Source organism: Erinaceus europaeus, chromosome 11 (genome assembly GCF_950295315.1).
Source record: "Erinaceus europaeus chromosome 11, mEriEur2.1, whole genome shotgun sequence".
In the NCBI taxonomy this organism is placed as follows: Eukaryota; Metazoa; Chordata; class Mammalia; order Eulipotyphla; family Erinaceidae; genus Erinaceus; species Erinaceus europaeus.
In genome coordinates this window covers 38,241,661-38,528,718 of record NC_080172.1, presented here as the reverse complement: position 1 = coordinate 38,528,718, position 287,058 = coordinate 38,241,661, and the positions used below count along the sequence as shown (strand labels likewise).

General features: G+C 45.8%; 7 protein-coding genes across 23 annotated transcripts; 3 read left to right on the top strand and 4 right to left on the bottom strand.

Moving 5' to 3' along the window:
* The first annotated feature begins 44,041 nt into the window (after positions 1–44,041).
* On the top strand, positions 44,042–59,422 carry C11H1orf174 (chromosome 11 C1orf174 homolog). 4 transcript variants are annotated; one of them, XM_060201309.1, is made up of 5 exons: positions 44,043–44,168; positions 44,813–44,920; positions 53,243–53,338; positions 54,879–55,361; positions 56,270–59,422. In XM_060201309.1, exons 1-5 carry the CDS (start codon positions 44,154–44,156, stop codon positions 56,405–56,407), a joined length of 840 nt encoding a protein of 279 aa, XP_060057292.1. In that variant the 5' UTR covers positions 44,043–44,153; the 3' UTR covers positions 56,408–59,422. The 4 variants fall into 4 exon arrangements, with proteins under 4 accessions (XP_016045549.2, XP_060057292.1, XP_060057293.1 ...); XM_060201310.1 differs by having other exon boundaries at positions 44,062–44,168; positions 44,761–44,920; XM_060201311.1 differs by having other exon boundaries at positions 44,074–44,172; positions 44,821–44,920.
* Positions 55,300–93,445, bottom strand: DFFB (DNA fragmentation factor subunit beta). Of its 5 annotated transcripts, XR_009552493.1 has the most exons (8): positions 93,228–93,445; positions 91,998–92,124; positions 84,512–84,700; positions 65,720–65,799; positions 64,260–64,430; positions 62,858–62,958; positions 59,852–60,444; positions 55,300–55,421 (listed from the first exon to the last, which is right to left on the bottom strand). XR_009552493.1 is itself a non-coding variant. In XM_060201308.1 (7 exons), the coding sequence occupies exons 2-7, from the start codon at positions 92,035–92,037 to the stop codon at positions 60,210–60,212; spliced, it is 816 nt and encodes a 271-aa protein (XP_060057291.1). In that variant the 5' UTR covers positions 92,038–92,124; positions 92,977–93,445; the 3' UTR covers positions 59,530–60,209. The 5 variants fall into 5 exon arrangements, 4 of the variants coding, with proteins under 4 accessions (XP_060057291.1, XP_007527305.2, XP_060057290.1 ...); XM_060201308.1 differs by lacking the exon at positions 55,300–55,421 and having other exon boundaries at positions 59,530–60,444; positions 92,977–93,445; XM_007527243.3 differs by lacking the exon at positions 55,300–55,421 and having other exon boundaries at positions 59,530–60,444.
* A 173-nt stretch (positions 93,446–93,618) lies between these two features.
* On the top strand, positions 93,619–138,564 carry CEP104 (centrosomal protein 104). 8 transcript variants are annotated; one of them, XM_060201300.1, is made up of 22 exons: positions 93,619–93,876; positions 99,056–99,206; positions 101,653–101,826; positions 102,845–102,983; positions 104,123–104,185; positions 106,238–106,314; positions 108,788–108,956; positions 109,656–109,811; positions 111,147–111,344; positions 113,815–114,009; positions 114,733–114,900; positions 115,756–115,929; positions 121,823–121,999; positions 122,418–122,624; positions 123,039–123,146; positions 126,773–126,830; positions 127,588–127,654; positions 128,545–128,653; positions 131,173–131,311; positions 131,521–131,588; positions 134,636–134,726; positions 135,572–138,564. In XM_060201300.1, exons 2-22 carry the CDS (start codon positions 99,094–99,096, stop codon positions 135,685–135,687), a joined length of 2,766 nt encoding a protein of 921 aa, XP_060057283.1. In that variant the 5' UTR covers positions 93,619–93,876; positions 99,056–99,093; the 3' UTR covers positions 135,688–138,564. The 8 variants fall into 8 exon arrangements, 7 of the variants coding, with proteins under 7 accessions (XP_060057283.1, XP_060057286.1, XP_060057282.1 ...); XM_060201299.1 differs by having other exon boundaries at positions 93,620–93,876; positions 99,086–99,206; positions 111,117–111,344; XM_060201298.1 differs by having other exon boundaries at positions 93,620–93,876; positions 111,117–111,344.
* Positions 138,565–143,794: 5,230 nt separating this feature from the next.
* Positions 143,795–157,073, top strand: LRRC47 (leucine rich repeat containing 47). Its single transcript, XM_007527242.3, has 7 exons — positions 143,795–144,440; positions 149,582–150,037; positions 152,503–152,619; positions 153,518–153,633; positions 154,512–154,614; positions 154,898–154,987; positions 155,126–157,073. Exons 1-7 carry the CDS (start codon positions 143,826–143,828, stop codon positions 155,372–155,374), a joined length of 1,746 nt encoding a protein of 581 aa, XP_007527304.1. The 5' UTR covers positions 143,795–143,825; the 3' UTR covers positions 155,375–157,073.
* Positions 157,074–158,473: 1,400 nt separating this feature from the next.
* Positions 158,474–159,535, bottom strand: SMIM1 (small integral membrane protein 1 (Vel blood group)). The gene is given in 2 exon segments (XM_007527241.3): positions 158,474–159,236; positions 159,424–159,535. Coding segments are annotated over 2 exon segments (237 nt in total). The 5' UTR covers positions 159,534–159,535; the 3' UTR covers positions 158,474–159,109.
* A 3,273-nt stretch (positions 159,536–162,808) lies between these two features.
* CCDC27 (coiled-coil domain containing 27) lies at positions 162,809–187,783 on the bottom strand. 3 transcript variants are annotated; one of them, XM_060201295.1, is made up of 11 exons: positions 187,472–187,783; positions 185,004–185,181; positions 183,176–183,274; positions 182,223–182,377; positions 180,267–180,446; positions 179,778–180,168; positions 179,458–179,588; positions 174,345–174,422; positions 173,826–174,038; positions 166,566–166,670; positions 162,809–163,050 (listed from the first exon to the last, which is right to left on the bottom strand). In XM_060201295.1, exons 1-11 carry the CDS (start codon positions 187,655–187,657, stop codon positions 162,925–162,927), a joined length of 1,842 nt encoding a protein of 613 aa, XP_060057278.1. In that variant the 5' UTR covers positions 187,658–187,783; the 3' UTR covers positions 162,809–162,924. The 3 variants fall into 3 exon arrangements, with proteins under 3 accessions (XP_060057278.1, XP_060057279.1, XP_060057280.1); XM_060201296.1 differs by having other exon boundaries at positions 179,458–179,561; XM_060201297.1 differs by lacking the exon at positions 185,004–185,181.
* Positions 187,784–201,932: 14,149 nt separating this feature from the next.
* TP73 (tumor protein p73) lies at positions 201,933–282,981 on the bottom strand. Its single transcript, XM_007527240.2, has 15 exons — positions 282,535–282,981; positions 270,943–271,060; positions 253,417–253,507; positions 251,907–252,027; positions 223,863–224,105; positions 210,626–210,812; positions 210,209–210,324; positions 208,359–208,468; positions 208,099–208,241; positions 207,710–207,798; positions 206,799–206,923; positions 205,957–206,105; positions 205,615–205,753; positions 205,177–205,270; positions 201,933–202,835 (listed from the first exon to the last, which is right to left on the bottom strand). Exons 3-15 carry the CDS (start codon positions 253,473–253,475, stop codon positions 202,494–202,496), a joined length of 1,917 nt encoding a protein of 638 aa, XP_007527302.1. The 5' UTR covers positions 253,476–253,507; positions 270,943–271,060; positions 282,535–282,981; the 3' UTR covers positions 201,933–202,493.
* Positions 282,982–287,058: the final 4,077 nt, after the last annotated feature.

The following is a 287,058-nucleotide window of genomic DNA, read 5'->3' as shown; positions in this document are numbered from 1 at the left end:
GAACAGTAGTACCCAAGGACCCAGAAAGTTCTCAGGATCCAGAGCTCCTGTGAGATGTTAAATGTTCTCAGCACAAATCCAATATATTTCACAGTGAGTTTCCATAATGCACAACCTGCTTCTCCCAGAGAGAAAAGAAGTGATTAATAATGTGTAACAGTGAAAATAGAAAACTCTTGCAAGATCATTTGAGGGCCCAGGAAAGCCAGCGGTGCCTGACTGCCCTTGATCTGAACTGGGCAGACTGGAGCTGCCAGCTGTGTTTACTCTTCAGAGAAGACCCCCAACTGGCCAGCCTCAGCTCTGGGCACTGTGAGGACTCACAAGTAGATCCTTGGGCTCTGGGAATACTGTCTTGATCACCAAAGACATAAAGACAGAGTCAGGATAGCACTATGTGGCAGATATCATCCTGGGAAGTGAGGTCCCCTTACTCACTCTGCTGTAAATTCATTTATTAATTGTACATTGGATTCTACAATACTTATGGAGGGATTTGATGGGCAGAGCTGGTATCTCCTGCAGCCCAGGCAGGGAAATCTCTCCCTGTCTCTCTCCTTGGTTCACACAACTTCTCTCCCTGGTGCACACCAGTGCCCAAGGCCCTCCTTTGCTAAAGACACTAGTTGCAGCAGTTGAGCCTTTTATTGTTGTTGTTGTTAGATGCCAGGGTTATTGATGGGGCCTACATGCAAACTCCACAAACATGTGGGTTCATTTTTCTCTTTCCTTCTTCTTTCTTTCTTTCTCTCTCTCTCTCACTCTCTCTCTCTTCTTTCATCCTGACAGATAGCAAAAGATGAGTGAAGCATCTTATGACAACCTCACCAATGTATTCTGGAACCTCAGCTTTCCAGAGCCCTGCCCCACTAGGGAAGGATAGAAACAGGCTGGGGGTATAGATCGACCTGCTAAAGTCGTGTCCAGCAGCAATTACAGAAGCCAGAATCCCCACCTTCTGCACCCCAAAAATAATTTTGGTTCATATTCCCAGTGGGGAAGAATGATAGGGAGATGATGACCAGAAGGCTCTGAACTCCAACTCCATCAGGAACTGGAGATAAAAGAGGGAAAGGGGAGGGACATTTGGATGTAGTAATTTGTGTGTATATGAGAGAGAGAGAGAGAGAGACTTGGAAAGGAAGAGAGAGGGGACCATGGAAAAATGGGCAAGCTACAAAATCAATGTACAAAAATCGGTGGTATTTCTTTATGCAAACACTAAAGCTGAAGAAGACATCCAGTAATCACTCCCATACACTGTTGCAGCAAAATCAATCAAATACCTAGGAGTAAAGCTGACCAAAGAAGTGAAAGACTTGTATACTGGAAACTATGAGTCACTATTCAAGGAAATAGAAACTAATACCAAGAAATGGAAAGACATCCCATGCTCATGGACTGGAAGAATAAATATCATCAAAATGAATATTCTCCCCAGAGCCATATACAAATTTAAATCAATACCTACCAAAGTACCACCAAGCTTCTTTAAGAGAATAGAAAAAAAAAAACTATAATCATTTATCTGGAACCAGAAAACACCTAGAATTACCAAAACAATCTTGAGGAAAAGAAACAGAAATGGAGGCATCACACTCCCAGATCTCAAACTATATTATAAGGCCATCATCATTAAAACAACCTGGTACTGGAACAAAAATAGGCACACAGGCCAGTGAAACAGAATTGAAAGCCCAGAACTAAACCCCTACACCTATAGACATCTAATCTTTGATAAGGGGGCCCAAAGTATTAAATGGAGGAAGGAGGCTCTCTTCAATAAATGGTGCTCAGAAATGGGTTGAAACATGCAGAAGAATTAAAGTGAACCACCTTATCTCACCAGAAAACAAAAATTAAATTCAAATGGATCAAGGACATGGATGTTAGACCAGAAACTATCAAATACTTAGAGGAAAACATTGGTGGACACTTTCCCACCTAAACCTCAAAGACATCTTTGATGAAACAAACTCAATTGCAAGGAAGACTAAAGCAGAAACAAATCAATGGGACTACATAAAATTGAAAAGCTTCTGCACAGCCAAAGAAACTATCACACAAACAAAGAGACCCCTCACAGAATGGGAAAAGATCTTCACATGCCATACATCAGACAAGAGACTAATCACCAAAATATACAAAGAGCTTGGCAAACTTAGCACCAAAAAAGCAAATGACCCCATCCAAAAATGGGCAGAAGATATGAACAAGACATTCACTTCAGAGGAGATCCAAAAGGCCAACAAACACATGAAAAATTGCTCCAGGTCGCTGATTGTCAGAGAAATGCAAATAAAGACAACACTGAGATACCACCTCACTCCTGTGAGAATGCATACATCAAAAAGGACAGCAGCTACAAATGCTAGAGAGGCTGTGGGGACAGAGGAACCCTTCTGCACTGCTGGTGGGAATGTAAATTCATCCAACTTCTGTGGAGAGCAGTCTGGAGAACTCTCACAAGAGTAGACATGGATCTTCCATATGACCCAATAATTCCTCTCCTAGGGATATACCCCAAGAACTCCATAATACCCAACCAAAAAGAAATGTGTACACCTAGGTTCATAGCAGCACAATTCTTAATAGCTAAAACCTGGAAGCAATCCAGGTGCCCAACAACAGAAAAGTGGCTGAGAAATTTGTGGTATATATACACAGTGGAATACTACACAGAAATTAAGAACAATGAACCCACCTTCTCTGACCCATCTTGGATGGAGCTAGAAGAAATTATGTTAAGTGAGAAAGTTAAATTATGTTAAGTCAGAAAGATAAAGATAAGTATGGGATGATCCCACTCATAAACAGAAGTTGAGAAAGAACAACAGAAAGGGAAACTCAAAAAAGAATTTGACTGAATTTGGAGTAGGGTACCAAAATAAAAACCTTGGGTTGAGGGTGAGCGTGTATGTTCAGCTTCATGTGGCGGGGGTAGGGGGGGCGGGGAAGGGGGTGGTATGGGATGGGACACAGTATTTTGGTGGTGGGAATGGTGTTTATGTATACTCCTATCAATTTGTAGTCATATGAATCACTATTTAATTAGTATAAGAGGGGAAAATGATTAAATATCTCAACATTTTTAAATCACAGACTGAGTCTTTTTAATACATAGGCTGAGTCTTTGATATGTTGACTCTCTTAAAAGCTTAGACCAGGGAGAACAGAAGCAACTGGGGGCACAGCTATATACAAATAATGCCAAAGGCCATAAATTATGATGTTGTATATGATACAGCAAATCCTAACAAAGGGATATTTCAAAGGTAACCCAATTGCCAAACAATGTGATTATAGCAATAACTATTTATTGCCTTCTTAAACCCTAAGACAGCAGGAACCTCCCACTTCCTCTATAGAACCTGAATTTCCCCAGCACTGGAACCTCTAGGGTGGGGCACACTTTCCTGCATGCTTCACTCAATTCATACCAAATTATACTGCATCCGCCGATCCCAACCTAATCAACGCAATGAGTACCACCTCAGCATGCTTCACTTTAGACTGTCCAGAGACATCAAGCGAGGAATGTCAGCCCTTCACCCTCATTACTTGGATGAGACTTTTCCTTTCATAGTATTCTCTAATTCCATTCCAGGAGGTTCACTTCCTAACAAAGTCCCAAAACATAGATATAGACCAGGTCCCGTAAGATAGAGCATATGTTCACTTGTAGCCATAAATTAGGGCAAAATATATACCTGAAAGCAAAAATGCACAATAGACTATAGTGAGTCAGTATAAAGTTCATAATGACATAGTGTCTATTTAGACTTAGATACCCTCCTCACCTACTTCCTATTACAGTTCTCTCACTCACACCAAAGCTAACATCATCAAAGCAAGGACTACAAAAGCTGAATAAGGGCAAGAGACTGGCATACTTTAATGATGACTCTTTAGTCACTATCAGGCCACCCCATTAGCGGGAGCCCTAATGGGGGAGTCCTGAGATTCCCAAACAGACATGATGGACCTTGAATAAATCCCTCTCTCCATTGTTACCAGTCATATCTATCAGAAAGAACACAATAGACCCCTTTGTGGGCCCCCATAGGACCTTGCCCTCAATTCGGATCAACAATGGTAGAGAATGTTCCATCCTCTGAAGGGAGGCTGGACAACTGTGCTACACCTGAGAAAGATGGGTCCTGATATTGGGGCAGCTTGGAATGTTCCTACTCATGACCATAGAATGTGAGCTCAGATCTATAGGAATGCAGAGGTCACATTGGCTCCTAAGCTGCATATGGGCCCCAAATCACATCAAATCGTTGGGGTTTACAGTCAACAATATTTATACACCTTTCCCATATTTGGGAGCTACTCTCTTCTCTGATCCAGCTTTCTGGTCCTTCTACCAGCCGTGACATCACCTCCCCAGACAATAACTTGGATATACCTGCATATCAGATTTCAGGCTCAGGCAAAAAAAAAAAAAAAAACACTAGTATGGCCACAGGCTCTTTAGAATGTAACTAAAATATGCCTACTAGCTATCTACGAAATGGAGACACCCCCCCCAACTCTTCATCTATGCTATTCTAGCCTTTAGGTCCATGATTGGTCAACAATTTGTTTGGCTTTGTATGTTAACTCTCTTTTCAACCACCACGTTCCAAATGTTACCATGATGGCAACCAGACTTCCCTGGACAGACAACACCACCAATATGTCCTGAAACTCTGCTTTCCCAGAGCTCTTCCACACTAGGGAAAGAGAAAAACAGGCTGGGAGTATGGATCGACCTGTCATCACGCATGTTCAGGGGGGAAGTAATTACAGAAGCCAGACCTTCCACCTTCTGCACAATCAATCCCACAATGACATTGGGTCCATACTCCCAGAGGGTTAAAGAATAGGAAAGCTATCAGGGGAGGCGGTGGGATACAGAGTTCTGGTGATGGGAATTGTATGAAGTTATACCCCTTTTATCATATGGTTTGGTCAATGTTTTCTTTTTATAAATAAAAAATTTTGAAAAAATCAAACCTTAAAAAATGGGCAAATATATACAAATATAAACAGATAGTTATAGAAATAATAGATAACCCATACCTACAACCTTAAGAGAACTGCTGTAGCTTACAATGGAGGAACTGGAGAGTCAGAACTCTGGTGCAGAGTTGTGACCCTGCTGTATTGCAATTTTGTAAGTCTATATTAAATCACTAATTAAAAAGAAAAATTCCCTGCAAATGGGAACCAGGACCTTGAACCTGTATCCTTGACGATGGTAACATGTACACTCAAATAACCCACAAAACCCAAACTCTTCTTGCCTAAGATTTATTTTATTTCTTGTGAGTCAGAGAGAGTGTGAAGCCAGAGCACTAGTCCAGTACATGCAGCAGGAATCAAACTAGGAGCCTCCAGCATGCAAGGCCTGTACTCTATATGCTGAATTATTTCCCAGCCAATTTTTAAAAATTCTTTTTCATTTGTGATTTAGCAATGGTTTGCAAGATTATAAAATGACAGGGGCACAGTTGCACCATGAACCCACCACCAAAGTGCCACCCCATCCCCAATTTTTGTTAAATGTTACATACTTTTATTTATTTTTATTTGGTCAGATAAAGAAAAATTGAGCTGAGGAGAGAGAAAAGGAGAAAGAGAGATACCTGCAGCACTGTTTCACCACTTGTGAAGCCTCCCCCTGCAGGTGGGAACCAGAGGCTTGAACTCAGATCTTAACAAGTGGTAACTTGTGCTCAACTGGATGTACAACCCCCCACCCCCAACCTTGATTTTTTTTAATGAGAGACTAGAAAGTACTGCCGCACCATCCATAGAGTTTTGATTTGTGTGTTTTTTGTGTTTCATGTGATGCTGGGAATTGAACACAAGGCCTCAAGGACATATGAAAATGCTCTGACTGAACATCTCTTTCTAGCCCTTAAAGGATCTCATTTGATGATCTTCAGAAAGATCCATATCCACTGTAAAGTTATAGTCACAGGAACTGGGGATTATCCCTTCAGCCTACAGCTTCAGGGGACACAATTCATTCCAAAATAGTGTCTGGGCCTTGACCTACTAACACCTGCCCCAAATCTTCCCAGTGACATTGTGAGGACTCAGATTGGGCCCAAGAGGGCACATGGGGACTTAAATGGTCTGTGCTATAAGACAAGAAGCAAGGGTGATTGGGGCTTCTGTGTCACTGGGTCCTTAGAAACCCATGGCTTTAGCAGGAAAAGATCCCAGCATGTGGGCTGCCAGCAAGAGAACAGTTTAAGAAAAGCCACCTTCCCTAAAAGAGACATGAGCATGAGGTGGAACCATAAGGCCAGCCCAATCCATTTCTCCTGCTAATTATGCCGCTTGTCTGGCCAGTGGCATCAGACAATAACCAAGACTAGTCTTCAGAGGTGACACAAAAAATCACAGCAAAACAGGGAAGCCCCTCACTGGGAAGGGTTTTGGGAATTTCATCTGAATTCCATAATGAATAATTTATATAAAGGCTTTATTGGAGCCCAGCGTTCCACAATAAATGTTCCATGAGAACATATGCAAATATTTCAACATCAGTTTCTCTCTGGTGGATTCAGCTGACAACCCAAACCAGATTTGAGTTGCTACATTGCTTATTTACAAAAAAAATATCATAATCTTACTTTTATTTGCATTTTTCCAGACATTGGTGGAGTGATGAATTTGAGAGCCATGGGTGATAAACACAACTGCTCCTGTCGGTTCTGGGGCGAGGAAGACCCAGGATCTGCTAGTGGAGTCTGCTACCAGAAAGTTAACGAGGACTCAGTTGTCCACCCTGTTGTCTTGCAATCAGCAGACAGGCAACAAGAAGGGAAAGAGCCCCCTGGTTTCTGGGACCTATAGGTTTTGTGGACCACCCTGAGTGAGGAATTTATATGCAGCAGGGTTTTTAAAATCCCTGGCAGGGTATGGTGTGCTCATCTGGGCGGTGCACCTGCTTTGTCATTCAGACAAACCATGTTCTATCTCAAGGCTCATTGCACTGGAGGAAGCTCAGGTGCTGTGGTGTCTTTCCTTTGGTCCCTCTGCCCCTCTGTCTCAATCTCTTTCTAAAAAAAAATGGCTCAGAGCAGTGAAGCAGTCCCTGGTTATTTGGCTTAGCAGGAAGATTCCTGAGATCTATTAAACAGGTACCCTGGTTCAACTCCTGGTGCTCACTGAGTTCTCTGGTCTCTCTAAGTTTTCATACCCCTCATTTGTAATATAGGGAAATAAGAAGTCACTCTCTGGAGTTGTCACTGGGGAGTATTCAGTGACACAGTGAGGCAGGCAGGATTTCACTCACCAACTGACACTGGTCCAAGGGACAGAACATGATATGTGTAACCCCAAGTCGAAAATGATTAGCCAAAGCTGTCGCTTCTAACATTACTGATTCCATAGATGTGGGGTTGTCCTGACTCAGGTGCAGTGTCCAGGGCATCAGGCCCTCCCCTGAGCCTGCTGCCCCAAGGTCCATGTAGCCTCAGCTTTAATGTCTTCTTATGTTCTGTCCCATTTCTTTTTTTTTTCTGCCCTACCTATCAAATACCAAACCAGATAGTATAATACCTTATCAGTTACAAGTGAAAATACAGCTGCAGTTGGCAGTAGCAGTTCCTTAAACAAAAACTGAAACAGATCAGGCCTGAGTGGCTCTATTTCTAAGCCTCAGTATTTCTGAAAGTACTGATGATCTTAGTTAATTCCAAAAACCTCTTTGCCAGAGGCCAGGGATTGGCTATTCATAGAGCAAAAGGCCCTAGAGGATTAGGCCCAGGCTGGTGATAGACTGTCATCACATCTTTTTTTTTCTTTTTTTTAAATTTATTTCTTTATTGGGGAATTAATGTTTTACATTCAACAGTAAATATAATAGTTTGTACATGCATAACATTCCCCAGTTTCCCATTTAACAATACAACCCCCACTGTGTCATTTATCATCCTTCATGGACCTGTATTCTCCCCACCCACCCACCCCAGAGTCTTTTACTTTGGTGCGATATGCTAATTACATTTCAGGTTCTACTTGTGTTTTCGTTTCTGATCTTGTTTTTCAACTTCTACCTGAGAGTGAAATCATCCCATATTCATCCTTCTGTTTCTGACATATTTCACTTAACATGCATTTTTCTTTTTTTTTTTTATTTTCTTTTGTGAAACCTCAGCCCCCCCGTCTGGTAACAGTAAACTTGTGCGTGTGCGTGTGTGTATGTGTGCGTGTGTGATTTTAGCACTGAAAATCAATAAGCCAATACACTGTCTATGCTGTGTGAATCCATCCCTATTAGCTTTTTCTCCTCTCTGTGACTCATAGTGAGAACAGAGGTTAGTCTAAGCAAACCATGACATGAGGGGTAGGGCGGCCCTGGAAGGAGGAGGTGACCTGAAGTTGATAAATTGGGTTGGACAAAAATTAATGGCAATTTGTGCTCTGTTTAAGTAAACGTATGAAAAGAATTATTTTGTGTAAGAAATGACACATTATTAATATTTTTTTTTCAGTGCCAGCAGATATATGGACAGAAAGTCTGAAAAAGACTGCAAGACTTGACGGTTTGGGTTTGGTTTTTCTATGATTTTGGAACTAAATTATCTCACTGCGGAAGTGCATAATTAACATTTTTTTTATTTAGAAATGATTAATTAACAAAACCATAGGGTAGGAGGGGTACAATTCCACACAATTCCCACCACCCAATCTCCATATCCCACCCCCTCCCCAGTAGCTTTCCCATTCTCTATCCCTCTGGGAGTATGGACCCAGGGTCATTGAGGGTTGCAGAAGGTAGAAGGTCTGGCTTCTGTAACTGCTTCCTTGCAGAACATGGGCGTTGACTGGTCGGTCCATACTCCCAGTCTGCCTCTCTCTTTCCCCAGTAGGGTGGGTCTCTGGGGAATCGGAGCTCCAGGACACATTGGTGAGGTCTTCAATCCAGGGAAGCCTGGCTAGTATCCTGATGGCATCTGGAACCTGGTGACTGAAAAGAGAGTTAACACACAAAGCCAAACAAATTGTTGAGCAATCATGGACCCAAAGGTTGGAATAGTGGAGAGGAAGTGTTAGGGAGGGTACTCACTGCAAACTCTAGTGTACTTCTGCTTTCTTACTTTGGTGCCATACTCCAAACTCAGTCAATTTCTGCTTTGCGTTTCTACTTCTTTTTTTTTTTTACATGCATAACATTCCCCAGATTCCCATTTAGCAATACAACCCCCACTATTTCATTCATCATTTTTCATGGACCTGTATTCTCCCCACCCACCTACCCACCCCAGAGTCTTTTACTTTGGTGTAATACTCCAATTCCATTTCAGGTTCGACTTGTGTTTTCTTTTCTAATCTTGTTTTTCAACTTCGGCCTGAGTATGAGATCATCCCGTATTCATCCTTCTGTTTCTGACTTATTTCACTCAACATGATTTTTTCAAGGTCCATCCAAGATCGGCTGAAAACGGTGAAGTCACCATTTTTTACAGCTGAGTAGTATTCCATTGTGTATATATACCACAACTTGCTCAACAACATCTGTTGTTGGACACCTGGGTTGCTTCCAGGTTTTGGCTATTACAAATTGTGCTGCCAAGAATATATGTGTACACAGATCTTTTTGGATGGATGTGTTGGGTTCCTTAGGATATATCCCCAGGAGGGGAATTGTAGGGTCATAGGGTAGGTCCATTTCGAGCCTTCTGAGAGTTCTCCAGACTTAACATGCATTTTTCATGGTCCATCCAAGATCGGCTGAAAACAGTGAAGTCACCATTTTTTTATAGTTGAGTAGTATTCCATTGTGTATATAGACCACAACTTGCTCAGCCACTCATCTGTTGTTGGACACCTGGGTTGCTTCCAGGTTTTGGATATTACAAATTGTGCTGCCAAGAACATATGTGTACACAGATCTTTTTGGATGGATGTGTTGGGTTCCTTAGGATATATCTCCAGGAGAGGAATTGCAGGGTCATAGGGTAGGTCCATTTCTAGCCTTCTGAGAGTTCTCCAGACTGTTCTCCACAGAGGTTGGACCAACTGATATTCCCACCAGCAGTGCAGGAGGGTTCCTTTGACCCCACACCCTCTCCAGCATTTGCTGCTGTTACCTTTTCTGATGTATGACATTCTCACAGGAGTGAAGTGGTATCTCATTGTTGTCTTTATTTGCATTTCTCTGACAATCAGAGACTTGGAGCAATTTTTCATGTGTTTCTCGGCCTTTTGGATCTCTTCTGTGGTGAATATTCTCTCCATGTCCTCCCCCCATTTTTGGATGGGGTTATTTATTGTCTTGTTGTTGAGTCTGGCAAGCTCTTTATGTATGTTGGTTATTAAACTCTTGTCTGATGTATGGCATGTAAAGATCTTCTCCCATTCTGTGAGGGGTCTATTGGTTTGGGAAGTGGTTTCTTTTGCTGTGAAGATGCTTTCTAGTTTGATGTAGACCCATAGGTTTATACTTTCCTTAGTCTTCTTTGTAATTGGATTCGTTTCATTGAAAATGTCTTTAAAATTTATGCGGAAAAGAGTTCTGCCAATATTTTCCTCTAAGTATCTGATAGTTTCTGGTCTAACATCCAAGTCCTTGATCCACTTGGAATTTACTTTTGTATTTGGTGAAATACAGTGATTCAGTTTCATTCTTCTGCATGTTTCAATCCATTGTTTCCAACACCATTTGTTGAAGAGACTCTGCTTTCCCCATTGAATAGTCTGGGCCCCTTTGTCAAAGATTAGATGTCCATACGTGTGGGGCCTCATTTCTGGGCTCTCAATTCTATTCCACTGGTCAGTGTGTCTCTATTCATGTTCCAGTACCAAGCAGTTTTGATGACAATGGCCATATAATATAGTTTGAAATCTGGGAGTGTGATGCCTCCACTTCTGTTCTTTCTTCTCAAGATTGTTTTGGCAATTCTAGGTCTTTTCTGGTTCCAGATAAACATTTGTAGCATTTTTTCTATTCTCCTAAAAAATGGGTTTGGGATCTTGATGGGGATAGCATTAAATTTTTAGATGGCTCTGGGTAATTTATTCATTTTGATGATGTTAATTCCTCCAACCCATGAACATGGAATATCTTCCCACTTCTTTGTGTCTTTTTCAATTTCTTTGAGTAGTGACTCATAATTTTCAGTATACAAGTCTTTCACTTCTTTGCTTAGATTTACTCCTAGATATTTTATTATTTTTGTTGCTATAGTAAAAGGAATTGATTTACTGGGTTCCTGTGGTCATTCTAGTCCTGTCTTGTTTTGGTCCGGGTGATCTCCTTTGGTATTCCTAGTTGATCCTGGAGAGGAGAGAAGAGGAGAGAAAGCGATCTGCTGCTGCTCGTAGCTCCGCCTCCAGAAGTCTGTTCTGTCCCATTTCTATGTGCATTTGGCTTTACTCATCTGTGGCCTGTGAAAGAATTTTAACACAGTCAAACAGATAATCCTTCTAGGGTCACTGATCTTGTGAAATTACAAGGGCTTGAAATGGGGTCAGAATTAGGGAGGAGGAGTCTTTAAACTCTGGCTTTGCCCTCCCCTGCAGCCAAATGAGTAGGTAGCCCTGGCATCCAAACTGTCAGGATGCCTGGGTTTTGAGAATGCCAAAGTTTGGAAAGCCACATGTAGAAAAATAAAACTCAGGGGCCAGGTAGTATCCCACTGGGTTAAGCACACATAGTACAAAGTGCAAGGACATGCATAAGGATCCTGGTTGGAGTCCCTTGGTTCCCCCACCTGCTGGGAGGTAGCTTGACAAGTGGTGAAGCAGGTCTGCAGGTGTCTTATCTTTCTCTCTCCCTCTCTATCTTCCCCTCCTCTCTTGATTTCTCTTTGTCCTAGCCTATTTTATAAAATGAAATTTGATTTTTTTTATTCAATCCAACCTATTCAATTCAATGAGAACCACCTCAGCATACTTCACTTCAGACTGTGCCCAGAGACATCAGGCATAGAATGTCAACCTTCAACTTCATTACTCAGGTGAGACCTTTCCTTTCATAGGATTCTCTAATTCCATTTCAGGTGGTTCACTTCCTAACAAAGTCCCAAAACATAGATGTAGACCAGGTCCCATAAGATAGGGCATATGTTCACTTGTGTCCATAAATTAGGGCAAAATATATAGCTGAAAGCAAAAGTGCACAATAGTCTGCAGTGATTCAATATATGCATCAAGCAAGTAGAAAGACCTAAAAAGACCCCATAAAGTTTATAATAGAAGTGTCTCCTTAGTCTTAGATAACTTCTTCAACTATTTCCTATTATACTTCTCTCAGTCACTCCAAAGTTAACCTTATCAAAGTAAGGACTACAGAAGCTGAATAAGGGCAAGAGACTGGCATACTTTAATTATGACTCTTTAGTCACTATCAGGCCACCTCATCAGCTGTGGCCCTAGTTGAGGAGTCCTGAGATTCCCAAACAGACATGATAGGCCTAAACCTCTAATAGATCCCCCTCTCCATTGTTACTGGTCATCTTTATCAGGAATAACAAAATAGACCCTTTGTGGGCCCCCATAGGACCTTGCCCTCAACATGGATCAACAAAGGTAGAAAAGGTTCCATCCTCCGAAGGGAGACTGGACAATATATTCTATGCTACACCTGAGGAAGATGGGTCCTGAAACTGGGGCTGCTTGGAACGTTACTCATGACCACAGAATGTGAGCTCAGATCTATAGGGATGCAGAGGTCACATAGGCTCCTAAGCTGACTATGGGTCCCAGATCAGATCAAACTGATAGGGGTTATAGTCAACAATATTTATATACCTTTTCCATATTTGGGAGCTACTCTCTTCCCTGATCCAGCTTTCTGGTCCTTCTTTCATTCATGACATCATCTCACTAGACAATAACTTAGATCCACCTGCATTATCAGATATCAGGCTCAGGGAAAAAAATTAGTAAAGTCATGGGCTCTTTGGAATACAACTAAAATAGGACTACTAACTATCTACAAAACGGAGACCTCCCCCCAACTCTTCATATGAAGTTTTCCAGCCTTTAGGTTCATGATTAGTCAACAATTTGTTTGGCTTTATATATTAACTCTTTTTTCAGACACCAGGTTCCAGATGCTAGCATGATGCCAACCGAACTTCCCTGGGCAGAAGACCCCACCAATGTGTCCTAGAGCCCTGCTTCCCCAGCACCCCACCCCACTAGGGAAAGAGAGAGACTGGCTGGGAGTATGGATCGACCTGCCAATGTCCATGTTCAGTGGGGAAACAATTACAGAAACCAGACCTTCCACCTTCGGCACCCCATAATGACCCTGGGTTCATACTCCCAGAGGGATAAAGAATAGGAAAGCTATCAGGGGAGGGGAGGGGATACAGAGTTCTGGTGGTGGGAATAGTGTGGAGTTGTACCCCTTTTATCCTCTGGTTTTTGTCTGTGTTTCCCTTTTATAAATAAAAATTTAAATATAAATAAATAAATAAATCACTAATTAAATAAAGGGAAAAGGAAAATAATGACCTACAGAAGCAGTGAATTCATAGTGCTGGCATCAATTCCCAGAGATAACCCTGGAGGCAAAAAAAAAGAAGAAGAAGAATTGTGTGGAATTGTACTCTTATCCTATGGCCTTGTGAATATTTCCATTTTATAAATAAAAAATAAATTTTAAAAAATAAAGAAAAATAAAACTCAATCATTATCTAACACCATGTGACAAAATCAGTCAAAGATCTAGATATTAGACCAAAAATTCTAAAATATATAGAAGATAGTATTGGAAAAACATTGTAGGATCTTATCATCAAAGATATATTCGGAGATTCATGTCCATGGGCATGAAAATAAAAGTAAATAAATGGGACTATGTCAAACTAAAAAGCTTCTACACACTGAATGCAAATTACACAGGATAACCAGGCAACCAAATAACTGAGACAAAATGTTAACACAGCACACATTGAACAAATGAATGATATGAAACATCTATAAAGACCTGCACAGCTCAACAAAAGATTTGAAAAAAAAATAAAAAATAACCCAAGTTAAAAAATGGACCAAGAACTAAACAGTTTTCTAAAGAGCAGATATGCATGGCTCACTAACATATGAAGAAATATTCATAGGCCAGTTAGTGGTGCACCCAGTTAAGTGCACATAGTATTAAGAGCAAGGACCTGTACAAGGATCCAGGTTCATGCCCCCTGCTCCCCAACTGCAGCAGGGATGCTTCATGAGTGGTGAAGCAGGTCTGCCAGTGTCTATCTTTCTCTCTCTTTCTATCTCCCTCTCCTCTCTCAGTTTCTCTTTGTCCTATCCAATTGAAATAAAATGGCCACCAGGAGCAGTAGATCCAGTGCTGGCACTGAGCCCCAGAGATAACTCTGTATGCAAAAATAAGGGAGGGGGGAGAAAGGAAAGACATGCTCCACTTCATTTATCATTAGAGAAATGTAAATTAAAACTACAAAGAGATTGCATCTCACACCTGTGAAAATGGCTTACATCAACAAACCAGGAAATGACAGGTGTTGGTGAGGTTGTGGAGAAAAAGGGACTCTGGTGGGAATGAAAACTGGTGTCACTCCTTTGGAAGATAGTACTGAGACTACTTAAATAAATAAAAATGGAATTACTTTATGACATAGAAATACCACTCTCAGGCATTTACTCAAAGGACACACAAACACTTATTCAACAAGACATATGCATCCCCTATGCTCAGAGCTTCAGTATTCACAGTGACCAAAGACTGGAAGCACTTTAAATGCCTATCGACAGATGACTGGCTAAAGAAATTCTGGAACAGAATCATTAATAAGAAACTAATATGACCCTAAGACAGCAGGAACCTCACATCTCCACTATAGAGCCTCTACTTCCCCCAGTCCTGGAACCATTGGATAGGGCCCACTTTTCCGTATGCCTCTCCCAATCCATATCAAATAATATTGCATCTGCCGATCACAACCTAAACAACACAACAATTGCCACCTCAACATGCTTCACTTCAGACTGTGTCCAGAGACTACACGTGTGGAATGACAACCCTTCAGCTTCATTACTCGGGTGAGATCTTTCCTTTCATAGTATACTCTAATTCCATCTCAGGTGGTTCACTTTCTAACAAAGTCCCAAAACCTAGATATATACCAGTTTCTGTGAGAGAGAGCATATGTTCACACGTATCCATAAACTACTGCAAAATATATACCTGAAAGCAGAAGTACACTAGAGTTTGCAGTGAGTATCCCCCTAACACTTCCTCTCCACTATTCCAAGCTTTGGGTCCATGATTGCTCAACAACTTGTCTGGCTTCATATGTTAACTCTCTTTTCAGTCACCAGGTTCCAGATGTCATCAGGACGCTGGCCAGGCTTCCCTAGACTGAAGACCCCACCAATGTGTCCTGGAGCTCCGCTTCCCCAGAGACCCACCCTACTAGGGAAAGAGAGAGGCAGACTGGGAGTATGGACCGACCAGTCAACGCCCATGTTCAGCGGGGAAGCAATTAGAGAAGTCAGACCTTCTACCATCTGCAACCCACAATGACCCTGGGTCCATGCTCCCAGAGGGATAGAGAATGGGAAAGCTATCAGGGGAGGGGGTGGGATATGGAGAATGGGTGGTGGGAATTGTGTGGAATTGTACCCCTCCTACCCTATGGTTTTGTTAATTAATACTTTCTTAAATAAAAAAAAGAAAAGAAACTAATATGAATTTTTTAAAAAGAAGTTATGGAATATATACTCCATGGAATACAACTCTCCAGCTTAAAAAAAAAAAAAAGGAGATAGTGCATCTTTGGGGACAAAGTGGTTGGAACTAGACAACTGGAGGTGATTATTATTAGTAAAATAGGTAAAAATGATTAAACCAAATGGTTTCACTCATATGTAGACTCTAAAGAACTGATACACATGAACTTGCAAGAGAGAGAGACTCCAAATCAAATTGTTTCTAAGACCTGTTGAGAATCTAAGAAAGGAAAGAAAGAAGTAGAGAAAAAGAGAGAGAGAGAATGAAAGAAAGGAAAAATGGCCACCAGAAGCAATGTATTCATCCTGCAAGCTCCAAGCTCCAGTGATAATACTTGTGACAATATAAATAAATAACTAAATAAATAAATAAATATGTTTACGTTTGTTATGTGGACTGCTTAAAGTAGCTCACCCGAGGGAGTCGTGCGGTAGTGCAGCAGGTTAAGCACAAGTGGTGCCAAGCGCAAGAACTGGCATAAGGATCCCAGTTCATGCCCCCGGCTCCCCACCTGCAGGGAAGCCTTTTCACAGGTGGTGAAGCAGGTCTGCAGGTGTCTATCTTTCTCTCACCCTCTCTGTCTTCCCCTCCTCTCTCCATTTCTCTCTGCCCTGTCCAACAACGATGACACCAACAACAGCAACTACACAAGGGCAACAAAAGGGAATAAATAAATAAATATTTTTAAAAAGAATAAAAAATAGCTCACCTGAATAGTGCATTGTTTCTCCATGAACCAGATAAAGCCCAGTCCCCAACACATTGGAAGAAGCTTCAGTGCTGTGGTATTTTCCCCTCTCTCCCTCTGTCTCTTGATCTAAAAAATCTGACTCAAAATGGTGAAACCTCTCCACTAACAACAAAAATAAAGTTGCTTATAAACTCCTACACTCACTCACTTTCCAAGTTGTATGTAGATGTCTGATCCAAGACTATGTCCCTAAGAAGATTAGGAACTACTCTGTCTTCCAGCTCAACTTCTGGCCCCTCAGTAAGAGTTACAGTTAAATAGTGCTCTAGTGACTTTGAAAGCTGAAATCACTTTGGAATCACTACCCTCAAACAACCAAGTCCATGCAGGAGAACCACACGGGGCATCTGCTCACCCACGTCAGGTAGACTAGGCAGTGAGGTTCCCCTCAAGCATCCCAGCCCAGACCACTCAGAGGCACACAGAGAGCAGTGTTGGTGAAACTGAGCCACAGTGTGAAAGATTTACCCACTTGTACCCACCTAAGTCATTTAAGTTTGTTGGAAAGCAAAATGTGTGTTCAGTTTTAATAAGCCTTCTGTACGGCAGCCCCTTATGTCACTGTCAGGTAGAAGCTCCCACAGCCCCATGCATTGTTAATCTCCCTCCAAAAACAATAATGAATAACTGTATTTACAATCCCTGCCTACAGCTGAGGAAGATTGGGACACATCCCATGTTTACCAAAGCAGCTCAGATCCAGCACTCTGCCCCTAGCTCCACTTAGTCTCCTGAGCACCAAGGACACTAGTCACTTTGAAGCAGAGTCCATAGGGACTGTAGTTGGCTGAATAGTGGCCCTCAAGACTATCCCAAGAGCCTATGGGCATGGGGGTGTCTTGCTCAGAAGATGGAGAGCAGTCTGAATGGAGCAGACAGGGGACTGACTGCCAGTTGGTTCAGTCCTCTCTGCAGAGTGGCTCCTCTTCCTCCCACCAGCGGAATTTGCCTCTCCCTCTTCTCCTGCTGTTGACAGGTGGGGGGGTGACCTGTCATTCCCCTCGCCTACAGTGACAGGCCAATGCCAGGCACAGAAGTGCTGCTAAAGGAACTGTCTGAAGAATTTGTGGGGGCCACTTCCCTGGCAGAGGAGTGTGCAGACAAGTGGAGAGTTCTTGCAGGATGGAGAAAGGGCAGAGTCCCCAAGGAAGAAGAGGGTGGAATCATTTCTGTGTTGCATCCCCAAATGGCCAGCTAACCCACTAGGACTTTCATCCTGCCCTGAAGTCAGCCCCCTGCAGAACCTTTGGGAGGACAAACTTCAAAAGGGGCTAATCTGGGAGCCATCCGTGGCTCAGGGCAGCTGTCAGAATATCTGTAATGGCTTCAAACTTTCCCTTAATCCCTCTAACTCTTCCAGTGTCTTATATAATCCATCCATCCATCACCAGGGAAACGTGGTGTGCAGTGAGCCAGGCCGTCCCCAAATGACCTCAACTTGTCTGGAACACAAGCCAACTGGGATTGGGCTCCCCTTTCTCAGCTTCCCCAGACAGACTGAGCCTAGGCTATGGAGTGGGAACCCCACAGAGCCAGGGACCTCAGCTGCTAGGCAGCCAGCACTCTTAATACCACCTAATGCCACACAACTGACAGTAGCTGAGATTTCCACATGCCCCACCCAAGAAAGCAGAGAGCCCAGAAAATCACTCTCCCTCTGCTGGGACACAGGCCAGCCTCCACCTTATTGAGGGACGCAAACTTGTACTGGTTTCTCTTTTTTTTTTTTCCACTAGCCCACACAGTGGGACCCTGCCCTGGCACTGAAGAAAACGGAGGTGGAGGTGGGCCTGCCACACTCAGGGGTATTGCTCTAAGCAGATGCAAAATGGGCCTGTGGTCAGGGAGCTGGAGGACAGGGTCCAAGATTCTGGGCTCAAATTCAAGGGCCCTGAGATGATGTGCCCTTAGTACACTGAATATACCTCTCCTGCAAACCGGGGTACTGGCTTTCCTCCCCCTGCAAACTGGGGTAAGGGCTTCCCACTGAGGAGCTGGTGCTATGTGCTTCAGAGAGAATCTCTGGCCTTCATGCACATTCTCCCCTACACACTCCCAGGAAGGTGCTAACACTTCCCTGACCTCACTTTAGAGAAGGAGATGCAGGGGGGCCGGGTGGTGGCACACCTGGTTGAGAGCACATATTACAATGCACAAGGACCTAGGTTCAAGCCCCTGGTCCCCACCTGCAGGTGAAACAGGGCTGCAGGTGTCTCTCTGTCACTCCCCTTCACTATTTCCCCCTTCCCTCTCAATTTCTGGCTGTTTCTGCCCAATAAATAAATAAAGATAATAAAACAATTTTTTAAAAAGGAAAAAGAAAAGGAGGTGCAGAGGTTAGAAGTAGCAGGTGCCAGGACCCCAGTGGGCCAGTGGCAGAAGACAGACTAAAAACCACACAGTTGTCAGACTCCATTGTCTGTGACCTCTCAGAATGGTAGCAGCTCTGAAGCACTAGAGGTTTCTAGATCCAGATACCAGGGGTAAAAAAGGGCCAAGGGGTCAAGGGGTGGCTCAACCGGTACAAATGTGCCTCAACATGCACACACTTCAGGTTTGGGTCCCAGTGTTATATTACACCAGGGAAAACTCTCCTCTCTTATTACTTTTTTTTTTTTTCTTTTATACCAGAGCACTGCTCAGCTCTGGTCTATGGTGGTGCTGGGTATTGGGACTTTAGAGCCTCATGAATGAAAGTGTTTTGCATAATCATTATGCTGTCTCCCAAGCCCAGTGTCCCCCACTTTTTTAATTTAATTTAATTTTTTTACCAGAGCACAGCTCTGGCTTATGGTGGTACTGGTAATTGAACAAGGGATCCTGGCTTGAGACTCTATTTATATAACCATTGGGTTACCTCCCCAGTTCTGCTCACCTACTCTATTCCCCTATCATTTGTGCATGTGTGTACATGCATGCACAAAAGCATGTTAAAAAATAAAATTTTAATTTTCCCATGTTGTGCAATCATGCATGCATGAGGACCCAACACCTACCCTCCAAAATCTTTGACATGTGGGGCAGGTTCCTGCTAGAGGCTCAGAGAATCTACAGCTTCTAGAGGCTATGGTAATCTTGGTGTCCCTGGGCTTGTGGATGCCTTGATGATACTTATCTCTACAGCCTTGTGGCCTTATCCTGTGTGCATTCATCTGAGACTTCACAGGGCATCCTCCTTCCTATGGGCCCATGTCCATGTTTACTTTTCTTCTGAGGACACCAGACACTGGAGAAGAATCCATCCTAATGGAGGACAACTTCATCTTAACCTGATAACATCTGAAAGACCCTGTTTGCAAAGATCACCATCAGAGGCAAAAGGGTTTGGATATGAACATGCATTCAGAGAACATGACTCAACCACTGCAGCTGCTGACCTCTAAAACCCAGCATTCCCCCTGATGAAAGAACCCAGCACCTCCTGCTGCCTCACCAAGGGACTAAGCAGGATCTGATTGGGGTGCCTGTGCCAATTTCCCCAGCAAGTCCCCAGGATGGATGGATGTGACAGATAGAGAGCACAGGCAGCAAGCCGAGGGGAGGCGATGTATAGTGCCTGGCTCAGGATCTCCATCAGAGAAGCAGTGAATGCAGAAGCATCCATGAAAAGAGACTTGAAAGGTATTCCAGGCTTACCATCACAAGTTAGACTGAAAGAAGTCCCACTTCCTGATGATGGCAGTGAAGCCAGCATGTTTGTCTTATCATGGCCAATGCATGTGGTTTTTCTCTGTGTGTTTTACTTCTCAAAGACTGCATTACTATTGAAATCACCATTATATGACTGTACTTAGGTGTTGTTATTACTGTTAACTTCTGTAGTTATCATTGCAATTACTATTATCTGTCATATATCATTGCACAGATAACTGCATCTTCCAAAATGAACAGCTCCAAAAGAGCCATTTTGGTGAGTTTCGGTGATTCTAAGTGCCAGGTAATCATCCCCATGAAAGAAGAACTGCACAGGGACTTTTCTTTTGCTCTAAAACATTCTACCACCCTCCTCCAGAACTCACTGCTTTCACATTGTGAAAACCCAGTGGAGGGGACAGGTGATGGTGCACCTGGTTAAGCACATATAGTACTATGGGCAAGGATCTGGGTTCAAGCACCTTGTCCCCATCTGCAGGGAGAACCCTTCACAAGCAGTGAAGCAGCTCTTCAGTCTCTCTCTCTCTCTCTCTCCCTTCCCTCCCCCCTCCTCCCTCCCTCTCTCTCTATCCCCTCTCCCCTCAATTTCTCACTGTCCTATTGAATTAAAAAAGGGGGAAGGAAAAACTGGCTATAAGAGCTGTGGATTCATAGTGCTGGCACCAAGCCCCAGTGATAACCCTGGAGGCAAAAAAAAAAAAAAAAATCCAATGGAGACTACTTTGATAAGCTTTTTGTCAATCAGCTGCAGCACTTCCTAAAGGACAGGAAAGGGTTACTGCTTACTATTACCGAGGCCCTTGTAGCATCCTAGCTTCAAATCCACCAGATGAGCAGATGAGCACCAGGGATGGGGCCAGTGGGTGTGGTACAGGGCACCTGTTACCTCTGATTTGCAAAGTCCACCGTAGTGAGCTGCTTTCATGGGGAAAGGACCAAGAAACAGACAGCCCTAAGCAGCATACTGGAAAGACACCTCAAGCCTCATAGAAAGAAGGATAAATCCGCCTAAGAATTCAGAGTTACTGGAACTGGATATTGGGTTTTTTGTCTCCTCTTCCCTAATGGACATAAAATTCATTACAATGCCCAGAAAATAATTTGTATTGCATCTTTCCCTGAAGGTCCATCCACTGCTAAAAGTATTCTGAATGTTAAGCAGTTACAGTCCCTGGGAATCACTGTCCCTGTTTCCTGCTGTCCCAGCCAGCTGCCTTGCCAGCACTTGCCTAGATCATGAGGTCAACTTGCCAAAAGGTGTGGGGGGAGGGGGCTTTTCAGCTAAACCAAGCCCAGCTCCCCATTATTTGCCCACTCACAGAGGATTATTTCTTTGAACAGGGAAGGACTTGCCCCTCCCTAGCCACAGTTCTTGAGAAAGAGAGGTATCAAAATGCAGATGACTTTTTGCTCTATTTGATAGAGGACAAACACTCCCTGAAACAGCAGCTGGTGCCGTGGGCTGGGATTAAATGGCAGGAGGAGTTGGCCTCTATGCTGGCCTTCCTGGTACACAAAGGCTTCCTTTGAACTGAGTAGGAGACTCACATGAGCAGCAGAACCACAAATAGCACTGGAGAGGCAAGCCCTTTGTAGCTGGAGAATTGCCTGATAGGGGTCCAGAGGCAGAGGGAGGCAATCAGGGGCACCTTGCTGGGAGCACAGGCACCCAAAAGCACCCCATTTTTATCCAGTGCCTCTGCACAATGTTATCTCCTTCTCAGCAAGTCCCAGGGAGCCATTCTTTTATTAACTGCCCTTTGGAAAGCACTGGTTCTCAGTGATCTGGTCACAGCCTGGTATCACTTCAGCATCCCTGGATTTTGCAGGGGGGGAAATGTGGTTCGAATGAGCAATCTACCTACAATTAGCTCAAGAATTCAGCAATGTGCCTCAGAGGCTGCCTTTTACCCTCCATGAGGAGAAATATGTGTGCTTGCCATGGAGTAGAAGATAAAGTAGTCTGTCTGCTTGACTTCCATGTGACCCCATGCTGCCTGTCCCCTGTCCCTTTTCTGGGAAGCTGCACAAGGAAATAGTCCTCTGGGAAACCTTCCTGAGCCTGAGCTCTCTCCTGTCAGACTGGACAGGAGGTTTCACAGTATTTCCAAGGAGCCCTCTTCCAAAGTGCCTTTGCACTCTGACCTGTTAGCCCCGAAGAGTGGATAACCATGGAGGAGAGAAGGTACTGAGGTCAGCCCCATGATCTATAGTCACTTCTTGGGACTGAGACAATCTGGATAGCTTCTCCCTGTCACCTATACCCCAAAGAGCATAATGCATGTCCCCACCCAGAGCAGGAAATTGAGACATGAATGAGGTAGGTAAAGAGGTCACATCAACACAGCCTCTAGGCTACTAAGCTTGTAACTCAGATCAGTCTGAATCTGCCTTAAATAAGTCATGTGTTCCATCAAATCCATGGCAAGCCATTGTTTGATGGACCCACCACCAGTAATGAAAAATGTTGCCAGCTAGTCTTAAACACACTGCTTTCTTATCACATAGAATTTGATTTTATAATTTTTTTTAAATGGGGACTTATACTGCAAGGACAACAAAAAGAAAAATAAATAAATAAATATAATTTTTTTAAATGAGGATTTATATCAAGTTGTTTTAGCTCACATGTCCCTCAAACACATGCATAAAAAGAAAAAGATAAGTGTTAGAACATAAAGAAAAGGTTTTGGGCATAGCCAAGACTCTATTCCTCTCTCAAATGGTCTTCAGCTGTTTGGCCTGGAGTTTCACTGCTGCCCCACATGGCACAAACCCCAGATGCACACAGAGAGACAGGAAAGACCACACTGCCTACTGGGGCTTCACTATTCAACTCAGGATGCTGGAACATCAAAGAATGAGAGTCACATCTACTGAATCCGATCAACATGTGTTTGGTGCTTGTATTTGCAAAGCATATGTGCCTTCACTAACTATTCTTTTGACAGAAGTATGTAGATGAGTATTTTACTGTGAAGATCCAGGGACCGGGAAGCATCCCCAGGTCATACAGCCAGCAAGTGGCAGAGCCCAGACTCCAGCTCAAACTTCATAGTTCTGGAGCCAATGTTTAGAGCATAATGCAGAGACATCCAAGCAGAGGCAAGGAATTCAGTGCCTCCAACATGCAATCTTAGAGGCTATTCTCAAGGTCTTTGAAGGGATCAAATAATATCACCTTTCTTCCTGTCCAAGTTCTGAGCAAGACAGAAAACAGATCAATGAATCAGTATTGCCATGAGCTGACTAGGGTGGGCTACTGTTTTGTGGCAGAGCCCAGGAGTGCCCTGTCCCAAGCAACAACATAGGGAGGCCTGCAGGGGAGGCCTGAGTAGGGATAGACAATCACCTGGTTTGAAATCTTTCATGGGCAGATGGAGAGAAGGGACCAGATGGTGGTGCACCTGGTTGAGTGCATATGTTACAATGCACAAGGACACAGGCTCGAGCCCCTGTTCCCCACCAGGAGAAAAGCTTCATAAGTGGTGAAGCAGTGCTACAGGTGTCTCTCTGTCCCTCTCTTTCTCTATCTTCCCTCTTCCTTCTCAATTTCTGGCTGTCTCTATCCAATAAATAAAAAGATTTAAGAAAAATTTTAAAAGACAAAAAAAGTTTAAATAAGAAGGAGAGAGAAGAGAAAATACCTAGGCAACTAGCAAAGATAAGCCAAAAATGCCTTGCTCACCAGGCACAGGCAGGAAGTATAAATATTTTTAATATTTATCTATTTATTCCCTTTTGTTGCCCTTGTTTCATTGTTGCAGTTATTATTGTTGTTGTTATTGATGTCCTTGTTGTTGGATAGGACAGAGGGAAATGGAGAGAGGAGGGAAAGATAGAGAAGGGGAGAGAAAGATAGACACCTGCAGACCTGTTTCACCGCTTGTGTAGCGACTCCCCTGCAGGTGGGGAGCCGGGGGCTTGAACTGGGATCCTTACGCCAGTCCTTGTGCTTTGCACCACCTGAACTTAACCCACTGTGCTACCGCCTGACTCCCAGGAAGCATAAATTTAACTAGACAGAGAGGAACTCCAAGAGAGGGCAGTTCCCCATTCTGACACCCTCACTGTCTTATACCCTAAAGTGTCAGAAGTTTCACCTAGCAGGCAGTGCTCTTCTGATTGGCAGGGACATCCCATTGGCCCAGCTTTAAGGTGACATGGAGATAAACAAGAGGTTCAGAGAAAGGGAGCACCCCTGACCAGAACATGTGGAGTTGTGGGACTGTGGGGCTTGAGTTCTTGGGAAAGAGGGAAATCCACTGTGAGGGAATGAAAGGCAGGGCATGTGGTTGAAGATCTGGGGAGAACATCATATAAGGCTCAGTAGGACTATGACAGAAAAACCCAAAGAGAGAAAAGTCCCAAAGACTCCTTAAAATGATAGTAGTATTCATGGATTGAGAGAGGTTAGATCCAGTCATCTGGACACCAGAGCAAGGACCATGGGCAAAAGTCAGAATATCTGGGGCAGGGGGGTGGGGCAGGATATAAGCCCATGGAATGGATAGGGAAGTCTCCCTGGGAGTGGAGCAGGTAGCTTGACAAAACTGCCAACAACATGGTCTGACCACTCTAGGGAGTGTCATCCCACACTCAGATGTCATTGCACACAGCTCACCCAGGCCCACAAATCCAACAATATCGTATTGTCCTCATTGACTGCATCTTCTCAGACAATTCATCTCTTCCTTCCTCTGCATTAGAAATTTTCAGTGGGGGAGTCGGGCGGTAATGCAGTGGCTTAAGCGCACGTGGTGCAAAGCGCAAGGACTGGCATAAGGATGTCGGTTCCAGCCCCAAGCTCCCCACCTGCAGGGAGTAGCTTCATAAGCAGTGTCTGCAAGTGTCTCTCTTTCTCTCCTCTGTCTTCCCTTCCTCTCTCTATGTCTCTGTCCTATCCAACAACAACAACATCAATAACAACAATAACTACAACAATGAAACAACAAGGGCAACAAAAGGGAATAAATAAATAAGTTTTTTTAAAAAGAATAGTGTGTGGCTATTGCCATCTTTCCCAGCCCTGAGCCACAGTCAGGAATCAGGCTGTCCACCCACTAGCAGGATAGGCAGGGTGGGATGCTACCTCAAGTGTCTTTTTCTCCTTGTAGAAGGGATGTCACTCAGGCATCAGGACTATGATCAGAGGCCAGGCAACTCAAGAACCCCACAGAAGATGCAATCTCTGCTCTTCTCACTTCCCTGCTGTGTCTCCATGTCAATTCCCAGCCTCATGCTCTAGATCAAGTGCTGACTCCTGTTGAATCTGCTGTTCAGTACTGATACTGAGAGCTGCAGCATCTCCTGCACTCTCAGTCTCCCTACTGCTCCACCCAGCTCCATCACCCTTAAAAGGAGCTGCATATTTATCCTTAATTCTCTTCCCCTCACCAAACTCCAAATTTATAAGGACAGGTGTCTGGGACCACTTTTGTCTACCTCTGTTTCCCCAGTTTGGGTAAACCCACGTCTATGACAGACATAATATAGATATAACTATATATATGTGTGTGTGTGTGTGTGTGTGTGTGTGTGTGTGTGTGTGTGTGTGTGTATAACTACACTTGCTGGCTAGATCAATACCTCATAATTATTTTCTATCCACAGTTTATCACTGAAACCCAGAACAACAGTCCCTGGTTTTTGCCTGCCACCTTCAACTCTGAAGCCATGTTTCTATGCAATGCCAAAAATAGACCCATGCATCGCATGTATGCTTATTACCACTGAGCCAATTCTAAACCCAACCTTTTTTTTCTACTTTGAGAATGAGAAAGATAAAGAGGTAGAAAAAAAAAGAGGAAGAAAAACACAGATCTACCATCAATAGAGTTCTCCTTGGGGCTCCTATATGATGTTATAGCTCAAATCTACCACCTCAGACATACAAGTAGGAAGACACCTTTCTTCCATTTTCTCCAAGTGACTTCCAAAACCTGAACATCAGTTAAAGCAGAGAAGCAGGAGGTGTCCTACATTAGCAGGTAGCAGGTGGGGGTGTTAATACACAACAACCAAATCAGGGGAGTGAGCAACCAACATCCAGAATTCAAAGGATTCTATAAAAAGTAGGGTCGATTGCTCTCCATCCACAGCACCTTCATGGCCTGTACTGGGTCTGAGTGTCATGGAAGATACTAGGCCTTGGAGCTGGAGGTAAGGGGTTCATCTCAAGCGAGCTCAGTTGAAACCAGAGTCGATGCCACCAAGCTAGAGAACATGGAAGGAATGAAACCAGAGTAGAAATTATACCAAAGTCCAAAAAAGACAAGATGATCTTGTGTATGTTTGTTTGTTTGTTTGTTTTGTATTTGAGTTGTTTGTTTTTGCCTCCAGAGTTATTGCTGAGGCTTGGTGCCGGCCCTATGAATCCACTGCTCCTTGTGACCATTTTTCATTTTTACTGATAGGACAGAGAGACATTGAGAGGGGAGATAGAGAGGGAGAGAGACAGGAGACACCTGCAAACTGCTTCACTGCTGTGAAGTAAACCCCCTTCAGGTGGGAAGTCAAGGGCTCAAACCAGGATCCTTGTGTGGGTCCTTACCCATAGTACTGTATGCACTTAACCTGGTGCACCACTGCCCAACTCCTGATAGGTGATCTTGTCGTAGTCTCTATGTTCCTCACCCCTCCAGCCCCATGGCCAGTGGAGTCACTGTAGGCCTAAGACACAGGGAGATGGGAGTAATGAATTTTGGTGCCTCGGGGAAATCCACTGCTGGGGCTCAAAGGAAAGTCTGCAGCAGGAATTGATATTTATCTGTCTTTGAAGAACTCTGAATACCTGCAATTAAGCACAAGGGTTTCTAAGTCGGACGAGACCTGGCCTGTAACCCAATGTCTGCCTCCAAAGCATAGCAGATCTGCCTGTCTCTGCCCAAGGTCATGCTTCATCCCAGTTGGGTGCAATGGCAGAGAGTTGGTGAGAGGATCCCAAATGGTGATGCCAGTAGAGCTCTAAGCTCAGCCCATCACTGGCACCAAGGGAAGGTATCTATGCTTCTGAGTTTCTTCCTGTTGGGCTGGGAGCCTGGAGCTAAAGTCACAGAAAGTGAATCCACTGAGCATAGTCCAGGGCATGGGAGAGCTCCACACTGGCCCAAAAAGACCCTTGTGGGACAGGACCCATACCAGGGCCACTGTGAAATTCTGGAAACTGCTATTCCACTCCCATACACACAGCTGAGCCTGTCAGTGGGGTGACAGCTGCTTTCTGGGCACAGGAAACCCCTGTAGCATCTGTGTTTATATTGGCAACAAGGTGCCCAGACCCCAGCTGGCAGCTGGCCCTGAGGATAGCGGGCTAAAGATGTGCTTCAAGCATTAGCTTTGTTGTGGTTCTGCTTGTCACCAAGCACTATCTGCCCTGAAGTTGCCAGGGACATGGTCTTCTCTTGGGCTCCTGAGCCTCTCAGCAGCTCTGAACCTTACCCGGGAAGGTTCTCTCCCCAAAACATCAGTGATCGTGTGCAATCTCTATTCTTACAAACAATGGATGCAATAGCTGCCCAGACATGCAGATGGGCTGTTCCAACATAAAGAGGCATGTCTGTTGACAGCACCATTTCTCTGCCTGCTTAACTAGAGTCTCACGAAGTGCATACCCAGAGGATGCCTGAAACACCCTGGCAGAGTCAGGGGACCAGCCTGTACAGCAAGCTCAGAGGCACAAAGCCATATACATGCAAAAAATCCAGGAGGCCATCTCAGTGCCCCAAACCTGTCATCAGAGCAATAAGCATTTTACTGGTGAGGCCTCTGCTTACCAGGCTGAGGCCTAGGGACTTCGGTTTTAGAAACAGAGAAAGAAAACATGAGATAAAAGGAAGGGAGAAACTGAAGCAGAAAAGAAATCAATGAGAGCCAGAATGGCAAAGATAGATAATGCCAAGAGAAGATGGCATCCCTCCAGAGGGACAGACAGAAAGACACAGGGACACAGCCCAGAAGCCAGCCCCCCAGAGAAACAGACAGACATGCCCCAAGAGTCAGCTTCCCCAAGGAGAAAAGCAGATACATATATAGAGAGAAGACAGCCTCTCCCCAGCCCCACATGCCCAGAGAAATAGACAAACACACAAACAGACCCAGAAGTCACTCACCCCACAGCTTGCCCAGGCCAGAATGGATCTATAGCTGAGGACCTGAATCATCTGGTCCCTGAGGTACTTCAGCCCCAGCACAATTCACTGGCAAGTCAATGTTTTATGGAGGAAGACCCTGGGACAGGGACTCAAGAGGTGAGAGGAAGTCATAAGAGCCCCAATTTGAGTTCTAACCTGTACTCCATCTTCCAAGGCAGTAGTACACAGAAGCCCAAGGGGTTAAAAAAAAAACACCAAGTCTGGCTACTCTGGGAAAATAGAAATATCTGTCCTGGTGGGCACTGCTCCAAAACTCCCAGGGAACACAGAAAAGCTCCTCCAGGACAGCAAAGGTTGCTTGAAGGGAAAGACAGGCAATGGTGGGAGTGGGAATGTGTTGAGGGGGACAGGTGAGCAAACCCAGACTGGGCAGCAACTGAAGCAGCAGCTGAGCTCCAGGGAATACCATCTAGCATGGCCCAGGAGGCAGAGTCCCAAGGAACGGTGGTCATTTCCAGACCAGAAAGCAAGAAGGGCTGGGGCTGGGGGGGCCCTGGGAACATGGGGCATCCTTTCAGGGAGAGACGGAAACTCCACTGCCAGCTGCTGACCCATCTTCCTAACAGCTTCACTCTGCTGCTTTCAGCCTCTGGAGTTGAAAAGCCAAGAAATTGATTTTTATGTTTTCCTTTTTTTTTTTTTTTAGATAGAGACAGAAAGGCAGAGAGATAGTGAAAGAGACCACTGCACCAATGAGATAGTGGTTTCAAACCCAGGTTGTGCACATGGCAAAGCAGCACACTATACAAGTGAGCTATTCAACTGGCCTAAAGTCTCATTTTCTAAAGCAATCGCTACTGCTCACCCAGACCCCATCTACCAGAAAATTCTGAAGTAGTTAGGAATCACTTTCTCTGCCTTCCCCTGGCCCCTTCCTCCTCCTGCCAGGCCTGGTTCCTAGGTAAAAGACCTTCCTTCAAACAATGGCTGCCAACCTCCCATTTCCTGTCTCATCCTGCCCCCTGGTGTCTGGAATGAGACATTAGCCTTGACAGGGTGAGGAAACCCAGTGAGTTCTTTCAGGCTAGCCTCAGCCGCATCACCCCTACTTTAGCTCAGTACACATTCTTCTCCCCACTGGGGCACAGGAGGCTTCTCCTCTGCAGATCCACGTGGCAGTGAAGCTGAAGGGAGGAAATATCTAGATCCAAACCCTAATATCAGTGTTACCTCGCTATGTGGTCTGGGTCAAGTGGTATCCATCCCCACTCCCTGCCTCAGGTGTCATGAAGAGCCCACTTCATAGGATGGCTGTGAGGATCAGATGCAGCCAAGAGGCTTAGTGTCAGTTTCAAATGGAGCTGCACTGGAAGCATATGAATGTCACCACAACCATCCCCTCAGGGTGTCACTTGTGATGGGGTTCCTAAAACTAAGATCAGAGATCTTGCTCAGGGCTTCTCACCTGGACCAGGAGTCCAACCCATGTCAGCAGCCTTTAGTGGCTGATATCCTGGACTCTCCAAAGGCTGGAGCTTCGTGCTTTTCAGAAGTTCGAATGGTCATCAGGAACAACACAATAAACCCCTTTGTGGGACCCATAGGACCTTGCCCTCAATGTGGATCAACAACAGTATAGAATGTTCTATCCTCCAAAGAGAGGCTGGATAACATACTCTTATCTTCCACCTGAGGAAGATGGGCGCGATATTGGGGCAGCTTGGAACGTTACTACTCATGACCACAGAATGTGAGCTCAGATCTACAGGGATGCAGAGGTTACATAGGCTCCTAAGCTGAATATGGGCCCTAGATCAAATAGATGGGGTCAGCAGTCAACAATATTTATATACTTTTCCCATTTTTGGGAGCTATTCTCTTCCCTGATCCTGGTTTCTATCCCTTTTTCCAGCCATGACATCATCTCACTAGACAATAACTTAGATCCACCTACATATCAGAGCTCAGGCTCGGGAAAAAACTAGTATAGTCATGGGCCCTTTGGAATAAAACTAAAATAAGCCTACTAGCTATCTTCAAAACAGAGACTCCAAATCTTCATCTGCAGTATTCCAGCCATTAGGTTCATGATTAGTCAATAATTTGTTTGGCTTTATATGTTAACTCTTTTTTCAGCCACCAGATTCCAGATGCTAGCATGATGTCAACCAGACTTCCCTTGGGAGACAACCTCACCAATGTGTCCTGGAGGCCCACTTCCCCAGAGCCCTGCCCCACTAGGGAAAAGAGACAGACAGGCTGGGAGTATGAATCAACCTGTCAACGCCCATGTTCAGCAGAGAAGCAATTACAGAAGCCAGACCTTCCACTTTCTGCACCCCATAATGACTCTGTGCCCATACTTTCATAGGGTTAAAGAATAGGAAAGCTATCAGGGGAGAGGATGGGATATGGAGTTCTGGTGGTGGGAATTGTGTGGAGTTGTACCCCTCTTATCCTATGGTTTTGTCAGTGTTTCCTTTTTACAAATAAAATTTTTTTAAAAAGAAGTTGGAGTGGTCAAGCCAGGAAACTACAACTCTTGTGAAGTCTTTGCATCCCATCCCCTGGAGGGTAGGGGAGACAGCATAATGATTACACAAAAAGGTCCAGGTGCAGTTCCCTACACACCATAAGCCAGAGCTAAGCAGTGCTCTGGACTCTCCTATCTATCTATCTATCTATCTATCTATCTATCTATCTATCTATCATCTATCTTGCTTTCTGTGTCTCTTAAAATAAAACAAATAAAATATATATTTTAAAAATTTAAAAGAAGAAGAATCCCTTGGGATCCAGCTGCCCAGCCAAGGATATATGCTTTGACCTGATCCCAGGTTCAGCAATCTCAGCAGAAAAACCACCCCCATGGAAGGCTGGGAGGTCAAGAAACAGTTTGGATCTGGACCCCCAAGATCTCAGCAGTAGCTCCAATGACTCTGAATTTCAAGAGTATCTAGTTCTGAGCATCCTGGCAACAAAGCTAGTAAAGCAACTGCTAGAGAGAGTCTCAAACCAAAACTGTCACTTGAGGTGAGGTTAAGTATTCCCCAATTCAGACCCTTCCAGACATGGAAGCATGAAAACTTTACCCACTGAGTCATAAGTGAAAAGGAAAAATCTTTAGGGTCAAGATCACTGATCTCATTGCACAGGGCAGGTGGGCCTCTGTCTGGTCCAGAGCATTCTGAGGTAAGCAGGAGAGGGATTTTCCTGTGTTCCTGCCATCCCCGGTGGGAGGAAGACATGGTTCTGCTGCCCGGGGACCTATTTCTGTCATCATGGTGACTTGGTGACACAATGGGAGTTGTTTTACAACTCATGGCAGGGTGGCAGCCCCTAAGCATTGGCTTGTCTCATTCGGGAGCAGCGCAAATATTAAAGCTTCATTATCTGAGCACCTCTCAGCTGGAAGATGGCATCCTCCTAGCATTCAAAGAGGTAGATTTTAGTAAATTAAAAAAGTGTTCAAAAGAACATTTCTCCCTCACTGAGAAAAAGGTAGGGTGCCTTTCTTGTCCTGAGAGGAAAAATGTCCTCAGAAATCTTTTCCTTTATAATCAGGCACATACAATAGGCATTAGTTCCAGGGAATTCAGCAGAAATCAGGGAAATAAGAAAAGGGAGTTACAAACCCACCAGGGCAGTAGCTATCTCATTTTATCCTCCTTTGTCGGCATAAGAGTTGGGGGAGTAAAGATTTAAATTGGCTTTTGATCCCCACTTCTGAGTAGAAACCTCTAAAAGAAGGATTTCCTGAAAATACACGGCAGAAAACTGTGATTTAAGGGAGTCTCTGGAAGCCTCGGGGAGGGGCTGCCATGCCTGAAGCTTACCAGGATTTAAAGAGGTGCTGGTGTTTCTCTCCTCTCCTCTCCCAGGTCAACTAGGAATACCAAAGGAGACTACCTGGGACTGCAACAGGATGGGACTGGACTGACTTCAGGAACCCACCAAATCACCAGTGAGTACAAACACGTGGGGCTTGTGGACAGAGAGGAGCCTAGGGAGAGATTAAGTGGCTGTTAACAGTTCGGCAGTTTACCAGTTGAGACACCATCTCCAGTCTGTTTCACCAACAGAAGGACGGCTGAAGGGAGGAGAGGACTCCCCTGAGACTCACAAAATGCAACTGTGAGTCTCCATTGCTGCTGCCCTCAGAATCTGGAGCACGGGGGGGGGGGGGGGGGGGAAGAGCTGTGCCGGCACCAGGGGACAGAGAACTAACAAGGAAACTCAGGAGAAGACCTATACCTTGGTTGCCTAGCAGTGGGGCTGTGAAAGTCTCTTTGCATAACCACTGGATTATCTCTGCCTCACCCTGCTTTATCTCTTGGTCAGAAGTCAGTGATTAAGCTAAGAAGCCTACTTATAGTTTAAAAGCCCTCAGGCTCCCATAGCCTACAGGAAAGAAAAGAACAAAAGAGGCTTTTAAGCCACTATGCTCCAACTCAGGAATTATAATAGTATCAAAACAACTGTTAATTTCCACAACTGTGAACCTTTTAAGTACCTTACTTAGACACAAGTCAATCCAGGCAACAGTGATCTCAGTAATTTGAAGAGTACTGAGAGAGGGACCTCATAACATACCACATAAAATGGTTAAACCAACAAGAAGAAACATTGGAGAAATGAACCAGGACAAGAGGCCACCTAAAAGCCCCCCAAAGGGTGAAGCACAAAATAATGAGGTCAACATCCAAACACTAGTTAAGGAAATAATCACAGGAGTGAGTAAAGAGTTTGAAAGAATTGTCATCAGAAATGCAGAAACAACAAATGAGACTTTGGAAGAAAACATTATTGCAAGGTTGTTAGAGAGCTGAAAGCTGAAATAGCTGAGCTAAGGATACAACTAGCTGAACAAGCTAAAACAGTATCAGAACAGGGTAACAAAATAGATGACTCCAGGAAAACAGTAGAGGGGAGAGAGAAGAGAATAAATGAGGCTGAAGACAGAATTAGCAAGATCGAGGACGAATTAGAGACAACTAAAAAAAGAAGTAAGGGATCTCAAAAAGAGATTAAGAGATAGTGGAAACAACAACAGAAACTTATGGGATGACTTCACCTCCATACAATTCAATGTGCACACCAGGAGGGGCAGATCTTTAGATGGACTACACAAGGCAGGAACCCTTGGGCCTTCACTTGCTCACTGTAGCCTGCATAGTTGCATCAGTCAGATTTTACGGATTGACCCTCCCCCAAGCCTACTCATGTGGTCCAGGGAACTTGGCAGGAAGTTCTCCAACATGGCTTTTGTTTCCAAAGCAAGTATTGCTAGGGAAGAATCTCTCCGTCCTCATGTTTCTAAAAGCAAAGCTGTGCAGGGTCCAGAAGGTGGTTCAGTGGATAAAGTGCTGGATCTCAAGCACAAGGTCCTAAGTTTAATCCTTAATGAACCATGTGCCAAAGTGATGTTCTGGTCCTTTCTCTCTAATTAATAAATAAATCTTAAACAAGAGAGCGAAAGAAAAGGAAGAAGGATGGTTCACCTGGTAGCATACACATATTACATACATAAGGACCTGGGTGCAACCCCCAGTCCCCACCTGCAGAGAAGAAGCTTCACAAGCAGTGGAACAGTGTAGTAGATGTCTTTCCTCTCTCTTTTTCACATCTTATATTAACAACAACAACAACAATGAATGAACAGTGGAAATGATGGAGTTCTGCAGGCACCAAACCCCAGAGATAAACCTGATGACAAAGAAATAAAAAAGGAGATGTTTATTAGCTTGAAAATCAGCTAAAATTGGAAAGACTGGTGGCAAGTTTCTCATAGTTTATGCAGCCTAGGCAGTGGCAAAGTGGATGGAGTATTGGGTCCTCAAGCATGAATTCCTAGTTCATTCAACCTAGCAACCCATATGCCAGAGTGCTCTCCCCACCCTCTCTCTCTCTCCTCTGTTCCTGGCAACCCATATGCCAGAGTTCTCTCTCTCTCTCTCTTGTAAATAAATGTTTTTCAATGAAATAAATAAAAAACACACTGTGCGTGTTTGTGGTCTTTTTTCAGGTGGCTGAAGGCTGCTGGAGAGGAGGCATTGACAGTCTGAGGCAGTAACTTGCACCTTTCTGAGCCTACTCCCCCTTGTCTGTCCTAACTGCCCCTCTGAAAACTTTCACCTTTATTGACTTGGTGGGTGTGTGGAAGTGAGAAGCAGGGGTAGGGGGAAGTCTAGCATGCTGGTGCCTCCTTACATCCCTACAGTCCAGCTAAGACTCCTTTCATTTGGAACCCAAGTAAATTTAGCTCTGCAAGGGCCACAGGTGAGAATTGCCTTGACTTGAGGTCAGTCATTTTCTGGGTCCTAATCAAGAACAAGTTTTGCTTGGTTATGACAGTAGTAGCAACTGGCAGAGTTACACTATACCTCCTGGGAGACCATCTCCCTAAGTTTGTGGTGGCATGGGTTCATGCACAAGGCAAAGCAGCACAATATTCAAGTGAGCTATTTCACCAGCCCAACATCAGCAGCTCCTAAAGCACACATTCTTCCTGAGCAGCAATTATATGGCCATGGAGGGGAATACAACCCCCAGTTAGTAATCATCACATTTATGGGCAAAACTTACTTTTTTGGTGGCTGTCTCTAACATGGCACTGATGTTTATAGTCAAATGAGCCAAAGGGGTGAGGGAACACAGAGTCATTTGTGAGTGAAAGGCAGAAATAAATCTGCTGCGAGAGACTAATTTACACGTTCCATTTCGCAACCTGCACCTCACTCCATTTTTAATATGATCATAAGCAGATTTTCGCTACCACGTCACCCACTCTGCTTGAAGGCGAGGGAGCTCTCCAAACAGGTCTTTCATCTTGGTGTTTTCCTTCCTGTCTGCTCAAGGATTCACATCAACAGCACTTTCTTTATCTCTTGCTGGAAATGTAGCCTTTTCCAGCCTCTGCAAATCCCAAAGTTTTCACAGCATTGGTAATCCCCGCACTCCCCCCTCCCCCAGCACACACACACATACACACACACACACACACACACACACACACACACACATATAGTTTGCAGCCAGCAGCTTGGAAGCAGCATGATTCTACCTTGTGGGAGGCAGCATGATTCTCCCTTGTGAACTTCATGTGTCAGGAAGGTGTCAAGTTCATGGCTTTGATTGTTCCCTTCTGATTGCAGTGTCATTAATACCCACATGGAGTATGTGCTCTGTATTGTTAGGACAAAATGAAAATGTGGAAATTCGCCAAGTTCAGTGACCCTGTTGGTTCCTCTGCTTGCTTCTCATATGTGTTTTTTGACTCTCTGGAAAGATCACAGGATCTCTTCTTAGCAGGAGCCCTGCCTTATGCTTGTCAGGCTCACTGTTTGCCATCAAACTTGAGACATTTCTTATGATATTGAAACAAAGAATTCTGTAAACATTTGATGAGTGTACTGAAAGCTACAAGGTGTCAAAAGATAATACCTGGCTCATTCTAGTGTCTTTCTCCTGATTCAATGTTGGTGGATTATAATTATAATAATTTTCCTTCATGTAGCCCAGGAGGTGACACAGTGGGTAGAACTCTGAACTTGCAAGCACGGGGTCCCAAGTTTGAAGCATAGCACTCTCTCTCCCTATCTACCTGGTGAAATAAATCTTTCATGTCTTTACCCAGATTCACTCCTCTAAGCCAACTTTTCCAGGTAGAAAGAGATACAGAAGGGTACATGTGGTGGTACACCTAGTAGAAAACACACACTACAGTGTTCAAGTTCAAGCCCCCAGACCCCATCTACTGGGAGGAAGCTCCCCAAGTACAGAAAGTTCTGCAGGCACCTCTCTTCCCCAACCACTCTATCTTGCTCTCCCCACTCAATTTCTCTCTGTTTCTATCAGAAAAAAAAAAAAAGGATGAAAAAAAGAAAAAAAAACAGAGGGAAAATACCAATGTTGTGTGAACTGGGCTTAAATCTAGATCAGATGTATAAAACACAGAAGCACTATCTAGGTGCACTACTTTGCTGGCCCAAAATAAATCACTGTTTTCCACCAGGGTTGTAGCTGGGCCTTGGTGTCTTGGTGTCTGCATAACAAACCCATCATTCCCAGCAACCTTTTTTTTTTTTTGCCTTTATTTGATATGACAGAAAGAAATTGAGAGGGAAGGGACATATAGACAGAAAGAGAGACAGAGAGATACCTGAAGTACCTGCTTCACTACTTGTGAAGCATACACACATACACACACACACACACACACACACAAGTGGGGAGCCAGGTCTTGAACCCAGGGTCCTTGTGCATGGTTACATGTGCACTTAACCAGGTATGCCACTGCACATCCCTTCCAAAATAAAAAAATAAAAATTCCTTATGTTAAGTGAGATAAGCCAGAAGAAAAAGCAAGTATTGGATAACTTCATTCATGGGAAAAATCTGAAAAACAAAGGAAAGGACTGATAAAACAGCTCATTTGGATGGTGTGCTGTCTTGTCAGGTGCTTATCTGCATTAAAGGAAGCTGTAGTGCTACAGTTTCTTTCCCTCTCTCTCTGCCTCACTCTATCTGAAAAAGTCAGATAAAGCAGTGAAGCCCCAGAGACAACCAAAACAAAAAATTTTTTTAAAGAAACAAAAAAGGGGGAACACAAGGTGAAACTGAAGAGTAGCTGTGATCTTCGGCATCAAAGCCAAAGACTCAAAGGGGCGTGGCTGAAGAGGAAAGATGAGAGTGAAAAATTAATGGCAACTGCTTGTAGCAGACTCCTTTAAGCCTCCCCAAAATCACAAACCTAACTCCCTCTTCCTCCTCATGTTTGTAAAAGCCCTGGCAGATCTAAAGCCAGCTTCTGGTGTTTGTGTAATGTGGACTGTAATCTTATAGTCTTGTAATATATTATTAGCAGCAAATAAAAAACAAAATAAATTGTGACCAGGCAGCAGCAGAACTTGTTAAATGCACATATTACCAAGACAAGGACCTGAGTTTGAGTCCCTCCCCACCACTGCTCCCTACCTACAGGGGGTCAGCTTCACAAGAGTGAAGCAGGTCTTCAGGCGTTTATCTTTCTCTCCCTTTTTCTATATCCCCATCCTCTCTCAATTTCCCTGTCCTATCTAATAAAAATTAGGAAGAAAAAAAAATGGTCACCAGAAGCAGTGGATCTGTAGTGCCAGCACTGAGCCCCAGTGATAACCCTGGTGGCAATAAAATAAATGAATAAATATATATATTTTTAAATTTTTTGTTAAAAGCTTTAAGAGGTAGGTATAATCTGGGAGGTTGGGACAACATCTGGTAGGTTGGGAGAATTTAAACTGAGTTAAAGTTTGAAGGATGGGTTATTTGAGCACCAATAAGATTAATGTGAGTAGAGGTTTTCTCTGTATAAGGAACAGTGGAGCCTGACAAAGACAGTGTGAACAAGAGAGAGGGTTGTAGGACAATGAGTTAGATTACTCTGTAGGAGAAGCCAAGACAAGAAATCTTGAAGGTTCCTCTATACATTCGCTGAGTGTCTACTATGTACTGACACTACACTTGGCTTTACAAATCTTATCAAGACAGTGGCTGAGATCCTAGAAGCAGTGAGAAGCTCAAGTGTCCCTCTTTATGGTGTGTCAGACCCATTGGCAAGTAATATCCATTGCTGTGAGAGCCAGTTGGCAGGCTTTGCAGTCTGGAATGAGCAGAAATCTGTCACTAATTAGATGTGGGTTGTGAGAGAGAATGACAAGCTCTCAAGGAAAGCGTAAGCAACTAGATGGCTGGAAATAATGGGGGGGTCATGGGCTCCCCTTGAGATGTTAGGCCTAGAAAGTACAATCAGTCCTGAGCCACAAGCATGCAGGGCATGTCTGCAGGATATATGCAAATCGACACTTAGCAAACGGGAGCCAACAATTAACTCACAGCAATCAACCCCTAGTTTATGAGAACTTTGAATGAAGAAGGATTCCTAAATAAAACCACTGAACCCAGATAATTATGAGACCAATTTCAGTGGAAATGGAACAGCTTAGGTGATTAATACAGAATAACTTTGGTTTTCCCTTAAAGCCTGCAGTGATTATACTAGTCTCCTTTTCAAATGGGTTTCCTTCTACTCACATTTTCTCTTTTCCCTTCTGTATGTAAGCTGGGAAATTACAAGGTGCTAGGTAGGAAGGAGGGTACAACAATTAGATAGATTAGGTACTTCCTTTGTGTGTAAGAGGTAGGGGAAACATAGATGCTGCCAACACCCTTATCTGTTGTCTAATGAAGGAGCCTGACATATACAGGGATGTGTTTCAAAATTTTGAAAATTGCCACACTGGAATAGGAGACTATGACAACCATGATAGTAGGTTCCAGATCCATGTGGATTGTTGTCTTCATACTCTGATTGTAATCCTCATCTCACCTATCAATTTGGTTAATTCATATAAGGCAAAATCAGCAAGAAAGCTAGGTAAGGTACAAAGCAGTCGAAACATCACAGCCGGCACAAGTCATATTACTATGAGGAGAGTTTACTGACAGTCCAGCAGTGTGGCTAAAGTTAACTTTAAAACTCTACTATATTGAAAAATTCATGTTAAGTGAAATAAGTCAGAAACAGAAGGATGAATATGGGATGATCTCACTCTCAGGCAGAAGCTGAAAAACAAGATCAGAAGAGAAAACACAAGCAGAACCTGAACTGGAATTGGAGTATTGCACCAAAGTTAAAGACTCTGGACTTTGTGGAGTGGGGGGGGGGGGAGGAGAACATAGGTCCAAAAAGATGATAAAGGACCTAGTGGGGTTGTATTGTTATACGGAAAACTGAGAAATGTTATGCATGTACAAACTGTTGTATCTACTGTTTAATGTAAAACATTAATTCCCCAATAAAGAAATTTTTAAAATCTATGTTAACAAAAATTTAAAGAAATAAAAATAAGTGTATAGTATATAGGAACCTAGAGTGGTGTGAATATCAGTAAACAAACATTCTCCTAGACTTACTGGTCAAGTATGTATTTGTTCTAAAGAAATAATAAGACAGCCACAAAAAGATATAATAACATTTAGAGTTGTTCATCAAGTCCTGTTTTTAATAGTGAAAAGTTGGTGGCAAGCTACATGTATGACAACAGAGAATTAACTAACAAATTGTTATTTGTCCACTACAAATGCACCTATCCTATTACCCAGCAATTCCACTCCTGGAGACTTATCCAAAGGAAATAAGACACCTATTCAAAGACATCTATGCACACTCATGTTCATTGCAACACAACTTGTAATAGTTCGGATTTGGAACTTCAACTCACATAGCCAATAATAGATGAGTAGTTTTAAAAATCCTGGCATCATTGGAAAAATAATGATGTACAGAGAGTTGCTAATGGGTACTCCCTGTGATGGTTTTCAGCACACTGATCCTTTTCCACTATCATTCACTGGGTCTCCAACATTCTCTCAACACTTTTCCTGTCTCCCCACCCCTACCTCACCTGCAAATCTTTGGCTTTGCTGTGGAAGATCAAAACTAATCTATGTTTCTGTGTTTATTATTATTTTAGGAGGATTACATGTTGCCTGAAGTATTAATGAACATTTAAAATTTTCTTTAAGAGTCTGTATAGCTCTGAAAATCAAAATATAAATCTTCTGAAGGCACCAAAATCAACAGATCATCATAATCACTGAATACTGTTAGTTCTTTAGTTTTTCTAAAACTAAAGGTAGGGACACAAACTTTTGGTGGCAAGAATGGTGCTAATATACACTCCTATTAACTTATAGTCTTATAAATCACTAATCAATATGAGATGGGAAAAATAGATTGAATGTTCAAACTTTTTGATGCATAGACCCCAGTTCTGAGTGTATATTCCTTCAATCTAAGTACTTAAGGTTTCAAAATGGTAGCCTTATTAAATTTTAACAGTGGGTTTAAAATGTTAATACATTTCTATCAATGACTATTTCTTTGAAATATTAAATGACCTATAATTTTAGACCAGGGTGCCCAGAAGTAACTTGTCTTGTTATTATATAAGATACAGCTATATGTAAATAGCATTAAATAACATAAATCATGGTGAGTTACTGTATGGTACAGTAAATCCTAACCATGATATTATCAAAGTAAACCAAATTTACAAATAACTTGGTTATAACAATAACTATCTATTGCCTTCTTAAACTCTAAGACAGGAGAAACCTTCCCCATTCTCTATAAAACCCATATTTCTCCCATTTCTCTCTGGAACCTCTGGGGTGTAACTTGTTTTCCTTCACTCTTCTCTCAGTCCATACCATTTGATACCACATTGCTACTCTCAACCAAATCAATACAACCAGTATCACTTCAACATGTTTCACTTCGGACAATGTCCAGAGACGCCAGGCCTGGAATATCAACCCTTCAGCTCCATTACTCTGGTGAGATCTTTCCCAGCTCATAGGACTACTGAATTCCATTTCAGATGGCACATTCCTAACAAAGGCAAAGAACCTATATATAGACCAGGGCTCATGAGATAGTGCACCTGTGTACATGCATCCATAAGTTAGGGGGGAAATATATACCTTAGAGTAAAAGTGCACAATAGTTTGCAGTGCACTAAGTGCAGCAAGCAAATAGAAAGACTAAAAAAAAGGGGGGGGGAACTAAAAGCAGGATCTGATTAAATCGAGAGCAGGGCACCAAAGTAAAAACCCTGTGGTGAAGGGGAGGGTGGCCATTGGGCTTCCCAGCGCAGCGGGGGCAGGGGGGGTGTCGGGGGGTCGGGGGGGTAGTTGGGATGGGACACAGTCTTTTGGTGGTGGGAATAGTGTTTATGTACATATACAATCTTCATACTCTTAGGCAGCAGCCAGACATTCAGATTTATGGGTAGTTATGGTGGCAGTCCCACCTCTATTGCTGATGGGAAGAGATCTCTGAAATATCCAGATTTCACCTTAGAGCAGGATTTTGTGATGACAGGACAGAACCTGAAATACAGTCCTCATGATATATACTAGTCAAAAGAGTGTACCTTGTAGACAAATAATATATATTTTAAACATAGATGCAAAGTGTAGACATATAAACCTATTAAAGTGTAGACATATAAACCACTATTTAATTAATATGAGAGGGGAAAATTAATCATATGTCTAGAACTTCTTAAAACACAGACTGAGACTTTTTAATACATAGGCTGTCTTTGATATGTTGACTCTTTCTCAAAAGCCTAGACCAGGGAGAATAGAAGCAACCAGTAGCACAGCTATATACAAGATGCTGGGTATTATACCCCAAACCCTAACAAAGGGACTTTTCAAAGTTAACCCAATCACCAAATAATGTGATGATAACAATAACTATCCATTGTCTTCTTGAACCCTAAGACAGCAGGAACCTCACATTTCCACTATAGAGCCTATATTTCCCCCAGTCCTGGAACATTAGGGTGGGGCCCACCTTCCTGCATGCTTCTCTCAATTCAAGTAAAATAATATTGCATCCGCGGATTGCAACCCAATCAACGCAACGAGTGCCACCCCAGCATGCTTCACTTCAGACTGTGTCCAGAGACTTCAGGTGTGGAATGGCAAACGCTAGAAGAAGAAGGTGTGGAATGACAACCCTTCAGCTTCAACACTTGGGTGAGACCTTTCCTTTCATAGTATTCTCTAATTCCATTCCAGGTGTTCCACTCCACAATAAAGTTCCCAAACCTAGATATAGTCCAGGTCCCCTGAGATAGAGCATAGGTTCACATGTGCCCATAAACTAGGGGAAAAATACATACCTGAAAGCAGAAGTACACAAGAGCATGCAGGGAATACCCCCTAACACTTCATCTGCACTATTCCAGTCTTTAGGTCCATGGTCGTTCAACAATTTGTTTGACTTTGTATGTTAACTCTCTTTTCAGCCATCAGGTTCCGGATACCAGCACTATGCCGATCAGACTTCCCTGGACAGACGACCTCACCAATGTGTCCTGGAGCTCCGCTTCCCCAGAGACCCATTCTACTAGGGAAAGAGAGAGGCAGACTGGGAGTATGGATTGACCAGTCAATGCCCATGTTCAGCAGGGAAGCAATTACAGAAGCCAGACCTTCTACCCTCTGCAACCCACAATGACCCTGGGTCCATACTCCCAGAGGGATAGAGAATGGGAAAGCTATCAGGGGAGGGGATGGGATATGGAGATAGGGTGGTGGGAATTGTGTGGAACTGTACCCCTCTTATCCTATGCTTTTGTTAATGTTTCCTTTCTTAAATAAAAAAAATTTAATTTAATTTTTTAAAAAGCCATAAAGCACCTAATCAAATAGTTTCTACTTAGACCTAGTTACACTCCTCACTTCCTATTTCACTACCCTCAATCACTCTAAGGCTATGCCTGTCAGATAAAGCATACCCTAAGAGGAAAAAAATGACCTTTAAGAGAATTAGGACTTTTTTCTTAATTTTGTTGACATCAGAGATGATTTTGATTGCAGACTTGCAGTTTAAGTATTGGAATTTCACAAAAGACATAGGACTTAACTGGAAAATGAAAAAAGAAAAAAAGAAAAAACTAAACAAAAAATCCATCTAGATAGTTTAGATGAAAATGTCTCTTTTATTTTGGCTTTGGTTGTGATTTCAGAGCATAATGCCTTTTTTTTTTTTTTTGTCTTTTTACTATGTTTTTCGGATTTTAAAATCCGTAAATACATACAGTTTTCTCTAATTTTTAAACCCTTTCCTCACCCCATTTTGACATTTGCACTTGAAGAACACTTGCGTTTCGAAGGTTTTGGGCCTCCACCCCAGAAAGTGGGAATTTGGTTTTTCCTTCCAAACTGGAAGAACATTTTTATGGCGAATTTAACAGTGTTACTCAAGGTTGTGTCTTTAAGGGTGGTTCATTTTCTCTGATCCTTTGTTACTCAAAGTAAAATAATAGGAGTCCTAAGAAATGTTCTGTTCTTGTACATTATACTGATTAAGTCAGGATTAATTTGATTTCAAAGCTAAGAACAGTGGTTAAAAACTTGTTTACAGAAATGCATTTTGGAAGAGAAAATACTGTAAACCGTGTAGTGAATGTTTCTTCAGTTTCTTGTTCGGCCAATGAGGAAAGGGCATTGCCTTTCTTTTTACCATTAATCACTTCTCAATAAACGTGAGACCCTGTTGAGCATCAAAAAAAAAAAAAAAAAAAAGTAAGGACTACAAAAGCTGGATAAGGGCAAGAGACCAGCATACTTCAAAGATGGCTCTCTTGGTCATTATCAGGCCATCCCATCTTCCAGGGCCCTAGTCAGGGAATCCTGGGATTCCTACATAGATATGATGGGCCTAGACCTCTAACAGATCCCTCTCTCCACCATCACTAATTATCTCCATCAGGAATAGCATTGTGGACCTACTTGTGGGCCTCTCCAGAACCTTGCCCTCAATGTGTTCCACACATTGGTAGGGATTGTCCCACTCTCTGAAGAAAGGCTGGGTCAACATATTCTGCCACTCAAGGAAGACTGGTCCTGAAATGAGTGCTGCCTGGAGTCTTCCTAGCTATGACCTACAGGGATGCAGATGTTTCTATAATTTCTGCCTTTTCAGCCAGAGTGAGAGATCACATGAAGAAATATGCAGTCTTCTTTACATATAGCAGCTGCAGAGGCGAAAAGGGAGTTGTCCTCCCCGAACATGATCGCCAACCTGCTTAAACATGGCAGGCACCGGTGTTAGGGAATTAGTCTTCACAGACAAGGCCTCCATCCCTCTTAAGCATGGCGGAGTCAGGCATTCCTATAGCCTGCCCTTACTAAATATGGCTGGTAAACCCACGCGCTACTTAAAGAGTCAACTTTGTTGAGTCACATGACTGGAGATGCCGGGCTGGGATTGGGTGATCCTCTGTTGACGTCAGGCGGGGCCTAGACAGTGGGTCGCGGTGCGGGAACGTTGGTTTGGGCGCGGGGCTCGGATGCCGTGCGTGGAGCGGCAGCGCCGCTCACACTCATGAGGAGCCGCCAGGTGAGTAACCGCGTCTGGCGAGGGAAGGTCATAGTCGGCTGAAGCGGGGTCGGAACACCGGGTCTCTGGGAGGGGTTCACGCAGGGCGGAGGGCGGCCCTTGCCGGCCTCTCGCGCTGGCCCAGGGCCCTGCGGCTCCCTGGAGGGTGGGAGGCGGTCTAGCCAGCCACGCCTCTGGGAAAGGGGCTCCGGGGCCGCGACCTCTGGAGTCCCACACGCCGCCCCGGGCCGGGAGGAGCCCTGATCACACCTCTGGACGAAGACTGCAGCTCCTGCGGGTCTCCCGGGTGCTCCCAGTCCCAGGGTTTTTGTCCTTCCTCTGTCCTTCCACGGGGTGAGCGGCAGTTTGTCCTGTGCAGAGTGGCATGAGCAGGGCGGCGAGAATTGAGGGGCGCCGGGAACCCAAGCGCTCCTGCAGGTCCCTTCCCCAGGGCTCCCCGGCTGGCTGGAAAGGGGTGGCACCTACAGAATGAACGCACAGGTGCTGGTGCCCGTATAGCTGGATGCACGTATGTCTTTTCACATTTGGGGGATTTTATGTCTCTGGGTTGTGCGGTTTTTGATTTGTTGTTGTCGTTTTTGATTTGTTGTAGTCGTCGTCGCAGTTGTCGCCGAGGCTTCATTGCTTCTGATCAACTTTTTCAGGTAGAGAGGCAGACAGACAGACAGACCACAGCACCAAAGCTTCCCCCAGTGCCGTGGGGGCCGGGCTTGAACCTGGGGCCAAGCATGCTAAACCAGGCACCTCCTCAGGTGAGCTATCTTGCTTACCCTGTACTTATCTCTATTCTCCTATTCCTCCTTTAACTGGATTAGACTTTTTGTTTGTTGGCTTGCTTGCTTTTTGTTTTATTTCTACCAGAGCACTGCTTAGTTCTGGTTTATGGTGGTGCTGGGGATTGAACCAGGGGCCTTTGAGCCTCAGGCATGAGAATCTGTGTGCATAACTATTATGCTGTGTGTTGTGTGTACCGCCCCCCCTTAACTAGATTAGAATAGTTGCTCATGTAGCAATTCTTAAACAAGAAATCCTGTTTATTTATGAGAGTGCAGGGTAGGGAGAGAGATCCAGAGCATCACTCTGACACAAGTCTAGGATCAGACAGGCAACTTATGTCTGAGGGTCCAACACATTATCCACTACACCAACTTCTTTATTGTTGTCCTGTGCTCTTTATTTTCTAATGCTTGCTCAGTTACCATGTCCATTGTAACTTAACGGAACTAGCTTCAGATTCATGCTCACTTAATTTTCATGAGATAGAGAAATGTGATTCCTATATAACTCTATTTACTTTACACATTTTCTTGGTTGTTAAACATACTACATCTAAATTCAGTAACAGTAATGTATTGTTATAAGGACTACCTGTAATCATTTCCTTAACCCAGTAGAGCTTTGCTCTCACTTACCTTTGTGCTATTCTTGGCACCTTCCAGTGTATATCATATACATAAGGACACTAGTATGTATTTGGACTTTTTCTGCACATCATTTTGTCTGTGGATTGAATTACCAGCTGAGGTTTCTTATTTTCAGCCTAAAGAACTTCCTTTAGTGCTTCCTTAAGGCTGGTCTATTGACATCATCTTCTCAGTTGTTTTCTTTTCTTTCTTTCTTTCTAAGTGTTTTTAATGAAAGATACACAGAGAAAGAGATCAGAGCACTGCTCAGCTCTGGCATTTGGTGGTGTGGGAAATTGAACCTGGGACCTTAGAGCCTCAGGCATGAGAGTCTGATTGCATAGCCATTATGCTATCTTCCCCGCCCAGTTAACTAGTTTTCATTCTTTTTTCTTTGCCTTTGATTTGTATCATTCGTCTGCTACAAATTTGCACGTTTTCTTCTGTCAGATCATAACTATTGCTTAGCCCCACAAGTGAATGTTTTATTTAATTTACCATATTTTCGACTCCAGAGTTTTATTTTTTATTTATCATGTCCATCTTTTTATTGATAGAACACTTATCAAATCTTTCGCTTCTTTAGTCATGTTTTACTATGAAGCATGTTTATAATGACTACTTTGAAGTGTTTTTCCTGATAAATCTCACTTTTGGTCCCATATTTTCTGTTGCCTGCTTTTATTCTACTTTCCTTTCCCTTTGTAAGTTTAACAACTTTTTGTTGAAAACTGAATTTTTTTTTTTTTTTTGTCTCCAGAGTTATCACTGGGGCTCCGTGAGCCAGCACAATGAATTCACTGATTCTGTGGCTTTTTTTTTTTTTTTTGACAGAGAGAAATTGAAAGATGAGGGAAAGTGAGACACCTGAAGACCCGTTTCACTGCTTGTAAAGCATTCGCCCTTTAGGTGGAGAGCCAGTGGCTCGGGTCCTTGTGGAAAACTAAACATCTTAGTTTATACAGTAGTATACTGTAGTATCTATAAGTACTGGTCCCCATTCACACCTTGGAATTTGTTATTGTTGATGTGCTTGGTGACTGTGTGGATTATCCCCGTTGAGTACACTTCCCTCCCATGGATGTGATGCTCTGTTGGTGTTTCTCCCTGGGCTGCTTAGGGGTACCACCCCTAAGGTATCACCCTGGAATAATTACAGTTTTAGGAAGATCCTGTTCTTTTTCTCTGATCAACTGTTAAACTGCTAACTGCCACTTGATTGCTCAGTGGCTTTCAACAGTGACCTGGGGCTTAAGTTTATTGCACAAACTAATCTAATCACATTCTGGCATCTTTGAATGTCTGTGTTTGGTATTAGTTATAACCCCAGGGCTCCTTCAGCTGGGTTATTACTACCACCTAGCTGATTCCCCTTTATCACAACCTCCACAGTTCATGAGAACCTCTTTAGCCATAATCTGTGTTTCTGTGGGAGAGGAGAGGCCTGGAAGGGTCTAGCAAACTGCCTCTGGAGTTACTTTCATGTGCCATAATAGGACTCAGAGCCCCAGGACTTTGTACAAGCTTTTTTTTTATGTTTTTTTTTTAATTTTTATTTACTTATTATTGGATAGAGACAAAATTTTTGAGAGGGGAGTGGGAGAAAGGGAGAGAGACAGAAAGGGAGAGAGAGACACCTACAGCTTAACCACTCATTTTAGCATGTGCACTCAACCAGGTGTGCCATCACCCGACCCCACCACTCATTTTAATTTTAGAAATAAGAATTTCTAAAACTTCACTCATGAAGTTTTCCCCCTGCAGGTAGAGAGCAGGGGCTTGAACCTGAATCCCTATGCACTGTGGTGTGTGCACTTAACCAGATGTGCCACCTCCTGGCCCCCACATGCTTTCTATAGCTGAACCACTTCTTTGGCCTGTGACCTTGGTTTGATGGCACAATCTCTGAGGCCAGGCCTGGAGGGCAGGGTGAGATGACAGGCTTTCCTGTGCTCTAGAAGCTGAGTACTCAGCTGGACTTGCCTCGTGGCCAGGGGCAGGGGTAATGGGACTGCTGTGTTCTTAGTACTCTGCCCATTGGTAGCCTCTTCCCAAGAAAGGGTTTGGGTAGAAGGGAACTCCTGCTCTCAACAACACTTCCCTGAGACTGGCGTCACAGTGGGAATGATGTTGACAAAATGAATATACTACATGCTGTTGTTAAAGTTTCGGAGGCTCCAGCAGGCCAGGCTAGCGTCATGGTGGTAGACAGAGACAGACTCGCGGACACACAGCTGGGCTGAGAAGCTGCAGTTTAATCTTTATTCACGAACAGGCAAATCACCACACCATGTGCTTCTCCATCATTTTCCCTCTGCTGCTGCTGCTGGGACTCTGGGCGTCCTTAGCATAGGGGGAGAAAGTGGGGGCGAAACTAGCAAGGGCCAAACAAACCATTTCTTTCAGAGGTAGGGGGAAGGGGGCCAAACCAACACAAAGAATACCAACATATTCCCCCTTTTCTTTTTAACTAAATGACCATAGTATCAGGGGTGTGGGGTGAACAGAAACCTATATCGTACAGGCATTTTCAAAAAAAAGAAACTGGCACAAACATAGAGAAACATGTAAGCGAGTAACAAGAACCAGTGTGCTGCCAAGGGAAGGCCTGAGGGGGCCATTTTTTGCCATTGGGCAAAACTTTATCAGCTTAAAAAAACCATTTCCTGCCTCTGGGGGGCGTACTTGCCTCGATGGGCATTTTCTAGCATGGGGGGAGAGGGAGGCCTAGAGTCCCAAGGCATGGCTGCAGTCAGTCTTTGAGAAACCCAGCAGCATAAGGGGAAGCTGCTAGTTTTGTGCAAAGTGTCCGAGGTGTACCAGTGAGTCCGATAGAAGTCCAAAGCAGATGTCCACCAAAGAATTTCCAGGGGGTGAATTATTGTGCGTCTGTCTCGATGAGAAATGTCAGCCATCAGAATTCTGCTTTTCTGTAGAGAACTTGACAGCTGCAATTCACTTACTTATGAAACAAAACTTGTAGCAGGCTAGAAGTTTACCACAATTGATAACTCTATTACAATTAGAAGTCTTTTTTAGAATGATTTTAAGGTTGTTTAAAGTTTAAACAATAGAATGTGAAAAGGTAGACATAAGAATCAAGGAAAGAAAACCTCAGGCATGAGAATCATTAGCATAGCCATTGTGTAATCTACCATTTCTAATAGAGAAGGTAATCGAGAGTTTTACATATCAACAAGTCTATTTAACCTTTTGTTACACCCATTCAAGATGGAGACACACCCTAGGTGTGCACAGGTTTTGTTTAGACCAACTTGGTTAAAATATATTGATTTTTAACTAATTTTTTACCTCAGACTTTAAATGTAAGTTAATTTTATCTTTATGAGAATTATGTTGAAAACCTTTTTCATTTAACTTTGTCTGGTAAGAATATAGCCTTAAAATTACATTGTTAACCTTAAAGTTAATGTTACCAAACTTTAAACACACACGTAAACATGGTCATTAATACACAAGGAGAGAAACCTTTGTTACAAAGACATGTCATTTTAAACATGAATTTAGATCTGTACTGTCTTAGTTGTTGTTGGGGGGTCACCATCCGGAGGTGGGGCCTCCCGCGCAGCTCCACTTCTAGGAATTGCAGGTTGCGATCTCTGCACGAATCTCTGCATATTCTAGCTAATCTGCCCATGGTCTCCGGGGGGGGGTCCGGGATCTGTCCAGACTTCATAGCACGAGGGCGGGCAGGCCAGCTGTGCAGAAGGCGCGGGCCAAGGTGCCCTGGGGTGGCGGCCATGTCTGCTGCCCTGCTCCCAGCGGCCGAGCAGCGTGGAGGGAGCCCGCGCCCAATGCCCCACGCCACGCAGCGGAAAGCCAGCTCATGCAGGCTGGTGTTGGGCTCCTGCTGGCTGGCGTTGGGCAGAAACCACAGAGTGGTCCAGAGATAAATGTTCCAGAAACAGCGAAACATTCTCATGAAGAAAGGGCAGGGGCCTTTGGAGATCTCTTCACAAGCAGAAGAGAAGGCCATAGTACATAGGTAGCCAAATTGTCTTCACTTATCTGAGAGATGCGCAGGTCAGGTCCACGTGGGCTCCATTTGTTGTTTATGTTTCAGAGGCTCCAGCAGGCCAGGCTAGCGTCTCGGCGGTAGACAGAGACAGACTCGCGGACACACGGCTGGGTTGAGAAGCTGCAGTTTAATCTTTATTAACGAACAGGCAAATCACACCATGTGCTTCTGCATCATTTTCCCTCTGCTGCTGCTGCTGCTGGGACTCTGGGCGTCCTTAGCATAGGGGGTGGGGAGAAAGCAGGGCGTGAAACTAGCAAGGGCCAAACCAATTCTCTCAGAGCTAGGGGGAAGGGGGCCAAACCAACACGAAGAATACCAACAACATGCTATGCTGTCCTGGGTAGGAAGTCTATGAATGGGGGCTGGGGGAGACTGAAGCTGAAGGGGGTCTTGACAGTCTGATAATCATATATCACAGACTCATACCCTTGTTCCTAAATTTCTGTAGTTCTTGAATAGCTTCCTTGTTTTGCCCACAGGACCATTTCAAAGGTCCTAAGATGGTGGTTAGGATCCTTCTCCTTGTCATATTAGGGAAACTGTCATTCATGCTGTCTGGGTGGAAGTCTGTCTTTCCTGCTATGGGAGTGACAATCTTCAGTGGCATGGATGGGGCAGGGCTATTTACCATGGATCGGCCCAGCTTGTAGGTGTGACTATGATCTGAACCACTGTAAGGACCCACCCAGCCCTCAAGACCATGAGGCACAGCCCCCTGCTCCCACTACTGTGGGTGCTTCAACTGGTCCTTCATTTGGTCTGTCCCCTGCTCCATCATCTGGTGGAAATACCTCATTCCTGCTGCTGGCAACTGGGTAGCACCTTCTCTTTCCCTGCATGGCTGCATTTTCTCTTTCCCTAATACTAGGGCCTCGTCTGCCCCTCTCCGATTCCATGAGAGAACTAGAGCTTCACTCAGCTAGATGCAGTGCTGGGAGTTTAACTCGGGACCTTATGCTTAAGAGTCCAGCATTTTATTCACTGCACCAACTCCAGGACCATATGATGGAGCATTAGTGAGATTTACGACACCTGCAAGGGCTTCTGGACGTGTCACAGGCTTCGGGCAGATGTAGCAGAAGTATAAGGGCATAGGGCAAAGACACAGAAGTCCCCTCCAAGCTCTGCTGGGAATGTCCTAGATGGATATCTACATTGAAGAATCACAAGAGAGCCAGCCATATTTCAAGGGGACGAGCATTTATTGAGACAAAGCAGGGGTGAAAAATAGAGAGGGAGAGAAATACATGTTTTAGAGGTGTGCAGACCAGAGAGGTTTTATAGTGGGCTCTAGGGATACAGGGAGCCTGAAGATACTTGTCTCCAGATGCCCACATGTACATTCATCTGCACTTTATAGTCTTAGCAGTCAGGTAGAAAGGGAGATGCTAGTGCAGGATACAGACACATTGGCACTTCTGGTCCTTAATGGCTACTGCAGGGTGCAAGGGGAGGGACTGCTAATGTCCTTCCTCCAGAGGAAGCTCCCTAAGCAGACCCAAAACAAGGACGGATGTGTCTTCTTTGCTTTCTGTACTTCAGACCCATTCCAGGTTTCCCTATTTATAGTATCTACCTTTAATCACTTTTTTTTTTTAATTTTCAAGTTTTAATGGAGCTTTAAATGTACTATTTCCTAAGTACTACATGGTATCCATTATGGAATAGACAAAAGGACCTACAAGGAAAACTGAAATTCACATGAAGTCTGCAGTTACCAGTAATGGTACCAATGCTGGCTTCTTGGTTTTAACAGATGTATGCTTGTCTAACACTAAGAAAGCTGAGTCAAGGAGCAACAGGAAATCCCTGTGCTACTTTGCTACTTTTCTAAAATTATTCCTAGATACAGTTATAAAATTGTATCCTATTGGGAGTCGGGCTGTAGCGCAGCGGGTTAAGCGCAGGTGGCGCAAAGCACAAGGACCGGCATAAGGATCCCGGTTCGAACCCCGGCTCCCCACCTGCAGGGGAGTCGCTTCACAGGCGGTGAAGCAGGTCTGCAGGTGTCTATCTTTCTCTCCTCCTCTCTGTCTTCCCCTCCTCTCTCCATTTCTCTCTGTCCTATCCAACAACAACAACAACAATAATAACTACAACAATAAAACAACAAGGGCAACAAAAGGGAATAAATAAATTAAATAAATATTAAAAAATTATTTTAAAAAATGTATCCTATTATTTTAATTAATCCCTTTCTTATTATAAAATTTTCCTTTGCTTTCAGAACAGAGAGGAAGACCCTTGTTAAGGTTTACCGGACAGAATCTAATTCAAAATTAATAGAATAAGGGCTATTTTTACTGTAATTTGAAGGAAGGAGTTATTGAGATGATGGTCAACTTTTTTTAAAAAAAAATCTATATATTTATTGAATGAAGACAGAGGAATTGAGAGGGCAGAGGGAGAGAGGAAAGACCCCTGTGGCATTGCCTCACTGTTTGCAAAGCTTCCCCCTTGCAGTTGGGGACCAGGGGTTTGAACCCAGGTCCTTACACATGGTAACAATTGTGCTGAGTGGTGTGCCACTGCCTGGCCCCATAGTAGCATGTTCTTTCTAAGAAATTCTGACGCTGTATAAAAGCTAGAGAACCTTCTGAAGGATACATGCTGCTTACTCCACATCTGCTTAAATTGAGTTCTCTTGAAGCCTGTAAGATGAATTGGGCAAAATTCTTCCACGTTTCTAAGATCATGGGAAGACTAGATCCTGCATCTTTTTCAGAGTAGCTTATTTACCAAAATTATTTACAGAGTATTAATTACTAATTTAAAGATTAAATTATGTACCAAAATACTTCTCTGAGATAATGTAGTTTTGATATTTGGCACGGCTTCACAGGTAATAAATTTTACATTCTAGCTACTGAGCCATCATCCTAACCATTAGATCTTGCTTTTTTTTTTTTTTCCTCCAGGGTTATTTCTGGGGCTCAGCTCGGGTACCTACACTATGAATCCACTCTTCCTGGAGGCTATTTTTCCCATTTTATTGCCCTTGTTGTTGTGCTTCTTGTAGTTATTGTTGTCATAGCTGTTGCTGTTGTTGGATAGAGAAATGGAGAGAGGAGGGGAAGACAGAGAGGAGAGAAAGATAGACACCTGCATACCTGCTTCACCACTTGCAAAGCAACCTTCTGCAAGTGGGGAGCCGGGGGTTGAACCGGGATCCTTAGGCCAGCCCTTGTGCTTTGCACCATGTGCACTTAACCCACTGCACTACTGCCCAACTCTATAGATCTTGCATCTTTTTTAAAACAAAAATGTTTATTATTGCATAGAGACAAATTGACAGGGAAAGGGGAGATGGAGAGACACCTGCAGTACTATCTCACTACACGTGAAGCTTCCCTTCTGCAGATGGGGATCAGAGGCTTGAACCTGGGTCCTTGCACATGGTAACATGTACACTCAACCAGGTGCACCACCACCCAACTCCTTAGAACTTGCATCTTAAACTGACTCTTGTGTGAATTTGTACATTTGGGCTGCAGGGGTCTTTTCATTAAAGATGATAAAGGATGAGGGTGGAAGAGACTATCTCTCGTCATTTCTTTGGTCAGCAAGCCTCCAACTCCTGCTCATGTATCTCTTGTGAGTGGTTTCTAACTCTCTCATCTCTGATATAGCTCACAGGTGGAGTGCGGTCTTCTGCGCGTCTCAGAACCCGAAACTGTCCCGTCCAGGATGTCAACATTGCCACATCAGTCAGGACGGTGTGCCAGGTGAGCCTCTGCACCCCGGAGATGCCATCCTGAGGCGCATGATGCCTTACACAGAAAGTTCACTCTGAGGGGGACTGGGTGGTAGCTCCCAGGTTAAATGCACATGGCGTGAAGTACAAGGACTGGTGTAAGGATCACAGTTTGAGCCCCCAGCTCCCCACTTGAAGATGGGTCGCTTCGCAAGCAGTGAAGCAGGTCTACAGGTCTCTCTCTTTCTCTCCTCCTCTCTGTCTTCCCTCCTTTCTCGATAGATTAAAAAATAGAAAAAGAGGGAGTTGGGCGGTAGCGCAGCGTGATAAGCGCACATGACACGAAGTGCAAGGACCAGTAAGCACATATGGCGCGAAGCGCAAGGATCACGGTTCCAGCCCCCAGCTCCCCACCTGCAGGGGAGTTGTTTCACAAGTGGTAAAGCTGGTCTGCAGATGTCTATCTTTCTCTCCCCCTCTTTGTCTTCCCCTCCTCTCTCCATTTCTCTGTCCTATCTAACAACATCAATAACAACAATAACTACAACAACAATAAAAAAACAAGGGAAAATAAATATAAAAAATAAATTAAAAAATAGGGAAAAAAGTTCACTCTGAGGTGTGTGGTGGGCGGGCGCGAAGGCTGCTGAGCCAGCGGAAATGGTAGCTAGCTGTATTGCTTTAAATACAGAAATGCTCTTTAGTCCAGGAGTGCAGCCCACATGCTCCCACAGAAGCTATCTCAGACCTGACTCAAGATGTTCTTATGCTGAATGTTGCTGGAATGTAATCATGTGAGTGATGTTGGCATAGCACTATGCAGCTTCCCTCTTGAGAGCTTAATGAGAAAGAGGAGATGGGCTACAGAAAAGGACCCCTGCCATGCAACACAGGTGATCCCAGGAGTCCCACTTTCCAAAGGGCCACATGCTTCATTGAGCCACATGCAGGGCCTGGTGGAACTTGGCTTCATGCCAGCATCAAGCAGAGTCATTCAGTGTTCTCATCACAGTCATGTTGAAGCTGCTCAGCAAATATTTCATGAGCACCTACTCTGCACCATCACCCAAAGCTTTGCCTTCCTGGGGCCTACATTCCCACTAGTGACCAGAGTTGGATCCTGTTCTCGGGATTAAAGTGTGTAAATAAATATATGTGGTATACTATGTAACACAGGAGTATAGCACCCGAGGGGGAGAGAAAAAGTGGGAGCAGGTTGGACCTGCAATTAAGTTCTTTCTCAGGCTGTTGCTTAGTGGGAGACACTGAAAGGACCCCGTGGTAGGAGATTGCTGTGGTATCTGCTTGTTCCAGGTGTGAGGAGAAAAACCTAACTCTGGGCTGAAGACCTTTCTTTTTCTATTTTAATGAATGAGCGATAGCACTGCTTGATTACTTATGGTGTTCTATTGCTATTTTTATAGGTTACTGGAGATTGAACCCTGGACCTCATTCATGCATGTGGCTCCATCACTGAGCCACCTCACCAGCCCTGGGACCTTTTCCATTTGCTTTTTGTTTCATTTCCAAGTTGTGTCTTACCTTGCCCTTACATTTTTCTGTCTTGACAGACTTCCTCCTCACACAAAACCACAGAACGGCGAACTTCTAAGAAGGTCAAGTATGACAAGGGCCACTTTTTGAAATCAGAGCTACAGAAACTAATTCCCAAAAATGCTGCTGTGTCAGAAGTGTCCCCCAACCCCCCTTGTAAAAATGACTCCCAGGAACTTGCTGAAGGTGATGTGCCTTCCCCAGGAAACAGAGCTGGCATACCCACAGGACAGGAGGCCTCAGATCTCCCCTTAGGTCACCCCAGAGCTGGGAGTGATAGCTGCCCAACAAAGACTGAGGATGGCCCATCGCTGCCAAGACACAGTGCCCTCTCAGGAGAAGAATCCAATAGCGGCTCCACCCCCAGAGATGAACCAAGGAGCGAGATAGAGCCAGTTCTCTCACCCCCACTGCAGATGGACAACAGTGTCTTTCTGGATGATGACAGCAATCAGCCAATGCCAGTGAGCCGCTTCTTTGGAAACGTGGAGCTCATGCAGGTAAGAATGTGCTTCTGCCTTTCCCTGGAAACCTTCAGCAACAAAATGCTAATGGTCCCTCTAGACAAAATCAAAGAAGGTTTAACCCAAGACAAGAAAATAAGACATTTACAGGACCGGGGAAGTGTTATTCCCTTGGTTTAATCCCTGAGCAGTGCTGTGGTTTCTCTCTCTCGGTCAGACACACACACACATTAATGTAAGAACTTTTAACAATAAATAAGAGGGGGTTAGGTGGTAGCTCACCCAATAGAGCACACACGTTAATATAGGTAAGATGTGTAAGGACCTGAGTTCTAGGCCCCATCCCCATCTGCAAGGGTGAAGCTTCACAAGCAGTGAGGCTCAGGTGTTTCTCTCTTGTCCCTCCCTATCTCTTGCCTGCTGTCAAAAAGGAAAAAAATGGCCTTTGGGAACAGTGTTGTCATGTAGGCACCAAGCCCCAGCAATAACCCTGATGGCAAAATAAATAGACAACAAATATAACATCAGAGATGGGAGAAAAGGTACCTTGATGTGTCTCAGTTAATTTTTTTTTTTTTAAATAATTTGGGCAATGCCATCATCTCCCTAAGAATCATGGCTATAGTGGAGGCAGCTGCCAGAGGCCTCTCCTGCACTTCCATGGAAGTAGGGTTCAGGGGTGCATCTCTGGGCCTCACTGCTGGCTTACAGTTGAGTTTTGATTGATGAACAACCACCCAAGTATTGCATATTCATTTTTAATCCACTGTCTTTCTTCTCTGTCACTTGTCAGGCTGGTGGGGAATGATTTCCTGGGAGGAATACTGAGACTCAGCCACTTCCTGAGTCTGAGGGGAAGCCAGTTGGTTAGATGGGATGAGTTATGAATGCAGGTGCTCACATGCTGGGTTTTGTAACTGACTACATGTCTCCTTCCCTCCAAGGACCTGCCACCAGTGTCTTCATCATGCCCTTCCATGAGCAGACGAGAATTCAGGAAAATGCATTTCAGAGCCAAAGATGATGATGATGATGATGATGATGATGATGATGATGATGATGATGATGATGCCGAAATATAGGGAGTAATGCTTGTGAAAGGATTTCTTTGCAAATTACAGATTTATATAAAATTGTCTCAAAAAAAAAAAAAGTGTTCTGAATCAAACTTCAAAACTGGCCCTCAAAGTCAAAAGTGCAAAAGCCCATACCACCAAATTATTTGGGTATATGAACCAAATGACGTTTGATTGTGAAGCTGTCTTTATGTTGGTGTATTATTTTTTCATATCTGTACATATACGGTGATTGAATCTGCTGAAGGGGCTCAGGACTAAATATTTAGAGAGAGAGAGATCTTTGTAAAGAAAACTCCACTGAAGCTCTTTTGTTTGGATAAGATGCAAATTTATGGGAGCCGGGCAGTGGCGCAGTTAGTTAAGCACACATGGTGCAAAGTGCAAGGACCGGCATAAGAATCCCGGTTCGAGCTACTGGCTCCCCACCTGCAGGGGAGTCTCTTCACAGGCAGTGAAGCAGGTCTGCAGGTGTCTAACTTTCTCTCCCCCTCTCTGTCTTCCCCTCCTCTCTCCATTTCTCTGTCCTATCCAACAACAATGACAGCAACAAAAGCAATACCTACAACAATAAAAAAAAAAAAAACGGGCAACAAAGGGAAAATAAATATAAAAAAATTTTTTTTAAAGATGCAAATTTATTTTCCTTTATCAAAGTTTGATCATTCTTGTGATTAGCTCAGTTCCGGTTCTTAAAGAACTCTTTCATTCCTGTGATGAAGTTAACCTTGGAAATTATACAAAATACATATGGAAAATAAATATTTTTTTTAAGTCTTGTCCCTAAAACTACAGTCCTTTCTAAAGGGAATGGTGAGAGAAAAAAAATGTCTTGTCTTAATACTAGTAAGGCTGTGCTACCTTTGTACTCACTCACCAGCTGCAGAGGGGAGGCCTTTAAATACAATCAAGAATTTAGAGCATAGGGCTGTGACCTTGAAGGCATAAGGCCCCTCTTGTGTAGGACTGAGATTTCTGAGAAGTAGGTGCTCACTCCAGTGCTTGAGAGGCCAGACATCCAGAGCACTCTGTCTTTCATAGTGTTACCAGTCAGCAGACCCCCAAAAAGACTATGCTTTCCATCCCCCTTTATTCAGGAGCACCTTGGGGTGCATTTCCTCAGTGAACTATAAAGCTGATGTGCCTACTCATCTTGAAGCTCCTAGAAACCTATCCCCTTGGGGTTTTCCTTGGGCAGGTATGATCAAATTAACACCCACTTCTAGTCCCTCCTTTCTTTAGAGTAGTAAGGGGTAGACGTGGGGCTGAAAATTCCAAGTTTCTCATCATGACTTAGTTCTTTCTGGTGAAGTGTCTCCACTTCAGGGCCCCACATGGACCCCATTAGAACAAGAGATGCTCCTACTGTTCTTATTAGGAATTTCACAAGGGTGACAGGAACCTGTGTCAGACCAGTCTATATGTCTTATTAGTTCACAAGAGATGAGCATATGACCAAGGTGAAAATCCAGGACAAGAAGCATTCAGGATGGTTAAGAACCCAGAATTGGGAGCATCTAGAAAGGGGAAATCCAGGGACAGGAATAGCCAGGAAAGGGGATGCCCAGATGAGACAGTGGCCAGGCAGAAGGAGGATCTTGGAGAGAGCCTGGTCCCTGGATGTCAAAGAACAGCCATCCATGCTGCAGGAAGACTTGGTTTCCTGAAGGAGCAGCTGTCTCAAGCTACCCCTCATTCTGGTTTAACATAATGGCAGCTTGTCTTAGTCCCATTAAAATGTTCTATGAGGTACAGAGGTAGTTTACAAACCAGGTAACTTAGAAGCAGAATGCAGAGGGAGAAGTACCCTATGAGTTTTTTTTTCAGTTCTGTTGCAGCAGCTTCTCTGAAAAAGATTTCCTACAGTTGCTTTGCTTCCAGTATTGGAAAGTATCTCCCACCAACTACTGCTATCTTTTGGATACTTAAGAGTAATTTTGTGATTTATGGATTGACGGCTACTCTGTATTCACTAATCTGAAAATGTTACTTATAAAAGCATTTGATTAGCCAGTGGAAAAAAAATCTACACAAGATGCAGGAATGGTGGTTAATCACTTAGTATGGATCAGTGTTAATCTAACTACCTCTGATTTAAGATTTCTCCACCCTATATATGTGTTTCTTGGGGAACAGCATCTGAATCACATCCACTGAGAGACTAGGAAAAGCAGAAAGGTTTCTAGGGCCAAAGATAAGGATATGAATACTGCTCACCTGCTCACCAACTCCCAGGCTGCTGGGCTATTATAAGCATGAGGGCCCAACTCCTGGTCCCCTCTGACTCTCATCTACCTCCTCAGATCCAAGCTGGCTCCACTAAGTTGAAGACGCACTATCTCATGAAACAATTCTTGCTTGCTTGAGTAAAACAAATTTCTGGTTTATCTACTGAGAAATGAAACCAGATCCTGAAGACCAGGAGCTGACAGCAGAGGGTGTGGCAAAAATTCCAACAAACAAATCTCAGAGCCCCACAGTAGAGCCCCCAGTGAAGCAACAATGGCGCTTATGTCCTACTCAGGGAGGCAAAACATAGGTCTTAGTGGTGGAGCATCTCTTACATCAAGAGGACAGTAAAAGGTATACTCCCAGCTCTAGATCACTTCCTAACCAGCCCTCTGGGTTGAAAGGATTCTCTTGGCCCTCCAGCCTGGCCTCACCTTACTACACAGCTCCAGAAAAGTTCCAGCCCAACTACTAACTGCACAGAGGAGATAAATGCCACATTTTGCAGATGGGACTTCTAAAATCCACAGAGAATGAGCTTTTATTCTAAGGTATGTCTGTATTTCAGTGAAGAAAACCAAACAATTTTGGTTAAAAAAAATTTAATCATTGATCCCTTATTATTCTCAATGAATGTAAACTTTACTGGCATGTTTGTGTTTTACCTGGTTATACAATAAATGTAAAAAAAAAAAAATCCAAATGTTATAAAATGTATGTCTTTTAAAAGTACATTTATGATATAAATGATCATTTCAAAAATTCCAAATATAGAAAGCATGTAGAAAACTAGTCTTTGTAATCCATGCTGTCCACCTGTAAGCCAGGACTACACTATACGGACTGCAGTAACACCGCTTTGTCACACTCTGAAGGTAAACCACTTGCCTTGTGCAGCTAACACAGCTTCCCAATTCTGTACGAAAATGCCTGAAACTGCTGCATAGATTGGTCTGATGGGAAATCTGAATCTGCTTATCTCTGACCTGCTAACAGCAATGTCAAGACAGTTTGTTGTGACACTGTACCAGCCATTCTCCCTGATGAAACAGGGAGCTTCTGATGAGCAGGGCTTCTATTGTGTGTCATCACAAATTACACAGGAGGAATATCCTATATTTGCTTCTGGGGTACGAACACTCACCCCACATGGCACAGTACTCCTGAGCGTTTGGGAGAGCATGAGGGTGGAGTCAGCAAAGTGTAGCTATGTATACATACCTACTTTGTACACAGTCTGTCACCAAACAGGAAGAGCCAGGTTTGGCCACAACACAGTTCCTGAGTGGAGAGGTTTAAAAAAAAAAAAAAAAACGGAATGATGGGAGGTAGTATAGTGGTAGAGCTCTTGACTTGAGGCATCAATCAGGTCCCGAGTTCAATCTTGGCACCAAGTATGCCAATGATACTTAGTGATTCTTTCCATCTCTATCTTTTGTGAAATAAAATATGAATCTTTATGACTAAAAAAAGAAATGTACTGAAGGAACAGCTTTTGCAGTTTTCTAGAACTTACTGGAATGTCCAAAGAGCTAGAACCTGTGAATCACACTCTCAGCTCAGCAGGAGTACAGAACCATCACCTGCGCTGGCGTGCAGGTTGCTTCCTCTTCACCTTTGTCTGTGGTTTATAGATCCTGTTGGAGTCACAGGTTAGTTTGTGGATGGTTTTCTTATGGCAAGCGATGTGAACCAGCTTCAGGTTTTCTGAGGTAAAAAGCAGGCTGTAGAAATACTCCCAATTCACTTCTCTTCCATCCTGCTCTTTGACTGCTTCTGCCAGTGTAGGGACTATAGTGCGTTTCTTTTCTATTCTGGAAAGAGAGGGGAAAGAAAACTCTGTTGTCACTATCCCTGTAGCATGTGCCAAGGTCTTTTTTTTTTTTTTTTTTTTTTTTTTTTAACCAGAGCACTGCTCAGCTCTGGGTTGTGGTATGAGGGATTGAACCTGGGGCCTTGGAGCCTCAGTCATGAGAGTTTCTGCATAACCATTATGCTATCTGCTTGCTTTCTCCCCACCTCCCAGGTCTGTTTCTTATTGGACTGAGACCTTTTATTATTTTCTTTAATTAGAGCACTGCTCAGCTCTGGTTTATGGTGCAGAGGCTTGAACCTGGTACGTTGGCACCTCAGGCATGAGTCTTCCTGGCATAATCATTATGCTATCTCCTCTACCCCTACCAAGGTTTATGTAGGGGTTCTACTTGGTTCTAGTAAGAACCTAACGTTTGGCCAGCAAGATAGTACACCTGGACAGTGTGTAGCTTTGTCATACACCCAGGTTAAAGACTATCCCTCACAGCACTTTAGAGATAGCTTATTAGGGTCCTTGATGGTTATGTGGCATACCCACCAAGCCAGGCCTGATGCAACTTCATCTCACTTTTTAAGTTGGATTTTGGTGGGTTGGTAAAATAGCTCAGACAGTGCTGCTTTGCCATATGTGAGAGCCAGGTTCAACCCCTACCACATTAAAGGAAGCTTCAATGCCTTGGTTTCCCTTTCTTTTTTTTTCTCTCTCTCTCTGCTCTGTATCTTAAAAAAAAAAAAAAAATTCTTGGGTACATTTTAAATACTATCTTCACCTGTGTGTGTGGGAGTTCAAGAGCAATGGAGCAGTGCTATGTCTGTCATCTCTGTCTCTTTCTCTGTACATGTCTCACCATCTATAAAAGAAAAAAAAGGCCACCAGAATTAGAATCATGTAGGCAGCAAGCCTCAGTGACAGTCCTGCTGGCAATAAAAATAAAATACTGAAAATACATGTAGGGTGGTGGGGGTGAGCAGTCAGTCACAAACAAATTTGGCTTACTTGCTTTCACACTTTTAATTTACGTGTGGAGTTAACAACAAACTATATGAATGTGTATGTTTTCCAGTAGAACCTTTCAAATGAAACTACCTATGAATACCACCTTTAAGCTATTTCCTCTTTCTCTCCCAGAGGTAGTCACTCTAATAAAGTGTTAAATATAAACATTTCCCTGATTTCTTTGAGTCTGTCTAGCAAGTGAGTAGAATTTGAGAAGCAGTTAAAAGAGAACCAGATTTGTAGCTGGCACCTGTGACAACCTAGATTTAGAACTGTCCTTTAAGGGAGGTGGGAACAGTATGACCTAATATCTAGGTAGACAGTGTGAATACTGAGTTTGATTAAGGGTCCAGTCTTTGTTTACAGAAAAAACCCCACATCTGCTGTCAGAATGTCAGAGTGAAGTGCTCTGTATGGAAGGAAAGGGAATGGGAGGGAAACAGCAGGAAAAGCTGAGCTTTCTTACATAGGTAGAAAAGCTAGATTATTCCTTATAGTAACAGTGACATTTTAAAGACTTTTAAATAAATCTGCCCTCATAAAGCACAGCAAGTATATGATTATACTTGAAGTGTCTCAGATTAAAAATAACATCTTCAGGGGTCGGGCGGTGGCGCAGTGGGTTAAGCGCATGTGGCACAAAGTGCAAGGACCGGCGTAAGGATCCCGGTTCGAGCCCCCGGCTCCCCACCTGCAGGGGAGTCGCTTCACAGGCAGTGGAGCAGGTCTGCAGGTGTCTATCTTTCTCTTCCCCTCTCTGTCTTCCCCTCCTCTCTCATCCAACAACGAACGACATCAACAATGGCAATAAATAACCACAACGAGGCTACAACAACAAGGGCAACAAAAGGGGGAAAAACATGGCCTCCAGGAGTGGTGGATTCATGGTGCAGGCACTGAGCCCAGCAATAACCCTGGAGGAAAAAAAAAAAAAAAACATTAATACCCCACATAACGTGTATTAAAAATAAAAAAAAAATCTTCCCTGTCTGCTTTTTCTTGGAGAATGGATTGTTTTTTAGCTTAGACAGAACAATCACAATGGCAGTAGCTTCTGCTAGTCCCAGCTATGGCTGAGGATGCCCTGCACAGTAGAAACCTGTGACCACCATGGAGCACAACCATAACAACTGGGGGCTGAGGTGAGAGAGACACGCAGCATCACGCCAATGAGCATGGGGTCAGGTCAGCTCCTGCACCTGATATGTAGTTCAGGAGTGAAAACTTGGCATGTACCAGGCAGACCTTCCATGTTGCCCACCCCAAGACATCTTTGGGTCTGGCACCACAAGCCAGGTACAGAAAATAGCAATCAATAAGCCTGAGAAGTGTTGGCAGGACAGGCTGGGCAGGCACTCCCTGGGTCTAGGAACTTGACTCTCAAGGCTGCAGAGCCTGACCCCACACACACTTACATGTGGTCTAGGTTCCAGGTGCTGAAGAGGACCCGGCTCTCTCGGTTGCTGTAGGGGTTGATGGAGTGTTTAGACACACAGTCCTCCATGTCAAAAGGACCCTGGGGGCCAGAAGAAAACAAAATGGAGGCTGGGGGTGAGTCTACTGTTTGGGGGCACTTGCCTCCACATTTCCTGGTTGGCTTTCCTAGCACCTCGGCACACTGTCAATCCTTCACAGACATCTGTGGAGCAGGTACTATCGCCACCCTACTGCCATCTTACACTCCAGTCACCCCAACAGAGTTCACTGCTCCCCACTCCATGCCAGTGCTCAGCCCAGTCCACTACAGGCCCCTTGTCCTGACTGGTCTTCACATCATTCAGTTCCAAAGCTAACCTCTTCCCCATCTCCACCTAACCCAGGAGAAATGGCCATCCCCTAGGGCCTACACAGCATGAGGTCCACTACCTTTTCTTGATGCCCAGTCCCAAGGTCACAGAGCCTAGTCTTTGTCCCCTGTGGGGAATGTGTTCTGAGAGTTTAAGTTCATCCAAAACCTACAGCTGAGGAAAGCTCACAAGAAAGAGAAGTTTTTTTTTTTCTTTAATATTTATTTATTCCCTTTTGTCACCCTTGTTTTATTATAGTTATTATTGTTGTCGTTGCAGGATAAGATAGAGAGAAATGGAGAGAGGAGGGGAAGATAGAGAGGGGGAGAGAAAGACACCTGCAGACCTGCTTCACTGCCTGTGAAGTGAACTCCCTGCAGGTGGGGAGCTGGGGGCTCGAACTGGGGAGCCAGGGGCTCGAACTGGGATCCTTATGCTTTGCGCCACAGGCAACCCACTGCGCAACCACCCGACTCCCGAAAGGGAAGTGTTTTGAGGGTCAGAGCCATGGTAGGAAACTGTGCTGACCGCCCTCCCCAGAGGGAAGACCATGGGGACTTGACCCTCTCTGTACTGTCTTGGATATAGGATGATGATGGCCACATGGGCATATTTCCCACTAGAGCTTCAGTGTTAGCCTAAGAGAGAGAGAGAGAGAGACACACACATACACACACACACACACACACACACACACACACACACATGCAGGCAGCTGTTCCCACAGAACAGACAGCATAGGCACTTGCCAAAGCCCCAGGCACTGGTAGGGTAGCAGAGAGGCCAGCCCACACCAGACACTTCACAGCCATGGGAGTCTAGGTGGAGGGGCAGCAGCAGTATGATCTCCACTTGTCCTGGCAAGATTCTGCCTTTAGCCTCTGATGTGGCCTTATGGGAGGGCCCTGTGGGAAGTGGCATGCTCATGGCTCCCTCAGTGTCAGGGAAGAGGCCTGGCAGGAAAAAGACTGGATGCCTCGCCTGCCTCACTACGGTTGTGAGCCCCACAGGCCCTGTGGCCACAGCTCACCTGGCAGGAGAACCAGCCTTCAGGTGTGCAGAGGCGGCCACCCGCCTTAGCTCCTCGGTCGAAATAGCTGGCATTGTACTGCATGGACCGCAGCTTCTGGCACATGAAGTCTACAATCCTCATGTACTCCTCCCGAGCCTGCTTGCCTAATGTGGGCACATAAGAGCTCACCTAGAGGAAACCAAAGAACATTGTTAAAGATAGGTGCCTAGTGCCCTCACACCCACAGCTGGGCTCCGAGTCCACATATGCCACAGCCCTAGGTGAGACCCTGCTGCCTGGGGTCTGAGCATAGTCCTGTAGTCAGAGGGCCTAGACCCTACAGCTCACATCTAGCACAAGCCTGCAGTCTGGGCTTCTAGCTCACAGGCAGACTTTCACTATGCAACCCTAGGAAATTTTCTGGGCCCATGAGTCAAGGATTCTGGTACCCATCACCCTGGTGCTAAGTGACACACCAACTGCCCCACTTCTCTCACTTTCACTTAGGCCCAAGTCAAGTTGTAGCACCCATGGGGACACCCAAGATGTGCTGAGCACAGAGGAGAGGAAAATGGCATCCCTCCCCAAGGGGCTCCTAGTCCAGCAGGCACGCTGACACAGCAAAGGGCCGGCACTTCCAATCTAGCTCGTGTCCTGGGTTACAGTAACTCTCAAAGTGGCAGCCAGTGCAGGAAGCATGTAGCAGCAAGGACAGCCTGGTCAAGGGGAGAGGGGGGTGGAGGAGCAGAGCCAACTAGGCCAGGCCACAGGGTGTCAATACCCTTCCCAAGGAGTCCTGTATCAGGGCACCTAAAATGTAATCCATAACATGTAGCTGGGGTGGGACTGGTCATCTTCTTAGTGAAGGAGACCTCGAGTCAAAAGGTCAAGGAACAGTCATTTCTGGAGAGAGGAGCTGTTTCCATTGAGAACATCAGCGTTCAGGTCCATGTCATCAGTTCTTATCTTCTAGAGGAGGGCACATCCATGTAACTTATCAGATTCAAAACCAGGCCCAACTGTCCCTCAAGCATCCTAAAGGGCACCCCTCATATTATGCTCTGCATTACTTCTCAGAAATCAGACACTCTTATTTCTGCATGTGAAGAAAAGGAGCTGAGGCTTGGGAGGGGCCTGCCTGAGCACTGCACATTCAGCAATGCACAGAGAACAGGGGTTAAACTGGGGTGAGTTTGGGTCAAAACTAAACCACCTGACAGATGCAAAAAGACAAACATCGATTCCATTCAATTCACTGGCATGCCAAATGGACAGGGACAAAGGCTGCTCTGGCATGGACAGCAGCAGTGCTAATAGATGTCTCGTAATGACGGATACTGGCTCTGCACTTCCAATATCAAGTGTGTCATGGACACTGAGTGCCATGTACCATGTGCGTCAGCAGGGAACAGTCCAAATGCCGGGCATAGCACTGACCCTCTTGAACTCTAAGTCCCCCGCAGGCAGCCTGCACTCACCTCCCTCAGGTAACTCCGGATGCGGCTCTCACAGCTATACCTCAAGTAGCTGGACTTGCTCCGGAACCGGGCCTCCAATCCTGCCAGGAAGCAGAGAAGACCCCTGAGTTCCCACCATCATCCACAGGCAGGTGGTGAATGCAGGTAGCTGCTTCCTCAGAGAATTATCCTGAAAGTCACCATCAGTGTCTGGTTTCATTTGTGTGGTCTCTGGGCCCCAATAAGAAGCATCTCAAGCACCAGTGAAGGGCTTCTGCCTTTTGGTACCATAAGCTCCCTTTCTAGGAGGGCTGTGTGGTCTCTGAGAAAACCTACAATCTGGGGCCGAGTGGTGGTGCATCTGGTTAAGCGCACATGTTACAGTGCACAAGGACCTGGGTTTGAACCCCGAGCAAGGGGAAAGCTTCACAAGTGGTGAAGCAGTGCTGCAGGTGTCTCTCTGTCTCTCTCCCTCTCTACCACCCCCTTCCCTCTCGATTTCTGGCTGTCTATCCAAAATAAGTAAAATACAGATAATTTAAAAAAAGAAAACCTACAATCTGACTGACTTTAAAAGGCACAAAAGAGGGTGAAGGAGATAGCATAATGGTTATACAATGAAACTCTTGTGCTTCAGGCTCCAAAGTCCAAGTTTCATTCCCCCACACCATCATAAGCCAAAGCTGAGCAGTGTTCTGGTAAAATAAAAAGATAAAATAAAATAAAAGGCACAAAAGAGAGAAGCAACTGGTGTCCATGGATAGGTGAAGAGAAAAGAAAAAATGGTCCATGTAGCCCAGAAGGTAGAGCAATAGGTAAAGCCTTAGACTTTCAATCATAAGGTCCAAAGGTCAACCCATGGCATCACATGTACCAAAGTGATGCTCTGGTGTTCTGTGTGTGTCTCTCTCATTAATAAATACCAGAGAGAGAGAATATTTTCAAGCCTGATCCCCACTGCATTGAAGGAATTCTTGGTTATGGTCTCTTTCACTCTCTCTGTGTCTCTACCTTTAAAAAGGAAAGAAGGAAAAACAGCATAGTGGTTATATAAAAAGATTCTCATGCCTAAGGCTGCAAGATCACAGGTTCAATCCTCTGTACCACTATAAGCAAGAGTTGAGCAGTACTTTTGAGAAAAAGAGAGAGAAGAAAAGAGAAGGGGGGGGGGGGGGTTCCCGGAAGATGGCGGACTGAGAAGCATCTAGTGGCTTGAGCTCTGACCACATCTTCTGGTAACGGTAGGATTTTCTGCCTTTAGTAGGCCAGTCAATAAGGGGTCCTAGCGGTGACACCAAGGAGGTGACTATAACTTAATTTGGGTTAAGAAATAGAGTAGAAAAAAAGGGAACAAAAATTTTTTTCCTTTTAATTATTAAGCACACTGCCTCCTCCTTCCTCCCCCCCCCCCATAATCAGTCCCTGAGGACCAGCTCCTAGCAGGCTCCTCTGCTGAGCTTCTGTCTTTACCAAATTCCTATCCCACCAGGGAGTATCATTCATTCTAAGTCTATACCCTTCTGAAACCACTGGCCTTTTTTCTTTCTAAGTAGCCAATCCCCCCACCTCACCCCGCATAGCTAATTAAATAATTAAAAATAAATAAATAAAACTCCTTTCACCGCTCTTTTATGACTGTTCTTTTTCTTATCTTTTTCTTTTTACTCTCTTTCTTTTTTTATTCTTTTTCTCATTCTTGTCATCCTTTCTTCCTTAATCCTACAGCTTCCAAAGCCACAGGCCCCAGCCCCCACACCACCAAACAGTGTTATTTTGAATTCACTGATACACATTTGGGAATTATTTGGGGGAAGAATTCTGACTCAGTGTGGACTCCCACTGTGAGTGTCTCTGCTCAACTTCCCTTCCTCCTTTAGCCAACCCTAGAATATACAGTGGATAGTAGATTTGCATAACTGTCTATTTCAGCTATCCTTATCTAGTCCTGAGTTTGTTTTTTTTCTCATTCTTAACAATCAGCTGCCTCTGATTACGAAGTTTGAGGTAATCTGGGACAGGGTTTTTTTTTTTTACCCTGCTCTATTTTATTATTAATATTATATAAAGGCATATATCCTCCCCCCCCTTTAGGCTGATCAGAATTAACTCTTAGGGTATCTTTCATTGCTAGGGTAGTGGGCATCTTATCTATTGTGGGAGGAACTTATCTCCTTACTCCTACCTCCTCTACAGACTCTCCCCTCCCTCCTCCTCCTAGCTAATTAAAAAAACTTAAATTAAATTAAAAATAAAGTAATCAAAAAAAAAAAACCTTTCCTTTCACTGCTCTTTAATTACAGCTCTTTTTCTTATCTTTTCCCTTTTCTCTCATTTGTCTCTTTTTTCTTTTTTTATCTTTTTCTTATTTTTTTTTTTTTATATATCTTGTCATACACTTTTTCCTTCCTTCTTCTTTGCCTTTCTGAATTTAGGAATTATTTGGGGGAAGAAATCTGACTCAGAGTGGACTCTCTATGTGTGTATCTCTGCTCTAGTTCCCTTTCCCCTCTTGTTACCCCTAGAATATACAGTGGATAGTAGATTTGCATAACTGTCTATTCTTGCTATCCCTTCTTTCTTTTCTCTTTCTTCTTCACTGGGATTTGGTTACTATTCTTTCACGGACTTGAGAAATTGTTTGGCTAACTGGTAGTGATTAAACTGCTTCAATACTTGCTTCAGTTGCTACTGTAATTCCTGAGGTTGGCGAGTGCAATTGTCATAAAGATATTTAGTACAGTGTTGCTTGTGCTCAAGAAACAACAAAAGAGGAACAACAGAGCATTAAAAAAGAAACACATAAATCAAAAAAATGGGTAGATCAAAAACAAATAAAACTGCTACTCCAATGAAGACAAGAGCCCAGAAGAAACTACAAATCAGCCAGAAGTAACCATAGATAAGAAAAGTATGCAAGCAATAATAAACTTATTAGTCACAGAAATGAAAACAACATTGGAGGAAAGGAATGGCAGGGAAACAACAGTTGAGACCCCCAAGGAAAATACTGATTATCTTGAGGCAATTAGAGAACTGAAAGCTGAAATAGCTGTAATGAAGAAAGAAGCTGAGACAAGGGAAAGCAGACTAACAGAAGCAGAAAACAGAATTAGTCACACAGAGGATGAGTTAGAGAAAACTAAGAAAGAGGTGAAAGAGCTTAAAAAGAGATTGAGAGACACTGAAAACAATAACAGAGACATATGGGATGATCTCAAAAGAAGTAACATTTGCATAATTGGCCTGCCAGAGGAAGGAGAGGAAGGGGAAGCAAACGTTCTACAGGAAATAACAGAACTTCCCAGACCTGAATAACAGAAAGGACATCAAGATTCAAGAGGCCCAGAGAATTCCAAACAGAATCAACCCAGACCTGAAGACACCAAGACACATCATAGTCACAATGAGAAGAAGTAAGGATAAAGAAAGGATCCTAAAGGCTGCAAGAGAGAAACAAAAAGTCACATACAAGGGAAAACCCATAAAATTATCTGCAGACTTCTCCACTTAAACTCTAAAAGCCAGAAGAGAATGGCAAGATATTTATCGAGCCCTGAATGAAAAAGGGTTTCAACCAAGGATAATATATCCTGCTAGACTTTCATTCAAACTAGATGGAGGGATCAAAACCTTCTTAGACAAACAACAGTTAAAGGAGGCAACCATCCCCAAACCGGCCCTGAAAGAGGTTCTAAAAGACCTCTTATAAACAAGAACATCACTACAATACTGGCAATATATCAGAGCAAACAAAAAAAAAATTTACAATACATTAAATCCATAATATCAATAAATGTCAGTGGCTTAAACTCACCAATCAAAAGGCACAGAGTGGGGGGATGGATCAGAAAACATAATCCAACCATATGCTGCTTGCAAGAATCCCATCTGTCACAAGATAAACACAGATTTCAAGTGAAAGGATGGAAAACTGTCATACAGGCTAACGGACTACAAAAAAGGGCAGGAAGAGCCATTCTCATCTCAGACATGATAGATTTTAAATTAAATAAAGTAATAAAAGATAGGCAAGGACATTACATAATGATTAGAGGATCAATCAGCCAAGAAGACTTAACAATTATTAACATCTATGCAACCAATGAAGCACCATCTAAATACGTCAAGCACCTACTGAAAGAATTTCAAAAATACATCAATAGTAATACAATAATAGTGGGAGACTTCAATACCCCACTCTCACACTTAGACAGATCAACAAAGCAGAGAACCAACAAAGATAAAAGAGAATTGAATGAAGAGATTGACAGACTAGACCTCTTGGACATTTTCAGAGTCCTTCACCCCAAAAAACTGGAATACACTTTCTTTTCAAATCCACATAACACATACTCAAGGACAAACCACATGTTAGGCCACAAAGTTAATATCAATAAATTCAAGAACACTGAAATCATCCCAAGTATCTTCTCAGACCACAGTGGAGTAAAACTAACATTTAACAACAAACAGAAAATTATTAAAAGTCACAGAATTTGGAAACTAAACAACATACTCCTTAAGAACCACTGGGTCAGAGATTCACTCAAGCAGGAAATTCAAATGTTTCTGGAAACAAATGAAAATGAAGACACAACCTATCAAAATATTTGGGACACAGCTAAAGCAGTACTGAGAGGGAAACTTATAGCCATACAATCACATATTAAACACCAAGTAGAAGCTCAAATGAACGACGTTAATGCACACCTCAAGGACTTAGAGGAAGAGGAACAAAGGAACCCTAAAACATCCAGAAGGACAGAAATCACTAAAGTTAGAGCAGAAATAAACAACATCAAAAATAAAAGAACCATACAAAAGATCAATGAAGCCAAATGTTGGTTCTTTGAAAGAGTAAACAAAATTGACAAACCCCTAGCCAGACCAAAAAAAAAGAGAGAGGACTCAAATTAATAGAATTGTAAACGATGGAGGAGATATCACAACTGACACCACAGAAATCCAGAGAATCCTGAGAAATTTCTATAAAGAACTATACGCCACCAAGCTAGAGAATCTGGAAGAAATGGAACAATTCCTAGAAGCATATGCCCTTCCAAAACTGAACCAATGCACCAATCACAGACAAAGAAATTGAAACCGTTATTAAGAACCTCCCCAACAACAAAAGTCCTGGACCAGATGGCTTCACAAATGAATTCTACAAAACTTTCAGGAACAGTTAGTACCCATACTTCTTAAGCTTTTCCATAAGATTGAAGAAACAGGAATACTCCCTTCCACCTTCTATGAAGCCAACATCACCCTGATACCAAAAGCTGATAGGGACACAACAAAAAAGGAAAACTACAGACCAATATCTCTGATGAACATAGATGCCAAAATATTAAACAAGATCTTGGCCAACCGGATATAGCGACATATCAAAAAGATTGTTCGTCACGACCAAGTGGCATTCATCCCAGGAATGCAAGGTTGGTTCAACATCATAAGTCAATCAATGTCATTCACCACATCAATAAAAGCAAAGCCAAAAACCACATGATTATCTCAATAGATGCAGAGAAAGGCTCTGACAAAATCCAACACCCATTCATGCTCAAAACTCTACAAAAAAATGGGAATAGATGGGAAATTCCTCAAGATAGTGGAGTCTATATATAGCAAACCTACAGCCAACATCATACTCAATGGACAGAAGCTGAAAGCATTCCCCCTCAGATCAGGGACTAGACAGGGCTGTCCACTGTCACTGTTACTCTTCAACATAGTACTGGAAGTTCTTGCCATAGCAATCAGGCAAGAGAAAGGAATCAAAGGAATACAGATCGGAAGGGAAGAAGTCAAGCTCTCACTATTTGCAGATGATATGATAGTATACATAGAAAAACCTAAAGAATCCAGCAGAAAACTACTGGAAGTTATTAGGCAATATAGCAAGGTATCAGGCTACAAAATCAATGTACAAAAATCAGTGGCATTTCTTTATGCAAACACTAAATCTGAAGAAGAAGACATCCAGAAATCATTCCCATTTACTGTTTCAGCAAAATCAATCAAATACCTAGGAATAAAGTTGACCAAAGAAGTGAAAGACTTATATACTGGAAACTATGAGTGACTACTCAAGGAAATAGAAACTGATACCAAGAAATGGAAAGATATCCTATGCTCATGGATTGGAAGAATAAATATCATCAAAATGAGTATTCTCCGCAGAGCCATATACAAATTTAATGCAATACCCATCAAAGTTCCACCAAGCTTCTTTAAGAGAATAGAACAAACACTACAATCATTTATCTGGAACCTGAAAACACCTAGAATTGCCAAAACCATCTTGAGGAAAAGAAACAGAAATGGAGGCATCACACTCCCAGACCTTAAACTATATTATAAAGCCATCATCATCAAAACAGCATGGTACTGGAACAAAAATAGGTACACAGACCAGTGGAACAGAATTGAAAGCCCAGACCTAAACCCCCACACCTATGGACATCTAATCTTTGATAAGGGAGCCCAAACAATTAAATGGAAAAAGGAGGCCCTCTTCAATAAATGGTGCTGGGAAAACTGGGTTGTAACATGCAGAAGAATGAAATTGAATCACTTTATCTCACCAGAAACAAAAATCAACTCCAAATGGATCAAAGACCTAGATGTCAGACCAGAAACAATCAAATACTTAGAGGAAAACACTGGTAAAACACTTTCCCACCTACACCTCAAGGACATCTTTGATGAATCAAACCCAATTGCAAGGAAGACTAAGGCAAAAACAAACCAATGGGACTACATCAAATTGAAAAGCTTCTGCACATCCAAAGAAACTATTAAACTAACACAGAGACCCCTCACAGAATGGGAGAAGATCTTCACATGCCATACATCAGACAAGAAACTAATCACCAAAATATATAAAGAGCTCAGCAAACTTAGCACCAAAAAAACAAATGACCCCATCCAAAAATGGGCAGAGGATATGAACAAAACATTCACTACAGAGGAGATCCAAAAGGCTAACAAACATATGAAAAACTGCTCTAGGTCACTGATTGTCAGAGAAATGCAAATTAAGACAACACTAAGATACCACCTCACTCCTGTAAGAATGGCATACATCAAAAAGGACAGCAGCAACAAATGCTGGAGAGGTTGTGGGGACAGAGGAACCCTTTTACATTGCTGGTGGCAATGTAAATTGGTACAGCCTCTGTGGAGAGCAGTCTGGAAAACTCTCAGAAGGCTAGACATGGACCTTCCATATGATCCAGTAATTCCTCTCCTGGGGTTGTACCCTAAGGACTCCATAACACCCAACAAAAAGAGGTATGTACTCCTATGTTCATAGCAGCACAATTCATAATAGCTAAAACCTGGAAGCAACCCAGGTGCCCAACAACAGATGAGTGGCTGAGAAAGCTGTGGTATATATACACAATGGAATACTATGCAGCTATCAAGAACAATGAACCCACCTTCTCTGACCCATCTTGGACAGAGCTAAAAGGAATTATGTTTAGTGAGCTAAGTCAGAAAGATAAAGATGAGTATGGGATGATCCCACTCATCAACAGAAGTTGAGTAAGAAGATCTGAAAGGGAAACTAAAAGCAGGACCTGACCAAATGGTAAGTAGGGCACCAAAGCAAAAACCCTGTGGTGAGGGGTAGACATGCAGCTTCCCGGGCCAGTGGGGGGTGGGAGTGGGTGGGAGGGATGGGTCACAGTCTTTTGGTGATGGGAATGGTGTTTATGTACACTTCTAGCAAAATGTAGTCATATAAATCAGTAGTTAATTACTAAGAGAGGAGGAAAATTAATTGTAGGTCTCGAAGTTTTTCAAAATACAAACTGAATCTTTTTCAATACATAGGCTGTGTAATTGATATGCAGACTCTCTCAAAAGCCTAGACCAAGTAGATTAGACACAACCAATAGCACAGCTATATACAAGATACTGGGTACTGTACAGCAAACCCTAACAAAAAACCCTTTCAAAGTTAACCCAATTACCAAATAATGTGATGATAACATTAACTATTGATTGTCTTTTTGAACCCTAAGAAAGCAGGAACCTCACATCTCCACTATAGAGCTTCTACTTCCCCCAGTCCTGGAACCCTTGGATAGGGCCTACTTTCCCGTATGCCTCTCCCAATCCATATCAAATAATATTGCATCTGCCTATCACAACCTAAACAACACGATTGCCACCTCAACATGCTTCACTTCAGACTGTGTCCAGAGACTTCACGTGTGGAATGACAACCCTTGAGCTTCATTACTCGGGTGAGACCTTTCCTTTCATAGTATACTCTAATTCCATCTCAGGTGGTTCAGTTTCTACCAAAGTCCCAAAACCTAGATATACACCAGTTTCTGTGAGAGAGAGAATATGTTCACACGTATCCGTAAACTACTGCAAAATATATACCTGAAAGCAGAAGTACACTAGAGTTTGCAGTGAGTATCCCCCTAACACTTCCTCTCCACTATTCCAAGCTTTGGGTCCATGATTGCTCAACAATTTGTTTGGCTTCATATGGTAACTCTCTTTCAGTCACCAGGTCCAGATGTCATCAGGATGCCAGCCAGGCTTCCCTAGACTGAAGACCCCACCAATGTGTCCTGGAGCTCCGCTTCCCCAGAGACCCACCCTACTAGGGAAAGAGAGAGGCAGACTGGGAGTATGGACTGACCAGTCAACGCCCATGTTCAGCGGGGAAGCAATTACAGAAGCCAGACCTTCCACTTTTTGCAACCCACAATGACCCTGGGTCCATGCTCTCAGAGGGATAGAGAATGGGAAAGCTATCAGGGGAGGGGGTGGGATATGGAGATTGGGTGGTGGGAATTGTGTGTTGTACCCCTCCTACCCTATGGTTTTGTTAATACTTTCTTAAATAAAAAAAATAAAAAAGAAATTCAAATCTGGAAAAAAAAAGGGGGGGGGGAAGCCAGTGGAGGGGAGGGGAAATGGTCCCCCAGCCAGGGAAGCAGTTTAATGAACTGAACACTGTACTTATGTGTATTAGGGTCTAGGTTCACTCCCCAATCCTGCATATACCAAAGTAGTACACTGATAGGTCCCTCTCTCCCTTATAAAATAAAATATGTAAAGAAAAGAGAGGAAAGGTGAGAGGAGGACCATCCACACATAGAGTATTAATGTCTTAAAAGAAAGAATACATGTGGGGCCAGGAGCTCACCAAACAGAGCACAAACTTTTCAATGCTTGACAACCTGGATTGGAAGCCCTGGCATCACATAGGGGCACCATGCAGGGCATCTTCATGAAGAGTAGAACAGAACTGTGCTCTCTCTCCTCTCTGTCTCTATTGGAAATGAAAAAAGAAAAAGTCAGAGTCAAAATAAAAATAAGTAAAGGGACAAATTCCTCAACTGAGGAGATATCCCCATCTAAGAACACAGGATTTATATGTGAGATCTCAAATTCAATCCTCAGCATGATATAGGCCAGAATGATGCTCTGGTTCTCTCTCTCATTAGTAAGTCTTTTTTGTTGTTTGTTAAAGAAACAGTTTCCAACATAAATGCAATATGGATGGATTTGAGGACACTGCTGAATTAAATTAGCCTGTTACTAAAGGACAAATCCTGTGTGGCTGGCTCAGGAGGTGGTGCAGTGAATAAAGAGTTGGATTCTCTTGTGGTCCAGGAAGTAGTGAAGTAGATAAAGCACAAGGTCTTGAGTTCAACCCTAGGTAGCACATTACCAGAGTGGTGCTCTGGTTCTTTCTTTCTCTCCTCCTATCTCTCTCATTAATAAATACATAAAATCTGGGGGTCAGGCAGTAATGCAGTGGGTTAAGTGCACATGGCGTAAAGGTACAAGGACTGGTGTAAGGATCCTGATTTAGACCCGGGCTCCCCAACAGGGAGGTCGCTTCACAGGCAGTGAAGCAGTTCTGCAGGTGTCTTTCTCTCCCCCTCTCTGTCTTCCCCTCCTCTCTTGATTTCGCTCTGTCCTATCCAACAACAATGGCAATAATAACAATGATGAACAATAAGGGAAACAAAAGGGGGAAAAGTACCCTCCAGGAGCAGTGGATTCATAGTGCAGGCACTGAGCCCCAGCAATAATCCTGGAGGCAAAAAAAAAAAAACATAAAATCTTGCCAGGATAGCCTGAGGGTACTTCTTCCCGAGCTAGTGCTCTCTGGCTTGGAGAGAACTCAACTGGAGCCGATCTAGACTGCTGTGTGGGAGAGGGATCAGGAACTCATGCCGCACTAACTTCCGCAGGAGATACACTCTGGAACTCTCGGAGCCGGAAAGCAATTTCCAAGTGTCTTTAATCAGAAGAGCAGCTGTTTTTATACTCTCCAAGTAGGGTGGAAACAGGATGTGATATAGAGAGGGTGGAGAGAAAAGTGACTGGTGAAAATCAGAGTGTGATGAGGGGGCGGAACAGGCGAGAATCCTATCACTGAACCACCGATGCCCTGGAGGGAGTGCTTTATGTAAATGTAAGTGATTTATGTAAATAGACCAAAGCTTTGGATCAGTAAACCCCTATATAGGCATATGGTTAAGCAGAAGCCAGGGGGAGGTGGCATACTACCCAACATCTCCCCCTTTCTTTTTAACTATTTGCCATAGTATCAGGAGTGTGGGACACTTTGTGAGGCAGGGAGACTGATAAGAGGCACACCTTTTTTGGGGTTCTACTGTCCCTCCTTGCTCAACCTCTCCGTGGAGAGAGAGACTAACAGGATTGACACACCCCTCAGGCTCAAGCCCTTCCAAGCTCAACCATATCCTCACAATTCCCCAACATCTTCCTCTTACTTAATGGCCATATATAACTGGGTCAATGTCTGTAAAAGGCTTCATCTCTGTCAGGGGAATAGCAGTGTAGGGGTGAACAGAAACCTGTTGGGAAGAAAGCAGAATGATAGCGTGTAAGTGTCTTCAAAAAGAACTAGCACAAGACAGGGAGGGATAAGTAAGAGTAGCAAGAGACAGAGTGAGCCTGATGGGTGGAGGAGTGGGGGCCTGATAAGCCAAGGGGCTAGAGGGGTGATCTGGCATTGCAAAATCCCGAGTAAGCTGGCGGAAAGTTCTATGAACTGCTACAGTCATTCTTCAAGAAGTCCAGCAGTATAAAAGGAGTGTCCAGCAAGTTCTATAGAAGCATCAGTCCAATGTCAACGGCCAGGAAATAAATGCCACACATCTATCCTGATGGAGGAGGACGGCCACTGGAACTTTTCTTCTCTGTAGAGAGTGACCTGGAACCGCCAAAACATGGTGGGCGAAACAGAAGCAGGAAGAGCAGACACCGATGGTTGAGAGAAAGGCAGTAGGAAAGTCTTGTCCTTTGGAGTCTGTGAATCAGGTTCTCCAGATCGTGTCAGGTCTCATCGTGGGTTTCGGGGGATGGCTGTAATTGTGGGTGATGTCAGAGGTCAGGGGTCCAAGATGGATTTCTGGGGATTCTATATGAGCAGATGCTTCTTTATGCGAAGGCTTGTCATAGCTGTAGTCAATTACTTATGAAAAAAACTTTGTAACAAATTAGAAGTTTACTACAATTGATAACTCAATGATTATAATTGGTTTAGGTATCTTTATAGTTTCGTGTAAAGGTCATCTTATGTGACCTCATGTAGCAGTCTTTATATAGCAAAATTTTCATACCGAATTTAAGTCACATATATTGATTCTTAACTATTTTTACATTGGGTTTTTAAGCAAACTCAGGTTACTAGAGTTAACACATTTTAGTGACATTTTTTTTTTTTTTGGTACATGTACAATATCGGATTGATGCCAAATTTGTTGTGGATTAATTTCCACAAGATAGCTTACAGGACATTTTTGGGGGCCCTCCAAAAATGTCCTGTATAGAGGATTTGTATTTTAACTTAGGAGATGATGAATTGTCACATTGAATATTTAGAGGTTTATCTTAAACACTCAGTTACTTAAATGAATTGATATTACCTCTTCTCGTAAAAAGGTAGCTTCGAAGTTACAATTTAACTGTTAAGTTAATGTTTACCAAACTTGAAACACGCATATTAAACATATAGTTTATAACACACAGGAGAAGAAAAACTTGTAAATAAGACATATCATTTCAAATGTGAATTTAGATCTACTGTCATAGTTGAACCATCTTTACTCACACAGTTTAAGACTAAACATTTCATATTGATATCAAGACTTAAAAAAGAAATCAAAAGGGGAAATGAATAATTTTTGGATTGTTTCTGGATGTCTCCAGAAACCATGGCTGCGTCCAGCCGTTTTATATAAAGTCAGTTAACTTTCAGAGTACTCTGAGCACAATGGGTCATACAAAAATTTTGGTCACTCAACTCACTCAATTTTTTTTTTTCACTCACTCACTCACTCACATAACACAACTGGCCAGTCATAGCATAAGACATTCATTTGGGGGGGGGGAAGAGTTCTGTGAATCAGATTTTTTTTTTTGATTCTGCCATGCTGTATTATGGATCCTGGGGTGCATCCTGTAGCCAGTCCTCTTGCAGCCAGTCTTCTTGCAGTGTTTCTTGTTCTTCAGGGATATCAGCGCCATCATGTGGGTATTGCCGGACATGGCGGGCAGGAACCCAAACAGGCTTGGAGTAATTTTGTGGAAAAATACATGCGAAACACCTCCCCATAGTCAACAGGGGGTCAGGTCCTATCCAAATTTTATCAAGTGGGTCTTTCCATTTGACTTTAATAGCTGGGAGGGTGGGTGGTGTTTGCCAATGAAGAATTATAGGAGGTTGGTCTGAGTTTTTGTAAATATTAAAGAGATTTAATGTAGTTAAGGCTTTTGCCAGCTGGATATTAGGGGGGTACATTTCCCCTTTTTCTTTATTTAATTGAGGCTTAAGAGTTTGATGGGCCCTCTCAACAATGCCTTGTCCCTGTGGATTATACGGAATGCCTGTAGTATGAGTAATGTTCCAGAGGGAACAAAAATCTTTAAATTGTTTGCTGGTAAAAGCAGGTCCATTATCCGTTTTACGTTGAAGAAGTAAGCCCATTACAACAAAACAGGAGAGCATATGGCTTATAAGCTTTTTTGAGTTTTCTCCAGTCTGAGCTGTAGCCCACATAAACTTAGAGAAGGTATCAATTGAGACGAACACATATTTTTGTTTGCCAAAGTTAGGTATGTGGGTAACATCAATTTGCCAAAGAGCGTTGGCTTTTAAACCTCGAGGATTAACCCCCACAGTCTGAATAGCAGGTGTTTTGATTAGACCTGCACAGAAGGAACATGTAGCAAGAATACGTTTTAACTGTGGCAGAGGAATATCAGGAAATCGAGCTCGAAGACCTTTAAGATTAACATGGGTTAGGGAATGAAAGTCAGCAGGATTAGAGACAGAGGCTAGGAGAATTCCTGTGGAGGCAAGGCGGTCAGCTGCAGCATTCCCTTCAGACAGGGGACCAGGAAGAGGGCTGTGGGAACGTAGGTGCTGAACATACAGTGGATGGGTTCGAGAACAGAGCATAGAGGCAATTTGAACTAAAAGAGAAGAAAGTGGGTTGTCATCAATTCTTACATAAGATCAAGCAAGCCATGGAAGTAAGTTAACAGTATACACACTGTCAGAAAAAAGGTTGAAGGATTCTGGTACAGCTTTTAATGCAAGGAAAACAGCATAAAGTTCTTTGTACTGAGGGGAATTATCAGGAAGTTCAGTAAAGAGAGGTTTGGGGTATTGCTGGTCTGGATAATATATAAGGGCAGCAGCTCCCTTTTTTCCACCATCAGTGAACACTGTAGGAGCAGAGGGTATGGGATCTCGAGAGAAAAGTTTAGGTACTAGTAGAGGCAACAGAGGTAAAGAAGCTATCAAATTATTAAAGGGAAAATGATTATCTAATTGTCCTGGAAAACCCATTAAACTTATGGCAAAACGAGAATGGTGGCGTATGAGCCATTCTGTATCTGTGAGAGAAAAGGGAAGAATGATTGAATCTGGTTCCCTTCCTAAGATTTGAACCAATCTGTTTCTTCCTTGGCGAACCATAAATGCTAAGGCATCAATCTCGGTAAGGAGTCTTGGAGCTCCGCCTACTGGCGTATGAAGCCATTCGAGAACGCCATGTTTCTGCCACAATGCCCCCACTACCGTGGGGGTGGAGTTAAAGATTAGAAGATTTACTGGAGAGGAGGGGGAGAACCGAACGAGGTGCATGTCCTGGAGAGCCTGGTTAACTTTTTCCAGTGCCAGGGAGGCTTCGGGGGTTAACATACGCTTTGAGGAGGGCTGTTTGTTTCCTTTTAACAGATCGAACAGTGGTTGCAGGAAGCTCGTAGGCAGATAAAGATACTGCCTAAGCCAATTCAAATTTCCAAGAAAACTTTGTAAAGAAGCAAGAGTGAGATTAGAAGGAAAAGTAACACAAGGTTTTAAAGGACAAATCTGCGTTAGGGAAATCTCTGAGTCTAAGAAAGATACTGGAGGGATTAGCTGTATCTTCTCAGGAGCTACATTAAGTCCACTTCTCTTTAAGGCAGGGATTAGAAAATCACGTAGGGCGGAGAGATCTGTATCTAATTCTCCCCATATTAACACATCCATATAATGAAAAACCTTAAGGCCCTTATGAATATATGGAAAAAGGGCAGATTTAAAAACCTCTTGACAAATAGTAGGACTATTAGCCATGCCCTGGCGCAGTACCACCCATTCAAATCTATTGGCAGGGCTGGCATTATTAATAGAAGGAACAGAGAAAGCAAAACGTTTACAATCTTGTGGGTGTAAGGGAATAGAGAAAAAACAATCCTGTATATCAATAGCTATGATTGGAATTCCTGTGGGAATTGCGGAAGCAAGAGGCAAACCCCTTTGGGGGGAGCCCCAAACCTGCATGGTTTTATTAACTGCACGAAGATCTTGGAGGAGGCGCCATTTTCCTGAGCGCTTTTTAATCACAAAGACGAGTATTCCATGGGCTCCGAGAATGACGAATGTGTCCCAAAGATAACTGCTCTTGGACGAGTTCTTTTAAAATTTCTAGCTTCTCCCTAGGCAAAGGCCACTGTTCCACCCAGACAGGCTCATTAGAAAGCCAATCTAAGCGGGGAGTTCTGTTACGAACAGTGGCAGTTAGTATTGGGGGTGCTGGTTGGGTCTAGCACTCTCACAGGAGTGAGTGTGGTGTCCTGCAGAGGTGTCTGAGGATATCACTACATCTAAAGATTCCAGCAAGTCTCTTCCCAATAAATTGGTGCTTATATCAGCTATTAAAGGTTGAAAGCGTCCGGTAGTCCCTTCTGGATCTTCCCACACAAGGGAATCTCGTGTGCGGAATGCCTGAGTCAATCCTCCAACACCATGTAAGCGTGGTCCTGGGAGGAGTTCCCAACTCTGGGGAACCTCTGCTTGTCTTAATATTGTCTTATCTGCTCCCGTGTCAATCAAACACTTAAAAGGAATATTACCAATCTTTACTGTCATAGTTGGGTGACCCCTTTCTAAAACAGGGGTGGTCCATAAAATCTCAGGCTCCGAATTCGAGCTGTTCTCTTGCTCCAGCCAGTTATTTCTATGCTGGAAGTTCCCACATACAGCGGGTTCCTCCTTCTGCTCACCCTCTGTTATTGTTACTTGGTGTGGTGGGTGTAGCGATGGATTGGGTCCCAAGCTAGGCTTCTGTTTGTGGAAGAAGGGCACAGCACCAAGCGGGCGACCTGCTTCATTCCCTCTTGGGGGCGGGGCTAAGGGAAGCCCCACACCTAGTTTAAATCCCTGTTTACATTTGGCAGAGGCATGCCATTCCTATGGAACCTTGACTAACAATCTCTCCTCCAGTGAAATCCTTTCTGGCATCTGGGACAAGGCATTCGTGGTCTCTGGTTCCCTGTCTGGAGGCAGGGTTGCCCTGACTGGAGGTGGGGTCGCCCTGACTGGAGGCGGGGTCGCGGTCTATTTTCTGGACATTGGTTACGCCAATGCCCTTGGCGACCGCACTGAAAGCAAGCCCCTTTTTGCTTATGCAAGGTAGCTGCATAGGCCTGTAACATAGGTCCTTGAAAAGAGCTTGATCTGAGATCCTGTGTAGCTAGAATCCAAGTATCTGGGTGTTCATTTTTAAGAGTGATACAGGCCTGTCGAAAATGCGGAAGCATTCCATCCCAGACTATGGATCGCAGGAGGAGAAAACAAGCGTCAGGATTATAAATCTTCCTTTCCAAACTCGACTGGACCCTGGCAATGAATTTAGCGAGGGATTCATCAGGTTCTTGTTGCAGGGAGAGAATGGGGGCTGAGGCTGCTCCCATGGGTGGTGTTAATCGCTCCCATGCTTTTAATGCACACAGGCATACTTGATCAAAATACCCCGAAACTTGGCTTCCGCCTGTTGAATCCCTGTTTCTAATTGGCCTGTTCCAAACAATGCATCAAAATTACCCTCTGGCTGATTTTGAATATTTTTCCGCGATTGTTGTAAACATTCGTCGCAAAAGAATGCCTCCCATTGCAGGAAGAGGGGGCCTGGGAGCGTAGCACGAGTCACATCCCTCCAACCTTGGGGGGTATTAAGGTTCTGAAGCAGGCCTTGTAAAATGGACCTGGTCCATGGGGCATGAATACCGTCATCCTTGATAGCCTGGCGTAGTTCCTTCAGGTCTGTGGCGGAATATGGATACCAGGCCTGAGGTTTTTGTCTATTGGGGGCAACATTGACCAGAAATGTGTGGACTTGCTCTGATAAGTGTGTAGCGGTAGGAGGAGTCACCGAAGTGGGAGCTTCTGGACAAGTGGCCGAAGAAGTGGTTTTGGAGGCTACAGGAGAATTCGGACATGTGTCTGTAAAAACAGGGGTGGGCGAAGAAGCAGCCGTAGAGGCAGCAGGAGGTTCCGGACATGTGTCTGCCAAAATGGGGGTGGCCGAAGAAGTGGCTGTGGAGTCCAAAGGAGAATTCGGACACGTGTCTGCCAAAATAGGGGCCTCAGGGCAAGATGCCAAAATAGGGGCCTCAGGGCAAGATGCAGAGGAATTAGGGTGGGTCAAGATCACGACAGGCCTTTGCTTCTTCTTGTTTTTAAGGTGCTGGTTAAGTTCTATGATCACTTCCTTTATCTCTTGGACCTCAGCCTCTAGGTCCTTAAGCCTTTTGAGAGGTTGCCCTATATATCCCTTAAAAGCTGCTATGATGATAAACAGGATATAAGGTGAAGCCCCGAGAAAAATGTCCCAGATATATAAAAATTGTATACTGGAAAAAGAATGCAGGATTTGGAAAAGATTTTCCATGGTGGAGAGACCTCAGGAAAACAATAAGAAAGAAAAAAAAAATCACAGTGCCTTAACACAATATTGCAGATACCCAAAAGGTGTGTACTTATCTAAGATGTCTTCTTGTAAATCTGCTGCTTATGTGTCCCTGTTCCGGGCGCCAAAATCTAAAGCAGAGAGTTGGATTCTCAAGCATGAATGAGGTCCCTTGACACCATATATGCCAGAGCAAAATTTTAATTCTCTCTCTCCAACTCTCACTCTCATTAATAAATTTTTTTTTAAAAAATTAAAATTAAAAGTCTTACATGATCCCTAGAGGTTCCTAGATTCATGGAGATAGAAAGCAGATGGTGGGAGAAAGAAAGACAGGGAAAAAGGAAAAAAAAAGGGAGGGAGGGAATTGTTAGTAGCCTGGGAGGTGGTACAGCAAATAAATGTTGGACTCTCAAGCATGAGATCCTGAATTTGATCCCTAGTTGCATATGTAGAGTGATGCTCTGGTTCTCTTTAATTAATTGATGATTAATAAAAATAATACATTTTTTAAATAAAAAGAAAGCAGACAGTAGGGGTCAAGGGGTTAGGCATGAGTGTTTAGCTGGGACAGTTGCCATTTGGGAATGATTGTACAACTGACCTGTTTGCTTCAAAGTGGATCATAAAGCTTACGCGTGTATTCTTTATCATAATTAAAAATAATAAAAACAGGAGTCAGGCAGTAGCAGTGGGTTAAGCTCATGTGGTGCAAAGCGCAAGGACCGGCGTAAGGATCCCGGTTCAAGTTCCCGGCTCCCCACCTGCAGGGGAGTCGCTTCACAGGCGGTGAAGCAGGTCTGCAGGTGTCTATCTTTCTCTGCCCCTCTGTCTACCCCTCCTCTCTCCATTTCTCTCTGTCCTATCCAACAACAACGACAGCAATAACAATAATAACAACAACAATGATAAACAACAAGGGCAACAAAAGGGAAAAATAGGGAGTCAGGTGGTAGCACAGCGGGTTAAGTGCACCCGGCGAAAAGCACAAGGACCAGCGTTAGGATCCCAGTTGGAGGTCCCAGCTCCCCACCTGCAGAGGAGTTGCTTCACAGGCGGTGAAGCAGATCTGCAGGTATCTGTCTTTCTCTCCACCTCTCTGTCTTCCCCTCCTCTCTCCATTTCCCTCTGACCTATCCAACAACGACGACATCAATAACAACAACAATAAACAAGGGCAACAAAAGGAAATAATTTTTTTTAATTTTACAAAAATAATAATAATAAAAACAAAAAGACCAGTCTCAGGGCTGCCTAGGCCTGGCACATTGCTAGCAGAGAAGACAGATCAGGCAGACACACTTTGAGGGAGGCCCTCCTAGGAAATGAAATAAAATCCTTATTGAGTACCACATTTTATATAAGACACAAGGACCCATGTTCAAGCCCTCAGCCTCCACATGCAGGGGGAAGCTTCATGCTTGATGAAGCAGTGCTACAGGTCTCTCTCTCTTCCTCTCTATCTCTCTTTGCTCAATTTCTCTGTGTACAATAAATAAATAAAACATAAAATAAAAATAAAATGCTTGTGGGCCTACCCAGGTTGTAATCCCTGCCATACCTTCGAACCATGGAGGATCCTGGGTCCTGGTCTCAGCAGCAATGTTCTCGCTGACGTTGTGCAGCAGGTCAGCCAGGAGCCTCTGCCGCAAAGGGGCTTTCTCACCCGACAGCAGCTGCCGGGCCGCTTGGATTAGCTCAGCATTTGGTTTGTGAAACACGCTGAGGAAGCGGCTAATGTCACTCACATCTGCCAGCAGAAGAGAACAAACAGGAAGGGGAACCTCCTTAGGGGCACTTCCTTCAGCAGATACAGCACTGGCCCTGTGCCCTGTGGGAAGAGGCTTTCTCCGAATCATCACAGGTAAACACCCAGACACATAGATGCCTGGGTCTAGTACTTGCCTGGCACCAACCAGCCTATCCTCTGGCTCTGTGTCACATCTCTGGGTGATGTGACAACAGATGATGCAAGATAAGCTAATGTTCAGGGAAAATGCCCACCTATAAGCTACCACCCTGTTTTTGGACCTCTTCTGCACACTGAATCACCAATTCTTTGGTCCTGTCCTCAAAACTTAATTCTCTCTTCAAATCACGTTATTACTCTCTTCAGGGGCCTTTCCCTGCACATCTTGACTTGGTGAGCCCTCCTGCAAGCACCTCATACCAAGTTGGCCAAGAATCTTTACAAAATTTCAGCCAATGGAATTCAGAAATACACCTAGAATTAGAATGTGGTCCAGCAGGGTTATTCAGTGAATAAAAGGTTGTGTAATATTAGAAGTAAATAAAAAATAAACAACAAACCAATACAATTCACCCTATTCACAGGCTGAAAATAAAAAGTCATGCAATCACACCAAGCAAAGCAGAAAAATATGGGAGAGAAAAAAAAAAATCTCCAGAACCTAAGACTTGGTGAAAAACTCAAAACTTAACATCCAAAGCACAGACACAAAAGAAAAAAATGGACAAATTGAGTTTCATCAACATTTAAAACTTTAGCTCCACCGATGACCCTGTTTAAAGAATGAAAATGTAAGCTACAGAATAGGAAAAAAAAAAAAGAAAATTCAAAAAAAAATTATTTGCAAAAAAACATTTAACAAGACTCAAATCCAGAATATATTAGAAGAGTAATTTGCAAAGTAGAATATTTTTTTAAAAATCCAATTAGTGGGCAGAAGATGTGAAGAGACATTTCACTAACCAAGAGAAGCAGATGGCCAATGACCCATAAAAGGATGGTCAACATCACCAGCCATTAGGGACATGCAAATTAGACCACAGTGACACAGCACTGCTCAACTGCCAGAAGGGCTGAAACCAAAACAGTCCCCCACATATCTCAGCAAAGGAACCCACACAGATGGGAGGTAGGGATAGGAGGTGGGGAGGGGAGGACGTCCTAGCTAAGTGGTCCAGTCCTCTGGGTATGGCTTGGCACTTTCTTCTTTTTATAACAACTCTATTGATACTTGATTTTCCTTCTTTTAAATTCATTTAAAATGTACAACTATAGGGCTTTTGCATATTCAGAGTTACACATTCAATTTTAGGCTATTTACCTCAAAAAGAAATTCATCCTTCACCTGTCAACTTCCTTTCCTCCAAGCCCACTCCCAGTCACTTCATACAAAGGGAAACATACAGTTTTCTGGGTGTTTTTTTCACAAGGGCCTTTTTTTTTGTTTTAATTTTGCTTGATGTTTACAAGGGCTGGATACATTGCAGTGTGTGTAAGTAAATTTTTCACTGCAGAGTGTGGGTAGATAGCATAATGGGTTATACAAAGAGAATCTCATGCCTAAGGCTCCAAAGTCCCAGGTTCAATACTTCACTGCGCTGTATGGTCAAATGAAATTCTATTGTATGGGTGCACCACTGAAACCACCCAGCAGGCACACCAAAGATTAATGTTTTAGGTGGGTGTACAAGCTCATTTAGATAATGTGTTGCTTCACCATGTGCAATAACTCAGATTTAAGCCCAGCCTCCAGAGCATCAAAGAAAGCTTTGGTGCTGTGGTCTCTAGCACTTTTATTCAGTGTCTGTCTCTATTAAAAAAAAAAAAAAAAAAAAAAAAAAAGAGGAGTCAGGCGGTAACACAGTGGGTTAAGTGCACGTGCTGCGAAGCGCAAGAACTGGCATAAGGATCCCAGTTCGAGCTCCCAGCTCCCCACCAGTAAGGGAATCGCTTCACAAGTAGTGAAGCAGGTCTGCAGGTGTCTATCTTTCTCTCCCCCTGTCTCCTCTCCTCTCTCAATTTCTCTCTGTCCTATCCAACAACAATGACAGCATCAACAACAATAATAACCACAACAATGATAAAAACAACAAGGGCAACAAAGGGTAAAAAAAAAATGGCCTCCTGGAGCAGTGGATTCACCAAGCCCCAGCAATAACCCTGGAGGCAAAAAAAAAAAAAAAAAAAAAGGTGGGGTGATAGTATAAGTCATGCAAAGATACTCTCGTGACTGGGGCTCCAATGTCCCAGGTTCAATCCCCACCACCACCACCACAAGCCAGAGCTGAGAAATGCTCTGGTAATTAATTAATTAATATTCCTATTGTTCTGGGGTTTTTGAAGAATGTTGAGCTGCAGCCCTGTACCAAATAAGAATTTGGGGGTCAGGAAAATTTTAAATTAAATTAAATTTAATTTAAAATTAAACTGTGCAGCAGGTTAAGCGCAATGGCGCGAAGCCCACGCATGAAGCACAAGGACCAGCACAAGGATCCCGGTTCGAGGCCCCGGCTCCCCACCTGTAGGGGAGTTGCTTTACAGGTGGTGAAGCAGGTCTGCAGGTTCTCTCTCCCTCTCTGTCTTCCTCTCCTCTCTCAATTTCTCTTTGTCCTATCCAAAGACAACATCAATAACAACAATAATAATTACAACAATAAAACATCAAAGGCAACAAAAGGGGGAAAACAGAATTAAAAAAATAAATAACCAAATCAGAATTTACAATCTTTCTCAGAATTATTTTTACTGTTGCTCCTAAAGATGTTTTCTAAATGGCCATAAGACCCTTGTCCAGTTTATCCAGGATCCCCGAACTACATCACCATCTAGCCATCAAGATGAAATATGACAAAAAAGATTTGTGTATACCTATGTTCACAGCAGCAGAGTTTGTAATAGCCAAAACCTGGAAGCAGCCCAGGTGTCCAACAACAGATGAGTGGTTGAGTAAGTTGTGGTATATATACACAATGGAATACTACTCAGCTATTAAAAATAGTGATTTCTCTGTTTTCAGCTGATCTTGAATGGACCTTGAAAAATTCATGTTAAGTGAAATAAGTCAAAAACAGAAGAATGAATATGGGATGATCTCACTCTAAGGCAGAAGTTGAAAAACAAGATCAGAAAACACAAGTAGAACCTGAACTGCAGTTGGTATATTACACCAAAGTAAAAGACTCTGGGGGGGGAGGGGAGTACAGGTCCAAAAAGGATGACAGAGGACCTAGTGGGGGTTGTATTGTTATGCAGAAAACTGAGAAATGTTATGCATGTACAAACTATTGTATTTACTGTCGAATGTAAAACATTAATTCCCCAATAATTAAAAAAAAGGAAAAGTAACACAATAAACTACAGTGACAACTTCCCTGCCCCTAATTTCTTCCTCTGAGACAGATCTATCAAATGTATTTTGATATTGTGACAAAATTTAATTGCATGTTTTTAAAAAATCTTTTTATTTTATTTATTTATTATTGGATAGAGACAGAGAAATTGAGAGGGGAGGGGAGGTAAGGAGGTAGAAAAACAGAGAGACACCTATAGCCCTGCTTCACCACTTGTGAAGCTTTCCCCCTGCAAACGGGGACCAGGGGTTTGAGCCTGGGTCCTTCTGCACTGTAATGTGTACACTTAACCAGATGTGCCACCACTTGGCCCCTGATTGCATTTTTTTTTTTTTAACAGAATACTGTTCAGCCCTGGTTTATGATGCTGAAGGGGGTTGAACCTGGGACTTCGAAGACTCAAGCATGAGAGTCTCTTTGCATAACCATTATATTATACACCCCTGTTTATTTTTATAGATTTTCTGGCTTATTCATTTTAAACCTAGGAAAGCAATAATTTTTCCTTTGGTTGTAAAATAGCAGCCATGACAAGACAGATTTCTTCCCTCTCAATGCATTCACAATCGTTTAATGGACTTCTGATGACTCAGAAAATCTCATGCATCTCATGCATCAATGCATCAATTTTCCAAATTGGACTTTATGTGATTAAAAATAAATTTAGATCAAACAGAAAAAAAAAAAAAGAAACAGAAGGATGAATATGAGATGATCTCACTCACCGGCAGAAGTTGAAAAACAAAATCAGAAGAGAAAACTCTAAGCAGAACTTGGAATTTTGGTGAATTTTGTTAAAAGACTCTGAGGTGGGTGGGGGGAGGGTTCAGGTCCTGGAACATGATGGCAGAGGACCCAGTGGGGGTTGTATTGTTATATGGAAAACTGGGAAATGTTATGCATGTATAAACTACTGTATTTACTGTCGACTGTAAAGCATTAATCCCTCATTTAAAAAAAAAAAATCAGAAAGAAAAATGACTTCAAGGCGTAAGACAGTCTGAACAAACTAAATGAGACTCCGAGACCTCACATCTCTTAACTTTCTTCTTTTCCCCTTTTTCTCTCCTACTAAAAGCTCCCTAAGACAAAGGAAGAAGGAGAAAAATCAAGGAGAATGTCTCCTGGCTTCCACCTCATCAGTCTGCTGTTAAAACCAGTCTCTTAGGGGTCGGGCAGTAGTGCAGTGGGTTAAGTACACATGACGCAAAGCGACCGGGAGTAAGGATCCCAGTTCGAGCCCCTGGCTCCCTGCCTGCAGGGGAGTCGCTTCACAGGCGGTGAAGCAGGTCTACTGGTATCTATCTTTCTCTCCCCCTCTGTCTTCCTCTCCTCTCTCTATTTCTCTCTGTCCTGTCCAACAACAACATTATCAATGACAATAATAATAACAACAACAACAATAAAACAACAAGGGCAGCAAAAGGGAAGAAAAAAATAGCCTCCAGGAGCAGTGGATTCGTGGTGTAGGCACTGAACCCCAGCACACACACTGTTGGCCCATTGCATCAGTAAGGACTTGTCATCCAATGGCTCATCAACACACACCCCCCGAAAGAGCTGCCTCTGAGGAAATGGGAGGTGTCATAGTAGATAAAGCATTGGACACTCAAACACAAGATCCCAAGTTCAATTTCCAGTATCATATGTGCCAGAATGATGTTTTGGTTCTCTCTCCTCCTTATCTCTTTCTCGCTCTCTCATAAATTTAAAAAGAAAAAAAAATGTAGTTGTGTTTGGCTCACTGCATGTAACATTACATATTAAAGTATCAAAAAAAAAAAAGCTGCCTCCAGAGCTGGGCTAAACATAGCAACCTGGATTTTGAGCCTCTGCTCCCTGCCTTCAGGGAAGATGCTTCATGAGTGGTGAAGCTGGTCAGTAGGTGTCTATCTTTCTTTTTTTTTTTTTTTTTTTTTTTTTCCCGAGATGAGACTTTAATGTGATGGCCGCACCGCGGTGAGGCCTGGTCTCAGGTGGTGCTGAACGGAGAGAGGGAGAAACATCAGACTCCGAGGGCAGCAACTCCCATCCCTACATGCACCGGTGTCTATCTTTCTACACACACACACACCTTTTCCATTTCTCTCTGTCCTATCCAATTTGAAAGAAAAAAAAAATGGAAAAAATGGCTACTGGAAACTATGGATTCATAGTACTGGCACCAAGCCCAGCAAAAACTCTAGTGTGTATGTGTGTGGGGGGGGGGGGGGATGGGAGGGGAACTGCCTCTGAAAAGCTACCGCTAACCAGGCAGCTCCTCCTACCCCAACCCACTGTAGGTACCCTAAGGACAGCATGTCCCAAACATCAACAGAAAACAAGACACCAAGCAAGAAGAGCCACACCTAGCCACTCAGAAAGCCATCTGTACTGCCAGCTTAAAAGAACAAAAAGTACAGTATACAGGAGGGCATAGCACGGCCTACAGCTCTGTCTCACCCTAAAAACACAGCCCCAACTCCCAAACCCCTCCCTCCATCTCAGGAGATTCTGCACACCTCTAATGAACATGAAGTTCAAAGAACCATAGAAGAAGAAAACATAGCACAGTGGATTAAGCGGGCACTAAGCACAAGAATCTGCGTAAAGATCCAGGTTCAAGCCCCGGCTTCCCACCTGCAGGGGGTAGTTTCACAAGCGATGAAGCAGGTCTGCAGGTGTCTTTCTCTCCACTCTCTTCCCCCCTCCTCTTTCAATTTCTCCCTGTTCGACCCAACAACAAAAGCAAGGGCAACAACTAGGAGAACAAAAAAAAAAAAAAAAACGGGGAAAATGGTCTCTAGGAGCAGTGGATTCTTTTTTTTTTTTTTTTAATATTTATTTATTCCCTTTTGTTGCCCTTGTTGTTTTACTGTTGTTGTAGTTATTATTGTTGTTATTGATGTCATTGTTGTTGGATAGGACAGAGAGAAATGGAGAGAGGAGGGGAAGACAGAGGGGGAGTGAAAGATAGACACCTGCAGACCTGCTTCACCACCTGTGAAGCAACTCCCCTGCAGGTGGGGACCCGGGGCTTGAACCAGGATCCTTATGCTGGTCCTTGTGCTTTGAACCACGTGCACTTAACCTGCTGTGCTACAGCCTGACTCCCGAGCAGTGGATTCTTTTTTTTTTTTTTTTTTTTTAAATTTTATTTATTTATTTTCCCTTTTGTTGCCCTTGTTGTCTTTTTTTTATTGTTGTTGTAGTTATTATTGTTGTTGTTATTGATGTGGTTGTTATTGGATAGGACAGAGAGAAATGGAGAGAGGAGGGGAAGACAGAGGGGGGAGAGAAAGACAGACACATGCAGACCTGCTTCACCGCCTGTGAAGCGACTCCCCTGCAGGTGGGGAGCCGGGGGCTGGAACCCGGATCCTTACACCGGTCCTTGCGCTTTGCGCCACCTGAGCTTAACCTGCTGCGCTACTGCCCGGCTCCCCGAGCAGTGGATTCTTAATGCAGGCGCCGAGCCCCAGCAATAACCCTGGAGGTAAAAAAAAAAAAAAAAAAAGGAGAAGGAGAATAAAAGAATAAAACACACATGGAACAATCATCTGAAACACTGGACACCTGAGCAAGTGGTCTGTGGCCTTGTCATCTAAGCTACTTCAACTCCAGGGGCTCAGTACTTCAATTCCTTTAGAGCTCAGTACAAAGGGAAGTGTCCTCACCAAGTGCACCCAAATAAAAGACTCTGGGGTGGGTAGGTGGGTGGGGAGAATACAGGTCCATGAAGGATGATAAATGATATAGTGGGGGTTGTATTGTTAAATGGGAAAGTTGGGAATGTTATGCATGTACAAACTCTTGTATTTACTGTTGAATGTAAAACATTAATTCCCCAATAAAGAAATAAATAAAATTAAAAAAAAAGGAAGTGTCCTCTCTTAGAGCTGGTCCCTACCACACTCCAGTACCTGCATAACCAGCTTCCTCACCCATCCCCGGGTCTCCCCACTTACAGCCCTGCCAGGTTTGGCCCGCAGTGAGAAGTAAGAGCATTGAGTTGTCAGGGGCCTTGCAGAAGTTGTCTCCAGTCAGCTCAGACCCATCTTCATAGAGGCACAGGTGGGAGCCAGACTCAGGCAGCTGAGGGAGGAGGGAGAGCAGGCTTATTCAATGGAGGTCAGGCCAGCAGCTACTCAGGGCTTCCCAACCACACCATAGTCCTCATACAAAACAGGAATAAGTTGGCCTTTAACTTAATTGGGTTTATTAAATGATTTGTGACTAGGCAGTATCCCATATAGCAAGAATAAATGCAATACAGACTTGGGTCTAAAAAACCAGTTGGGGATACAGTTTGAATGTTTCAGCCTGAACCACAAGGAGCAGTGTTTGTCCAAAGGATCAAGGAAACAAACCAAGGCAGCCCTCCTTAGTGGTTCTATATTGTGCAAAGTCGCCTAAAAAATATACCCAGTGGTGTGAGTGTGGCGTGGAATATACACTGCAATCTTTAAAAAAAATCTTGTAAGCCATTATTAGTCACAAATTAAAAATGGGGAAAGACTACATACATATATACCAAGTGGCTGCCGCTTGCTTTGTGGGGTTCGTCACAGAGGCATTTTAAGAGTTGACTGGGGCAGCAGCCATTGGGCAGGGATCACATCCCCTTCCGCAGGGGTACAGAAGTCAGCACACACCCGCAGAACTATTTCTCTGTGTTGAATGCTAGTGAATCCAGAACATTATACTGAAAATGGCTCCCTGCCCGTCTAGGGAAGCAGGAACGGTCCTGCTCCACACGGATCCATTTTATGAACTTTTCTGCATCCCTACCCACCACCACAACCACCACCTTCCCACCCCAGCGCTGGGCGGGAAGCTCTAATACGATATCTACAACGGACTGAAGACCACCACAGAAAAGGCTTCACTTTACAGAAGAGAAACTGAGTCCCGAGGCAACCAAGTGGCTGTGTCCAGGGGACTTGCCTCTGAGAATGGAGCAGAGGAGACAAGGGTAGTTCACCACGTCACACCCGAACGGGCAGCTCTGCAGGGCCAGCCCCAGGAACCAGCCAGTTGCTCAATCCCACCGCCAGCAATGGCCTGGGCACCCCAGTTCCCGGGAGCAGTCTGGCCGCGACGCCTGAGGTTCCCGCCGAGCCCAGGGCTTAAGCGCGGGAAGCAGAGCCCTGCAGGGACCCGGACCTGCAGGACAGCACAGTGCACCCGCCCGGCACCTGCAAGAGGCGGCAGCCCTTCCGCAGCACTTCCTCGGGACTCTTGCCCGCCACCCCGAACCTCTGATGGCCGTCCAGGGCTCGTAGCTTAAACGCCTTGGGCTTCTGAAACACCGCACACATGTTCACAGAGTGCCCACACAGGCAAGACGCGCAGTGTGGCCTCAGTTCACCGGACAAAAGTAGAGGAAACTTCATTAACCAGAAGAGCCAGTGAATGCTGGCCTTGTGCGCAGGCGCAGAGCCCCGGAAACTACATTACCCAGAAGCTTCAGAGAACTTAGTGGTGTAGGCCCTCTTGGTGTACGCCCTGCCGCCTGAAAACTACACTACCCAGAATGTCCAGGAACGTTGTCCAGCCTTGTACGTAAGCGCATAGCGCCAGGACGTGATCGCGCACGCGCGGAGGACCGGGCTCAGTGCCTGGTTGTCATGAGAGCAGAGGCCGCGGCCACGGAGATGGGCCCTGGCCCCCGGGGCTGCTCATCAGCTGCCTCCACCGCTGCAGCTCGGGGGTGCGGGGCAGCCGCGGGTGGCAGAGAAGAAGCAGCTTGAATACCACCACCCGAGGCGTGGCGCTGCGGGGGCTAGCGGAGGGCCCCCGGGGTCTTGCAAGCGCCAGAGTCCAGGCGGGCCTCGGTCCGAGCAGGTACCCGATCGGGCCGGGGGCGCGGGCCAGTCATTCTGGAGGCTGGCTCTGTGGATGTGAGGGCCGGTCTGAAGCAGGGTCTGAGGGGCCAGGGGTCGGGGTCCCAGCGTTCCGAAGGCGGACTTGCAGGTGTGGGGGCTGAGAAGGGGATCGGGTTCACACACACACGCTGGGTCTGAAGGCGCTGGCCACACACTCGCCTCGCCTTGTCCCCGCCTGGATCTGCTACCCCGACTCTGCAGCACCCATCAGCAGACAGAATGAATGGAGACTCTGGTTATGTCCTGCTCTGGTCAGATTTCCATCCTTTTTTTTTTTTTGTTTCTCTGAATTGTCAGATACTCTGAGGCACTGTCAAACCCTTAGCATTACTTGACCATGTGTCATTATTTAATTATGTAGCGTTTGCATTTTATTAAAAAAAAAAAAAGCAAAGTGGAAACAAATATTGTCTCCTGGAAAAAGGTTTTAAAGTTGCTAGTTTGTTTCCATTGGATGTATAGTTTCAGATAACCCGAGGCATATAGAAGGAAGCCAGTAGAAAGCGAGTGATTGATGCTAGGGGAGAAATGTGCTTGTTGGGATTAACGACCCAGGTGTCCCAGGGAATGGAGCCGCCGGTCAGGAAGACTGTGAATAGCAGATTTCAGCAGAAAACTGGTTTTTAAGTTAACCTTCCCAAAAAGTTGTTTTTTTATTATTATTTATTTCAGAACCTAAGAATTCTATAATGATATCCCCAGGCATTTCATGTAACACTTAAAAGTTCACACAGAGGAGACCCTGAAGTACAGCTGGAAGAGTGTGTTTATCATGGGGTCCTTTTCAAATCCCCAACTGCAGTAGATCATTGCAGTGCCCAGACATTTCTGCCTGTTTCCCAAATGCTGATACTTTGGGACTTACAAAGGCAACATAATGTAGTGGACACAGCTTCTTTTCAGACTGAGAAGTGCCCCTGTTTGCGTCTTAGCGCCCCAGCAGAGGCTGTTGGTCAAGGTCAGAGACTGGCCCTCTGAGAACAGACTTTCTGGCCTCAGTGTCAGTCTCTCAAGTTGAGGCAGTGACACGTATGTCAGGGTTGTATGATGGTATAAACACATTTTTGCTGCTGAGGACAGACCTCGCATTCAGCGCTCTATGGTTGGCATCATCTGCAAAAAAAAAAAAAAAATATATATATATATATATATATATATAGCGGGGAGGGGGAGATGACTGTTAAAGAGTAAGTCTCCACAGATGAGACTATATGTATGATGCATTAGACTTTTAAGACTTTCAGGATACATAATCTCATTTATCTGAAAATATTTAATATCTACTATTTTCAAGGTGGAATAGGAAATAAACCAAGCTCTTCAAGATGATGGAAGGATTCAGGGACTTCAGAGCAGAGGTTATAGTTTTGATCCTTTGTTTAGTTAAGTTTTAGAATTCATGATGGAGATAGCACAGTGGTTATGCAAAAAGCCTTTTATGCCCAAGGCACCAAAGATCCCAGCTTCAATCCCCAGAATTACCATAAGCCAGAGTTGAGCAGTGCTCTGGTAAAAATAAAAAAGAATTAATGATAAGAATGAGGATGGCAGCAGCATATTAGATTAGGACAGAATTGGTTGGCCCTTCAATTCTGGACAAGAAGCCCATTGACACTTAAATGGGGACATAAATGATGATGACCTCAACTGGATTGCTAAGGACTCAGCTGCACAGGTCTGGCAGGTGGGGCAGTATTCTCCATGATGTCGTGTTTTCTAGACAACGGGGTGGGATTAGGAAAAGATGCAGAAGTGGATGGAGTTGGTGAGAGGGAAGTAGCCAAGTCAAGGGAGAAGAAATCATGCCAGGCTGAGAACCTCAGCTTGTAATGGGAGAATTGTAGGAATGAGGAGGCACTCTATTCCTGGCAGAGGATGTTGGGGGGCAGGGAGGAAGACAGGTAAACTTACAGCACCCTATGGATTAAATCACACATACTCATTTTTTTGTTGTTTTTGTCTTTATTTCTGAGAGGAGGAGAGAATGAACTAAAATATCAGAGGTACATGAATTGCCTGGGCTTGAACTTGGAATCTCTTGCTTAAGAGCCCAACACTTTACCCACTGTGCTACCTCCCAGACCACACATTCATTTTTTTTGTGCCTACTTTTTATATTTTCCAAATTAGTCCCTTTAATTTTTCTCTTCTCTACTGTGATATCCTTCAGTGATCTGTGTATTAAAAGGAACTGGGATCTTAAATAATAGTTTATCATTCTATTTTTAATGCTTTTGTTCATATAGTGCACAAAACGTGAATGCTAGTCAATAATTTATTGATGTGGGCCTCTTCAAATTCTCATGAAAGCAAATGAAAGATCCCTAATATGCATTATATATATTGAAATAAGCAAATATGCAGTATGTTTATGTTACCTCTGATTGAAACTTTCAGTTCATACTATTTCCGACCCAGAGGACTTTCTAGAGAATTCTTTCAAATCATTTATGTTTGTTTAGTGATAACCTTTCACTGCAGATACTTAAACCTAACTCAAATTGGCTTACCCAAGCAGAATTGGATAGGCTTAAGAGCTCAAAAGGTAGGTTCATCTGTGCTTCTCAACCCTGCTTCAGCCTGTTCTCTGGCAGAATCTCCCTCCACCCACCCCCACGGCCCCCTGCACACACGCACACACACGTTTTTTTTCATGACCACAGTGTCCTTGCATTTAAGTTACATTTATCTAGTTTGGATTCTGTTCTCATGTTCTCATACCTGAAACAGTTACTTCAGGGTAGTTGTGGAGCTTATAAACTAAGCATACACCAAGGACAGGAGCTGAGGAAAATTGGGTAGGAGGGGCAGAATCCCAAGGGAGATTGCAATTTCCAGAGTAGCAGGCAAAACTAGATACCACAACATTTACCTTCAGAATAATGGCCACTTACTATGACACTCAGGTTCACAATTAAAAAATAAGCATTAAAAAAAAAAGGGAGTCTGGTGGTAGCACAGCGGGTTAAGCGCACTTGGCAAGAAGCACAAGGACCAGCACAGGGATCCTGGTTCAAGGCCCCAGCTCCCCACCTGCAGGGGAGTCGCTTCACAGTCAGTGAAGCAGGTCTGCAGGTGTCTATCTTTCTCTCCCCCTCTCTGTCTTCCCCTCCTCTCTCCATTTCTCTCTGTCCTAACAATGATGACATCAATAACAACAACAATAACTATAACAACAATAAAAAAGGGCAACAAAAGGGAAAATAAATTAATTTTTAAAAAACTACTGTTAAAAAAAAAGCATTCAGTCAACTCTGACATATCGCCTTTGAACCAGTCGGGCCCATTGTTCACATTTTGTACTAACGTGTCTTTCTAGAATCTGCTCCCTTCTTTGCCTTGCAATTTTCTTTAGTAGTTATTACCATTTTGTTGATTCAGCAGCCCATTTTCGCCCCTATTTTTTATGTAACTTATTAACACACTTGTTGTATTAGTTTTTTTTATTTTTGTTATTTCATTTATTTTCCTTTTGTTGCCCTTGTTGTCTTTTTATTGTTGCTGCTGTTGTTATTGATGTCATCATTGTTGGATAGGACAGAGAGAAATGGAAAGAGGAGGGGAAGACAGAGGGGGAGAGAAAGATAGACACCTGCAGACTTGCTTCACCACTTGTGAAGCGACTCCCCCGCAGGTGGGAAGCCGGGGGCTCAAACTGGGATCCTTAAGCCTGTCCTTGCGCTTTGTGCCACATGCACTTAACCCGCTGTGCTACCGCCTGACTCCCATTGTGTTAGTTTTTTTTGTTTGTTTGTTTGTTTTTTAAATATTTATTTATTCCCTTTTGTTGCCCTTGTTGTTTTATTGTTGTAGTTATTATTGTTGTCGTTGTTGGATAGGACAGAGAGAAATGGAGAGAGGAGGGGAAGACAGAGAGGAGGAGAGAAAGACAGACACCTGCAGACCTGCTTCACCGCCTGTGAAGCGACTCCCCTGCAGGTGGGGAGCCGAGGTTGGAACCGGGATCCTTATGATGGTCCTTGTGCTTCTTGCCAAGTGCGCTTAACCCGCTGCGCTACAGCCAGACTCCCCCATTGTATTAGTTTTTAATGTAAGAACCTTTCTAGTTGTATCTTAGCAGAAAACTTCACTTGTACCATAACAATATCAGTATACAACAACAAAAATTTGTTCCAGAAAATAGAAATCCAGGCAAAGCTGCCTTCCCTCAGAGGAAAGTAGAGAGTTTTGCTTGGCTCTGGCTTATGGTGATGCTCTGGTTTATAGTGGTGCTGGGGATCAAACCTGGTACATTTAATGTGTCACGCATAAGAGTTTCATAACCATTATGCCATCAGCCCAGCTCCAGAAAGTAGAAATCCAGAGACAAGGCACAGCAGAGTAAAAGTGTTAGGGGATTCCTTCCTGATTCTTCCAGCTCTGGTGCTTCCCATCAATCCCTGACAGTGCTTGCCATATTTCCTACTGCTCCCTTGCCCCCCCTTTTTAAGATTTTATTTATTTATGAGAGAGAGAGAGAGAGAGATCCAAAGCATTTCTCTGGTGCATGTGATACCAGAGATCAAACTTAGGGCCTCATGCTTGAGAGTCCAACTCTATCCACTATGCCACCTCCTGGGCTGCTTGGCATATATTCCCATTGCTCTAGTCTTTTGGCCATAGTTACATGACTTTCTCATCATCTCTGTGTATCTGGATCTCCTCTTCTTTTTCTTTTTACCAGAGTACTAATCAGCTCTGGCTTATGGTGGTATTGGGGGGGGGGGGGTTTGAACCTGGGACTTTGGAGCCTTAGACTTTAGAGTCTCTTTGCATAACCATTATGCTATCTACCCCCAATCTGGATCTCTTCTTTATAAAGACAACAGTCAGACTAAAGTAGGGCCCACCCTAATTTGATGATTTCTACAAAAACTATATTTCCTAATGAGATCATATTCACAGGTGATGGAGTAAAGACTTCAACACAATTTTCAGAGGAACACAGCTCAGCCCACAACAATGAGCATTCATTTGGAGAAAGTCAAGATAATTTAAATGATAAATAGAATTTGGCCAATAAAAAGTGCTTAATAAAAAGCTAAAGTCTCTGAGTGATGAAAAATTCTAATTGTATATGAATTAGCACTTTCAGTGATACAGTACTGTTTAATATATTAAATCCCTTTTTTTTAAAGAAATCTTTCCTGCTTTTCTGAACAATCCAGTGAACAGAATGCCCCACAAGATTGGATTTGTCGTTGTCAGCTCATCTGGACATGAGGATGGCTTCAGTGCCCGGGAATTAATGATCCACGCACCAACTGTCAGTGGGTGGAGGTCTCCAAGGTGGGTTGGCCAAGGGACAGGGCTGGAGCAGTGGCTTTAGGGAGCACATGGATTCCTTGTATTTTAAGCTCTTGATCTGACTGTAACTCAGATATTGAGACTCAAAATGGTCAGAATATTATCTGTCTCTTTTCATGATGAATTTTTTCCTTCTGTCTATGCTTTTGAAGAAGACGTTGGCCTCTTCTAACAACCCAAACTGATTTATAAAATGTAAAGATATAGACAATACAAGAAGGAAAATGATCTCTATAGTTTTACCATACCCCTATTTCAGCCTGGATCTCATCTGTACTTAGTGCAGGAGGTTTTAAAGCTATGGGCTGATGAGCCTCCCAAGTAAGTGTAGATAAGAAGGAGCCAGGAGGTGGGGGTATGGATCGACATGCCAACACCCATGTCCAGTAGGGAAGCAGATACAGAAACCAGACTTTCCACCTTCTGCACCCCATAAAGAATTTTGGCCCTTACTCCCAGGGATAAATGTTAGGGGAATATGACTAGAAATCTCTGAACTCCAATTCCATCAGGACCTGGAGAGAGAAGAGGGGAATAAAAAGGGGGAGGGAGGACACTCAGAAATAGTGTCCATAGGCAGGACCATAGGAAAAAATGGACAAAAATATATAAATATAGATAGATAGTTATAGAAATAATAGTCAACCTATATCTTGGGAGAACTAATGAAGTTTCTGAGGACACAGAATTCCGGTAGTGAGAAAGGTGGGAAATTACACCCCTGTTATCTTATAATGTAATATAATCACTATTGAATATTAATTCACTAAATCACTATTAAATCACTAATAAAAATTTTTTTTAAAAAAAGAAGGATCCTGGAATCTAGTCCAGACAAACTCAAGGCTGAATAGCAGGGAAAGAGCCCTGAGGTGGGAGGACTGGCTGTCATGGACACTTGACCAGGCACTATTCTAAGGGGCATGACTGAGTATGGTCAGAACCATGGAGTGGACATTACAACATGGAAATCAGTAGCTTTTCTCAGAGTCACCTAGGGACAGACCTATCCTAAGTGGAAGGAGAAGAGTGGAGAAAGCTGTTGTGGTGACAGAAGACTGCTCCTTGGGGAAGTGTGCTGAGGTCGTAAGGGGTGGCTAGTGAGAGATACAAAGCCAAGATTTTCTAGGTTATGTCTCTGTTTTCATGTCATAGGTGTAGTGGAAAGAAAAATGGGATCAGGCTGACTCTAGTGAGTAGAGGCTGACAGCAACTCAGAAAAGACCCCTGTGTCCTCAGTGCAGAGTGGCCAGTTGTGGTCAGCAGGTAGAAGTGTGTGAGCTAGTGGGAACTGAGCCAGGAGCAAAGACCTCTCCTGTCTGTCACATCCTCCAATATGCTTTCTGTGCCAGGTGATCCCACACCTGCTGTTCTTCTGAGCCAGTGTCTGCTCAGGAGACATTCAACACAGGCCATGACTACTGTCATGTCCTTAAGGTTGTGCTGTGCAGCCTTCCTGTGTTCATATGTGAGGGCTAAGCAGACTCTGTGGTTTTGATTGTCTCCCACAGAAGTTCTTAATATGTTGTGTCACTTGGAGCAGAATCAGATGTTCCAGTAGTATAGAAAGTGGTAGACTTCTCGGGGGCCAGCAGGTTAAGCACACATTGCGCAAAGAGCATGGATGGGCATAAGGATCCCAGTTTGAGCCCCCCGGCTCCCCACCTGCGGGGGTTCGCTTCACAAGCAGTGAAGCAGGTCTGTAGGTGTCTTTCTCTCCCCCTCTCTGTCTTCCCCTCCTCTCTCCATTACTCTCTGTCCTATCCAACAACAATGACAGCAATAACAACAATAATAACAACAACAAGAGCAATAAAAGGGGGAAAAAATAGCCTCCAGGAGCAGTGGATTCATACCAAGCCCCAGCAATAACCCGGGAGACAAAAAAAAAAAAAAGTGGTAGATTTCTCCAGAAATTTCATTAAATACTGATTGTTGCTGTAACTCAACCTAAGATTCTCTTAGTGAATAGTTTTCCAAAAGTGTGAGTGAATAGTTTTCCAAAAGTGTGTACGTTCCTGTGGGTATTTTTAATTGGCTTCCCCATGCCTGAGGCTCCAGAGTCCCAGGTTCAGTCCTCCACAGCACCATAAATCAGAGCTGAGCAATGCTCTGGGCAAGGGGGAGGGGGGAGATTGAATTATTGTCTTATAATGAATTTCAGATTTCATTTCTAACCATTTACTAGATGCCAGAAATATGCCACATTGGGAAGGAGGCAAATCAAGTCAAATCTTAGCACCAAATTTCAACTCTGGACCATGAAAAACTGAAAGGGGCAGGAACAGTGTTACCTTGTGTCAGGACTTGCAGCCATGGATACCAGGTGCTTAGTCATCCCTGTTACTTGGAAGAGCAGGCATTGACTTCTAGAAAGCCATAGTCAGTGGTAATCATGTAGAAGAAGCAAAAATGTGTTTCATTTCAGGTTCTGCCAGTTTCCACAAGAAATTGTTCTTCAAATGGTGGAGAGATGTCGAATAAGAAAGCTACAGTTACTTGCTCACCAATATATGATTTCAAGTAAAATTGAGTTCTACATTAGTGAAAGCCTGCCTGAGTATTTTGTACCATATCAAGCAGAGCGGTTTCGAAGACTTGGGTGAGAAGGAAATTTAAAATTTATAATGTTAACTTCTATCCTAAGTAATCCTCCTTCAAAGAAATTTTAAACGAATGAGTTGCCCCCTACTCTTATTGCTATGTTACATACTTGTATTTATTCAGAATTACAGTTTCCTAACCCCTGCTCTGTATTGCCTATGCCTCATGCTAATTCACAGTGTTGTCACTGTCACCCATTATATTCAACTTTTGTAATGAATACTAATTAGAATATGGCTTCGAGGATTTTTTCCATAGGTTTTTGTTTCACTGTAGACCTAACTTTCTTTTACAATGTGTGGGCTCATTAGGAGCTAAGGACAGATTTATTGAAAAGCACATTTTCACATCAAGATGATTCTTGGGGCCAGGCAGTAGTGCAGCGGGTTAAGTGCACATGGCACAAAGCACAAGGACAGGCGTAAGGATCCCAGTTCGAACCCCCAGTTCCCAATCCTTAGGGGGGTCTCTTCACAAGTGGAAAAGCAGTCTACAGGTGTCTTTCTCTCCCCCACTGTCCCCACTGTCTTCCCGTCCTTTCTAGATTTCTCTCTGTCCTATCCAATAACAATGGTAGCAATAACAATAATAATAATAACAACAGTGATAAATAACAAGGGGAACAAAAGAGAAAAAATAGCCTCCAGGAGCAGTGGATTTGTAGTGCAGGCACCGAGCCCCACCAATAACCCTGGAGGCAAAAAAAAAAAAAAATATATATATATATATATATATGATTTAAAAAAAATTTTTTTTGCATTATCTTTACTTACTGGATAGAGACAAATCAAGAGGGAAGGGGGTGATAGAGAGGGAGAGAGACAGAGAGACACCTGCAGCACTGTTTCACCACTTGGAAAGCATTCCCCCTGCAGGTGGGGACCAGGGGCTCGAACCTGGGTCCTTGAGCACTATAATTTGTGCACTCAACCAGGTGCACCACCACCCGGCCCCTTAAAAGATGATTCTTGAGTTGTTGTTGTTGTTTTTTTTTTTTTTTTTTTTTTGTCTTTCAGGTATGTCTCTCTCTCTGACAATGAAAAGACTGGTTGCAAAGCTCGGGAACTAAAGTCAGTTTATGTGGATGCAGTAGGACAGTTTCTTAAGCTGATTTTTCACCAAAACCATGCCAATAAATACAACATATATAACCAGGTGAGACACACATCTTCACCATCTTCCCACTTCGTTGTGGGATCATGTCATGTTGTATCTTTTCAGGAAAGTGTGTTCAGAATCTCCTGAGGTGGTATTTTTCTTTTTATAATTTCATTCTTTTTATTTTTTAAAGATTTTATTTATTTATTTATTTATTTATGACAGATTTATTAATGAGAAAGATAGGAGAGAGAGAAAGAACCAGACATCACTGGTACTTGTGCTGCCAGGGATTGAACTTGGGACCTCCTGCTTGAGAATCCAATGCTTTATCCTGCGCCACCTCCTGGACCACAATAATTTCATTCTTTTTTATATGATAGTTTTTTATCTTTATTTGCTTAGTTATTATTGAATAGACACAGAGAAATTGAAAGGGAAGGGGAGATAGAGAGGAAAAAAGACAAGAGAGACAACTGCAGTCCTGCTTCACTACTTGTGAAGCTTTGCAGGTGGATATCAGGGGCTTGAACCTGGCTCCTTGTGTACTATAACGTGTGCACTTAACCAGGTGTGCCACCACCTGGCCCCTGAGGTGGTATTCTTCATTGATGAATTCTGTGATCATCTGTATATGCTATTCTATCAGGAGCTAGCCCTGGACAATAAAGTAAAATAGGATACGTTTTCCTTCCTCTGTCCTGCCTGCACAGCCTTCAGTAACATCTCCATGTTCATAGCTCATCTGAGGGATCCTCAAGGAAGGGGGTGAGGGGAGAATAAGTCCTCCCCTGTGGGAAAAGTCACTGATTTAGACTGAACTATGTTAATTTAAATTCTTACTTCATTATCTAATTTAATAACATAACTGTGACCCCATACTTAGTCATGAGTAGATGATCAAATTGGATCAGAGTGAGGCTATGAAAGCTTGGGAGAATTTTCAGCTATTACTGTTTTAACATCCTTGGACATTAAAATGACTAGTTGACTCTGTTAGAATATTAATTTATGTGACTTACAAAAATTAGTAATGACTACCATTAACATAGTTATATAGTTTAAATTATCATTAACTTTAGCATAATATTTCATAATTAATACATTCTCCCCTTTGATAATAGTATAGATCAAAAATTGGTCATAAAGAGATCAGGGCATCTTAAACATTTGACAATTTCTGTTTAAACTCTTAGGTTGCTCTGGTTGCAATAAATATCATCGGAGACCCTGTCGATTTTGGTGATGAAAGCAATACTGTAAGTTTGTGTAGTTTAAATTCTTTTTTTTGAAATTATTTATTATTAATAAAAGAGAGAGGAGGTGAGAGAGAGAACCAGAGTATAACTCTGGCACATATGATACCAAAGACTGAACTCAGGACCTCAAGCTATACAGTTAAGTGCCTTATCCACTATGCCATCTCTTATGCCACTCTTCTTTATTTCTTAAGATTTATTTTATTGAGCCTACCAGACTGCTCATATAGGAGAGTACTTGCTTTGCCACGTGCTCAGCCCAAGTTTGAGTTACATCTTGAACACACTAGAGGAAGAGTCAGTGGTGTGGTATCTTCCCTTTTCTCCCTCTCTCTCTTTCTCTGAAAAAAAAAGAAATGGTATTACTTTTTACTAGCAGGGTTATTGCTATACTTCAGTGCTTGCACAACTCTACTGTTACCAGTAGCCATTTTTTATGTGAGAGACAGGGAGAGTGGAGTGGGAGAGAGAGATCAAAAGAAGACACCTATAGCACTGCACTACTACCCATGAAGCTGTCCCCCTGTAGGTGGGGGTAGAAGGCTGGAGCACCAGTGCTCAAGCATGATAAATATGCTTTCTACAGGTGAGCCACCACCTGGTCCCATCTCCTCCCCAATCTCTCTTTATCTGAAAAAGCTTTTAGCTGATAAAGCTCCATGATGACCAAAAGAAAAAACTTTATTATATTTATTTCATATGAAGTAGAGAGTGAATTTCACATGAAAGAAAGAAACCAACCTTATACATGCAGTACAGAGAATCAGACTGGGAATCCCAGGCATGTGAGTCCTGCACTCTTAACAGTTGTGCTATTTTCCCAACCATGAGAAGTTTAATTTCTAAGTAAGAGATTTTTTTTTTTTCTGATAGGAGGCAGCAATTTATTTTTGTCACAGACAGTATCATCTTAAAATGAAGGAAAAAAATATATGTATATACATATCATACATACATATATATATTATGTCTTACCCTGTATGTGGCCCACATCTGAGCCTCAGCACCACATAAGCAGTACTATGACACTGCAGAAAACTCCAATGCTGTGACATTTCTCCCATTGTCACTCTGTCTGAATGAAAAAGCAGCCCAAGGGGCCAAGTGATGGCACACCTGGTTAAGCTCATATTGCGGTGTACAAGGTTGCCAGTTCAAGCTCCTGGTCCCCACCTACAGGGGAAAAAGCTCCACTAGTATTGGAGCAGGGCTGCAGGTGTCTCTCTTTCTCTTTCTCTTTCCCTTTCTGTCTTCCCCACCCCTCTCAATTACTCTCTGTCTCTATCCAATAATAAATAAACAAACAAACATTTAAAAAGAGTTATTAAAAAAAAAAAAAAAAGCATCCCAGAGTGGTGAGAAGTACATGCACAAGGCTCCAGCTTCTCAAACAAACGAATTCTGGGGGGGGGGGGGGGGGTTTGCACCAGGTTAAGTGCATATAGTATGAAGTGCAAGGACAGGCACAAGGATCCTAGTTCGAGCCCCTGGCTCCCCACCTGTAGGGGAGAACACAAGTCTACAGGTGTCTTTCTCTCCGCCTCTCCATCTCCCCCCCTCCCCTCTCAATTTCTTTCTGTCCTATCCAATAAAATAGAAAAAAAAAAAAAAATGGCCTCCAGGAGCAGTGGATTTGTAGTGCAGGCACCAAGCCCCAGCAATAACCCTAGAGGCAAAAAAAAAGAAATTCTTTGTAAATTCACTAGTGGGTAACTATTAGGAATTTTCAGCAGATACAGTATATTAAACTTTCTCTTACTCAAGAATTTTAGCTATCTCTTCAAAAGACTAGGATCTTGAAGTTTGCTCATACCTTAATGTCAAGTCATTTCCATTTATAAGATTTATTTATTTCATATGAGATTGAGAGACTGTTTCACATGAGGGAAAATGAGAAACCACTCCTGTACATTCAGTACCAGGTATAAAACCTACACTCTGTTTTATACTCGGCCATTTGATTATTTTCCAGCCACTGTGATCTTTTCATTAAGCGTTTTTGATGTTACTTTTTTCTTCTCTGAGATACTAAGTACAATTCTTGCTCCCAAGACCTCTAGAGAGAAGTTAATCGATCACTATCTGGGACACAACACAGAGGACCCAGCTCTGGAAGGAACATGTACTGGGTAAGAGGACTGCTCAGCCAACAGAAAACACAGACTTCCTTAGAATCATCAAAATGTGAATCATCTAGTATATTCTGCATTTGAGGGCCTCTAAAATCACTTTAGAGCTGGATAAGCCACTGATTGGATTGTTTTAAACATACTTAAAGATTAAGGTCACCTTTATTTAGCACCTCTTCAAACTTGTTTATTTCTATATAGTCTAGTATTACTAATAACTTCCTAATATATATCTTTTTAAAAGTTTTATCAGCCATTCTTCTTTTAATTAGTGATTTATTTATTTATTTACTTTATTTATTTATTTATTTATTTTGCCTCCAGGGTTATCAATGGGGCTCGGTACCTGCACTATGAATCCATTGCTCCTGGAGGCCATTTTTCCCATTTTTGTTGCCCTTGTTGTTGTTATTGTTATTGTTGTTATTGCTGTTGTTGTTGGATAAAACTGAGAGAAATTGAGAGAGATGGGGAAGACAGAGAAGGGGAGAGAAAGATAGACACCTGCAGACCTGCTTCACCAGTTGTGAAGCGACCCCTCCCTACAGGTGGGGAGCCAAACTGGGATCCTTAACACCAGTCTTTGCGATTCATGCCATGTGCTCTTAACCTGCTGCACTACCACCCAGCCACCAGTTAGTGATTTAATAACAGTCAACAGGATTGTGGGATAAGAGGGATACAACTCCACACAATTCCCACCACCAGAGTTTCACATCCCACCCTCCATTGGAAGTTTCCCTAGTCTTTATTCCTTTGGGAATGTGCAACAAAGATCTTTATGGGGTGCAGAAGGTGGGAGGTCTGCCATTCTTCAATACTTGACAAGCTCATAAGTGAATTTTTTTTAATTTTATTTTATTTATTTCCTTTTGTTGCCCTTGTTTTATTGTTGTAGTTATTATTGATGTCATTGTTTTTGGATAGGACAGAGAGAAATGGAGAGAGGAGGGGAAGGCAGAGAGAGGGAGAGAAAGATAGACACCCACAGACTTGCTTCACCGCTTGTAAAGCAACTCCCCTGCAGATGGGGAGCTGGGAGCTTGAATTGGAATCCTTATGCTGGTCCTTGCACTTTGCGCCCATGTGTGCTTAACCCGCTGTGCTACCACCCAACTGCCATAAGTGAATTTTTAAAAGGACTGGGACTATATCTTGGATGGAGCTTGAAGTCAGAAACAAGGATGACTGTGGAATGATCTCACTCATAGACAGAAGTTGAAAAACAAGATCAGAAGAAAAAACACTAAGCAGAACTTGCACTGGAGTTGGTGTATTGCACCAAAGTAAAAGACTCTGGGGTGAGCTGGGGGGAAAGTTCAGGTCCTGGAACATGATGGCAGAGGAGGACCTAGTGGGAGTTGTATTGTTATGTGGAAACCTGGGAAATGTTATGCATGTACAAACTAGGATTGGGGCTAGCAGATAGCATAGTGGTTATGCAAAAGATTTTAGTGTTGAAGGTTCCAAGGTCCCAGATTCAGTTTCTACCAGTACCACTATGAGCTAGAGCTGAGTTGTGCTCTAGTAGTCAAAGGCTGGGGAAGCAGCATAATGGTTATGCAATTAGCTTTCATGCCTGAGGTTCTGAGTACCTAGGTTCAATCCCCAGTACCACCATAAGCCAGAGATAAGAAGTGCTCTGGTAATAATAAAAAATAAAAAATCATTTTATCCACTGCACCAGCTCCCAGACTGTAACAGTTTTTTTTTTTTTAATTTTGTGTGAGAGATGAAAGAGAGGGAGATAGCCAGACATCATTCTGGTTCATGTGCTGCTAGGGATCAAACTTGGAAGCTTATGCTTGAGGGTCCAATACTTTATCCACCATACCACCTGCTGTACCAGTGATCACTTATATTTTTAACACATATTTTATATTTATTGTTTTATATTCTTCAGGTAAAGACAGAGAGGTAGAGAGGAGGAAAACACCAAAACTTCTGAATCGAGGCCAGATTCAATCCTGGGCCTGTGCACATGCCCAAGCAGCGCACTATCCGAGTGACCTATTTTCTGTTTTCATAGAAGTTTGGAATTTGTCCACAGTTCTTGGTGTCATTTTGACTACATACAGTTGAGACTGCTGACGCCAAGTAATTGATACCTAAACTGACTCACAGAATTGGTATAGTCTCTGCTGTCATCTAGAAACCAAGTATGGTGCCAAGTATGGCTGGTTGAGAGAGCCATCCTCTGCAGGTCTACTCTACAAGGCTCAGAGATTCCAGAATACAGTTTAATTTATAGTAAAGAGCATAAAATTCAGAATCAGAGACTACTTTCACAAAAATTATGGGTCTAAAGCCCATTATCAGTTTCTCTGAGACTTTGTTTTTCAGGCAGAGAGTGCTCTCAAATTGGGGTGTTGGGGATAGAGAGGGACACTCTTAGCTGGGTCTCTTGAGTACAGAGCTTCGTAGTGTCACATAGATTAAAACTGGTTCTAAAATGTTTGCTTCTTTCCTTTAGGAAGTCTGACTATATTTCTCCGCTAGATGATTTGGCTTTTGACATGTACCAAGATCCAGAAGTTGCACAGATTATCCGAAAATTAGATGAAAGAAAACGTGAAGCTGTCCAAAAAGAGCGCTATGATTATGCCAAGAAACTAAAACAAGCTATTGCTGACTTGCAGAAGGTATTGCTTCTGGAGGATGTGGCTCCTCTGTGCCTGTGATAGGTTTCAGTATAATTCATATGCTATACCTTAACCCAAATGAACAAGTTACTAAAAGCCATGGAAGTTCATGCGCGCTCACAGATTAACCAAAATGAAAATGAACATCTAAATAGTCCTTTAAAATAAAGTATGTAGGGGCCGGATGATGGCGCGCCTTGTTGAGTACACGTTATAATGTACAAGGACCTGGGTTCAAGCCCCCAGTCTCCACCTACAGGGGGAAAGCTTTGCAAGTGGTGAAGCAGTGCTGCAGTTGTCTCTCTTTCTACCCCTCCCATCTCTATTTCTTGCACTCTCTATCCAATAAATAAATAAAGATAATTTTAAAAAATGTTTCTTTAAAAATTTAAGTGTGTACTGCCACCTCTCCAGACTGCAGTCAGACATTATCACCAGATATTGTGTTGCTCTTATAAAATGGTAGAGAAACACAAATATTACCCTAAACTTACAGACTTTCTAGGTGCTGGTCAACAAGAAGCACCCCAAACTTTATAGGTGGGTGGGGTTTGTCTTTAGTTGTCCTATTGTCCCTTCTCCCCCCAGGATATATTGGTGGTCATTGTCACTGATGCTTAAACACTACTTTGAAAGTTATCTCTGTATTTGATATCAGTTGATCCACAGTTGAAACTGAAAGTACAACTCATGCTTCAGGTTGGTGAGCGTCTTGGGAGGTACGAGGTGGAGAAGCGCTGTGCTGTGGAGAAGGAGGACTATGACCTGGCCAAAGAGAAAAAACAGCAGATGGAGCAGTACCGAGCCAAGGTGTACGAGCAGCTGCAGCTGCATGACCTTGTGGATGCTGAACTGGTAGGTGTAGGCACAGCAGAGGGTCACGGGGTAGCAGGTACAGGGACAGTCTCTGAGGGAGTCTAGTCTTCACAGAAGTGAGCATCTTCTGTGAGTTTTTGATGGTGCAGTCATCTTACTATAGGTCACTTCAAGTCCTACATGCCTCCCAGATAGATTCCTCCCAAGATAAATATCCACAGTAGTGGAACTGGGTGGTAACAGCTGGTTGAGTACATACATTACCATGTGTGTGTGTGTAGGTAGATAGATAGATAGATAGATAGATAGATAGATAGATAGATAAGAAATAGATATAGATATATCCACCGTAGTGGTAAAGAGAATTGACAAGGTGGAACTTCCACAGCTTCTTCCCCATGTCACTTCAGTTCTCCACATGGAGCTCTCCACATGGACTCTCTCAGGAGTCTTGAGCAAGCCTTCAGTGCTGCAACTTGTGGGGTCTGAGGGATAGCTCACCAGATAGGACCCCTGCCTTGCAATGTATATAGCCCTCATTCCAGTACCAGCACTACATGGGAGTATGGTCTGGAACCATGATGTCTCTACCTTTCTTTAACTACCTGAATGAAAAAGCAACCCAGGAGCATTGGATTTATACATGTGTGAAGCCATGGTTCAGCAAAGAAAAATAATCAACAGCATGTAGAGTGTGTACCTTGTGAGGTACTCTGCTTTGCCCCTTAGGCCCTATCCAGGCAGGAGGTGTGTGTGGCACATTGAAGTAGAAACTGAGGCCTTGGACCACACAGAATGTGGTTGAAAGAGCAAACACGGAGCTGTGCAGTCCTGCCATTCTAGTTGTGTGAACTCAAGCCAATTCCTTAGCTGGACTATGGCTCCATTCCCCATCTTGTTTATAGGAGGTAAGAGAGTGAACATTCAATGAACATCTGTACCTTCCCCATATGTAGTCAATGCTGAATCTGTTCAGTGAAACCTGAAAACCACAAACAGCTTGATTTTGCAAGCCCAGAAGAATCAACAGTGCTAAGTTTTAAACACAGATCTCTTTGAGTCCCACCTATATATCTGTTCCCCAACATGCCACGCCACTTTCCCTGGCACATGCTCCTGGGCATGCTTCCAGTGGTAATGACCTCCTGTACTAGGCTCTATTTCACTGGGGTTTCAGTGTATATATCCCTTAGGTAGGTCAGACAGTGACTGTCAGATGTGGAAGGAACATCTTCAGGTTCTGTTATCACCTTGCCTTTCTGAGCTATTGTCAACTTAAAGGGAACAGCGGAGTAATGATGTATGGCAGTGACACTGAGAACTACACATCCTGTTTTCCCTCAGATTCGAAGGCCTTTTGACTTGCCCCTGCAGCCTCTTGTCCACTCTGGCAGCCCCCATCGCCCACAGCCTATGCTAACACTACCACCACAAGAAGAGAGGGTGACAGAAAAGCGATTTGCAGACCTTGTCCTTCAGGAAAAGCCTTCAGCACACCCCCAAGATGTATTTCCACATCCTGCCACAGCAGAACGGCCACTGCCTGCCACAGACCCCCACCTCAAGACCATGGTAGGTCACTTGGTTCCAGACTTGGATGCAATTTATTGAGAGCATATCTGGTCAGGACACCGATGCTGTCACAGGTGCTGACCCAACATTGGAAAGACATCACTGTGCAGAAGAACTTGACACTCTCCTGCACTGAATCTCAGAGGAGGGACATAAATATTGAAGAATAAAGTCTAGTACCCTAGTCTGTCCTCACCATCAGGCCTGTCAGGACTCCCCCAGCTGAGTCTCTGTAAGACTCTGTAAGCATTTTTCTCACTGTAAGACTGAACAGCTATCCACTTGCAATGTTGTCTTCAAAGCTAAACAAGGACTTGTAAGAAAATATATGACATGGGGGCCTGGTGGTAGTGCACACATATTGTCAAGTGCAAGGACCCAGGTTCAAGCCCCTGCTCCCAACATAACCAGGTGAGCCACCTGCAGTGAAGCAGGTCTACAAGTTTCTTTCTGTCTCCCCCTCCTCTCAATTTCTCTCTGTCCTACCTATTAAAAATAGGAAAAAAAATAAATATATGAAATAAAATACATAACATGAAGTAACCTCAGTAGAATGGCAGTACCAGTCTGTGTATTGCTGTTCTACCTGTCAGGAGTGTATGTTGTAAAAGAAACCCTATTCAAACTAAACTCCCATTAGTATTATTTAACCAGAAATTTAGCTTCAGGATAAGTATGATCCAGAAGCTAAGCAGTATCATCAGATCCCTCATCTCCTCCTATCCTCCACCTCTACTTTCTGGATCCATGTCAACCCAAATCTGGCCACTGCCACATGACTTTCTTTTTTCTTTTTTACAATGGACAATAAATACAGTAGTTTATACATGCTTAACATTTCCACAAAACAATACAACCCCTAGCCACATGACTTGCAACTTTAAGTCTGTACAGTATGCCCTCCTGGGGTGGGGGTGGGGGGTGGAGGGAGAATATGTCCCATTCTAAACAAGAATCCTCAAGTTTGCCCAAATTATACCTTCCATCACACACCTACCCCTAAAGGCAATGACTGGGCCAAAGGTGGCCTATGCAATAGTTGAGATGTCTGGGTGCCCCTTGCATCTTCTGCTAGTGTTCGTGTTAAATGACCAATGCTATGATGCCTAGCAATCTGACTCAGGCTCCCATGCATGCCTGTGAGTGTCACATCATCTCTACCAGTAATATCTTATTACTTTATTAAGTGTGTATAAACAGCTACACTTTTCACTGGCTAAGTGACAGCCTGCTAAGTGACAGTGAGTCAGGGAGTATGCTTTCTGTTCTCACTCGATTACTCAGAAAGCTTCTGCCTGTATATTTAATTATCTCCCCTCGAAGACAGAGGCCCATGCTTTCTGCTGTTCCACACAGACACCATGAACAGTCGCTGATGTGACTGATGTGAATTATGTGCTCAGCCAGTATCTCTTGAAGTCACAGGTGAATGTGCCAGGCAGATCCATCCAGAGACTAAGTGAGCTCTGCAGAAAAGTTGCCTTCTAGAGTTTTCACTTTGGCTGCCTATTCTGCATATAAGTCCCCTGGGTTATGAATACATATAAAATCAGGCTTAACCCTTTTGGGCCATCAGTCATGATGTATTTTTCTTTTTTGTTAACAATACACTAAGTTTTTAAATATTTATTTGATAGAACAGAGAAATTGAAAAGAGATAGGAAATAAAGAGAGAAAGATGAGAGCCAGACGGTGGCACACCTAGTTAAATGCACACATTACCATGTGCAAGGATCCAGGTTTGAGCCCCTGCTCCCCACCTACAGAACAGTGAAGTAGGTCCACAAGTTTCTCTCTTTCTCTCTCCATCTCTGTCTCTCCTTCCCCATTCAATTTATTTATCTATTTGTCTTTATTGGGGGATTAATGGTTTATAGTTGACAGTAAAATACAATAGTTTGTACATGCATAACATTTCCTAGTTTTCCACATAACAATACAACCACCACTAGGTCCTCCCCCCATTCAATTTATATCTGCCTATCTAATAAAAATAGGAAGAGAGAGAGGCAATGAGAAAGAGACACTTGTATTACTGCTTCACCACTTGTGAAACTTCCCCCTGCAGATGGAGATAAGGGGCTTGAACCCAGGACCTTATCATGGTAATATGTATACTTAACCTGGTGTGCCACCACCTAGCCCTGATGACATATTTTTCTATGACTTTTCTAACAACCCAGTAAGATTGCTAGTGATAAATACTAATTGAAGCCAAATATACCCTACTTTTTTTTTTTTTTACTTTTTACTCAGGCTGTAATGTTTAGAAAGGAAATAACAACCCTGATCTATTTTTTTCAATTACATTCTATTTGTTATATATTTTATTCTAATCTGACAGTACTGCTATTTAGCAAAAACATGGTTCTTACCAAGTAAGTTCAGAGCAGTATGCCTGCAGTTGAGCACAGTGCCCCTGATGGGAGAGTCCAAGGAAATGCTGCAGCTGTTTTTTTCTTTCCTGCAGCCAGAGTCCTTGCCTTATGATGAACGGCCACTTCCTGCCACTCGCAAGCAACCCTCAGCAGCAACTGTGGAGCCAGAAAGGAGTGACACTGATGTGAGTGAGGCTCCCAGAGGTCCTGCAGGTGAACCCGAGCCCCTAACAGAGAAAATCTGGAGAGAAGCAGGCTCTTCCATTGAAGTGCTAGGCGAGACATTGGTGAGAAATGACAGTTAACATCTGTGTCTTTCTATACTGGGGCGGGAAGGAAACAAGAAAAGCTCCAGTGTTGGGCTATAATGGTGTTGGTCAGTGTACCTTTATATGCATGTGTTGAAAACCAGATCACAGTTCAGCTCTGGCTTATGTTGTTGTTGAGGATTAAACTGTGACTTTGGAACCTGAGGCATGAAAGTATTTGCATAACCATTATGCTATTCACTGGCCCCTGTCATGTTTTTTTTCCTTCTTATTCAATTGAAAAGTCTTTTGGTAATTACTAATTAGAGGAACCAAAAGAAATATGCTGGAATTTAAGAGATTGTTAGTATTCATAAGATGGTGTTTCTTTCTGGTATTCCCAATAGTAGTAATGAAAATCAGTATCTTCTGTGCACTCGAGCTAACTCTAGTAAAAAACAATGCAAAACAAAGATGCAAATATCTCCTTAGTAAAATGAGTCCTGTTGGTTTGTTGTCCCTAGTCCCCATCTTTGAGATATTTCCCTTGGTAGGTATTTCCTGTTTTAGCAGCTGTAAAATTTTTATATTAGAAAGTAAATTTTAATAAACATACACATTTATCCTGTCGAAGTTCTAACATCAGAAAAGATTTTCGTTTTCATTTTAAACAAATTCTCCAGTTGTATAGTGCTGGTGGGGGAAGGTGGAGTGATGTCATTAAAATTCTCACTCTAAAGGCAGAACACTGCTCTTTGGCAGGTTGCTGGGGCCTATTCTAGGACCTGGTCATACCGGGAAGATGCACTGCTTGCCTTGTATAAGCAGCTGATGGAAATGCCTGTTGGAACCCCAAAGGAAGACTTAAAGAGCGCTCTGAGAGCATCCATCTTTCTTATCAGGAGAGCCATCAGAGACATAGTTACCCCGGTGAGTCCACTCCTCCTCCAGGGAATCCAGTGTCTCTGATGCTGTGACATTCCTGAGATATCAGAGTGGCCTGACAGCCTGGTCATGGCATTGTTAGTGTCACTGGGAATTAAGGTTCTCTGGCAAGAAATAGAGTCCATGAAGAGTCTGAAGTTAGACCTTCCTGATTATTCTCTCTGGACTTGAATAGCCTCCGTTTTTTCCAGGCTCTTTGAAGCAGAACTGAGGCCACAGTCACCAGGTCCAATCAGTGTTTAGTGAGTGTTTTGTTTTATTTTTTTAATTTCTAATCTTTATTTATTTATTGGCTAGACATAGCCAGAAATTGGTAGGGAAGGGGGTGATAGAGAGGAAGAGAGACAGGCACCTGCCGTACTACTTCACCGCTTGTGAAGCATTCCCCCCTGTTGGTGGGGACCAGGACATTGGGTCCTTGCACACTGTAACATGTGCACTCAAGCAAATGCACCACCACCCAGCCCCAAGTATTTTATTTTTCATGGAACTAAGAAACTAGAAAATTACTATGAATTTTTCTAACACGTGAAAAGCCCATAAGAGAAAGCATTCTGTAATGGCCCCATTGTCTGTATTTGCACAGAAGCTTATCCAGTTACACCAGAGCACTAGATATTTGGCATCAAGGGAAAATGTGTGACACAGTAAAATAACCACATATAAATTCAGTATGCAAAGTGCTGTATTAAGAAAACAGTTTTCAACTTGCTGTTTTCAGCTATTAAGATAATATTCAATATAGTGGGCGTATTTATTATTTTCTAGTAAATTCCATTCTTACCTTTGAGAAAATTCAATTTTAATTGCTTACCTTTTTTTTTTTCTTTATCATTCTAGGTCTTCCAGGCTTCTTTGAAATTGTTGAAAATGATCATTACTCAGTATATTCCTAAACATAAACTGAGTAAAGCTGAAACAACTCACTGTGTGGAAAGAACTGTCCCTGTCTTGCTTACCAGAACTGGAGATTCTTCTGGTCGTCTCCGTATTATGGCTTCAAATTTTATTCAGGTATGAGCACCACTGTAAAATTTGAGATCACAGATAATAAACATTCCTACATATATTCAGCTTAATACCTTCAAGCTTCCATCTCTACTCAATAGCATAATAGATTGCCCTTAGAGATTGTACTTTCCTGCTGCTCTTAAAAGTAATTTTTGTCTGAGACATTAACTTTGATTAAAGTATACCTTTTGGGTTTTCTAGTGTTTCTCTTACTCAGCATGTGCTATTAATTTTTAATATATAAAAATGCACAGAATATTAAATGAACATAGGAAATTAAGGTAAAAGAAATAACAACTAGGGGAGTTGGGTGGTAGTGCAGTGGGTTAAGCAAGCGTACATGGCGCAAAGCGCAAGGACCAGCTTAAGGATCCCGGTTCGAGCCCCCGGCTCCCCACCAGCAGGGAAGTCGCTTCACAGATGGTGAAGCAGGTCTGCAGGTGTCTATCTTTCTCTCCCCTCTTTGTCTTTTCATCCTCTCTCCATTTCTCTCCGTCCTATCTAAAAATGATGACATCAATAAGAACAATAATAACTACAACAATGAAAAACAATAAGGGCAACAAAAGGGAAAATAAATATAAAAAAATTTTTAAAAGAAAGAAATAACAATTGTATAATTATCTTAACCTAAATATTTTCATTCTTGGAGCCAGGTGGTGGCACATCTGGTTAAGTGCACATATTACAGTGCACAAGTACCCAGGTTGGGCAAACGCTAGAAGAAGAAGTACCCAGGTTCAAGCCTCTGGTCCCCACCTGCAGGGGAAAAGCTTCGAAAGTGGTGAAGCAGGGCTGCAGGTGTCTGTCTCTTTCCCTCTCTATCTCCCCCCAATTTCTCTGTCTCTACCCAATAATAAAAAATTATTTTAAAAATTAAACTATAGGGAGTCGGGCTGTAGAGCAGCGGGTTAAGTGCAGGTGGCGCAAAGCACAGGGACCGGCATGAGGATCCCGGTTCGAGCCCCGGCTCCCCACCTGCAGAGGAGTCGCTTCACAGGCGGTGAAGCGGGTCTGCAGGTGTCTATCTTTCTCTCCTCCTCTCTGTCTTCCCCTCCTCTCTCCATTTCTCTCTGTCCTATCCAACAACGACAACAACAATAATAACTACAACAATAAAACAACAAGGGCAACAAAAGGGAATAAATAAATAAAATAAATATAAAAAATAAATAAATAAAAAATTAAACTATAAAAATAAATATTTTTATTCTTTCCTCCTCTAGGCTAGGTGTCATGGGAAATATTGAAATAGAAGTCAGTAAGTGGGGAGTCGGGCTGTAATGCATCGGGTTAAGTACAAGAGGCGCAAAGCACAAGGACAGGCATAAGGATCCCAGTTTGAACCCCTGGCTCCCCACCTGCAGGGTAGTTGCTTCACAGGTGGTGAAGCAGGTCTGCAGGTATCTGTCTTTCTCTCCCCCTCTCTGTCTTCCCCTCCTCTCTCCATGTCTTTCTGTCCTGTCCAACAATGATGTCAATAACAACAATAGTAACTACTACAATAACAATAAAACAACAAGGACAACGAAACAAAATAAGTAAATAAATTTAAAAAATGAAGTCAGTAAGTGAGGTTTTTGGTATATGGGTATACATACGGTTTGCAATGTTAAAATCCATTTTACTCTCTTTAAACTAGCTAATGAAAAACTAGTATAGGAATTCTTAAATGAAGTTCTATAGTTGGCTTCAGAAAGTATAAATTCCTAAAAAGCTTTTTTTTTTCTTATTAAAAATTTATTTATTTATTTATTTCCTTTTGTTGCCCTTATTGTTTTATTGTTGAAGTTATTATTGTTGTTATTGATGTCATTGTTGGATAGGACAGAGAGAAATGGAGAGAGGAGGGAAAGACAGAGAGGGGGAGAGAAAGATAGACACCTGCAGACCTGCTTCACCGCTTGTGAAGCGACTCCCCTGCCGGTGGGGAGCCGGGGGCTCGAACCGGAATCCTGATGCCGGTCCTTGTGCTTTGTGCCACATGCGCTTATCCCACTGCACTACCGCCGACTCCCCCTAAAAAGCTTTTAACAAAATTTTGTGAGTATGTATATCTTCCTTGGGAATCCAAAACCTTTATAGTTTCATTTTTTTGCCCCACCAGCATTATCACTGGGGCTCGGTGCCGGCACACAAATCCACTGCCTCCAGTTATCATTTTTTCCTTTTTTTATTTGATAGGACTGAGAAAAATTTAGAGGGAAGGAGAGATAGGGAGAGAGAAAGATAGATATCTGTAGACCTGCTTCACCTCTCATGAAGCATCCCCCCTGCAGGTGGGTAATGGGAGTTTGATCCCTAATCCTTACGCATGGTAACGTGTACTTAATTGGATGTGTCACTGCCCAGACCCACTTTTAGAGTTTCTCAAAAGGATCTTTTCCCAATCTAGAGAACCACTGATTGCATTTGGGTAAATAAACTTAAATTTTTAGGAAGTGAGTAAAGAAAAATAAATTTTATCATAAGCCACATAACATCTTAGTCAGTGACCACCCTCTATACAACCTGGGTATGTAGTCAACTGTGTCCTTTAGTTTTGTGTTCACAAAACAAAATTACCTGAGGATACTTTTGTCAGTGTCTCTGCTGTTGAGCAACACATGACTCTTAATACTAAGAAGAAAGTAAAAATAAGTTATATTCAAGTACAATAATATACTCCTTGTTGTAGAACCTGAACTGGAATTGGCGTATTGTAGCAAAGTAAAAGACTCTGGGGTGGGTGGGGGGGAAAATACAGATCCAAGAAGGATGACAGAGGTCCTAGTGGGGGTTGTATTGTTATATGGCAAACTTAGAAATGGTATGCATATACAAACTTTTGTATTTACTATTGAATGTAAAACATTAATTCCCCGATAAAGAAATTAAAATTTTTTAAAAAATAAATATATATGGAGTCAGGCTGTAGCGCAGCGGGTTAAGCGCAGGTGGCGCAAAGCACAAGGACCAGCATAAGGATCCCGGTTTGAACCCCGGCTCCCCACCTGCAGGGGAGTAGCTTCACAGGCGGTGAAGCAGGTCTGCAGGTGTCTATCTTTCTCTCCTCCTCTCTGTCTTCCCCTCCTCTCTCCATTTCTCTCTGTCCTATCCAACAACGATGACAACAACAATAATAACTACAACAATAAAACAAGGGCAACAAAAGGGGATAAATAAATTAAATAAATAAAAATTTAAATAAATAAATATAAATATATATATATATATATATTCCTTGTTAATATCACTTAAAATTTGCAATAGGAGTTGGGGAGGTAGCACAGCCAGTAGCATACCAAACCTGCATGCCTGAGGCCCCAGAAGTTCCAAGTTCAGTCCCCAGTACTGTCATAAACCAGAACTCAATAGCTTTCTGGTCTCAGTCCGCCACCCCCATCTTGCTTCATTAAAAATAATTTTTCAGGGAGTCAGTGGGTTAAGCGCAGGTGGCACAAAGCGCAAGAACCAGCGTAAGGATCCTGGTTCGAGCCCCCAGCTCCCCACCTGCAGGGGGTTTACTTCACAGGCGGTGAAGCAGGTCTGCAGGTGTCTATCTTTCTCTCCCCCTCTCTGTCTTCCCCTTATCTCTGCATTTCTCTGTCCTATTCAAGAACGATGACATCAACAACAACAATAAAAAATAAAAAACAAGGGCAACAAAAGGGAATAAACTAATAATAATAATTTGAGGAATAGGCCATATTTCAAATGATATATTAAAGTGAAATCATATCATTGTTTTATTTGTTTGTAAGTTATATTGGTGAATAGTAGTGCTGAAATCTCCTGTTTGAACTCACCATAGAGCAGTTTATTGCAGTTAAAATTCTCATTCTGCATCAACATCTCAACTAGTTGACTTTAACTGTATTGTATCTGCAGCATCTGTTTGTCATTTAAGACTTGACTTGACTTTTTAGAATGCTCTCAATTTCTTTTTTAATTATATTTGTACAGTTACTCATAGACCCAAATATCAAGTTAGTTATACTGGCAAATGAAAGGGTTATTGAAGAGATCAAATTGCAGGCTGGTTAAAGGCAGATTTATTTCTATGTGGCAACTCAAGTGCTTCCATATTTTATCATTTCTTTCATTTTCTGTGTCTGACTACATCAATTATAAATACATTTATTGGGGAGTTGGGCAGTAGCACAGCAGGTTAAGCGCACATGGCGCCAAGCACAAGGACTGGCTTAAGGATCCTGTTTCGAGCCCCCAGCTCCCCACCTGCAATAGGGTCACTTCACAGGTGGTGAAGCAGGTCTGCAGGTGTCTTTCTCTCCCCCTCTCTGCCTTCCTCTCTCTCCATTTCTCTCCGTCCTATCCAACAATGACATCAATAACAACAACAATAATAACTACAACAACAGTAAAAAACAAGGGCAACAAAAGAGAAAATACATATAATTAAAAAATTTTAAATAAATATAGTTATTATAGAAAGATTTGGGTTTTTTCAGAGGTACTTTCATTCTTTCATCTTAGCACATAAACAGTCACGTCAATCAGAATATCACACATTATTACACACACTTGGTTGCCTCTTTTTTTGTTTTTGCCTCCAGGGTTATTGCTGGGACTGGGTCCCTGCACTACAAATCCACTGCTCCTGGAGGCCATTTTTCCCATATTTTTTTTTGTTGCCCTTGCTGTTGTTATTATTGTTCTAGCTCTTGTTGCCCAATAAGACAGAGTAATCAAGAGAGGAGAAGACAGAGATAGGGAGACCTGCAGACCTGCTTCACTGCTTGTGAAGCAACCCCCCTGCAGGTGGGGAGCCATGGGCTCAAACCCGAATCCTTGCACTTCCCGCCATGTGCACTTAACCCACTGTGCTACCACTGGCCCCTGACCTTTTTTTTTCTGCCAAGGTTATCCTGTGGTTTGGTACATGCACAACAACTCTATCACTAGGTGGCTTTTTTTTTTCTTCTTCTTCATCCTCCTCCCCCCACCTTTATCTGATAGTTACAGAGAAATAGAGGAGACAGAGGGGGAAAGGAAAGAGAGACAGAGAGAGAAGGATATACTTGCAGCACTGCTTTACCACTCATGAAACTTACACTCTATAATCTTGGACCAGTGGCTCGAACCTGGGTGCTTACGCATGGTAACATGAGCACTGTACTGGCTGCATCAGTGTGTGTTCTCTTGGTTGACATTTAATAAATACTGAAGTGGGGAGTTGGGCGGTAGGTAGCGCAGTGGGTTAAGCGCACGTGGCGCAAAGCACAAGGACTGGAGGAAGGATCCCGGTTTGAGCCCCCGGCTCCCCACCTGCAGGGGAGTCACTTCACAGGCTGTGAAGCAGGTCTGCAGGTGTCTGTCTTTCTCTCCCCCTCTCTGTCTTCCTCTCCTCTCTCCATTTCTCTCTGTCCTATCCAACAACAATGACATCAATAATAACTACAACAATAAAACAACAAGGACAACAAAAGGGAATAAATAAATAAATAAAATATAAAAAATTAAAAATAAATAAATACTAAAGTGGTGGTTCTCACAGAAAAATTAATTTCTTTTCGATATTTAGAAATTAGGGTTTTGTCTTTTTGTTTGTTTTCTTTTTTTATAGAGGCAAAGAGGCAGAATGGTAGAAAAAGAGTAGAAAAGATCACAGCACCTTTACTGTGCTGGCGGACCTGGGCTCAGACCTAGATAGAAAATCTTTTTCTTAAGTTTGAGAGATCCTGAAATCTTAAGTTTTCAGGTCATGTTTTCTGTAAAGCTTTCATTAATCCCTGAGCAATCACAACATTTTTCTTATGTTTCTGGCTTTTAACTATCACTTTTGGAAAGGAAATATAAATCTTAAGATCAATGATTTTACTGCTGTATATTAAATTGTATTGAACTGCTTCTAGCATACTCAGTGAAAATTCACAAATTATATTGGTCTTTATAGGAAATGGCTTTGTTTAAGGAAGTTAAGTCTCTCCAACTTATTCCATCTTACTTGGTACAGCCATTAAAAGCAAACTCCTCAACTCATCTAGCCATGAGCCAGATGGAACTCCTGGCCCGGCTGTTGAAAGATCTGGGCACTGGAAATGCAGGTTTCACCATAGATTCTGTGATGAAGGTGAGTTGTATGCATGTGGCATGGCACTGTGGTCTTAGCATGGACACAGCACTGAGACCTGCTGCCTAGTCAAGCTTCTTTTAAAATCTTGAATGAATGATTTCATAAAAGTGACCGTTGTTCATCTCACAAATTAGCACACTGAGGTCTCCTGCTATTTGTGTCTTATTCATTGTTTTGGGGTTTTTGTTTGTTTTTTCTTTTGAGGTAGATCTTAGAGAACATTTATTTTTCAGAGATAAACTCAGTGTTCTAGAGAATATCACGTTTATAGAAGTATATGGATTTTTTGTGATTTGGATAACTTAATACTTTCAATTTTTTGTAATATTCTTTTATTTTGGAAAAATAATACCTTTGCTATTTTAAGAGCCAATTCCAAGTGCCCTTAACAACTCCTCCTCTGTTTTATTTCTAGTTTTCAGTGAGTGCTCTGGAGCATCGAGTCTATGAGGTCCGGGAGACAGCAGTTAGAATTATTTTGGACATGTACAAACAACACCGGGATTTTGTGCTAGACTACCTCCCTCCAGAGGACAATACCACACGCAAGAATGTGCTTTATAAAACAATTTTTGAGGGATTTGCTAAAATAGATGGCAGACCTACAGATGCTGAAATTAAGGTAAATTACCTTTACAAAATTCTCACTTACTCCTGCATTGAACTTATTTGACACACAAATAAATGGGCACAACACTGAAGCAGCATATACAGGAAGAAAGCACTGGATACTAAGAATGCTGGTTTTGAAGGTCAGCCCTGCTCCCCTCTATCATGCAGGTGACAGCTGTTTTCCTATCCTTAGATAGCAATGCTAGTAGCCAGGGGGACATTTGCAGTTTTATCTGTCAGTGAGTATTTATTTAATTAATCTAGTGAATTTATTTTTAACTCTAGTTACATTATTAGTCTTAGTAACTTAATTATATATTATTTATAATATGTAGGAACCAGAATTTGCATGCTATAATTTGTTTACCAACTTCTAAGACTATCCTAAAAAGCTGTTCTGATAAGAGTAAACATTTCATGCCAGGCACAGAAAAAAGCAGCTACAGAAGAAGCAGAAAAACGAAAGAAAGAAGAAATTAAAGCTTTACAAGGGCAGTTGGCAGCACTTAAAGAAACCCAAGCCGAAGTTCAGGTAGGAAAACCTGACATGTATTTTCTTCAGTGTCAAATCACATAGCATATATATTATTTCATTATATGTTGCACAAATGCATAGCATCCTTAATTTACTTTTGATGGAACTATACAAATTGTATATTTTATTTATTTATTTATTTTCTGCTACCAGAGTTATTGCTGGGGCTCAGTGCTGGCACTACAAGTCCACCACTTCCAGTGGCCTTTTTATCTTTCTTTTTTTTTTTAATTGGATAGGAAAGAGAAGTTTAGAGGGGGGGATAGAAAAGGAGAAAGAAAGAAAGAAAGAAAGAAAGAAAGAAAGAAAGAAAGAAAGAAAGAGACATTTTCAAATCTACTTCACTGCTCATGAAGCAAACCCCCCCTCCCCAGGTAGGAACCTGAGTCCTTGTGAATGATAACATGCACTTAACTGGATGCACCACTGCTTCACCCCCTGTGAATTGTATCTTTATTGCTTCCTTGTTTGTTTACGAGAGAGAGAAGAGAACCTGAGCATCACTTTGGCACACTCAGTGCCAGGGATTGAACTCAGGACTTTGTGTTTGAGAGTCCAGCTTGTTTGCCACTTTCAGGGCTGCCTGAATTACTTTTAAAATTAGCTGTAAGATGACTAAAAGAATCCTCTACTAGATTGTATGATTTAGATATGAAATATGATCATCTAAGTTTTTTTGTCTTCCTTAGTACAGTGCTAAGGAAGTTGCTGTAAATGTTTAGAGGAAGCTTCCAGGCTATGAGAGGATGAAGGAAAGGCTAGAGAAACAGATTTGTCCATGGATCCACACCTTCTTTAGAGACACTGGAAGAAAATAAGCTTGAATGCAAAGACCTGATTTCACTACATTGAAAAAAGGCAGTGTTTCACCTCAGTAAGCCCTGCATCCTAGCCTCCTATGAAGGTGATAAGTGGTATCTGGTTGAAGGCAAACCTGCACTTTGGAAGTGCCCTGCTTCTGTGCTTTAAGTTTGATTCAGAACACTGATACTGTGCTTAAGTTCCTTAAGTTGAAGGAAACTTTCTTTTAAAAAAGAAAGAAAAGGGAACTGGAAATTAGGTGATGACACTGGGTTAAGCACATATAGTATGAAGCGGAAGGACCCGTGCAAAGATCCCAGTTCAAGCCCCCAGCTCCTCACCTGCAGGGGGGAGTCACTTCATAAGTAGTGAAGCAGGTGTCTGTCTTTCTCTCCCCCTCTCTATCCTCCCCTCACCTTTCAGTTTCTCTCTGTCCTGTGCAATATAACAGAAAAAATGGGCACCAGGAGCAATGGATTCATACTGCAGGCACCAAGCCCCAACAATAACCCTGGAGACAAAAAAAATAGAAAGAAAGAAAGAAAGAAAGAAAGAAAGAAAGAAAGAAAGAAAGAAAGAAAGAAAGAAAGAAAGAAAGAGAGAGGGGGCGAGGGAGGGAGGGAGGGAGGGAGGGAGGGAGGGAGGAAGGAAGGAAGGAAGGAAGGAAGGAAGGAAGGAAGGAAGGAAGGAAAATCGGGAGGAGTTGCTGATCAGCGTGTTATGGTCTTCAAGATAGCTGTTGAACCAGCAGTTTGCATGCCATGTGCTTCAGGTCTGAAGGTGGGTCTCTGTTAGGTGTTCTGACTACAGTTTGTTTTGTTTTGTTTTGTTTTGTTTTGTTTTGTTTTGTTTTGTTTTGTTTTTAACCAGACCTCGGAGCCTCAGGCATGAGTCTTTTTGCATAACCATTATGTTACCCCACACATACACACTACAGTTTTTTAAAAAGAAAAAAAATGGGTAAGGATGATGAAAGAAAAAATGTGATTCAATATATGTTGAAGTGTCTGTAGAATGAAATCACAGTAACATTATATCTAAATTCTGGAGCTTCAGAATAACTGTGAGGAGAGGAGAGACCATACAGACATGAGAAAGAATTGTGCCGGGGGGGGGGGGGCTGGGGGGGGCTGGGAAGGGGTAGTTACTAGGAGACTAGGACAGACAGAACCCCTCTCCTCTCACTCATGTTCCCTCAGGTTCTTACCACCACCCTCTGTTAGCTACTACAGATGAGCAAATAAATTCAGAAAACCAAAATGACTTTCAGAGTCACAAACTAGAAAGGGGTTAAGACTTAACTAAAACTTACTTACTACTGAATCCCTATCCTCCTGGTTTCAGCACAGGATCTAGCAGTAATGACTCCTGTTGTAGGGCTTAATCTCAGGTACTGCTGTTGTCAACTAGGGCCATGTGTTCCCAAGATCTCTATAGTGATGGTGTGGAAGTTCCTAGGAGAGAAGTAGGAAAAGTGGAGCCATTCAGGCCAAAAATCTGAATATCTGAGGTCAACATAGAAGAAACTGAACTAGAATGCCCTTAAGTAGTTGCTAAAAGCTATGGTTCGGGGGCTAGGCGGTAGAGCAGCGGGTTAAGCACACATGGTGCAAAGTGCAAGGACTGGCAAAGCACAAGGACCGGTGTAAGGACTGGTTCCAGCCCCTAGCTCCCCACCTGCAGGGGGTTGCTTCACAAGTGGTGAAGCAGGTCTGCAGGTGTCTATCTTTCTCTCCCCCTCTCTGTCTTTCCCTCCTCTCTCGATTTCTCTGTCCTATCCAACAACAACAATAGCTATAACAACAATAACAACCACAACAAGGGCAACAAAATGGGAAAAATGGCTTCCAGGAGCAGTGGATTGATCGTACTGACACCGAGCCCCAGTGATCCAGTGATAACCCTGGATGCAAAAAAAAAAAAAAAAAAAAAAGCTATGGTTCAATGCTCACATCTTAAAAGCCAATTTATTGGTGAGATGAAACAGGTTTACTTTCAGATAATATCTGAGAAAATGGTAAATGCACGACTTGAAAAACCTTCTTGTTTGTAGGCTGTGTGGACCTAGGGTTTTATAAGGATAGAAAGAGAAAAGGAGCTTACAAGGAGCAATGTGCTGGTGAGGGAGGAGGGATCCAGTCGCCAGATCTTCCCCCTGACATCAGTGTTCATTCTGGCCTCCTAAGCTTTTAAAAACAAATTCAAGGTTACTTTATTGTGGAAAGTTCATGTATGGAGCTTATAACTAGGATGGTAGCTAATTTACAATTTAAAATGGAATCTGTCCTATTCTGTTACAAGTTCAGTACAAGTCTTCCAAGATAGCTCACCTGGGAGCTTGCCTGCTTTGCCATTCACTCAACCCAGGTTCAAATCCAGCCCCTACTACACTGGGGAAAAATTAAGTGCTCTGATGTCTTTCTCTCTCTCCTTCTATCTCTCTTTCCTTTCCATTTAGAAAAAGTCAGCACAAAACGGTGAAACCCTGATGGTGACAGGGAAAAAAAAAACAAGGTCAACACAGACAAGCCAAAGGACAGGAGCGTGGGGGTGGCTGGGGGAAACTACACCAGTGTCAAAAGGTGCAGGTAGTAGCCTTCACCATACTTTCTTGGAGAGGGAATAAGAGCCCCATGGGGGCTTGAAGAGTAGGGGATTACTGCATATGTTTGGTGTTGTTGATGCTTTAATTCATGTTTCATTTGTTGACAAAAGTTCTAAAACAAATCTGAAGATCATGCTTTCAGAATTAGATGTATCCTGCATAGACTTTGCTCATTCTGAAACCATTTGTCCCTTATCTTTCTGCTTTTCTGTCATAGGAAAAAGAAAGTGATACTCTGAAAAAAGAAAGTGATACTCTGAAGACAAAGAACCAAGGTAAATAAAAAGTATATGGTAAGAAATCTACATGGAGGCTCTGGGCACCCACTTGAGTGCACACATTACCATACGCACTGACTGCTCCTTACCTGCAGGGGAAGAGAGGAGCTTCACAAGTGGTGAAGCAAGTCTGCAGGTGTCTCTCCCCCACACTCCACTCCTCTCATTTTCTCTCTGTCCTATCAAATAAAATAATAAGGAAAAAAAAAGAATGGCCACCAGAAGCAGTGGATTTATAGTGCCGGTATGGAGCCCCAGCAATAATCCTGGTGGGAAGGAAGGGAGGGAGGGAGAGAGGAAAGAAAGAAGGAAATCAACATGGATATAGGAACCACTTTTTTTGTGCAGTTGTATTGATCCAAGTAGACCTTTTTCCTCCCCTCTGAATTTGAGATAGAAAGGGAAAGAGAGACATCACAGCACTGCTCTACTGCCCATGGAGCTTCCCTTTAGTGCTGTGCCTAGTGCTCCTATGTGGTGCCAAGGAATCAAAACTGGGTTGTCATGCATTCTAAAATATGAATTATCCTGGGTAAGCTGTCTTTAGCCCCAAGTTGGAACTAATTCGGTCCTTTGAATAAGGTCTGCTGAAACGTGCTGCATTGCAGAGGTTCGTGAACTGAATGTAAAGTAACACTTTCTTTATTGACCTGATAACCCTTTCCAAATAGATTTCACCCTGAGCTGGCTACTGAAAATATAAACATGTTTCTATGAAGAGTTACTTAGATTTATTTCTGTCTAATTTCTTTAGACTCTCAAGGAAGGAAAGCAGCCCTACCTAGCACTCCAGAAATTCCAGATGATCACTATTTAGATAAGTGAGTAAAGTTGTCTTCAACTCATCATGTCATGATTATGCTATATTCACCTTAGTTTCTGAAGATTATGTAAATTAATGGACTTGTCTCATGAACTTTAAAAGCTCAGAAAGTTGCCTCTGAAAGTGATAGCTGTGCTAACTCTGAATAAGTGAGGATAATGTTTCCTATCATCGCCCTCAGAAGTCAGCTCCCTATTTGTCAAAATTGCCAGAACAGACACTACAAATTATAATGACAGAAATATTTTTACCTGTATAGTAGCCAAGTCATACATACAGAGAATTTTGGGGAGCCTTTTAATTATGATTTTAATATCCTATCAACTTGCTTATGCTGACAGAATTTGAAAGAGGGGCTGGGTGGTGGCGCACCTGGTTAAGTGCACATGTTACAATGCGCAAGGACCTAGGTTCGAGCCCCCAGTCCCCACCTGCAGGGGGAAAGCTTCACAAGTGGTGATGCAGTGCTGCAGGTGTCTCTTTATCTCTCACCCTCTCTATCCCTCCCTTCCCTCTCGATTTCTGGCTGTATCTATCCAATCAATAAATAAAAGATAATAAAATAAATAAATAAATACATTTTTAAAAAAGAATTTGAAAGAATATGAAGCTGATTTATCTCAAGCACCTATTGGTAAAGTATTTTCTAGGGTGCTTTAACAGAGGACCCAGCCAACCCCTCCTGAGATCCTTCCCATGAAACATAGCTACTGCTTCACAGGCAAACTGAATCATGGGCAGGGAGAAGCGGGGCTAGAGGGGAGTGTGTGTGTGGCAGGGAGGGAAATGGCTGATAAATTAGGAATATTGGTCTTCTGGAGAGTCAGAGCAGAAGGGACACCACTAAGCTACCTGTACCTTCATTCCTACTCCTCTATGTTGTTTCAGTCTGTGTATTTTTTGTGGGGAAAGGAGCGAGTCCTTCACAGAAGAAGGCTTGGATCTCCACTACTGGAAGCACTGTCTCATGTTGACAAGATGTGAGCACTGCAAACAGGTCAGCTGAGCTTCTGAGTCCACACTGGCTCTTGAAAGGCCTATTGCAAAAATAACCCTAGGCATATATTTTCAGAAGAAAATTTATGGGCAAGGGACCAGGTGCACTTGGTAGAGCAAACACATTACCATGTGTGAGGACCTGGGTTTGAGGTCCTCCCCAACACCTACCCCTCAACCCCCCACAGGGAGGAAGCCTCACAAGCATTGGAACAGTGCTACAGATATCTCTCCTTTTCTCTCTGCCTCACTCTCTCTCACCTTCTGTCAAAAAAAAAGTGACCACCAGGAATGATGGAGTTATACAGGCACCAAATCCCAATAATAACCCTAATAGAAAGAAAGAAAAAAAGACGGGGGAAAGTAGTTAAATAACATCATTCTCTTAAGTTTTTATAATGTGTATATGTATGTGTACACAGCATAGCACTCAGTTCAACATGAGTACAAAATAAACACACTTGTGTGACAAATACCCAGACCATACACCCTTCCAGGTATATTACTTCTCCTAGTCATCCTGGTCTGATTTCTAGGCCTCATATTACAGTAGAACATCATTTTGTGGCATGCTTGGCTTGGCTTTATAGTGTTCTGTTGTTTAAATGTACCACTGCTGTTCACCCATCCTACTGTTTATGGAATGTGGTTTGTCCAATTTGAAATTGCTGTGAATAATGTTGCCACAAATTCTGTTGTATACATACATCTTTGGGTGAATACCTAAACTGTGAGTCCACACTCTAAAACAAGCAAGCACAAGCAGCCCTCAAAAGGCTGTCCTTATCTGCACACCCACCTCAGTCTTTCCATTTTAGATGTCCTAATGCCATTTTGCCTTGCCTCAAGTCTGAGTTGTCCTGACAGAGGGACGGACATGGGGTGCCTGCCATCTGTCTGTTGGCTGTCCAACTGCCTTTTTTTGTAAAGTGCCTTCTAGGCTTTTGTTTTGTTTTTGTTTTGACCAGAGTACTGCTCATCTCTGGCATTTGGTAGTACTGGGGATTGAACTTGAACTATGGTGCCTTGGCCATGAAAGTCCTTTTGTGTAGCCATTATCCTACCTTCCTGGTCCTCGTTTATTTTTTTTTTTTAAATGAGTTGTTATCTTTTTTTCACTATCATATACCTGGATGCATGTTCTCACCCCCTATCTGTTCTGTGTCCTAATCCTTCCACTTCTCTGGTCTTTTAATCATTTGAAGGTGTCCTTTGATGAACAGGACTTTTCCATTGTCATCTCATCCACTTCCAGATTGTTATTTATGGTTAATACTTCTTGTGTTCTGTTTTAAAAACTTCCCCCACTCCAAATTCTTAATCTTCTCTGATAAGTGGGTCCCTCTTTTGATAGAGGAAACAAAAAGGAGACTGAATGCCCATCATCTATTCTCAGGACTCTCAGACTTAGAGAGGAAAGAGTATACAGACCTCACCTTCTGGCTGAGTTCCAAACCCTGATTGGCTTTTCCAGTAGTATAAGAAAACATGTGGTATGAAGCTTTAGGATATAGTAAGGCACTCCTGCCAAAGATGGCAACATGATGACATTTCCTCACAATCTTGTTCTGCATACATACTCAGAAATGTCAAGGAATTGAAATGTGACCCCAAACTACCCCCCACACACACACATACTTAGCCACTGAGTTGTCCTGTCCCAAAATATTAAATTACTTAAAGCCCCACCCCATTCTTAGTCATGCTCTTTGTAAACTGCTAAAGTAAATGACCAGAAAGACATGGGCGGGCCTTTAATAGAGTATAAAAATAATCACAGGTGGACTAGGAGGTAATGCAGTGGATAAAGCATTGAGCTCAAAAGTATGAGATCTTGAGTTCAGTCCTCACTACTCATATATCAGAGTGACTCTCTGGTTTCTCTCTCTCTTTCTCACAAATCCTTTTTAAAAGTAACCACAGGGGTGGGGGTGACAGCATAATGGTTATGCAAACAGACTCTCATGCCTGAGGCTCCTAAATCCCAGATTCAATCCCCCACACCACCATAAGCCAGAGCTGAGCAGTGCTCTGGTGTTTCTCTGTGTGTGTCTCTCTCTGCATCTCTCTCAAAAATAAAAAAATTAATTAAAAAAAAATTTTTTTTAACTATTTAAAAAAAAAAAAGTAACCACATGGGGGGTGAGAACCAGAAAGAAAACGTGTGTGCTAGGGACCAGGCAGTGGTACACCTGGCGAAGCACACAGATTACAATGTGCAAGGATCAGAGTTCAAGCCCACGGTCCCCACCTGCAGGGGGAAAGCTTTGCAAGTGGTGAAGCAGTATTGCAGGTGTATGTCTGTCTGTCTCCCTATCTCCCCCTTCCCTCTCAATTTCTGACTGTTTCTATCCAATAAATAAAGATAATAAAAAGAAAAAAGAAAATGTGTGTGCTTACCTATGTAACAGTCCAGAAAACTGCTGGTTTTTATAAGCATAGGAAGAAGTGAAGACATTGCAGGTTTTTGGCCAAAACAGGACCACACACTGGGTCCCAACACTGTATTTCTAAATCCAGGTGGTCGAGATATCCAGTTTGACAGAGCACTTGTTGACAGAATGTGACAAAAAAGATGGTTTTGGAAAGTGTTATCGCTGTAGTGAAGCTGTTTTGAAAGAAGACCTTCCCAGACACATAAAAACAAAAGAATGTAACCGTGAGTGTTGCCCCAGGGTCCCCACCAAGACACACACCCCTACACCCCCACAGCCTATCACACCCTCATGCCCTCCGTGTCAGTTGGGAAGGCCCAACTGTGGACATGGTATCATTTAAGTGTCTCAGGGACCATGGATTGCTGTGTCTGCTGGTCTGCCTCAGTCAGTGTCAGAGGAATAACCGACCTTTTTTATTCAATCATTTCAGCTGCCAAACCAGAGAAGCTGGCAAACCGGTGTCCTTTGTGCCATGAAAATTTCACACCCGGAGAAGAGGTGAGAGGTCTCACTGGGAAAAGTTAACAAAACTAATTTTGGAAAGTTAAAGCATGCCTTTGCAGGGCTAGAGAGATAGAATAGTGATTAGGCAAAAAGACTTCCATGCTGGAGGTTCCAAAGTTCCAGGTAGTTCCAGCCAGAGCTGAACAGTGCTTTGGTAAAATAATAATAATAATTGTTATTATTAATTAGAATGATAATAATAAAATACTTCCTTGTATAATAGACACTCTTTCACAGTCCTGAGACTAGAAATTTAGAATCAAAGTATAGGCAGGGCTGGTTGCCCCTGAAGTCTTTCTCCTTGGTAAATAAACATCCATCTTCCTCAGTCCTTATACTCAACTAACTAGCCCACTTCTAGGTGATGACAGTGAAGAAGCTGTCAGTGCTGGGCCAGAACTGTGGTAACATTCTGAGTGTCCAGGAAGCAGATATGTAATAGACTACATTCACATAAGTTTTATTATAATGCCCTTATAGTTGCTTATTGTTATTATTATTAACCTCTTGTTTTTACTGATGAGTGTGTAAGTATAGGGACAAGCATAGTGTATATAGAGTTTGGGCCTATACCATAGGAGTCTTGGAATGTGCCCCCCATGGATATGGAGGAGACAACTGTACCCACTTGTTTACATGATTTCCTGCCATCACATATATAAGTGTCTCTTTGGGGAAACTCTCAAGTCTCACTGCTTTGAGTTATAAGTTTGAAATGGCTTTTTCCACTTACTGATTTTGTCTACATGGGGGAGTCCAAACTGGTATCTCAGTCAGACTATATAACACACTGGTTTCTTCTGATTAATAAAAACCACCCAGCAGGTAGCGCAGCGGGTTAAGCGCATGTGGTGCAAAGTGCAAGGACCGGCATAAGGAGCCCGGTTCGAGCCCCCAGCTCCCCACCTGCAGGGAAGTCACTTCATAGGCGGTGAAGCTGGTCTGCAGGTGTCTGTATTTCTCTCCCCCTCTCTGTCTTCCCCTTCTCTCTGTCCTATCCAACAACCACCAACAACAATAATAACCACAACAAGGCTACAACAACAAGGGCAACAAAGGGGGAAAAAATGGCCTCCAGGAGCAATGGATTCATGGTGTAGGCACCGAGCCCCAGCAATAACCTTGAAGGGAAAAAAAAAAAACACCCAGTTCAGTTTGGAATTTCTACTTCATGCGTGATCTCAATCTCTCCTGCCTTCCTCATTGTATGCTACCTTGTGACGTGGCAGTCTAGAGTAAGGAGAACAAGGTCTTTCATTCCCATTCTTTCCTCTCACATGTCAGACCCCTTAGGTGTTGTTCCTTTCCTTTCCTGCTACATGACCAGCTGGCAGTCCCCTCTGTATATTAGGCAGCCATGCTGAGCCCCTGTGTATCAACCCAGAGCTGGGGCCCAGTTCTGAAGACCAGCCTATGGTTGGTTCAGCCATGTCTATTTCCATCCCCCTTGGCTTCTCCTGCCCACTGTCTACCCACTGTGTCCTACTGCCTGGCTCAGACTCAGCAATACCCACTCACTTTCCCTTTACCACCGAAACTCCCTGACATACAACTGCTCTCTCAGCCCTTTTATTCACACCCTTCCTGTGAGCTCCCATCCTGTGTCATGTTGAAGAGTACTGCTTCCTTTCATGGTTTCTGTCAAGCTCTAGAAAGGCCATGTCAGCATCACAATTGTGTCATCTCCATCCTCCCAGCATTGTTCTGTTGCCAGGAAGCTCATAGTGTCAGGTGACTGTTTCCAGGATCCAGAGGAACTCACTGGTATCACTTCTATTTCCTGCCCCCTTTTCTTTTTCTTTTTTTTTTTATTTGTTGTTTAATTGTTTTTATAGTTACTGTTGTTATTGATGTTGTCATTGTTAGGACAGAAAGAAATGGAGAGAGATGGGGAAGACAGAGAGGGGGAGAGAAAGATAGACTCACTGCCTGTGAAGCGACTCCCCGGCAGGTGAGGAGTCAGGACTTGAACCAGGATCCTTAAGCCGGTCCTTGTGCTTCATGCCACATGAGCTTAACCCACTGCACTATCGCTCGACTCCCTCTGCCCCTTTTTCTGACAGTTTGACAAGAAGACCATTTGTCCCATAGGGGGTTCCATGGACTACATTTGCTGATTATATCCCTCTTTCTATTCTCTATATTTCCTATGAGTTAAATATTTGTCTTACAGACTTGCCACACACAGGTTTGAATTTTCCTATTTTCCCCCTTTGGCTACTTCACTGGCAACAATGCCCATGTCCAAGAACTAAGCAGGGACTGCAAAGTCTAGATCTCCTACTATGCCATTCCTTCTCATTTATTAGCTAGAATATTCCTCAAGTGGAGGGCCTCCCTCATCTCCCCTTCAGTCACTGGGTAGGCTCTATATTGGAAAGGCATGATGAAAGTATGATTCTCCTTCAATTATTGATTTTCAGTAGCAGGTTGTCTCTAAGCTGCTCCAGTGGCTGTTTATCTGTATATTTGTTTGCTTTCAGTAGTAGTCACAGATGTAAACTCTTAGTGTATTCTAGTCATGGCAGTTATTGCCTCAATGATTTAGGAATCATCCTATCTCTGGCCAGTGATGCCTTTCCTGTGGATTGCCAGGGCTGGCACATGGGTTCTGTAACTACAATAGTGACAGAACAAACAGCTGCAAACAGTGCTTACAGTGACAAAGCTTCACTCAGAGGGAAGCAACAAGGCTGCTCCTATGCCATTTTAGCATCACAGTAGTTGTTGGTTGGCCAGAGAGCCCCACGGTCCTTGGTTGAGAGTCATTTTGGCAAAGGCCTTGGTGAGACCCACATCTCTTGTTGCTGGCTGGCCTGGCCATGGCTGCCCACGTAGCAGCAGAGTACACCAGCAAGACATGTCGCTGCAGCCATTTCTCTGATTTCTGTCTACTAGCATCTCATCATCTAAGACAGGGGGTTGGGGTGAGGACACTCCTACCCCCTTTGACCATCTCTGGTTCCTTTTGTTATGGCAGGTAGTCTGGGATACAGGGAAATAGCAAATCCTGTGCCTTAATGATGCCTCTTGTGTTGCAGGCATGGAAAGCTCACCTGATGGGCCCTGCTGGCTGCACAATGAATCTTCGCAGGACACATGTGCTGCACAAGGCACCAAGCCTACTGCCTGGTAAGGCCAGGGCCTGCCTGCTCACTGTGCCAAGGAGGTGGGGGGAGTCTCTCAGTCCCTCAGTTTCCCTGACTCAGGGGAACAATCTACCAGCATCTTTTTGTACTGGTCCTGGCTCCTGACTGAGTAGACTGATCATGTAGCTAGAATTCTTCCTACAGAAACACAAAGTCAAACATAGTGCCACTACTTGTTATGTAAGTCATCAGTTTAGTACTTTTGTCTCAGATGTAGGATGCCATCAACAAAATACAGTAGCTTTCATCAGGAAATTACTCCTGGCCAAAAGACAGTAAGCCACCACTTTTATTGTTTATTGTTATTGTTTTATTGTTTTTATTGTTTATTGTTGAGATGCATAAGAAATGAGGAATCCTGAACACAAGTGTCAGGCACCAGGTACCATGCCCATGACCAAAGTGGTGGCATTCACAGAGTGAGCTCTTTACACATGAGTAGCTAGAGATACAGACAGTGTCTGGTGGGGCCCTCAGAGCATCTCTGGTCACATACTGTTTGTTTCCTTCACTCAGGGGCTGATTTCAAAGATAACTGGGAAAGAACCCCTTGTCCTCCGCCCTCTACCCTTAACTCCAAGTCTCCCCAACCAATCCCTCCTGCTCTACAGTTGTCCCCATGTCTCATTTTGTCCTGTGCAGCCTGGCCCCTGTGAATGGGTGACCCTCCCTCAGTCTGACCACCAATAAAGTTGCCCTAGTCCTTCTGTCTGCTCCCCAAGGTCTGATGAGTCCTAGTTCTTCCTGCTATCTCTGTGGCTTTGTACTCTGTGCTTTAATCTCCCTTTTAACATGGTGCCTGTGTTTATGTGTCTCTTTCCACTGTAGCTAAAGGCCCAGTAGTGACCAAATCGGGGACCTCAGGATCAAAAGTTGGAAGCAAGATTCCAACCCCAAAGGGAGCCCTGAATAAAAACTCTAGCCGGACATACATGAAGCGATGACATGACACGTCTTTGTCTCTCTAAGGAACCAAACAAACTTTCTGATTCTGAGTTGCTTCTCCTAAAATCCATTTGCACCTGCCAAGCCAGGCTCTGCCTCTCTGCCCCTGGATTCTCGCTTTGCCAGAGCCAAGCATGGAAATGACCAAAGAACTTTCTTCTAAAGTTAGGAGTGACCTTACTGAAGGTCAGGCATTAGGGTTTTCTGACTTTGGCAGTTCACGGCATGAAGGAAAGAGAATTCATTGTGTCTGAAGAGAATCAAGTCCTTCCCAGGAGATTCACTCCCACTGCAAGCAGCTTCCATGCCTCTCCCATTAAGGGAAGAGTGCAAAAAAAGAGCATCCTGTTTCCTCAGTCACTTGAATGATCTCTATGGAAACTTCATTATAGACTTAGTCTCTCCCGTGGTACAATTTTGATCCTGGTGGTGGTGCAAGAGACAGGAGTAGTGGTACAATTCTGATCCAGGCAGTGGTACAAGGAAAACTAGAGTACGATGGTATGCGGTATGCCCTTTGCCTTCTCCATAGGAATCTTCCACGCAGTCCAACCCAGCACACATGGCAAAGAGCCAGTGCACTCTAATGAGAGGTACAGTAAGTGACCACTAAGAGTCCCCTCAGTGTGCACCTCCCCTGATGCTTCATCCCAGCTCTGTCTGTGGAGTGTCCTCCCACCCACTCTGCTGTCCCAGATGAAACTAAGCTTGCCACTGTGACTCTGCTTTTCCTCAGGGCACTTTTGATCTTTTACATGTGTAAAGTCCTCCAAAATAAATTCTGAAATGACCTTCCAACTCAGTATGCTGTGCTCACCTCACATGGTGTATGCACTCGCCTCAAGTGTCAGAACAGTTCATGCTTAAAACCTTGCAAGCAAATGTTTGTTCTTGACTCTACTTTGTTCAGTATTCACTAGAGCCTTCCATATGGCCCAGCAGATCACATCTGGTTTAGGCCCTTCCCTCAAAAATCCATACTGTAATTGAAACTATAAGCTCACTTTTCTCAGACACTTTGTATGACACTTAAAATACCAAAATATCACTTGAAAATGAAACAAACCTCCAGTACCCTCCCCAGCTCCTACCCAGCGTTTCTATCTCATGGAAGTTCAACTTGTTTCACATTCAGGTGTGGTAGGGAAATCCAGAAACAAGGTCACCATCAGAAAAGGAAGTCTGTACTTCCTGTGTACTGAGTCTTCCAGAGACCCAGGAGCATTGGTCAGAGTTATACTTTGTTCCTAAGAGTTAGGCAGGCTTTTAGAATGCCAGCTAGATGTATGTGGAATTAATGAAGTTTGTACTACATTATGTATAAACATTTTAAATCCCCAATCTACTGAAACAGCAATGTATGTGAACTAATAACTGTGGGCAGTGTTCTCCCTGCATACGTGAGTAACCATAAATTTCACTAATTAGTATCATTTTGGGTAAACTAGTGCCATCTTACAAAGTTGACTCAAGATATTTAACAAGAGTAAGATTTGACAAGAGAATAACCCTTTGAGAAATACTGTTACAAGTGTGCAAGTATGGAGGGAGAAAAAAAACATAAAATTTCACTAGACAAAGCAGTGATGCCAAGGTGATTATAATATATGATTCCAGTTAAAAAAAGATGCATGCTTTTTTTAGAGATCTATTTATGAGAGAGAGAACCAGCGCATCACTCTGGCACATGCAATGCTGGAGGTTGTACTCAGGACCTCATGCTTGAGTGTCCCAAGGTTTTATTTTCTCTTTTAAGATTTTATTTACTAACACAAGACAAAGAACCAGAACATCACTCTCACACATGTAGTGTTGGAGATTCAACTTAAGACTTCATGCTTCCAAGCTAATGCTATAGCCACTACGCCACCTTCCAGGCTGCAATACATGATTTTCTATTCTAATCCATTTCTGAGGTACAGGGGGAAAAATACTTCTATAAATAGAACAATAATGAGAAAAGTTAACCATGAAATTATTCTTTTCTCTCCAGTCAAAACTACTCAAAAAGAATCAAACATACACAAGAAATATGTAATGTCTATATATTGTAACTTTAAAAAGATACTTGTAAAAATATTTAAGTGATTGACAAACATAGTTGGGTATTTTTAAAGCCACTTAGTCTTGCTGGTTATGGGAGAATCATGTGTTAGTGTTGAAATTATTCCTGGCAGTGATTAGTATCTGTTAAAGGCTATACAGTTATACACTCTTAAGTAAACAAAAATAAAGGATAGGAAATTTTTAATTAGTTGTAAAACCCCTCAACCATTTATAAATAAATTTGAAACCATAATAATTGAATTTTCACAAATACGTTACAGATTTTTAATGAATATTAACACAAGAAAGAGGAGAAGAAAAGAGAACAATCAGCATTGCTCTGGCATGCCAGGGATCAGGATCTTGTGCTTTTTTGTTTGTCTTGTTTTACCAGAGCACCGCTCAGCTCTGACTTACTTTGGTGCTGGGGACTGATATTTAAGCTCAGAGTCTCAGGCATGAAATTTCTCTCTGTGTAACCATTCTGCTATCTCCCCAGCCCACCTTGGGCTTTTAAGTCCCAACACTTCAGCCACTGTGTCACCTCCTGGGCCACATGTTGTGGATATTTAACAATATTTATTTCTATTACTTTCATACTTCAAAATATTCTATTATAATTTGAAGAATTGTACCTGTACATTTGGTATTGGAGTACAAATGTAAATACTTTTATGGAATATTTGAAGTTTTTTTTAATGTTTTAACAGTTTTCTATTTGTCTTTATTTCAGGTGCAAGGATTATAAAATAAGTAATATATTTTTGTTGTTTTAGGGTTTAGGGGATAATTCACCCTGAGTATACTAATGTAATAAAAATATCACTAAATTTTTGTCACTTTTATTTCTAGATTACAATTAAAGAGAAGTTGGGCTGGGATATAACTCATATCTTAGTGCACACACTTTACCATGTAAAGTCCAGTGTTGTAATTTAACTTAAAAAGGGGTTGGGGAGCTGTGGCGGAGGATTCACTGTGGGGAGCTGAGAACAGGTTTCAATAATAGAAGGTTTTATTAGGGTAAAACGGATAAAAAGCAAAATAAGCAGTTATCATCAGGGTTAAGGTAGGTCCATAAAGTCTGAGTATAGTTATGAAAAGTTTAGTCCCATAAAATAAGCAATTATCAGCTGAGGTAAAGGTTGCTCATGGCTGTAGAGGGATCTAAAAGTTTTCGGGCTAGCAGAGTCACACGTGTTCAGTTCCCAGGAGAAGTAGCCATGGCAGATACCTGGAGCACCTCTGCCAAGATGCTTTTGACCAAAAAAGAGTGACTTGCTCCAAGTCTGAGCTTTTTATATATTCCCTTCTCTGTCACACCTCCTCAGGCTGACGTCATTCATATGCTAATAGTCCCAACTGTTGGGGTCACAACAGTCCAAGCCCTTTGTACTGTATGCAAACATCATGTGTGGCAGTTTTATGAATAGTTGAGTGGTGTACTGATGTTTCTCCTCTCTCCCTATGTTTATCTAAGATTAAAAAAGGGGAGTGGGGAAGCGCCTGCCAGGAGGAGACATGAAATTCCAGCCCTCCTGACCACTACCACCCAAAGAGCTGTTGGGAATTTATACCCACATTGTGAATGTACAAGGTTGCTTCCCTACACTTCTGGACAGGGAGGAAGGAAAGACAAAATGTGAATGAGAATGTTAAGCAGCAGCGCAGCAGATTAAGCGCACATGGCATGAATTGCAAGGACCAGAGCGAGGAGCCTGGTTCAAGCCCCTGGCTCCCCACAGGAGGGGGCGGGTCACTTCACAAACCATGAAGCAGGAATGCAGTTGTCTTTCTTTCCCCCTCTCTGCTCTCTGTCACACACACACACCCCCACCCCCGATTTCTCTCTGTCCTATCCAACAACAATAACAAGGGCAAGACAATGGGAAAAAATGGCCTCCAGGAGCAGTGGATTCCTGGCAGAGGCACTGAGCCCCAGCAATCAAAAAAGAGCACTGTTAAAATCTCTGTGAAAGAGGGTTTTTCTTTTTTAAAAATACTTTTTATTTTAATTTTTATGTTTATTTATTGGATAGAGACAGCCAGAAATCAAGAGGGAAGGGGGCTATAGAGAGGGAGAGAGACAGACACCTGCAGCACAACTTCACCCCTTGCAAAGCTTTCTCCCTGCAGGTGGGGACCAGGGGCTCAAACCCGGGTCCTTACACACTAATGTGTGCTTAACCACATGTGCCACCACCCAGCCCCCGAATGAGGGTATTTCTGCAAGCCCTCAGATCTGTTATGCTTTTCAAATAAGTGAAAATGCAGCATTTCATCTTGTTTAGATTTGTAGTTTTAATAATTTTATCTATTTTTTTTAACCAGAGCACTGCTCAGCTCTGGTTTATGGTGCTGCGTGGGGACTGAACCTGGGACTTTGAAGCCTCAGCCATGAGAGTCTCTGTATAACCATTGTGCTAGCTACTCCCAATTTTTTTTTCAATTTTTATTTTAGTTATTTTTTGTTTTGCCTCCAGGGTTATCACTGGGTTTCGGTGCCTGACTATGAATCCACTGCTCCTAGAGGTCGTTTTTCCCACTTTTGTTGCCCTTGTTATTGATGTCGTTGTTGGATAGGACAGAGAGAAATCGAGAGAGGAGGGGAAGACAGAGAGGGGGAGAGAAAGATAAGACACCTTGCTTCACCACTTGTGAAGTGAACCCTCAGCAGGTGAAAAACCAGGGGCTCAAACCCGGATCCTTATGCCAGTCCTTGTAATTTGTACCATATGAGCTTAACCTGCTGTGCCTGACCCAAACCCCCCCCCCATTTCTATTTTAAAGTTAGAATATATAGCTTTCCTTTACACAAATATATTAACAGAGCATATATCATATTACAGTTTACAGTGAAAATGACAATCTTCTGTTAACTTAGTGAGGTACATGAGAGAGGCCAGGTGACTGTATCAAGAAAGAGGAATACAGAGCTCTCTTTAAAAGAAAATAGGGTGCTGCACAAACTGAAATAACATCTGCTCATCTCAGGAGTGGCAGGTTTGCCAAGGAGAGTATTTACAGTGTGCTACTTTTAATTTTTTAAGATTTTACGAGGAGAGGAGAGGGAACTTAAGCATCACTCTTGTACATGTAATATTAGGGTTTGCGAGTCTTATGCTTTTCCACTGCACCACTTTCTCAGGCCATCAATAGGCTGCTTTAAATTCTGCACTTAAGGTTGACAAGGTAGTTCACCTAGAAGGGTGTCTGCTTTGTCATGCACACAACCTGGATTCTAGTTCAGTCCCACTACACTAGGGGAAGTTTCCATGTTGTGGTCTCTCCTCTCACCCTTAAAGATTCACACATTTATTAATGAGAGAGAGAGAGAGAAACATTCCAACATATGTGATACAAGGGATTTCATGCTTGAGAATTCAACATATTATGCACTGAACTACCTCCCAGGCATTGTCTTTCTATCTTAAAAAAAAAAAAAAAAAAAGTCTGATGGAAACAATAAAACCTCAGAAACGAAACTTAATCAGTTAACTAATTAAATAATAAATTCTCTGTTCATTTATGCCATGGATTAAAAAAGTAAAACAAGTTGTTTATTGTAGGATAATTTGGATGAAGAGACAAAAGATCTTTAAACAAATTATAAGGAGAGGTGATAAATTATACAAAAAATCAATTGCTTTATGTTTTTCTCTAAAATCTATTTAATTTGATAGGACAGAGAGATATTGAGGGGGAAGAGGTGACAGGAAGAAAGGAGAGACATCTGTAGCTCTGCATCACCATTCATGAAGCTTCCCATCCTGGGTTCAAACCCAGATCCTAGCAGTGTGTGTGTATGTGCGTGTGCGTGTGCGTTTTCAACTGGGTGTGCCACTGTCTGGTCCTCAATTACATTTCTATTAACCAACAAGAAATACTTCAAGGATAGCAATGGTTATAAAACATTTATGAATACATCTAGTTGTGCATGACCTGAACTAAGAAAACTTTTAAGCTTCTCTAATACTAAGGATTTAGATTCTAAGGTTGAAGTATTCTTGATGAAGTTCTTAAATGATTTCTAGATTTTTTTCTAATTAGGATGAAAAAGATTTTTAGTGGAACTTGAGTACATTGATTTAAATTTTTATACAAAAGGGGTGGGGGTAGATAGCATAATGGTTATGCAAAGAGATTCTCATGCCTGAGGCTCCAATGTCCCAAATTCACTTCCCCATATAAGCTAAGCAGTGCCTGGGTAAAAAAATAATAGATAAATCAAAAGAGTACTCCATACACTAGAAGGAGGGGTTGATGAGAGGGGAAAGTGAGTAGAATGAGAAGGAATTTCCCTCCCATAAAAGCAGGCCCCTGTGCAATCTTGATTAGGATAGAGATCTGTATGCAAAGAAAAGTATTATCCTTATGGAAAAATCAAATACAGTCCTTCCCTCATATGAAACAGCAGCTCCAGGTGGATGTCAGTATCTCAACAACTTTGTGGTTCTTTTAGGTTTTCACCCAGACTCAGGATGATGGCTCTATGTCCATGTTTTAATTTTTTGGTATTTATCATTTATGTGGGGTACACTGGGAATGACAACAGATTCACAGCAAAATCCCTGCTAGACATAAATTTATTGATGATACTAGACACAACACTGCAGTCTCTCATACATGTACCCTTACAGCATAATATTAAACAGAAGTCAGATACCAAGAAGCATGCACATTACATGTGAAGTGCAATCGTGAGCATAAGGAGTCCATGGTATCTGAGATCAAGATAGTCATTTTCCTTGGAACTTTAGGGGACTTTGAGTGGTAATAACGTGTTCATTTTGTGCAAAATCAACTTAGACACACGTGGTTTACTGAAAATAGACAAAATTCAGGTCATTTTTACTAAAGAATCAAACTGAAGACTTGAACCCAAAAGAGCTTTAGCCTAGGAAGTCTTCAGATTACCCAGAGAGAATTAGGCCCTACAGTGGTTGAGTGTACACATTTGAGGGGAGAACAGAATAGATAGCTTAAGACTTCTACAAATATTTTTAGTATGTCATCTGACTTGATGTTAACTATGCATTGAGGCAAATAGGGTCATTTTTTTCCTTTTACCTCCCCCTTTTAATTCAGGCTTCTGGAAACTGGGAATTTGGGACATCATGGGACCGTTGCTGGGACTTGGTGCCTGCACAAGGAATCCACTGTTTCCGGTGACCCTTTCTTTTTCTCTTTCCACTTTTGATAGAGACAGAAATTGAGAGGGAATGGGGAGGTAAGGAGGGGGAGGGGGAGAGGGAGAGGGAGAGGGAGAGGGAGAGGGAGAGGGAGAGGGAGAGGGAGAGGGAGAGGGAGAGAGACTGACTCCTGCTGCAGTGCTTTACCATTCATGCATGATGCTTTTCCCATTTGAGGACCAGGGGCTTAAACCATGTTCTGTGTGCACTTCACCAGGTGCGCCACTGCCTAACCCCTATTTTTAAAGTCTTTTTTTTTTCAGTGACAGAGAAAGAGACCCCAGAACACTACTCATTCATAAGCAGTGCCAGAGAATGAAAAATTGGAGGGTCGCAGCATGCAAAGAGCACACTCTACTGCTGAGCCACTTCAAGAGGGACAGGGAATTTTGTTTTTAGAGTCAAGGCTGAGCACTGGTTGTACAAAAGTCTTGCATGGAGAGTGCTGAACAGTAGCTTTCCCCAAACCTTCCCCGCCCCCTCTGTACCCAGCCCCCAAGGATTCCAGCTCTTTTAAGAGTTGGGCTATTCTCAGTATATAAAATGTGACATCAAAGTAACCAATATTTTTTACCAGACATAGAGAAATTTTTCTTACAGGCACAATTAAGAAATGCTTGTGTGAAGTCAGGTTATTCTATTTCTGCAGCTGATGCATCGCTTCTTTTTATTTAATATTTTGTTTATTACATAGAAACAGAAATCAAGGAGAAGAGGGAGGGAGACACCTGCAGCACTGCTTCACCACTTGTGAAGCTTCCCCCTTGCAGGTGGGCTGTTGCACTACTTCTTCAATGCAGTCCACAGTGCTCCGGCGTCTCAGCAGGTTCTCAGTAGGTCCTTCCGGCCAGAGCCGGAAGTGACCTCTGCCCCCGGAGCGACTGGGGAGCGGCGGAGCGATGGCGGCATCCGCGGTGTCCGAACCCTGGCCGGAGCTAGAGCTGGCGGAGCGGGAACGCCGGCGGGAGCTGCTGTTAACCGGACCCGGGCTGGATGAGCGGGTTCGAGCGGCTGGTGGGCGGCTGCCGCCGCGGCTCTTCACGCTGCCTCTACTGCACTACCTGGAGGTGAGCGGCTGCGGGAGCCTGCGGGAGCCGGGGCCGGGCCTGGCGCAGGGCCTCCCGCAGCTACACAGCCTCGTTCTGCGCCGCAACGCGCTGGGTCCAGGCCTCAGCCCCGAGCTCGGCCCTCTGCCAGCCCTCCGTGTGCTCGACCTGTCGGGCAATGCGCTGGAGATGCTGCCGCCGGGCCAGGGCCTGGGCCCCGCCGAGCCGCCCGGCCTCCCGCAGCTGCAAAGCCTCAATCTCAGCGGCAACCGGCTGCGCGAGCTGCCCGCCGATTTGGCACGCTGCGCCCCACGCCTGCAGACCCTCAACGTCACCGGCAACTGCCTGGGCGCCTTTCCCGCCGAGTTCTTCCAGCCCGGTGCTCTCCCCCTGCTCAGCGAACTCGCCGCCGCCGACAACTGCCTCCAGGAGCTGAGCCCGGACATCGCCCACCTGGCCTCCTTGAAGGTGAGTTGGGGTGGGGTTCGGGGTAGCCACCTAGAGGGACTTCCCAGGGGCTGAGCTTTACCTGGGGACTTTTAGACGAGCCAGGAAGAGCCCAGGCCCGTTGTCCCCACCACTGGTCGTGCGTCCCCACCCTCATGTCCGCGTCCCATTAACCAGGCCTACACACTACACCGCCGGCTGTCTGTGCTCGCCAGACAGTTCTCAGTTGGACTTGAACATATAACAAGCTGTTTGTAATTGTTAGTAGATTAGACTGCTCTATCATGTCACACTAGGTCAGGAAAGGGGCCCCGTGTCTGTCTCCCAATATTTGGAGAATAACTGGAATTGGCATAGTAGTTTATTCGTGTATGACATTCCTTTAACCGTTTTTTAAAATATTATATTTTATTTATTCCCTTTTGTTACCTTTTTATTGTTGTAGTTATTACTGTTGTTGTTATTGATGTCGTTTGTTGTTGGATAGGACAGAGAGAAATGGAGAGAAGAGGGGAAGACAGAGAGAGGTAGAGAAAGACAGACACCTGCAGACCTGCTTCACCGACTGTGAAGCGATTCACCTGCAGTTGGGGAGCTGGGGACTTGAACTGGGATCTTTACGCTGGTCCTTGAGCTTTGAGCCACCCGTACTTAACCCACTGCGCTACCGCCTGACTCCCAGAACTTATTTTTAGATTTTTTTTTAAACTTCTAAAAAATATTTTATTTATTTTCCCTTTTGTTGCCTTTACTGTTTTTTATTGTTGTAGTTACTGTTACTGTTGTTGTTGACGTCGTGGTTGGATAGGACAAAGAGAAATGCAGAGAGGAGGGGAAGACGGGGAGAGAAAGATAGATACCTGCAGACCTGCTTTACCACCTGTGAAGCAACGCCCCTGCAGGTGGGAGGCCGGGGGCTCGAACTGGGATCCTTAAGCTGGTCCTTGCGTTTTGCAGCCCGCTGGGCTACCGCTGGACTCCCTAAAGATTTTTTTAAAAGAATTTATTATTTATTTATGACAAAGATAGGCAAAGAGAGAAAGAACCAGACATCACTCTGGTACATGTGCTGCTGGGGATTGAACTCGGGACCTGATGGTTGAGCATCCAGTGCCTTATCCACTGCACCACCTCCTGGACCACTGATTTAGAAAGAGAGAGAAGCAGAGCATCATGTTGGCACACTCGATGCCAGGGATCAAACTCAGCTTCTTGCTGGAGTACCCCAACACTTTGTCTACTGCACCACCTTCTGGGCTGCTGACTCTTCTAAAGAATGTTTTTCTTATCATACTTCAGAGCAAAAGGATTCTTTAAAGTAAAAAGCAGATGGTTTGAGTTTCCTTATAGATAGTATAGTTATGGGACTGATTTCTAGGAATTCTTAGTTAAGTCATTTGTGGCCCCCAAGCCCCAACAAAATGCTTCACTCATAATAGGGCCCCTTAATTCTGTAGAGGAAGAGATGGGAGGATGGGAGTTGCAGAGACAGTTTCAGAAACCAGTCTTCATACTCAAACAGCATTTTTTTCCTCCATCCCACATGTTCTTCTTTCACTTCATCCTTAAAAAGGATAGTACCATATTTCTTCCCTTTTTCTTCTCTGAGTTAATGCAAACTGCTTAATGACACCAAAATGTGTATAAAACTTAGTAGTTGATATATTTATTTGCAGCAGAAATTGCTCTCATGATACTTGTCTTATAAAAATGTCTGTCTATAAATGTGTGTGCTGGCACACCTAGTTTTGAGAAGTAACCAGCCTAACACATCCCGAATTGCTAGCATTTCTAGTATGAGTCTCTGGGACTCTGGTTATCTAGGCTACTAACTTCTCTCTTGAACTGCAACACTTGGTATATACCACCTCCCACCCCTTCTCCTTGGATATATCTCAGTAGCAGATGCAGGCTAGGTGTGAAGAAATGCAAGAGCAAGGGGAAAAAAATCTTGGTTTCTGGACTTGTGGGCTTGGTTTCCTCAAACCAAGGCTGCATCACTGCCCCAAAATAACAACTGTGTTTACTGACTATTGTCTCATGTGAGTCATCATCTGGCCAAAGCCTCAGGACTGAATTTAACTAATTGCTGGAAAGGTTGGTCTTCTCTCTTTCTTCTCATCTCAGGACCTCTCCCTCCCCAGCAAGCTAGGCTTGTTTCTTAAGAGGTAAATGACTCAGACTTCCTGAGAGCATAGAAGCTGCTAGGCCTTGTCAAGTGTATAACTGATACTAGTACCTTGTCGCTTCTACTTCCTACTCATTATTAATAGAGCCCCATCAGGGTTAGTGGTAGATATCACACAAGGTTGTGAATACCAGTACATAGGCTATAGTAATTACTAAAATAACAACAAGCTTGTTTCAGTATCACAGGGCAGGGGAGGGAGGGATGTCTAAGGACCCCTCTTTAAGTAACTGCTCCCTTGGGAACCCCTGGCCTTGCAGCTGTGATGGCCTGACCTCCTTCCTCTTTTTTATTTTTATTTTTTAGTTATCTTTATTTATTTGATAGATATCCAGAAATTGAGATGGGAAGGGGAGATAGAGAGGGAGACAGAGAGACCCCTATAGCACTGCTTCACCACTCGCAAAGCTTTCATCCTGCAAGTGGAGACTGTGAGCTTAAACCTGGGTTCTTGCACATTGTAACATGAGCACTTAACCAGGTGTGCCACTGCCCAACCCCCTTCCCTCATCCTAGTTGCTTGGGACACAAAACTGAGGAACCACCAGTAATGGTAATGAGTCAGCTCCCTTCCTTACTGACTGCTGAACCATTCCTTTGGGTTTCCCCACAGCTGACATCATAGCTTCTTTGTCACTCCTGCTGCATGTTAAGGAACCCAGATCCAAAGTACCAGCCCTCCTGAACTATGGAGAAGAGTTGGGATTGATGTCCTAGCACTTGTGAAATGGGGCCATGCTTTACTAAAAGACCACTTTAACCAGGCTGTCCCAGGCCTTTCCAGGAATTGTGACCACTCAAGTGTCCTACATGGCTCATACTGAGGTTTTGGAAACGCCTTTCTCACGTCATTGTTTTCTCAGTGCTTCCAGCAAGATGGATTGGCTTGGTGAGGACAGAGTCCAGGTTTCACTGCTGCTCTGGCCATTGGCCATCCGAATGAGCAACAAGGATCATGCCTCCAGAGGTGGAACCTTCAGTCTCAAAGTTCCTCAACCAGAAACTTTGAGTTCTTTCTCCAGCTGTGCATCCTGTGCAAAAGTGACATTCCCAGGGGGTGACTGTTCATCTAGGACCAGAGACCTTAGAGAACTGGGGTGAAACAGGCTTCTGTGTTGCATCCAGGAAACTGTAGGCCACTCTGCATGTAGTTAATTTTCCCTTTTGAGGGTTGGAGGGCACAATTTTATCAAATGTTCCCTATAGGAATGTAAAAACTATATTCCTGCTCCACTTCAGGACTTAAGCTTGTTCTGTTACTACCCTCCTCAGGTCTCTCCTGGCTACCTTTCTGGTGTTAGCACACTGATGGGAAACCTGAGATGGGGAACCTGGCAAACTCAGACCTAGGCTCAGAACTGTGGCCTGGGTCTGTGTTAGTGTCTGTTAGTCAGTGTTCGTGCTGCTTACGATTAGGCGAACATTCCAGGGTAGGAACCTCTTGGTAGAAGAACCTGCAGAGTCAGTGCTGGGCAGGATGTATGAAACCTGGAAGGGTGTCACACCACCTGGCTGTCTTCATTCCACCTAAGAGTGGGCCAGGGCTTGGAGAAGAACAAAGTGGCAAGAATTTCATGAAACTGTATTAGCCCACCAACACAGGATTGCATAATCCTAGTGGTAACTGAAGACACGTTGGGTTTATTTGTTATGTTTTATATCTCACTACTAGTTTGGCTGTAAGAAGAGAATCTGCTTTATTTTATTTTATTTATTATTTATTTTTATCATCACCAGGGCTTCAGGTGACTTTAGAGAGGGGAGGAAACCACAGCACTGAAGCTTTCTCCATTCAGTCCAGAATTTCCCATTGACCATGGAAGAAAATGAGAAAGAACTCATTCATTGTGATCAGTGCTGCAAGGCAGTTGTCAGAAAAGAGAAGAGGAGGGTGGTAGTGAGCCTTCTCTAAGAGGTGCTCTGCCTTGCTTACACCAGCCATAGAGGGGGAGGACACTCTGCTTTGGCATATTTCTGGACATGAACCGCCCACTATGAAGAGGGTGCCATAGTTCCATCTGTGTCCTGGACTCTGATAATGAGTGATAATGAGTGTACCTCCTACCACCCCACATGACTCTGATAATGAGTTTCCAGGATCATGGAAGGTGGCTGTTTGTTTCATTTAGTGATACTGAGTCTAGTCACACATCCAGTCAATAACAATGACAGGTTCTTTCACATGACCTGTGTTAGGATTTCACAAGCCACTATGGTGCAGAGGAGGTCCTGGGGCTGGGCAGTGGCATGCCAGGTTAAATGTACATAGTATTAAGCACAAGAATCCAGGTTCAAACCTCTACTTCCCACCTATAGTAGAGACACTTCATAAGTGGTGAAGGTCTGCAGGTGTCTTTCTCCCTCTCTATTCCCCCCTTCCCCCTCTTAATTTCTCTCTATCAAATAAAATAGAAAAAAATGGCTGCCTGGAGAGCAGTGCCAGCACCAAGCCCTAGCAGTAACCCTGGAAGTGGGGGAGGGAACAGTGGACACCCCTCCATACTTTTCACAGATCACAACAGAGGGCTTAGAACCATTCAAGTATTAGGGCCAATTTGCTCTTTTTCTGCAAATGTGAAATAGGATGGCATGTGTATTTTCTAGCTGTGGCATGTATTTCAGTATGCAGTGTGTTACTCTTGCTGTGCTTGTTCTTTTTTGCTCATTTAGTTAAACCAGCACCATTTTTGTGGGATCAAGTGAAGTAATTTGTTCATTATTATTCTTCACCTATTCCTTGCCACCTTTGTTTCTCCACCCAAGCTACTGCTTTGAAATTCTTGTAATTATCATACCAGGGAACTTGACATCAAGCAAGGAGAATAAGACATACTTTTATATAGACTCTTGGTGATCATTGCCAATCCCTTAAGAAAGTGCTTTGATTACAGGCATCTTTGCTGGGTATAGAGTTGACTGAAAGACACACTCTGTAGTGTGACCTCATGTAGTATGTACCTGGTCTCTCCCCCAGACACTGGACCTCTCTAATAACCAGCTGAGTGAGATCCCTGTGGAGCTTGCTGATTGCCCCAAACTCAAGGAGATCAACTTCCGGGGCAATAAGCTGAAGGACAAGCGCCTGGAGAAGATGGTAGGCAGCTGCCAGACCAGGTCCATCTTGGAGTACCTGCGTGTTGGGGGTCGAGGTGGGCGCAGCAGGGGCAAGGCTGATGGACCTGAGAAAGAGGAAAGCCGCAAGAAGAGGAGGGAGCGGAAGAAGCGGGAGAACGGAGAGGGGGGTGAGGAGGAAGTAGAGGAGGCCAGCCGACTGTTCCTGAGGGTTCTGCATGTGGCAGAGAACCCCACCCCACTGACTGTCAAGGTGAGCCCCGAAGTCAAGGATGTCAGACCATTCATCGTGGGAGCCGTTGTGAGGGGCATGGACCTACATATTGGAAACGCCATCAAGCGGTTCCTCACCTCTCAGGTGTGTGCTCCCAGGGACAGGGTGAGGGGGTGGGATAGACACACCATGCATGTGGCTTCAGGTGGAGCTGTGAGAAACAGGCACAGGGCCAGGTAATCCTGACCTGTCTGTTAGGTGTGCTTCGTTTTCTTCACCTAGGCTATGAGAATGTGGTCACTGAGTATGGGTTCATGCAGTAAACACAAGGACCCGGGTCTTGAGCATTCCCTGAACCTTAATGCACAGAGACTGTGGGGCAGCCAAGTACACCCCAGCAGATACTGCCTAGGTAGAAACAATCACACCTTCTTGTTCTTCCAGGCATTAGCCATGTTTGACCATGCTACTGTCAGTGTTTTGGTGTTCTGTTTAAATTTCTGATTTCTGTAATGAAATTAGTTTTGTATTAGCTATAGACACTGCATAAGATAGCATGAAAACCATTACATGTTGCCAGTATGTTCTTAAGGGATTTTAGTTTTTGTTAGGTATGTAGCTAGGTGAAATTCTTTTTTTTTTTTTTTAATATTTTACATATTTAAATGCTTTACATTCAACAGTAAATACAGTAGTTTCTACATGCATAACATTTGCCAGTTACACTTGTTTTTTATTGTTGTAGTTATTGTTATTTGATGTCATCGTTGTTGGATAGGACAGAGAGAAATAGAGAGAGGAGGGGAAGACAGAGGGGGAGAGAAAGATAGACACCTGCAGACCTGCTTCACCACTTGTGAAGCGACTCCCCCACAGGTGGGAAGCCGGGGGCTCGAACTGGGATCCTTAGCCGATCCTTGCACTTTGTGCCACATGCGCTTAACCCTCTGCACTACCGTCCGACTCACAGTGAAATTCTTAATTTGTTGTTTCCTAAGAAAGCTGCCTGGATTTTGTGTATGTGAGAGAGAGAGAGGGAGAGAGAAAGAGAAACATCTGTAGCACTGTTCTACTGCTTGTGAAGTTTCGCCCCTGCAGGTGGAGTTGGGGGAGCGGTGTTGAGTCCAGGCCATCATGCATGATAGTGTGCACTCTGACAGGTGAACCATCACCAGGCCCCCTGCCCAACTTTTAAAGTTCAAGCACACAGTCATACATGGGAGCCCCAGAGCATGGACCTATGGGGCAGAGGCAGCCATTTGGAAGGCTATGCATCAACTTTTTTTTTTTTTTCTCCAGGGTTATGGCTGGGGCTTGGTGCCTGCACTATGAACCCCCTACTCCTGTGGCCATTTTTAATTTTTTTTGGGGGGGGCAGGGTAGGACAGAGAGATATTTGAGAGAAGAGAGGGAGAGAGAAAGAGAGATACCTGTAGACCTGCTTCACCGCTTGTAAAGTGACCCTGCCAGAAGGTGGGGAGCGGGGGCTTGAACCAGAATCCTTGTGCTGGTCCCTGTGCTTTGTACTATGTGCACTTAACCCTGTGCACCACTGCCTGCCTCCCCCCCCCCTTTTTTTTTACCAGAGCACTGCTCAGCTGTAGTTTATGGTGGTGTGGGGCATTGAACCTAGCACTTTGGAGCCTCAGGCATGAGAGTCTCTTTGTATAACCATTATGCTATCTACCCACACCCTCCAGGCACCAGCTTAAGCTTCCTACACCAGGAAGAAAGCCAAGGTGGGCTGGGAAGGAAAATGTGCTGTAGTTACTTTTCCATATATATATATATTTTTTTTTTTTTTTGACAGGACAGAAATGGGGGGGGTGTGAGAAAAACACCTGCAGCACTGCTTCACCACTCATGAAGCCTTCCCCTTGCAGGCAGGTACTAAGGCCTTGAACTGGATCCTTAGGCATTATAATGTGTGTGTTCAGTCAAGTCCACCACTGCCCAACCCCATTACTTTTATTTATTCAGTTATAAATTATAGTTGAGCGTGAGTTTATTGGGGTTTTTTGTTTGTTTGCTTGTTTTGTTAAGCCTTAAAGACTATTCTAGAATTAGAGAAAAAAAGAAAGTCTAATAAGGGGTAACAAAATAAATGTTTGTTTGGGGAGGGGGAATAAAAAAGGAACAGAGGAGTGGCCAGGAGTGTCACAGCAGATAAAGGCAGTGGGGGTTCTTTATTTTATTTTATTTTATTAATTTTCCCTTTTGTTGCCCTTGTTTTTTATTGTCGTAGTTATTATTTATGTCATCGTTGCTAGATTGGACAGAGAGAAATAGAGAGAGGAGGGGAAGACAGAGGGGGAGAGAAAGATAGACACCTGTAGACCTGCTATACCACCTGTGAAGCGACTCCCTTGCAGGTGGGGAGCCAGAGGCTCGAACCAGGATCCTTACGCCAGTCACATGCGCTTAGCCTGCTGCTCTACCGCCCAACTCCCAGCAGTGGATTCTTAAGCATGAGGTGCTGAGTTCGATCCCTGGCATCACATGTGCCAGAATGATCCTCTGATTCTCTCTTCCTCTCCTCTTTCTCACTAATAAATCTTTGAAACAAAAGGAAAGAGAAGAAAGGCATCCTCTCTGCTCTTGTGTTGCAGACAAAGCTCCATGAAGATCTTTGTGAGAAGAGAACAGCAGCCACTATCGCAACCCATGACCTCAAGGCCATCAAAGGACCCCTCCTGTACACAGCTCGCCCACCACAGGACCTCAAGGTGATTGCACACCCCTTCACATGCTCATGATTTGGAGGTTGCCTCTTGAGCTTTTCAAAAATAAACGTAGTAGTGATTGTGCAGGAGCATTTTAAAGTAAATCTGACAGTTTCTGACAAGTTATAAAATTATTTTTAAAAAGAAAGCAAGAAAGACCAGGCTACAGTTACTTTCGAAAGCATTCAGGAAGTCAGTAATTCAAAAGTGATTTTATTACATTAACATTTAACATTAATGCTCATTAACATATAACCAAAAATCATGGTTTATATCATAATTGCGAAATCCCTAGTTTCAAGCCAGAATAGAGTGCACTTGGTAGGTCCTGTGCTTTGCCAGGTTTTGTACATTGCCTAGGTTTGAGTCTTGGCAACATGTGGAAGTATCATGGCATCAGGGAAGCTCTGTTAAGTTGGCCCAGAAGCAGGGAACCTGACAAGTACATGATCCCAGTACCCCCAAAGAACTTCAAAAACAAAAACCCTAATTTGGGATGATCCTTGTGTGAGTTGTTCCAACCTAAGGTGCAGGTTCACTGCATGTGTCATGGTACGCTAGACCTCTGGGCCCTGCTACACCTACCAACTTGACTGTCTCGGGCTTCTGGCTTCTCTCTTCCCTTTTCCTTCTTATGATCTGCATATCTTAGAAGTGATGTGTATTAGGCAGATTTCAAGTTGAGCACAGGTTCTAAAGTACTTTGAGTATTTAGATATTTGGGTCCCTGGAGTGACCTCTGTGATCCCTCATGCTGGTCAATCTTTGGTTAACTCTGTGTCACATTGCCAGTGGGAGTTGAAGAGATACTGGCGCTCAGGACCAGAGTTAGTGAAAGGCCAGTTGTTCCAAAATGCAAACTCTTCCTGTAAGTTTGCTAACTGAGGTCTCCACCCTCCAGATAGTCCCCTTAGGGCGGAAAGAAGTCAAGGCCAAGGACCTGGTGCGACAGTTACAGATGGAGGCCGAGGAGCACAGGAAGCAGAAGAAGAGGCAAAATGTCTCAGGCCTTCACAGGTTGGTCAGTGCTTACAGAGTGAGGGTGATATACCTCAGGTCTTTGGAAAGTACCTGCTATAATGAGAATGAGGGGTGTGCTCAGGAATGCTGTGCACACTAAGGAAAAGATTTACACACATTTGTCCTCTGTTTAATTATCTTATGCCATTTAGGAGATTCCTAAAGCTACCAAAGTCTGATAACTCCTTCTTATGTTAAACAAAAAGAAAAGGGCGGAGAAGGGAAGAAAGTGCCTTTATGCCAGTCTCTTTATGTAGAGACTTACGTACAAGGTCCAGGAGGATGTGGGCCTAACTTTAGAGGGCCCAGGTGTGAACAGTGAGGGTTTTGTGGCATTTTAAAGGAGGAATTGACTCTAGGGACATAAACCATATATAAGAGAGTGGGAACACTAGCAGCAGAAGAGATAGTCAGACCTACAGCTATCTATCCAGATCTTCTGGGATAGGATACAGGCCCAGTGAAGGTCACTGGACCACCTGACAGACAAGATCATCTGAAGTTGCCTGGTTGACATCCTTATAAAGGCAAACTTCAGAATATTTACTTTTTTTTAAGTGCCAACCGTGCATTTATCCAAATATAGCATATATATTTATTATTGGATAGAGACAGAAATTGAAAGGGAGGGGGACAGATACCCACAGTCCTGCTTCACCACTCACAAAGCTTTCCCACCCTGCAGATGGGGACCAGGGGCTTGAACCTAGGTCCTTGTGCATTGTAACATGCACTCAACCTTGTGTGCCACCACTTGGCCCCAAATATTTACTTACTCAGGGCTGCTTAAACATGCTTTTGAACGTAAAAAATGCTGTCTGGTTTACCTGTAGGAATATATTTTTATATATATATTGGTATTCCCTCCTACTCAGATATCTTCACTTACTGGATGGAAAAGAGAATTACCCCTGTCTTGTGGATGCAGATGGAGATGTGATTTCTTTCCCACCAATAACAAACAGCGATAAGACAAAGGTCAGACTTTCGTGTGTAGCATTTAGATGTCTTTTCCACGCTGACATCCCATCACTGTGCAGAATGGAAAGTGCAGGCACATAGTGGTCCCTTCAGGGGTGAGGTCCTGGATTTCCAGAGACAAATGTCACTGCTTATGTTCCTTCAGGCTACACCACGCATTCTTGTCCCTTTTAGAAGGGGGCAGTCTGTGTAATACCATTTTCTTTAGATTCAGTGTTGCAACTGTTGATGCCTACTTTTGAATAACTTATTTTCTGAAGTCTCTCAATTTCTTTTGAAGATTAAGAAAACGACTTCTGATTTGTTTTTGGAAGTAACAAGTGCTATGAGTCTGCAAATATGTAAAGATATCATGGATACCCTGATTCTGGTGAGTGAGTTGACTCTCCAACCACAGGAGACAGACGGGCCATTTGTACAACCACTTCTCATAACAGTCTGGGTTATAGCAACATGTCTTCCCTGGGGCACCACTAATCTTTAGTTACAAAGATCTTTTCATTTGTAGAAAATGGCTGAAATGAACAAGTACACTTTAAACAATAAAGAGGAAGGATCACTCTCAGATACTGAAGCTGATGTGATTTCTGCACACCTCTCGGATTCCAAGATGAACCCAACTGCTGAAAGAGATAGCAGTTCCTCTCTGGTGGTAGAACAGGTTCGGGTGGTGGACATGGAAGGGCAGCTGAAGGTGGTGTATCCGTCCAAGACAGACCTGGATTTTTCTGCCTCCCACATCACTGTGCTCCGCTGATAGCAGGGCACTACTGCTGTCAGAGGCATTTGGGTTTGCCTGCTCAACGGGTTGATATGTGGTCATAGTAAATTATGTGTTCTGTTTCCATCTCGGTATTTTTTTAAAGATATATCAGTTTCTCCGGACAATTCTGACTTGAAGTGGTACCATGTTGTCATGTACCAGTTGTTTGCCTTTACAGCACCAAACTGACTTTAGCAATGTTTTATGGGATTATTTGAATATTGGAATTATACAGCACTCTCTAAAATCATGTAGGCATACAGCAAATGACTGTTGTGGGTGAGGATGCTCATTTGGTTTAAATACTCAATTCTACATTGAGAAGCTAAGTGGCATGTGTTGTATTGAACTGCACAATTATTTTTCTATGATATATCATCTTTCTAAATTACACTTTGCCAGTTGTACAACTTAGAAAACACTGTGTTTTCTAGCTTGCAGGGAATCATAACTTATTTTTTAAAAAAACTTAATACAACCTTAGAATTGGCAAAATCATTTTTCTCAATGTTCCTTTGGATGTTTTAGGGGATGTGGAGACCCACGGAGTCCTCTACCGGGGCTGTAATTGTAAACGAGCCCCAGGCAAAGAGCGGAGTTTAGAATCACATCTTGCTCCCAGAACAGGACAGATCCCTTTGTGTATTGTCATCAGCTAGCTATAAGACAGACAGTGGTGACTGGAGGAGGCTTGAGATTTTTGAAGCCAGAAAGTATAAAGTATGTGTGGCAGGTGATGAGTTATTCAGCATTTTTCTTTCTAGATATTTTCAGTTTTCACTGTCCCAGTCCTATACAAAGCATACCTCCAGTGGACTTGCCCTTCTCATAGGAGTATGGCCCTCCTGACAGGTCGAGGCACATTAGTTCAAGGTGAGCTCAGCTTTGATACCCTGGAGGCATCATTTGCTCTCTGATTAATGGCACCATTAGTGCCCTTCATCTCCCACCCAATCCTGACACTTTCCTTTGACATTTCTGGCATCTATGACATAAATGTGTGCATTTGTTTACGTATAAGCACATTCACACTCATCCCTCCCCAGAGCAGAATGCTCTTGGGCCCACTGGACCACTGACAAGAGTCTATGGGTTTTACTAACCTCAATCCTTTCAAATTGAGCTGGAATATGAGAAACTGGCTCGTGAGTTGGTTGTTAATGACATTGTTTGGTGGTCTTTGACCTGCAAAAGGCTGTTTGTGTGTTGTGTTGAAATAGTAGACTGATATTTTGGCAGCATCTACACAAACACCCACTGAGCCCATGCACATAGCCATCAGAACCAACATGTATGAGGCACAACCCCTGCCCCCCCCCACCACCACTACCACCAAATTGAGAACACACTCCAAAGCCACAGCTTAACCAGCTGTGCCCCAAGGCCCCTGTGTGGCTGTCCTTCACCTTTTCCTTCTATTGTGTTTCCAAAAACCCTGCCAAACATCTGTATGTTGGTGCCTCTGGCTTGTCATTTTATGACTTCTGGACTGTGTTGGCTCTGGGTATGGGCCCTGGCAGGGCCCTGCTGGAAAGCTATCACCCCAGTGCTACCACTGACAGACCCATCAGTCTTGCTGCTGTTTTCTGATAGCTTCGTTATCTTTGAGATTTTAGAATGTGACAGCAGAATGCCTCTCAATGTTCTTGTTTTTTGCCAGTCCAACTCTCTAATAAAGGATTTTTAATAAGGACATTGTGCCTCCTTCCCAGTGAATTTGCTGCAGTATTTTTGGAGGTGGGGGTAGGAAGTATCTTTGGGAAAACTGAAGACTTCAGATTGCGCCTCTTCCCAACCCAGATTTTGCCAGCAAATATCAATAAGCAGTTAGCTATCACACAGGTTCAGCCCAGAGAAGCCATTGTACTAGGCCCAGAGGCCAGCTTCCTCCAGCATCCTACCTTGTTGTGCCTTGCACTGGACCTGGAGGTGTCCAGATTCCTTTAACACCAACCCAGGGGCATACTCTAAGCTTAGAGTCAGGTCTCTGACAACTACCCTAGCAGATAATCCTGTCCCAGAATTGCCTGTAGGTGGGAAGGCTGGGCTCTATTCCATCCTCTTCCTAACCCTTCCAGGGCATCAAGGACACAGCTGCTGCCTGGCCCCTCTGGGAAACCTACTGGGAGGCCAGGTTTGTCTCATCCACTTGACTTGGGTGAAGGCAGGAGTCCCCCAAGGGCCCCTACCTTGGCTTCCCCTACTGGAGCTGAGCAGAAGGTGCCAGCAGAGCCCACAGCAAGGGTCAGGGTACATCTACTAGGGCATGGACTATGTACTAAGCTCTTATCCTAAGACCACCTGACTGTAGGGCCATAGGCAATGACCAGCCATACCTACGCTGGACCTGGTGTTGGCCTCTGCTATCTGCTGCCATCCACAGGGTTCACCCAGGTATTTGTGAAAGGCCTCAGTGCCACCTAGCAGTACTGGACCAAACTAGATCCCTTCCCAGGTCGTTTACCATCTTCTGGTCCCCATGATACTTCAGTCTTGCCCAGGACCAGTCACATGTGACCTGTCCATAGCAGACTGCTGCTGGAGTGAGCAAGCAGGAGCTAGAGCCCTGGAGTCTAGAATCCAAGGAGAAAGAATGGTGATGAGAGCAGCTGGGCCCACCCGCAATCTCTCACCCTTCTGAGCCACGCCAACCTCCTTCCTCAGGGCCAGGGATCAGCTCTGCTTGCCATCCACCTGCCGTGGAAAACTTCCAGTGGACTTGCTCTCCTCAGAGGAGTCTGGCCCTCCTGCCAGGTGGGTCGAGCCTTCTGTTTGTGAAGTGTACATGAGGCACATTGGCTTAAGGTGAGCTCAGCTTTGACACCCTGGGGGCATCATTTGCTCTCTGATTAAGGGCACCCAGTCCCACCACTTTCCTTTGACATTTCTGGCATCTATGACATGAGTTTGCAGTAGGTACCAAACACCTGAAAGAACCACAGAGCCTGAGACATTGCTATTACTTAACACACACACACATACACACACACACACAAACACACACACACACACACACACCAGAGCCAGCAGGAGGAACACGAGCTGCGAGTCATGCCTGCCCTGGGTGACCTTTGGGAGAGGCCATTACGCATCTTTCATTCAACAAAGATTTAATGACCACCTTGGTGCACAGGGCACTTGGGGAGGAGCTGGCCTGCCCCAGGGGATAGGCAGTCCAGGGAAAACCATGCCCACTTTTTTGGAGGGAGACATGCTGGCTATGGAAGAAGTTAGGGGTCAGCCCAGGTCATACAGTCCTGCGCAGTGCTCACCAGCAAGACCCAAGTTTTTAGGGCTGCCAGGCCTGGGTCCTCAGCTACACTCACTCATATGCTGGGGACTTGGGGCAGGGTGGGGTGGGGGGCAGTTTACACTGGTGGCCCTGGGCCCAAGAGCCCAGCCTGGGCAGTTGTTCAGGCTGACCCAGTAATGTGACCATGTGTGGCTCATTGTCTCTAGTCTCCCCAAGTGCCTATGTCTTTGTGTATTTGTGTCTGTCTGGCTGTCAGTGTGAAAGCCTGGTGTCTGAGCACCAGGTGTGTCTGCCTGTGTGCTGTGTGTTGCATCTGCCCCCCTGGGGCCTATGTATAAAGAAAGGGTTTCGTGTATAAAGGGGGAGGAGGCTCTTTGTATGGGAGGGTGAATATGGAAGGATCTGTGTAGATGGAGGGAATTCTCATAATAGGCTACCTGCCCCTCTAAAGCTGTGCCCTCAGCCTCTGGGCATGCCTATTTGCACTTATGCACATAGGAGCCAGTGATGTAGCCCAAGATGAAGACAGCCCAGAAGAGAGCCACGGCACTCAGCACCTTCATGGCCACACTCAGCTTGCCCCACCACAGCATTCAGGAAACTCTAGGGTGAGAACCACAGAACATGAATCTCAGCTACACCTCCTGAGTGGACTGGGTGAGGGGGAGGCAGGCAGGGGTCTAGTGCTTTGCTGGACTTGGGAGATGGGGTGAGGGGCATGGGAGAGGTGGGCACTCAAGCCAGCATGCAGGCAAGGCCCATGAGAGGTCTAGAGTATCGGGCTCCTCACCTATCCCAGCTGGAAGCCTCTGCTATGGTTGGTACAGCTGCCATGCTCACTTCATCCTGGCTGACGTCCTGCCACCTGCTGTAATGGACACTGCTGTCCTGGGGCTGCATGTTTGGGCTGTAGTGGCTGCTACAGGCAGACTCTGCAGGGTGGGAAAGGCACTGGCTTCTCTGTACAGTTCAGCAGATGTGGCCTGGGGCAGGGAGAAGGGCACAGTCAGGTGGGGTGGCTCCTATGCCCACACCCACTCATAGGCCTAGTGTAGCACAGGAGGCAAAGCAGGTGTTCCACCCCAGGGGCTATGAGTCCCCAGGAATGTGAGAGACTGCTGCCTGCAGGAATGTGAGAGGCTGTGTTTCTTCCCTGTCCACAACCCAGGAGGCCTCCCAGCACAGCTGCTGCCACCTGAGACAGGACACCAAGAGGCCTTGGCTAGGGCACTAACTGCTTGCTTTTCCTCCTGGAGACTTGGAAGGGAGGAGGCAGGCTTGGGGCAGCAGAGAGGAGGCCTGGCTGGCCCTGGTCTGTGGCTGCAGTTACTTCACCAGCCAGTCTGGGTTACAGTCCTTCCTTCACCCATAGCTTGTGAGAGGAATTGGGTTTGGGAGTTCCTGACCTTCCCAGTCCAGGGCTGCAGAAGCAGGCCCCTTACTTCCAAGGACTTTGCTCAGCCTTCAGCAGCCTGGGTAGTGTGGGGGAGCTGAAGGGGGATACTGACCTTTCTCCAGGCTATCTTGGTCTCGGAAGTTTAAAGGTACAGCACTCAGTTAGCTGCAAGAAACCAACTCAGAAACCCCTGAAAACTGGGCAGTTCTGAAATCTGACATCTCAGGCAGGTGAAGGAAGGGAACTGGCCACAAAGCCGTAAAGCCTGTCTTTCAAGTGGGAGCTCCTGCTTTGTGGCAGCTGCTCAGGTGGTTCTGAGGCCCAAAAGAAGTGTAGCATTAGCTGAGGGTGGATTCTGCTTTCCCAGGGGTGTATGGAGAACTATGAGCTGACTTTGTTAGGTGCATAATATCTGCCTTTCTCTACAGTGGGCACTGCTGCAGGATAAGGTAGTCTTAATACTCTTGAGTCCTGCCTTCCCATGTTATTCACATGTGGGCAGAGTTCTGGGGGAGAGAGAGAGAGAGGAGAGGAAGGCAGACTTGCTTTTTTAAAAAATATTTATTCCCTTTTGTTGCCCTTGTTGTTTTATTGTTGTAGTTATTGTTGTTGTTGTTGTTGGATAGGACAGAGAGAAATGGGGAGAGGAAGAAAAGACAGAGAAGGGGAGAGAAAGATAGACACCTGCAGACCTGTTTCTCCTCCTGTGAACCGAGTGGGGAGCGGGGGGGGGGGGGGGGCTCGAACCAGGATCCTTACCTGAGCCCTTACACTTTGCACCATGTGCCCTTAACCTGCTGCACTACTGCCAAACACCCATAGACTTGCTTTCATGAAAGAAACAGCAGCCAGTTCTTTCTGCCTTAATGTGATAGCCGGAGATGCAGCAGCCACCTTGCATACCTAACTTTTGCCACAGCACCAACCCTGATGGAGCTGAGTCTCCAAACCCACACCAGTTACCTAAGTGTGAGCGTCAACCCTGATCTCCTCAAGCCTGGGACAATGGGTTCCTATCACTTGCAGAGCAAGTTCGTGACTGGTGTTGGCTATGAGGCTCTTGGGTCATCCTGGCTAGACAAAGCCACCAGAAGCTGGTGAGCTCCTGGGAGCTAAACTGGGGGCTTTACTCACTTGTAAGTATCTTTCCAACACCAATAAGAGCCAAATCTGGGGCCTGAAAAGCACCCCTGTCAAGGTCTGGGAACCTCAGGGGGTGTTGCCTAGTGTATGAGGGTGGGGTTCTACACAACTTACACCCCTGCACATCCCCCTCCCAAAACACCTGGAGTAACCCACAATATACAAACAGAGTCGTGGCAGAAGGTTCTGCGGCTCAGGAAGACAAGAGGCTGCCCTATGGCTTGCTCCACCCGGCGCCGTGTGGAGGTGCAATCGATGACCCCAACCTTTAAGAAAAAAATGAAAGGAAAGGTGAAGAGGCACGGTCTGTTTAGGGGCTAGTAGTGCTCTGTGGTGTCCCAAGGGGCCAGCAGCAAGCTGCTAGGGAAGTTCTGGTGGGCTAGATCAAATAGATGAGCCCCCTTTCCGCCTCTACCGCCAACTCCCCAGCCCCTACCCAATTCTCCTGGAGTGATCAGTCTCGTAGGCTCTGGAAGGAAGGGGGCTGCCGCTGCCAAACTCACCTTCTTGTGTGCGTGGAAGCTGCACACTGATGTAGATCTCTCCAGTGTGCCCCAGACCACTGCGCTCACCTCGTAGGCCAACTCCTGGTCCCTAGGGGGCGGGTCCGAGTGGGCGGGTGGGGCTGAGTCTAGGCACAGCCCGCCTCCCAGAAGAGGTCGGTCTTGGGGAGGGGCGGAGCCATTCACTGGGGCGGGACGTGAGCGGAGCCACTCGCTGGGTCGGATCGAGACTGGGATATGGGTGTGGCCACTCACGGGGGCGGGGCGAAACCCTTGTCCAGTGGGCCGGGCCCCAGCTGCGGAGAAGCGAGCTGCGTAGGCGAGGGGCACTTGGATTGCTGCAAGGACTACCCGGTGAGAAGTCTCAGAGCATAAACTGCAGGGATGAGGTGGCTGTCCTCAGGGGGCTTGAGGAGGCTTGAGGTAGTTAGAGGAAGCCAGGAGCCCCTGGGTCCCTCAGGCCACCCCAGTTCTGTTGCAGCCTAGCAATGGCTTCTGGATCTTCCCAGGAGGCCCAGAGGACATGGGTTTAAGTACAGAAGTAGTAACCTCTGGACATATCTGGGTTTGAATAGGAGAGGCAGGCAGCTCACTGGGGGGCATCCTGTGTGTCTATGAGGCCTAATCAATGACATCGGAGCCCCCAGCTGCCAACTGGCCCTTTGTACCTCTGAGGATCTGGACACTACGTGCCCTGCACTAGACTGAGAGGTGGCTTCAGGAGTGCACGGCCGGAGCATACTTGCAGGTGGGCACAGAGAAGGCACAATGATGACGGATTCTTCAGCACTGGGGACCCACCAAGGAAAGGCAAAGGCCCGTAGGCGAGCCCTGCCCTCCTAGAAATAAGAGCAGAGCTTCTCCACACCCTCCCCACTTCCTTACAAAGAGGCAATATCCCAGCCACACCCCACCCTCAGCTCCCTGAGATCTCACCTGGGTGTACTAGCATCAGGCCTCCTAAACTGGGACCATGGGGAGGACCCTGTGTGTCAGGTCTCCCCAGGAAGGACCCAGAGGCTTGAGCTGGTATGCTGAACCCCAACATGAGTTTTGGAAAAGGAGTGTTGAAGTATTTGAGTGCTCCCCCAAGAAAGCCTCCCCTGTCCCATGAGTATTGGGGAAGGAAAGGGTGAGCCAAAACCAACACTGGGTTTAATTCTGAAGCAGAGGGAAAAGCAGGGTCTCATGGGGACACACAGATGGCTCTCTACACTGGGCAGACCACATTTGGGGCCCTGGACTAGGTCTACTTGGGAACTGTCTTCTTAATCTTGTTAACTGAAGAAAAGATCTCCGATGGGTGCAAGGGAGGCATTTTGATTCCTTTCTGTTTCAGTTGGTTGTAGTAATCTGTCCTCTCCGTGATGATGGTCTAGGAGAGAAACAACCCCGTGGCCCAGGCCCTGCAGCTCAGGACAGCACCTTCTCCTCCCCCAGCAGAGCTCTCTCAGCAGAGATGTGCTGTGAATATTTACCACCAGCTTAAGATTGAGGGAAGGTATCAGTTTGGGAGGTGGTGCAGTGGATAAAGCACTGGATTCTCAAGCATGAGGTTTTGAGTTCAACCTCCAGCATCATGTGTTAGAATGATGCTGGTTGCCTCTCCTTCTTTCTCTTGCTTTTTTTTTTTTTTACTTTTTTTTCAATTTTATTTATTTTCCCTTTTGTTGCCCTTGTTGTTTAACGTTGTTGTGGTTATTGATGTTGTTGTTGGATAGGACAGAGAGAAATGGAGAGAGGAGGAGAAGACAGAGAGGAGGAGAGAAAGATAGACACCTGCAGACCTGCTTCACCGCCTGTGAAGCGACTCCCCTGCAGGTGGGGAGCCAGGGGCTCAAACTGGGATCCTTACTCTGGTCCTTGCGCTTTGCCCTTCTTTCTCTTATAAATCAATAAATCTTAAACAAAACAAAACAGAACAGAACCATATAGCTGGTGGTAGAGGAAGCTCTGATCTCTGAGAATGAGCACTCCACCGTGGTCTCTTCAACCACAGAGATGAAGCACAGAGCTCAGCCCTAGAAGGGGTGCATTCTATGTGTTTCTTCTCCCACTCAATCCTCTGAGACCTCAGAGGTCAAGTCTGACTCTTTAGTTCCACCAAGATGGCAGAACACACAAGACAATAGACTTCACCTCTTCCTGCTTATATGATGAAATGACAGGGATGTATAGCAACAGTATAGAAAGATCAGGCAACCAGAGGATCACAGAAAGGGGACACAAAACATGAGGACAAGAAACATGGTAACATAATTAGGAGCTGGGTGGTGGAACATCTGGTAGAGAACACATGTTACTATGCCATGGACTCAGGTCCAAGCCCCCTAGTTCCCACCTGCAGGGGGTAAAACAGATTGCAGGTGTCTCTCCTCCCTCACTCCCTCCCTTCCCATCTCTCTCTTTCTCTCACCCTTTATCAAAGAAGAAGAGGAAGAGAAAAAAGAAAAAAGAGTGAAAGGGGAAGGGGAAGGGGCCTGGTGGTGGCACACTTGGTTGAGCACACATATTACACAGTACACAAGGACCCATTCCTCACCTACAGGGGAAAAGCTTTGCAAATGGTGAAGTGATGCTGCAAGTGTCTCTTTCTCTCTGCCTCTCTGTCTCCCCTTCCCTCTCAATTTCTGGCTGTCTCAATCCAATAAAGAAAGATAATTAAATGTAAAAAAAGAGAGAGAAAAAGAAAAGGGGGAAAATTTACTGCTGGGAACAGAGTCATGAAGACACTGAGCCCCAGAAATAACTCTGGCGGCTTATTTTTTTTAAAAAAAGTAACATAATTTTACGAGTAATGACACTGGAGAACTACTACCCAAGAGAGGAAGGGACAACTGTGCTTTAAACTGAAAGGCTCGTGCCTACATTAGACACCCCAGTTCCTGAGGACAACATCAGTGAAGGGACCGCATGCAGACAGGTACAGAAAACAGAGCATCTTACTTCAGACAACAGTAGAATGCTGGGGAGTAAAGATTCATAAATGAGTACTGGGGGAGCAGACACATGTCAACAAGGCAGATGTCACACTGCTAGAAATCAACCAAGGAGTGTGAAGCTCCCCAGTTCCCTACGACTAGAAATGCCTTGAGGCCATGAGACATTCCTTATGAACACACAGCTCTTGTCCAAGGAAGTGACTGACAGCTTACATCTACATGCCCCATGTACATATGGCCTTCCAGAGACCCTGGTGAGTGGAACGTGCTGGAAGCTGAGCAAAATCCCCCTGGTTTCTCTCTACAACTAGCTTCCATGCTGTATATTTTTGTCTGTTCTGCTTCAACCTGGGGCAACCACTAAGCCTACACATTCAACTGAGAAACTTGGGAGCCTCTAGTCAGAACTTAAAAGCACTCAAGCAGTAGGAATTTGCCCTTCCAGAGATGAAGTCCTACTCAAGGAAGTTGCTGGAAACAGCTCACTAACAGTTGTTCTGGGCCACAATCCCAGAAAAAGGATAAGAGACTGTCTTTTATGGGTAACTCCCCGAGACCCTGAGAGACACCCGCTCCTGATCAGCTTGTAACAACTGATTGGGTTCAAGCCCACAACTTCAGGATGGCTCTGCTCCTGGGAAAAACACAGGTTATAGAACCTGCAGACCATAGCTGAGTCATAACTGAGGGGTGTTAGTGTAAGCCTGAAGCTGGGAGAAATATCTGGGGAGGAACTGGCCCAGAGGAGAGGATGCATTCAGGATGGTATGGCCATAAACTACTTGCTATACAAAGAACTAAGAACTGCAATGTATAAAGAACTCAAAAAACAACAGCAGCAGCAACAACAACAACAAAAAACCAATCTCATTAAAAATGGGGAGAGGATATGTGTAGAATGTTTACTAAAGAAGAGATCCAGATGGACAAGAGATAAGAAAAAAAATGCTCAAAGTCCCTGATTATCAGATAAATGCAAATGAACACAACAGTGAGTTACCATTTTCACCTGTGAGGATGTCATACACTAGAAAGGATAGAAACAAGTGCCAGAGAGGATATGAGGAAAGAAGAACACTTTTTTCCATTTTAAAAAGATTTATTTATTTTAAATCCATCTTTTTAATAGTTTATTTTTAATTAATTGAATAAATACAGAGGGAATGGGAAGGTAGAGAGGAAGAGAGACAGAGAGACACCTGCACCCCTGCTTCATCACTTCATCACTTGTGAAGTTCTCCCTTTGCAGGTGAGGACTGGGGGCTTGAACCCGGGTCCTTTGGCATGGTAATATGTGCCCCCAACCATGTACACTACCACAGTTCCCTTTTATTTTATTTATTAATAAGAGAGAAAGAGTTGCTTGAGGGGTGCTTTATTCAGTGCAACACCTCCCAGGCTGCAGTACTAGACTCTCAAGTATGAGGTCCTGAAGGTCCTGGGTTTGATCTCTGGAAATACCTATACCAGAGTAAAGTCATGCACCTCCCCCTCCCCCAAATAATAAATAAATAGAGGTAAAAAAGAAATAATAGCATAAAAGAACATATTAATTAAACCTTAAGAAAGTATAACAAGGGGTGGGTAGATAGCATAATGGTTATGCGAAGAGACTCTCATGCTTGAGGCTCCAAAGTCCTAGGTTCAATCCTCCGCACCACCATGAGCCAGAGCAGAGTGGTGCTCTGGTAAAAAAAAAAAAAAAAAAAAAAAGCAGATTTAACTGTAGAAAAGTAGCAACTGATAGAATCATCAAGCTGGAAAATACCCAAAGAAACCAACAAGAGGGGAAAAGAATTAAAAAGTATAAAACAGCATGAGAGCCTTATGGAGTAACATCTCACCCCTGTGAAACATATCAAGTGGGAGCCTCCCCAGCCAACTCAGAGAAGTCCAGAGACCAGCCCACAGCTTCACGGCCCAGGGCCAGGGACACCTCTGCATGTACCTGTAGGGCTTCCAGGATGTCATTGTCAGAAATCTCTGTGCTTGTAGACTTGATCCCAGTGATGTTGAAAGCAGCCTGGATGATCTTACTTCTCAGCCTTTCGAGCTACAAGCAGAAAGAGTGACCATGACCATGGAGGGCTTTGCAGGGAAGGATACACCACCCGTGAGAGGTCACTAAAGGAAGCTCATTCTCTGAGGCTCTGGGCACTAGAAATGACCAGAGGTCGTAGACATTTGAGATAGAACTGTGTAGACTAACCAAACACTCAGCCACACCATCACAACTTTATTTTAATTGAGAAAATAAAACCTGAAAATGGGCTGAAAAAAAATCAAAACATCACAAAAACTCCCAACAAGCCCAGGGCATTATCTCCACCCCTGGAGGAACAGGTCTCATCTCTTACTGACCCTAGGAGACAAGAGCTCCTGGTCCCTTGCCCTGTCCCCATTTTTGGTATTAACAGAACACTTGGTGACCCCTCCCTCTACTGCACTGAATAATTATTGCCTCTCTGCTCTTCCTTCTTTCCTTCCTTCTTTTCATTTATCTGTTTGACAGGACAAAGAGAAAAATTGAGAAGGGAGAGGGAGACAGAGGAGAAAGGAAGAGAGAGACAGAGAGAGGGAGAGGGCAAGGGCAAGAGAGAGAAAGGGAGAAGGAGAGGGAGAGAGAGAGAGAGAGAGAAGAATAACAGCACTACTTCGCCACTCTTAAAGCTTCCTTCCAGTAGGTAGAGACTGGGGACTTGAACCTAGGTCCTTATACATGGTAACATGTGTGCTCAACCAGATGCACTACCACTTGGCCCACCCCTTCCTTCTTTCCTTCCTACCTTCCTTCCTTTTCTTAATCGACCTTTCTTCCTTCCTTCCTTTCTTTCTTCTTTCCTTCCTTCCTTCCTTCCTTCCTTTCTCTCTTTCCTCCCTTTTCTTGCTTGCTTGCTGGAGCTTCACCACTTCTGACTTTTTCAGATAGAAAAAGAAAGAAACAGAGACCAGGGGTGGTGGAGACACCACAGAACTGAAGTTTTCTTCAGTGCTAGACTTGAGCCTGGGTTGCTCACATAGCACTGTCTAATTGTCCAGCTGTGCACTGTCCAACTATTTGACGAGCCCCTTTTGCCTATTAGTGACCCAGAGGCACTCTGTGTTGTGGACATCTGCACAAGTCAAGTGCTGACCAATCATTAACCAGGATGGGCTGCTAAGGCTGGCTAGTCTTTTGCTACATCAGCATCCTGGTCTGTGGCTTGGGACCCAGTCACTTCTCCAGGATCAAGCTAACTACACTGCCCAGTAAATTCAGAATGAAGGACTCCAGTCTATGACCTAGAATGTCAGACAGGGTCCCCAAGTCAGAAAACAAGCTTGGCACCAGCTCCTCACTCTGAAGTCCCAATGGGGCAGAAATGCCATGTACAAGCCTGACTGAAGAGACGAGCCTTGCAAGACACTGCCACAAGGAGTCTTGCAAGGAGGAAGGGTTTAACTAACATTGAGGATGTCACAAGACATGAACTTTGAGCTGGAGAGGCATTCCTTTTCTTCCTCCCAGTATGCATTGGTACAAACTCTGCTAGGTATTGTGTTGGATATTATGGTTACTAAAGGGTGGTGGGGGGAATGTCATGTTCTGTATCTGAGGTAGTTCCCAACAGAACAAGGGGTGTTTCCAGACCCTGGACCTGCTTCAGGTATCACTTGTCAGTCATAGCACTACTTTCTGCTACCCTCACACTCAGCCTCAGAACCTTCCACAACACAGTGTTCCAGGCTCTGCCAAACTGATTTGAAACTTTTTTTAACGGTAGAAACAGAGGAGAGAAAAAGAGAGAGAGGGAGGGAGGGAAGGAGGGAGAGGGAGAGAGAGAGAGAGATCACAGCACTAAAGTTTCATTTAATGTGGTGGGGGCTGGGTTCAAACCTAGGTTGTACACATGAAAAGCAGCTAAGTGAACTATTTTGCCAGCCCAAAATGAATGAAACCTACCCCATTGACCCACCTCATGCTTTAGCTGGAGATACAGCTGATAAAAAGATAATTAGGCAGATCCTCAAGGGTACTGTTCAAGGCTGTCCCTTATAGGAGGGAGGGCACCACTGGGGCATGCCTGTCATTCCTTGTGGGTGAATAGGGAACACACCACCTATTCCAGCCTATGTCTCAGCCGGAATTTGGATTCTGTTTCTGGGATATCTCTCCTCTGATTTCCTTCTCTGGTCCCATGCAGCTGCCTCTCTCCAAGCCTGCACTTGGAGAGGGGCCCATGCCCTCATCCCCAGCACTACCTCTATGCCACCTGGACTCTCAGATAGCTTAAGATTCTCTCCTGTGGGGAGGGGATGGTATATGGAGCTGTGGTGGTAGGAATTGTGTGGAGTTGTACCCCTCTTATCCTATGGTTTTTGTGTTTCCTTTTTATAGATAAAACAATTTTTTAAAAATTAAAAATCTCCTGCAGCAGCTTCTTATCCATAAGGTGGGGATACTAATACAGCCTTACTGAATAGTCTCTATCCAGGGATTCAGGCTGGTGAGGTGGCTCAGTAGTTGTGTGCATGAGATCATGTGTTTTGATCTCCAGTACTGTGTGTGATGGAGCAATGCTGTAGTCTGTCTCTCATAAAATAAATACATCTTTAAAAAATCGGGGGGGGGGCCCAGGTGGTGGCACAGCTTATTAAACACTCACATTATTTTCCAAGTATGACACCATCTCCCCAGACAATAACTTAGGTCATCTGCATATTAGATGTCAAGCTCAGGCAAAAACTAGTAAGAGTTCTGGGTCCCTTGCAATATACCTAAAATAGACCTACTAGCTTCTTCCAAAACGGAGACCCCAAATCTTCATCAGCAATATTCTTGTCTTTAGGTTCATGATTAGTCAACAATTTGTTCTGCCTTATATCCTAACTCTTTTTCAGCCACCAGGTTCCAGACACTATCATAATGCTAACCTAACTTCCCTGGGCAAACAACCCCACCAATGTGTCCTGGAGCCCCATCTGCCCAGATACCTACCCCACTAGGGAAAGAGAGAGACAGGCTGGGAATATGGAGCGACCTGTCAACACCCATGTTCAGTGGGGAAACAATTACAGCAGCCAGACCTCCCACCTTCTGCACCCTATAATGATCCTGGGTCCATACTCCCAGAGGGATAAAGAATAGGAAAGCTATCAAGGGAGGGGATTGGATATGGAGTTCTGGTGGTGGAAATTATGGAATTGTGCCCCTCTTATCCTATGGTCTTGTCAATACTTCATATATATATATATATATATATATATATATATATATATATATATATTCTCACATTATAGTGTGCAAGGACCCAGGTTCCAGCACCTGGTCCCCCCCTGCAGGGGGAAAGTTTCATGAATGCTGAAGCAAGTCTGCAGGTGTCTCTCTGTCTCGCTCCCTCTCTATCCCCCCCCTCACAATTTCTCTCCATCCCTCTCAATTTTTCCTCCATCTTATCAAGTAATAAATAAAATGTTTTTTTTTTAAAGCAATACAATATTTATGCCAAGAACAATGTCTCCATGAATGGCAAGCACTTCTTCTTCTAGCGTTTGCCCTTCTTCCGTAGCCAGTCAACAGCATCAGGTTGAGCCTGATGTAAAGTTTCGAGACCTCCTTTGAATCTGGAGAGGTGGCAGTCGTTGACTATGTGGGTCATAGTCTCTGTAGCCGCAGGGGCAATTCGGGTCGTCTCTGACTCCCCAGCGATCATATGCAAACTAATGCTCTGATCTCTCTCACATAACCTAATAAATACATCTTTAAAATGACAATGCACACGCCATCAACTCTTCTTCCCTCTCTCCAGAGCAGTGGAGGAATAGAAGCTCTGCCGTGACCCTGAGGGCTGCAGGTGTGTTTTCCACCACATTCTGTTGGGGAGGTCTTGAGGCATGAGTCAGCAGGAGAAGATACAGCTATGTAACTTACTAGGGCCACCTAACCCTGACCTGTAGCATCCACCTTCTCCTTCTAGCATTTGCCCTTCTTCCGTAGCAAGTCAACAGCGTCAGGTTGAGCCTGATGTAAAGTTTCGAGACCTCCTTTGAATCTGGAGAAGTGGCAGTCATTCACTATGTAGGTCATAGTCTGTCTGTAGCCGCAGGGGCAGTTCGGGTTGTCTCTGGCTCCCCAGCGGTGGAACATGGTGCACTGGCCATGGCCTGTTCGATAGCGATAGAGGAGGGCCCAATCATAACGTGCTAGGTCAAAGCCAGGTTGACGCTTACAGGGGTCTGTGATGAGGTGTTTGTTCTTTACCTCAGCTGACTGCCAACTCTGTTTCCAAGAGTCTGGAACAGAGAAGTTCAGTGTAGGCGTAGGGGACCAGATTGGATGACGAGACGTCAAGCGTTGGACAGGGTGAACCAAGATATCCGCATATATTGGCAGGTCTGGTCGAGCGTAGACGTGGGAAATGAACTTAGATGATGCCGCATCCCGATGAATATCTGGCGGGGCAATGTTGCTAAGAACTGGCAGCCATGGAACCAGGGTGGAACGGATGGTTCCAGAAATTATCCTCATGGAGGAATATAATTTGGAATCGACCAAGTGGACATGGGGGCTACGGAACCATACTGGGGCACAGTATTCTGCAGTGGAATAGCATAATGCCAGAGATGATGATCGTAGTGTGGAAGCGCTCGCGCCCCACGAGGAGCTGGCCAGTCCTGCAATGATGTTATTCCTCGCGCCCACCTTTGCTGCAGTTTTTATGAGATGTTCGTGAAATGACAGAGTGCGATCGAGAGTAACGCCAAGATAGACTGGCTGGGCTTCATGCCGGATTCTCGTATCGCCAAGCTGCACATTAAGCTCACGCGAGGCCGAGGCATGGTGTAGATGGAAAACAGATGATACCGTTTTTGCAGTGCTAGGGATTAGTCACCATTTTTTACAGTAATCAGATATCAGAGACATGTCTTTCGTGAGTGTTTCCTCGAGGATATCGAACTTTGATGCCTGAGTTGCACAGCAGATGTCATCGGTGTAGATGAACTTCCTTGAAGAAGTTTCTGGGAGGTCATTGATGTAAATATTAAATAGCGTAGGAGCCAGAACAGAGCCCTGGGGGAGGCCACTTGAGACAGGTCTCCATCTGCTAGACTTGTCACCCAGATGCACCCGGAATCTTCTGTTTTGGAGAAGTAACGATATAGTGTTGGCCACCCATGGAGGCAGGCATCTTGAGATCTTGACCAGGAGACCACGGTGCCAGACCGTGTCATAGGCTGCTGTGAGATCAACAAAGACAGCACCCATCTTTAAATTCTTCTGGAATCCATTTTCAATGTAAGTTGAGAGGGCCAGGGCTTGTTCGCAGGTAGATCTTCCTGGGCGGAAACCAGCTTGGGCGGGTGATAGGAATTTCTCTGTAAGATGAGAAATACGTGACAGAAGCAGCCTCTCAAGGAGTTTGTAACACACGGAGAGGAGAGAAATTGGTCTATAGCTGGCGGCCAGTGTTGGGTCTTTCTTTGGTTTCAAAACCGCTATAATCTTCGCATGACGCCAAACTTTGGGCATAGACTCAGATTCCAAGATGTGGGACAGGAATGAAGCGAGCCACTTCTTTGCTGTGGGACTCAGGTTAAGAATGAGTTCTGGGGTGATGTTATCATAGCCAGCAGCTGTTCCCGGTTTAACCCTCTTCAAAGCGTCTTCCAGTTCAGACAGTGTAAAGGGAGAGAGTTTTGGAGATGGACAAGATTACCGGAAGTGGGATGACCACTCATGGGAAATTTCTCTTTTCCAGACTGGGTCGATTTTAGCATGTCCAACTTGAGTTAGGTGACTGGCCACTGAGTTTGGAGATACGGGAGGATGGGAGACGGGAGGGGGTTGGCTACCGGCACCCAGTCTGTGAAGAAGCTTCCAGGCCTTCCTACTTGAGTGGGTGAAGTTCAGTCTTTCCGTGAGTTGTTGCCAGCGGGCTTGGCGTGCTGCATCCAGGGAGGCAATGAGATGGTCAGCCACATCTGGGTCGCCCGACTCATCATACTGCTTTAGTAGTTGCTCGCATTCAGCATCAAGACAAGGCGTATAGTTAGCACGTCTCCCACGAGGAATGGCTTGGGAAGCTGCTTTGAAGATGGTTTGGCGGAAGCGCCTATAGGAATCTTCAGAGGGGATAGAGTTAATTGGAATTGCAAGGAATAGATTTGTTGGTAAGATCACTGAACAGACGCCAGTTTGCTTTCTGAAAGTTCCATCTTAGTTTCTCCGAGCACAGAATCAGTGGGAGCTGGAGACCAATGTGGATGATAGCTGGGCGGTGATGACTGTGCGGGAAGATCTTGAGAACTTGTCTCGTAGCGGGAAAGGCTTGGCCGTTGACTGTGCTAATCCAGCACAGGTCGGGTGACGAGTCTTTATTCCATCTAGCACTGTGAAAAGAGCCTGGCTGTTTGGGATCGTATAATAGGGAGAGGTCATTCGCTGAAGCCCAGTCGGCTAAGATAGAGCCGTCAGCACGAGTGGAGGAATATCCCCAGTCTTGGTGATGACTGTTAAAGTCACCAACGTAAACGGCTGGGTGATTCAGGCTAGGCAGGACCTCATTATCCCATGAGGCACTGGGAGGCTTATATACGTTGACGAGCTGAATAGTTCCAATAGTAATGGAGTCGGAGAAGGTCGAAGAGGCCGTGTGGTAAACGTCCAGCAAGACACGATTTGGCGTAGATGGCTCGGCCATGTTTAGGATGGAGATTATAGCATATTAAATCGAATCCACTGATGGTGAATCGAGCAGCTTCATCGACTGCTATATGTGTTTCTTGGAGGCAGATAACATCTGCCTGATGCTGTATCGCCAGTTGGCCAAGCACTCATAACTGATAATAAAATCCTTTATTACTATTTGCCCCACCTGGGTCATGCCTTTCCTCTTCCTGCCTAGCCTCATAGTTTAACCCAAAATGTACTTGGCAAACAAACCACTCAGGTCATGGTACTCACCCTACTATTCAGCTCCCACTGCCACCCTACTATTTAGTGTCCATACTCTCTCAAACCCTTGCTCCTGCCTCCAAGTTTCTGGAGCTATGATTCCTTGCTGGTGGTGGTTGGGGGGTGGGGTTGGGCATGTATGCTGGGCTAGAAGAAGCATGAATCAGAGCCCTCACTCACTCAGTGGACAGTGTCTTTGCATTAGCAGTGGGCCAGGACACTGTATCTCCTACTGACCAGCCAGGAGCCTCCAGAATGGGGAGATGGGCATACCCTGGACTGGACACTTTCCAGGGCCACGCGGAGCTGTTGTTCTGCTTGATGTATCGTCTCGTTCCTGTTCTGCATATCTTCCTGCAACTGCTTCCACCTCTGAAGATGGTTCTGGTGCTGTTTCACCTGTTCTTGCAGCTGGTTGACTTTGATGTTAAAGTCTGCGATGGTCTGATCCCGCTTGGTGAGCTCAGTCTCCAAATCTGATACTTTCTGGGGGGGGAAGAGGGAAGGAGAGTTCAGGGAGGATGAAGGAGTAGGCCCACTTGGCCCAGACTGGTTACACACAACCCCCATCCCTAATATAACTGTCCCCTCAAAAAAATTACCAAGTCTCACTGAGTTCCCCAAGCCAGTGAGGGGAACTGAACCACATGGAGTCCTTGTGTGGGTCTGTGGTTCTGAGATTTGTGGAGTGGAATTCTGTCTGAAATGAGTGGGTGCCATGTCCACTATGAACCATTTCCCTGCTTCTGTCTCCCAGTGAACTGCTCACCCAACCTTTGGACAGTTGTTCACCTGTCGGAGGTTCAGGTTATCCTTCTCAACCAGTCCCAGCATCTCTGCTTGTTTCTTTTCTTCCCGGAGGTTGGAGAACTGGAAAGCAGATGAGGAGTTGGCCCGGGGCAAGGACACAAAGTGAACACTTGCCTCTATTTTTCTCCCTAAAACACAGTGAGATGAAGGCAGCAAATTTTCTGCAGAGGATAGGGAGAAGAGAAGAAAGAATGCCAGGTTGAGGGCTGGGTGGAGGCTCACCAGGCAGAGTGCGAGGACCTGGGTTCAAGTCCTGGTTCCCACAGGGAGGAAGCTTCATAAGCACTAGAGCCGTGCTACCAGTGCCTCTCTTTCTCTCTGCCTTTTTCCCCACCCCTTCTGTGTCTCTCAACATCTATCAAAAAGAAAGAAAGCAAAATGGTTGATAGGTATAGTGAAGCCATGTAAGCACTGAGCCCAAGTCATAACCCTAGAGGTATAAAACAGACAAAACAAACAAAAGCCAGAATGCTTGAAAATTAAAAAGAGGATCCAGCAAACTAAACTCTAAGCCTCGAGAGAAAAAGTTAAGAGGCCAGATGGTGGCACACTTGGTTAAGCACACATATTACAGTATACAAGGACTCAAGTTCAAGTCCCTAGTCCCTACCTGCAGGGGCAATGTCTCATGAGTGATGAAGCAGTGCTGCAGGTGTCTCCCTGTCTCTCTTCTTCTCCCCTTTCAATTTCTCTCTGTCTTTGTCCAATAATAAATAACTAAATATATTTTAAAAAGAAGAAAGGTTTAAAACAAGTACTGAAAGTCTCAGACCTCAAAAGTGTGTTCTACTATATACCTGAGAGAATGGCCTACATCAACAAAATAGGAAATGACAGGTACAGCCCCTTTGAAAGACTGTATGGAGAGTCTTTACCTAAAAATGGAAATGCTGGGGGTTGGGTGGTAGCACAGTGGGTTAAGCACATATGGCGCAAAGCGCAAGGACCCACTAAAGGATCCGGGTTTGAGCCCCCCCCCCACCTTCAGGAGGTCACTTGGCAACAAATAGCCTCCAGGAGCAGTGGACTTGTGCAGGCACCAAGCCCCAGCAATAATCCTGGAGGCAAAAAAAAAAAAGAAATTCCTTCTGATCTAGCAATACTACTCTTGGGCATAGGAAACTCAAACACTAGTTAGAATAGACATATGCACTCCCACATTCATAGCTGCCTTATTCATAATAGCCAAAGAGTGAAAGCAGCCTAAATACTAAATGACAGATGACTAGATAAAGAAATTGTGGTATAGGGCTGGGGAGACAGCTTAATTGTTATGCAAAAGACTTTCATGCTTCAGGCTCTAAGGTCCCAGCATCACCATCAACCCAGAGCTGAACAGTGTTCTTATCTCTGTCTCTCTCTCTTTCTACCTCTCTCCCTTTACAATAAAGTAAATAAAATACTTTTAGAAAGAAGTGTTGGTATATATTCTACGTGGAATACTAGTCTGTGATAAAAAAAAAAAAAGATGATACTGTGTCCTTTAGGACAAAATGGATGGAACTGGAGGTGATTGTGCATGGCAAAGTAAGTACAGAGATGAAAGACAACCACCAGATGGTTTCACTTGTATGTGGAATCTAGAGAGCTGATACATATGAACTTGCAAAAACAAACTGTTTCTAAGATTTTGTGAGAACTATGGTGGTTATCATTGGGAAGCAGGAGGATGGAGACACAGAACTTTGGTGGTGGGTGTAGTGTGGAACTATACCCTGCAATCTTACAATCTTGTGAATTTGTTAATCACGGCGCTGGGTGGTGGCGCACCTGGTTGAGTGCAGAATGTGCAAGGACCCAGGTTCAAGTCTCTGGTCCCCATCTGCAGGGGGAAAGTTTCACGAGTGGTAAAGCAGGGCTGCAGGTCTCTCTCTGTCTTTCTCCCTCTCTACCTCCCCCTTCTCTCAATTTCTGGCTGTCTCTATCAAATAAATAAAGATAATTAAAATTTTCATTAATCACAAACAAAAAAGTAATTTGTGGGGAAATAGGAAAGAAATTCATGATGCCTGGCTCTCCTGCCTATGCAGGCTCAAACAAGGATGGCTTCAGAAACTTAGCGCTACAGATGCCCCTTTACACTTGAATAGTGGTCACATGCTCCTTTCCTTCCTCATAGGAGACTAGTTGTCTGGGATACCACAGAGGATCCGTGCCTTGGGATATACTAGGCTTAGTTAAGGGGCAGACAACATACTCTGCTGTGGATGTGGGTGGGAGTGTGGAGAGTCCACTCTCTGCCTCGATGACTCCCTGCACACCAGCAGCTAGACCTTTGCATCACAGCAAGAAGTTCTTCACGCTTTCTCAGATTTTAGGGCACTCAAACTAAACCAAGAGGAAGAGGCCTGACAATACCATCAATAGCCTCTCCATGAAAGATCCCGAGAGCTCATTTCTGCATGAAACAGGCACTGTGGTGTAGTGAAGCTCTTGCAGAGAGACCAAAACAAATTTACAAAAGGAAGTTGGAAACAAAAATGGTGCCAGAAACTTGTAAAGCAAAAACAACTATCACTAGTGTTCTCAGGGTAAGAGAAACACTCCTGAAACAAGAGAAAGTAAAAGGAAAGAAGAAAGAAAGGAAGGAAGGAAGGAAGGAAGGAAGGAAGGAAGGAAGGAAGGGAGAGAGAGAGAGAGAGAGAGAGAGAAAGAAAGAAAGAAAGAAAGAAAGAAAGAAAGAAGAGAAAGGAAAAATTCAAGAGGCCAGAAAATGATTCAGTAGGTAGAGCATATGACTCCCATGTCTGAGGTCCCAAGTTCAATACCTGACACTACATAAGCTTGAGTGGTGCTCTAGACACACACTGTCTCTCCCCCTCATTAACTAAATATTTTTAAATGACATTCAGAGAGTGCAAGATCTAGTTCGAAATGTTATTGTAAATGAAAACTCAAGGGTAGGGCTATTGAAAGTTCAAGAAATCTAGAAAGAAAAGAAAAAAAAGACAAGATTGGCAAGAATGAATAGACAGGAAACAAAAGACCAATGGGGGGGGGTTTGAGGACCACTGTTAGTGAGGCCAGTGGGACAAAAGAGGAAATTTCCAGATCAAAAGGACAAGAGCTTCAAGTAGACCTCAAAGTGCTCAGGACAATGAAAAGTGGCCTTCAATAAGGTTCCACTTTGCTGACCAGTTTTGGAGCACCTGAGACAATCCACAGGTTCTTGCAACTTCCTTCCTTTCTTTCTCTCTCTTCTTTCTTTCTTTTTATCTCTTTCTTTCTTTCTTTTTCTCTCTCTCTTTCTTTCTTTCTTTCTTTCTTTCTTTCTTTCTTTCTTTCTCTCCTTTTGGTTTGTGTTTTGTTTTGTTTACCAGAGCACTGTACAGCTCTGGCTTATGATGGTGCAAGGGACTGAACCTGGCACATCCCAGCCTCAGGTATGGAGGTCTTTTGCATAACTATTATGCTGTCTCTCTAGCCCATGGATGTTTTGACTTTCCAGAGAGGAACTTGGCTAAGGGCAGTGTCCAAGGAAATCAGGATGGCTTAGGCTCCCTGCAAGTGAGGATGGAACAGTTCCTGCACAGCTGATAGAAGATGCTTTCCGAGGGATCAGGCAGTGGCGCAGTGAGTTAAGTGCATGTGGCGCAAAGCACAAGGACCAGCATAAGGATCCTGGTTTGAGCCCCCAGCTCCCCACCTGCAGGAGGGTCACTTCACAAGCGGTGAAGCAAGTCTGCAGGTGTCTGTCTTTCTCTCCCCCTCTGTCTTCCCCTCTTCTCTCCATTTTCTCTCTGTCTTATCCAACAATGATGACATCAATGACAACAACAATAACCACAACAATGATAAAACCACAAGGACAACAAAAGGGGGGACAAATGGCTTCCTGGAGCAGTGGATTTATGGTGGCAAAAAATAAAAATAAAACTATAGTAAAAAAAAAAAAGATGCTTTCCAAACTGGAAGTGTATATCCAGCAAACTCTGTGAATGTGTAGCATAAGGAAACTGGTAGACACTGAGTGTCCCACAAACTGTGTCCCCCTCCCCCTTCTCAAAAACCAAGCAAACCAACCAACCAGTGGAGGATGTGCTCCAGTGGAAAGGAAAGTGTCAATAAAGAAAGAACTTCCATGCAGCAGGCTTATCGTGAAGCTTATGAATCTTAACAGTCTTTCACAAATGTGCATGTGTCCTAATGCAGCACATGCAATATTGATCTTAATGGTATTTCCAGACAATGGCAGCATATGGGGGTCAGATGGGAAGAGCCCCTGGGGGGTTGGGTGGGAAAGCAGGGGAGGAAAGACGGGAAACATCTGATAACAGAAAGAAGATCTATAATGTGAATTCCAAGCTTGCTGTCTAGAAATCCAGAGGTAGCTATCTGAATACTGTTCCAAGGGGAAGGGGATGATGGTGTACCTAGTTGAACACACATGTTACCACCATGTGCAAGGACTTGGGTTTAAGCCCCTGGACCCCATCTGCAGGGGAGAAGTTTCACAAGCAGTGAATCTGTGGTGCAAGTGTCTTTCTTTTTCCTTCTCTATCTTTCCCTCCCCTTTCAATTTCTTTCTGTCACATCAAATAAGAAATGGGAAAAAGAAGAAAAAATGGCTATGGGAGTAATGGGTTCATTGTGTAGCTATTGAACCTCAGTGATAACCCTGATGCCAATAAAAACAGAAAAAAGATAAAAGCTTTTATAGAAGACTTGAGGGACAGGCAAAGCAGAGAGAAAAGACTGGAAAGCACGCAATTTTTTTTACATCACAAGCCTTGAGGCAATTTAAAGTTCCTTTCATTAGGTACATTAAACAAATCAACTTTCAAGAAAATGAAAATTGAACACACTTAATAAGCCTCCCTAAGCTTTCACAACCCCCCAACCTCCCAACTCAGGAGCTTGTAGATGCTTGTCCAGGAGGTGTATGACCCTATAGAGAGGCTCAAAGGGCAGCACAGGCCCTTACTGGTGCATAAGCCTCCCACAGACAAACTGTGACGCCTGGTCTGCTACTGCCAGCATGTGACCTGGGACATCCAAGTGTCAGGAGAGATGGTGCCACCCCCAGAGTAAACAGTAAATGCAGTGGGAAAGGACAGATCAGGCAGACACACAGGGTAAATGAGGGCACAGCCACCTTGTCAGACATGGTCTGCAGCTGACACTTGCGCTCTCGGAGCTCCTTCTCCAGCAGCTCATTCTCCCAGTTGATCTTTTGCAGCTGGGATTCTTGGTAGTCCACTTGGCGTTGTAAAGACATGATGGCCCCTGAGTGAGCGGCGGGAGAGGAGAGGCCGAGCAAGTAGGGGTGATGGACGTGGGGCTCTGAGACCCTGGTGGAGGGCTGTGGCTCCTGCCCAGGGCTCACTGCCTCCTTCAGTTCCCTTGGACACCCCCTCCCATGGCCCTGATGGGGGGACTGCATGCCTCATGCTGGCCTGTACCCCCTGCGCCCACCTGTTGCAAGGGAGTATCTGGCTCTGGTGACCTCCAGCTCAAACTGGAACTCCTGCATCACCCGCTCGAACTCCCCCAGGTGCATCATGAGCTCCTCTTCGAAGGTATCTTCCATAGAGCGAGAGCGTCTCCACTCCTCATTCAGATTCTCCTTTTCCTCATCCAGCTCAATCACCGTGTCCTCCTCCTCATGATCCTTCTCCTCCTCCTCCTCCTCCTCCTCCTGCACACCCCTGGCCTCAGGTGCAGACTCCTTGCTATCTGCACTGCTCTTGGACACCTCATCTGTTGCCCTCTCGTCTTCCCTTTTCACGCCCTCTTGCTCCTCAGAGATGCCCACTTCTGGCTCCTCACCTCCACCAGCCACTATTAAGGATATGATGCCTGTCTCCTGTGAGAGGAGGAAAGGGGTGTTGGGCAGGCCACTTGAGGTACAGATGCCCTGGAAGCAACTACCAGGGACTTCAGATGCTCCTGCTGTCTGCTTACCTTGGAGCCTTGGCTGAAGGTCATGTCCTGGCTTTTGCTTTTGAGAAGGTCCTTGAGCTGCTTCTTCAGGGCCTCCTTCTCCTCCTGCAGTGCTTGGATCTCCCTGTCTTTCTTCAGTATCTGAACCTTCAGCTCTGACAGCCGGTGCACCTCTTCCCCCAGCATAAACAGACAGTGGTCCTGTTGGGAGATGGGCCAGATTCCTTCAGCCTCTGCAGCCGGCTCAGCACCATAGCCCCAGCCTAGGGAGGGAAGGCAGGCCTGCCATCCTGGGAGCCACAACCCGAGTCCAAGATCCCTGCTTCTTAGTACTTTCTGCCCCATCTCAGGACAGATCTGAAACTCATAGTCACAGCCTCTTTCAGCCTGACTCCTGGCTGATCAGAACCCTGACTGAGACTGAGGACCCCAGCCTTCTTTCTAGTCAGCCCCCACTGAATCAGCAACATCTCCAGGAGACACACTGGGAATTGTTAGGAGCTGGGCCCACTGCCCTCCTCCACAAACTGCCATTAATTTTTTAAAATTTATTGGGGAATGAATGTTTTACATTTGACAGTAAATACAGTAGTTTGCACATGCATAACATTTGCCAGTTTTCTATATAACAATACAGCCCCCCACTAGGTCCTCTGTCATCCTTTTTGGACCCGTAATACAGGTCCATTTTAAAATTTAATTCACAGTGGTCCAGAAGGTGGAGCAGTGGATAAAGCATTATTAGACTCTCAAATATGAGGTCCCAAATTCAGTCCCTGGCAGCACACATACCAGAGTGATGACTGGTTCTTTCTCTCTCTCCTCCTAGATTTCTAATAAACAAATAAAATCTTTAAAAAGGTTAACTAAAATTTAATTCACAGGTAGTTCTGGGAGGTAGCACAGTGTATAGAGCTTTGGACTTAAAAACATGAGGTCCCAAGTTTGATTTCTGACATCTATGTGCCAGAATGATGCTCTGGTGTGTTTCTCTCTCTCTCTCTCTCTGTCTCTCTCCTTTTTTTTAAATTTTTAAATATTTTAAAAATATTTATTTATTACCTTTTATTGCCCTTGTTTTAGGACAGAGAGAAATGGAGAGAGGAGGGGAAGACAGAGAGGGGAGAGAAAGAGAGACACTTGCAGACCTGTTTCACTGCCTGTGAAGCAACTCCCCTGCAGGTGGGGAGCCGGGGGCTCCAACCAGGATCCTTACGCCGGTCCTTACACTCTATGCCACATGTGCTTAACCTGCAGCACTACTGCCCAACTCCCTCTTTCTCTCTTCTTATGCTTATAAACACACACACACACACACACACACACACACACACATATTTAATTATTTAATTGCTACCAATGGTCATCATTGGGGTTCAATGCCTGTACAACGAACCAATTGGTCTGTAGGTCAATTCCTCCCCCTTTTTCTTTACTTTTTTAAAATAGAGACAGAGAGAAATTGAGAAGGGAAGGAAAGATAGAGTGGGGGAGAGAGAGAGAGAGACCAGCAGCATTGCTTCACTGCTTATGAAGCTTTCTCCCTGTAGGTGAGGACTGGGGATTTGAACTTAGGTCCTTATACATGGTAATTTGTGAGTTCTACTGGGTGTGTCACAGCCTAACCCTCCTACCACCCCCCACCAAATAAGCACATTTTAAAAATATTTGATTTGGCCCAAGTGGTGGTGCATCTTGTTGAACACACACATTACCATGCTCAAGGATGGAGTTCAACCCTCTCCCCATCTGCTGGAGGAAGCTTCATGAGCAGTGAAGCAATGCTACAGATGTCTCTCTGTCTCTCTTCCTCTCCCTTCTCAATTCTCTCTGTCCTATCAAATAAAAAAAATAAAATAAATAGGATAATTAAAAAAAATCTTACAGAAGCCAGAAAACAAGCTTGAGATGTTTGGGTGACATCCAGGAACCCACTTTTGTGGTTACCCAATTCCTGAGCCAGACACTGGACAGTACCTTCTCGTGGATGACGGAGATGTACCAGGGCATCCTCCTCCTGGAGGAAGGCTGCTCCATCGAGGGCCTGCTGCTGACTGGGCTCAGCAAGTTCGACTGGCTTCGTTGCCTCAGGTAGTGGAACTCACAGGCGCTCTTACTGAATGGGAGGGGCTCTGGTGGGGGGAGAGGGAATGGAAGGAGTGGTCAGGCCATGCTCAGGAGCTGTCCTGCCTTGTTCTGGTTCACCCTCCACTGACTCAAGACTCCTATGGTGCCCCACCCCACCTGCACCCTCACCTCCCATCCCAGTCCCCAGTTTTTCCGTCCCACAGCCCCACCCCACCTGGTGCTTCTTTGAAAAACTTGGGGCATCTGAACACTCTGGGGGATCCCCAGAGCCTGGGAGTTAGGGCCAGGGGCTTCCTGGCGCTGTTCCATGTGCTGGTGACCTGGGACACTGCTCCGTTTTATACTTGGCCTCAGATAGTCATTTTAATTTATTTTTGTGGAGCCTGGGCCTCATGCATGGGTGATATCACTGCTCTAGGCTGCTTTTTCACTTAGATAAGAGGCAGAAAGTGGGGGACGGGGTGGGGGGGGAAGGGAGCGACAGCACAGTGCCAAAGCTTCCCCTGGTGTCACAACATCTCCCAAGTGATGCTGGAATTCAGACCTGGACTGTGTACATGATAAGGCACGCGCCCTACTCAGTGAGCTCTCTCTCCTGTCCAGTTTGCCATCGTGTAAATGAAAGAAGTGACCTTTCCTTGGGAGCTGGCCACACGAGAGTCCATGTGTCTTTATGAGTGAGGGCCAGTGTGTTCATTTGCAGAAGTAGTGCTCACTCAAGGAGGGCTGCAGCCCCAGAGCCCCTGTCTAAGGGACACCTGTGGGGGGGACTGGATCAGGGGGAGGAGTCTGGAGATCACTGGGACTACAGGAGAGGACCACAAGGGGTGTACTGCCCTCACCATCCACCTTCACGTCCTCCTGCTGGCTGGAGAGGTCATCCTTCCAGTGCTCAGAGTCTATAGACAGCACCTTGGGCTGAGGTAATGCCATGGCCATACCTGTGGGGGCGGGGGAGGTAGCAGTGCCAGCTGATGAGGATACAGTCACAATTTCCCAGCTCTCTTCATTTCTGTGTAAGCACTGACTAGGAAGCCAAGGTGGGGGTGGCAGGGGACTGAATGCAAATATGGTGCCATCCTCCTGCCCCCACTGGGATGTCCACTAAAGCAGATTAGGCACCACTCAGACCCTGTGAATTGACACGGTCTTCCCCATCCCTCCTGGAAACTCTGCCTCCCCTAAGTCTTTGTTATTTATTTATTTATGAGTATTGTTTTTCAGTATGATGCTGGAGAATGAAGCAACAGCCCCAGTATGCATGTTACCTCCAAGAAACCTCTCTGACTCAACTGTACTTTTACTATTTATTTATTTTTTTGTCTCCAGGGTTATTGCTGGGGCTCAGAGCCTGCACTATGAATCCACTGCTCCTGGAGGCTATTTTTCTCATTTTTGTTGCCCTTGTTGTGGGTTTTATTGCTATTGTTGTTATAGCTGTTGTTGGGATAGGACAGAGAGAAATTTAGAGAGGAGGTGAAGACAGATAGGAGGAGAGAAAGATAGACACCTGCAGACCTGCTTCACCACTTGCGAAGCTATGCCCCTGCAGGTGGGGAGCTGGGGGTTCCAACCGGGATCCTTACTCTGGGTCTTATGCTTTGTGCCATGTGCACTTAACCCGCTGCACTACCACCCAGCCCCCCACTTTTATTTTTTTAATAAGAGACAGGGAAAGGAGGGAGGGAGACAGACAGAGAGAGAGAGAGAGAGAGAGAGATTACAGCATCAAAACTTCTTTTAATGTAGTGGGGGACAGGCACAAACCTTGGTCATGTATATGGCAAAGCTGCACATTAGCTAAGTGAGCTATTTTGCTGGCCCCTGGTCTTCCAGAAGTCCTTATACCTCAAGGGTCAGACTCTACTTCTTCTAAGTCCTCATGAGTCATGCCAGTGTAGTCACCCTATGAGTAGTATGTATACAGGATCTGGCCCTAGGATGCTGTAAGCTTCCTCAGTCCTGCTCAGCTAATGGATAGAGTGTGTGCTGCTGAGAATCCTGCTGAGAGAGGGCAGCCTAGAATCCACATGGGTAAGTGAGGATACCCACTTTTTTCTCGAAGCCTACTGAGAACCATGCACAGAGCCTTGGTCATAGCCACAGGCTCTAAGGATAACATGGTTCAAGGGGGGAATGGACCAAGCTGAGTTTGGGGGCCTGCTTGTCCAGATGTGACAGCTGGCCTTAATGATGTCTGTTAGGTGACTGAGGCCTTAGCTGTCCTCTCGAGCCTCAGATTCTATTTCAAGGTAGTGTGGGATTAGATAAGATGGTCACTTACTGCTTCCTACTTCTAGAGAAAGTAGGTGCTTCCTACTGTGTTATCTGTGAACTTATGGGCTTCATTGTTGAAGCTTCTAGAATCTTCTAACTTCTCCATTTCCTTGCCCTCCTCACATAGCTCCAACCCTGCTGAATCTTTGGTGGGTGGCAAAGTAAAACAGCGAGAAGTCTGGGAGGCAGTACCAATAGCAGGCAGTCCTTTCTGTCCTTCATTCTGCCCCTCCTGCCTTGGCCTCAGTTGCACGTTCCAGCCCAGCTTCTGTACACAAAACCACTTCCAGAAACAGTGACTATGGGCCCCATACCCTTGCTGGCCACCACTGTCAAGTGTTCTGATGCTGGCAGAAAGAGAGGTGACTTTCTGGGGCCGGGGGTGGCTCTCACCGCACTGGGAGATGGATGTGGCCCTGGTGTTAAGCTGGGGGCATCCAGGACGAAGGAGGAACGCCTTCCTCAGCTTCTCCATTTCAGACAAAAAGCTGGTGTCCTCAGAGCTGGGGTCCTCAAGACTGGTGTCCTTGGGGATGATGTCCTTGGAGTATATATCTGGCTTGACTTCACTCTGGGTTAGGGGGGTAAGACAGTCCCTGAGCGGGAAGCCTCAGGACACACTCCCTCTCAGGATGGAGAGGACTTTGCATGTGGTGACAGCTGTTCTGTCACTTGCTGTAAGCAGGGACTTGACAACAGCCATGCCCACTCTACTCTAGAACTACAACTGGCTAAGCCCAGGTGATGTCTGTTTAGGAGATGAGATGAGATGGAGTGGGCTTCCTACACAGGGGAGATGCAAGAACTGTATGTTCACCTGTGATTTCTTTTTTGTTTTACTTTGTTTTTGTAAGTATAATATTTATTGCAGAGAGAATATACATATGTATATATCACACTCAATTTAGATGTCATATAGATATAGAAAGGGGACAGGAAAGCAGCACAGGGGAAAAGCTACCAAAGCTTCTTGCATTTCAGACTTTTTTTTTTTGCCTCCGGGTTATCGCTGGGGCACAAATCCACTGCTCCTGGAGGCCATTTTTCTCATTTTGCTGCCCTGGTTGTAGTTGATATTGTTATTGTCATTTAAGCTGTTGTTGTTGGATAGAACAGAGAGAAACCGGGAGTCGGGCTGTGGCTCAGAGGGTTAAGCGCACGTGGAGCAAAGCGCAGGGACTGGCGTAAGGATCCCGGTTCGAGCCCCCGGCTCCCCACCTGCAGGGGAGTCGCTTCACGGGCGATGAAGCGGGTCTGCAGGTGTCTTTCTCTCCCCTCTCTCTCTGTCTTCCCCTCCTCTCTCCATTTCTCTCTGTCCTATCCAACAACAAAGCAACGTCAACAATGGCAATAATAACCGCAACGAGGCTGCAACAACTAGAGCAACAAAAAGGGGGAAAAAATGGCCTCCAGGAGCGGTTACTGCACCAAGCCCAGCAGTAACCCTAGAGGGAAAAAAAAAAAAAAAGAACAGAGAAACCAAGAGAGGAGGAGAAGACAGAGAGGAGAGAAAGACAGATACCTACAGACCTGCCTCACTGCCTGTGAAGTGACCCGTCTACAGGCAGGAAGCTGGCGGCTGGAACTAGGGATCCTTCTGCAGGTCCCTGTGCTTTGTGCAAGTTTAACCTGCTGCACTACCGACCGGCCCCCCCATTTCATACTTGTTTTTCAAATTTTTTTAAAGATTTAATTAATTAATTAATTTTAAAATTTGTTATTGGGTAGAGGCAGAGAGAAATTGAGAGAGAAGGGGAGATAGAGAGGAATCAAGATAGAGAGACACCTGCAGACTTGCTTCACCGCTTGTGAAGCGACTGCAGGTGGGGAGCCAGGGGCTTAAACCAGGATCTTAACCGGTCCTTGCGCTTTTGCACCAAGTGCGCTTAACCTGCTGCGCTACTGCCTGACTCCCCATTTCATACTTTTTAACAACTGCACTGGTCAGGGCAGGTATTTATGCTTCTTTCTCCTACCCTATCTCCAATATTTCTTCTTAAATATTATTCGTTAATGAGAAAGAGTTAGAGAGGGAGGGAGGGAGGAAGGGAGGGAGGGAGACAGAAAAAGAGAACCAGTAGCCCCAAAGAGAAGTTGAGAGTGAAGGGAGAGATAGAGAGGGAGGGAGGAGGGAGAGAGGGAGAGAGACAGAAAAAGTGAGACACAGAGAAAGAGAGACCAGAGCAGTCCTCTATCACAGTGCCAGGGATGGAGCCCAGGACCTCAAGAATACAAGGCATGTGATCTATCCACTGAGTCACCTTCTGACCTCACCTGTGTTTTCAACATTTTTTCTCCACCTGTGTCTTTTTTTAATTTTTTTTTTTGCCACCAGGGTTATCACTGGGGCTTGATGCCTGCACAATAAATTCACCCCTCCCAAGCATACATTTTCCCTTTTTCATTTTTATTTTCCCTTCTTTTCATTTCTGTTTGCTAAGACAGAGAGAAATTGAGAAGAGATGGGGAAGAGAGAGTGAGAAAGAAAGAGAGACACCTGCAGACCTGCTTCACCACTCATGAAGTTTCTCCTCTGCAAGTAGGGACCAAGAACTTGAATCTGGGCCCTTCTGCATGGCAATGTGTGCACACAACTTGGTGAGCCACCACCTGCCCCCCACTGTGTCTTTTCTAGACAACCTTAAGGGAAGCTTGAAAAGACTGCCTGTTTTCTCCCAAGCTCTAGGCTCATGCACTTCGAGAGTTGGCCCACCCTGACCTACCACTAAGACTAGCTTGGAAGTTCTCGAAGGTGACCTTTTCATGAGGCCTCCCAGCATGCAGGAGAGGCAGGCCACATCCATTGTGGGAAGTGTGGCCAACCACTGCCTCCCAGGGTCCCTCCCAGTCCAGCCCTGTACCATCTTTCTGTAGTAGCGGTTGACTGCCTGGGCTGACTTGCTTTGTGAGCGCTGTTTTTTCGAAAGCTTCTGTGGTGGGGTATGGTTGTCCCGGCCTGCCACACTCTGCAGCATCAGCAAGCCCTTGGCCATCAAGTCAGGCATGAGGATGTGATTCTTTGGCCTGCTGACTTTCTTCGGTAACATGAGGGAGGTGGAACGAAAAGACCAGGGTTTGCTCTGTGCGGGTGGTGGTGTAGACCGACCTCTCCTGTGGGTCTGTTCGTCTGGAGCCAGGTGAACACAGCCTCCAGTGTGGACTGCAGTGGGCAGAGGCTGGGAGGGAACCAACTTCCAAAGCACCCCATCCTGTGAGGATCCTAGGAGCAGTGTGTGGCATCACAGATGTCTCCATAGAAACGGGGTATGTCATTCACCTTAATTTTCTGCAATTTGGCTTCATTTTCTGCTGGACAGGAGAGCTAGGAGCTGCCCCCATGTAATCTTAGGATGTTAGAGCCCAGGAGAAGTGGTATTGACATCTGTTTCACCAACTTCCTTTCAAACCTCACCATGAGTATTTCACCTTATTTAATGTTATTAACTGGCAGTGGCTCTGATATGAAAATTGAATGTCCTTGGTTCAAACTCAAGTATTTTTTTGGGGGGGTTCTTTTTCACTTTTTCTTTTTTATTATTATTAATTTATTTATAAAATAAAAATAACGAGAAGACCATAGGATAAGATCCCTCTTATTCCTATGGTCAATTCCACACAGTCCCCAACACCAAAGTTCCATATCCCATCCCTCAAACGTTTTCTTATTCTTTTTTTAAAAATAGTTATTTATTTATTCCCTTTTGTTGCCCTTGTTTTATTGTTGTAGTTATTATTGTTGCTATTCTAGATGTCATCATTGTTGGATATGACAGAGAGAAATGGAGAGAGGAGGGGAAGACAGAGAGGGAGAGAGAAGGACAGACACCTGCAGACGGGCTTTACCGTTTGTGAAGCGACTCCCCCTGAAGGTGCAGAACCGGGGAGGGGGGGCTTAATCTGCTGCACTACCTTCTGACTCCCCCTATTCTTTAGCCCTCTGGGAGCATGGACCCAGGATCATTATGGGATGCAGAAGGTGGAGTGTCTGGCTTCTGTAATTGCTTCTCTGATGAACATGGGCTTTGGCAGGTCGATCCATACTCCCAGCCTGTCCCTATCTTTCCCCAGTGGGAGAGGGCTCTGGAGAGGTGGGGTTCCAGAGTACAATGATTAGGCTATCTGTCCAGGAAAGTCAGGTTGACATCATGGTAGCATCTGCAACTTGGTGGCTAAAAAGCATTAAGATATAAAGCAGAAAAAATTCTTTAATAGGAATATAAAAGCAAGAATAAAGCAGATGAGTGTTGGGATCTCCATTTTGGAAAAAGCTAGTAGGTCTATTTTAGGTATATTCTTTTTAAAAATTTTTTTCATTTTCTTTATTTATTAGAGATAGCCAGAAATCGAGAGGAAGGGGGGAGACAAAGAGGGAAAGAGACAGAGACACGTGAAACATTGCTTCACCACTGCAAAGCTTTCCTTCCCCTGCAGGTGGGGACCGGGGGCTCAAACCCTGATCCTTGAGCATTGCAATATTGCAACCAGGTGCACTGACACCTGGCACCTATTTTAGGTATATTCTAAGGGGCCCATGACTTTACTGATTTTTGCGTCAGCACAACAGCTAGCATGCAGATGGACCAAAGTTTTTTTTTTTTTTTTTAGCCCAGGGATTTTAGGAAGCACTTCCTGACACCTAAGAATACCATTTTTTTTTTTTAAGCAATAGAATTAGGGTGAAGGGAAGAGACCTCTTCTGGGGAAAGGTTTATTGCAATTATGCTACAAATTCATCATCCCCACTAAGAAATGGGCTTTAGGTTTAGAAAAAAAACAAAAAACAAAAAACACATTTTCCAAACATTTAGGTTTGGAAAAAAAAAAAAAAACTTGTTACAAGGCTTCCGGGGTTGGGGGGAGGCAGTAATCACAGACCCACTCCCACCACCCCCAAGGAATATCTTGGTTGACACAAAATGCTAAAATAGGCAGGGTCAGAGAGATAGGGGGTTGCCCAAGTGGAAGGGAGAGATAAGGCGTGACTGCTAGTGGTTACAAGGCTCATTTGGGGAGGGAGTGATATTGTTCTAGAATTAGCTAGGGTCAAGCAGTAGCACAGCGGGTTAGGCACACATGGCACGAAGCGCAAGGACCAGCGTAAGAGTCCCAGTTGGAGCCCCCCAGCTCCCCACCTGCAGGGGAGTCTCTTCACAAGCAGTGAAGCAGGTCTGCAGGTGTCTTATCTTTCTCTCCCCCTCTCTGTCTTCCCCTCCTCTCTCCATTTTTCTCTGTCCTATCTAACAATGATGACATCAATAACAACAATAACTAAAAAAATAAATAAATAAAAACAAGGGCAAAAAAAGGGAAAATAAATAAAAAAGCAAAGAAATGACCACAGTACCAGGGTAAATATGAATAGTAAGATAAACAGGAATCCAATATTAATCATTTTCACAATGCCTATATTTCATTTTTTTAAGTTTTTCTTCTTTACTACCTTTATTTAATTGATAGAGACAGCCAGAAATCAAGAGGGAAGGGAGAGGTGCAGAGAGAAATAGAGAGACACCTGCGACACTGCTTCACCACCAACAAAGCCTTCCCCCTTCAGGGGCTTGAATCTAGGTCCTTGCACATTGTAATATGTGTGCTCAACCAGGTGTGCCACCACCTGGCCCCGTCATAATTACTACATTAATGTTTTCTTTTGTGATCTATTAAGTTTTTTTTTGAAGTGGTATCTCATTGTTGTCTTTATTTGCATTTCTCTGACAAAGACTTGGAGCATTTATTCATGTGTTTCTCGGCCTTTTGGATATCTTCTGTGGTGAATATTCTATCCTTGACCTCTACCCATTTTTGGATGGGGTCATTTGTTTTCTTGTGGTTGAGTTTAGCAAGCTCTTTGAATATTTTGGTTATTAAACTCTTGTCTGATGTATTATGGCTTGTAAAGATCTTCTCCCATTCTGTGAGGTGTCTCTTGGTTTGGGTAGTGGTTTATTTTGCTGTGCAGAAGCTTTTTAATTTGATGTAGTCCCATCAGTTTATACTTACTTTAGTCTTCTTTGTAATTGGATTTGTTTCATTAAAGATGTCTTTAAAATTTATGCAGAAAAGAATTCTGCCAATATTTTCCTCTAAGTATCTGATAGTTTCTAGTCTGACATCCAAGTCCTTGATCCACTTGGAATTTACTTTTGTGTTTGGTTGAAATATAGTGGTTCAGTTTCCTTCTTCTGCATGTTTCAACCCATTTTTTCCAACACCATTTGTTGAAGAGACTCTGCTTTCCCCATTTAATAGTCTGGGCGCCTTTGTCAAAGATTAGATGTCCATAAGTGTGGAGGCTTACTTCCAGGCTCTCAATTATATTCCACTGATGAGTGTGTTACAGTACCAAGTAGTTTTGATGACAGTGGCCCTACAATACAATTTGAGATCTGGGAGTGCAATGCCTGCAGTTCTGTTCTTTCTTCTCAAGATTGTTTTGGCAATTCTAGGTCTTTTCTATTTCCAGATAAACATTTGTAGCATTTGTTCTACTCTCCTAAAAAATGTAGTTGGGATCTTCATGGGGATAGCATTCAATTTGTATATGGCTCTGGGTAGTATATTCATTTTGATGATGTTAATTCTTCCAACTCATGAACATGGAATATCTTTCCACTTCTTTGTGTCTTTTTCAATTTCCTTGAGTAGAGACTCATAATTTCCACATACAGGTTGTTCACTTCTTTGGTTAGGTTTATTTTTAGATATTTTATTGTTTTTGTTGCTATAGTAAAAGGAATTGATTTCTGGATTTCAACTTCTTCTAACTTAGTGTTTGCATAGAGGAATGCCACTGACTTTTGAATGTTAATTTTGTAGCCTGACACCTTACTGTATTGCCTGATGATTTCCAAAAGCTTCTTACTGGATTCTTCAGGTTTTTCTATGTATACTATCATGTCATCTGCAAATAGGGAGAGTTTGACTTCTTTTCTTCCAATTTGTATCCCTTTAATCCCTTGCTCCTGCCTGATTGCTATGGCAAGAACTTCCAACACTATGTTGAATAATAATGGTGATAGTGGGCAACCCTGTCTAGTACCTGATCAGAGAGGAAATGCTTCCGGTTTTTCACCATTGAGTTGTTGGCTGTAGGTTTGCTATATATAGACTCCACAATCTTCAGGAATTTTTCATCTATTCCCATTTTTTGTAGTGTTTTGATCATAAAGAGATGTTGTATTTTGTCAAAGTCTTTCTCTGCATCTATTGATATGACCATGTGATTTTTGGTCTTGCTTTTAATGATATGGTGGATCACGTTGATTGATTTACCTTTCATCCCTGGGATAAACCTCACTTGGTCATGATGAACAATCTTTTTAATATTCTGCTGTATCTGGTTGGCTAGAATTTTATTTAATATTTTAGCATCTATGTTCATCAGAGATATTGGTCTGTAGTTTGCTTTTTTGGTTGTGTCCCTGTCTGCTTTTGGTGTCAGAGTGATGTTGGCTTCATAGAAGCTGGAAGGGAGTATTCCAGTGTCTTCAACCTTCTGGAAGACTTTTAAAAGTAGAGGTATTAACTCTTCCTTGGAGGTTTTGTAGAATTCATTTGTAAAGCCATCTGGTCCAGATATTTATTTATTTTTGGGAAGGTTTTTATAACTGTTTCAATTTCACTAGGTGTGATGGGCCTGTTCATATTATTTAGTTTCTCTTTATTTAATTTTGGAAGTTCATAGGTATCTAGGAAATCGTCTATTTCTTCCAGGTTCTCTAGCTTGGTGGCATATAGTTGTTCATAGAAGCCTCACATGATACATTGAATTTCTGTGGTGTCTATTGTGATATCTTCTCTTTCATTTATGATTTGATTTATTTGGGTCTTCTCCATTTTTAGTTTTGTGATTCTGGCTAAAGGCTTGTCAATTATGTTCACTCTTTCGAAGAGCCAACATTTACTGTCATTGATCTTTTGTATGGTTTTCATATTTTCAATGTTATTTATTTCTGCCCTAGCTAGTTTTGTCCTTCTGGTTGCTTTAGGGTTCCTTTGTTCTTCTTCTAGGTCTTTTTTTTTTTGTGGCCTCCAGGGTTGTTGCTGGGGCTCAGTGCCTGCACCATGAACCCACTGCTCCTGGGGGCTCCCCCCCCTTTTTGTTGCCCTTGTTGTGGTTATTATTATTGCTGTTATTTATGTCGTTGTTGGATGGGACAGAGAGAAATGGAGAGAGATGGGGAAGACAGAGAGGGGGAGAGAAAGACAGATACCTGCAGACCTGCTTCACTGCTTGTGAAGTGACACCCCTACAGGTGTGGAGCCAGGGCTTGAACTGGGTTCTTTATGCCGGTCCTTGCGCTTTGTGCCACGTGAGCTTAACCCGCTGCGCCACCGCCCGACCCCCTTCTAGGTCTTTAAGATGTGCAATCGGGAGTCCAGTGGTAGCACAGTGGGTTAAACGCATGTGGCGCAAAGCACAAGAACCGGAGGAAGGATCCCGGTTCGAGCCCCTGGCACCCCACCTGCAGGGGCAGTTATTTCACAGGCGGTGAAGTAGGTCTGCAGGTGTCTCTCTTTCTCTCCCCTTCTCTGTCTTCCCCTCCCATCTCCATTTCTCTCTGTCCTATACAACAACAACGACATCAGTAACAACAACAATAATAACTACAACAATAAAACAACAAAGGCAACAAAAGGAAATAAATAAATACAAAAAAAATTAAAAAAAAAAAAGATGTGCAATCAGGTTGTTTGTGCTTTTTCTTGTTTCCTAATGTGTGCTTGTATGGCTATGAACTTCTCTCTTAGTACCGCCTTAGCTGTGTCCCAAATATTTTGATAGCTTGTGTCTTCATTTTCATTGAACTCTAGAAACATTTTGATTTCTTTATTTCCTCTTTAACCCAGTAGTTGTTAAGTAGTGCACTGTTGACTTCCACATTTTGCGACTATTACTAATCTTTTGTTGATTGTTAAGTGTTAGTTTCATTCCACTGTGGTCTGAGAAGATGCTTGGGATGATTTCAATGCTCTTGAATTTGCTGATGTTGTCTTTGTGGCCTACATATGGTCTATCCTTAAGAATGACCCATGTGGACTTGAGTAAAATGTGTATTCCAGTTTCTTGGATTGAATGACTCTGAAAATGTCCTATAGTTCTGGTTCATCTATCTTCTCATTTAGCTCCCTCATTTATTGATTGATTTTTCTGCCTAGATGATCTGTCAAGTTAAGAGAATGGGGTGTTGAAGTCCCCTACTATGACTGTGTTACTGTGAATATATTGCTGTAGCTCTTTCAGTAGATGTTTGATGTATTTAGATGGCTTCTCATTCGGTGCATAGATGTTAATAATTGTTAAGTCCTCTTGATTCACTGATCCTCTGAGCATTAAGCAATCTCCATCCCTATCTTATTAAATTTTATTTATTTTAATGTCTATCATGTCAGATATGAGAATAGTTGTTCCTGCCCTTTTTTATGGACCATTGGCTTGTATGATAGTTTTCCATCCTTTCATTTTCAGTCTGTTTGTCTTGTTGAGTTAGGTGGGATTCCTGTATACTGCATATTGTTGGGTTGTGTTTTCTGATTCATCTTCCTACTCTGTGCCTTTTAATAGGTGAATTTGAGGGAGTCAGGCAGTAGCAAAGCAGGTTAAGTGCAGGTGGTGCCAAAAGCAAGGACCAGAGTAAGGATCTCAGTTCGAGCCCCTGGCTCCCCACCTGCAGGGGTGTCGTTTCACAGGCAGTGAAGCAGGTCTGCAGGTGTCTCTTTCTCTCCCCCTCTCTGTCTTCCCCTCGTCTCTCCATTTCTCTCTGTTTTATCCAACAATGATGACATCAACAACAATAATAACTACAACAATAAAACAACAAGGGCAACAAAAGGAAACAAATAAATACTTAAAATTTTTTTAAAGTTTTAAAAAATAGATGAATTCAGGCCATTGACATTTATTGATATCAAAGATTGAAGACATTTTAATTCATTCTTGTAGATTTTTAGAGTGTTCTTATATGTGGCATTTTTATGGTAATCTGCTTCTTTAAAGGAGACCTTTCAGAACTTCTTTCAGGGAAGGCTTGATGATAGTTGATTCTTTTAACTGTATCTTTTCTAAGAAGGTTTTTATGCCTCCATCTAGTCTAAATGACAGTCTAGCAGGATACAGCAGTCTTGGTTGAAAGCCTTTCTCACTGAGCACTCGATAGATAACTTGCCAGTCTTTTCTGGCCTGTCAGGTTTGTGTGGAGAAGTCTGCTGCTAACCTTATGGATTTTCTTCTGTAGGTGACTCTTTGTTTTTCTCTAGCAGCCTTCAGGATCCTTTCTTCATCCTTATCCCTTTCCATTCTAAATATGCTGTGTCTTGGTGTCTTTAAGTCTGAGTTAATTCTGTTTGGGACCCTCTGGGCTTCTTGAACCTTTAAGTCTTTGATGTTGTCTAGACTTGAGAAGTTCTCAGCTATTATGTCCTGAATAATGCTTTCTTCCTCTTCCTCTCTTTCTTCTTCTGATAAGCCAATAATACATATATTATTTCATTCGAAGTCATCCCATAGGTCTCTGTTGTTGTTTTCAGTATCTCTGAATCTCTTTTTTGAGCTCTCTCTTTTTTTTTAAGGATTAAAAAAAAATTTATATTTATTTATGTTTTTTCTGTTTTGTTGCCCTTGTTGTTTTTATTGTTGTTGTTGTAGTTATTGTTGTTGTTATTGATGTCATTGTTGTTAGATAGGACAGAGAGAAATGGAGACAGAAGGGGAAGACAGAGAGGGGGAGAGAAAGATAGATACCTGCAGACCTGATTCACTGCCTGTCATGTGACGCCCCTGTAGGTGGGGAGCTAGGGACTCAAACTGGGCTCCTTATGCTGGTCTTTGCACTTCACACCACTTGTGCTTAACCCACTGTGCTACCTCCCAACTCCCTTTTACTTCTTTTTTAGTTGTCTCTAATTCGTCCTTGATCTTGCTAATTCTGTCTTCAGCCTTATTTATTCTAGTCTCTCTCCCCTCTACTGTTTTCTGGAGTTCATCTATTTTGTTACCCTGTTCTGATACTGTTTTAGCTTGTTCAGCTAGTTGTACCCTTAGCTCAGCTATTTCAGCTGTCAGCTCTCTAATAACCTTGAGATAATTAGTGTTTTCTTCCAGAGTCTCATTTGTTGTTTCTGCATTTCTAGTGACAATTCTTTCAAACTCTTTACTCACTCCTGTGAATATTTCCTTAACTAGTGTTTGGATATTGACCTCATTACTTTGTGTTTCAACCTTTGGGGGGCTTTTATGAGGACTTTTGTCCTGGTTAATTTCTCCAATGTTTCTTCTTGTTGGTTTAACCATTTTATATAGTATGTTATGAGGTCCCTCTCTCAGTACTATTCAAATTACTGAGATCACTGTTGCCTGGATCGACTTGTGTCTAAGTAAGGTACTTAAAGCGTTCACAGTTGTGGAAATTAACAGTTGTTTTGATACTATTTTAATTCCTGAGTTGGAGCATAGTGGCTTAAAAACCTCTTTTGTTCTTTTTCTTCCCTGTAGGCTATGGGAGCCTGAGGGCTTTTAAACTATAAGTAGGCTTCTTAGTTTAATCACTGACTCCTGACCAAGAGATAAAGCAGGGTGAGGCAGAGATAATACAGTGGTTATGCAAAAAGACTTTCACACCCTAAGGATCCAAAGCTCCAGGCTCCATTCAGCTTCTCTGCCAAGCCAGGCAGCTCTGCTGGGCCCTGTGAGTTTCTAAACAAGTCCCGTTTATAGTCTGTAGGTTCTGAGGCAACTATTAACCATGTTCTCATCAGGAGAACAACATGGAAAGCCTCCTACCACACAGCCCCACCACTAGGCCACCAAGGTGTAGATCTTCTTCTGAGTTTCCTGGTTAGTTCTCTGTCACCTGATGTCAGCACAGGGCCTCCCCCTGTTGCTAAAGCCTCTGAGGGCAGTAGCAATGGAGACTCACAGTTGCATTTGGTCTTAGGGTAGTCCTCTCCTTCCTTCAGCAGTCTTTTTGTTGGTAAAACAGACTGCAGGTGGTGCCTCAACTGGTAAACTGCTGGACTGTTACCAGCCACTTAATCTCTCCCTAGGATCCTCTCTGTCCAAGAGCCACACATGTTTGCACTCACCGGTGATTTGGTGGGTTCCTGAAGTTGTTCTAGTCCTATCTTGTTGCAGTCCCAGATGATCAATCTCCTTTGGTATTCCTAGTTGTGTGATCTATTAAGTTCTTCTTCATCTGCTTTGATATATCTGCTGTGATATGAATGTTCCAAGACTGTCTGTTGAGTGTTTCTACCCTGAATTTTCATACAAGTCTTCTTTGTCTCTCTACATGTAGTATTTTTTAAATTGCAGTAAGTTAGGTTATCAGTAGTATTGTTCAGACACTCTGTCTTTACTGATTCATGAGTTAAGGAAGCTAAATAATATAAATTTAAAAGTTGACTTTTCTTCTTAATATTTTTTTCTGTTGTTACTACTGACTTTTTCAGATAGACAGAAACAGATTGAGAGAGAAAGTGAGAAAGACACCACAGCACCAAAGCTTCCTTCTGTGCAGTGGGAGCTAGACTTAAGCTAGGTGAGCTATTTTGTTGATTCATCTTAATTCCTTTGTACTACAGTTGGAGTTACAGCATATGACACTTTCTGATAAGATTGTCAATGCAGGTTAATATAATACCACCGACAGGTACAGCATAACATGGTGGGGGAGTTGATTTGCTGAGGGAGAAATATTAAAATCTAAGAAATTGAAAAACAAAGGAGGAAGAGAGAAAGCTATATACAAGCAGACCTGCTTCACTGCTTGTGAAGCATCCCTCCTACAGGTAGGGAGTGGGGACTCAAACCAGATCCTTGAGCACATCAACACGTGTGCTCAACCAGGTGTGCCACTGCCTAGCCCTCTTTTTTTCTTTTTATCACTGAGGCTTCATTCTCTGGACTGATTTTTTTTTTTCAGAGAGAGAGAAAGACAGAAAGGTCCAGGAGTTGGTGCATTGGATAAAGCATTATGCTCTCAGGCAGGAGGTTCCAAGTTCAATCCTTGGCATCACATGTGCCAGAATGATGCTCTAGTTTTCTCTCTCCTTCTCTTTCTCATAATTCAATATTTTAAACAATAAAAGAAAGACATTACAACATCAAAGCTTCCTCTAGTGCAGTGGGGGCTGGAATCTACCCTGAGTCTTTCATTTTAATAAACAGTGACAGTGATAGAGAAAGAGAGAGTGGGAGAGAAGAAAGAGAGGGAGAGAGAAAGAGAGAGAAGAGAGAGACACCCACAGCACTACTCCAGAGCTCATGAAACTTCTCCCCTCCCAGTGAGAACTGTGTATACTTCTCTCCTTGGTGAGTCACCACCTGGTCCCTCTCTCCTTTTGATTTTCAAGTATTTGCAGAGAAACATGAAGAAGTTACAAGATCAGAGCAGCAGCTCAGTGGGAGACTTCTTTTTTTTTAATATTTATTTTTTTTATTTATTCCCTTTTGTTGCCCTTGTTGTTTTATTGTTGTAGTTATTGTTGTTGTTGTTGTTGTTGGATAGGACAGAGAGAAATGGAGAGAGGAGGGGAAGACAGAGAGGAGGAGAGAAAGATAGACACCTGCAGACCTGCTTCACTGCCTGTGAAGCGACTCCCCTGCAGGTGGGGAGCCGGGGTTCGAACCGGGATCCTTATGCCGGTCCTTGTGCTTTGCGCCACCTGCGCTTAACCGGCTGCGCTACAGCCCGACTCCCAGTGGGAGACTTCTAACATCTCTAAACCTATGGGAGGCAGGTCTGCACGAAGACCTGAGATTCTATTGCTGCCTATCTTGTGGGTGAAAGTGTTCAGTGGAGCAGGGCACATAGCTCTGAGGTGTAGGGAGGAGGGGGCCTTAGGCTCATCAGACTCACCCACCACCTGAGAAGCCCATTGGGGCCCAAACTAGGTCTCTGAGGCAGTGGTATCCCCAGCCTATGAGCCCACATCTTGTCACAGTGTTCTGTGTTCTTGGCTGACTTATCCATTAGAGACAATCTTTGGAACATATGCTTTATTATGTTACAAAACCAAAAATCCCACTGACACACAGCTAAAAAAATAACACATTTCCCCAAGATTACATTACCAAAAAAAGTGAATGACAGTGTTAGAATATATGCATTAATACTGTTTGGAAAAGCATATATTACACTGAACACATGGGTGGCAGATGGTTGTTTGACCTTGAATGAAGCATTCTAGTGATCTAACTAGTCATTAGCAGAGAAGTGGATGATCGTGGGTCTGACACACTGGTGTGTCCTAAGGGACAAGTTACTTGACTTCCCAGCTCTGTTTTTGTCAGGGTTCTAGGCCACTGACAGCTCAATGCAGACTATTACTTCCAGCAGCCTGGTCCTGGTAGAAGAGATGGGATACAGCTATGGCCAGCTACTCAGCAGTGGGGAGAGGTGCTGGTGGAGCTGTAACCATGTGGGCTCTTGTCAGTCTCTCAGCTGTTGTCTGCAGCTCATGCTCAGCTATATATATATATATATATATATATATATATATATATATATATATATATATATTTTTTTTTTTTTAGCTACATTTTTTTAAAGATAGAAGCAGAGAGGGAGAGAGATACCAAGACCACAGCACTGAAGCTTCCTTCAATGTAGTAGAGACAAGGATTGAACCTGGTTTGCTCACATGGCAAAGCAGTGAAGAATGCAAGTGAGCTATTTTTATTGACCCCTTCCAGCTACTTCTTTAAAGCTGGCTGATTCTTCCTCCTGTCTCCTCATTGCTGGGAGAAAAAAAAATGCTTTTTGAAGCTTATTTGTTCTTGTTTTGCAGGTCAAGAGTTTCAAACCTCCAAGGATGGCTCTTGTCAGTTTGTATTTTCTTGTAGCCTAACAAAGTCCTCTAAATGTATTCTTTTTTTTTTTTTTCCCTCCAGGGTTATTGCTGGGCTCGGTGCCTGCACCATGAATCCACCGCTTCTGGAGGCCATTTTTCCCCCTTTTTGTTGCCCTTGTTGTTGTAGCCTCGTTGTGGTTATTATTATTGCCATTGTTGATGTTGTTCGTTGTTGGATAGGACAGAGAGAAATGGAGAGGGGAGGGGAACACAAAGAGGGGGAGAGAAAGACAGACACCTGCAGACTTGCTCCACCGCCTGTGAAGCGACTCCCCTGCAGGTGGGGAGCCGGGGGCTCGAACCGGGATCCTTACGCTGGTCCCTGCGCTTTGCGCCACATGCGCTTAACCCACTGCGCCACCGCCCGACCCCCCTCTAAATGTATTCTACGTTCTGTCCAGCAGTAGAATGGGAGAAGGCTGAGGAGGGTGGTGCCTTACCAAGTAGGTTTGTGGGCTCACTGTTGTGTCCAGACACTCTACTGAGTTCCCTGAATCTGTGGTTCTTTCTGTCACCCACCCTCCCTGGAGTTCATGGAGGAGGCCCATGGCATCCCCTTGGGACATGGATCAACAAGAACATACTGAGAAACAAAGCCACAGAGACACAGAACTGAGTTGCATCTCAGCCAGTTCCCTGAGCCCCCACCCTCATGCTCCTGAAATGGTGGTACAGGGGACCACATCTGGGGGGACTCCAACATGGAGCAAACTCTAGTCTCACTTAAGTGCAAACTCTAGTCTTGCTCCACCACCAGCTGATTGCAACACCAAGTGTGGGATTTTGCCCAATGGTGCCTCAGTTTCCCATCTGTGTACTGGCATGAGCAGCATACTTAACCCCCAGTGGTACATAGCTGCAGTGCCACACCCAGCACACAGCATTGCAGAGGGCAGCCCTGTGACTGTGGTATCTGGGTGTATGTTCCAGGGAAACTGTGGGTCCCCAAGGGCTGAGTACCTCCTGGTAACTGACAGTCAGTCACATGTTATCAGATGGTTCTGTTCCTTTGGGCCACAGGCCAGGACCTCATGGGTATTCTGACTACCCCTGATGGTGGGGGGAGTGGTAGGTGGGAGGGCTGGTGCGTGGAGGGAAGAGATGGGTGGAAGGCAGTAGGTGGAAGCAGTAGACAGCGTGCTAGCCTGGATTTGCATGAACTACTGCTTTTCAATTACAGACACAATGTTTACATGCATGACTTTCCAAGAGCAAGGCCTGGGCTGTAAGGTTACCCTGACTGAGCAGTTTGAAGATAGAGATGGTTCTGTTACTATGGTCCTGTCAGTCACAACAAGCTCAGAAGGGCTTCCTCCACCACTGGCATTTTGAACCATTTTACTATGATAGACACATCTTCTTACCCCCAGCATTTAGGTTATTATAGAAGCTGAAAATCTGATACCAAAAACTGGCATTTAAATACTTACAAATTTGTTCTTTATAACCTGAATTGGAATTGGCGTATTGCACCAAAGTAAAAGACTCTGGGGTGCGGGGGGAGAATACAGGTTCAAGAAGGATGACAGAGGACCTAGTGGGGGCTGTATTGTTATATGGAATACTGAGAAATGTTATGCATGTACAAACTATTGTATTTACTGTCGAATACAAAACATTAATTCCCCAATAAAGAAATTTAAAAAATTGTTCTTTATTCCAGCAGAAGTAGTGCCTGACCTCTGACCTGGGCTTGAGGGCTCTGTTGCTCCTTTTCCTAGCACAGCAGGATATAGCCCTTAGTATCTCAGTGAACATACCAGAGGTGCTGGCAGCTGCATCTATACCTCTAGCTGGGGGCTCATCTGCTCCTGGGGTGACTTTAATGAGGAGAAAGTCTGGATTGGAGGAAGTGATGCGCTGTAGCCAGGTAGTACTGTGCACTTGTGTCCCAGGTCAGGTCTTGGTCAATGTCTACATTGTGTGCTTCTTGCCTGCCCAGATGAGAGCTGTTCATGCCTGCCCCATAGCTACTCTCCTGCGTTCTGCCCTGGATGGTACCAAGACTGAGAAGGCTCTTTGCAGGCAGATGTGGCCCCATCACAGGTGTGCATCCTGTTGACTCCATGAGGTGCTCACGAAGCCCTGAACCCCTCCACCTGCCTCAGTGCTATCCCCTTAAAGGAAGAAGGACCTCTCTCAGCATAGCCCTGAAGGGTGGGCTTTCCTGCCCACTACTCTTTTCACCTAGGAAGGCTTTCTGTAGGCCCCATGAGAAAGGTGATTGCTGTCCTACCCCCAACTTGCAAAGGCAGCCAGGAGGCCAAGTGTAGACCTGTTCTGGATAGCACTTCTTAGGGTTATGTGGTGGTGGCTGTGGATGGGTTTTCCATGTCACTCCTGAGAACCTCCCACTCCCACCCCATTGTTTCTGGTTTTTTAGTTGAGTTCACAGCCACTGTTACAACTTACCCCGACCCTGCTGTTTATATGGGGGGAAAAAGCTTATCCACCATGTAGAAAAGAGAATGGTTTTTATCAAATATTGACAATTTCCAGTAGTCCAAGGTGTATCCTCTCTTGTTTCTATGCTGAGAGGGTCACTGGAGAGAGGTGGCTGGGCCCTAGCTGGTAGCATCGGCCTGCAGGGTCCTCAGTTCCTGCTGGGATCACATTGGGCAGTGCCCTCTTGCCCACCCAGCCTCTCCCATTCTGACCCTTGAGCATTTGATCTAGTGGTCAAGCCTGAGACCCTTCAGTCCAGCAAAGGGACCCAGCCTTTGGGCAGAGACAGTCTGAAGCACTGGCCTGAAATACCCAGGACCCGAGGACATCAAAAAAATACTTTTTGGGCAGTCCATCAGCAGGGGCCACCCCTTTATTAGGGGGAGGGTGGCGTCTCTGCGCACTCCAGGGTTCCCAGCCAGGCACGGCCGCTGCGGAGGCCTGATGGCTGATGCGTGGGCTGCACTGGCCTGGCCTTCCACAGCCCGAGAGGTCCCACCCTGCCCAGGCAGCTTCTGAAGAAAAGGAAGCAGTGATCCAGCAAATCTTCAGGGGGCGCACCCGCGCTCTCCCCTCCACCACGCCCCCTCAGTTGAGCTCGCCCTCCGTGAACTCCTCCTTGATGGACTGTTTCCGGGACTTGCAGTCCGGGAGGTCGAAGCCGAAGTCCGCCCACTCGTCGGGCCCTGCACCCCCTCCGGGGCCACCCCGGTTGGGGATGGTGATGGTGTGGCGCACGCGGAAGTGGACGGCCTCCATGACGCGCTGGCGCTGCAGCTCCCCGGAGCTGCCGATGGAGATGGTGGAGGCGTTGCTGCTGGAGCGGATCAGCTGCTGAGCACCCCCGTAGTCGTGGCTCTGCTTCAGGTCCTGCAGGCCCCTCCAGATGGTCATCCGGTACTGATCAGGGATCTTCAGGGCCCCGAGGTCCTGCAAGGACGCAGGTGGTGCGCTCAGAGGCGCCCATCGCCCACCCGACCCTCCCAGCTGAACGCCCTGCCCTCCTTCGGGGACAGCCCTTGAGCTCTCTGCTGCTCCCGCATGGTCGGGGCTGGGGCTGAGGATTAGGGAAACAGCAGACAGGGGCTGTGCTGGTCCATCCCAGAGAGAGATGGTCACAAGCCCAAATGTTTGCCTTTTTGCCTCTGGGCAGTCTCCTCCAACCTCTTTGGAATCTAAGCACTCCGGCTCTCCCCTCCTCCACGTCAAGCACCGCATTGATTGAGGCTGCAAGCTGGTGAAGTGAAGGTTAACGCAGAGCCAGTTCAGCAAGGGTTGGGGGATTAGTGGAGGAGGTCAAAAGTTTTTCTGGGCTGGGGACTAGCTTGGAAGGCAGACTGGCTAGGGGGCTGACTGCACTCATCCCGCTTAACTGCACTCTAGAAGAAGAAGAACTGCACTCTAGCTCCCAGCTGGCTGAAGTACACGCCAAGTTGTTATAGTCAAAAGGGGACCATTCACTTGGTATTTTTATTTAGCCCTGAGATAAGCTTTGGCTGTTGTGGTCGTCTGTGTCCATTAAGGTTATGACTTTGGGTCAGTCCTCACTGCCTTGAGCTTGTTTTTCACTGAGCTTTAACTCCAGTCTCCCTGACCTTCACATTCACACTTCCTTTTCTTAAAATTTTTTGTAAGTTTTTATTTATTTTTTTAACTAAAGCACTGCTCATCTCTGGTTTATGGTAATGTGGAGGACTGAACATTGGATTTTGAAGCCTCAGGCATGAGAGTCTCTTTACATAACCATTACACTATCTATCCCTCCTCCCTCCACATTCACACTTCCATATGCCTTGGCTTCAAGGCAACTGTTTCATTCAAACTGGGGTGGAGGTGGGGGGGGGAGTAGGGGGGGGGAGACACCAGGCACCAGAGCTTCCCCAGTTTCTGTAGTAATGTGGTGGAAAAGCTTGAACCTAGGTTCATGTGCCAGTCCTACCCCTTCTAGTAGAGGGTAAGTAATCTTGACCCCCATGCAACCCCACACTCTTTTCCCCCTACCCACCACCAGGGTTTTCCTTAGGGCTTTATACGTGTGCAATTCCATCACTCTTGGTAGATTTTTTTTTCCCCCAGATGGAGATACTGCTCTAAAACTTTTGAAACTTCCCCATTGCATGGTGCTTCTATGTGATGGCCAGGGGCGCAAACCCAGGTCCTCACACATAGTTAAAAGATACACTTGAGGGGGGGCACATGGTGTGAAGCTCAAGAACCAGTGTAAGGGTCCCAGTTCAAGCCCCCTGAAGGGGGCTTCACAAGTGGTGGCTTCACAAGGGTGGCTTCACAAGTGGTGAAGCAGGTCTGCCTGCAGATGTCTATCTTTATCTTCCCCTCCTCTCAGTTACTCTTGGTCCTATCCAACAATGATAGCAACAACAACAATTATAACAGTGATAACAAGGGCAATAAATGGGAAAAAAAATAGCCTCCAGGAACAGTGGATTCGCAGGCACTGAGCCCCAACAATAACCCTGGAGGCCAAAAAAAAAAAAAAAACCACTCCAGAGTGTTGGGCAGTGGAGCACCCATTGCAAGGACCTAGTTAGAGCCCTTGCTCTTCACTTGCAGAGGGGGTGCTTCATGAGTGATGAAATAAGTCTGCTGGTGACTGTCTTTCTCACTCCCTTTCTATCTCCTCTTCCCCTCCCTTTCCAATTTCTTTCAGTTGAATAAAATAGAAAAGAAAAAAAAAAAAGGAAAAACAAAATGGTTGTCAAGTTTAGTGGATTTGTAGTGCCAGCACCATGCCCCATCAGTAACTGATGGCATAAACAAAACAAAACACTCTACCAAGTAAGCCATCTTCTGACCTTCAACCACCTTCCTTTTTTTTTTTTTTTTTTGACCAGAACACCACTCATCTGAGGCTAGTGATGGTGCTGTACTCAGGAAGTTTCTCATGCAAGTCTAGAATATTACCACTGTGCTAATCTCCCCAGCCCAACACTTCTCTTAAGGCTTGGAAATGGCTCATCCCCTGACAACAAAGGCAGCCAGGCTCTTGGGTGCCAGAGATTCTGACTGGCCATGCCAAACGAATGACCCATCTAGCCTCCTGGGCATGAGTCTGTCCGGGCCTGGGCACCCCTACACTAATCTCTACACCTTCAAAAGCTGACCTCAGCGGAAGTCAGAGGTTGAGGCTCTGGGATTGGATTTGCTGGGTATTCCCATGCTGTTCTCCATAGGATACAAATAGACCCAGCCCCATGCTGTTGGGGGCAGGGCTCCCACTGAGCAGACCTGGTGGGGAGGGATGCAGAGTTACCTCTATTGTTAGGTTCTGCAGGTGGTAAATGTTCTGTAACCCTTGGGAAGTGAAATATTCGATGCAGTTTGGACACCCCAATCCTGTTAGAAAACTGCAGAGAAAATTCAGGAAATAAAGTAGCATTAGCTTCACAGACCCCCAAATGGGTGGTTGGCTGGTGGGAACCAGAAAGGACCTCCCCCTCTCGGAGCTGGGCCACACCATTCCCAGATACATCCACCAAGGAGCCATGCCTGTTGTACTTGGCTTCTTTCTAGACACACTGTTTCCTCCAGAGCATCTGCTGGCCACTTGGGGCTGGTCTCTGCCTGTCTGTCATGGATGGCAGAGGGTTCAAACAGGACAGTGGGGAGCATGCAACTGGGTTGGGGGCCAAGGGCAACCAAGGGGCTACAGTTAGTGGGTTAGTGGCCAGGCTTTCAGCAGCCCACCTACCTGACCAGGCTGGGGTCAGCATGGTAGGGGGGCGGTGGGGTGCAATGGGACCCTGACACCATGGGCTGGGAGCTGTGGCCGCCATTCATCTCGCCATTGGATGGCAGTGCATGGCTGTGGTTGTTGAGTATCCCAGGGCCTGGCAAGAAGTAGGTCAAACTGTTAGAACTGGTTGAGTGGGTATTTCCCAAGACCAGGAGTGGGCAGAAATAGGAGCCTAAGGGCTGCCTAAGAGGCAGAAGTGTGGAGCCCCCAGCAGGACTCTGAGAGATGGCTGCAGCCAATCTTCCCTTTGCTCCTGCCCCACCCCCACCACAGCACCGCACTGCTCAAGGCACTCACCCATGGGCCCCAGGTTGGGCCCTGCTGCAGAGCCATGCGGAGGTGGCTGGCCCACCAGCTGGGTGACTGAGGGCAGTTTGTTGACACCTCCATGCACTTTGTTTATGGGTGAGAGCACCGGTCCATAGGTTGTAGGCTGCAGATGGCTCCTGCTCAGAGAGACAATGGGTGTTGGTGAGAGGTGAAGGTAGCTTCATTACTGTGGTCTCATCCACACAGTATCCTCTGCAGCAGGTGAACAGGGCCCCCAACCCCACCTGGATGGCACAGGACCTTGATGCTGGTGGAAGGGAGGTGAAGCGCAGGCTCTGTATGGGCCTGTCATACTTTTTGTTTTTTATATTTTATCTATTTATTATTGGATACAGAGAGAAACTGAGAAGGACTGGGGAGATAGGGAGAGAGAGACACCTGCAGAGATAGGGAGGGAGGGAGGAAAGGAGAGAGAGAACCTGCAGTACTGCTCCACCGCTTGTGAAGCTTTCTCTCTGCAGGTGGGGACCAGGCACTTGAACCTGAGTACTTGCTCACTGTAGTGTGTACTCAACCAGGTGCACCACTGTCTGCCCCCCTGAGTCACACTTGACCACCTCCTCCCACCCTTCTCTACTCAACGGACATTATAGGAAGACTACAGTGGGGTGGGGGTGGGCAGAGAGATGACTTGTGACCCAGGTGCAGGGCTTCCTGGAGGAGAGAGGCCTTTAATAGAGCCCTCAGTGCCTGTCCCAAGAAGCCCAGAATTTTGGGAGGCATTTTCCCCAGTTGTGTTGAATGTCCCCCTTCTGAGGTTGGTGGGATGGAGTTATGCTGGGGATTAGAGGGTGGGGGAGAACACTCACGGCCTCTGTAGGAGCTGTTGCTGCTGCTGCCTGTAAGAGTCCACCAGTGGCTGTGGTACCAGGTCCATCAGCTCCAGGCTCTCTTTGACCTTCATCAAGATCTCAAAGTTCTCTCGGCCCCGCACCTGAACATACACAGAGGTGCTCTGCTGGGTGACTGTGGACTTCTAGTTCAGACCCTGGATGGGGGGATGCTTGGGGCCCCCCAGCCTTGCTGCAAAGCATTTCTGACAACTTCAGACTGGAGATTCTCCCCTTTTCTCTCCTCACAACTAGGGATGAGTAGTCTGGGAAGGGGAGACTATAGTCTCTGTGATTTCTGTGCATCCCTTCTTGCCCAGGAGCTCTGGTTCCTTCCTCAACATGCAGCACACTCAGGATACTGGGTCTGGGGACTTGCAGCAAATGTACCTTTAAAATGAGGAATTCAGTCTGGAGGAGGGAAGGCCCATCCTGGAGGAGCCTGTGGGTGCTTTATCCACCAGCCCCACTGGTTGCAGGGTGCATAGCTGGCTACCAGATTTTGAGATGATGCCATGTCCCTGCCTGCCCCCCTCCAAGCTCTGCATCATCCCTGTTTTATTTTATTTTATTAGCCCCCCCCCCTTCTAGGGCACTGCTCAGCACTTATGGTGCAGGGGATTGAACCTGGGACTTTGGAGCCTCAGGTATGAGAATCTCTTTGCATAACCATTACGCTGTCTCCCCCATCCACCACCCCCAGTTTGTATCCACAGTAAGAGTCTTGTGTTGCGAGCTGCTGAGTTCCTGCAGTCTGGGCCTGTGCAGTCTGCCTCTCAGAGACCCCAGAACTGTCACTCTCCACCTGTGCCAGCTGCTCCTGCCCACCCTGCTTGCTGCTGAGTGTCCTCTCAGTCGCCCAGCCCAAGCCCCACAGACAGGTCACTAACGTGCATATAGTACATGTCTTCATCTCCATGCCGCCTTTTCTTCACATTGGTGCCCAGGGCAGGGATGGCAGGGGGGCTCTGCTTGAAGGCTGGAAGGGTAGGCAGGGAAGGTTTCATGAGTAGGCTGGTGTCAAGAGGCAGGCCAGCCATGGGACCTGCTCAAGAGTTACCCTCTTGTGGTTGCCTCATGGGCACGGTGAAAGAACAGAGGAGTCTGGGGGATGGACTTGGCTAGCTCCACCCTGGAGGCTTCTTGACCTGTGAGGGTCTCTGGGGATCTAGTTCAGTCCCGTGGACACAGGCTGTTCCTGTCTCTTGCAGTGCATCACTCATGCCCCAAGCAGGCTCGGGTCCCTCCTCACCACTCATAGCTCCAGCCCACCACTCACCGCGCTTGCTGGCAGCCCCATTCTTGGCAGCACTCTCGTTCAGGGCCTGCTGCTCCCGGAAGTGATCCTCATCAGCTTTCCGGTCTCGACCAGGACAGGCACAGATGCGTCCCTCAAAGGACCTGCGGCCCAGCACCTGCCCACTGTTGAGACCATGCAGGGACTCTAGGCTTTGTGTCCTCACCCTCCAGCTCTGCATGCAGACCTCAGGGTCTAATGATAAGCCTGGGCTCCCACCCCCACATGGCCCACAGACTTACTCCCGAGTTTCCAAGGTGATTATGATGAGGATGGGACGCCGGTTCATGCCTCCCACACAACTGCTATTGCACATGAAGTTGTACAGGATGGTGGTGAATTCCGTCCCCACCTATACAGAGAGGAGGCAGTGAGAGGGTTGTGCTGTCAGCACACAGCCCCCACCCACTAAAGTGGGGGTTCCCAGGCTTTGAAGCACCCAGCTCTCACATCTGGTCATGGCTCTAGGTTGGCATTGGGAGCCAGCCCCTGCTCTGTAGTTCTCTGTCATTCATCCATCCACTATGCATCCACCCATCATGCTTCCACCATCCATCCACCCACTTCTACTCTCTACTATTCATCTGTCATCTATCACTTTACCCATCCAGCCAACCAGACTGCCATCCACCATTCATCCATCCATCCATTATTTAACCACCCACACAATACAAAGATTGTCATTTTCTGGGCTGGTAGTGGACTTTACAGGTAAGAAGAGCCTGGCTTTGGGGGAACCGGGGAAATCTGGTTGAATTCTCCCACCACCACATTCAGGATTCTTGACACCTGGGAGCCCCAGAACCACAAAAATAAGCAATTTATATAGTTACCCTGGGTTAGGAGGTAAAACCCACTCACTGATTTGGAACCCACTCACTGATTTGGAAAAACAAACAAAAAACTGGTCTTTAACAAAACTATCACTCATAGGCATATAACCAAAGGACATAAAAACACTAATTCAAAAGGATCTGTGCACTTCTATCTCCATAGGTGCATTGTACAGCCAAAATATAGAGGCAAGCTGAGTTCCCAATGACAGATGATTGGATAGAGCAGTTAAGGGATATGTACTCAGTGGAGCACAACTCTGAAATTAGAAAAGACGAGGAACTAGAGGTGATTATGCTAAGAGAAATAAATAAAGATGAACCAACTACCAGATGGTTCATCTCACGTGTGAATATAAATAACTAAAATGAACTCGCAAAAAAAAAAAAAAAGTAAGCAGACTATCTCTTGACCTTTGTGAGAATTATGGTGAATTAGTGAGAGGAGGGGCACAAAACTGTTGTGGAGGGTGAGGTGACTCATAGACATCAGGTATGGGTGTGTAATAAGTCCTCTGAAATTTTATCATTTTGTAAACTAATAAAATAAAATAAAATTTAAAAAAGGCCTATCAGCAAATGGAAGCCAGCAGGGGGCAGGAGAGCACTACAGGAGCTCTCATCCACACATAGTTTCGTTTTGGAGGGCCTCTCTTAGAGGACTTTGTGGAGAGTTGCACACAAGGATGGGAGTTTGGGAGTCCTGGGTACAGGTATAGGGGTCTTGTGGGAGGTCTGAAGTGCTGGATACAGCTCTGGGAATCTGGGAGTCTGGTCCTAGACCCAGGTAGAGAAAGATGGGGCTCACCATTGTCTACCCTCCCTGATCAGCAAAGTCTGGAAGTAGGACTCACTCTCCACTCCTACTCCAACCCTTCATCCCACCAATACCCCAGTGGCCCTCCATCATAGCTTTTCCCCCTCACTGATCCCCACATTAGGCTAGAATGGTCCTCCCAGAACCCTCTGTCTTCAGGTCAGATCTTAGTGATTCTCTATCCCCCACTCCCAGGGTCTCTCGGCCCATCCCACTATAAAACTGGGGATGCCCATACCCAGACAGGGCCCCGAGGCTCCTGGCTAGACTGCTGTAGGGGATCAAGCATATCTGTCCCCAGGCAGGAGGGAGCATGAAGGTGTGGAAAGCTCTACACATGAGGAATTAAAATGGAGACACACAGGACAGGTGGAGGTGACACAGGTGGAAGGTTCACCATCCCTCTGGTGACTGCCGAGCTGTGTCCCCACACCCCACCTACCTGTGGGGGCTCATAGGGCACCATGACGCTCTGCCTGCCGGTCACCGGATCATCCACATACTGGGAAAGATTGTTGCCCTCCACACGGATGAGGTGGCTGGCCGGGGCAGACTGTCCTGCCGGGAGGGGATGCTGCTTCAGGGGGTGCCCGACCAGCCGCCCCCAATAACATGTGTAGCCAGACTCGGGACCACCAGGCTCAGCCCCTGGACTCCCAGGTGGGGCTCTAGCATCTCTGTGCCTTCAGGCACCTAACAACTCTGATCTTGCTGTCTGTGGGCACTGGGTCACAAATATCCCTCCTCAGAAGAGAAGTGGGGCTGGGGCAGGGTGCTGAGCCCCCTCCAGCTGCCCCCATCCCTGAAGGGTCTGCAGTCTGGGGTAGACTTCCCCTTCTTCATGGTCCTGGGGGCTCACCTTCGTTGAAGTCCCTTCCAAGTTCATGGTTGGGGCAGCGCTTCACAACTTCTGTGACGTGCTCTGCTTTCTTGTAGACAGGCATGGCGCGGATGGCAGTCCCTGGGGGTGGCGGAGTGGACACCTTGATCTGGATAGGGCATGTCTTGGCAATTTGGCAGTAGAGTTTCTTCAACAGTGGGGAGTACTGCAAGGTTGGGGATGGGGTGCCAAGGTGAGGCCAGTCTTTGAGACTCCATACTCACACACCTAGTTATGCCCTTACCAAAAGTTTTCTGTTCTTGGGTCAGCACCTACCCTCCCCCCCCATATACACCACGTGTCCCTCCTTCTAAGAACCTCCCCTGGGGACAACCTCCTCCCCACTCTGCAACATCTGGCTGGTTCAGGCCAGCTGCTGCCAGTCCTTTTAGATGCATCTGTCTGAGGTCACTGTCTAGAGAGTGAGGCAGTGAATTGTCCCCTTACTAGATGAGGCTAGGCAACCAAGAAGGAGGCACACGACAGTGAGGTTTCCAGAGGCTAGGAGCCAGGCCACCTGAGTCAAGCTGGGGTCCTCTGCTCCCCTGGGAACAGTGTTTGAAGTAGGAGGCTGCATTTTAAGGTCTCAGTTTTTTAAAGCTTAGAGTTGAGGTTCTCTTGCATTTGTGCTTAAGGAGACAAGTAATTTGTAACTAAGTTGGATATATATATATATATATATATATATATATATATATATATATTTGGAGGGGGAGAGATATGGAGAGAGAAGGAGGGAGAGAATGGGGGGGAAAGAGGCAGGGAGAGAGAGGCACCTGCAGTACTGCTTCATTACTTGTGAAGCTTCTTCCCTGCAGGTGGTGATCAGGGACTTGAACTCAGGTCCTCCACATGGTAATGAGTGCACTCTACTTGGTGTGCCACTGCCTGGTCCCACTCTCATGAATCTTAAAAGTCACCCTGCTGGTAACACAGGGATATCCACTTGTTTCCAAGTTGGCTCATGACTGATTTCTGGGGACATGCCTGGGGTCCCTCATACCTCCTGTCCCAGGTACAGTGGGATTCTTCCTGGTCTCAGATTCCCAGGATATTTCCTATAGTCCTATGCTCCCTCCCAAGATGTTGTAAAATACCCCATTTCCTTGTACCATGGTACAGATGGGGAAACCAAGGCCAGAGAAAGAGAGCTGCAGGTGGAACAGGGAGGACCAGCCTCTGCCCACCTCTGCAAAGGAAGCCGGGAACCTGACACCTGAGGCCTACAAACATCAGGTTTCCAAGCCCACCAGAACTGTCTCTCTGGCCATCACTGGGCACAATGACCCCCTAGGGTTTCATATATTTGGCAAGTTCAAGTACAAGAGAAGCAAGGGCAGGGAGACTCGGAGAGGAAACAACACTGAGCCAGCTGGCAAGGGCACCCAGATTCTCTGGTGAACCGGCTTATGTCTGAATCTCAACTGAAAACACCCACTCACTCTGGGGTGGGATTCCAAGCAGCAGGAGGGTACATGTGATCTGTGGTCTCCCTATTGGTACTGTCCAGGGGTTGGGGCCTTGCCCAACTGAGCCTTAGGGCTGACTTCAAGGCAAGCATCCTCCAACTGGCCCACTGTGGGAATTAGATGCCTACAGGCTTGGCCCACCCCAGGTGCCCCATCATTAAGGGGTGTTCAGAGGTCCATGCCTGTGACTCTCCACCTCAGACAGAGGTAGCTTTTTAGATAGAGTGAAAGAGACAACAGCACAGACAGCACAGAAACTTCCTTTACTGAAATGAGGACTGGACTAAACCTGGGTTGTACACGTGGCAAAGCAACAAACTACCCAAATGAGCTATGTCACCAGCCCTTTAGTTCTGTCTTAAACTCAAGAAAGTAGGGCTGAGAGACTCCTCACCTGGTAGTGTGTGTACCTTACTGTGCTCAGAGTCTGGAGTTGGTGCCCACCACATGGGAGTTCCATAGACAGTACCAGAGAAACTCTACAGATGGTATGATGGTGTTATAATGTCTCTCTCACTCTGTCCTCCCCCTTTATTCCTTTCTCCTCCTCCTCTTCTTCTTCTTCTTTTTGTTCCTCTTCTTCCTCTTCCACTATACTGCTAAACTCTGATTTATGGTGGTGCTAGGATTGAACCTGGGACTTCAGAGCTTCAGGCATGAAAGTCTTTTACATAACCCCAACCCCTTCTTTCCCCCTCTAAGATAGAAAATGAGAAAAATGGCCTGGGGAAAGCCATTTAGTGGTAGGTAGTATGTGAATGTCTGAGACCCAGGAAATAAATAAATAAATAAATAAATAAATAAATAAATAACATAAATCAGTAGTAAAAGGCAGGAAAGGTTCTCCCTGCGGGGCCCTGGGGATGGGATCGAGGGCTATTTAGAAGAGTAGAAAGTACATTTTCAGGTGGTTCTTTGCTTCTTTCTGCTCTCAGGGGTCACACAGATGGTGGTAGCTTCCCCTTGTGGAGCCAGCCCTATTCTGGGGCAGAATGACAACAATGACTGCCAATGCCTCATCAGTATAAAGATTGTCCCTCCATTCCCCAAGAGGGGACTTGTCCTTACCCTTCCCTAGCTGGGCTCTCTACCTGACCTCTGCACAAAGGTCCTGCCTCCAGCCTGCATGCACACTACATGGGTTCCACCTCTGCAGGCTGGGGCTGGAGGGGAAGGCTGGCCTACCTGTTGGTGGACCCCTCTGTTCCAGCACTAGGGCAGAGGACATGTGCAGGGCCAGTGGTTGCCTGGCTCTGGAATGCCTCTTGTATGCAGAACACATACATATCCAGGGACTGGGAAGGTGGAGAAAACCAGGCAGCTCAGTTAGGTCTAAACAGCGAGGGGACTAAGCTTTTATTTATTTATTTATTTATTTTGAATATTTATTTTTTTCCTTTTGTTGCCATTGTTGTTATTATTGCTGTCATTGTTGTTGGATAGGACAGAGAGAAATTAAGAGAGGAGGGGAAGACAAGGGAAGAGAAAGACAGACACCTGAAGACCTGTTTCACAGCTTGTGAAGCAACTCCCCTGCAGGTGGAGAGCTGGGGGATCGCATCAGGATCCTTACGCTGGTCCTTGTGCTTCGCGCCACATGCACTTAACTGGCTGCACTACCACCCAACTCCCGGGATAGAGTTTTAAAGCCTTCTCTGGATGCCCAAACCTTCTGTCAACTTGAGCCACAGCATCATAACCCAGCCTATGGCCATTACTTGGCACATGCTTCCCAGTCAGGCCCAATAAGATGTGGGACTTGGGGCAACATACACTGAACATAGGTGAGGATGGTGTGCAGACCCCCCCCTCTCCAAACCCTACAGCCTCTGGCAGGGAGAGGGTGTCCCCACCAGTGCTCTTTGTGTCAAGGCTCTACCAGGACAGCACCCAGATGCTTTGCTGAGAGGAGCGTTGGGAGCTGTCCCAGGTACCAGTGGAGAAGACTGTTGGACTGCGGATGCAAGGCCAGGGACCAAAAGGGGTGTGTTCTCACTCATCTAGGCTAGCTGCGAGTTGTGGCAGGCTCCAGCCTGCAAAGAGGAGGGCCCCGTCCTTTCCTCCTGCTTTGTCCCAGGCAAAGCACTGCAGACCTTGGCCTAGCTGCTCTCCCCACAGCAGCATTGTTGGCCCAATGCTGGCCAGCGGCCAGCTGCTCATGTTATCTCACTCTTATACCCATCTCCCATCCAGGCAAGGAGTCGGATGTATGAATGCTTAGTCTAGGCAAAGTCAGGGCTGCACTGAGGAGGGATGCCTGTGATTTTCAATACTTGGTGGCATCAGGAGGTGACACAGGTGGTGCTGGGTTGTGGGGAAGGATGGGGTGGAGGAAGGGGAAGTCTGGAAGGAGGGAAGAAAAAGGGAGATGTGCTGAGTGGTGTGGGAATAAAAAGGAGGGGAGCTGTGTAGAAGAAAGGAAGAGAAGAGAGAACAGGGGTCCTGGGACTAGGAGGGAGAGACTTGAAAGAGAAAAGATGGGATCCTGGTGAGCAGGGGAAGGGATCCCAGGATGGCTAGCTCTAGGCAGGGTTGAGGTGGAATCTGTGGTGAGTGCAGGAGACCTGGACTTTCAGAGTCCTTCCCAGAGTCAGGTTGACCTGGGAGGGCATGAATTTGGACTCCCAGATCCTGTGTCTTTCCCTTCCCCTCTCCCAGCTCCTGGGTCACGTGGAGCTGTTTCCTCTCTCCCTCCCTTCCTCCTGCCTCTCCTAGAACCGCTAGATGGATGTGTTACAACAGATTCTGAGTTGATAAAATCTTATTTATCTTCGGCTGTTGACACAGAGCCGTCTAGACTTGCCTGCTCTGGGATGCAGTATGCATTCACGCTTGCAGGAAATGATTTGCCCAAATGCTGATGTATACCTACCCTCCTTTCCCCCATCTGGCTTCTCTCCTTGGATCCCTCCACCTCTCTCCAACCCTACCAACCCCCCCATATTGAGAAGGGCAGGGCCTGGCAGGCTGCCTTGGACCTGGTGGGGCTGGCATGGGGGTGGTGGGTGAGAGGGCGGCGGGTGGCAGGGCTCGAGGTAGCTGTTAATTTCCTTGCGCCCGCATGGCAGCTGGGTGCCCGGCATGGGCAGGTTTGGGCAGGAGGAGTGGAGAGGTGATAATGACTTGTCTGTCATTTTCCAGGGACTTGTAGCATCTTGCAAACCGCAAATACCGTTAACCAGCTTGGGTGAATCTGTTACAACAGATTCTGGAGGACAGGCCTGCAGTGGGGGCTTTTATTTTTTAAAAATGATTTTTATAGCCCACTTTTATCTACTTTCTGTGTGTGCATGTCTGTATGTGCATGTGTGTGCCTCTGTGTGTGTGTGCATGTCTGTGCATGTCTGCTCAGAGCCATAGCTGCCTCCTTTTGCGAGGGCACCTCTGCAGGGCCACAGAGTCACTCACCCTAGAAGCTCCTACAACCAGTCCACAGAACTCTTGGCAAGAGATGCTGTGGCTTCAATGCAGTCTCTGAAACTCACTCAGGGCCCAGGTCTGTAGTCCCTGGTTATAATCCCCCCTCCCCGGCTTCCGGCTTCCATTCTCCTTCCAGGTGAGGATGACTGTCAGAATGACACAGCCACCAGGACAGCACTACAGCCCCTCCTTGGAGCTTCTGGCCCTTTCCTGCCTACAGGTCTTGCCAAGCTTACTCTTCCCTTGGAGGAGAACTGGAAGTCCTGGCTGGTCACTGTTGGGACACTAGGGACACAGGACAACCAGTAGCCTGGATAGCAGTTTGTGTATGTGTGTGTGTGTGTGTGTGTGTGTGTGTGAGTGGGTGGGTGTTTCCCTCTGTGACATCCACCATCACCTGCTTCAGAGCACACACAGTTAGAAGCAGTGAGAGTCTACACAAGTACGATGGATCAAGGGAGCTCCTAGGTGCCTTCATAAGCCCCCTTCCCATACTTGGCCCCAAGGACAGGCCTGATAAAGGAAACTGGTATGACCCTCCTCCTAAAGAAACCCTGCCTGGCCGGTGGAGGGACAGACACAGGAGCTAAGCCATCCACTCAAGCTGGACTATTGGGGTTCAATAGTCAGGAAGATGAACTGAATGAACAAGAAGGGGAAACATGCTTTGCAGGTGTCAAGAAGCCTTGACCACTGCCCAAGAGCCCCCAGGGGCTGTAGATAAGAAGCTACCCACAGGGGACTGGGCAGTAGAGCAGCGGGTTAAGCATACATGGTGCAAAGCTTAAGTACTGGCGCAATGATCCTGGTTCGAGCACCCTGCCCCCACCTGCAGGGGGGTGTCACTTCGCAAGCAGTGAAGCAGGTCTGCAGGTGTCTCTCTTTCTCTCCCCATCTTCCCCTCTCCATTTCTCTCTGTCCTATCCAACAATGACAGCAACAACAACAATAATAGCAACAATGATAAAACAAGGGCAACAAAAGGGGGGGGGAAACTACCCATGGGGAGAGGCACCCTGGGGCTGGTGGGGATACCCCTCCAGTGAAGGCTGCCATACCCTCAAGCTAGATCAAAAACAGGAGAGCAGGAGCTACATGGGACTCTCAGGATCAGGAAAACATTATACCCAGGGGGACAGGAGTGGTTATACACCTTCCCGCCAGCTGCATCCCAGGTCTCAGGACCTTGGGTCTGTTTAGTCACCAGCTAGTCACTCCCACTCTAAGGTGTAACCATGCTTGGCACCAGCCAGGGCCAGAGATTCCTCTGCTCATGAACTTGTTTTCTAAACTTGCCAATCAGAGAGCCCACCTGTCTGTCCTGGCCTTGGAGAAGAAGGCAGGCATCCCTTTAACTGGTCTCTCCTTCAGTCTCTGGCCTCATGGAGAAAGTGCTTTGGCAAGTGCCCAACACACAGGGCCTTGGGCCAGGCCACAAACTGCCTGGCACTGGGTGGAGAGAGCAGGGCTGTCCACCAGCTGGTTCCACCCACTGCAGGGAGTACCCTCCCATCACTTCTCCCCATCACCATACTTACTAGCTTTGGAGTTGGCTTGGTTCTGTCAGTGTGGGCACAACAGGAAGGAGACCCTGGGCAGGAGACTGGGTCAGTGCAACTTCTGCTCACAGGATTGTCCCAGAACTGTGGGCACACTATTCCGGACTCTCAGAGAAACAGGTCAATTTTTCAGGACCTTGCAGCTTTCTGATCAGTCTGAGTGGGAGCTGGGGTGGGACTGGAGCTGACCAATGCAACCAATTATAGGTGATCAGAGGAGCTGAGAATGGGGAGGCTGGGCTGCAGCCATAGCTCCATTAAGAGGCTCAGGCAATCTCTGGAGGCCTGTGGTGTCAGCTCCAGTGAGCAGGCTCCCACCTTGACTCCAGCCACTGGAGCAGTTACAGTTACCTGCATAAGCCACTGACTACACCCCCTACCCCCACCCCTAGCAGGGAGGGAGCTGAACCTGCCTACCCGGACACACAGTCCTGTTATTTCAGCCTTTGACACAACAGTGGACTAAAGTCACAAAGTGTTTACTGACTCTTGTAAATAACCCACTACCATGTATGTGGGACTGGAAAGGGTTCTAAATTCTGTCTCTCTTCAGTGCACCTGGCTCTGGTCTTCATGCCCCAGCATGATGGGTCTAGTGTGGCCTTGGAGCCCTACCCTCAGTATTCTTTTTCTTTCCTGACTCTGGGTGGATTCCTGTATGGGAGGGTTTGTCTCAAGGAGAGGGTTCATAGCAGAAGTGGAGGATCCAGGTCTGAATGCCTACAGGAGCCTGACTTAAGGTCAGTGCATGGCTCCTCCCTGAGAACTTCTGAACCTCCAAATCACTGAAGCTGAGTGCTATTCACTCTATGGAATGGCCCTTCCTGTCTCACTATGCCTGTGGCCCATCAGGCACCATGACATTCGTCCCTGCCACTCCACAGAGAAGGTGCTTTCTCTCCAATTCTGACATCTTTGTCCCCTCCTCTTCTAAGGCCACTTGGAAAAACAGACAGAATGCTACATTGGGAGAGGTCTGGCTCAAAGTTCTCTGCACTGGGGTCTCAGAACTAGTGGGATTATCAGGCCCAGGATCCATGGACTTGATGTTGTTGCCCTGGCTTGAGATCTGAGGGAAAAATAAAACTCAAAGCAGACTTCCCATAACCACCACTGGAGTCCACCAGGCTGAGAAGTCAAACCCTAGTTAGGGGAACAAGGATCCTGGCCCAGAGTCCCACACAATGATAGTTCAAATTCTCTTGGACTTCAGATACCTCAGAAATCCAGCTCCCCCTAAGTTCCTAGAGAAGTCAGTGGGCTTTCCTCCATCTTCATTGCTCCATCAAGAAAGCAGGGCTAGCAGAATTGGGGTGGAGGGCTGAGGGCTTGGGAGGGGCCAAGAGGAGGCTGGCTGAGACTCCACCCTTTTTGATAACATGAACACCCCCTCCTGGAGCTGATACTTTGACCTCTAGGACTGGTCATCCCGTGCCATAATTCTCAAGTGTTTGAAGAAGTTTCCATTAGTCAGTAAAATAGGCAGCCAAGACAGTAGCTGGCTTGATCTCTGCTGGTCACAGCTGTCATTGACTGGCAAGCAGTCATGGGACTGGCTGGTGCCAGGCTTGCTCTTCCAGGAGCAGGCCTGTACCTCTGAGGGTTATTCCTCTAACACTGGCTTACTGGGGTCCTGGTAATTTTCAGGACCCTCCCTGGGAGCTGGAAACATCCCCACAGGAGCCCTCAGGCTATGCCCCCACAATCTGTTTATTCAAAGCAAGGGCTGCAGGACTTACGTACCTTCTTTGCTCTGAGCTGATAAGAAACCCAGAACAAGGATCTGCCTTCTTACATAAAATGGGGTGCTTAGGGGCCCCTCAGTGTTTCTGCCCACCTAGTAAGGCATTCTAGAATCCATGGAGTCATGCCTATGTTGTTAAGACCCAGGAAATAGATGATGTTTCATAAGACATCTTCTGTACCATGCTTGTTGGTAGCCCTGAACCTCAGTCTGGCAAACAGTGGAATGGGTATCTCTCCCCTGGGGGCTTGTCCTTATGTCCCCTGGAGAAATCCATGTGGTATGAGGTAGAGACGACTCAGAAATACGCCTCAGCAACAGGGACTCAGGGCTGGCCCCTGCTCTCCTCAGGACCACCAAGGTCAAGTTCTATGACTTCCTGGTCCGAGGATTCTCTCCAAGTGGCCTGAGAAGATGGAGAGTGAAGAGGGGACCCCATTTCAGGCCATGAGCTGGCACTGAGCTCAGCCAGAGCCAGCCTGCAAGGAGCCCACCTGGCCCGCACAGCTTCGCACAATGCAGGCAATTGCTGCAATTTCTCCCCTAGTGTTCTTGTTTCCCCCTTAATAATCCACATTTCATCTCCACAGTAAACATTGTTAGAACTCTTCCCTTGGCTTTAAATGCATAACTTGCTTCTGGTGCCAGTAAAAGGTATTAATTCCACTTATGCATTCCATAAACTTTTAGGATAACGCAATTGATACCATGATCATGTTGGGACACCTCCACTGTTATTCTCCTGCTTTGCAAGCCTCCGAGGGGCTGGAAAGTTTTCTCCCGAATCCATTAGTGTTGACTCAGCCACATTCTATCCAGGAATCCCATGTGGAGCCTTTGTGCTTCGCGGGGCCCACCTCCTGCAGGCTACTATGGGGGGCAGGAGGGTCCCACCAATGAGGATGAGCTCATCTCAGAACAGACAGGAAGATACACACACACACACACACTCTCTCTCTCTCTCTCTCTGCTGGGTCTGGGGGCTATGTCCAGGCTATTGTTCTGGAGGACCCTCATTCCAGGGTTAAGCATGCCAGAGTTCTGTGTGTACCTCCACTGTTAGGCCTCATCATCACCTGCCCAGTCTGCCCAAGATGCCCACAGAGAGCAGGTTGGGTCAGGGCTTCAAATGCACCAAGATCCTTGCCTAACTTTAGAGTCCCTCGCCAGCCTCCAGCAACATCAAGCATAGCCCCCTTCCCTGGGGAGGCTGAGCCTGTTTGGAAATAGGGTGAAACTGAGTTGTTGCTAGACAGCATCCAGACACCCTGGCTTCTGATGCTCCTCCTTTGCTCCTCAACCTGTGAAATCTGCTGACCACGGTACTGTCAAGTAGGGGTAATGTTCTGGGACTCATAATCAGAGCCCTGCTTAGACTCAACCCCAGCAGTTCCAAGAGGACAAGAAACAGGGACAAAGATACTTGCTGTCACAACCCTGGCCTGGCCCCACTGTCCCTAGGTCCAAAGAGCATCAATGCCCAAGGGTGTCAGCTCTCAGTCTGTTCTCTCTCTCCTAAAACCCAGTTGAACCTGGTAGGGAGCACACCTCGGCTGGTTGTTCATAAGCAAGTGCTGCTCCCCAGTACTGGGCCATTCAATGAGGCCTCAAGGGCAAGCTCATTAGTCAGTCCTACAGCATCCTATGGGTGACACTTTGGAAGAGCATGATAGTGATGGCTCTTGCAGCACAGAGATGCACCTCGCCCTATCCCTAGTCCTGGGCTGACAATCTCAAAACTGAACTTGGATCCCTTCTATAGTTGCTTAGTTACCTGTAGTCTACCTTCTCCTGGCCTTTTCTGGAAAGGGAGGGCTGTCAAAACCCTGGGTACCACCAAGGTTGGGGAGATAGCATAATGGTCATGTAAAAGATTTTCATGCCTAAGGCTCTGAAATCTGAGGTTTAATCCCCTGCACCAACATAATCTAGAGCTGAGCCAGGTGGGCCAGCTATGGTGTACTAGGGTAAGCCTATATATCACCATTAGCACCAGGTTCAATCCCTACTCCCCACTGGCAAGAAGGATGGTTGACAAGCGGTGATGCAGGACTGGAGGTATCTATCTCTCTCCATTTCTATCTCTCCCTCCCTTCTCAATTTCTCTCTTTCCTATTCAATTTTAAAAAAAAAGGCCACCAGGAGTGTTGTATTTACAGTGCTGGCACTGAGCCCCAGCAATAACCCTGGGGGCAATTAAAAAAAAAAGACAGATAAACCCTGGGCATCAATCAGAGAGACCTGCATGAGTGTGCATGTCTGTATATATGCCAGTCTGCATGGGGTGCTTGCCTATATGCACATGTACACATGCATGTACACACATGTGCTGTAAGTGGAGGCCCTGCACTCCTTGGTGCTTAAGGAAAGGACGCATGACACTGGAGACAGGAGGAAAACTGCTCAGGGAGATAGACCCCTGGGGGAGTACTGGACCTGCAGGGGACTGAACCAGGCAGAGGCCAAAGACCACATTAAGAGCTGTGATCACTTGGGGGGCTGAGGGGCATGTGTTTCCTGAGTGGGGAGAGGAGTGTACACAGCAGTCAATTTGGAATTGCACTTGAGAAAAATAGGAATTATCTATCAGTTACCAATGGGTGTGTGTGGTGAGGGCTGTGCACAGCATGGAGCTGGGGCGCAGGCAACAAGCCCAGGCAGTGGCCACACAGTTGGACCCCAGCACTGGGAGCACACACGGCTGCCTGGTGTCCAGTCCTGCTCCACAAGCCTGCCTTCCCATCTCCTCCCTAAGCAAGGAAAAGAGCCTGCAAGAGGTCTGCTCCCAGATAGTAAGGTGCCAAAAATCTCATTATCAATGTCTGTCCCACTTCCACTGAGAAGGCTGGGGTGGGCAGGGCCATGTCAGGACAACATCACCTTCTCCTGTGCTCAGTTCTGGCAGGGGGGCAGGCGGAGGGAACACAGAAGCAGAAACTGCTGGGCACAGGTGAGCCCTCCTCAGTCCCTGGGGTGGTTCTGGGGTTGGCAGAGTACCTCTGTTCTGGGTGACCACCCATGGGTGCACTTAGGGCCAGGACAACAGTAACCAAACCATGAGTCCCTCCAACTTCAATGCCATCCAGCTGGCAGGGGGAGGTGGAGGTGAGAAGAGGGTGGCTGAGGGTCCATAGGGTGGGAGGAGGTGGGCAATAAAGGGGCACCCTGACCATTCATAGGAACTCTAAGGCTACCAAACCCTACAGAGATCCCACCAACATCTTAAGACAATGAGGAGGAAGCTGCCTGCTTCCTGGGGTACCAGCAGCTTGGGTCTTGTTGACAGTGGGTGGGTAGGTCTTCTTCTTCTAGCATTTGCCCTGGGTGGGTAGGTGGGGGACCAGGACTCTCCCCCTTCTAGGAGAGAGAGAAAACTTAGAAGATAAATTCCAATATGGAATAGAAGCAGCAGTGAGCTCCTGATACTAGAAATGTGTGAGGGTGGGGATGCCTGGGAGCAGGCAAAACTGGAGGAGGCGGAGAGTTGCAGGATCTCACAGTCATAGAGAATCCTGAGAACTCACAAGGACACACAGCCTTGTCCAGGAGGACCAGGCTCCACACCCACCTGCCAAGGAACAACTAACAAAGAGGCAGCACTTGCTCCTACTACACTACTCATCAACAAAATGCTGGCAGTGCTCCCTTGCTATTTCCATCAGCTAGGGACCTTGGAATACAATCACATGAGGAAAACTGGGCACTGACAGTGTTGTGACAAGGAGCCTTAACCAAGTACCACTATCATCCCTGCACATCTCAGCCTGGGGAGGCCCTGGAATCCTAAATCTAGCAGCCCAGCTAGAACAGAAACAACTGGAAAAGGGGGCTGGGGCTTAGACATCAGCAGAAACCCAGGCTCAGGCTACTTGTGGCTCCACCCTGGGAGACTGGGATGGAAGGAGGCTTTGGGGACCTGCAGTAGAGACTTCAGTACCAGGCTCTTAAAGTGGCAGAGCACTCCAGTGAGTTTCCATGTGGAGGTACAGGTGAAAACCATGCTCTACTTCCTGGAGGAAATGGCCTTGTACCCATGGCATGGACCTGCTGGTGTCCATGGGGTGGGTACCAGGGAACTCACTCTTCTGGAGGACCCTGGGGGGCTGCCTTGGTCACCTCATGTCCTGAGCACAGTTGAAGGAGGCCCTGTCAGCAGTCTACGTCTCCATGGCTCTGCAAACTCTCATCTGCCTGAGTGAGCACATCTGGAAGTCCCATTGCTCCCAACAGCAGTACAGATGGTATATTTTAGTGGTTAGGGACACAGATGTAGGCTTTCCATGTCACAACCCTCACTCACTAAATACATAATTAAACAAATAACTTTCTGTTCCCCTGCCTCAGTTTCCTGGGCTGTAAAATGGGAATGATAGGGCACTACACTGTGGATTACTGGTGGTTTCCAAGGTTGACACACACACCCAGTCTTTAGCGTGGAGTCCAGCTCCCTGCTGAACACAGGGTATTAGCAATGTCAGCAAAAGACCCACATGGGCCAGAGTGTTCCAAGAGCAATCTCTCAGTCAGGTGTGCTGTGGTTCCCTCCTTAACTGCCCTGGCTCTTGACAACCATTGGAGATGACAGCTGCAGGCAAAGCCCCAAACCACTAGCCCCCAGGCACATCTCCAAGGCCATGGTCTTCCTCTGTGGACCCAGATTCATGGTCTCAGATGCCCACCCAGGACAGGATTCAAACCAGAGTCCCCTACAGAGAGCAGGGACACCAGCAGGGCTGTCTCAACAAGGATAGGCTATCCCTGTTCCATGGGCCTCACTGGCAGAAATCTCTGGGGGCCCTGCAGGAGGCTGGCCTGTTCTGGTCACCATCCGAGGGGTGGAAACATACACACTGGCCAACCCTAGGACCCGCCTCCTAGCCCACGTGCCTCCTGGCCACTGGACCAGTAGAGAGAGCAGCGTGTGTGGCCAGCCAAGTGAGAGCAGCTGTCTATAGTTGCCCAGGAATCACCCACCTCTCCCTGCTGTGCTCCATGAGCCCTCAGGGAACAGGAAGCCCACTCACCGTCCAGGTGGCTGACTTGGCTGTGCTGGACTGCTGGAAGGTGACCTCGAAGTGATGGGGGCCGGGGTAGTCGGTGTTGGAAGGGATGACCGGTGCCGGAGACATAGTGTCGAAGGTGGAGCTGGGCTGTGCGTAGGGCGAGTGGGTGGGTGCGCTAGCAGCGTGCTCCGGGGTGTAGGGGCTGGCAGAGGCCGCTCGGCCGTTCATTTGGTCCATGGTGCTGCTGAGCAGATTGAACTGGGACTGGCGAGCGAGGGGTAGAGGGAGGAGTACACAGTCAGGCTGGCGTGTGGAAGCCGCAGCCCCGGCCCCAGGTGTCCTGTTACAGGAGCCTTAAAGGGCCAGGGCGCAGTCATCCCAAATATTTCCTGGGTTTCCCCCCCCCCCCAACCCTAACAGGTCACTACTTGTGTTGGGATGCACTGACATCTTCACCTCGCCCTCCCTCTCCACCAGTCACCTTGTGCCAGAAGCTGGGGCTCACACCTGGAGGGGAGCTGCCTGGGGAGAGGCTCCCACCCCTGGATGCCCGCCCTCTTGCCTCCGCTGCACTCCTGGGACAGTGCAGAGGCTGACAGCCTCACCTCCCACAGACAGCGCGAAGTGTGGAGATCCTGGCCCACAGGTCTCCCCGGAGCTTGGGGTCCCATATTTAGGAGGTATACACTGAATCTCAGATGGGGGGGGGGATGCCTGAGAGGCCCCAGGGGGCCTTCTGTGGAACCTAAGTCCTGACATCTAGGTGGGAAAGGTGGGGCGGGGTTCTAGGCAGAAAGAATTAGCCTTTTCACTGCTGCTGCTCCATTTGCATCAAAATTTCCCCACAGCTGGCTTCCTCCCTCCAAGTCTGCAGAAGTCTACACCTTAGCTGGGTCCTGGCTACCCAACCCTCCTCTAGGGACACATGCTGAAAGAACTTCAGCACCACAAGCTGTGGACACATCCCCCTTCGTGGGGTCCTGGCACTCGGGTCAGTTCAGCTAGGAGCTCAAGGAATCCCGGAGAGGCAGTTCGGTGGTTTAGTGCTTCAAGTCCTGGGCACACAGCAAGTTCTGTCTAGAGAACTGGCTTGGAAGACCCCCTCTTCCTGAATCTGGAGGCTTCAAGCAGGGTGGGCTCAGGGTAAGGGAGAAGCAGACACTGGCCAGACGGACACAAACCACAAACATTTAAATGGCTCTTTCTCTGTGCCAGGTCAGCTCCCAGGCTTAATCTAATCCCCACAGACCTGAGCACGCTGTGTCCTGTTTTTCAGATAAAGAAACCGAGGTTTGGGAAGTTGGGAAATGGGGAGCGAGGAACAGCCTCCTGGGGTGATATGCTCTGTGACCCGGGCAGTCTGAGCCTGAGAACCCAGGAAAAGATGGATAAACAGAGACAGACAGGCAGACAAGTGAGTTCCTTCTTGAGTTTGACAATCAGAAGACTTGGGAATCAGAAGAATTTTCCTTGCACCTTCTTCTGAGAGCCACTTTCACCACTCTATCCTCCAAATTGAAAAACCAAAGACCCAAATGCTGGGTCTCTCCCAGCTATAGGGAGACCCCACAGTCAGCCACCCCTCCCCCCCCCCCCCCCCCCCCGTTCAGTGCCCATTCTTCTTGAATCAACAGAGCCCCAGTTGCGGTGTGGGGGTGGAGGGAGGTTTTTCGGTGGGGAAACCCTTTAAAAACAACTCAACCAGAAAAAAGTTCACCATAGCTGTCAGGCCAAAGGGAAGAGAGGTGATGGGTGATAGGTGGCTGGTTCTTACCTCTGCCACCTCCCCCCACACACACACATATAAACACCAGGCAGGGGTTTCCTCAGAAGCTCCAGCCCTTCCCTGAATAGACCCAACAGGCTTTTGTTATGACCTCCAGAGCCAAAGGCTAACAGTAAACCTGAGAACCCACTCATCAGTGCCACAGAGGCCCCCAAAAGGACAGGAACTCCCTAGTGGCACCCTGATGTCTGATTGGGCTCTAAGCTGCCTTCCTGATTTCTTGAACCTTCATCTATAAAATGGGGAAGCCCACTGACAGGGGGAAGATAAACTGAAGTGTCTGTGCAATGGAACAGTATTATCTCACAGTAAAAAACAATCAAATGCCAATGCATGAGGTTCAGGAGGTGGCTTACCCGGTAGGAGGTACATATGCAAAGACCTGGGTGAAAACCCTGGGCATCACACAGGAGCACCTGCAGGTGAAGTGATGCAGCAGTGTTTCTCCTTCTCTTCTCTCTCTCTCTCTCCCTCTCTATCTCTTATCCTCAATCTAAAAGGGGGAAAAGAAAATGGTTGCCAGAAGTGATGCCATCATGAAAGCACCAAACCCCCATGATAAGCTGGTAAAATAAAAGAGAAAAAAATAAATAAAAGAAAAATATTTATGCATAATAGACAATAAGAAGGGGACTCAAAAGTACTCCCTGTGACAGGACAGATACAAAAGATGACAGAGATTTGAGATGGAGGCTGGAGATGAGAGGGTGATAACTTAAGAGTTCAGGTTTTCCTCGAGGCACCTATGTAAACGTTCTAAATTGGACAATGGAAATGGGCAAGTTTATCTGTGAACATACTAAAAATACAATGAATATTTAAACAAATGAGTCACATGTTATATAAATTACATCTCTGTGAAGCTGGTTAAAAACAAAATGGGGAGGGAGTCAGGCAGTAGCCCAGCGGGTTAAGCGCAAGTGGCGTGAAGCACAAGGACCAGCTAAGGATCCTGGTTCAAGCCCTCGGCTCCCCACCTGCAGGGGAGTCACTTCACAGGTGGTGAAGCAGGTCTGCAGGTGTCTATCTTTCTCTCCCCCTCTGTCTTCCCCTCCTCTCTCCATTTCTCTCTGTCCTATCCAACAATGACGATATCAATAACAACAACAATAATAACTACAACAACAATAAAAAACAACAAGAGCAACAAAAAGGAAAATAAATTTTAAAAACATGGGGAGGGTTGGGCAGTGGCACATCTGGGAGAGTGCACATGTTGCATATTAACACGCACAAGGACCCTGGTTCAAGCCCCTGGTTCCCACTTGCAGGGGGAAGCTTAATGAGCAGTGAGGCGGTGCTGTAGGTGTCTCTTTCTCTTCCTTTCTATCTTCCCCTTCCCTCTCAATTTCTCTTAGTCTCTATCCCAAGAAAGGAAGAAAAAAATTCAGGGAGAGCCCATCCTCATTCCATACTGGCCCCACCTCCCACTCCAGGCTCCTAGGCAAGACTCCTAGGACTCAACCCCATCACCTTGAGTGGCAGCTCCATTGGGCATCTGGGACAGTAGGTTGGTGGGAACCTGTGGTTTGTTTCCTTGGTTTCAGGCTACTAGAAAAATGAGAGGCATCAGTAGAATCTTTTGGGGCTGGTTGGTGACCTGAGTTGGAGGCTAGAGTGCATCTGCTCCAGGCAAGTGCAGGCACATGAACTGGGTCCAGGCAATTCCTCTCTAGAAAGCCCACCCTCACTTCCTGGATCAAAACATCAACCAAGCACTGCTCAACTGTGTTTATGTTTATTTTGTCATTGCTGGACTTCACTGCTCTGTACTGACCCTTTCAGACAGAAAGGCAGAGACAGGGAAAGAAAGATACAATAGCACCAAAACTTCCTGTAGAGAGGTGGGGTCCTGGCTAGAACCTGGGTCATATGCATGCCAAAGCATGTGTGTACTATCCAGATGAGCTATTTTAACACCCTGCTCAATTAACTCAACCCAACAATGCATATTACCATGCCAATATTAGCTGGAATGACTTTTTCACCTAATTTGAATAGTGAACCTAAGAACTATCAACCTTTTTGTGTGGAGATGAGCATTTCCTATCCCCTGGCAGCCCAGAATACCACTAGGGAGCTTCTTGAGTTTGTATTGCCTGGATTGTAGATTTTCAAGAGTCCCAATAAATGCCCTGTGGAGGGTTCAGCTTCTCAGTATCAGCCTTACAAGGGTAGACAAGTTCCTGTGGGTTGTCGACTTGTCTTCACACATTGAACTGTCTGGTATGACAGGACCACTGGTCACACAAAACATGTCAGTACAAAGTGAGCCAAGATGTTGACACAGGACATCCCAGTTCCAAAGAGTGCCATGAAAACTACACAAAATACCACAATTTTCTACCAGCAGCTTACATGCTGCGGCGATTATCATGGTTTGGGAGAAACATCCTGAATTATTACATGACTTCCATTAATTTTCTTCTGCTTCTTTCTATGTGGCTACTAAAAAAATACAATTATGTGGCTCACATTCCTTTTATATTTGGGGGTTGAACTCTCCCTTGGTATTCACCAGACCAATAAGGAACTTGTAGTCATTATCAGATCCACTTGGGGATGCAGTACCTTTCTCATTATGGAGTGGTTATTCACGAGGGGTGCTGAACCAGAGCACAAACAGGTGGATGAATGAGATGGTGTGTGTGTGAATAAATGGACAGTAGATGACAGAAAGAAAAGATGAATGGGCAAATGATGGATGGATGGATGGATGGATGGATGGGAAAATGGATACTTAGACAATGGATACTTAGATCTGAACAATGAAGCTGTGAGCAGATGAGCAGCAGGATACCTGTTGCAGATGCCAACTTGAGCTTGCTCTAACTATCACAGAAAGCCTGGTAAGTCCTGAAGTGGGATGAGGGAGGTCCCATCTCCAGTTTCAGTGACTGATGTGTCTCTTCCAGGTGATAAGCCATCTCAAGTCATGTCCCATCTGCAGATTCTTCTTTGTTGCAACTGGAGCCCTAGGCTGCCCAAGGGCCACATGGGTCCCTTCCTCTGGCCAGCTTCAGATTTGTCCCCAGCAAGGACAGCAGTCCACAGTCCCAGGCCAAATTGTCTGGCTCCATCCCCAGCAGTAGGAAGGCCCAACCAGTGGTTCCAATAACCCCTGTCTCCCAGCTCAAGGGAAACAGCAGGCAGACCCACGACAACACGGTTCAGATTTTAACTTGTCCACATTCTTTACCGATCTGAGGTGGGTGCCAGAGAATTAGTCATTGAACCAAAAGGAGAGGCTGATAGGATCTCTGTACCAGCAGCCGCAGAGCGGGAGGGACCCTGGAGGCTTCCAGCAGGCAGGCCATGCAGGAGAACTAATGAGATGTGGAGCCGGCTCAGTGCAGGGCAGGCCAGCAGCTTCTCAAAGGGTCCCTTCATGGTCATAGCCCCCTAAAGTCCCCATTCTTGCTGAGGATGAAGATACTGAAACCAGTTTCTTCAGCAGAACTGAAGGGGCCACCTCCCTCTGCAGACCCTCTTCTCCAGTCTTCTGAGATACCATCTTCAGCAGCCATTTGTGGTGGGAACCCCAGAAACTCCCCTTCATACAGAATGACAAAAATGACAGCATGTTGTCCTGGTGGACACTGACCTGCCTGTCTTCTCCTCCATCAGGTCCCCTGCACCCACACTCCCAGGAACTGGCAGAGTCTCCGATTTGCCTCACTGTGGATGAGGCTGCAGTCAGGAGTCCTGCTGATTATGAAGTGGCTTCCTCAGTGGCCCTGGCATTGTCCTTCTTCACTCACAGGACACTTCCTCTACCTCTTTCCTACGTGGTCAGGGAGCTTGACTGGGCCCTCTGGAAATGGGGAACCTGGATCCCAGGAGGGCCAATCTGGTGGCAGAGATTCAACACAGACCACAGGGAAGTTGGGGGCAGGGGACCCTCCAGAACTAGAGGCCCCGAAGCAGTGGTGAGACCTACTCGGCAGCAGGGAGGATCCTGGGCAAAACCAGGACTTTTTTGGTTTGTTTTGCTTTCAATAAGAACTCCCAGGAGAGTGGGCTGATTAGGACACGCCTGGCCCCAGGCGGCCCACATGTGCCTACATGTGCATGCAGGGCTCCTGGGCCTGACCCAAGGAGGGAGCGAGGGAGCGGGCGGGTGGCCTCCCCTCCTGCAGTCAGATGATGCTTGAGGCCCAGGGCTTAGACCTCAGCCTGCAGCCACTGTGGGCAGGGGGAGGAGGCTGTGGGATGAGGAGGGGGTGTGGGGAAGCCCTCTGTCTGTCCCTCCACCAGCACCCAGGGAATTTGCCTCTGCCAAGACTTTAGCACCCTGGGTGTTGCATGAGGGGCTCAAAGAAGATGCCCTGGGGGGAGGGGTCATCAGGTCACAGTTCCTGCCCCATAGGCCAGCACCCCAGTTCAAGCATCCAGTGCTTTTCACCAGGCAGTCCTCATGGGCACTCAGCTGCCCACCTTCCATCCTTGACAGCACACACCTGCCTTTCCAGGTTCAGGAGAGACCTGCCAACCAGGACCATGTCCCAGGGACAGGAGGAGAAGAACAGGAATCCTTCAGGACTGGCAGGTCAGAGCAGGGCTTTGAGGTCAGGAAGAAAGGGGGCAAATCCAGATCCACCTGTGTGTGTGACTCAGTCCCTCAAGCCATCCTGCCTCAGTTTTCTACAAAGTGGAGATGGATTGCTTTGGGGATCAGGAAGGCCTAGAGGGTTGGAGGGGCACCTTCCTAGCCATACAGAAGGTCTGGGTTCAAGTCCCGGTACAACATAGGAGGGCCATGCACCAGGAAGCAGTTCTAGTGCTGTGGTATCTTTGTCTATCTCTACAGAAAATCTGGGGGGGGGGTTTAGGCAATGACATACTCAATTAAGGGCACACATTACAAGGACCCAGGTTTGAGTTCCTGCTCCCCACCTTTGGGGGGAAGATTCATGAATGGTGAAGCAGGTCTGTAGGCATCTATTTTTCTTTCTCCCTCTCTATCCTCTCCTTCCCTTTTCTCTCAATTTCTCTCTGTCCTATCAAATCTTGGATGGAGCTAGAAGGAATTATGTTAAGTGAGATAAGTCAGAAAGACAAAGATGAGTATGGGATGATACCACTCATAAATAGAAGTTGGTAAAGAAGATCAGAAAGGGAAATGCAAAGTGGAACTTGACTGAGTTTGGAGTATTGCACCAAAGTAGAAAACCCTGAGTGGAGGTGAGGGTAGATTTTCAGCTTTACTATAGGGGAGTGGCTGTAGGGACATAGACCTTTGGTGGCAGGAATGATGTTAATATACAAAAAAAAAAGGGGGTGGCCACTGGATAGGTGGATTTTTAACGATGGCACTAAGCCCCAGCAATAACACTGGTTGTAATAAAGAGAAAGAGAGAAAGAAAGAAAAAGAAAGAAAGAAAGAAAGGGAGGAAGGAAGGAAGAAAAGGCGAGCTGGAATGGTGGAATCACACATGTGGGAAAACCTAACTTATTTTTTAAAAGTCCAGAAACCTGTGGTCTGTGCCATTTCACAGGATGGGAGACCCTATCCTCACTCAGGGGATTCCCAGAAACCAAAGTCTGCACCTCCCATAATACACACACCTTACTTGATTTAAACAAAAGCTCAAGGTTTAGAATACAGATAGGGAAACTGAGGTGGGGCTGGTCTCAAGGACAGGCAGGAGAAATCCAGTCATAATTTTACTTCAGAGGACAGTCACTGAGACTGGATGACTTGCAACCTGGAAGCCCCAGGGCTGTCAGCTCCATGGGACAAGGGCCCCCTGCTCCATCCTGACCTCTGACATAAAGAATCAAGGTTGGATAAAGCAGCCCCTAGAGCCCACAAAGGAAGCCCAGAGCCATGCAGTTTACTACATCTGCTCCTGCTCTGAGCACATCTGGGAGACAGGACAGTTCTAGACATTCGGCCATTCTACAGCAGCTGCAGCACATGCTAAACTACCCCTGCAGTCAGCCTAAGCCTGGACAACACCCAGGGGACTGGCCTCCTCCCTCCTTGGGAACCTTAGGGCAGGGCTGTCTCTCCTACAACCTCTCTTCTCCATCCTTCTGCACATCCTCCATCTTAACCAGCAAGCCAGTTCTAGGGAATGGGTTCCTTTTGAGGCCGGTCCCTACTTTGTCAATGCACGCTAGGTTTAGGGTCCCCACTATGCGTTCAGCAATCTATCTGTTCAGTATCTGTAGACCATTTCAAAGAGCTGGTTTAGGGGGCAGATGAAAACAAATCACTTTTTAAAAAATATTTGTTTACTTATTCTCTTTTGTTGCCCTTGTTCTTTTATTGTTGTAGTTATTATTGTTGGATAAGACAGAGAGAAATGGAGAGAGGAGGGGAAGACAGAGAGGGGGAGAGAGAAAGATAGACACCTGCAGACCTGCTTCACCACTGTGAAGTGACTCCCCTGCAGGTGGGGAGTCAGGGGCTTGAACTGGAATCCTTGAGCTGGTCCTTGCGCTTTGCACCACGTGCGTTCAATCTGCTGCACTACCGCCTGACTCCCCACTTTTTTTTAAACACTTACTATCTTTATTTATTTATTGGATAGAGACAGCCAGAAATCTACAGAGAAGGGGGTGATAGAGAGGGAGAGAGACAGAGAGACACCTGCAGCCCTGCTTCACTGCTTACAAAGCTTTCCCCCTGCAGGTGGGGACTGGGGGCTTAAACCCAGGTCCTTGCACACTATAACATGTGCGCTTAACCAGGTGCGCCACCACCAGGCTCCCACTTTTTTTTTTAACCATGAAATCTGATTTCCTCCTAACCTCCTGCTTCCTGGTGCCCATAACCACATCTAGCCAACACCAAGATGGCTAGAGAAGAGTAGAGACAGGACATGACCTTGAAGCCTAAGGACCAAGCAGAGAGGTGTATTCCCGGGCCACATGCAGTCTCTTCAGAGTGAAACTGACTTTTTTTTTTTTTTTTTTTGCCTCCCAGGTTATTGCTGGGGCTTGGTGCCTGCACTACGAATTCACTGCTCCTGGCGGCCATCTTTTCCATTTTATTGGCTAGGACAGAGAGAAATTGAGAGAAAAGCAGGGGATAGAGAGGGATAAAGATATCTGCAGACCTGCTTCACCACCTGTAAAGTGTCCCCCCCTGCAGGTGGGGAGCTGGGGGCTCAAACCTGGATCCTTGCACTTAGTACTACTTGTGCTTAATTAGGTGTGCTACCCCCACACACAACTGACTTTTCTAAGTGAAAACAGTATCTAAAAGTGATGTCTGTAAACTCTGAAACAACTCTGGGTTTGTTCTCAAATGTTTACAGCTTCTGCCAGATACAGAGGAGGACTAGTGGGTGCACCTCCAGAGATGTGGGAAGCCTTTCCCCCATGCTAGTTGTGGGTGGGTGGCTGGGTAGAAACACAGGCACACAGTAAACTGAAATGTCTGCACTCTCCATCTTGGAAGAGGACCTTGAGCCCCAGGGCAGGTGCAGAGGGTAGTTCCTCTTCCCTTCCTGAATGGCAGACTTGGAGGGAGCTCTGTCCTAGGGAACTAGAATATGCCTGGCCTGCTTTCAGGAGTGCTCCCTGCTCAGCCCAGGCCACCCAAGCCCTGTACCAACACTGCCTTTCACCAAGTGCCTGTCCACTGCCAGTAAAAGGAGATGGGGATAAAACAATGCCTAGCAGCAGAGCTAGTGGGACGGGTTGGGGTATAAGTGCAGGGCCCAGTCTTGGGACACACAGCATGTTCCTGTATATAGTTCCTATTGGAGGCTCCACCTGGGACGGGAAGGCAGGAGGGCTGTGAGTCTGCAGGGGAGAGTATCTTCTGTGAAGCAGCACAAACCACAGGGGTTAATGGAGGGGAGGATGCATTTTGCCTCTGGTTGTGGAGCTCCAAACTAATCACTCACTCCTTTAAGGATCAGCAAAAGGCTCACAGCAGCACTGGCTCTGTCCAGCATCTCACATCTGGACCTTCAGGAAACTCTAGAAGCTAAAGCATATTTCCCTGTTTGGTGGGGAGAATGTGTTGCTTTGTCAGGGAAAAGCAGTGGCAGCAGTGCTCAATGCCCTGGCTTCCCACCACCCTGGCTGGTTCTCCAGGCTTTGTGAGCTCAGCAGGGATCATGCAGGGGATGCCCACTTGCTAGAGGAGAGGCCTGTCTGTGAGATGGTGCTGCAGGCTCCATCTCCCACCCGAGATCCTGAAGAGCGGGAAGCAGGATCAAGAGACCCAGGTACAGCTTCAAGCAAATCTGCCTATGACCATCCTACAGGTGGTGTGCCCCATGGCTGAGGCTCTTCCTCTTTCCTTCTCTCACTGCTCCTTCCTCTCTTCCTCTTTCCTTCCTCCTCTCTGTCCCCTTCTCTGCCTTTGCTGGTCTATGGTTCATGCCAAGCCCCAGGCCCTCATCCTCTCTTGTCCCCTCCCACGGTGCACAGCCACCTTGCATCTGGTGCTAACAAACACACTCCACTGACAGCCCTGATGAGCAGCCTCTGTGCATTTGCACCCCAATCCCTGCTAGCCCAGAGCCAGGCCTTTCCTGTTCTAGTCTCACATACCTGCAGCCTTTGAGCCACTGGCCACCTGCCTTCCAGCACTGGAGAGGCTGACTCCTTCCCCAAACCCTTTGCCCTGCTAGATCCCACCCACAGCTTCTGAGACCTGTTCAGAGCCCCCCTTGGAAGTGAGCCTTCAATAGAGGCTATCTGGTTGTCCTTCCTGGCCGGGGTTAGGGGAGGGGATTGAAGGGGGGTTGGGGGACTAGAGCTGGGCACAACCTGCAGAGCACGCCCATTATCACTGTCACTTCCACAACTTGCTACAGTCAGGTGAGCTCCCTGGTGGTAACCCTGGACTTGGAAGGGCAATTAAGTCCCAGCTTCACCCTGGCCGGCTCTATGGTTCTCAACACTAGAAAATGGGATGAGTGCTGTCAGCTGTGGACTCCTTCAATGTGTGGATCCTAATGAAGGGAGCTCTCTATGGTAACCAGATTGACAGGGGCTACTGGAGCCCCAAACTTCCCCAGATCTCTGTATGGCTATGTCCTGACTCTGGAACCTCCATGTGTCACTGAGGTGTCTGCACCGGAGGGGACAGTGTCTGCATCCTGCATCTACCTAATGACTATCTCATGTGCGTGACCTGGGCCTGATCTCAGGGGTCCTCCTGGAGTGTCCTGGGGAGGGCTTCCAGCCCCCCAGCAGGTGCTGTCTGCTCTGACCCCCAGGAGGACACTGGGACCAGACTTTAGCACTGGAGCTGGAGCTCCTGCACCCCGACCTCCACAGACATGTCTGGGCTTGGGTGTGGCCTTGCCCGGGGGAAGTGACTGACATGCAGTCTGGGCTCAGGCTTGGAGATCACCCATTTCACTCAGCAGAGCAAGACCTCCGTCCTGCTGGTATTTCCCACAGTATCTCCGGAGTCTGTGATTAAACCGATGGTAATGCCAACAAGATCTAACTTGTGCCGGGGAAGGCTCCTCTCCTGAAAATATGCACACACGCTTTCCTCTCACCCGAGGTTGCAGCACCAATCCTACACCAGGACCATGTGGAACTTTCCACACCTCGGTTGCTGAGGCGTGTGTCTGCAGGACCTTGAGGCCACAGCTGTTGCCTCCTGCAGACACTGCTGCAGAGACAGAGAGGGCGGGCGCTGGGGTCCCAGTGGGGTCTCTGCCTTGCCAGGTTCTGCAGAAGTTATTTAATCAGGTCTTGACCACCAGGGGTCAAGGGCTTGAGAGCTGGGTTGCTGGGATGGGTACAGATTGCAGGGTATGCTCCTCCCTGAGCCCCACTAGATGAAGTCTACCCTCTTACTCTCTTCCTGCAGCCCTAGAGTCTAAGCCAGGCACCTATCTGTTCATCCCACAGAGGTAAATCACACTCCCCACTCAGATGGATATATATGCTCACCAGACCACCCAATGGGACACTAAGGACACGCAGGGGACAGGCAACAAGACTAACACTCTTCCCAGTGCCGTGAGAACAGAAATGAACAGCCATCAGGGTGACTGGGTGGTGAAGCGTCTGATTAAGCACACATAGTACTAAGCTCAAGGACCTACACAAGAATCCAGGTTTGAACCCCCAGCTCCCACCTGTTGGGGGAGATGCTTCATGAGTGGCAAAGCAGTTATGCTGGTGTCTTATCTTTCTCTCTCCCTATCTCCCCCTCCTCTCTCAATTTCTCTCTGTCCTATCCAATAAAATGGAAAAAAATGTTTTTTTTAATTTTTTAAAAAATAATTAATTAATTAATTTTCCTTTTTGTTGCCCTTGTTGTTTAACATTGTTGTGGTTATTAATGTCGTTGTTGCTGGATAGGACAGAGAGAAATGGAGAGAGGAGGGGAAGACAGAGAGGAGGAGAGAAAGACAGACACCTGCAGACCTGCTTCACCACTTGTAAAGCGACTCCCCTGCAGGTGGGGAGCCGGGGGCTCGAACTGGGATCCTTATGCAGGTCCTGGCGATTTGTGCCACATGCACTTAACCCGCTGCGTCACCGCCCGACTCCCTTGTTTTTTAAAAAAAAAAAAAATCAGTGGATTCACAGTGCTGGCACTAAGCCCCAGCGATAACCCTAGAGGCAAAAAAAAAAAAGTGGACAGCTGTCAAGGGATGTGGTGTTCTGACAAGCACAAGGGAGGGCACAGGGAAGAAGCTGCTTTTCTCCTTTCTGCCTACTCTCCTCCCCTTACAGCTCTCTTTCCTGCCTTCCTGCTCCTGGGCATCCCAGGGGCTCCCTTAGCCAACATGGTCCAGACTCCTGGGTTAACCTCCTTTATGATCATTCTCTGCAAGATTTATCTTGAAGATTCCTCTCTTCCTGAAGGCCATCATCAAATCCTGCCACCCATCTGATTACTCCCAACACCACCTGTGATGCTCAGGGCCCTGACCCTTCTCTGGCTTGCCCTGCTCTGCAGCCCCTCCCACCCTCCCTCCCTCCAAGGCCTTTAGGAATGCCACACCCACCTCCTTCCCCATCTCTTCCCCATTCCCCTTAATCTCCTCCTCCTAACCTCTTTTCTTCCCTCTTCCCTTCTTATTCCCCTCCCCTCCCTACTACTCCATGAGCTGAAACAGACAAACACCCAAAGCAGAAAGAATGTGCCTGCTCACTTCCTACTCCAAGCTGCCTCTGCAGTTTCTCATTGGAACACCCACTTAGGTCCACGTGTAGTATCACCTTAACCTTCACATCTGGCCCAATCTGCCAAATCCTCCCAAACCCTGGGAACCTGACTATGGACCTGCCCACCTCCACCTGCCCAGGTGCCCTTTCCTCTTACCAATTTCTGCCACCCTGCCCTCTTGTGACCACTCGCAACACTGCAGCTGAGTGCTGTGCTGGAGATCAGCCTTCTGATGCCCACACCCTAAATGTAGTAGACAGCCTGGGGGAACATCCATTGGCTCCCCACACCTTAAATGTGGTAAAAAACAGCCTGCCCCCCCACATGCCAAATCTAATAGACATTGAGTCAAGGGAACTATCCCTCTGCTTTCCACACCCCAAATGTAGTAGTAGACAGCCTGGGGGAGCATCCTTCTGCTCCCCACACCCCTAATGTGGTAGGTAGAAAGTTGGAGGGCCATGCTTCTGCTCGTAACACCTCACATATAGTAGGCACTGAATGCTCCTCATCTATACCCCAAATTTAGCAGACACTGCCTGGGGACCATCTTTCTGCTTAGCAGGGAGCATGGAGAAAGTATGTGTGTTTGTGTGGCTCTCAGCTACAGCTGACAGACAGTGGAGCATTGCTGTCTGGGAGGAGGTTAGCAGGTGCTTCCAGACATTTCTGGGGTCCTGAGACACCCACCCACAAGAGAAGTAAACAGGAAATCTCCAAGGTGGCTGACCTGGAAAAGTGGAAAGGTTCCAGCCCATCAAAGAGCTCTAGGCTGGTCTCCAGGATGTTGGAATGGTTACTCAAACTCAGCCTAAGCACCTCACAGTACAACAATGGGAACCCCAAATCCTAGAGGCCCTCAGCTCTGCTTCCAGGTGGAGGATCAGAACGGTGAGTCCTGCAGGGGACCCAACAGAGTCTCTTTATTTTTTAATTAATTTTTATTAGTAATTTAATATTGATTTACAAAATTATAAGATAACAGGGGTATAATTCTATGACATTCCTACCACCAGAGTTCTGTATCCCCACTCTCTCCATTGGAAGCTACAGTAGTTCTCCCAAGGTTGCAGATATGGGTAAACTATTATTTTTATAACTATTTATATTTATATATATTTGCCCTTTTCACCCTCTATGATCCTGCCTTTTCTTCCTTCCCCTATACCTATTACTACTTCTGAATGTTCTTCCTTTTTTCTTCTCTCTCCGGGTCCTGATGGGCCCAACAGATCCTCTACCACACCTCCTGTGGGTAATCCTCCTGCTGTCTCTCAGTAACAAAGGCACCACAGGAACAAATCACGTGCAGCCCCTTTGTTCATCCAGGGTCTAAGATGCTTTCTGCAGCCATCACATCCATTCTTTGGACACTGGCATGTTGTGGGAAGAAAGAGTCATAGACCTCAATCTCTGGGACAGAAATAGAGCTGAGGTTCTCTCACAAACCAGAAGGTGCTGGTTTAACCCCCTTCCAGGGAAGAGTCTCTGGCACCGCCTGCATCCTCCCTTGTCACTAATGCCATCTAGGCACTGACCTCTACAGCTGAGGAATGAATGAAGAGCGCCATCATGCAGGACCTATACAGTAACCTAGCACAATGTGAGTGGCCATTGCTGGTCTTCATGGTGTTGGCAGTCACAATAGAGTGGACACCATTAGGTCCTGCAGAAAGTGATACCCCAGAGTCCAGTTCCTCCACTCCCAAATGTGCCCCCACCATAGCTGTGCTCAGTCTGAACTGACTTACACCCAACACATACTTTATTGAGAGCAAAAGGTGGTACCCACACTTCCAGGGGTTTTTGACTATCTGGTGAAGACTCTGGCCTTCAGGACCCTGGGACTTTTGGCTCTGCCTGGGGCCCAGTCACACATCCCAATGACAGAAAGATAGTGTCTTCAGGCTCACATGCTACCTGTATGGAGTGGGACATGGGAAGCCCCTCTCTGGGGAGCCCCAGGCCTTTGATATGAACCCAGTGACCTGTGTCTCTGGACAGACAACCCAGGTAAGGAATAAGTGACAGAAGGGGCATAGAGGAAGGGCACCCCTGTCCCTCTGTGGTGGCTGCACCCTCTCCCAGGGCTGGGGGGTATGTATCAATCATGGGGTTTCCAAGCTCCAATACCTGGAGCCAGCACCTGGGTCAGGCCATAGAGAAGGGTCACCTCTAACCTCTCCTGGGTTATACACATACTGTTACTCTTTCCATGGTCTCATAGGGGAACACACAACCACAAGAACAAATACACCCCTACCTGTCCCCCTCCCCACATTCACACATTTTCCCACTGACACTGCATATCCACACTGAGACACATGTATGCAGACAAGTTCAATGGTCACATGACACCCCCTAAGCATCTATTTTGTACAAACACCTCTCTTCCAGAAAAACACAGGTGCATTTAAACTGTGCCCCCAAAGAACTGTGTACACACATACTGCACCCAGAGCCCCAGCTCTGTGCAAGCTTAGTGGCCCCAGGTCTTTGTGGCTGCTCATTCATGACTCCTGTCCTCTGTTCATACAGTCCCTCTGCCCATGGCTGGTGTTCTGCAAGCACACTATACCAGTGACCCCTGCTCTAGCTGCCCACCCCCAAGCCCCAACAGGAAAATAGTCTGGCATGGACCAGCTGCAACCTCTCCCCCACCAGCTGCTCAATTAGCAGCTCGATGACTGCTGGTCCCCAGGGGCCTGACAAGTCTGGAAGTGAGCTCAGGTCCCCAGGGCCAAGTGTGAGCCACAGTCCCTTCCTTCCACCTCTGTCAGGCAAACTGCCACTCCCTCAGGCTGGCTTGTTGCAAATCCCTGGCCAGAACTCAGACCCCTGCTATGCCAGCCCTCTGACCAAAAGGAGACCCCACCCCATCCCCGCTGCTATTGCCAAGTGAGGGTTCCTTGGGCGAGGATGCACTTAACCTGGTGGTTGGCAGTGGCACCCGGAGCAAAGATGACTTCCAGGGTGTTGAGCTCGTGAAGAAACAGGGGGCAGAGCGGAGCCACATAAGCCTCCTAACGTGAGGCAGAGCCTAAAGTCACAGAACATCAGAAAACCCAGGAGGCTGCCACCCAGTTTAGATCAGACAGCTCTTGAGCAGGTGGTCCTGCCCAGGCAGTGGGTGCTGGTCCTGCAGCTTCTCCAGCACCTGTGGGCATCTGTCTCCAAGCCCGGACCTCAGCACCCCCTGCCTGCCTCTCCTTTCCCTGGCTATCCACACCCCAGCTGCCAGCCAGTGCACAGCCACACAGACCACCACCACCCACAACAACAAACACCCTCTGGACCCCCCACCATGGTGAAAGCCCATCAGGACTCCCAAGGATGGAGACAGGATACCCCGAGTGACACTGGGCATGCACGCAGCCCACCTACCGTGGCGAAGCACTGCATGGGGTCACTGGCGTAGAGCATGGTGGGCGTGTGGGGGGCTGCACACGCCAAGGGGCTGGTGCGCTGTGGGCCGAGGCATGGGTCTTGCCAGCCAGGGGGCGAGGGGCAGAGTTGTGGCCACTGGGCAGCAGGGGCGCAGGTGGAGAGGCTCCACGGCTATGGGGGCAGAAGCGGCGGATGCTCTGGAACATGTGGGCTGTTTGCTGGCATTTTCACTCTCCCCATCTCCCTTAGTTCTGTCAACTAGCTGCATCTAACAACAAAACTGTGGCCCACCCCTTTATTCCTCATGACTATTCATCAGAGCCAGGGCAGGCCTCAGCTTGCCCAATGATGCACTGGACTGCACCACGGAGGCTGCACAGGGAGGACGCAGCATGGCGCACCACGGCCAGTTCCATAATTAAACCCCACCCACTGCTCCTTCTGAGATGAGCCCCTATGGGAGGCCCTGGACACAACACAGAGGGCCAGCCCCACCCATGAGACCTGGGCAGGCAAGACCAGGTCACCCCACAGAGAAGAGATGGTGCTGCAGCCTTGGCGTATCATGGGGGCTAAATCTCCCTCTTGCCCAGGGGATGTAGCAGATCACCAGGGCCACCCCAAGGGGCCAGACAAGCAAGAAGGGCATTCGGGAGACAAAACTGCTCTCCTTGGCTCTGCTGAGAGCCAGAGGGGCTGCAAAGAGCAGTCTGGGTGTGGCCCAGAGAGGCAGGTGGAGCCAGAGAACCCAAAGCCCATCTGCCTGGGGCACTGCCAGTCTGCTACCAGCCTTGTGCCTTCATGTCAAGACCCTCAAGATAGGGGCATGGCCCAGAGAAGGAGAACAGTGCAGTGGCCTTTAGCACTGCTGGGGGCTTCTCTGGGAACTGCCTACCTGGGACCTTCCAATAGTCATTGCTACGTCCCTCCTATGAAATCTGAACATCCACTCTAGGTGAACCATCTTTGGAAAAAAAGATACCCTTGGTGTTTGAACTGGAACTCTCCTATGGGGCAGGCAGGGCATGAATCAGACCCTTTTCATGGGGATGTGCCCACAAGTTTCAAGCCTAAAGCACAGCAGCTCCTGTCCTAGGCCAGGCTTAAGTTCTACACAGTGCTGGAAAAGCACTGGAGAGACCCTTGTCTTCCTCTGCTCCTGACACTGCCTTCCCCCACCACCACACCACCTGAGAAGCTAGGACAGGTAGGTGAAGATGGAGGTGTTCTCCTCAGCTCCCTCAGGGGGAGGGGGTCAACAGTCCAGCTCTTCTAGCTCCTCTGGAAAGGCAGAGACTCCTAGGCAGGACAGCACCCACACAAAGTTCCTGTGGATTTCGGCTCCAGGGGCCTTGGTGGCAGCTGCCAGCAGCCCAATCCAGCAGGCCTGACCAACACCAGCCTGACTCCATGTCTCCAGGTAGCCACGAGTTGCCATTCGGTCAGTCTCCCTAGTTCAAAGCAACAATCCAGGGGAAGAAAGATTTGTGGGACAGATGGGTGTCCTGAGTGTGTGTGGGGGGGTGGTTTCTGCAGCAGGGCTCCAGCTGGAGGTTTTGACTGAAGGCAATGGGTAGGAGCCTTCCTTGTACAGGAAAGGTTCTGGTGGAAGCACCCCTGCACCTCCCCAACTGGGCCAGTAAAGTGCTGAGGGTATTTGCTGGGCCCTCACAAAGCGAGTCTAGGGGTGGAGGCAAGGGGGCTGGGTGCAAAACCAGGGCCAGGTAGGAAAGAAGATACTCTGGGCTTGAACCCCCACCTCACCATGTATACTACTTGGATTGGAGCAATTCCCAATATCTCACATCTGGGGGGGGGGTGTGGTTCTCCACCCACCCAAGGACATTCAGTGGGAGGAGTCCCAGCAGAGGCCTGGGCAGCATAAACAACTAAAAGGGAAGCAGAGGAGGGAGTGAAGTGAAATACACCAGGAATGGGAGGCTATCAGGGTACACAGAGAAGAGACCCAAGGGTGAGGCTCAGTTCCCAGGTGGGTGGCCCCAAAAGTTTCCAGGCAGCTAATTGAGTGTGGAAGGGACTTTGGGTATTATGACTTCACCCATCATGAAGGTACTAAATAGTGGTGGACTCTGGGGTGGTCCAAAGGGAGATTGTCCAGAGAGGTCTGACCTCATCTGGTGAGTCTTCAGGGTCACAGAATGTCCTCCTGATAGCCTCAGAGGACAAACTCCCAGCCTGTCTTGGTGCTGCATGGCAGGAGACAGAGCTGGGGACAGTAATTGTCAATAGCCAGCAAGAAAGTGGGGGTGAGTGTGGAGGAACTCTACATCAGGGTTACAGGGAAGTCAATTCTGCCAGCAACTTCATGGGCTTGAAGAAGTCCAGCCTCAGACAAGACTGGAACCCTGGTGGGCAGTATGTAGCCCAGAGGACCCTGCGTTTGGGTCCCAGAAATGTGCAGGACTCCTGATCTCAGAGGCTGAGGACAGGTGGCAGGTGTTTCAGCCACTAGGTTTGTGGTTTGTTAGGCATCAAGGGTGACTGATGCACCAGCAGAACCAGGGCACAAAGACTGGGCCATTGGGATGGCTGAGTGGCCTGGGTCTCTTTTGTTCCAGCCTCCAGCCCACAGGGCAGAAGGCCAGGAGTTTCTGGTCAAGCCAGGGGCTGCCTAGCAGGAAGAGGGAGGCTCACAGGGGAGGCTCCAGCACCTAGTGCTGGTTCTCCTAACATCACACTGGGTCCCAGCACACCAAGGTCACTGTCCAGCCCTACAAGCACAGAAGCACCACAAGGACCATCGGGGGGATAGGGGTGGGGACTGCAGTTTCTTCTGTCCCCATTATTAGTCTTTGATGTTTTTCCTTGTGGCCACTGGGGAACCTCCAATGGGCCCTTAGCACCTGCTGCTCTGATTCTAAATCATGGGAAATCTTGTGTCACTTACCACTTCTATGGGGCTCAGCAGAAATTCAGGGAGGACATTTTTCTCATGGCCTGTGTGGTCCCCAAAAAAGTACCAGCAACATGCCAGTTTGGGGCCATTCCCACCCCCTGACAAAGCAGGCAGATGCTCTGTCCCAGCTACAGAGAGGGAGCTCTGTGACTGGGGTACCTTTCCCAGCAAGATAGCTCAGCGTCAACCCTGCTGGTAAGTCCAACTCTGTCCCCAAGTTCCCCCAGCCCTCCCTAGGAAATCCCAGACACTGAGGAGAGAGAGTGACCTCCCTCTGTCTACTTGTCCCCTTTTGGGGGCTCAACCCATTTCCGGACACTATAGTGTCATACCAGGCCACACCCCTTCTTCTGGTTCTGCAGAGAAACACTCAAAAGCTAGGAACTCCAGTTCTCATGATCTCCCAGTCAACAGATTACTCCAGTGTCTGTCCCCTCTCCCTGTGGGCACCTGGGGAAACGGAGGGGCTGGACAGACAATTCCCCCCGCTACTGCTGCACACACCCCTGCCTACCTGCCCACAACAGCTGTCACCTGAAAAAGGCGCCAGGAATGGCAGGATGGGCGGGAGTTGGGGGGCAGACTTGGCAGCCAAACTAGCTCCTCCCCATGGTGGTGGAGGAGGGGCTCTCAGGACTTGTGGGGAAGGGGTGGAGGCTGAGGCGGTTAGGAGGAGGGAAACCAGATCATCTATGCTTAACAACCCTTTCTACCACTATCAGAGCTCATGGGGGGTGACACGGAGATGCAGAGAGCAGAGGTGTCTAAGGGCATCAGGGTTCCTGACTCTGAGTGCTCCCTTCACCTGCCAGGGACCCAGAAACGCTCACTGCAGAGGGTTCCATGCTGTCAGTGCTCCTGCTGGTGCTTCTCCCCAACAGCGGGAGGCCTCCAGGGCCAGGATACCCCACAACCTTCCCACATCAGGGTACCTGGCTCACCTGCCTCCGAGACCACAGGGAGGCGAGAGGTCTGCAGGCTTCTCTGTGCTCTAACAGGAGATGGAAGGCCTATTTCTTTTTTAATATTTATTTTATTTATTTCCTTTTTGTTGCCCTTGTTGTTTTTATTATTGCTGTAGTTATTATTGTTGTTGATGTCATTGTTGTTGGATAGGACAGAGAGAAATGGAGAGAGGAGGGGAAGACAGAGAGGGAGAGAGAAAGACAGACGCCTGCTTCACCGCCTGTGAAGCGACTCCCCTGCAGGTGGGGAGCCGGGGACTTGAACCGGGATCCTTACGCCGGTCCTTGTGCTTTGTGCTACATGCACTTAACCCGCTGCACTACTGCCCAACTCCCTGGAAGGCCTATTTTAAAGGCACCCGTGGTGCGGTGAGCCACCCTACCTAGGGTCCACAGGACATTAAAAGTCACCACCCATGGCAGTGCTGTTCTGATGTGGCTGGACAACAGGCATCAGTCCTTCCTCCTTGTGGTTGCCCAGGGCTGGAGACACTGGCCCCAGGCTCTCTTCTCAGTCTCACTGCTCCAGGTCCCAAAGGGAATAATCTCTGCCCTCCTTGTCACATCTAGTGCTTGTCACATACCTACAACATGGATGACCTAGATCCTCAGACCACACCTTTTTACAGACAAGGACACTGAGGTCAAGAAGGATTAAAGAACTCTTGGGGGGGGGATACCACAGAAGGGGAAGGGGCTTACTGAACCTACTGTCTCAGTCATGTGTGCAGTGGGACCCTGACTATAAGGAGCTCACTCTTCCTCCCCAAGGAGTATGCTCAGGGCCATGTCTAAGGCCCATTCTCTTTGGCTGCCTCCTCAGCTGGCCACTAGGACAGAGAAAGGTCCTATGCTATGACCAACATCTTTGCAGAAATGGACACTGTACATTTTGTCTTCACAGGCAGGATACTGAGGCCTGAACAGGGGGCATGGGGTCCAAACTGGAGACAGACTGGCTCCTTAAACAAATGTCTGCTCTTTCTGTCTGTCCTTGCAGCCAGTGAAGGCACCCCAGGACTACAGTGGTCTGTCTTCTGACTCCACCCATGGGGACACTCAGGGAGGAAGCAAAGATCCAAGGCCTCAGTTCACGGAGGCACAGTCTATAAAACCAAAGTGTTACCTTCTCTGAGGACTGCAAGATTAAGCCACCCCCTTGTGGATGCCATCAGTCCAGAGGGACAACCATCAAGAGTCAACCCACTGAGTTGGAAGAGATAGCATAATGGTTATGCAAACAGACTCTCGTGCCTGAGGCTCCCAGGTCCCAGGTTCAATCCTCCACACCACTATTAAACAGAGCTTTGGTAAAAAGAAAAGAAAAAAAAGACTCAGCCATACAGGTGGGGGCACGTGTTTCGAAGCGTAGCTGACACATAGGCTTTCATGCTTAATCTTCACTGAGTGTTGGCAGGGCCCTAAGAATATTCAGTCAGGGTCTGGCCTGAGCAGAATTCTGGTTTAAGATCAAAGCCTGGGGCAGGGCTTGAGTCCCACCTGTCCCTAAGCAGAAGACTCCTATTGGCATGGGCGACTAGGGGTCAGGGCTTCCATGATATCATCATGAAACCATCTAACTGGGCCCAGGCTCCCCACGGAATGGTTCTCCCAGCTCTGGGCTGACTCAAATGACACCCTGACTCAGGCCCTGCAGGGTTCCTTGGGCTCCTGGGCTCCAGCCCTGCTCAGGGCTCTGCACCTGCCATACTGTTTCCTTACACCTGTGAAAGATATTCAATGGGGCTAGTGAGAGCTTCACATGATGCAGCCCTTACAGTCGCCATTCCCAAGATGGGCCAGGCAGGGCTCAGAGGAGGGCAGGCTGAGGAAGCCCCACGTTTGTGCACACAGGTTTGCATGCAAAATTTCCTTCATGCCTGACTTGTGCTGACAGACCCAGAGGACTCATTTTCTGCAGATGTGCAAGGTGCATCCCATGACCCCTCAGCTGGGTATCATAATGTAAGCCCTCCTATGTGCAGTACTAGGTAACAGAATGTTACCCCCAGGAGCCCCTCAGCCTCCCTCAGCCCAGGACACCCCCTCCCTGCAACTTTCATGTTGAATCTGTGAGGTCTCCTGGGCTCTCTGCCTTCAAATGGGTGATTTGGGAGACTGCAGGAAAGGAGAGACAAGCCTCTAAAGGAGTCAACATTCAGAGATCCTCATCCATGGAGGATGATGGTAGATGTACCCTCCCAGAAGGGGCACAGTAGGAGGCCTGACAATGAGCTTTCCATCATAATGAAGTTGCTGATACTGGCTTGACTGCCTGAGTGATCGATTCAGAGATGCCCATTTCACACCCAAGCATTGCAGCCACACCACCAGATGAAGACCCAGCATTTCCACATCTCAAAGGTCCTTTTCTGGAGAGCACAAATAGTCTAGATAACTGGTAAGTGTGTGACCCTGCTTCTTCCACCCCATTCCCTATCTCCATTCTTGCATTTTAAACTCAAAAACAAGGGGATCGGGTGGTGGCTTGCCAGGTAGAGTGCACACGTTACCTTATACAAAGACCTGGCTTCCCACTTGCAGAGAGGAGACTTCACAAGTGATGAAACAATGCTTCAAGTATCTCTTTTTCTCTCTTGCCCTCTCTTTCTCTACCTCCCCGTTCAATTTCTCTCTGTCCTATCAAATAAAAGAAAGGTGTGGAAATGGTTGCCAGGAGCAGTGCAGGCAATAAGCCCCAGAAATAACCCCAGTGGCAACAATAACAAAACAGAGAAAAACAGTGGGCCTTCAAAACCCTAGGCACCCTACTCTGAACCCCAATAAAAGCACAACCCTAGGGAGTTGGGCAGTAGCGCAGTGGGTTAAGTGCAGGTGGCGTGAAGTACAAGGATCAGAGTAAGGATCCCAGTTCGAGCTCCTGGCTCCCCACCTCCAGGGGAGTCGCTTCACAGGCGGTGAAGCAGGTCTGCTGGTGTCTCTCTTTCTCTCTCCCTCTCTGTCTTCCCCTCCTCTCTTCATTTCTCTCTGTCCTATCCAACAAGAACGACATCATTAACAACAACAATAGTAACTACAACAATAAAAAAACAAGGGCAACAAAAGGGAATAAATAAATAAATATATTTTTCAATTTTTTAAAAAGTGACCACACTTGGGAGTCGGGCGGTAGCGCAGTGGGTTAAGCGCACGTGGCGCCAAGTGCAAGGACTGGCGTGAGGATCCCGGTTCGAGCCCCGGCTCCCCACCTGCAGGGGAGTCACTTCACAGGTGGTGAAGCAGGTCTGCAGGTGTCTGTCTTTCTCTCCCCCTCTCTGTCTTCCCCTCCTCTCTCCATTTCTCTCTGTCCTATCCAACAATGATGGCATCATCAACAACACAATAATAATAACTACAGCAACAATAAAAACAAGGGCAACAAAAAAGTAAATAAATAATTAAATATTTAAAAAGATAATAAATAAAAATTTTTAAAAAAATTTTAAAAGTGACCACACTTAAAAAAAAAAAAAAAGCAGAACCCTAGGTTCATGAGTAGTCAACAATTTCTTCTGCTTTATATGTTAACTCTTCTTTCAGTCACCAAGTGCCAGATGCTACCATGTTGCCAACCTGACCTCCCTGGGCAGACAACCCCGCCAATATGTCCTGGAGCCCTGCCTCCCCAGAGCCCTGCCCCACTAGAGAAAGAAAGAGACAGGTTGGGAGTATGGATTGACCTGTCAATGCTCATGTTCAGTAGGGAAGCAATTACAGAAGCCAGACCTTCCACCTTCTGCACCCGACAATGTTTGTGGGTCCATGCTTCCAGAGGGATAAAGAATAGGGATGATATCAAGGGAGGGGATTGGATATGGAGCTCTGGGGGTGGGCATTGTGTGAAAATGTACCCCTCCTATCCTACAGACTTGTCAATTATTTCCATTTTATAAATAAAACTTAATAATAATAATAAAGCAGAACCCTAGTTCTGCCTGCTTCCCATTTTCTATGGCCTTGCTGTGTGATCTTGGTGAGTCTGCTTCCTTGGGATCCCCTCAGAGTTGCTGAGGTCTGTGATGCTGTCAAGAGAAACACAAGGCCATCCAGCCACAAACCATAATCCAGTTCCTGGGAATGTCTGGAGGCTGGCTGAGGGATGTGCCTTTGTCTCAGAGGTAACTGGAATACTCACAACATTGTGAGCACTGACATTCAGGAGTGGCCTGGGAGGCAAGGCATCAGGACCCTCAGCCACAGGTAAGCTGCTGACACAACAGGAATGTTCTAAGGGAGGGCACTCTATCCCCTCAGGCCCTGGTCTAAGATCTAGCTCCAGACCTACCTGCCCAAAGCTAGTAGGTGCCTTGGTTTCTTCCCTGTGATCTGGGAACAGAGCAGGTGCTGGATGGGACCAGCTGCTCCCATAAGGCCCCCCCTGAGTGAGGCAGGAGGACAGATTCCTCACAGCTGATGCTCACTGCCTGCCAGACACCTCTCTCCCCCAGTATGCAGCTGTGATGGCCAAGTAGGCACCTTCTTCTAGACCTAGATGGTCCTGCACTGGCTCAGCATCTAAGAGGAGATGGAGTGGTGGACACAGGATCCTCCTGCCACTTCCCCTGCCTCTCTGCCCCTCTTCCCTCTGTCCCCTGCTCACTCACACACCCTCCACTATCTGCCAGATGCCCTGGTGCCTGTGACAGGTGTGTAGTGTGGTGAGGGTGCTCCAACCAATGGAAAGGGGACTTTCAGGGAGAAAGGGCAGATTGGGTCTCCTTCTGGCCCCCCAAGTTTTCACCAGGCCACTTTTCCCCTATAGCTTGGCAACAAACCTATAGCATAGCCAAGCAGCTGAATTGAGTGGAGGTCACCCCAGAAGGTAACTGCAGTAACTCCGTGGGGCTAGGGTCCCTATATTCCCTCTGATATTGCTGCCACTCACTGTCACATGCATTCAGAGGGGCAGGGTCAAGGCACAACCCAGCTACCATGGCTCCACCTATGTGCCAATAGAAATGCCCAGTGATGGGACCTGAGATACTAGAGTGTCCCTGTGTCCTCCTAACACCTTCCTCTGGAAGCATCATCATCATGTTACTGAGCCTCTCTGTCCCATAACTGAATGACTATGCTGAGGGGGGGAGGAGTCAACTCTTTTCATTCTACCTTCACCTCATCCCAAGGGGACCCAGGCCAATCAGAGACACAGAGCTGGCCTTGAGACAAGTACACAACCAAGTTCAGACTGGTGAGAAGTAGGCCTGGTGGACATTGGGCTAAGAGGGTTGACACCCCTAAAGATGAAGAGGCGCTGGTGGAACCTGGAACTGTTAGGAGGAGATGAGGACTAGAGGGGCTCTCAATCTCAGTTAGCCAGTACTATCTGTAACTATGGTCATTTTGCTTTTATTTTTGCCACCTATTTACCCTATGAGAGGGTAAGTGTATTAAGAGAGCACCAGGATGTATCATTTCTACAGCAGGGGCTTTAGAAAGGTAGCCACACCTGGGAAGCAAGTGCAATAGAAAAGGCAGATCATCTCCCACCTTCTATACCCCAAAAAGAATTTTGGTCCATACTCCCACAGGGATAGGTGATAGGGGAAGTAAACCAGAGGGCTCTGTAATTCCATTCAATCAGGACCTGAAGTGTTTGTCACTAGGAATCTTGGCTTTATACCATCACTGAAAGGGAAATAAATCTGGAAAATACAAGAGGAGACCAGGCACTGTTTCTCTCTCCTTTTCTAACAATTTTATTTATTAAATGGAAATACTGATAAGACTATAGGATAAGAGGGGTACAAATCCACACAATTCCCACCCCCAGAACTCCATATCCAATCCCTACCTTGATAGCTTCCCTATTCTTTATCCCTCTGGGAGTATGGACCCAGGATCATTATGGGGTGCAGAAGGTGGAAGGTCTGATTGCTTCCCCACTGAACATGGGCATTGGCAGGTAGAGCTATACTCTCAGCCTGTCTCTCTCTTTCCCTAATGGGGCAGGGATCTGGGGAGGTGGGGAAGAGGGGGGAAAAAAAAGAAAGATACTCTGAACTAGTAATAGGTTTAGGCATGACTTAGAATGGAAGTGAAGGCAGGACTATATAAAAAATGGGGAAAATAAATATGGATATATAGGTAGATAGGTAGGTAGGTAGGTAGGTAGGTAGATAGATAGACAGACAGACATAAAATCACCACATATTTGTGATGTTGAGAGAACGACTGCAGTTTCCAATAGAAGGGGATAGGGAGACAGAACACTGGTGGTGGAAACCATATGGAATTATATCCCTATTATCTTGTAGTTTTATAAATCACTAAGAAAAAAGAAAAGAAAAGGCAGATCCTCTCAATGGATCAATGAAAAGTTGAGTCCAGGTGAGACTAGGACTGAGGATAGAATAAGGAAGAGAACCTGGGGGGGGGGGGTCATTGTCTCCATGGTCCTCATGTGACTATGAACAAATTATTTGCACCTCACTAATACAATCTGTTCATGTACATTATCTCACATCTTTAAAATAAAGTTTGCATATGGACCGACCTGCCAGTGTCCATGCTCAGCAGAGAAGCAATTACAGAACTCAGACACTCCAATTTCTGCACCCCTTAATAACACCCATGTCCAGCAGAGAAGCAATTACAGAAGCCAGACCATCCACCTTCTGCACCCATAATGATCCTGAGCCCATGCTCCCAGAGAGATAAAGAATAGGAAAACTTCTAGTGGAGGGGATTGGATATGAAACTCTGGTGGTGGGAAATGCATGGAATTTTACTCCTCTTATCGTATGGTTTTGTTGATATTTTCTACTTTTCATTTTACAAATAATGTTTTTGTATTTATTTATTTATTTTCTCTTTTGTTGCCCTTTTTATTGTTGTTGTAGTTATTATTGTTGTTGTTATTGATGTCATCATTGTTAGATAGGACAGAGAGAGGTAGAGAGAGGAGGGGAAGACAGAGAGGGGGAGAGAAAGATAGACACCTGCATATCTGCTTCACCAGCTGTGAAGTGACTCCTCTGCAGGTGGGGAGCTGGGGGCTCGAACCAGGATCCTTTCTCTGGTCCTTGTACTTTGTGCCTCATGCACTTAACCTGCTGCACTACCACCCAACTCCCTATACATAAATTAAGAGAAAAAGAATTTTGGTCTGTACTCTCAGAGGGTTAAAGACTAGGGAACCTCCCAATGAAGGGGATGGGAAACAGAACTCTGGTGGTGGGAATTACACAGAACTGTACCCCTCTTACTCTATATTTTTTAATCATTATTAAATCATATATATATATATATATATATATATATATATCATTGTAGAAATAATAGTTAACCCATGTCTGCAACCTTAGGAGAACTGCTATAGCTTCCAATTGAGGGAATGGAAACACAGAACTCTAGTGGTGGGAACTGTGCAGAATTATACCCCTGTTACCTTGTAATTTTGTAAATCTATATTAGATCACTAATAAAATTAAAAAAAAGAAATTTGCATACCTGGTCCATAGAGTCTCTCATGATTCTTTCAAAGCAATACCTGTGAGTGAGCCAACACCCCTGGGGGGACTGGTTCTTAGGACCCCTTTTGGATGCAGGGCCAGCACTCCTGCAACGAACCTGTCACTGCGAATGGAACTGTTTATTAACAATAATCACCAGGGGGAAAGCAGGTGAGAAGCAGGGGTAACTGTTTGAATATCCAGAGCCAGCCATGCCTAAAGTCCTTCCTGCACCTGGAACCATCCATGCCTAAACCTATTTCTACCCCTGAACTGAAAGTTACATGAGCCCAACCATTTTTTTGTCTTGCGATGTGAGTGTCTTCACAAACCCACAAGGGAAGCCACACACACCAGAGCTTGTGTCCTTGCTCTGTAAACTCTCAGGATAGGATGGACCACATTCACTGCCTCTCTATGTCTTGTCCCTGGAGCACAGACCCACTCACCATGACAGACGAAGTCATGCCCTGCAGCTGGAAGACATCCATGTTGGCCTCTGCGTTGCCCACCACCTCATTATTCACCCTGCTTGGCTGGGGAAGATCAAAGTAGGTGCTGTCTGGCTCTCTGGAAAGAGGGAGCAGAACTGTCAGCCCATAGCTCTCAGGCACAGAGCCCAAGCTCCAGTGGGTACCACCTCTCTTGTCCTTGGGAGTCTTCCAACCCACTTTTCCCCTCTGCTTTCTGTTACCCTCTTCAGCTCTCTTCATCTCACCTCCCTACCTCCCTGGCTATTCTATCTGAGGCTGGTATGATCAAGGGTATGGCTGGTGACCCCACTCTCTGTTTCCAGGAACTCTCCTGGCCATAGCCCTTCTGGTGGGCTGGTCAGAGGAAAGAGTTCAGATGTGGCAGCCCAGGAAGAGGTACAGTGAATAAAGCACTGAACTCTCAGGCGAGAGGTTCTGAATGTAATCCCCAGTATTTCATGGGTCAGAGTGATACTCTGGTTCTCTCTCACTCTTTCTTTCTCATTAATAAATTAATCAACTGGGGCTGGTGGCGGTGCACACAGAAGAGCATATATGTTGCAATGTGCAAAGAAACGAGTGCAAGTCCCCAGTTCCTACCTGTACTGATAAGGGGAAAGTTTTACCAGTGGTGAAGCAGTGATGTAGATGTCTCTCTTTCTTACTCACTCTCTTTTTAAATCTTTACTTATTTATAACTGGATAGGGACAGAGAGAAACTCAGAGGGGGGGAGAGAGAAAGAAACAGAGAGACACCTGTAGCCCTGCCTCACCACTTGTGAAGCTTTCCTCCTGCACGTGGGGACCAGGGGTTTAAATGCAGATCCTTGCGCACTGTAATGTGAGCACTTAACCAGGTGTGCCACCACCTGGCCCCCTCTCACTCACTATCTTCTCTTCCCTCTCAATTTCTCCCTGTATCCAATATATACAAATAAGTAAATAAATAAATCTTTTTTAAGCTAGCAAACTGTTGTTTAAAACTTTAAAAAAATATTTGTTTATTCCCTTTTGTTGCCCTTGCTGTTTTTTTTATTGTTGTAGTTATTATTGTTGTTGCCATTGTTGGATAGGACAGAGAGAAATGGAGAGAGGAGAGGAAGACAGAGAGGGGGAGAGAAAGATAGACACCTGCAGACCTGCTTCACCGCTTGTGAAGCGACTCCCCTGCAGGTGGGGACCCGGGGGCTCGAACCGGGATCCTTAGACTGGTGCTTGTGCTTTGTGCCACCTGTGCTTAACCCGCTGCACTACTGCCCGACTCCCATAAGTAAATATTTTTTAAGAGTCCTTGTATATGACCCTAAGTCCCCTGGAGAAGATCTCAGAGGCACTGGTAGAGCCTGAAACTGTTAGGGGAAGGTGAGGGCTAGCAAGCCCAGAACTCCAGTTCGCTAGGACTATTTGAGGCAGTAGCTTCTTGATCTTCCTGTTCCTGGAGAGGTCAGCTGATGCAGTCCAGGTATTGTGTCTGGGAAACACTCACAGAGAACTCCAAAGATGCTCAAATGTGGCTCCCTCGTCGGTGGATGATGACTGGGACATCTTCCCCACAAGGATCCCAAGAGCAGCTCACTCTGCAAGAAGAGAGGAAGGACAGTGAGCTCCAAAGATGCTGCTTCCAATTACAGCAGCCAGACCTTCCACCTTCTGCACCCCATAATGGCCCTTAGTCCATGCTCCCAGAGGGATAAACAATAGCAAAGCTTTCAAGGGAGGAGATGGGATATGGAACTCTGGTGGTGGGAATTATGTGGAATTATACCCTTCTTATCCTATGGTCTTGTCAATATTTTTTATTTTCTAAATAAATTTTATATAAAAAAGAGGCTGCTCTCTGTGCCCCTGTTCCAGCAGAAGTGACTCACCATTGTGCTCTCTCCCCAGCCCAGGCTCCAATCTTTCACCTTTGAGATGGGTTCCCTCTCTGCCACCAGAGCACAAAGCCACTCTGATCCCAGGAAGAAAACCCCACACTCCAAGGCCAAGGTCAAAAAGTTAGTCATTCACTTCTTCTTCTAGCGTTTGCCCTTCTTCCGTAGCCAGTCAACAGCGTCAGGTTGAAAGCTGTCAGGAGCTGCTTGTTGCTGGCTTTGAAAGTGACTGGGATCCATGTGGATTCAGTCAGCTAGGAAGGATTGTCAGTTTCCCCAATGAATGGGTACTCACGGGATGCACCACAGGGTCAATACATTGGTGATCCCCTTTGCAGGAAGTGTTCAGAGGTGTTGCTGGCCTTTGACCCCCTAGGATGTAGCCCACAGGGATCCCTACCACCCATGGGGGGCATGCAGAGATGAGGAGGGAACAGGGTTCCCATAGAACTGTTTCTATGGGGCAGGGATGGAGAATAAAGCCTGAACCTACTCTGCCCACCGCAATGTTTCCCCTAGTCCGGCCTCCGGGCCCTTGGCCAGCAGCTGCGGGAATTGGCTCAGCCACAGCTTGGCAGTGCCCAAGAAGGCAGGCCCAGACCTGCCCACAGGGTGGGGGCAGGGCACAGATTACAATCTGCTGCTTGTCTGTCTTTAGAAAGGCAGATGCTGACCAGGGGGCTATGGCAGGCTCCTGGGGCTGCCACGTGCCAGCCCTCTGGTCCCTGGAGCAGTGGCACGAGCCAGGAGGGTGACTGTGGGAGCCAGCTGGGCACTGGCCAAGGGAGGCTGAGGGCCAAGAGAGAGCCAAACACCAATGGCCGGGGTAGCCATTCACTGAGTGCTGACCACAAGTGGCTCTGCTGCAGCCTCTAAGAACCACTCTGCCCAAGTACAGGGGGGCTGAGGCTCAGAGAGGTGAAGTCACATGCTGAGAACACACAGCACCACTGTAAGGAAGGACCAAGTGATTTTCTCAGAATGGAAAGCAATTAAGTCATTACACACACACACACACACACACACACACACACACACACACACACGGCCCATTAGGATTTGATGACTGGGCAGGTGCTTTAACCAGCTTGACTACGGTGCCAGCTGGCCCACAAGAATTATAACAAGGAATTAGACAGCACTTTTGTGTTGGGACAGTCACTTTCTTTTTTTTTTTTTTTTTTTTTTGATAAAAACAGAGAGAAATTGAGAGGGGGGAGGAGATAGAGGGATAACTACAGCTCTGCTTCACCACTTGTGAAGCTTCCCCCATGCAGGTGGGGACCAAAGGCTTGAACCTGGCTCCTTGTGCACAGTAATGTGAGTGCTTAACCAGGTGCGCTACTGCCTGGCCCCCCGAAAAGGTCACTTTTATCTGGGGCTGGGATATCCTAAAGCCAGAGTAGTTGTGTAAAGCACAGAGCTGACTATTACTCAGAACTGGGTAGGTTTGGGGAGCAAAATCTATCTGGTCACCAGATCTGCAGCAGGCTCTCAGCTAAAGCTACACAGAAACTCCCCCTCCCCACTGTGCCCCAGAACTGGCTCTTAGAAGAGAGCAGATACCAGTCAGGGCTACTTCCTGATGTGGGCAGGGTGTGCCAACATGAGACTCAGTAGGCCAGGATATTTTTCAGGTGGACCATGCCAAGCCCAAAGGTGGAAAGCTGTCTGGCCAACAATGTACTATGAACCCCTCTCCCTCACAATTGCCAAAGGGTAAACACAGTCACATGGGCTTCAATTGACAGGGGATAAATGAATGGTAATAGGCCCATGACATCAAGTGTTACTCAGCCATGAAAAAGAATCAAAGAGCAACACACTACAACATAGATGAACCTCAGAACATATGCTCTTCTGTACCACAAAGGACTTTATCAAACAAACAAACAAACAAACTACCTATGGAAGGGGCGGATATTCAAAATATTCTATACTCACATAACTCTATAGAAAAATAACAAATAATTCAATTGAAAAATGGACACAAAGTTTGGGGAGCTAAGGCAGCAGTAGCACACAGTATTTGCAAGTGAGAGGGCTCAGATTCGATCCCTCGCACTACTGATAGCCATAGCTGAGTAGAGCTTGGCCAAAGAGAAAAAAATAATGATCAGAAGATTAGCCGGGTAGTGGTGCAACCAATTAAGTGCACACATTACAGTGTGCAAGGACCCAGGTTCAAATCCCAAGTCCCCACCTGTAGGGGGAAAGCTTTGTGAATGGTGAAGCAGGGCTGCAGGTGTCTCTTTTTCTTTCTCCCTCTCAACCTCTCCCCCTCAATTTCTGGCACTCTCTATCCAATAAATAAAGGTAATAAAATAAACAAAATAAAAATGATCAGAAAATCTGGATAAACACTTTTTATTTGTACATTTATTTTTTATTTGTACCAATTGGTACATGAAAGGGGGCTCAATGGGTTAAGTGCACATGGTGCGAAGTGCAAGGACCGGTGTAGGGATCCCGGTTCAAGTCCCCGGCTCCCCACCTGCAGGGGGGCTTCACAGGCAGTGAAGCAGTTCTGCAGGTGTCTCTTTCTCTCCTCCTCTGTCTTCCCCTCCTCTCTCCATCTTTCTTTGTCCTATCTAACAACATCATCAATAACAACAACAATACAACAATAACTACAACAATAATAAAAACAACAAGGGCAACAAAAGGGAAAATAAATATAGAAAAATTTTAAAGGGGGTGCTCAATATTACTTATCTTCAGGGAAATGCAAGTGAAAACCATATTGAGATGTCACCTCACACATCAGAATGGCTGTTAACAGACATGCAGAAAATAACAAGCACTGAAATGAACGGAGGGAAAGGGAATATTTGTGCACTGTTGGTGGGGCTATAAATAAGTGAAGTCACCATGGAAGACACTACGAAGATTTCTCAAAAAATATGAAGATTTCTCACAAATAAAAAACCAAGGATGAGAGCTAGTTTACCAGAGAGGGTGCTTGCATTGCTTGGCACATGACCCAGTTTCAAGTCCCAGTTCCAAAAGGGAGGTATTGTGGTTATGGAGGAAGCTTCAGCACTATGTTTCTCTCTCCCTTCTCTCACACTCCCTATCTGAATGAACACAACAGTTTCAAGTGGTAAAATCATGACCACATAAGGCTCTGATTCTAACAAAACAAACAGACACAAAGCTGCCATATCCAACAACTCCCCTTCTGGGTATTTATCCAAAGGAAATAAAAACAATGATTCAAAAGGATATCTGCAGCCCTCTATTAATTGCAACACTGTTTTTTTTTTTTGGGGGGGGTTGTTATTGGATAGAGACAGAAAGAAATTGAGAAGTGAGGGAGAGACAGAAAGGGAAAGAGAGGGAGTTGGGTAGTAGTGCAGCGGGTTAAGTGCACATGGCGCAAAGCGCAAGGTACAAGGATCCTGGTTCGAGCCCCCAGCTCCCCACCTGCAGGGGAGTTGCTTCACAGGTGGTGAAGCAGGTCTGCAGGTGTCTATCTTTCTCTCTCCCCCTCTCTGTCCTCCCCTCTTCTCTCCATTTCTCTCTGTCCTATCTAATAGTGATAATATCAACAACAACAGTAACTACAGCAATAAAAAAACAACAACAAGGGTAACAAGGGGAAAAGTAAACAAACAAACAAATAAATAAATAAATAAATGGAAAGAGAGGGAGTCGGGCAGTAGCACAGCGGGTTAAGCACAGGTGGCGCAAAGCACAAGGACCAGCCTAAGGATCCCCACCTGCAGGGGAGTTGCTTCACAGGCGGTGAAGCAGGTCTGCAGGTGTCTATCTTTCTCTCTCCCCCTCTCTGTCCTCCCCTCTTCTCTCCATTTCTCTCTGTCCTATCTAATAGTGATAATATCAACAACAACAGTAACTACAGCAATAAAAAAACAACAACAAGGGTAACAAGGGGAAAAGTAAACAAACAAACAAATAAATAAATAAATAAATGGAAAGAGAGGGAGTCGGGCAGTAGCACAGCGGGTTAAGCACAGGTGGCGCAAAGCACAAGGACCAGCCTAAGGATCCCCACCTGCAGGGGAGTTGCTTCACAGGCGGTGAAGCAGGTCTGCAGGTGTCTATCTTTCTCTGTCTTCCCCTCTTCTCTCCATTTCTCTCTGTCCTATCCAACAACAACAACATCAGTAACAACAACAATAATAACTACAATAATAAAACAACAAGGGCAACAAAATGGAATAAACAAATAAATTTTTAAAAAATTAAAAAATGAAAGGGAAAGAGACAGCCCTGCTTCACCACTTGTGGAGCTTTCGCCAGGGCTTGAACCTGGGTCCTTTCACATGTGTGTGCTTAACCAGGTGCACTGCCACCTGATCCCCTTCTTAGAAATTCTTGTTTTATTTACTATTGGATATAAACAGAGAGAAACTGAGAGGAGAAGGGAGGGGAGATAGAAAGGGAAAGACAGAGAGACACTTTAATTGCAGCACTGTTTACAAAATTCAAGATATGGAAACAGCCTAAGTGTCCATAAGTGGCTGACTAGAAAAAAACATGGTATGTGATTATACGTACATATACATAAAACATGGAGTACATGCAATGGAATATTACGCAACTACAAAAATAATAACATCTTCATGTCTTTGACATGGATGGGTCTTGAGTATATGTGCTAAATGAAACAAATCAGAGACAGACAAATACCATTATTACTTCACTTATATGTGGAATCACAAACATAAAACAAATAAGCAAACTAAAATTCACAGGCAACAAAGGACAAATTGGTGGTTACCACAGGGAGATGGGTTGATGCCACGAGTAAGAAAAAATAAAGAATGTGCTGATATTTTATGAAAGAAAAATGAGTCACTAGGATATAATTTACAGCATGTAATCCACAGGCAACAAAGTTGCACAATTTTTTTTTTTTGGAGGAGCTACGGCCTCGTAAATGTATAATTTTATTTCTTCAGGTCACTTTTTTTTTTTAATTCAGATACAGAGAGAAGTTACCATAACAGACAGCAGAGGGCCAGGCAGTGGCGCACCTGGTTAAGTGCACACACCATAGTGCGCAAGAGCCTGGGTTCAAGCCCCTACTCCCCACTTGCAAAGGGAAATCTTAACAAATGGTAAAGTAGAGCTGCAGGTGTCTCTCTGCCTCTCTCCCTCTCCCCTCTCAATTCTTCTGTGTCTCTGTCCAAAAATAAATAAAATTAACTTTTGGGTGCCTGATCAGTTTGATTTCTGAGAAATGCTTCCCCAGGTGATCTTGTGCACGTGTCATACTGTAATTACACAGTGCTAAACATTACTGTCTACCCTACACCTAGGCTGTATGGAACAGCCAGTCTATTGAGAGTCCTGTTGTATACTAGCATGCTCTTTTTTTAATGAGAGAGAGAGAGAGAGAGAGAGAGAGAAACAGAAAGAGAGAGAGGGAGAGAGAGAAATTTTTTGGTGTTGTTAAAAATTTTTGGTGTTGTTTTGGTGTTGTTTAAAAGGGCTAATTTAGGTATCATGAAAGTGTCAACTTGGGGGTCGGGTGGTAGCGCAGTGGGTTAAGCGCAGGTGGCGTGAAATGCAAGGACCAGCGTAGAGATCCCGGTTCAAGCCCCCGGGTCCCCACCTGCAGAGGAGTCGCTTCACAGGAGGTGAAGCAGGTCTGCAGGTGTCTATCTTTCTCTCCCCCTCTCTGTCTTCCCCTCCTCTCTCCATTTCTCTCTGTCCTATCCAACAATGAACAACATCAACAACAACAATAAAAACCACAGCAAGTCTACAACAACAAGGGCAACAAAAGAAAAAAAATACCATCCAGGAGCAGTGGATTCATAGTGCAGGTACCTAGCCGCAGCAATAACCCTGGAGGCAAAAAATAATAAGTAAATAAAAATAAAAAATAAAAAAAGAAAGTGTCAACTCTATGATAAAATGTTTTTTCAATTGCAGGTGGCTATGCAGCAAAGTATGTCCCATGTGCATTTACTCAAGTAGCTGCAAAAAAAAAAAAAAGTAAAGAGTTCTCTCTCAAAGCCCAAGCTCTCAGCAGCCCCTGGGGAAACTGGGTTGGCATGTTCCTGTTGGGCCCCTGGCCCTACTCCAGCCCTAGTACCTCCCTCCCACCAGAGCAGCCCAGAAGTAGGAAACACAGGCCAGGATGGGGTGGGGTCTGGGTACCAACTCAGGGGTACAGCCAGCATCTTTATCTGCCTCCCTGAGCTGCTGGCCTCAGAGATAGCCATACTCATGGCAGGCTGGCATGGATGACAGGGATCCTGACCCCAAACCTAATCCTCCGGTACCCAGTATCTGGAAACCAAGTCAGCCAGGGTAAGTGCTCAGTACAGAGGGCACATACAGAAGTGGGAAGCCCCTTCATCTCTACCCTGGGCAGAGCACTCTCAGTATTTGTTGTCAAGTAAAGGCAGACTTGATTCATAGGTTTTATATTGATATCATTATTTTTAAAACTTTATTGGGGGTTAGTGGCTTAGAGTACAGTTGTTGACACATGGGTATAATATTTATCTGCAAAACACTCTCATGCTCAACTTCGGCCTTTTTCTGCAGTTTCTTTTAATTTATTTCTTTTTTTACTAATTTGTTTTTTATCTTTATCTGATAGGCAGCCAGAAATCAAGATGGAAGGGGGTGGTAGAGAGGGAAAGAGATAGAGACACCTGCAACAACTGCTTCACCACTTGCAAAGCTTTCCCCTTGTAGGTGGGGACCAGGGGCTCGAACCTGGGTCCTTACGCACTGTAATGTGTGTGCTCAACCAGGTGTGCCACTACCCAGCTTCTAAAAATTACTTTTAATCCTTATGCCACTCACATTCTTCTTCCCACTGAATCTTGAAGGGGTATCTATGCTCCCCTACCATCCATGTGCACAGCCTCTTCTGCCCTGAGAGGAGTTTGGGTACTTCAGGAGGAGGCAGCCTGCACTGAGCCCAGAAGGAGCTTTGTGGGCTAATATGTGGGCTCCCACCCCAGAATCTGTCTGACATATCACCTTCAGACCCCAGCAATAAGCCTCTATAAACTTCTGAGGCGCAGGTTGGAATACATATTCCAGGGTCCCCCGCCAAGAAGCTCCCAGGAATATGCATCTTTCCCAAGAACCCAGGGAGTCCTAATGACACTGGCACAGACCCATAGGGAAATAGTATCACAAAGGTCAACTCGACTGTTTGCACTGAGGATGGGCTGCAGTGCTAACTACCACACAGTTTCTCTGCAAAGCAGTGCTATAGACCCACCCACTCACCATGACTGCCAACTTCCCTGGAGAACACTGCACTCTGATGCCCAGATGAGTGGCTTAACTGTCCCTGCAGGGAGAGGGAGCACCCACCACTCTGAAAGGAATAAGGGACATGAAGAAAAGAAAATGCTAATCAATGCTTGGCTAAAGATCAGGGTGTAGAGATGAAGGCCTCCCCTGCAACCTGCCTGGAACCTGGGCACCCTCACTCTCCCCTCCAGGTCAGGGATGGGATATTCTCAATGCTCACTAGCAACACTGGAGAGAAGGATCTGGATGTGAGAAAAGGAAATCAACTTTCCAACAACTGTCAATTAAGATTGATTTTCCAATGGCCTGTCTTTGGAATCTGGAAATGTGTTCACAATAGACACATGGCAATCAGACAAAATGGAAATTGCTTTCAAGGACACTGAATCACTAAAGAAAGAGAGAAAGGGAGAGGGAGGGAGAGGGAAAGAGAGAAAGGAAGGAAAGAAAAAATGACTTATTTTTGATAAAGCATTTTTTGGAGGTTAGAACAAAGTCATTGGGTGCAAGAAGTTTACTGGCAGCTGCTCCTGGGGACAGTGTGTCTCACACAATGGGTGGGCAGTGAGGTGTCAGCACGGACCTCCTAGTGGGAAACTTGTGGGTATAGGAAATATGGTGCAGTGTTTGTCAGAGTCACTTGTGAGCATCTGTGTGACTTTAGTGTTCCCTCCTGAAGGAGCAGTTGTGTGAGTGATAGCTCCACCTTCCTGGCCTGTCCTCACAGCTCCAGAAGTGTGGCCATGAAACCACTTCAGCCAAAGAGATTTCCAGCAAACCTCTGTGACTCTGGAGGAAGATGGGGGAAAGACTCTGCTAGTCAGCTAGGCTACCCAGTTCACCTGGGCAGAGGACACAGTCTGTAGATCTAAGGTTCCAGAGAGACATGATGGATCCTGGTACCCCCTCCCCTCCACCCAGCTTCAGGTCCTGAAATGCCAGAGATCCTAGCACTGAGGGAATTGGGGGTGATGATCCTGAATGTTCACCTTGATCTAGGCTTGTCGAAGAGTGAGTGGCCCACTGTCACGCCCTACTGGCTTCTTGGTGTGACTTACATACAGTTCTGAGAACTCAGCCTCAGCCTAACGGTTCTGAGCTGGGGCCATTTGGCAACATCTCTAGCCCCCCTCTTTCAGGGTCATCACCAGTGGGGGAGGGACACTACTCAGAACCCACCCCCCAGCCCCCCACCCCCACTTCTTCATGCAGAGAAGGTTCTCTCCCACAGGTTGAAGGCTTCAGTGGGGACCAAGACATTGCCACAAGCAATCTCCGGCTCTCACGCTAGTCTGGCAGTGACACCTACCACAACAGGGGCATTTTGGTATGGAAGCTGGGTCTTTCTGAGTGAAAGGTCTGACTGGAGTTAGTTGGCTAGAAGCCTTGTCCACCAGCCCCTAATACCTGATAGGCATTGAGAAAACATCAGCTGTGATCAGCAAAGAGATCAGATCCTGTTTGGGCAGGACCACAGGCCTCCTGCTTCACAATCCCCTCCTCCCATCATTTCCATCAGCAGAGAAAAGCTCCCATGCTTTGACAATTCATGTTAATTTTTCTTAACCCCTGATGTCTATGCCAGCACCCCTGACTCCTCCCAACCCCCTCCTTCCACTGTTTAAACACAGACTGAGATCTGGGATGGTAGATAAACCCAGAACATCTCAGAAAAGACTCGGGCCTCCCTAGCCATACAATTGTTCTGGGGCCTTGTCTCCAGGGGTACAGAAAGCACTAATGTCACAAGACCACCTACCTGGGTAGAGGACCCGGAGGCCATACACTATTGCAGGATCAAGGAAGGCAGTTGGCCCTTCTGCAAAATGACGTCTTCTCCAGGCAGGGCAGCTGGCCAATTCCCACTGAACTGGGAGCCTGTCACCAAGAGCAGTAGCCTCTGCCTGGCCTCCTCATTTCCCATCAGCTAACTTCCCAGAAGAGGAACAGCCCTTGCCAGGAGGAGGGACCCACCTGGATTGAGGGCCAGAAGTGCCCCCTTCTCAAAAAGCAAGGACAGCAGCCATCTTGGCATGCCCCCTCTGGCCTGCAGGACACGTGACCCAGGACACTGGGTGGCCCTGTGTCCTTTCATCTGCAGACCACGTGGGGTGAATAGGGCAAAGTTAGGGCTAGATACTCAGCCAGGGCTGGTTATAACCACCCCTACACATTGTATGGGAAAGATAGGGCCCCTCAGGGTCCCATGAGGAGGGCATTGCTGGGGGAGCCCTCAGTCCCCCTGAGATAGCTCCCTACTCCCCTATGCTGCTCCTGGGAGACCAGGCACTAGTGGCGAGAGACAAACGTAGCCTCCCCACCCTGGGTAGACTGCGCTTGTGCAATCTGAAAACAGCTGGAGGTGCCCGATTAAGCTGTCCTCTCTCCCTCCTGGGCTGGCAGACTCTGAGAGCACCCTGGGAATCCCCCATGCCTGCTACTCACAGCAGTTGGGCTGGGGTGGGTAGGTTCCCTTGGGCCCCTTCCGTTCTGTCTGGAGACCAGGGTGGCTGGCCGGCAAGTTCCGTTAGGATATTCAGCTCACTCAGTACTCACTGGAGAAGATGGAGGCAGCCTTCTGACCATATGAGCCCAGTGACTTCTGGAAGGAAAGAACAGTTGACCAAACCTCCCAGGACTCCAGGGCTAAGATTCAGGCAGAGTACTGGAGACCCCTCACCACTTCCACCCCCAGAGTAATGATACACTATAGTCCTGGGCTGTCACAGACGCTGTGGAACACACATGAAGCCGAACACAATAGCAACACAAAGGCACCATCAACCATAGGTGGCTTTCCACCCTAGGGCACAGCAGCCAAGTCAGACAAAGAAGCAGGCACAGAGTACTTCTGTTACTCATCCAAGAACACACAGCTGGTTAGGAACTCACACCTGGCTCCTGCACCCTTGCTTTTGACTCCTGTGCTCTGACTGGATATCGCAACAAGAGAAAGAATGAAGTCAATAACTTTTGCTATTTGTACTGTTTTTATTTATTTATTTCCTTTTGTTGCCCTTGTTTTGTTGTTGTAGTTATTGATATTATTATCGGATAGGACAAAAAGAAATGGAAAGAGGAGGGGAAGAAAAGATAGACACTTGCAGACATGCTTCACCGATTGTGAAGCGGCTCCCCAGGTGTCGCAGGTGGGGAGCCGGGGGGCCTGAACCAGGATTCTTACCCGGTCCTTGCGCTTTGCACCACCTGTGCTTAACCCACTGTGCTACAGCCCAACTCCCTATTTGAACTGTTTTTTATTTTGTTTAAAGTGTTTAATTCTGTATATGCAAAGTCTCAGTCCAATCCAGGATCATGGTGGCCCAAAGACTGAATGGAGATCATTCTCCAAGACATAAGCCTTCAGAGCATCCTTCACTGCAGAGACTTTAACCAACCTCTGGTGTGTCTAGGGCACTGATACTGTTAAAGGAGCCATGAACTATCAGAAAAATCAGTCTGTAAGCACCATCTTTCTTTTTTAAATTTTTAAAATATTTATTTATTCCCTTTTGTTGCCCTTGTTTTATTACTGTGGTTATTATTGTTGTTGTTATTGATGTCATCTTTGTTGGATAGAACAGAGAGAAATGGAGAGAGGAGGGGAAGAGAGAGAGGGGGAGAGAAAGGTAGACCTGTAGACTTGCTTCACCGCCTGTGAAGCGACTCCCCTGCAGGTGGGGAGCCTGGGGCTCAAACCAGTATCCTTATGCCAGTCCTTCCAATTTGCACCATCTGCACTTAATCTACTGCATTACCGTCTGACTCCCAAGCACCATCTTTCTTTAAATATATATTTATTATATATTTTTATGAGAGGGTGAGGCTAGAACACTGCTAATCTCTGGCATATGGTGATGCTGAGTTTGAACCTGGACCCTCAGGCATGCAAATCCTATACTTGAATATGTGGAGCTATCTCCCCAGTCCAGGATATTTCCTGGGCAAATATGCATGAACAAAAAGTCAGAACTCAGGTGGTCTGGTTCTGTGAGGAGGCTGTGGCTTGAACCTCTCAACTCTGTGAAGCAGGAGCACGGTAACCTGAGACACAATTTTCATTAACCATCGATGACATACAGAAAGCAGCTAGTTCACAATGCCCAATTTCCAGTTCTCAGAAGGAAAGTTTAAAAAAAAAGTGTAACAGGCCAATGAGATATCATAATGGTTTATGCAACAGAAGCTCCATGCCTGAGGTTCAGGGGCCCCTGGTTCAATCCCTGGCATTACCATAAGCCGGAGATTAACAGTGCTCTTGTCAAACGAATAAAAAAAAAAGAACAAAAATCAAAGCAAAAATAAAAGGGGGATTTAAAAAAACTTGATTGGTTTCCTTAACTTATAAAAAACAACAGGATAGGGGCTGGGTGGTTGCACAGTGGGCTAAGCGCACATGGCGCAAAGCACAAGAACCTGCATAAGGACCCTGGTTCGAGTCCTTAGTTCCCCACCTGCGGGGGGGGGGGTCACTTCACAGGTGGTGAAGCAGGTCTGCAGGTGTCTATCTCTCCCCCTCTCTGTCTTCCCCTCCTCTCTCAATTTCTCTTTATCCTATCTAACAATGACGGCAATAATAATAACAACAACGATAAACAAGGGCAACAAAAGGGAAAAATAGCAAAAAAAAAAAAAGAGAGAGAGAAAAAAAACAACAGGATAGGAGATACATTTTGTTTGACTTGCTCTACCTTATGTAATTCTTAAAAAATATTTACTGTAGTATTCCATTGTATATACATACCACAACTTGCTTAGCTACTCATCTGTTACTGGATACCTAGATTGCGTCCAGGTTTTGGTTATTACAAACTATGCTGCTATGAGCACAGATCTGAGTGTGTTTGATTCCTTAGGATTTCTTAGGAATTGCTGGGTCATAGGTAGGTCCATTTCTAGCCTTCTGAGAGTTCTCCAGACTGCTCTCCACAAGCTTCATACTCCCAGTAGTGTGGGAGTATGAAGTAGTTCCTTCATTATCCTCCTCATGTATGACATTCTCACAAGAGTAAAGTGGTACCTCACTGTTGTCTTTATTTGCACTTCTCTGACAATAAATAAAATACTACTCAGTTATTAGGAATGATTAATTAACCTCCTTCACCTCATCATGGATAGAGTTTGAAGGAATCATGTTAAGTGAGATGAACCAGAAAGAGAAGGATCAAGATGGAATGATTTCATTCATGAACAGATGCTGAGAAATAAGAACAGAAAGAGGAAATACAAAGTATAACTTGGACTGAGTTTGGTGTATTGCACCAAAGTAAAGGACTCTAAAGTAAAAGACTCTAGGGTTGGGGGGGTGGGGCTTTCAGGTCCTGGTGAAGGAAGACTAGGCTGGAGGTGAGAGTGTTTTGCAGAAAACTGAGAAATTTTACCCATGTACCAACTGTATCTACTATAAACCATTAATTCTCAATAAAAAGAAGGAATAAAATATTTACTAGAACCTCCTCTCATTTATACACAGTATATAAAATCTCTAGATTAGAACCTAATCTTCAGACCATTTTTCTTAGAAAAATCTGAGGACTATTTCTGTGTTCAAGTCCCTCCTGAGTCCTCAGGTTGATTTTTTTTTTTTTTTTTTTGCTTCCAGGGTTACCACTGGGTTCAGTGCCTGCACTATGAAGCCACTGCTCCTGGAGGCCATTTTTTCTTTCTTTCTTTCTTCTTATTATTTTTTTGATAGGACAAAGAGAAATTGAGAGGGAAAGGGAAGAGGGAGAGGTAGAAACCTTCAGGCCTGCTTCACTGCTTGTGAGGGACCTCTTGCAGGGTTCCAACTCAGCTCCTTGTGTGGGTCCTTGCACTTCATACTACATGTGCTAAATCCCATGTGCCACCACTGGGCCCCAAATTGATTCTTTAATACTAAAATCAAATGTGTCTTTTTTTAAAAACAAGACCAACACCAATGACTTCCTAACAGCCTAAAACGCTCACATTTGTTTCTGCCACATTAATATTACAATAATATTAGAGAGCTAACACCCTGGGAAAGTCCCATCTCTGCAACACAGACCTTCTCCACTTATCATCAGTTTTCTTTCTTTCTTTCTTTCTTTCTTTCTTTCTTTCTTTCTTTCTTTCTTCCTTCCTTCCTTCCTTCCTTTCTTTTTTCTTTCTTTCTCAGTTCTGGCTTATGGTGCTGGGGATTGAACCCAGGACATCAAAGCCTCAGACACTAAAGTTTTCTTTGCATAAGCATTATGCTATCTCTCCAGTTCAATTAGCACTTTTTATGAGAAGGATGATAATCTATCAAAGGTCAGGAAGATAGCTCATCCTGTTAGAACACTAACTTGCATGCCTCATGCTCCAAGCACTGCAGTTCAATCCCCTATAACTCCTTATGCCAGAGTGAGCAATGTTCTGGTCTTTTTCTCCTCTCTTTAATAATAAATAAATAAATTGGGGGGCTAGGCAATAGCACACCACGTTAAGTTCACATAGTAGGAAATACAAGGACCCACACAAGGATCCTGGTTTGAGCCCCCAGCTCCCCACCTACACAGGGGTAGCTTCACAAGCACTGAAGCAAGAATGCAGGTGTCTAGCTTCCTCTTCCCCTATCTCCCCCTCTTCTGTCAATTTCTCTCTGTCCTATCCAATAAAATAGAAAAAATGGCCTCTAGGACCAGTGGATTCATAGTGCTGCTGCCAAGCCCCAGCAATAACCCCGGAGGGAAAAAAAAAAGATTACAAAATATATAAATAAATAAAATATTATTATCAATCAACATGGGGACACGAGAAATAAAAACCAAAATATAGTTATTTGAGTCAGAGTAACAAAAACAGAGTCAGAAGGTTGTTAAGAACCAGGCGCTGGCATATCCGGGCAAGCCCAGGCAGGCTCAGACACGTCCACCTTCACCACCCTGAAGAAGGAGACAAAGCCGCCCAAACCACTTCCTGGATCAACAATGGCAGACACCCACAAAATGGAACTTTAACCAATCATGACTTGAGAAACTCCCCTTTCCCATGCCTGCACCAATAACAGAACTTGACCACTTTACATTGAATACACATAGCGGAATGAAGTGAAAACTATCCCACCTTGTCTTTGGGTGTTTTAACCTATGTAAGCCTCCTGTGTCTAGAGGATTTCAGTCGGAACAAACCCACAAATAAACACTCATATTTTAAAAAATATTTATTCATTTCCTTTTGTTGCCCTTGTTTTTATTATTGTTGTTATTCTTGTCGACGTTGCTGGACAGGACAGAGAGAAATGGAGAGAGGAGGGGAAGATAAAGAGAGGGAGAGAAAGAGAGACACCTGCAGACCTGCTTCACCGCCTGTGAAGCGACTCCCCTGCAGGTGGGGAGCGAGGGGCTAGAACCGGGATCCTTAGGCTTTGCGTCATGTGCGCTTAACCCACTGCACTACCGCCCAATTACCTAAACACTCATATTTTGACCCAGCCAAGTCTTTGGACTGGTGTTTCCAGTTCACTTTTCCTGCCAGCAAAGTGCCTAGTCCTCACCTCCTGGCCCTGGGGGTATCTTTCTGATAAGGACACTCAACATCTTCTGTGCACCCACTCTGTGCCAGTCCACCTGGAGTTCTATTTACTGATCTCAAAGTAACCCTGTCAGAAAAGGTTGGTGAACTCCTACTTTCCAAATGTTCTTACAGAAGCAAAGACAAGTTCATTTGCCCAGGGCCACAAATAAGTATTAAGGCAGGCCAGCAGTGAGCTCAAGTTTGGTTGAGGGTTCTCCCAACCCCTACCCACCAGGCAACCCCATTCACCAGTAGTCCCCTTCTATTGGGAGACAAGAGAACAAGTCTACAACACCCAGTGTCGAGGACATCCTGAGGGCTACTAAGCCCACGATCCACTGTGGGGTGACCAACTGCATGCTGTTAGGGGGCAGAGCTTGACTAAGGTCAGGCCCTAGACAGTCCTTCAGATCAGGAGAGGCAGAAATAGTGCAGAAGGATCAGAGAAGGGACATGATCTTCACGGTCATCTTGGGCATAGGGAATACTCTGGACCTACACGTGAGCATGGCAGTGTGGGTGTGTGTGTGTGTGTGGGGGGGGGGTATTTGGTGGAATTTTTATGTGGAAAGTTATTCTGGATGGCCTCACAAGCCAAGTTTGCAATCAGTGAGACAGGCCTTGGTGAGGTCCAGGCAGGGTCAGAGATCATGATCAATAGGATGGTACTGGGGTGCACAAGAACAGATGGATGATGATGGCTATTAGCCCTGAGAGCCCTTCCAGTCAGGCACAAGTGGTGGTACATTTTGCTTAGGGTACTTTTTTGCTATTGTTGTCCCTGGGTAGGTGTGAAATGCTCCCCACCAGCTGACAGCTCAGGGCCCCAGTCACCTGTAAACATCAGGGCCTGTTTCTTCAACTACAGAATGGGGGTGGATGGATGGATGGATGCAAAAGCAGGAGGCCTGAGGGCCTTCTGGGGCAAAATGTAAGTGCCTGTCCAACTTCTGAGATCATTTGCATATCTTGACTTTAGCCATCACTGGGTGAGATTTTGGTCCTCCATTCTGGATGCTCTAAAAGGGTAACTTCCTGAGCCACTCACTCACTGTCCCCTTACCCACCCCAATGGACACTATTCCTGAGATCTGTGAAAGCAGATCTCTCATCACAATACAACATTTCTGCATAAAGGGGTACCAAAGCTACTAGTCTTTGCCATCAGCCCTGAGTGACTGTTGCTCCCTTGAGTACCCCATCTCTCCTCTCCACCACAGGAGAACCACCCCCCTCACCATTTATTGACAGTCCATCCTCTTAACTAATCCTGTATGCCATGTCCTCCCCTGGATGCTCATGCTGCCCGACTTCAGCTACACCACACCCCCCACTCCACCCTACTTCATGACCCCCTCAGAGTGGTCTACCCTGCTAATCATGGCCCCACTTCCCTCAGGACTCGTGTTTTCCTGTTACACTAAGAACAGGCTGCCAGCACACCTGCTACAAGGTAACCCTTTTCCCCACACAGCATGAGTCTCCCATTAGTCTTGTTTGAGGAGGGTAGGGTGGAGAGCAGTCCCAGAACCAAAGGTCACATCAGTGTACAGCAGATGCTTAACGGAAACAAGGGCAGAGTGAATCATCAAAGTGGTGTAAGCCAGGAGGGGTCAGGTTTGGGAAATGTCTTGATGGCCCCTGTGGGGAGTGTGGCTTTGGAACTAACACCCTTCACCTTGCCCCCAAGTGATAAGCTCCCACACCTCCTCTTTGGTCTGCTGAGCTTAAGCACACACTCTTTGCCTTCATCACTACCAGTCACCCAAACCAGCCCCTCCACTCATGTCCAGAGACCCTGAGGAGCCCAGCCACACCAGCTGCAAGGCAGAGGCAGGTGGTTCAAGCATGGGGGCTGGGGGAGGGGTCCACAAGGTACCTTGGAAGCTGGCGGTGTAGGTAAGGGGGGCAGGGAGAGCTGGGCTCAGGCACAGGTGGAGAGCAGGGAGAGTTGGTGGGCTCTGGGCTGGCCTCAGGAGGAGGCCCAGAGTGGCATCCCCAATCAGTTTCCTAGATGTATCCTGGGGAGGGCCTGAGCCTTATCTGGTCTCCTTGGCAGGAAAGGGAAGGTGCTTCCTGCAGCTTCAAGGAGGTGGAAGCACACCAGAGCCATGTCTGCCCTCTGTCTTCACAACCCCAAACTCTCACCCTCAACCCAGGACAGATAGTGTAGCTTTTGTCCTGTCAGGGAACCTGCAGATAAAGCTTCCTCAGACTGGCTTGATCACCCCTCTTCTCCCCAGCACTGTTGTCCATATAATAAACAGTGGAGGAAGTAGGAGGGGCACTGTACCTAAGAGCTACTGAGCAGCACAGTGGTGAATGCACCCCCCTTGTTTGTGCCCGAAAAGGAGGGTTGAGCCTACCTTGGCCAAGCCTGGGCTCAGAGGGTCTTGGATCGGGCAGAGGCCCTCAGCTCCTGGCTCCCCTGGTGGGTGGTGGCAGCAGCAGCAACAGCAGCAGCAGCAGCAGCGTCCTGGTCACCTAGGTGATGACATTGGAGCCACTGAAGTAGCATGGCCAGGAGCCTGGGGTAGGCCTGGGCGGAGCATGGCCTGGAGCCTGCCAGTGCTCCCAGCAGTACCCTCTGCAGTGGCCTGGTGACAGGGCCCTGCCCACACTCCCTTGAGAGCTGAGGTGGAGGGGCATGGAGCCAGGATCACAGTCACTGTCTCTTGTGTTTGCTGTGTTTCATTGCTAGAATGCACAAGCACTCACAGAGAGAACAGCACCAGGAATCCAGGAATTCAACCCCAACATCAGTCTCAAGCCAAATTCTACAGTTTCTCTCATTTCACCAGCAATCTGTTGGTAGGTGCTTCCATATTAGGTCTGATCACAGAACTGCTGAGACTCAAAAACTTTTGTCCTACACATGCACATACAGTCACAAGTAGGCATGCAAAAGAGGCACACATACACACGCCACACATGCATGCACACACACACACACACACACGTGCACATGCACACATGTACACAAACACGGCAAGTTCAGATACATTCCCAACATCACACTCTGAATTACCAAGTGTTAAGTTTTAACCCCTGGTCAGAATTTTGAGGGGTCCCCAGGTTTGGGAAACTAACCTCTGTCACTCCTGCTCTCCTCCCCTCTCCTCCATGGACAGCATGCTCATGTCCAGTTCTGAGTGGACACTGCAGGTGGTATTAAGGCTCTGGAGATGGGGGCCCTGGATTGTTGTGTGGCCCAGTGAAACCAACAAAGTCCTTACAAGAGAAAGCAGGAGGACAAGAGGGAAGCAAATTGCCAGGCCCTGCAGAAGGGAGAGAAGTCAGAGCATGGGCCTTAGTGCCTCCAGAAGGCAGAAAAGACAGGAAATCTCCCTTCAGCTGCCACCCCCCCACCCCCAGGAACCAGACCAACAAGGCTGATTTCTGGCTTCTACATCTGAATGAAAATAAGCCTGTCTGGTCTAAGTCAATGAATGTGACAACACATCACAACTGCCACAAGAAAGCAATCCAGCTCTGCATAGCATAAGTCTGTGACTGTCATTTCAGTGGACCACTGGAGCAGGTATTACATGTCCCTTTATGTCAGAGAAGAGAAATACTGCAGTGGGGGAGGGTATCTTGCAGTATAAGCTAGATGAGGAACTAGATGAGGAACAGTGTGCCTAATGATGAAGATATTAACATTCATCTTTCAGGGATGTCAGACACATGTGTGAATGGACATACACCTACACAACACAAGCACATGTGCACATGCTTTTCTATAGGACACTGGCAGGGGAACCTGGTGCTTTCCCCTCCACTTCCTGGGGAGGGCAGAGAGAAGTCAGCACCTGTGAGTGTCACGTGGGCAAAGGGGCCCTTGCTAATGACTGCTCCTGTTGAAAGTGTGAGCCAGCAGTTATGCTCACACTGGCTCCTTCAGCCCGAGAGTGAGTATGCTGAAAACACACACCTCTCAGAGCAACTGTGCCTATGTGTAGTCTGTGTGTAAGGCATAGATGAGGTGTGTGTATATGCATGTGCAGTGAGCAGCATGTGTATATGTGCCCACCTGATGAACACACAGGCAGGTGTGGGCCATTGTGATCACACAGCAGAGTGAACAGAAGTGGAAGGCAGATCTTTCCTGGTCTGGTGAAAAAGAGGTAAATAATCCACTGCGGGGGCCAGGCAGTGGTGCACTGAGTTCAGCGCATATAGTATGAAGTGCAAGGACCCATGCAATGACCCCAGTTCAAGCCCCTGGCTCCCCACCTGCAGGGGCAAAGCTTCACAAGTGGTGAAGCAGGTCTGCAGGTGTCTCTCTTTCTTTCTCCCTCTCTCTTCCCCTCTCCTCTCAACTTCTCTCTGTCCTATCAAAAGAAAAAAAAATGGCCACAGGATCAGTAGATTCATAGTGCAAGCACTGAACCCTAGTAATACCTCCATGGGGAGGTAAAACAAATAAAAAACATTGCAATTCCAAGCAGGGTTGAATATAAAGAACTTCTCTCCTTCACTCCCTCTACAGGCACTTAGGCATTGTCACTCTGTCTTCAGCACTTTTGGCCAAAGTAAGCAGGTCAATGACTTAAGCCTCTGGGAGGTGACCCTTCAGTAACCAGGAAAAGGCCAGGTGACCTGGAAGGGGGACCTTTTCTACCCATTCCCAGGTTGAAATGGGCACATACCACGACCCTGAGTTCTAAGGAGGGCAACCTGACACAACTCTCCCAGTAGTGAGAACAAAGGTCTAAACCAGGAGCATGGTACTCAGGAAGGTTAGAATCCAGAAGGCTGGTTCGCAGATATGAGACTGGAGCTAAGGAGGCTGAACTTCAGCCCTCAAGGCTGGCAGTTCAGAGACACAATCCAAAGACTTAGAGTTAATATAGCCCTGCTCTTCCTCAGCCATCCTTGTGGGAAATGAAAGATAGGTGGGTGGATCTAGAGGGACACTCACAGCTGGCTCTTTGGTCTAAAAGCAGTGACGCAGTGACATCGTGACATCAGAGTATTTAGCGAGTAGTCAGGCAGTCAGGAAAATACTAATGCACAGCTTGTCTTCATACTCAGACATGGTTGGAATGTTCTGCAACACTCTCACTTTGGCCAAGACCCAAGTTCAAATGAATAGGTTCAGAGGTGGACTTCAGGGCCAGGCCTCTGCTCCTCCTGGTGGGGACAAGACCTGAGGGGTCTGTGCAGAAAGAAGCACCATCCAAAATTCCCGTCACTGATGGAACAAGTGACCTCAAGGCTGGAGTTGGAAAACTCTCACCCATTCTCTCCCAGGTCTGGAGGTCAGAGTTCCAAGGAGTCTAGTGGGGTTAAAGTCAAAATGCCTCCCAGGGCTCCTTCTGGACTGTCCCTGCTTCTTTTCCAGCTTCCAGAGGTGCCTGCATCCCTTGGCCCTTGGCCCTTGGCCCATCCTCTGTTGAGTGCATCTCTCCTACCTCTGCTTTTGTAGAGTCTCTTGTCTTGGATTATCACCCCTTACCTCCCTCTTTAAGACCTCTGTGAAGGAACTGGGCTTGTTTAGACACTGTAGGAGCCTTGACTTTATCCATCACAGTCTCTCTGCCCAGTGAGATGAGGATCGCAGGCCCTCACGGTTGGGAGGTAAGGCCTTTCTATGAATATGAGCTTTCTGTGCAGAACCAGCTGATGTCACTCAGGTCTTTAAGCAGAATCCCAGCTTTATACTATGGACACAGGAGCCCGGGGTCCAGATTGACTCATTTCTCAGGTTGAACAGAACAGGCCTCATCAGACTGGGAGTATGGACCGACCAGTCAACGCCCATGTTCAGCGGGGAAGCAATTACAGAAGCCAGACCTTCTACCTTCTGCAACCCACAATGACCCTGGGTCCATGCTCCCAGAGGGATAGAGAATGGGAAAGCTATCGGGGGAGGGGGTGGGATATGGAGATTGGGCGGTGGGAATTGTGTGGGGTTGTACCCCTCCTACCCTATGGTTTTGTGAATTAATCCTTTCTTAAATAAAAAAAATAAAAAAAAAATAAAAAAAAGAACAGGCCACAGAGATCTGGCATTACCCATGGATGCATGGCAGGAGGAGGGGCTCAGTGGGGGCTTTTAGAGAGACTTATCTTTTCCAGGACACTCAAGATGTGCTGCATTGCCAACAACTCTCCTTGTTAGAGGAGTCCCTGGACATGTGACTCAAAGTCAGACAACAGACACATCCCAGGGAATATGGGACACTGTCTTGGGCAAAGGCTGTTGGTTCCTCTGGTCTTCTGGAGCAGAGCAGAGTAGAGTAAGTAGCAAGTGTTCAATAATAAATAGCAAGTGGATGGGCAGTGACACACCTGATAGGCACATACATTATTGCATGCAGGGACTTGGGTTCAAGCCCCTAGCCCCTACCTGCAAGGGGAAGTTTCAGGAGTGATGAAACAATACTGTAGTCTATGCCCCCCTCCTCTGTGCCTCTTTTTCTCCTTCCCTTCTTATCTCCCCCTTGCCTCTCAGTTTCTATCTCTATTCAAAATAAATAAATAATTTAAAATAAAATCTGAGTTCCAGGCTAGAGAGATAGCTCACCAGGTAGGGTATATATCTTGCTGTGCCCAGACTGGAGCCCTGACACCATGTGGACTAAGGCACAGAGAAAACTCTGGTGTTGTGTTCCCACTATTTCTATCTCCCATTCCTTTCTATGAAAAAGCTGCTCAAAGGAGTGAAATTGTGTATGCACAAGGTCCCAGCTCCATAAACAAATAAATAAATACTCTTAATTTTGAAACACCATGGGTCCGGGTGTATAGAATAAAAGAAGATGGGTCTATGGTCAGCTTGGACCATCAGGTAAGGAGGACATGCCTTGGTTGAAAGCCACATTTGACTCTGTGAAGCCCCAGAGGAGCTGTAGACAGCCTAGCTGTGAAACATTCCTTGGGGTGGCACTACTAGGACCACCTTGCACTTAGCTATCTACTTCATCCACATCCTATCTCCATGAGGCATAGAGTTCTCCCTCCTCAAACAAAAGCCAAATTCTGAGGAGATCAGGAGCTAGGTAGTGATACACCTGCATCAGCATACATGTTACAATATGTAAGGACCCAGGTTCAAGTCCCCAGTCCCCACCTGCAGGAGGAAAGCTTTACAAGTGGTGAAGCAGGGCTGCAGGTGTCACTCTCTCTCCATCTCTATCTCCCCTTCCTCTCTCAATGTCTGGCTGTCTCTATCAAATAAATAAATAAAAATAATAATAAATATTACAAAAAAAAAGAATAAGCAGTAGATCTGCTGTGGATCTGAGCCGACTTCTGACTGACTTCAAAGTTGGTTAGCCTCAGCCACTATGTGGATTCGTGTTAATGAAACAACCACTGTTGAATAGAACCAAACTCAAAAAGTACAAATAGGTTTAGGAGGGCAAAGCAGGTCTCCTATTTGCTCCACCATCACCAGGCCCCACCCCTACTCTCCTCAGACCACCTCTCTCTGAATCTCTAACCACCCCAGGAACACACTATCATTACCTCCATAAGGGTGAATCTGTCAGCAGGAGAAGGGGGTGGGGGGAAGTCAGAGAATTACCTCAACAGAGGAGGGAAAGGGACAATTGGCAACTTGAGTTTGGGAGGTGGGGGTGGGGGGAGTGAGATCAGTTCATAATGCCACAGGTCAGATAGCCCCCAAACTATTTTTTTAATATTTATTTATTCCCTTTTGTTGCCCTAGTTTTTTTTTTATTGTTGTTGTAGTTGTAATTGATGTTGTCATTAGATGGGACAGAGAGAAATGGAGAGAGGAGGGGAAGACAGAGAGGGGGAGAGAAAGATAGACACCTGTAGACCTGCTTCACCGCCTGTGAATTGACTCCCTTGCAGGTGAGGAACTGGGGGCTTGAACTGGGATCCTTACGCTGGTCCTTGCGCTTTGTGCCATCTGCACGTAACCTGCTGCGCTACTGCCCCCAAACTCTTAAAAGCAGTCAGCCAGGGTTACTCACAATCACACACCCCACTCACAAGCTGTTCTTGTTTCCCCAAGTATACTCCACAAATTACTCTGCCTGTCCACTTTGCTGTTGAAAGCACTCTGTTATTCTAATACCTTAAAAAAAAAAAAACTAGATGAAGATTAGTCACTGTTGTTGGAATTGCATTGACCTCAATTTTCCAATTGTCTATTTTACTATTTTTATCAGAATTCATTATTTTCATATTAATCCAATTAGTGTCCTGTTTACCAATACCTCATTTTTTAATTTGCAGCTTCATTCTAAAAGCTCTGGGTAACTTTCACAACTTGATTTCTCCTCCCTCATTACTGCCAAATAATTAGCCAAGATGAGTCCCTGATCAAAAATTAAGAAGCCAGAAACAAGTTGGAGCACGCCTCACTCAAAGAGGAGTGGGAGAAAAGAAGATGGGAGGCTCTCCTAATTATGGGGTTTGTTGGGAGTCCCTGGCTGCGGGAAGCTACGAATCTAAAAGTAAAGGGGGAGCCTGGGTTAATCAGGAGTGCTGGGTCATAGCACAAGCAGCAGATCCTCTTTTACATGCTAATCACTAGTTGTATTTTGAAGGGAAGGCTCCAAATTTGCATTGCGCATTGTGTAAAGAAGAGAGCTGATGGTAGGGGCAGCCTGGCACAGGAATGATTTATTTTGTTTACTTGACCCTGCTGGGCCAGGACATCAAGAGCTTTTAAACTGGGATTACTAGTCACTGTCACTTCATGGTTGGGGGGAGGGGTAGGGGGTAGGACCTTTACTGAACCTAGGGGTCTTCCCCCTCTTCCATTCTGCCCCCCAGCCCTTGTTTATTTTATTTTATTTTATTTTATTTTATTTTATTTTATTTATTCCCTTTTGTTGCCCTTGTTGTTTTATTGTTGTAGCTATTATTGTTGTTGTCGTTGTTGGATAGGACAGAGAGAAATGGAGAGAGGAGGGGAAGACAGAGAGGAGGAGAGAAAGATAGACACCTGCTAAACCAGAAACTCAAAGTGTGCAAGAGCACCCTAGTTTAGAAGGTAGACACCACCCAGGAGAACCTTGACATCAGGGAAATCACCCCCTAGTCTTGCTCAACCAAGCCCAAGGTAACACTTAAAAATCTCATGAAGAGAGGAGTCTGGCGCAGTAGTGCGGTGGGTTAAGTGCAGGTGGTACAAAGTGCAAGGATAGGGAGTCGGCGGTAGCGCAGTGGGTTAAGCGCACGTGGCGCAAAGCTCAAAGTGCAAGGACTGGCGTAAGGGTCCCAATTCAAGCCCCTGGCTCCCCACTTGCAGGGGGTCGCTTCACAAGCGGTGAAGCAGGTCTGCAGGTGTCTATTTTTCTCTCCCCCTCTCTGTCTCCCTCTCCTCTCTCTTTTTCTTCCTGTCCTATCCAATGAGACGATGACACCAATAATAGCTACAACAATAAAACAACAAGGACAACAAAAGGGAATAAATAAATAAATAAATAAATATTTTTAAAAATCTCATGAAGAGGACTGGGGAAGATAGCCTAGGGGTTATTAAAATAAAATAAAATAAAATAAAATAAAATAAAACCTTTACTGCCTAAGGCACCAAGGCTCCCAGGTTAAGTTCCCAGCACCACCATAAATGAGAGATGAGCAGTGTTCTGGTATTTTAAGTGTTCACCTGGTAACACAGACATGTTACCATGAGCAAGCACCTGGGTTCAAGCTGCTAGTCCCCAGCTGTATGAAGGAAGCTTCATGAGCAGTGGAACAGTGTTGCAAACATCTCTTCTTTCCTGTCTTTCTCATCCTATTATTCTCTATGTGCAGGGAATAGTGGAGCTGTGTGGGCACCAATCCCCACTGATAGCCCTGCTGGGGGGAAAAAGATCCTAGGTTATCAGGCAGGGTGCTTGTTTGAAGGATCCAGTGCAACATAGACATCCTCCCAGCCAGGAGGAACTACCTGCCCAATTAGCCAGAGGTGTCCCTAGATGCTGCCCACCTCCCACCCCCCCAGAGCCTGGCACTTGTGAGCAGCAGGTGAACAATTAGAACCCCTGCCACTCCCACAGGCACCCAGGACCTCAGGGAGTGATTCACCAGCTGCTGCTGGTTGGGGACAAACTAGGCAGGCTTTCCCAGGTACAGACAGCCACCTAGGTGAGATTAAAAGAGAGATGCCCAAGCTTCCAGGGGCACCTGGGCTGGTAGGAGGGCAGGACGGGTTCTGCCTGGGTACTTTATGCTTTAGGAGGGGGGATGGCGATGAGAGTGGGCAAAGGGCTGGGGACCAGCCTTATCTTTGGTAGCCAGGCATTCTGTGGTGTGTTCCCAGGAGAGCTCAAGAGGTGGAGGAGGGGGGAAACCTGCCCCTGAGAGGGCTCCTACTGGTACTTTGTAGGGATGGTCCATGACCACCCTCCCTCCCGGCCAGAGACTAGAGGGGTCAAGGGAGGTACCCCTGGGACAAAAAAGGGACTGCTTCTGGAGGGTTCTGCTGGGGACCAGGAGGGGACAGGCAGGCATCCAAAGCAGATCTCAGAAAAGCAGGTCTCAGGGCTGTAGAGCAGACATATCTTGCAAGGGTCTGTAACTTGGACACTTAGAGAACCCTGGATTTCAAATCAGGTTCTTGAAAAGTGAGCCCCAAGACAGAACGGCCCTCAGACATCAGAGTTGAGTGGAGTACAGGTACTACCAGCCCAGCCCCCAGCCACCTCCACTCTTTAGCTGGGTTGTAGATGCAAGGGTGAGTCATAACGACCAGCTCAGAGTCACTACTGGGCCAAAGTAAGCCACTGCAGATGTTCAAGAAACAGTTGTTGTTGGGGGTGGGGGCAGGTTGCTGGCCAAGTGGTGGTGCACATATTACCATGTGCAGTGACCTGTAGGAGGGGACACATCATGAGTGGAGAAGCAGTTCTGTAGGTGTCTATCTGTCTCTCTCCCTGTCTCCCTCTCCCTTCTCAGTTTCCCTTTGTCCTATGAAATTAAAAAAAAAAAAATAGGCCGCTAAGAGTGGTGGATTCATAGTGCCAGTACTGAGCCAGAAGATGAGGAGGAGAAAGAAGGCAGGAAGGAAGAAAGGAAGGAAGGAAGAAAAAAAGGAAAGACAGAAAGAGAGAGAAATAAAGAAAGGAAAAAAGGAAAGAAAGAGAGAGAGAAAGGAAGGAAGGAAAAAAGGAAAGAGAGAGAGAGAGAAAGAAAGAAAGAAAGGAAAAAAGAGAAAGAAAGAAAGAAAGAAAGAAAGGAAGAAAGAAAGAAAGAAAGAAAGAAAGAAAGAAAGAAAGAAAGAAAGGGGGTATTTGGCTGAACATCTGTTTCCTCCCTTTGGTTCTCTGATACTGGAGAGGAGCTCCAGGAAAAGAAAGTACTTGCAGCCAATGAGATGGCACAGAAGCTAAGGCGTTGGACTTAAAATCATAAGGACTTGAGTTCTAGCCAAGGCACTGCATGTGCCAGGCTGGTACCCTGGTGTGTTCTCTCTCTCTCTCTCTCTCTCTCTCTCTCTCTCTCTCATTCTCTCTCATAAAAACATGTTTAACATGAAAGAGAGAAAGGAAGAAAGGAAAGAGATCAGCAAGATAGCCTAGTGGTTATACAAAAGACTTCCATGCCTGAGGCCCCAAGGTCTCAGATATACCCCCCACACACACACACCAAAGCCAGAGCTGAGCAGCAGTCAGGTAAAAAAACAAAACAAAAAAATTAAAAAGTAAAGAAATCTCTTTAGATATGCATATCTTGTTCGAAAAGTGGACTCACTCAGAGTAGGCAAACAGAAATTTATGACCATGTGCAGTGTAGTGATCTTGAACTTGAACCCTAAGGAGAGCACAAGGTGCTCTTCTATTAACCAGAATCAATTCACCTTTGCATAACACACAGAGAAAGTGCTTTCCAGGAGCCTTACATCACCTACTTAAGAAGGCAAACCTAAAAAAGAAAATACATCAATTGCTTTTATAGTTAGTTACAGATAATTTTTCTGTATTTGCTGGAGAAATTGGCACAGGACATGGAAGCAATTGGGGATAAAACCCATTGAAGTGACAGGACTTTGTCATCCAGGTAAAAGCAGCATGGCAAGGAAAGCAGGAATTATTTAATCATTCGTATTAGTTTTCCTTTTGCTATTTAAATCATAAAAAATAAAATGTTTTAAAATAGCAGATCAGTACTGCCACCAAAATTCTCAAATTGGAAATGTTTGTGTCCTCCCTTTTTAGGGGGCTCCTTCAAGAAAACATACCTTTGAAACATATTGCTGGTTATTTTTAAACCCCCAATTTCTCACAGATGCAATATCCTTTATGAAAGCATCGAGAGCCCAAATTATTCTTGAATTTGGTGCCCGGAAACTATCTCATCTAGATGAACAAGAACTTTCCTTTGACTTCCAATGCAAAGATTTCACTTCTGCATTTGGTGTGTGTGTGTGTGGGGGGGTGAATACAGACAGGACTACCACCACATTCTCTCCCATTTTAGCTGTGTTTGTGTGCATGTGCTCACTATTAATACTGATAAATCTATTCTCAGATGTGGGTGGGGCAATCTTTAAATATGTTTTCCACGAGGCTTCCTGAGACAGACACCATTAACCTGCTCGGTACCTGGTGGCTGGTAGCTAGCAGGGAGTGGCACTCCCACCTGCTTTAGGGGTGTATCCCTGTGGGTGCAGTGGCTCAAACTGCTTTACATCTACATCTAATATGCTGTTCTCTCCATTCTTTGGGAAGGGGGAACTACTACCAACTTTCTTTATAAATGGGTAAACTGAGGCCCAGAGAGGATAAGAATACTGTCTGAGAAAATGGTGTCAGACCCATTTTCTCAGAAAATTTTCTCAAAAACCAAAACATCGAGTTGGGTGGTTAAGTGCAGGTGGTGAAAAGCGCAAGGACCAGCATAAGGATCTGGTTCGAGCCCCAGCTCCCCACCTGCAGGAGAGTCGCTTCACAGGCGGTTGAAGCAGGTCTGCAGGTGTCTTTCTCTCCACCTCTCTGCCTTCCCCTCCTCTCTCCATTTCTTTCTGTCCTATCTAACTAACAACGATGACATCAATAACTACAACAACAATAAAAAACAACAAAGGCAACAAAAGGGAAAATAAATAAATATTTTAAAAAATTTTTAAAAACACCAAAACATCAGCAAACAAAACCAAACTGTTGTATGGAACAGCCCTCTGATGCCCAGTTATTTCACAAACAAGCTACAGTACCCTTCAACCAAATGGCCCCAGGTTAGAAGTCAGCATGCTATTTTCCTAGTTCTTCACCGGTAAACACTGGCTTACCTCGTCTATTTAGACCTGCACAAACTCTGTGTAGCATGCTTAGGGGCTAGACAGAAATCTAAGTTGAGGAAGGTTGTAATAATAGCCCCTTTTAGTGTCAAAGCTAAAAGGAAAGCAGCTGCAGGACAAGAAAGGCAAGAGCCAGAAAGAACACGTGAGCCCAGGGGTCTCTAATTTCTCTACCTGGTCAGACTCAGGGGACAGGCAGGACAGCCCTAGCCAACTCAGAGTCACTCGGAGGTGCCCCCTCTGTGGTTCCTGGGTGACCAATATCAGCCTAACCATTACTGCCTGATCTCCTGGTCCAAGAGGACCCTGGCCTCACTCAGCTCTGCGGGGTGGGGTGGGGCTAACACTTCGGAATAGATACCGGTCTCTTGGGTTGGAGGTGGGGAAGCTGTCACCAATACACTCCCAACTTGCACTGGCACCTGCACCATCACAGAGCCTGTTCCTGAGATCTCATTCCCATTTACGTCTCGCCCTCCTGGGAGTGCAGAGAGGGGGCAGAGGAAGAAGGGACTTCCAAGAACCCCAACGAGACCGCTCTGTGACCCCTCTCCCCCAACTAAAGAACCCTGCATCTCTTCGTGGGCTCCACTAGGGCCGATTCACTGCCTCCTCCCCTTGCACAGAATCCCAGAGCCGGTGGGGTGGGGAGAGAGCCAGTGTCATCCCCTTTCCCTGAGCCAGCAAGGTCTCTCCCTCTGCAGGCTCCCGAAGGCCCAGCGATGCCTACCTGGTGCCGTCGGGGCCCCGGGCATGGACGCGCGGCCTGGCGCTGGCTCAGCCTGGCCCGGAGAGCCCTCTGTGGGCGCGTGGCAGTCGCGGGCCGAGAGACCGGTGAAGCCGGGCGGCCTCGGGCGGGGAGGCAGGGCGGGCGGCGGGCCGCCGAGGCGAGTTATATGGGCGCGGGGAGGGGAGGCGCTGCGGGGAGGGGTGGCCGCGGAGTTAGCGCCTTCCGCAGCCGGCCGCGCGGGAAGGTAGCGCGGGCCGCTCAGCCCGCGCTGGAGAAGGGCTGGCGGCGCGGTTAGGCCGGGACCCGGGTTGCCGCGCGGCGCTCCGCCCCCCCAGCTGGCCGCGTCCGAGTCGGGGTCCCGGGCGCTCTCGCCCCGCCTCCTTCCCGCCGCCTTTTGGCGCGCGTGGCCTCTGTCTGCCCCGGAGTGGCCGCCGACTGGGGCTGCAATCAGGCGACCCTCCAGCCCGCAGGATGGAGCTGAGACCTGGGCCGGGTGTGGGAGCCGGCACCCGCACGGCACACTGCTGGGGACTGGGGCAGCGGGGCAGTGTCGTGGACTCCACTTCCCCTTTTCTTCCAGATTTCGTCCCCAACACCTAGGCCTCTCCCCTCTGCCCCCCACCGGCTCAGTAACCTCCGCCCCGAGTGCTTGGCATCCACGGCGAGGGCAAGAGGCGCAGGGTGCGCGGGCTGCGATAGGGGCGCCCAAAACCGCCACTGAGGGCCACCACACTGGCTGTGACTTGCCGGAGACCAGGGAGATGATCGTGGGCCTATGGCTGAGAGTTGGGGGTAGGGGGATGGAGCCGTTTGCATCCGGATGGCACAAGTCGGGCTCCTCTGCACCAGAGAGTGCACCACCCACACCATTCACCTGCGGAGGTCATCCTTGAGCCCAGCACCACGGGTGCCTCCAGGGATCCCCCCAAGCGCGACTCTCTGGACTCCAATACTTGCGCTTCCCGGGCCAAGGTTGTGTTCTCTGGCTCCCGCATCGTCCCCGGCACCCTGCTCCCTCCCCTGACACTGTCTCCCCAGGTGCTAGATTCGATTTTGCTTTATTTGCATTTGTTTTGTTTTTGCGTTTTAGCGGGTAGGAGGATGGGGTTCATGGCAACCCAATCTGGAATTATTTTTTACTCGCAGAGTTGTTTCAGACTGAGACTTTCCTTTGGTTGAAGACTTTACTCTCCAAGGCAGGGTCCCCAATGGAGGACCATCAGGGGCTCCCGGTGCTACCACCCCTAACCCGGAGCCTCAGCTTGAAAACCCCATTCGCCAGAGGCTCTCGGTGGCAGACACCTGCCATGGGCTGCCTTCTGCTGTTCATAGGCCCCGTTATCTACCTCCACAACAATATCCCGGACAGAATAACGCTCGCATCGGTGTCCAGGACTGGCAAGGATGAGGCAGACCAAGTTCTTTGGCCACAGGCGGTGTGCTCCTGCCCTGGACATCTGACTGACTTTCGCACAGCTTTATGGCTCACTTGCTATTTGCAAGAGGTGGGGTAAGGGACACAAAGTGAGGTCACACATACGGGATAGAAAATACTGACAGGGAGCCCAGCCGTAGTTCAGCGGGTTAAGCGCACGTGGCGGCAAAGCGCAAAGACCGGTGTAAGGATTCCGGTTCCAGCCCCGGCTCCCCACATGTAGGGGGGTCGCTTCACAAGCAGTGAAGCAGGTCTGCAGGTGTCTATCTTTCTCCCTCTCTGTCTTCCCCTCTTCTCTCTGTCCTATCTAACAACAACAGCAATAACAACAAATACAACAACAAGGGCAACAAAAATGGGGGGGGAAATGGAGCCCTGGATTTGTAGTGTAGGCACTGAGCCCCAGCGACAACCCTGGAGGCAAAACAAAAACAAACAAACAAACAAACAAAAACATCACTGACAGGACCAACATTCGTTATTTCGGTAGTTGGAAGCACCCCCGACGGAGCAGCCTCCTGCCCCCCAAGCTGGGCGCGTATAGGTGCTTGGAAGACCCAGAACAAGTCTAGGTTCTCAGAACCCAGTGTCTAGGATCCTGTGCTTCAGAGGCTGGAGGCGCGGGGGCGGAGGGTGGGGTCGTCTGGCAGAAGCCACTTGAATCGCTAGTTAGGCGGAGAGGACCAGCGGTCCCCTATGTATATCGAGGAAGGTTTGTGAAGCTGTCGCGGGTATAAGTGGTTCCTCTCATTTTTGCCGGGGGGCGTGCTGCTTTCCTTTGGCCCCAGGGTCGGGGACCCAGTGTGCTCCTCTTGCCACACACGCGGGTGGAGTCCAGATGCGCTCTCTCAGCGAAGTGCTGAGGCAGGACCCACACTCTCTCTGGGAGGAATGAGCTTCAAGTTCGTTCTGTCTCTGATCCTAGCAGCACCCAAGAGTGAGGTCAGGGTCTCATTGCTTGCAGGGTTGCTCCATTCATCCAAACAAAAACGAGTGCTTGTTTATCCACCATATATAAAAGATGTAATATGCACCAAATGACACATTATATTTATACACAAATGCATGTTTATACAGTAACATATTTACATATTGCATGTACGTATTATATATGTGGTTACTTGCACACAGGAAGCCCAGTTAAATGAGAATTTTAGGTCAATGGGTAATTTTTCAGTATGTGTCTTATGCAGTATTTGAGAACATATTTATGTCAGGAAATGTTCACTGTGAAATTAAAATTTAAGCGTGAGGGAGACTACTGGAGGCAGGGCTACACAGTAGCAGCAGCTGCGTTTCTCGTTTCTCCTCTCCTCAGTCAACTAGGAATATCAAAGGAATATCACCACCTGGGACTGCAACAAGACAGTATTAGAACTACTTTGGGAACCCATCAAATCACCAGAGCATCCAGAGACCACAACTTTACCCAGACCTCCAGTTCTATCCAGTTGAGAAACTTCTCTAAGAACAATCAATAGCAAACGTCACCTGAGACTGCAACAAGATGAGACTGGGACTACTTTAGGAACCCACCAAATCAACACTGAGTGAAAACACGTGTGGCTCATGGACAGAGAGGAGCCTAAGAAGAGATACCCAGGGCTAAAGCCCATATCTACTCCCAATGGGCTGGTAACAGTTTGGCAGTTTGACAGTTGAGGAGCCACCTCCAGTCTGTTTTACCAAGAAAAAGACTGCTGAATGGGAGGAGAGGACTCCCCTAAGATTCTCCAAATGCAACTGTGAGTCTCCATTTGCTATTGCCTTCAGAGGCTTGAGCAGCAGGGAGGAGGCCCTGTGCTGACACTGGGGGGAAGAGAACTGGCCTGGAAACTTAGGAGAAGATCTACACCCTGGTGGTTTAGTGGTGGGGCTGTATAGTGGGGAGCCTTTTCACATTGTTCTCCTGCTAAGAACATGGTTAATAATTGCCTCAGAACCTACAGACTATAAACAGGGTCCAGCAGTGCTGCCTGGCTTGGCAGGGAAGCTGAATTGTGCCTGGAGCTTTGGATCCTTGGGGTGTGAGAGTCTCTTTGCATAACCACTGTGCTATCTCTCCCCCACCCTGCTTTATCTCTTGGTCTGGAGTGAATGATTAAGCTAAAAAAACCTACTTATAGGTAAAAAGCCCTCAGACTACCATATCCTACATGGAAGAAAAAGAATAAAAGAGGTTTTAATAGCCACTGTCCTTCAACTCAGGGATTGAGATAACACTGAAGCAACTGTTATTTCCACAACTGTGAACTCTTTAAGTACCTTACTTAGACACAAGTCAGCCCAGGTAAGAGTGATCAGTGGACTGAAAAGTGCTGAGAGAAGGACCTTATAACACACTGTAATAATGGTTAAACCAAGGAGAAACATTGGAGAAAATGAACCAGGACAATGTCCAGCTAAAAGCCCCCCAAAGGTAGAAACACAGGAAAATGAGATCAACATCCAAACGCTAGCTAAAGAATTAGTCACAGGAGTGAGGAAAGAGTTTGAAAAAATTGTCATTAGAAATGCAGAAACAACAAATGAGTCTCTGAAAGAAAGCACTATCTCAAGGTGATCAGAGAGCTGAAAGCTGAAATAGCTGAGCTAAGATCACAACTAGCTGAACAAGCTAATACAGTATCAGAACAGGGTAACAAAATAGCTGAGCTAGAGAAAACAACAGAGGGGAGAAATAATAGAATAAATGAGGCATAAAACAGAATTAGCAAGATTGAGGATGAACTAGAGAAAACTAAGAAAGAAGTAAGAGATCTCAAAAAGTGATTGATACTGAAAACAACAACAGAGACATATGGGATGACTTCAAAATAAATAATATATGCATTATAGGCCTACCAGAAGAAAGCATTATATAGGACATAATAGCTGAGAACTTCTCTAACCTAGACAACATAAAAAATATAAGGTTCAAGATGCCCAGAGGGTCCTAAACAGAATTAACCCAGACTTAAAGACACCAAGACACATCATATTTAGAATGGAAAGGAATAAGGATAAAGAAAGGATCCTGAAGGCTGCAAGAGAAAAAACAAAACAAACAAACAAAAAAAAACCAGTCACCTACAGAGGAAAACCCAAAA

What these genes read in the sequence shown, in the direction of transcription:
- LRRC47 (XM_007527242.3), top strand. Translation starts at nt 143,826, where the DNA reads ATGGCGGCATCCGCGGTGTCCGAACCCTGGCCGGAGCTAGAGCTGGCG. An exon ending in AATGTCTCAGGCCTTCACAG is followed by an intron (nt 153,634 to 154,511) that starts GTTGGTCAGTGC and finishes CCTCCTACTCAG; the next exon opens with ATATCTTCACTTACTGGATG. An exon ending in TCATGGATACCCTGATTCTG is followed by an intron (nt 154,988 to 155,125) that starts GTGAGTGAGTTG and finishes TTTCATTTGTAG; the next exon opens with AAAATGGCTGAAATGAACAA.
- CCDC27 (XM_060201295.1), bottom strand. Translation starts at nt 187,657, where the DNA reads ATGTTACCGAAGAAAGTCAGCAGGCCAAAGAATCACATCCTCATGCCT. An exon ending in TCTCCGTCATCCACGAGAAG is followed by an intron (nt 180,447 to 182,222) that starts GTACTGTCCAGT and finishes ATCTCCCAACAG; the next exon opens with GACCACTGTCTGTTTATGCT. An exon ending in ATAACCTGAACCTCCGACAG is followed by an intron (nt 174,039 to 174,344) that starts GTGAACAACTGT and finishes TTCCCCCCCCAG; the next exon opens with AAAGTATCAGATTTGGAGAC.
- DFFB (XM_007527243.3), bottom strand. Translation starts at nt 93,425, where the DNA reads ATGAAGTTTCCTCTACTTTTGTCCGGTGAACTGAGGCCACACTGCGCG. An exon ending in AAGGCTGGTTCTCCTGCCAG is followed by an intron (nt 62,959 to 64,259) that starts GTGAGCTGTGGC and finishes TCTGGCCCCCAG; the next exon opens with GGTCCTTTTGACATGGAGGA. An exon ending in ACCTGGAACCTAGACCACAT is followed by an intron (nt 60,445 to 62,857) that starts GTAAGTGTGTGT and finishes CTCTCTTTCCAG; the next exon opens with AATAGAAAAGAAACGCACTA.
- C11H1orf174 (XM_060201309.1), top strand. An exon ending in TAAACCAGGCACCTCCTCAG is followed by an intron (nt 44,921 to 53,242) that starts GTGAGCTATCTT and finishes TCTCTGATATAG; the next exon opens with CTCACAGGTGGAGTGCGGTC. An exon ending in CAGTCAGGACGGTGTGCCAG is followed by an intron (nt 53,339 to 54,878) that starts GTGAGCCTCTGC and finishes CTGTCTTGACAG; the next exon opens with ACTTCCTCCTCACACAAAAC.
- CEP104 (XM_060201299.1), top strand. Translation starts at nt 99,094, where the DNA reads ATGCCCCACAAGATTGGATTTGTCGTTGTCAGCTCATCTGGACATGAG. An exon ending in CTATTGCTGACTTGCAGAAG is followed by an intron (nt 108,957 to 109,655) that starts GTATTGCTTCTG and finishes CTCATGCTTCAG; the next exon opens with GTTGGTGAGCGTCTTGGGAG. An exon ending in TCAGAGACATAGTTACCCCG is followed by an intron (nt 114,901 to 115,755) that starts GTGAGTCCACTC and finishes TTATCATTCTAG; the next exon opens with GTCTTCCAGGCTTCTTTGAA.
- TP73 (XM_007527240.2), bottom strand. Translation starts at nt 253,475, where the DNA reads ATGTCCCAGTCATCATCCACCGACGAGGGAGCCACATTTGAGCATCTT. An exon ending in CCAAGTCAGCCACCTGGACG is followed by an intron (nt 210,813 to 223,862) that starts GTGAGTGGGCTT and finishes CCAACCTTGCAG; the next exon opens with TACTCCCCACTGTTGAAGAA. An exon ending in AAGACATGTACTATATGCAC is followed by an intron (nt 206,924 to 207,709) that starts GTTAGTGACCTG and finishes GTGTATGTTCAG; the next exon opens with GTGCGGGGCCGAGAGAACTT.